Here is a 239241-nt window from a genome sequence, read left to right as displayed (position 1 = left end):
AAGGCAGAAGCTGTTTTGTCCTACGCACCGTGCTTTGCTTTGGAGATATCCCAGACCCAGATGGGCTTGCACAGCTGTCCACAGTATCCACACCCACCAAACAGACCATCAGGCACAGCCTCCTGTCCCCATCGCCCCACTCACATTATAGGTGCTTTCCTTTCACATGCAGGAGTCAAGTGTCAAAGACACAGACACTGGTCTCTTAAAAGGAAGAACTGTTTCTGCACTCCTTCAATGTTCTTTCTAGTTTTGGACTAAAATTTATTTTAGAAGAAGTGTCTCCAGCCAGTGGCCAGTACAGTTCTGTGCGGAAATAGACACCAGATGGACAGAAAGGGGCATTTATCCAGGGCACCAAAGCACAGCAGTCAGGCACGTGTCAGGAGTTATTCACTGGTCTTACAGCACCTGAGTGTTGTACACAGCATGGTCCGCCCGCTGCCCCAAGCTCATTTGGGCAAAGGTTGTTCAGACATGTCTCCTCACAACCCTCTCCATGCAGCTTGCTTTTCTCACTCCCAGGAGCTGCTAGACACTGGTCATTTCTCCCTCTGACCTACAGACTAAGAAACCAAGGAAGCACAACAGCTGTGTCACTCTTCCCTAGAGCAAGAAGGAACAGAAAGTGCACTAACTGACGCTAACACTGCAGGAGCCAGTGTATATACTCACTGCCACCTCATAGCATCAGCCCAAGGCTCCGAAGATTTGCCATCTATTTGGAGACATCTCCAACACTTTTACACAACAGCAATATATGTGATTATTTCCTATTACTGAGGTGCCTTGCATCACTAACATCACCTGGGTCCTTCACACAGAACTGCTAGTCCAGACCCTCATGCCATAATGGCAAACCCAAGAAGAGAAAGCTTGGCAAAGACGTCCTCTTTCTGGCAGGCAAACTTGGCCATTCACATCACTAAGCCCACTCCGCCTTCATATCCATCTTCTCTCTGTTAGTACTGAGGTATTAAAGAGCCACAGTATGTATAACACTCCTGTCTGAACAAACTGCACAAGTGTAACCCTCCCAGTGATGGTAAACTTGCTTCCATGCTGATATATTCTCCTTTTTCACATAGCTTCTCTCTTACGTTATTTCACACCATTATTACAAGAACACTTGTTCCACTTCAGCAGGTTTTCAACCAAGTCTTGGGCTTTAAACACAACACATTCAAACAGTCTACTTCCAAGTACTATCTTACTGTCCATGCAGTAGCTGCAGCTTTAAGTCTATACCCTTCTTATGCCAGGGAGGTTGACTTTTATAGGGATACAAGGAAGTGCTCAAATGCGTAATGAAGAAAAGATGCTTCCTCAGTAACCTATTTCTCATTTATTTTATAATGAAAAATGCAATACTTTCTTATTTACCCAGGCACTTACATATACTTCAAAATGAAAGCTGAAATGTTGCTGAAAAAATAAAATTTCACTCTCACATCTACCTTCTAGATGAATTGGCACAGTACATATCAGACCACAGTTTATTAGAGCATTAAACTGAACTTTCCATTACCAAAATCTATGGTTTGAGAGGACAGTATAGATTAGTTCATAAACATTTCAGTTCACCACCAATGTAGCAATGATGGGTAGCAACACTCCTAAATCAAGCTGTTGTGAAAGAAAGGCTATTGCCAATCCTCTGGAAAGGCCTTGCACTAAGAAATGAATGAGTGAGATTGATAAAAGCAATAAAAATGCATGTATCTATTTCCTCAGCAGCATGAAATTTTAAGAGGGATTGTTCATACTAGTGAAAAGAAACAGCGATAATAATTTTTATTTCTCATTAACTTTTAAACAGACAAATTCATTTTTACTGTATCTCCATAGGTTACATACATTGTTTATTCCCTTCAGGGCATACAGTCTTGAGCATTTAGGCATGGAGAAATGTCATAGGGTGAATTTCAGCCAGCGGCATGGCTCTGAGGGAATTCAGCTCCTGCCCAACCTCACAAACATCTGCGGAGGCTCACTTGGCCTCTTCATGATCTCATGAGTGAAACTGGGCAATGAGGAGCATAGCAGACCAGGACAGGTAGACAGCACAAAGTCTTAAGAAAGCCAACGACCAAAACAGCACCTCACAGTGCCTCCTCAGTTACATTCTCTACAGCCATCTGGAGCATTTCTCCTTGGTGCACCTTTTTCTTTCTCACCTCCCTGTTGCATGCCAGGCAGAAAAAGGGACAGACTGCTGTGCCTCTGGTTTACATCAGAGCACATACACTTCAACAATGTCCAATCTCTTTTGAGCATATCTAGCAGATAAGTCAACCCCCGGCACCACATGAAATAAGAAGAGTAAGTCTTTCTCTCTCATGACTGCCATGGAACTTGTGAAACAGGCTTAGAAGTAAGAAGGTGAAGAAACAAAGCACCCATAATTCATTACACTTGGGGAAAAACAAGTCTCATGTGTCTTTAAGCCAATCACATTTGGGGGTTTTTGGACCTGAAGCTCAATTTGCACTTCATGTAGACTTGCAGTTGGGAGCCACAAAATGCTTGTACTGCAGGGAAGGAGCCTTATGATAATTTTAAAAAAAGTTCCTTTTCAGAATAAACGTATTATTTAATTCAAAGCCCTTTCTGGAACCGGCACAGCTGCATGAGTTTCTGTTTAAGAATCTCTACAGCATAGCCACATTTAACTTTTCACAGCAAGATGTAAAGAAAGAAAAACTACCAAACAAACCCTGCAGTCAGATACAGCTTGTAGGAAGGTCAGTATAGCGCAGCGTTCACAACCTCAAAAGTCAAATTTTACTATCACAAAAAAACCTCTATCGGCTGTCTCCATTTCACATCCTCTACACATACTTCAAAGCAGCATGGCAGTGATCGTCTCTGCCCACAGCTACAGTGAAGATGGAGGTACAACCTAGCTAATTAGCTATTCATAACAGCATAACCCTCACCCACCCTGCAGTAAGTTTAGTGTGTCTGGGGACACCACATGCTTGGAGAGAGGCTACAGAGTGCCTGTGGGTCAGTTTTAAAGCCTTACAAGAAATTATGACAGAGTAAGGACTTAAAATATCTACTAAAAAAGAAACTGCCATCCACCTCATCATTAAAATGCAGAATAAGGTAGAGATCTACTTTCCAAAGTAAGCAAAGTTTCTAGACTGTTTTCTAGAGTTCCTGGTACTCAGAACTCATAAAAGGTCTCTTTTCTCTGAGGGAAAGCTCCTCTTTCCAGGCTTTCAGCCCCCATTAACTAAACTCTTCTCCCAGCAAAAATAAGAGAAAGCTACACCTCCTTCCAGGTAAAAGGGATTGTTTCCTACACTCTTGTTACGGAAGATGCACATATCCTAAACTGGGTATCATTCAAGGAACAACACAAACATTGTATATGTTAACATGCCATGTACACCTGGTACCCCAGGGGAATTGGGGAGGGGTATTTTATGCTCACTCCTTCAGCTATTATACTCCTCAGCTCTATCAATTCAGAGACACAGAAACAAAATAAGCTTTGTCTTTTATCTTTCCAAATATCAGCTCTCCAGACTATTTGCTCAGGAAGGCATTTTCTTTGGCTCTTTGCAAGACAAAAACAGATCCATTCTCTACTCTATGCTGTACTGAACACTACCATTTTAAAAGTTGTTCTTCTTCATGCAAATGACAGTGCTTATTAACTGCCTCATTAGTTTAAAAAGTGGTTTTGATTCAGAGTTTCTCATCTGTAACACTCCTTTATATCTGAAAAGCTAAGTTTGTTTTTAGAAGACAACAAATAAAACACCTCTGCCTTTGTTTAACTTACAAGGTTTCCTTTGGTCTGTTTCTTAGTCATTCAGAAACATATTTGATCTTCTGAGCACGGGTTGATGTTGCTACTATATCTCTTGCACATCCCTGGTGGAATAAAAATCCAACAATTAGTTGAACCCATACAGGCCACACCACACATAGCAAGAACATGTTTTTAGAGGAGCAGGACTTATATACCTTCTTGGCAAGCTTGCTAAGGTTATGAAACAAGCCATGCAAGGCAGGCAGACAGCCCAGTATATACTCAAGCTCAGAGTACAGCCCTACAATCACAAGGCAGCCTTGCTAATCACCACAGTAGTAACACAACCATCCCAGCATACCTTTCTACATCCTCTGAGCTCAACACCTACACCTGTGCAAGGGTGGTGCTCAGCTATTTCAAGTTCTTTAAAGCAGCAAAGTGTCTGTTAAAGAAATCCCTCTTTCCTCAGTGCAGATTAAACTCATTACATTAATTTGCCCGGTCAAGTAGTAGCTTTCATCACACCATTTCTGCCAAATTTGGTGCTATTCTCTTACATGCAGACCAACTACCTCCCAGCCTCTTGCTAAAATGGGGATAAGAAAACTTACTTTTCTATTTGCCTGGACTAATAGGTACAGTCATGGCTGATCAACAGCTCCTGGTCTGTGTCTAACACAATTAGCACAAAGCATGGGAATGAGTTCATAACACAAGCTAAAACTGAGACCTCTCAAGCTCCTTTCACAACACCAACAACAAATTGGTGAGAATGTTTGTGGTTAATGACTGAGTTAGGCTGGATTTCAGCTGAAGACCTGTGGAGGAAATGGTGAGCAGCTCATTAGAGCTACTACATCCAAACCCCAGTGACTGTTAACTGAAAAAAAGTGTTGAAATGATACATATGTATTCTGCACATAAAAACTATCTTAAAAGAGCAGAAAAGCTACAGAATTTAGGATTAGGAAACCCTAGCATCAAAGTAACTTGGCACTTATGAAAAAAGAGTGTTTCATGAGGATGGATCTCCGTGTTATCTTTATCATTTGAGCTCTATTAAACCAGACAAATAGAGCAGCTTTCTCCCAAATACAGAACAAATAATGAACACGAATTCTGATCCTGTAAGCATTGATATTGTTTGAACAGGGACACTTTAAAATACTATTGGAAGTGCATATTGGCACCACACAGGATGCCACTCATTTTGTTTCTGATAAATAAGAAGTACAGAAGTATATTTTCATCCTTATACAAATACAATACTGATTACACATACAGGGAGTAGCCCTGTTCTGGGAGATGATGCCATATTTGCACAGCCCTGTTTCACACACTACTTTCAACCTTCAGCAATATCTCAAGTATATTAAAGTCTGCTGTGTTCAGTGAATGCCTTTACGTGCCTTTTATATTCACAACCTGCTCATCTATGTTACTTGAAAATTCAGTGTGCCTTTAATGGTCTGCAGCTGATTTATGTAGGACAACAGCTCTGATCAAGAGACAAACTTCGCTGAAATTTTGAATTCTTCTTAGCTGTCTTTGAGAACTTTTATCCTGTGCCACATGCTGAAGTGAATGCAGACTGATGAACACCTGAGTAGCTGCAGTTTCCTCCTTTGGTACCAGATTTAACAAATTCTCGCTACAGAGGAAACCAGGACTTCAGTCTGTAACTTCCATCTTCACTGGAAACAGCTGCTCTTCTTGAGCTTTGGTAGAAGTGATTTTGAAATAATTTATTGAGCAACTTGTACAGTCCTGCTCCAGATCAGTACTGCCACATGCTGAAATCTGCTGACAGCTATCCAACTAACAGACAAAGACGTGCTGGCACAACCTTCAGGCCAGCATCCTAGATTGGCAACCCTTTTTAAACGTGATACTTTGAAGTTTCATGATAAAAGACCTGGGGAAAACAAAATCTTGTCCCATGGTGAGAGATCACCTGCCACCATCATCTTCAAGCCTGCCAAGTCACATTCTGAGCTCATGAGACTCACACACTTGACTCCCATGTCCCTCTCCCTGCCGATACCCAGCTATCTATCCAGGTCTTGGAGGGCTGTGGCATCTCTCTGGTGCTCCAAGGCACACGCTGAATGAGCTGGCTCTCCTGGTGGTGGTGTGCCTATATGATACTTGGTCAGACAGCAAAAACACAATTGTAGTGCTCCACCAGGATGGAGGAACGAGAAGTGGTTACTGGAGGCCCATGCCCTGAGAAGGCCCACTTGAAGGCACACACATAAGCTGCAGCCCATATCTGTCACATTGTCTTGCACCCACATGACTAACACTGTGTGACCCCATGCAAAGGCACACTAAGGAGAGTCATGTATCAAGGGAGAAGTAAGCTGAGAGCTCTGCATCTTATTCCAGCCTGCCCTGCACTATAATGCCAACATAAAAAAGTTGGATGAGGAACATGCAGGTCCCCTGATGGGCAGACGTGCTAAATTGGCACCTGGGTTCTTCTTGAAAGAAGACAGCACATAAGCTTTAAATAACCTACTCAGAAACCAAACCTCTATGCTATTCATATCAGGCATGAATAGTTGGGCACACTCTTTGCCACACAGACTGAAAGTCTAAAAAGGGGATAAAGTGCTTTGCGAGAGGGGTCAGTGCTGTCCCTTGCTGTGTTTTCAAAACTTCTGGTCAGATCCTGCAGCTTGGCTTTACAGACAGTATCACCATCCCAAGTAGCAAGACAGAGGAATACATACAGCCATAGCTCTTTCAGCAGGAGTCTCTATTATCCAAACACATAGCCATCTGGCAGAAATCACCTTCTGTACATGGTGTTTACTAGCTGTCAGATGATCTCTTTTGAATGACGGATCAGGCAAGAAGAACATGCCTATAAGCAGTTCTTCCACTTCAGATTTGTACCTTGGATATAAAAAAATATTTAAAAGCCAAGTACATGCCAAAGCCAAGTACATGCCAATGGCACAGGAAAAGCTCTGAGAAAAATTAGGACATTTGCATTCAAGGGCTGCATTAACTGGTGGTTTTTCACATTAAGTTGTCTGTTATCAAAAACAAATCCAACACACCTAGCCCTGGAGGAGAACACTCTTCCACAGCAACAGATGCTGCTGCAGATGCAGCAGGCCTAATGATGTCCCAGCTCAGGAATACACATGGAAAGTTGTAGGTGACTTATTTGACAGAAAAAATGCATGCAATGAAATTTGCGTGCTCAATTCCTTTAAATTTTTTTTTTACTTGAAATGAAAGACAGCAAAGAATATCTCTTCTAAAAACAAGACAAGAATTCATTTTATATGGCTGTTCTGACCTGAATATACTCGTACAGTCTTCATGTCTGGAGAACAGGTACTCCTCAGATGAACAACAGGAACATTAAGTTTGATTGAAACCAAAACAAATTTCATTTCAGCCTGTCTTACCCACAGAGCTTCACTTGAACACTTTTTCTCCAGATAACCTACAACTCCTTTATTTACTAACTTTGTATCTTACCAGGTCACATGCATTTTTTTTCAGCAAGATAATGCTTTAAATTACATTCACTGTCGTAAATGTGTTAGACATTGCTCCCAACAAAGCAGGCACTGAAAAGAATACAGCTCCTTTCAGGCTGTAGCAATGACCTATTAACACTGGAAATCATTAAAAAAGAACATAAATGGGTGACTCAGACTGTTCAGCCCAAACCAATTGGTAACAAAGCCCAAATGTCACAGAGTCCTCAGGTCAGGGCAGTAACACACTGTACGGGAGCCCACTGACTTGGTGTCTTTACACGATGCTGACAATGCTTCTAATATGAGAGGGGTGGATATTGCTAGTGCTGGGTATGACTGGGGGATACAACGTTTAGCAGTGTAACACGGATATCTCTAGCAGTTTGGAGTCTCAAAGGAAAAAGTCAATCACTAACCACAGACTATGAGAGCAGGAGAGCTACTAAATTGGAAGAATTTACACCCAAGTACATACGGCAAACCATATCCCTCTGTTGAGCCATCCCTGCCAGAGGTGGGGAAGGACAGGCCATTTACTGGTGTGGGAGATGACCACTCCGAAGAGAAAGCATCACCATGAAGAGGGGGAAAATCAGAATCAGAGACTCTCCCTGTGACTATGCCCATGCAAGGAACGAAGGCACAAGGACCAGACTGCACTAGGAAGGGTACACCACTGTCACTTAACCCTGGCTATGCTGTGTCTCTGTAAAGTCCCATTAGGCTGCTGCAATAAAAGCACAATCCCAAACTGGAAACAGCATCTAGAAGGAGGCCAGCAACACATTTGCACTCTTTGCCCTGCTGCAGTATCTATTTCTGCTGTTTTCTGCAAGCACATGCAAAAAAAAAAAACCCAAACCCCAACATTGTTCTTAATGTCCAGTGTTTTACAACCACCTTTCTTCCCCCCCAAAAAAACCATTATGAAAAATATCAATCTGTTTGCCACTGTCTGTTTGAGACATTTCCAGATCCCAGAGAAATGATATTTGAAGCCTGGACAAAGTTAGCTTTTCTGTGCCTTAGGGCAGGATCTACCATTTCTCAGCTCCCTTATCACTTTTCCCTGTGCATGGGTGATGGATATATCCTGCCAGATCTTTTTGCTACAACAAAGCCGCCAAGACTGTAAACTGGGTGACAAGGGCATCCCTGGGATTGCGAATCTCCCTGTCAGCCTCCTGCCTGCTAACAGACCCAAGACCAAGATGCTGGGCTCACCCTGGAGCCTACACCAGCCCAAGGAGGGCACTCCCTAGGAGGCTCTACCTTGTAGGCATGCCTAAATCTTACCTCTGGGCACCCAGATTCAGTAATTCCCACTAAAGTCTGTTTTACTTCTTTCCTGTATATACCCTCCTGTATGGTTCCCTCCTGCCTACTCTGATATAATATGGGATCAGACTCCTAAATGAAAAAATAGTACAAGTTTTCAGGCTGCAACTGGTTTTGTAACAGAGGTGCGTCTGGTTGTAAGTACACACAGACAGCTCTCTGCATTGCCAGTATGGCACACTGAAAATGGATATATCTTGGAGGGGCAAGACTCCTTTTAGGCAGGCCCATCTATAGGAATAGCTATTCCTGTAGTGCCATCTTCTGGCTTAGGGTGTAGGAACACTACAGCTGAAAGTGGGTCTGATGAAAAGATAGTTTTCATCTGTTAAAAAAACCCATTACAACAGGTTTAGACTATGGCTCAATATACAGACACACCCAAACCACAGGAATTCTCTCAATAGATTATGTACAATTCACCTCCCAGTAAATTATTAGTTTTAAAATTACAAGATTTTGAAAAACATCTTCTGGGCCGATCTGCTTTACATTTTGAGCCATTACAATCTTGCTTTTCAGCTTTTGTTTTATTTCTCAACAAACATCAAGGCTCAAAACTCACTTTTTGCTCACAATTTTTGTGCCATCTCATGACCCCAGCGGGTAACACCTGAAGGTTCCCTAACACCATACGGGGAGTGAAGAAAGCATACAGAATCCCATTGATGGGGATTGTATATCATATTAACCCAACCGTCATCACAATGATGATTGTTTTCTCATCAGTTTATATCTCAGGGTTGGTAAGAAGCAGATAGGAGCTCTTTTCTCAGTGAAAAATGCTCTAAACTTTCCCAAATGGTTGACTCAGGGCAATATTATCCATCAGGGCTGTGCCCTGTGCTGAAGGGAGGAAGAACTACAAACAGACTGTTAAATCTTTACCTTTTCCCCCCCACCTCCAGTGGTTTGCTTTTCCTGAAAGTAATGTTCTCGCCACTCTTTGGAAAGCCTCTGTACGTAGTCATCATGAAACACCTTCCTTTGGGAAGCAGCCCTAATAAATAAATAAATAAATAAATAAATAAATAAAAGGCGCTAAAAGATGTTGGTATGCAGGTTCAGAAAACTAAAACCCACCGACATCAGGAGGCCGTGGGGCAGTTTTCTCCCGGTGAGCGAGTGCCCGTCCTGCCGCCACAACGGAGCCTGCGGGCGCTGCCACCTCCGGCGGTGCCTTCCCCTTCCGTGCCGCCCGGAGCAGCCCTGAGGGGGGAAACTCGGGTTTCGCCCCCCTCGGTCCCTCGCCAGGGCTGGGGGAGCGTCAGACCCCCTCAAAAGCCGGCCTGCCGAGCCGGGGAGGGGTGACAGCCCCGTCCCTGAGGGGACAGCCCTACTGCTGCCGCCCCCGAGGAGGGAGGACAGAGCCATGGCAAAGCTGGGAGCGGCCCAAGCCCGGTGCAATCACACAAACAACCCCGAATACATAATACCCTTCGTCCTGGCAGCCACCTCACCCTCCCTGGGCGCGCCTTAGGCGCCTTTGTTCCTGCTCCCCTCTGTATCGTGATTGCAAAACTACACTAGCAAAATAGTAAAAACACAGATGCTTCATCATAATCCTGTCGTAAGCCCAGATGTATCAGAAGGGATTTGTAACTGTAGGAAGCCGGGATGACTAGAGAAGTGCGTGTTGCGAGAGGCTTTGGGCAGAAATCCTTCCACTCGCCGCAAAGGGTGAGGAGAGGCGCAACGCTGACCGAACCAAGCAGCTACTGCTAAACGACCCGGAAAGAAAACATTAATAACAAATAAACATGACCAACCCACTGGCCTTACGACGTGACAGCGTAAGGGTCACACCGCCCTCCGCCGGTCGCCTCGCCGCGGGTTTTAACGGCGGCGCTGCCCCGCCCTCCCCCGTCCCGCTGCGGCACAAGATGGCGGCACGGCTGCTCCGTCTGCGTCGTCTGTTGCGAGTTGCCGGTTCCCGGTCCTTCTCTGCCCAGGCTAGGTTAGTGGGGTACGGGGCCCGCGTTGGTGGGGAGGTGGGTGTGCGCCGGGTAGAGTGGGGGTACCCGGCCGCCTGTGTCTGGGGGCCCGGTGGGGGCGCACCGTGAGAGTGGGCGTGAGCCTTTCTGCTTGGGCGCGTAAGGGGGATGTATGTATTTGCCTATCTGCGGGAGGGTGGGTGTTTACGTGATGATGGGGTAGTACGTGCTATATATACACACGTATATACATATCTATATGAGTATATGTGTGGGGGCCGCGCGCACCTGTGTATATGTTTGGAGGAGTATGGGTGTGTGCTCTGTATATGTGTGGTGGGAAGGTTATAGGCACAGGCCTATATGTATATATAGGGGTGTGCGTATATGTATATGGCTGCTCCCCCATTGCAGGAGGCAGCGGGGGTCGGGTGAGCGCCCTGGTGCCCGGTGGGGTCTGGGGGAGCCGTCCCTGGCCACGAGCGCCTGGGCCCGGTGGGTCTGGTAGCCCCTGCGCGTCCCTGTGACGGGCCCGACCTTTGCTCCACGTCCCGTCTGCGCGCGGGGACGGCGGTCCCGTGGTGACAGCAGGTGATGGGCCAGGCACGTCCTTGCCCGGGCACCCCGGGCACCCGCCAGCCTGCGGCAGTGGGGCGCTTGGGCTCAGGGAAGGGGGTTTTGGGGAGCAGACACGCAGGAGCGTGCTCACGGCTCTTGGTCCTACGAGTTGTGTCTTCTAGGGCTGTGGTGGGCGTGAAGGAGAAGCCCGGCTCTTCCTAGAGTGCTGTGTAGGCTGTGAGCCGCAATTAAACAGGAGGGTGGTCTTAAATAAACCTCAATATCGTCTTAAAAAGCTTTAAAAACAGGGTGGAGCTCTTGGAAGAGTCACTGTGTGCCTAGCACGGGAAGCCCGTGTTTGAGGGTACAAAATACTGAACAAGCAAGTTGCAGTAACCCGTTTTTTCCAAATATCACTAGAAGCAAACAGTCTGTGTTTCAGGGGTGTTTGATCCACCAGGAAGAGTGTGAGTAACTTCACGTGGCAGTAAATAAAGACCTTCTTCTATGTAATGGAATAAATAAGTGTAGACTCAGCTCAGCTTTGTGGGAGACACACAATTGTTGTGCTGGGAAACTGGTGCTGAGGAACTGAGGAGAGATGAACAAAATAGTTTGAGAAAGGAGCGGCGAATGCCTCTTCCATTTAATATAGCTCAGCTCTGTATTTATAATTTCTGATGCTTTGTAGCAATAAGATAAAAGCAAGTCAACCCAACGCACAAATACAAGAAGTGACTTTTCATTTCAGCCCTAAAGTAGAATGTCATCCTGGGCATTCTAAATCCATACAAAAGCTTTAAACTCTTCCTTGTTATTTTGTATTTATACTTTTTTTGTGGTTTCAACTACTGACATTTAGCATTGTTTCAGTTTTTGTTAAGATTTTATTTTTATATATGCTTTTGTCAGAGTTGTGGGAGGCTTAGCCTTCCAGTACAACAAAAATACTGAAAGAAAAAATTAGAAAGTATTATTTTCAAGATTAGAATTATACAGATATGTGTGATAATGCAGAGTATAATACAGCCCTCAGAGCGTGCAAATCCATGTTGTACTTGCTTTAATTTTGAGGGTGTGAATTTTCAGTGTCGTGGATCTGCAATATTGGGGCTTTTGGGGGCATGTACAGAATGAGCAAAACCCAGAAAAAAGCTTACCCTTTCAAAAAGTTACCTCTTAAGTTTAAATTGAGATGAATTGCATTTTGGAGGTTGTGTGGTAGGAGGAGAAGCCAGTGATGGTTTTTAGCATCTCTGAACAGAAACTATGCTCTTACCTATGTGTATGTTGTTTTTAATTTTTTTGAAGCATTAAAGACAAACCAGTCTTGCTTTACTTCCTTTCACAGCCCAGTGAAGTACAGTGTATATGTTAGGTCTTTATATTTATCATGGGTATCCTTTGGACCTAACAGTGTGCTAGACCTGGGATGTGAACTATGTTTAATGACACAGGTGTTTCCTTTCTTTTAAAAGGGTTATGTAAATGGGGGTGCCTCTGTCCTAACAGATGCTTTCACTTGTCTTTTTTAGTCCTCTGCAAACTGAACAGCATGGCACAAAACGCCCAGAACCATCTTCTGCTAAAAGTTTGATTGATATAGGCACTCGGAGGATCTTCTCATCAGATCATGATATCTTCAGAGAGAGTGCCAGGAAGTTCTTTCAGGAAGAAGTGCTGCCTTTTCATGCAGAGTAAGATACCTCTTAAACATTCTGTTTTGCCAAATAGTATGCGTTTTCCCCCAAAATGCTTTTTGGGGTGTTACAGGATAAACAGGGTATTTTTTTTCATTTACAAGCTTTCTATTTCAAATTTTCTCAATTAATACAAACCTGACTATGAAAATCATATGTGGGGAAAAAAAAAAATCACACATAATCAAAATTCACTGCATTGTTTGAGCTCCAGCATAGGCAATCTGGCATCTTCATTTTAGGCCTATGAGCAGACAAACACAGTTTACAGAGTTGCAGCGAAAGTAATCCTGCTTGTAAGTATTAACTCTGACACTGATATCTTGGGGGTAGAGTTCAGGAGACAATTCAGTTCCTGTGCTATTGTACTGCTGTCATCCAAAAAAGCATTGATATTGTGTCTAGGTTACATTGCAGTAGATCTTGTAAATACAGTACACGTAGGATGGTAAGCTGGATTGTGTATTACCGAGAAAATTGCATAAAATCTCTTTTGTTTGAATTTCTATCTTCTTTTGCTTCTGTGGAAATACATGTGGTCTTCTGCGCAGAGTAAAAGTGTTGTACTTCCATTGAACTAGAGCTGGAGGGTGGTTTTCACCCTTATTTTAGCTACATCCAATCACATTATAGTTGGGGAAAGAAAATAAATGAACTCAGAACATCTTTTTGAACAGAAAGCATTAAGCTGCAGTAGTGTCTTAAGCAATTTTTACCTCACTTGGAATACATTGCTGCAAAAATACTGGGGGGTAGCGAGGGGCTTATTCTTAAATCACGCTGCTAGATGAGTTTCCTGATGCAGCTCACAGTTTGTCTCCACAAACAGTTGAGACGGCACAATTGAGTGGGTGGGGTGTTGCGGCTCTGGGGCAAAAATGAACAGTGGGAGGCAATGGAAACAGCTTACATCAGGGGTGTTGCCAGCTAATTTTGTTTCATCCTGAAACCATGACCTCAAAGTAGTGTGCTTTTCCACTGTACAGTCATATTCTGTCCACAAAAACAGGTGTTTTCCCTCATCTTTTGCTAGAATGACTTCTAGTGCAGGTTTGTGAACAGGCACTGGCTCTGCTTGAGGTTACTGAAGATCCTGATTGCTAGCTTGCTGACACAACAATTTCCTAGAGAGACTGGAACAAGTTGGACTTGTGTTCTTGCATCACTTTAGCGACCTATGAACCATTCTGTCCTCACACCTTTCAAGTAAACAAGGAGGCTTCAGGCATAGTATGTTAATTGGCTGGGCTGATGGGAGGAGACAAATGTGGCATCTGTGATGGCAGTTGTGGATTATTGTAAGGAGGAGAAGCTTTGGTGGTGGGTGAAGCAGAGACAGGAACAGCCCTGAAAGTGCAAAGATGGTCACGAGAGATATTTGTTTAAGATTTCCAGTGTAGGAGCAAAAGCTCTGGGAATGAGCTTATGTATCTAGGAAAAGATACTTGGTTAACTGTGGATAAAGTGTGATAGTATAGCAGTGCTGCACACAGGTGTGTCAAGAGGAGTGTCTCAGATATAATCTGTCTACCATATAATTTTAAAATTGTGGGTTTTTTAAAAAAAAGACAAAAGCTGGGCCATTAATGGTCATCCAGCTTTTTACTGAGTTGGCAAACTCTGTAAAGAGGCACTATTTTTCTAAGAATGAGTGATTCCTGTGGTGTTAAAGTTTGCAAACTGTCAGCAGATAAGCCTCAACTATCTATTTACAAACTCGAAACCACCTTAAAACAGTAATTTACTAAGATACAGTACTGACTCGTAATAAGTGCGCAGGGACTGATCTTTATGTAGAAGTGACTAATGTGTTAACGCTTGGTTCTTATAAAGCGGCTCTCATTGGTAGGGTTGAAATCTTTCACAAAAGGTACTGATGTTATACTCACTTTGTACGTGGGGAAAATGGAGTGTCAGGAAGATAAAGAACTGCTTGTAATTATCCAGATGGTTGTGGCTAAATCTACTAAATACCAGTCTGGTACTCAGACCGATAAGCAGCACTGCCTTTCATAACAAGGCTTAAAGAGATGTCAGGTTATATGTTGGAAGCAGGAGTTCAAACTTGTTATACAGTTGGTGTCCCTGTAATGCCAGTGGCATCTGTGGACTTGAAGAATAGAAAGCCTATTATTAAGCCACTACTTCTTAGCTGCAAAATAAAGTTGTCTGTATACCCTAAGCATTGTGTGTTGGCAAGACAAAGTCTTCCTATGTGATGAAACCTGACTGTGGGTGTTCTAGCGTGAAGCAGCAGCAGCTATGAGGGATTTATTGTGTCGCTCTGTTCTTGTGTTCATTTTGCAGATGGGAGAAGGATGGCCAGGTGAGCAGGGAGCTCTGGGAAAAGGCTGGACAGCAGGGTTTGCTGGGTGTTGCCATTGCTGAAAAACATGGAGGCATCGGAGCTGATATTCTCTCTTCGGCTGTGGTCTGGGAGGAGCAGTAAGTACTAGGTGCTTTGGGAAGAATTTCAGTGATATTATCAAGAGATTGTATGTTTTTCCATAAGAGCTCCTTGTTGTGGAAGGTGTTTGCTTACAGAAAATGGTGTTATCTTTTAAATCCCTCCTGTTTAAGTGTTCCAGATGACCAAGTAAGAAATGTCATTGTGCTCCACTGTTAGGACCTTATGGCTGGGGGGAACCATTTTAGTTAGTCCAGTAGGTTATACTCTTATTTGGCTGTGGAAGTACATTCTGTAAATAACAGTACAAGTGCCACAAGCTTGGATTATGTCTGAGACTTCTGTGTGGTGGGGCTTTCTTCATTGTTGGATCTGTTCTAACTGTGTAAAGTTCAATGTTTAAATCTTTGTAGTACTTCTGTTTGAACTTTCTTTTTTTTTTTTTTTCTTTTTCTCCTCGCCTCTCCCCAAGGATGTATGTTAACTGTACTGGCCCAGGATTCAGCCTTCATTCAGATATAGTCATGCCCTACATTGCAAACTATGGCTCTGAAGAACAGATTAAACGCTTTATCCCTGAAATGATTACAGGCAAGTGTATTGGAGCTATTGCCATGACAGAACCCGGGGCTGGCAGGTAAGCTAAATATTAAAATAATGGTCTTAAATCGGTAGACAGCACATAATGTTCTCAGTGAAAAAATTCCTGACCCTCCTGGTTATATGGTTATCTTAGTGAGTAGTATTCTAGATTAAGTAGTAACTCAAAACCAGCTGTTACTTAATTACTTTATTACAACTTTGTCATTTCAAGATATTTGCTCAGAATCCATTTCACTATTGTCCCACTGTGGGCAAATATGCTTTTGTATTTGTTTTTATACTCTGAGTTTATAGTTACTTAACTTGCTTGTCATGTGAACATACTTTTAATATGAAATGTAGTCATGAGAAAATGACATACCTTAGTAAAGAGGGCTTGACTTCACTATTAGCTTTATTTTCTTTCCTCTGAATCCTTTCAAGCAGAGAAATGTCCCTCCTTGCCAATTATTATTGAAGGGCAGACAGCATGTGTTTGAAGTAGACACAGCTGATGTGACCAGTTGCCAAAACAGAGAGGGGCAGGTGAAGAACAAAACCTGTTGGTGTCATGCTTCTGCAAATGGTAGATGTTGCCAGTGGCTTTTTACAGAGCCTCCTCATCAGGGTTGAGCCGGCTTAAAGGATGTGGTTTTGTCTGGCATTTGTCATGTAAGGCATCTTTGCGTAAGGGGATGCAGACCCGTTGGTGTCAGTGCTTGTATTACACCACCTTCCACAAGCAGATACGTTAAAATGGGACCTCATGCTCTTGTAAAATTGCATAGATTTATCATCCCTTTCCACAGCATGCTTGTGGTTTCTGTGTTATGCTGTAAGCTGTTTGTGTTTCGCTATTCTTGCATGTGTTTTAATACTGTCCACGCACAGGGTCAGTGAAATCTACCTTATTTTATACTGGGTAGAACTCAAGATACAAATCGCAGCTTCCACAATGGTTTCTTGAAGGACCTTTTGAATTTTGTTTTAGTGACTTGCAGGGAATACGAACATATGCAAAAAAGGATGGAAGTGACTGGATTCTTAATGGGAGTAAGGTAAGTGAACAGACATATATACTGCTCATAGACTTTGGGAACTGAATGCATTTAGACAGTGAAGGATGTACACCACTGTTAGTATCCCCTCCCAGTCCTTTCAGTCCTGGGTGTTTTTCTGGGTTATGTTGTGGGGTTTTTTCCCCAGTTACTTTTTTTTATAGGACTTAAGGTATTTCTGTTGCTGGCATTCTTACAGACCAATTTATGGAAGGGCTTGAGTATTTTCTTTTTGTAGCTCTTAAATAATTCTATCAAAAGGCCTATTTTGCCTTAAACTGGGAAGAAAAGGAGGGGAAGGTCCTGCATAGTATAAGCAGGATCAGGGATGGTCGTTAGTACTGAGTTTGAACAACAAAATATATCTTTACTGCCATTGTGAAATCTTCTGTGGCCTGAGTAAAAATTTGTGTTGCCACAATGCAAGCTGTGGAATTTTATTCAGGAGCCTGCTGGTCGTGTTAGGAGGAAAAAAAACTCCAACTGCATCAGATGCTCTGTGTGTGTTTTCAAGCTGTTGCAAAGCTGGCAGCATTAACCTCTTCTTTCGTTGTCATAATAAAAAAGCAAGAAGGCAGAAATAGTGTTCAAATGAAAGTGTAGGTTCAATGGAGGGAGGGTTTAAAGCTATTAAATGTCTTAATTTTCTTTCTCCCTTTGTACTCCTTCTGATAACATGATACTGATAGGGACTTCTGCCCTTAGCAGAATTTCAAGAGGTGAGAATGTGTGCAAGCAAATATGTACATACAGGTATTCAAAAGGATAGTTGCTCATGCTGCGCAGTTGAAGCCAAGCAGGACAGCTCATTTCTTTTGCTGGAGTTAAGGTGGATCATTTTGGCAGGTTCATGAGTCATTCTATAGGGTTATAGGAGGCAGTTGTGACAAGAAGCTGTTGGTAGTTTTGCATGTTTCACCTTGCTAAATTAATTTCTAGAAAAGAGAACTTCTGTGTTATTTCATATCTACATTTGATAGCATATTCCTTCTTTATCATGGGAGAGACAAAAGAAACAGGTCTGTGCATTCTTTAACTTTACACTCTGACCCACACAATACTTCGCAAACTAATTCCTACTTTAATAGACCTTGTTCCAAAACACTTAATTCAGAAAGCTTAAAGCTTAGAATTCTTCTGGACATTTAAACCTTGCCTTTCAGTTCACCTGTGAAAATATCAAAGCAATTTTTTCTTTCTGCTGTTTGATGATCTCTTCTAACTTCTATCCACCTAGCTCGTTGCTTTATTCCAAGTTGCATTTTTTTACAGGTATTCATCACTAATGGCTGGATGAGTGACGTAGTGATCGTGGTTGCAGTTACAAACCGGGAGGCCCGATCTCCTGCTCATGGGATCAGCCTTTTTCTGGTGGAAAATGGAATGAAAGGTTTCGTCAAGGGACGCAAGCTGAACAAAATTGGCCTGAAAGCTCAAGTAAGTTCATACAGCCCCTCACACATAATAAACTTGGAGGAAGTATAAAACCACTTCATGGCTGGCATTAGCTAAATAAATATAAAATGGAACTGTCATGCTATTCTAGTTCTTAGGCTTTAAAGAACAAACGATATACATGTAGAGTACGTATGCTGATTTTGCCTATGGAAGTCTGAAGCATGTGGTGTCCACGGAGAGGCTGAGGAAGCTGGATTTCTCAGCTCTGAAGAAGCCTGGAAGGACAGGATCTTAGTGGTGTCTTTTAGCTGCCTAGCAGTTGGCTGTAGAGATGATGGAGCCAGACTCTTCTTAAAGGAGCACAGTGAAAGGGAGAGTGGTAAGGGACACAAGTTAGATTAAGGGAAATTCTCCATAAAAGTGATCAGGTACTGGCATGGGGGCCCAGAGAAGTTGTGGAGCCTTCATCTTTGGAACTATGGAAAGCATAACTGGAGAAGGCCCTCAGCTGCTTGCTTTGCTGGAGCTGCTTTGAGTAGAGATAAATTAGATGACCTCTGGAGGACCCTTCCAACCTAAATGGTTCTATGATTTCAATTTAAAGTGTACAATAACAATAAAAAAATGAGGCAAAAGAAGTGGAATGAAGAGATGAGAATGTCAGGCTATAAACTGTTGCATTTAAAATCCTCTTAGGACACAGCAGAGCTGTTTTTTGAAGATGTGCGGTTGCCAGCCAGTGCCTTGCTTGGAAAAGAGAACAAAGGCTTTTATTATTTGATGGCAGAGCTCCCTCAGGTAAGAGGAATGTGTTTGCTGTCTATAGGAAGAATGCAGAGACAATTTTTGTCATTTGAAGAATCTGCCTTAGAGTTGAAGATGATGTATTGTCAGAAGCCACCTTGGGCTTGGAATCGGGATGTCTGTAGGCAACATTGTGTCGATGCTGCTGCTTTTTAACTGAAGTACACAGTTCATGGTGCTAAAAGTGCAATTTTTTGGGCACTGGTAAAAATGTTGATATCCCACCAGCTCAAAGCCACATCTCTTAACAACCCAGCTGTTGATGAACCTGAGGGTAGTGTATGTAAAAGAGCATAGCACAGTTTTCTTGTATACTTCTAGGGTGGAACCACTTTGCTTAGTAAATAAACTTGGAGGTCTCTGATGCATTTGCATTTTTCTTAGAGAAACAAGCAAGCCCTGCTGTTCTAGCTCTTCTACCAGTAGAAGCATATTAAAGACACAAGTTGCTGTTTCTGTGTCCATATAGCAAAGTAAAGAAATTGTTCAGTTGCCAAAATACCTTGCTAGTGGAAATAACAGTTTACAACTTAGTTTTCAAAGTTTTTTGGAATTATTTGGGAGATCAAAGAGACAATGTGGTTAGTCAAAACATGACTGTGCTTTGTCAAAACTATGACTTTGTATTTGTCTTGTCCGTAGGGATCATACTTAATTTTATACTGTGAGTAAATACGAAACCTGATCAGGGGAAATATCTTACTGCTTTAAAGAAAAGATGCACTCATGAATAGGTTCAATGTGATGCATCATTGATTTCAATGGTGCTAGAAGTAATTGTTCTGTACTTAGTTTTTGTTTTTCAACATGTTATGAGGAAGCAAAGAACAGCCAGGTTTTCTTGTAGATTTTATTTTTTCTAGAGATGTCCTGCTGAAATTGTTAAATACAGTTGTTTTTTAAACTGATTGGTGAAAACCAATAATTGAAACAGAATTTGATGTGAATTTTTTAGTCAGTAAGAGTCCTGTGGTTGGCTTGTAGCTACTTTTGAGTTATTGTTGTGGTAAAACATTACCCCAGAAGAGACTTAAAAGTGAGCTTCAGGCAGCAAAGCATTTGTACCACTGATTAATTTCCGTAATGCAGTGTGTCTGGTTTGATTACTTAAAGTGACTTCTGCCCCCCTCCCTTAATGAACAACACTGAACATCTGTGTCCCAATTGTGCATCTGATGTGGAGAAATGTTGGACTAATTCGACTGGATTCCGTAATTTGTTTTTCAAAAGGAAAGGCTTCTAATTGCTGATATGGCTCTTGCCGGTTGTGAATTCATGTTTGAAGAAACAAGGAATTATGTGAAGCAAAGAAAAGCTTTTGGGAAGACAATTGCACACTTGCAGGTGAGTTTGAACTGAGACACTTGTATGCAGATTCCAGTGTGCATTTGCTTTACATCTGTGTACATGAGCAAATGAAAATCACTGGGCTGTTTTCAAAGGACTATTGGCACAGGTTTCACTGTTGGACTGTGGCTGTTGTTTGCCTCCATGCCCATTATTCATTTTTGAAAAACAAAAAACGTAACACCACAAAAGCCTTAATGTATGTATTTTACAACTCAGATACCTCCCAGCAGGGCTGCTTTTGAAAGTGAAATATGCAGGCAGGAACTCTACTGCCTTTTTGCTGCTGCTGAGGAAAAATTACCTTGTTGCTCTTAGGCTTACTCTTACTGTCAGAAGTCCTAATCACAGAGTCTGTTACACCTGCATATATTTCTATATCTGCCTGGAATCCTACAGACTGCAGAAGAGCTTGGCGCATGTGCAGGTACTGCGTTCCTCTGCACATAATGCATTGCAGAAAAATGAACTTTGAAGCTGACGCTGGTGGGAGCTCCCAGGCAGTGTGACCTTGCTGCCCGAACGCCTGCAGAGGTGTTCGTATTCAGCTTTATGGGTATTGTAATGAGATTCCTCAGCTAGCAGCTAGCTGGGTATTTAAGTGACTGCATATAAAACTGTTAGGTCATTCTCTGTGAGCATACCTCACTCCTGACAGTGGTAGTTAATTGTGTTTTGAGGCATTTATGCCTACGCTCTTTCGTTGCAGTCATAAAACAGATGTTGCTTTCCACAACATTGCGATGTTACAATTTTCCTGAAAACCACATTAGCTGTTGGTGTTGAAGCAGACCAAGCTCCTGCATGTTTATAGAAGTGACTCATATGGGTTAGAGGATGTTGCTCGCCTCTCTCATAATATACTTTTGAAATAATTTTAAAAAACATTTTTAAATCTTGAGACTTCCTTTGTAAAAATCAAATCTTTAGTTGTGAATAGCAGCAGAATTGGGTCCTTTAGAGGCTGGAATGCTAGATATCTTTTAGGAAATTATGATCTTCATCTGTTTTTAAAGTTAACATTTAGACATCTGTAATTTCAGATGGAATTTAGTATGTGCAGTGTGCAGCTTTAATACCAAAAAAAAAATTTTACTTTTTTTTAAAGGTTAAGGTAAGGGATGCTTCCTAATTGTAGTAGTTCACTGTGCAGGCACCTCCAAAATAATCTTCTCTAGGCTAGTCCACTGCCAGCCACCAGGTGGCCAATAAACTTCATAAAGTATATTATTTTCCCCAAAATAATTTTTTGCATACCTTTTCAGTTTCCTTTTTGTCGCTGGTGGCTAGAATGTGCATATAGTCAAAAATCCTTTCTAATTAGAGCCTGCCTTGCCTAATTCATTTAGTCGTGCCACAGTACAGTGTTTGAAATCAAATGTTTTCTTTGTAATAGTAGACTGGTCTGTTATGTTTATTGTGAAGGGAAGCAAGAAGATTTTTTTAACATACAACTTTAGAACTGTGATATTAGAAAAAGCTTTTGTTACTGGGTGGTGTTTTTATCCCCTCCCTACCAGAATTACAAGAAGATGGTCAAATCCTTGCCTGGTCTGGTTTTACGTAACCTTAGTGATAGATTTTTACCTCTTCTATCTAGAAGCTCTTTACCCATGTGACAGAACTCAACATTGAAAAACTTTCTGATAATTAGTCTAAAATTTCCTTTGTTTTTGCTTGTGTCTCTCTGTGTATGACTTAAACTTGGAAGAACTGAATGCATAGGAAAAAAGCATTCAATACATGATGAAATGTTATTAATTGGGGAAATTAGTGGGTCTACAGAATGAAAGGACATTCCCCCACAAGAGGGAGCAGAGAGTGACAGAGCACCCAGCGCCTCCTACTCTGCACTCTAGGAATTTGTTTTCAGGCTCTTGGGGGTTTTTCTCTTAATGTCATGTTTTGAGTTGGTCTTGAGAAGAACAGGGCAGTAATTCTCTAGTAAGATTGATAAAGACATAATTGTATGGAAAGTAAGCTGTGTTCTGGTGTACAGAGCCAAAGTTGTTTGAAACGGTGATTTCTAACAGAAATCCTTTTAGAAAATAATTCATTTTCTACTGGAAATATAACTTTAAAACTACTTCTGCTTTCTTTCCTGTCTCCTCTATCCACTTCCAAAAAAAGACTGTACAGCACAAGTTGGCAGAAATGAAAACGCAGATTTGCGTGGGCCGAGCTTTTATGGACAACTGTTTGCAGCTGCATGCAGATAAACGTCTGGACTCCTCCACAGCTTCTATGGCAAAGTATTGGTATGTGGTTAAAGTAATTTGGAGGTGTTACTTGCATGATCTTGACAGCAGTCTAATGATAAAAACACTGAACTGTTCAGATCCAATGAAAAGATAAAATTACTGTCTGATTAATAAGAACATTGTCAGCTTCTAATACAGACCACTAGCTTTGACTTTAATCATGTAGTCAACAAATCTTAGTTACATTGAAAACCAGTGTTGGTTAAACAGATTGATTTCAAAACAACAGCATGCTTTTAAAATAGGCTTCAATTAATAACAAGATCAGGACTCAGCTTTAGCTTCAAGTGAAAGTGAGTATTTCATTGGTATTTAGACAAATATTTACATTTTACTGTAGCAAGTTGTTGTTGGGTGTTTTCTTAGATTTGTTTGGGTTTTTTAATGGTGTATGTTTGGGTTTTTTTAAAGTATAGGTTTACTTGAAGCTCATATGATACTTTTTAGTTAATGTTACTTAGCAATAGCTGTTTGGCCCAGCCAGTTTTTGAAGCTATCTGGTTTTGGGAAGAAATAGTTGGCTACAGCTATTGCTGTAACTGAGACTAAACAGTGCTTTCCTTTATTGGCCAGAACTCCTCCTCCCTCTCCCCGTACTTGGTGGTGTTATCTGCTAACTTAAGTTTAACCAGAGAAAGCTGGATCAGTAGAAGCATCTAAGATAGCGGCACATTAATTTGCATAGTTTTATCTTGCTTGCAAAGATGGGAGAAAAAAGCACATCAGACATGAACAGATAACTTTATGGAAAGAGGAAATGAGCAGACAATACTAAGGGAATCCAGAGAGAATATTGACAATGAAAGGAAGAATTATGATTGAGTGCTATTTCTGGCACCGATTACCTAGAAGTACCAGGTACATAAGCAGAGGCATTCAGTTTTGAGGAGGAGGAAACAACTAGTGCCAGCTCAGATATGTAGACTTACTTCCTCAACAAATTTCCCAAAGCGAGGTATTTGAAACTACCTCCCCTCCCCCCCAACTGTTTAGCACCACAATTTGTTGTGGATTTCCCTTTTCCCTAATGGAGTCCCTGTGACTCCTGTCCATTAAACTGTCTTAAATGGTCTAGAAAATGCTTCAATGTAAAATTGCTTTATTCCCTAATGTTTCAGGAGACTATCTCAAGTTAATTCTCTTCAAACCTTTTCTATAGTCAATGACTTGAGTTAGAGCTTTGAAGGATTTTAAAATACAGTTTGTGCATCTCTTTTCTAATATCTGATGGAAGGGCTGTAAGTATTTTGTGGTGACAGGTTGTATTATATATCTAAATTAATTTGAAAATATATTCAGGAAAGACAGTTGCAGTAACTCACAGCTTCAGACTTAAAGTTGGTATAATAAACTGTAAGGATTTAACTGGATGAGAGGATGGTTTGGAGAAAAGGACTCTTCTGTTATTCCATGAGAAGCAACTGACTTGAATTGTCATTTTCTTTACTTCTGTTGCCACTCTGAAAGTTGTATGCTTAGACAGTGTTTTTTTTTTCTTTTAACTTTAGCTTGAACTTCCAGTGCAGTTAAAATCTTATTTTGCAGTTAAATTTTGCAGTGAGCAATCCTACTTAAGAGTATTTTTTTTAGAATTGAAAACTAGAAAGCCTATTGAGGAAAATAAATTATCCCCAGGTGATGCTTATACTCAGAGCATCCTGGTGTGTTGCTAGTAGGATTGGTGGTGGGGAAAATCTGTGATGGTGTTAATTTGACAAATCTGAGGAATTTGGTAAGAAAAGAGACTATATCAACCTGCTTTACAAAAGAAATCTCTTGGCCTGTGAGAAAGGTAAACAAGCTTGTCTGCTTTGAAAGCTTTCCTTCTCCGAAAGCTCTTCAATAAGGCAAACAATTCTTTAGTACATTAAATTGAACAGTATTTATTTCTTACCAATCATGAAGGAAGGAAAAAAATCCCTCAGAATATAAAGTATTTTAATGATCAGCATTTAAGATCAGTTATATAGAGTAAAAAGTTTGGTTATATTTTTGTCTTGTTAACTTATCTGTATCTCTAGTAATGTTTCACAGCATAACACCCTTCTAAAAACAACTTTCTTTTTGGCCATTTAAGGTCTTCTGATCTCCAAAACAGCATAGCTACTCAGTGTGTGCAACTGCACGGAGGATGGGGGTATATGTGGGAGTATCCAATTGCAAAGTAAGTGTAACATTTCAGACCTGAATGATGAAAGATTACCCACAAAGTAAAATGAGGCACTGCCTTTATGTCTACTTGTCAGTTGTTTTGTGTTAGTACTGATTTACCGTTCCTCTTCTCATCATGTTTATTGAAGGGCGATCTACTGTGCAGATGTCTGCAGGAAGGCTTTGTTTTGGTTCTCCAAATAATTCATAAGCCGTTGAGCTATTACCTATTTTTTTTTTTTACAATATAGAAGTTGCTTTTCTAGAAGAAAATGTTAATTGGAAAACCAGAGAAGCAATGTAAAAATAAAACAAATTATGTCCCCCTTCATTTTTATCTGAAATGAAATGCATACGTATGAAGGAAAGAAAACATATTGGCCAGCCTAAATCTTGTATAATACAACAAAATAACGAGTTGCTTAAGAGGATGACTGGCTACATTCAGCTTTTTTACACCTTTGTAAATGAAAAAGCTAAGATTTGTATGTAGAAAAAGGAACTTGACATTCCCATTTTTTCAGCTTGCTTTATGGATTTAGGGACATCTGTGGAGTTGTTTTATATATTTCCTTGTGTATTATCTGTGAAGATGTGTTTCCTTTTATGTAAATGCAATTTGCCACACTAGGTGGAGAGTTTTGGTGCTGTTTTTAGTTAAAAACAAGAGGGGGTAATCTGATAGTAGGAATAACAAAACCAGGACTGCTGTGCAGTTGTCGTAAGTAGATAAACTAATTTTTTTAACTGAGTAGGTTTAGAATTGTTTTTATTATAAATACATTAAGAGTATGAAATGTTGCTTTAAAATAACTTTTTTCTACATGTTTTTAATAAGTGTAACTTGGGAGTGTTCTGCACCCTATCTTAGTAAACGGGAAGGCCAGCAAGCCCTTTTCAGGGTGTCCTCGAACCCCTCCTTATCTGTACCTGCAGTAGTTGTCCATAGAGGGTTTTATTATCCCTGTGGTTCAGCAAAACACACGTGTTTCCAGAGAATGCCGCATTGCTCCTGGGCCACTCTCTGTATAATGAAGCAGAATTAAGATGGAAAAGCATGTTGTCATCGTCCTGTGTGTTGTTACCAGCTGTGCATGTACTGGGGTCGGTTCCAGCGTGAGGATGGAAATGGTTTGGCTGTGTGCAGCTTCTCGGCTGCTGGCCCAAATGGAGCCAGTGTCAGTAGAAGGCTGTAGCTAGCTGATGTGAAAGCAGTTGGTGCTTTGGTTTCCTCCCAAGGTGTTTGAGTCCCACCTCAGAGAAGGAACTGACAGCATTGTTAGCAGTCCTCTTAACAGGATCAGACAGGCCCAGGGCATCAGGGCAAATTACCACGATAGCTATCAGTTTGGCTCTGTAGGGGTTGGTTGGTTTTTGGGAGTTGGTGTTTTGGTTTTGGTGGGGTTTTTTTGTTTGGGTGGTGGTGTTTTGGTGTTGTGTTATTTTTTATTTTTTTTTTTTTTTTTACAACAGTGAGGCACCTGGGTCTTGCAGTGCGCGCAGGCGTGCTGTTCTGCGGGATGTGTGGTGGGTGAATGGGGGCTTTGGTGTCCAGAGCTGAGTTAATGCTCAGGTGATGTGAGGAAAGGAGGGAACAAGAATTGGAGGGGGAAGGGCAAGTGGTAGGAGTCTGGTTTGATAGAGCTTTATTTAATTTTTGTTAAGAGGGGGGGATAGTGGAGACTTTACAATGTAAACAAAATAACAGGGGAGAGATACTGACGAAATTCTTAGCTTGGCACAGTATCGTGGAAAGGTGAGAGACTTTAGGTAGCTGAAACCCCTTTTAAAATGTGAACCTCTTTAAAATGGGAATAGCGTACTTTGAAAAGAAGGATCTTCAAAGATAACACTTCATATCTTTTTCTTTTGATTGTGTATCCATTCTGAGTTGTTTCTAATTTTTCCTTCTTTTTGGTGGTGTTTTCTCCTCAGAGCTTTTGTGGATGCCCGTGTTCAGCCAATCTATGGTGGTACCAATGAAATAATGAAAGAACTTATTGCTAGAGACATTGTCAGTGACAAGTAGGGCAGATGCTTACTACTTTGGAGAGTCTTCCAGAATCCTTTTATATTAATATATGGCATAAAATCAGACATCAGAATGTAAGTAAAAATAAATGTGGTGTGTTTGTATTCTTTCAAGGAAGTGACACTATTTAAAAAAAAAAAGTGTTAGTAACAACAGTATGTAGGATATCTAATATTTAATGAACTTTAAATATCTTTGGACAACACAGTAGTTCTCTGGGTTCCACAAGTTCTGGCAGTGAAAGGCAATTTTGTCTGGAACATTATGGGTAGTGTAGTCTTTCAGACTTGATCCCATTATTATATTGAATCCAAGCTTTGTTTTTTTAGAATCAAATTTCTTCTCTGGAGAAGCCCAATTTTTTAACAAATACAAGTAAAATAAGCTAATATAGCTTTGAATTTGTATTTCCCCTTGACAAGCATCACTGTGTCAAAATAGAACTTGAAACTTTTGCTGCCGTTGCTGTACACCTGCTTACTGCGCAGGGGGAAGGGAATGTACCACTGACCTCTATGTTTACATGTAACCCACGATGCCTTATTTTAATTACTTTGTTCAAATAAATATAATAAAGCATTTCTATGCGATCTCATGGTTGTCTGTATTACTTCAAAGCCTGAAGGAGAACTGGGACACTTACTCTGTGCCCATGTTTACCTCCGGGTTGTGAGGAGGGAAGTGTAATGCTGGTGAATATTTTCAAATATTTCCGAGTTATCATCTCCAACAAAAATGCTAAAAACGATTTTTGGGGTTTTTTTTAATTATTTATGCCCTGGGGTGTGCCGTCCCCCTCACCGCCCCGGCTGGGGAAGAGAATGCCTCTTCGCGCGCCACCGGCCTCCTCCCGCCGCGCCCCGCGGAGGCGCGCGCGCGACAGGAGGGCCGTCCCCGCCTCAGGCGCCCGGCCAATGGCAAGCAGCCGTCCCCGCGCCGAGCTCCGCCCTCGGGCCCGGCGGATTGGCCGCGCTCCTCCCCTGAGCGGCGCGGGCCCCTCCCCCTGCGCGGGGAGGCCCCGCCCCGCCTGCCGAGCTGCGCTTTAGCTGGGCGCGGACTCTTCAACAGCGGCAGTGGGAGCTGCGCCGGGAGCCGAGCCGCGCGGGCTGGAGGCGGCAGCGCCGCTGTGGAGAAGCCGGCGGGCAAAGGCAAGCGCGGGGCTTCGCGGGGCAGCCGGCGAGGCTGCCGGCCGACCGCAGCTGCGCGGCAGCGGGTAGCGTCGCGCTGAGGCACGGCGAGGGGGGGAGAAACCGGGGCCGGGCGGCGGTTAGTTCCCGCGGCGGGAGCGGCGGTGGCGCCGTCGAGCGCTGGCGCACATGCGCGAGGAGGAGACTGGGGTGGGGGTGGGGCGGGGGGGGCTAACGGTTTGGGCGCGGGGCGGAGCCGGGATGGCTGAGGCGGGGGCGGGACCTGGACGCCGTAGGGGGCGGCTCGGGCGCGTGGGGTGGTGGCGCGGCGGGAGCCGGCGGGCAGGGCCGTGCCGCGCTGTGCCGCGCCACCGACGTTGCTCACTTTTACCGGGTGTCCGTGTAGCTCCCGTGGGGGTTCTCGCGTTCTCCCCCCGTCCTCTCACCCCGCTGTTTGAGCGCCGCTTTCTGCCGGCCTGGCCCGGCCCGGCCCTTGGCTTCTGGCCGCTTGCCCCGCCTTGCCCGGGAGTGCCGAGCGATCTGCGGGCGCGGGGTGCTTGTGCAGCGCCGGCGGGGTGCGCGGTATCGCTAGCTTCCCAGCAGCGCGGGAGTGAGCCTAGTGAGTTGTGAACGTAGTGCTGTGCTGCCTTGTTGTTTTTATTTTATTTTTAATGTTTGGGTCAGTAGATGGGCGGAAAGCTTTAGCCTGCATTTTCATGTGTGATTTTTTGTTTTCAGTATTTTTTTTTTTAATTCCTGGGTTAAAACTTCCCTCTGATAATCGAGCTGAACAGATGCCTTTCCTTTCGAGTGACCCTGACCGAGTTGGCTTCCCAAACTACAGACCACTTACTCATAAAACTGAGTACTTCAGATAAAGTAGATAGCAAAGTTCTGAACAGCACCCTGGGTCCAGGTGCATCCCGCAGCCTTCGTTTAGATATTTTGTGTGGTCTCGAGCAAGTCTTTTAATCCACTTTGTGCATCAGGTCCCTGGTTGCAAAATGCTGAAGCATTTCCCAAAATAAAATGTAGCGGTGGCTGAGGTGCTTGATACTCCTCAGCAATAGGGGCCAAAGTAACTAATTAAAACAAAAAAAAAACCCCAAGAAAATCCAAATGACTAATGTCTGCTTTTTCTTTAAGGGTAGATATTTCCTCTTTGTGCTTAATTTAATAAAAAGGAAATATTAAAAATTGAACTGGATAAAGCATGGTTATAATGCTAGTAGGTGTACCAACTCAGAAAGCTGGTCTGTGTGCCTTAGGACTCTCCTTCCTTACTGGTCCGCGTTGTGAAATCCTGTAAATGTTTTGGAGAGTTTAAATTCCAGTCATCTTAATTAGTGTCTACGAGCTGAATGGGTCTTGTTTAAGACCAGGTTTTATGGCACTCTCTTCAAAGACTGAATTTCAAAAGGATAACTGAAATGCTGATATGGACCTTACAGTGTAAAAGTATTACAAATATTTATATTAGAGACATATGTACAATGTACTTACAGAGGCACCTGTCATGTACTACAAAAAATGTTTAATTTTAGCATATGTTAAAAACAACTTCAGATGTTACGCTACAAATACATGATATAGACTGAAGAGGAATTAGTTGATGGCATGGTAATAAACTTGAAATAATATATGATTCTCTATTCAGAAGCAGTTATGAACAAGGAGGAAAAACAACCCTGTTCAGAGATTTTAATGAGTCATGGATTTTATCATAAATGAATACTAATGAATTCCACTTGAAGTATGTCCTTTTTGATGTTTTTTATGATTAAAACTGTTTGGGTGGTCTGTCTTAAATTGAGTTCTCTTACTGTTCAAAGAGAGATACTTTTTAGGTGTGCGTGTGTTTTGGGGTTTTTTTGGTGGTTTTTTTTTTTTTTCCCCAAAGAGGAAGAATTTATGCTTATATCTTCTAGGGAGTGCAAAACGCTGGAGTTTGCAGTTTTATCTATATAGCGCTGCCTGCACAGTGAGTGCTGCTGAAAGCTGAGACTCCCCACATAATCCTGTTTGGTTGGGTTTTTTTCCAATCTATTAATAGAACAAAATACTAAAATGCTTAAATACTTGTCGTGAGTAACTGGGCTGCTTTTGAACTGAAAACAAAAGCTGCCTACTGAGGTGATTTTTTTTTTTTTCCCCCTTAAAGGCTAATCCCAGGTGTGTTAAATATGGACTTCTCTCCTTTTTCTTTCATACTGCTAACCAGGACATACCCAGTGGGGCCATAATCTTTTTTGTGGTCATTGCTGCAAACTGTTCTGTGAGAAAATGCAGATTATGCTGTTCTCTCTATTCTTAGAAATGATTATGATCCTGTACATTTTGTGAAAATTGGGAGAGGTAGATAAAGTATACCCAAATGGATGCCTCCCACCAGGCAAGGCTCGGAGAAGCCAGCCAGTCAGCTCCTGCGTGCTCAGCTCGGCAGTGGTTCTCGGTCCTGGCTGTGCCGTGGTAGTGCCTGTCTGCCAGAGCACTGCTTCATTTTTGTCCAGTGATTATCAGGAAGGCTCTCCAAGAGGAGCTAGGGATTACAGGGCAAACATCACAAAGCTGTAGGAAACCAGGTTTTGTCAGTTGTGTTGTAGGCAGATCAATCTCACTTGTGTAGCTGCCATCTCTCCTGCAGGTTTTCTTAAAGCAGCTCTTGTCAGTTTGAAATACAGTATTTTTGAACATTATTGCTGAGCTTAATTTTGGGTGTTTCACCAGATGCTGTCTGCTGCCAGTGACTTTGCTTTTGAAATGCCTTCTAGACAAGGAATAAACATTAGAAGTTGGCTTATCTGAAACACTGTTAATCTATGAATAAATTTGAAACAACTTAGCTGTACTAGTTTGAAATGTTATTTATAGGCAAAGTAGGCCCCTGAGTTTGAAAGCCAAACAAAAAGTAAATGTAAAAATCTTCTCCTGGTCTCCAGGAATTTTGTTATTAACAAGGAAGTTTCAGGTGTTTGGGATGAGAAAGGCGACTCAATTTACAAGGAGGGAAGGCTGGTACAGAGGAGCCTTACAAACCCTGGTGCAAATGGAGTTTTATTGTCATAGAACAGCTAAAAGATCAGAAAGAAGAAACCACTAAACACCAAAGCAATCCCCCCCCCCCCAGCAAAAATCCCCCAAAACATTGTCTGCAGTGTTGTGTAACAAAAGTGATAGTGTTATGCAAGGGAGGGGAAGAGTCAAAAAGTGAAAGGACTATAAACAAAAGCTGGGAAGGGAATGCCACCCTGTACACAGGCTGGTTTGTGGTTGGGTTTTTTTGGGGGGTGGGTGTTTTTTGGTTTTGGGGGTTGTTGTGTGTTTGGTTTTTTTTAAATAGGGTGCTGCTAATTACCAACACGAAGACACTAATTTCAGGATTTAGACAAATTCCATTGAGGTAAGCCTACTAGAGAAGGGTATAACATGGAAATGTCGAGTAAGGACTAAGAAATAAGCAGAGGTATCATGGGGGGAGAGGAGTGGTAGGAGAGCAGGGGTCATTGGGGGATTAGGGACCCATAGCTGTGGCGAGAGAAGGGAGCAGGGTGCGGGTCGGGGGAGCGCTGGGGCTGTGGTGAACTGCAATTCCCAGCTATATCCTGCTGGCTAATTAAGGCATTAAGGGAGGATAAGCATAAAGTCACTTTAAACATCAGTTGCTGTACTGTGTGTGTCTGGTACTTTTTTCTTCCCTTCCCTGGTACTTATTTTATGTCAGCTTTTCTTTTTATAATACTTTTTATTCTTTCAAGTTAGTGTGTATTCAGCAGATGAAAAGCAAACTGTTTGCCAGTTTAGTAGCGTTTCAGCTGTTCTGGTTTTGAAATCTCAAGTAGTACACAATGGAAAAAATCCTTGAAATGATTTACCTATGACAGAAAAGCTTTTCCCAGAATAAAAATACGGACTCTTCCTGAAAACCATGTTGCAGTACTTGTCTTCCCTCCCTCTGCACTCCCCCCCCCCCCCCCCCCCCCCCCCCGCCAAAGATAATACGTTTGGCTCTGGAAAGTCACTTTCAATGAGGGTGGAGTGAAATTATTTTTGCTGCTTGCTGCCAAAATGAAATAAAAATGTGTCAAAATGAAAATTGCACAGTTCTCATTGAGCCAAGTACTTGTACTAAAATTTGTCTTTAACTTTTTTGCAGCTGATAATTTGTTTTGCTCATATACCAATGACTTTGTGTGCGCGTGAACTTCTTGGAGAAATGCCAAGAACTGGAGACTGGGATGGTACCAGCTTTTATAAAGTCTTTTTGATGTCATTGAAATGAGAGGAACACACCTGAAGTGTCTCATACGACTGTCTTCAGGGTAGAGACATTGTGTGAAGTTTGCAAGTTGCTGGGTAAGGGGTTAATTGAGCGATTTCTCTATTAAAAATTTTTTCTTTATTTTTTTTGCTATATTGCAATTAAAGTGTCTTCTGTCAGGAACTCCTAATTAGTCATTTGTCGGTGCTCTTTAGTTTAATGTTTGTGGTTCAATTTGAGGGGACTTTGATTTCTTCCCCTCTTTTCCCTAAAAGAGGAGGGGGGAAGTCCCCCCAAACTAAAAAAAAAACCCCACCAAACCCTTAAAATAATTTGCTAATGGTATTCATTGCAATTTCAGAAATTTGAAACTGTACCAGAAGGGTATGTAGTATTTGAGGGAATATGATCAAGTTAAAATACAGCACTCTGAAAATTTTGTGCTGCCAGTTTTTTGAATAGCCTTCATCTTCATATAGGTATGAGATGCACATCTCCAAACTTCTTGTTTGCTTGAGCAGTAGCTCCACTGTGTGTGGACATTTCCTGGCTTTCAGGAGTAGCAGTCTATGACTGTTAAACCACTCGGGCTTAGGAAGGTAGATGGTAAAGTTGGAACAGTTACAAACTCATTGCTCAGTTTACATAGATATCAGGCTGACAGTGTTCTTCTGAGAGAGCTTCTTGGAGTTCCCAGGGACGGATCTAACATGGGGATTCCTTGAGTTCGTAGTAACCCCACAGAGAAAGTGTGGGCTTCAGTTCTCTCCCCCTTATGTTTTAGCCATGCTAAATCACTTTGCCATATGCTGAGGGGTGGCAGGGATAGGTATCTGAATCCATACTCCTTTGGATTTACAAATTCTTGTGCCTGCTAACTCTTACAAGAGTGGAAAGACACAAAGCCACGAGATGCTGAGAGCATTGCTGAGTCACCAGAGCACTTTGGGGCTCCAGCTCTGATCAGTGCCTTTCCCTGTCCGATCCCAGTAATGGGGCTCTTACTGAACAGCTGTCCACCAGAGAGGACTTTGTGCTGAATTCCTCTATAGTCTGAAGTTACTGACTTATTGATAAAGGTTAAAATCCTGGGAATTTTAATAGTATAATTTATAATGATTTTTAATAGTATCATCAGCATTAGGACCACCAAACCTGGTCCTTGTGATGCTGAGTAGATGATGTACAGAGGTGGTTTAAGCATGCGCGGTCCGATGAAGAGTGAATAGAGCATACAGAGTGTGTTAAGGCAGTTCTGGAGTATGTGGCTCTTTATGTTCTTCTTCGTGTTTTGACGGTTAAGGAGAAAGTATTGACTGGTACTTCTCAACTACTTAGGTTTCCACATCTACCTTTAAAGTTTGCCCCTTCGGTGTAAAACCTGTAGTTACAAACAAGCTAAGGCTTCAGACAAGGAGTTTACTTTTCTTAAGATCCATACGTGGCAGTCTCAGAATCATTGACCCCTTATGGGATCTGTGCATTGAAAATTGCTGAGCTAGGCAGTTGCTGTGGAGATCAAAGAAACAGAAGACATTAAAAGGAGGGCAATGGAAATGCTGCTCAACTAGTATACCGGCTAAACAGAGAATTTACTGTGGAATTACTGTGTTGCACTCACTTTTGTCACTACTCTCATATTCTTTCTGGTTTTGTCTCTAGCTTCTTAATGAAGAACTGACAGTAGCTTACCTTTTAGGCTTCTTCAGGCCACATTCAATTAAATCTTTCTTTGGGTTTATTTAACCGTCTCCTAAACAAAGCTGAAAGTACAGCATAAGGCAGTGATTCCTGCTCTGTAGGCTGTGGGGTAGTTACAATATGACATGGCAGGATAGCTGCTGAGAAGCAGCAGTGAAGGTTGACCCTGGTCTTTTGATCCCAAAGTTTGGGAACCCTTCGTCGAAGCTATGGCAAGCCGCAGGCAAAAGGGTTGGTAAAGGAAAGCTGTTTCTTCACATTGTTATCAAAGAATATTGTGTTCATATTATGCAGGCAGTGTCTGATGAATAAAGCACAACTGGATACAAAGGCACGGGAAGGACTTTTTAGGAAACATTTAGAACTTAACAGTTCCTTGTTTTTAAAGCATTAGCCTTGGTGATTGGTTTCTAAAGTGTATTTGTGAGAAAATAATTAATCAAATGTTTGCTTTATATAGATTTACATAAAATATATTTCTCCCAGTAGTGCCTCTGAGTTTATTTCAGAGTGTTTCATCATATGGTAGATGTTCTGCTTTGCTGAACTTGTAATGGGTAGCTGTATAACTCCCACTTCTGTGATACTGTTGGTGTTGACTCATTTAAGTATAAAAAAAAAAAAAAACCAAAAACTTGAATGAAAACTAAATGCGACTCAAAAAGTAACTTAACTCCAGAGCAGATTAAAATAAAATCCAGCCAGAGTTCTGGGTTGGGAATGCATAGATCTGCATCTCTGTGTGTGTTCATATTGCATACACTCACACACGTATTTTAAAATGCATCCTTCCAGTCATATGGCTTATGGTCATGTTTTTCAGTTTGGACAAGGTTAGATGACAGTCTTGAACTTTGTGAGTCTTATTTCTCAGACTGATAGGATCAGAAATGCAATGAGGTATGAACACTTACTCCCCTGAGAGGTAAAGGCTTTCATTGCACATGAACAACCTCTGAATGAAATAAAGAAAAAACAGAATGTTCTTGTTTGATTTGGGAGGGAGTGTAGTCTATCCATGTTCTTTAGATTATGTCCTTTTTTTATGGAATCTTTGCATAATGTTGAAAGAATGAAATATCTGACAGAGTTGTTGTATTTGTACTGTGTCATGAAAATGAGAAAATTTACATGGCCCATGTTATTTTCAGGTTTGCTGTAAACTACCTACCGTAGCTATAATGACACCAGCCCTCAGAGAGGCAGCAACAAAAGGTCATGGTATCCACTTGTCACCTTCTTTGTCCTCTAGAGCTATGGAGTCTGATACAGCTTTGTGCATGGAAAATTCCAGAGCAGTGGAAGAGAAGATAAAAGAGGACTCCATCGCACAGATTACTTGCTCAGTCCTGGGGTTCCCCACTGCTGACCCCAACCTCAGGAATGATATCTTCAGTGTGCAGCATTTTGGTTCTCCACCATCCTCCAAGCGCTATCAGTCTGTCTTGTTAATGAGTACAAATTCTGCATTTAGCAACAAAACCGGTAAGCAAACAAAAGCGGGACAGCCCGACTGCTCCAAGATGAGAAATTCATTACATAATGGTGCTGACACATCATTTGGTCAGATTAGTCATTCAGAACCTGAGGAACAGGTCAAAGGGGAAATGTTTTCAGAGACCTCGTCTCCAAATTTGGCAGAAACACAGAGACTTTTGGATTCAAATGTAACCGAATCCAGTAATGCAGAAGACATGCAGCTTTTAAATGGTAAATGGTACAAGAAGAATGGTTTTTTGGGTAGGGCTTTGGAAGTCTGCACTGAAACAATAAAAGGGGATTTATTACACCAAATTCTTCACGGGCCTTCAGAAGGGATTTTGAGCTGCACCCCAGAGGAGGTGTATGCTCGCTTACTCCAGTGTATCACTAAGCAACAAATGGAAATCAGTCGCGCCAAAAGAACTCAGAAACGTTTACAAATGCTCCTGGCAAAGCACGTTATCAAACACTGTGATCAGCAGCTGAAATGCTTTGTGAAACATCAGCTACAAAGAATGAAGGTTTTCCATGAGCCAACTAGATTTTCGAGCAGTAGCTCCCTCAGGTGCGCTGAAGGTTGGCCAGAAAGCAGTGCAACTACTCTGGAGAGTAGTTCGAGTACGGATGCACAGAACGGAGTTAGCGTTGCACCAGGTGAAATCCGAGGATTTGCACTTTCTACTGGAGGGCTGCTGTCTCGCGTGGAGAAGGATCTGGACTCGGATGCAACGTGTAGCAGCTCAGATGAAGATGGTGAGGAACAGACTGTAAGAACAACTGTGGAAGCGTAAGTGTTAAATTCCTGCTAGACTCATATACTTCATGCTTATAAATCAAGATGGAAGGGTCTAGGCCTGCAGATTCCTTCTTGTGTGAGTAACCTCACTCAAGAGATAGTCCTCCTGAAATCAGCAGGACTGTCTGTGTGAGCTAGGTTTGGCAGGGGTCAGACAGAAAGTAAGAACCTCTCCTAATTACAGCGTTTGAGGAACAGTTACTTTACTAGACTGTAGAGAGCCAGATTTTGTACTGTGCTCTATCAGTTTGCATTACATTAGTACTGCTAATTATTCAATACTCAGATGGTGCTGTAAATCAAGTAGCGATAGTAGTGCTGTAAATTATATTTTTGGCCAGTATGAAAATAATTTTATTCTGGAGTTATTAAGAATTAGTCAATGTTAGATCTTGAAATCCACTATGATGTGATAAAGAGTAAAAATGATCATCTGATGCAGGTGTCAAGCCATCCAGTACTTGGGAGTTGTATATTGAAAAAGTTTGGTTCTTTGAATTATAATTTTAAATATGTTAATTTACTTACTGAAGTTGTTGTGCTACTGTAAATGAAGCTAGCAGTGGTGTTTTTATTGTTGCTGGTATCTTTTTCAAGAAGAACCAGAGGAAAATTATGATTAACTAATACTGTCTTGACCTGACGGGGATTCTGTCAGTACAAATTACTGTAGCTTTGGAAATCAGTGGCGGGTAGGAGAAGTAAATAGTAAAATTTTTCCCTGATGGTGGTACAGCTTATTTTTTTCTTTTTTTTTACCTACCTTTCTACAGTATTAACACAATCTCTTTAGTCAAGAAGTTTTAGAAATAGAGCTTCACACAATACAGCAGCTTGGTAGGAGCTTTATGGCACCTATGTTTCTAGCACTTTAAGTCAGGACTGTTTGTTTGTTGGTTTTTTTTTTTCTTATACTCTGCTGTTAGAGAGCATCTAGAAAGCATTAAGAGTGACACTAGTGCTTGAGGAAAAATAAATATTTAAAAACATATATTTCTTGAAAAGCATAATGTTCAGAAGAAATGAAGGTAGCTTCATTTTAATTTGGAAAAGAGCTGTGCCCTGTTATGTGTTTATAGCTTCAGTTAGGGAAGCTTCAGTATAGCATGGTGGTATCAAATCGCTGCTGCATTTCGTTAAACTCTGTAGGCCTGGAAAACGGAGGAGAGAAAGTGCAAAGTAAAAACTAGTTTTCATTTTCCTTTACATATTGTCAGAATGGTAAATACTGTACTAAAGTCCAACCAAAGCATAATGACTTGCCAGTTAAGTTAGGATCACCTGAAGTATTTGAGTTTGCAAAACAATGACTCTCCTTCTGAAATATTTTAATGAAAAAACAGCGATTTTGGCTCTTCGCAGCATAGGAGAATCCACATTCTTCTCCTAGCTGATACGCTTGGACTTTTTAGTAATAGCTCTGCCTCTAGGATACTTATCTTGTGAGTACATGAACCAAAAAAAAAAAAACCAAACAAAAACCCCTGATGAGAAGCTCTTGATTCTCGAATAATAAATGTAATGTAAAATTTGGACTGAAGTTCTGTGTGAGAGCTTTCTTTTTTCTTCTTGCCAGGGACAGCCAAGTTTCTAATTCTGCAAAGGACTGGCAAATCCTTTACCTGTATTTCTTCTTGGGACTTTTGAATTCCTTAACTTATCTTTCCACTTAAGGCTTACTCAGTTTGTTTTGTTGCACTGACAAAAAAATCCACAGAGGATTATTAAGTACAAAGACACCACCTTTGGCTCAGGAAATCCCCAAGCTGCTGTTGCTTGCAGCCAAGGGAGTATTCTGAAGAAGCACTGCTCCCTCTGTGCCTGCTCTGTTGTAAGACTGTTATCTTGGCCGCTGCTGAGAGGCAGGAGACTGGGTAGATCATCTATAGTCTGACTCAGTGCAACCCTTTATTTGTGGGTTGGTTTTTTTCCCTCCCTTTTTTATGTTCTTACTGCTGAACAGCAGTCAAGCAGCAGCGGTGACGAGGTTGGCAGTGTGCATTAGCTAAGGCCTTGCTGCAATGGCAGCACGAGAATGACGCGTGTTTGAACTGTGCTGCAGGGCCAGCAAGCTCAGAGTTAAAGTACTACCTAATTTAAGCTGAAGACTCATCTGTATGCATAGGCTGAGGCAATGCTTGAATTAACGTTGCAGTGAGGACAGGCTGTCTCTTATTTGAATTTATCATTATCTTCAGCTTGGAATGGTTTTCTTGATTTCTTCAACTTTCCCCAGATTTGTCTTTGTGGCTAAAAGGCTGCACTTTTTCTTCTAGGTGACAAAGGTAAATTGGTTATTCACCAGTGCAGCTGCTGAGATTTGCTGTTTCCTGAGCTTTACCACTTTAAGGCCCTTTGGATTGCCTTTGACCTGGACGAAAGAAACAAATAGAGTTAACATCCACTTTTATTTCTGCTAAGTGGATTTATATTCTTTGAAATGCCTTTCTCTCCTAGGGAATTGACTTCTAGTGCTTTCCAGAAATAATGTGATCACGTGGGTGAGACAATACTTGTTTCCTTGCCTGTGACTTATTTTCCATAATGAAGACTTCTACTGACCTGGAAAGACTCTTCCTCTGTGATATTCTTTGTAATACTTAACTGTAGATGTTATAAGGTTCTATTAGTGTGGTGATGAATAGGCAAAACCAAAACATTTTTCCCATATTACAGTATACTGATTGCATTTAACTTGAGGGTATAATCACACTGGTGGCTGGTCATTGTCATGACTGCAGTGCTTTTTATCCTTTTTGGGGGGGAGGAGGTGTCAATCCAATGTTCAAGGCGGGAGGAACCTGCAGTTACTGTGTTTACCTGAGAACAGTCTGTTTCCCATCAGGAGGGAGAAGTTGATTCCAGCTCCAATTCTTCATGGTAGGAAAAAACCTGGAGTTATTTTTAGCATTTTGAACCTGTTCATTCTCATTATCTTGAAAAGAGTTTTGCCCAATGAGTGCTGACATAAGCTCTTCTGAGCTATACCTCAATGCTTTGTGTCTCAGGTAAGATTGTCTTTATCCATCTATTTCAATACCTTTGTTATTTAGTTGCAGGTAGTTGTTATAAGATATTTAGACCATCGTTCATTCCTTGTGCATTACATAGATGCTGTCCTCAAGACAAGAAAGATCCTTGGTCTGCTGGTGAAGGCAATTTTTCTAGTTGACAATTCACAGTACTTGTTGAACTTCCCTAGTTTTAGAGTAATTGGAAAGCCTCATCCCATTTCAAGAGCTTCATCAAAGCACATTTAGTCCTTTGAGTATTTGCTAAAAAGAAATATGAAAAAGCAGCTGGCTCTTTTCAGGGATTTTGTCATTTTGCTGCTAGCATCAGCTCATGAATGTCTTTAACCTGCCAGTTTTCATGGAAGATTTCTTAGACAAAGCACCAAATTTCTATCAGTAGTTTGTAGTGTATTCTAGTACTGTTCCAGCCTTTGGGTGTAGGAAATTCCCAAGACACGACACAGGGGATATAGTAGTACTTCTCTCTGTTTTCTCAAAGGCAAGTGTTAGGTGCTATTTGCTAGCTCCCTGTTAGGCATTTGCAACCTAAGTGGATGGAGGGCATCACAAAGCTGACTCTAATTCCTTCAGGAATTCACAACTAACATCAACATAGACAACACTTCACCAGCAGAGTTTACTTGGAACTTGTTGATCATCTTTGTGGTTCATGAAGATGGAAGATTATCCATAGAAATGGTCAGAGATTTCAGACAAGGTGAATTGAGGGCGGATGTGAGCTCGAAGTTTTTTCAACAACACAGCTTTGCTCTGGGAGCTATGCATTGTATCCTTCCAGGCCAACTCCACATCCTTATTAATGTATTTTGTGTGTATTCCTGATGTGGTTAGAAGTTCCGGTTGTTTACAGTGTACCACAAAGTAGTCTGATGCTGAGGTGGTTATTTGGGAAACCTGTAAAGTTGCAGGGTACAGAGTTTTTCTTCTACATGCACTACGTGTATGATCTTCCACAAGCAAAAAATACATCAATGGGGTTCTTCAGAGGCACAGCTGCTCACTCCATCAAATAGTAATACATGTACCTAATTGATTAGAGAGAAAAGCTGCTTACAGTAGATTTTTCTGCAAAATAAGTAGCTCTGTCTACTCATGAAAAGTCCTGTGTCCTGTTTCCCCAGTCCTCCTTCCCCCATCTGAATACAGTCCTTTTGCATCATTTGGTGGGATTTTTTTCTTCTGAAATGTTTTCATGCTTTTCCTCTGATTTTTGAAAGACATGTTTTACTGATTATCCTCTAGCAACCTCAAGCCTGATGAAGAAGCACTGTTACATTTTTCCATGCCCACAGGGTTTATTGTGCCTGGAAACTTTTATAATGAATGTGCAGAGATAGTAAATCTTTCTCTCCCCCCCCCCCCCCCCTTAGATTGCTAGTTGGAAAGAGAAAAGATGGGAAATCTGCTTTTAGTACATATACTTGGTGAGGAGCGGAGCAGCAAGGCGGAGGGAATACAGGAAGGAAGAAAATATTATGACTAGTATCTCCAGATATAATCTGTTTGTTCTAGGTTATTTTCCATTTTTCCTAGCATTTTTTTCTCATGGCTATTTGAGCAACATCAATGCAGTTCTGCAGGCCTCACTATAGAAGACACTGCTTAAAGGCTGGGGTTTATTGCATGTCTTTGAGCCACGTTAAAAGTGGAAGCTGTTTGGTTTTGCAAGGTCAGGTCCTAATTTTCCACTCTGAGCTGTAATTTTTCTTCATACCTGATGTGAGAACTGAATTCTGGTTTTGGGAAGGGGAGGAGGAGAGTCTGCCAGGACTAAATACTGCTCTCCATTTTACTTAAGCACAAAACCCCAATTGTTTCCAGTTTTTAAGATCTTTTTAGTTTACAAGTCCAGGAAATGTCTTATTTGCATAGAAGATTAATATAAGGACTTTTGAATAAGTATAAATTCATAGGTGCTAATAATATGCTGATTTTGAAATGTTTTATACATTACTTTTTCATGAATTCCATTCTCTCAATTCTTGGCTCCTGTCACTAGCACGTGGGAGGAGAATTGTTACCAGGGCATGAAAGAAGAGATGGCTTTATATTACCTTCTGTTTTCACTCTAGGGATACATGTATTATTTCAGAATACATTCAGCCTCACTTGGTTGGATTTCCAGAAGATGGATTTACAACTTTTTTAGGGTCCCACATGCATTTACTGTTTTTCTTTAGAGATCTCATGTGCAGCAATAATAACTTGCTTTTGAACAAGCCTTCCTTCTCACAACACCTGAGTAATGTGCTTGTGAGTGAGGATCCTGATTCCTAACCTGTAATTACATTAATATTTTTGCAGCTGCTGAAGGCAGACTGAAAGCTTTTAATGAAAGGCAGAAGGTTTGACAAGTTGTAACCTGCAAGGGAATCTCAGAGCTGGGAATGTCAAAGCTTTTGAGTTAGGTGTTGAATGCATAATAAATAAAAACTTGGCATAACTCCTCTCTGTGACAGTTTAATACACAGTCAACATAGTATAGTAGAATAGAAAATCTAATAATCAGACACATGTGTATACATGATAACCTCACATGCTTAATTAAATGGTAGACAAGAAGAGTTTGGTGCTTGATGTCGACTGCTGATTAATCAGTGGTTTATAGCTAGCTTTTTTCTTTTGCTAAGCCATGAAATGTGTTTGTTTTAATAAAAAGATCGGTTTACAAACAACAATGAAGAGTCTTTCTAACATCTTGTAAAGTGAGGGCAGCATTATTTCATTTTATAGATAACATTGATTTCATGAGAATCTACTTCAAAGGGATACATCCAGTGCCTTTGAAAAATCAGTGTACGTGGGCCCCTGATACAGGAAATCATTTAAATGCTTTCCTTTTCACATGAAATAAAAAGTGTGCATAAAGACTTCCCAAAATAGGAATGCTCTCCTGTAACAGGGTTTCATTCATACTGCTAAATATGGGTTAGGAATGTAACTTTAGATGTTGGATTTAAATATATTGACCTGTGCTCTTTTTTTATTGAAACTGAAATAGCTGTAAATGATTTTATTTTCATCCAGACATTTTACATAGCTCTTGTGCGTGAGAAAAAAATTTTCTGTTGGGGAATTTAAATCAATTTAATTTTCAATTTGCAAACTTTTAATTACTGATTCTGTTATTGGGAAAAAAAAAATAAACCTGCATGTCCATGTTTGAATATATGTGCATTATGAACTCCCCTTCCACCCAGCCCATGGGGGTAGACTGGGAAGCAATAAAACTCAGTGAAACTCCACCCCAAGCTCCTGCACAACACCCAAACCAAGAAGGTTGCAACTGTTTGAACCTACGTTCATACACTCTCCACCCCTTGCCCCTGCAGACCGGACAGTAGGATTTAACATCATGACAAACTCCATCCCTGCCCTGCAAAGCAGACAGCCAAGTACTGTTTGGTTACTCCTCTCTTACTTAATCACAGCGTGCTTACAGCAACTGTGGAGTGCCCAAAGGACTTGGTTTCTGGTGTACCGGGGTGTCCCATGACCCCAGGGCAGGTGCTGTGGTCCCTGTCGGGGCAGCCCTCCCACCTGGAGGAGCACTCTGGGGTCCTTCCAGCTTTCCTGTTACCCCACTCCCTGCAGCAACTCCCCCACATGCAGTGGGTGTACTGCTCACACCACCTTAGAGCAAGGCACGTTCCCTTAGGTGAGGCGAGGGGCGGCAGGAGGTGGAGGTCAATGTGTGGTGATACCTTTGCTCTGCTGTGGTCTTCCCCAGCAGCCACAGCCCCTCCTGAGTCTCCTCTCAGTGGCTGCCTGTGCAGTTTTTCCCTGTTCTGCAGGACTGCAGTCCCACTGCTACCAAAAACCTACGGATGGTTTCCACTGCATCTGGCATGCAAGTTCTGGATCAACTGTTAGTTGTCTATCCAAAAAGTCTCAAAAAAAAAAAAAAAAAGATTTGTATCTGTTTTTGCATTGAAATCTGATACTATATACAGCTGGAATGAAATTAGCTATAAGCTGGAGTTAGATGTTATGTGAATACCATACCCACCTATTCCTTGTAAGAATACTTGCAGATTTTGGGACCAACTTCAGTGGCTGAACAGCATTGATATGCTGCTTGTATGCTGTAATAATGTTCCATTTGTACGTATCTTTAAAGGAATATGTTGTAAGCGGTGTCTTATGTTGAGCATAGGATCCAGACATACTTTCTTGACTTCTTTTTCAAGGGCAGTTGTGTAATACCTACAGAGAATTTTTAGGCCTGTGTTTGTGGTGATTTGTTGTTAGTCTATTGATGTTGTGCCATTTCAAAGGCAAGAAAAGAAGCTTGTTTCCAGGCAGCCCTGGTGTTCCTGAAGTTTTTTTTCTTTGTGTGTTAGTACTACCTGCTTCTCTGCTCCACATTGGTCTGATCTACAGCATGCTGAGGTTTAGTGGAAGAAGCTGGTGTGCTGAGGGAGCCAATGGAATCTTGAAAATTCATTTTAAGATATATTTAACAAAAGGCATTAGCAGATATGCATTTTGCAGTATATTTATTTTATTAAAAGAGGATATGGTGCTGGTTGTTTACCTTTTGAAGGTTATTACTTCTTGGGCAGTTAATACTCCAACTGACCACCACCTCCACCAACCAATTTGGTCTTTTATCATTAATAACTGTAAAGAATTATATAAACAGAATTGAAGATGAAAAGCACCTACCAGGTTGTGAAGTCAGCCATTGGAAAAGTTCAGCACTGTGAGAGACAACACTGCTTTAAGAAGCTGAATTTTTAATTTCTTTTGTTGAGCCATAAATTGAGTTAACAATTCAGTGCAAGTGCAAAAATTCAGTTTCTAATGTAAAACGTGTAGTAATAGCGTGATTCTTTGCAGGAACCCTGTAGCTGGGAAGCCCTGGCTGTGGCATCTCATCGGTTTGGAAGATGTGATTTTTCACATGAGGGAGCATATAGAGCTCCAGTGTGAAATTCTTAGGAAATTTCTCCTTTGCTAGGGTATCCAAGCGCAGAGACTTTCCCTTTTTATATTTTGTCTTCTACAGCCTTTTTTTCCTGAATGTTGATTTTTCCCCTTCTGCCTTTCCCACTGTCCCTTCTAAACTTATTTGTGGAAAATGTAAAAATCTTACTCTGTTGCTACTTAATTATTTTCCTTACTCTAGTTCTGTGCCATCAATTTTCTTTTCAAGGGAAAATCACAGCTATGGTTGATAATTTCAGGTGTTACTGCATAAATTCCTCAGGCCTCATGCCTTAGCAGAAATGTTGAACTGGATAAATTTTTTTTGGTTTGGGAAGACAAGATGTGTATTATGTGTTAGTATCAATGTATGTTATTTGATGCAATTCTGGAAGTATTAAATGGCACCAGTACGTCAGAGATGGTGGGACCAGGCGTAGGTGCCAGAAATTGTTGTGATAAGCAGTTGCTGATGTCTGTAGATGATAGGGAGAACTGTAACCCATCTGTTCTGAAGCCGTGTAGCTTTTCAGCGGAAAATCTCTGCCAGGTAAAAATTTCTTTTAAACACCAAAGAAGATACCAACCCCAGAGGGTCCAGAAGAATGACCTGATTGCAGATCTTTGCAGAGATTGCAGTATAATTTTGAGTAGCAGAGAGCTTTCCTTCGTTGACTGATTTTATTTTATTTTTTTTCTGGGGCATAGCTTGGTTTGGTGCTGGTTGTCACAAAACAGCGGCATATTGCTCTCTGCAGTCAGTCTGTGGCGAGTGCTCCTGGATGATCTGAGCAAAGGCTGATAGTGAACTGTCAGAGTAAATAGTGCTTTGGTGTTTAGCGTTGATCAGATATGATACCAGAGGACGATATTTGTTGCAGTTTGTTTTAATCTTGTTTGCACTCTGGAATGCATAGAAGAGATTGAGTTCATAAAACAGCACTCGCTGTTTTTTCAATTATGTGGTTATTAACGGTTTAACAGTTAACTGGTCCAGGGGAATTAATACTTCAACAGCAACTGAAGTGAGTTTGTTCCGAAAACAAACATTAAGTAGGTGTGCTGGAAGAATTAGTCCTTGAGAAAGCTTTTACGGGTCATTTCATAGTTGGACATGTTTGTTCAGCTATTACAAGTGTTGGAAGTTTTTATTGGGAGTGGGTGTTTTTATCTCATGAATAAAACCTAGATAAGATTATCTAAAATGCATGCACTACATATCTGAATTCACCTAATGTAAATGTTTTATATGATACTGTCTCCTAGTTTTCATAGGTAATCTCTTATTTACTGTCAGGGCCTGCAGACAGGAGAAAAATGGATATGCTGAATTTCACCAACGTGTGGACAGAAGGTATCAGAAGCCCTGTGCTTACCTCAGTGGCTTGCAGGAAAATGCTTGATGCTTTTTGAGCATTGCCGTGTGTAGTCACAGGAAAACTGACTGTAATGCTGGTGTAAAATTAGGGGCAGCTCAGGAAGTTCACAGGTTTGCAGCTCTGGTCCTGGGGGACCCCAAACATACTAGTGTGCTGTTAAGCATTTGTGATAGAGTGCCATGTGGTGAATATGAACTATTTTGCATTTTTGTACAACTGAGTGAGCTTCCCAAGAGAATTGGAGGATGTATGATTTTTTTCCAGTGTGTTAAGTCTCATGAATTTCATCATGAGTCATATGATGTCTGGATGGGATTTAAAGATCTGGAGAACATTGTGATATTTTGCTTTTTAGTTTCTGGAGTTGAGTCCTTCATCAAAATGATAAACTGCTGCTGCTGCTGTTTTCAGTGACTCCCACCAAGGAAGGTGATTAGCTCTTTATCCTGAGGGTAATCAGTGTGTAGTTTATGAGCTGCTTTGTGCTCCCAAATACTTCACTGTTGTATGATTGGTAATAGGCCTCCCAGTGAGAGGAGGGGGTGAACCAGCAGGGATGGCTGAGGTCAGGATCATGGGGTTGCTTTAGGACTAAATCATCTGAAAACTGGATGCCAGAACAAAGTAGGTTAAACTGAAGGGGGACCTGGCCTGGCATAAAGAGCAAAATTCACCGTATTAGGAAACTGAGTGGAAACATAAGTGCGAGGGGATGTCAGGAACAACTGCCGTTCTTATGTTTAATGCATAATTTTTGAATTGGAGAAGCTTTTCCCACCCACACTATGTGGGTGCCCGTCTCTCTGGCTTATTCGTGTTTAAGAATGTTGTAACTTGAAAACAGCGTTCTTTGAAACAAACCTTTTGGAAGGAGACTGTTTTGGGTTGGCAAACCTGCGTTTTGGAGTTTTGATGTTGCAAGCATCCTCCTTTCCTGTTCAGTAGGAAGCATCCTGTCATTGTCCCTGCAGGCATGTCATGGTAGGGGCAAGTTACTTGTTTTTACTGTGGATTTACGAAGCTGGAAGGTCTCAGTTTCCTTTTAATTTTCAAGATATAAGATACTTGTGGAGAATCTTGCCTTGGGCACAGGGCTGCATGCTCAAAACACTTTCTTGTGCTCATCATACCTACTTGAATCAACCGTACTGTATACTTACTATCATTCCCAGGTTCTGTATTTTTTGTGCATTTTAAACACCACTGTGCTTCTCCTTCATTATTTATGAACTGGTTTTCGGGCTTCTTGTTTTGTTTGCTTATAAAAATAAAATATGCCTAAAAGATTTAAATTCCACCCCTTCCCCTCCCCTGTAAACAACAACAAATAAAGAAAACCCATACACAAAACCCATACAACAGTGTGTGTCTAGCACAGCAATTTTATCTTGGTTAGCAGTTCCCCTTTGCACTCAGGTTGCCTGGTTTTGTTTTTTGGGAGAGACTGATCTGAGCTATTGGGAAAACATAAATCTCATCTGCAACATAATGGCGGCACTGGTGGAAGAAAATGCTTCTCATAGTCCTGTTGCGTTCTCTGATGTTGGTTTGGTTACATAAAAGCATGGTTTGCTCTCAGTTCTCTTTTGGGGAAGGTGAGAGTGCTGAGGGGTTCGTCCATATATTCGGTCCATAGATCATGGCTAAAAACTTCCTTCAGTTCAATCAATAGTACTGACCATAATAGCAGTATATTATTTAGTGCTCTTCGTTTTCCTTTCGGCCTCAGCAAAAGCAAGTAGCTTTGATGAAATGCTTATACTGCCTCTGCTGGTGCTGAATTCAGCTGCTCCCCAGCTGAACTCTCTCCCGCACTTTGGGGTGACACAGCACAGCCTGAGCCTCTGCTACCTACTTATATGTTTGATCATACTTTGTCTGCGTTTGTATCTGTGCTCCTTGTGGCTTGTTTGTTCTTCTGCATTTCTTTCTTTCTTCTCTTGCAAGTTGTGCAGGATTGACCTCCTGCAGTTTAACCAAGACGGGAAGTGCAAGACAGTATCTCGCATGGAAACAAATTTTGCCTCTGATGTAATCCCAGCATGTTTTTCTAGGGAAATTTAAATGAGATGTTTTATTCATACATAATCAGTATTGCTCTGTTCTCTTCGAATTCTAATAGTCCTGGATGAGTGCAGGGAATCATCTGTAGATTTAGAGTCATCACAAGAGCAGTAAGCTTGTATGTAAGTTTAATATTTCACTGGACTACAGTACCGAGCATTAGAAACTTTGGTAAATGTAACATGGTTTATATTGAGTTGCTAGCAGAAGAACAAATGTGAAATTCCTGTGCAGAATGTATGAGTCGGAAGCACGGAAACCAAGTAAAGATGCTTTGCAAAAGGAGCGCGCAGGAAGCAGGACAGACAGAAACTTTTTTTTTTTTCTTGTCTCATTCCCAACAGAGAACCAGAGCGGGAGCTTCTACTTTAGCACCTGCTCTGACTTCCTTCTTCAGTAACAGGCCTGGCTATTTTTGTAACCCTTTGTGGTTTGGGGTTTTTTTTTCTTCTCTGGATTTGCAGAATTAATGAATTCACTGGTGCCACCTTGAAACAGCTGTCTCTTTCCACTTAAATCTACAAAGCAAAAGAAAGAGGGACACCAGCATTCCTGACTGTCGTAGCATTAAAAGTAGTTAGTCATCTACTCATCAAAAAATGCCGTAAAAATTCTTGTTGCCTCATTTCTTGACTTGAGTGACTGTTATGCTGTACCCTTTAACACCCCAGGAACAGATTTACCGATTTGATTTATTTGAGGGGTTTTTTAATTGTAATAATGGGTTGTTATCATTTGTCACTTGAGTTACCATAATACTTTGCATGCAAACAGCTCACTTTAGGAGTGTCAGGATGGCTTATAAGGATTTTTGTTGTCTTCTGAGCAGTTACAGGGTTTACTAAATAATTTGTGGAGAAATAGAGTTAGAGGCAAAGGTAAATAAATAATGCAAGATCAAAGAAATATGAGTGACAGAGATGGGAACAGCATTTAGCAGTGTTCTCGCCTCCTGCCCTGTAAGTGTGAGCTTGCACTCGCTGCCTTGCCCTGTGCTTCCTGCCCCTTCCCTTGTGGCAGTACAAAAGTTTGTGTCTGTCTGCAAGACATCAAAACTGGGAAAGGGATCTAGACTTCAACTTGCTTCATTCACCCTGCCTCCAAAGTTAAAATTAACCATGAGCGACTCTCTAATCCGTGTCACCATGTAGCTGCCAAAGTGCTTGTGCAGGCGCTGGGCACGGGGCAGCCTGGGCTGGCAGGAGAGAGGAGCTAAAATTGCTTCCTTTGGCCTGAGCTTAAAATGTTTGTGCTTAGTTCGGTGGAAACTCCTCCTTACAGAGGAGCCTAAGGACATCATTATTACAGTGTAATTAAATGCTGTTAAGTTTAATTATATAAATACACTTTAAAGCCTTAAGAAATACTTGCATAGTATTTTAGAATGAAGCAAAAATATACATAATATATTTAACAGTGAATGCAAATAATTCAAGATTTAATATTGTGTTTAAGAAAAAAACCTGCAAACACATTTTTTGAAAAACAACTTGTGATGGAACTTTGCAGAGGATATTTTTTATATGTAACACAGTAATATACAGAGGATAGGATTTGTTTGTCTTAAGGTTTACAATATTTACCTGATCTTCTGTTATCTGCTGTGGTTTGGTATTGATTATGGATTCCCTTACTGCCCTGCTGGTTTCCTACAGTGTATGTGATATATGACCAGCTCTGGCCCTTTCCATTCTGCTGTTTGTTTCCCAGCTGTGTGGGCACTTTCTGTTTTTCTCATTTCTCTCTCCTCCTCCTTGGTTTGTTTGAGGATAGCTCACCTTTCTCCCCAAACTGTTGCATCTAGTTTGGGAGGTAATTCTGTCAGTGTGATTTGCTTTCTTGTTATAACGTCCTGGTTTGTGGGGGTTTGTTGTTTGTTCATTTGTCTTCTGAGAAAGGAATAGGAATAAGCATCTCAACACTCCTGTTGGGTTTTTCTCAGTTATGCTCTTTATTCCTATTTAACTTTTTTGTTAAAACAATTAACTAAGGGATTTGTTACAGCCTAATTAAGCAGCTCTTACTTAGGACTAGCTTTTTGCCATCCCAGGGTCCTGAGACAAATCCTATTCCAGCTACTACCACGCTTGTGTGAATATGTTATTTAACTGAACTCTGATTTGGGCCAACCTGGAATTCGGTTCCCCGCCTTTCCCTGCAAACTATGTTTTATGACTTCCAGAAGCACAAATGTGCAAAAGCTGTCAGTCCCAGAGAAGTTCTTGGCGACAAGACCTGGTTAAAGCATAAATAGCCAGGGCTATTTACTGTGTGCTGGTGATAAAGGGAAAACACAGAGAAATAAGAAGGGCTTGTCAGAAAAATGGATATTCACAAGATTACTTCATATGCCTTTTTCCCTAGGACAAAATCACTAATAAAATATATAAAGTGTAAATAATTTATTATGCTATATATTTATAGAGTTCTTTGAGTTTCTTTTTGATGGTAATCCACTTTGCTTGCACGTGGAATCTGGATTTAAACAGGACATTTCAATCTCCTGTCTAATTTCATATGTTCATTTTGTCTGTAGGAGAGAGTTTAAGCTGGTTATAAGTTATGTGGGCAGATAATTTACGTTAAAAAGGAGGAAATTATGAATTTTAGAGGTAACTTACTGGACACTGTGTCTATTCTTCCTATTTGTGATGGCTAAAGTAGACTTAAAGTTCTGCGATTTTGAATTACGCTTTATAATCTTTGCTCTGAAAATATTAGAATTCTCAAATTTGGTGATTCTCTGCTCCTGCCAGGAAGTGCCTAGCATCTTCTGCAGAGTGATGTATTACCTTTCTTTCATTGTTAAGGTAGTTGACGCAAAATTCTGCATTAAACAATTGCGTTTGTGTAATGTTCCTATGCCAATTCACTGGCATCTGCTTTTTCTTGTATCTTTTGTGATACTACAGTGTCATGCAGGATTTAGGTCCAATAGTTATCCCAATAACTTGAGTAAAACTACTTCTTTTCTAGCAGATGTTTGATTTTGTTTTTACAGTTCTTTCAAGTTAGCTGTGGCAAACTGCTTGACAACTTTAGTGGGAAAAAACCAGCAGTCATTTTCTTTAAATAAACTCAGTTAATGGTAGGATACTAGTGGAAGTTGCATACTAAAATATTGCATTGTGTTGTCTCTGTTGCTTAAACTTACTGGATATTAAGATTATTTGTTGATTTGGTACCATTACATCATTCATTTATTTAATATGTAAGTTGAGTAAAGTTTGCTGCTACCAGTGATGAATTTAGCATAATCAAGTTAAGCTAATCACAATGTCAGGTACTGAGAGTCATATCTTTTTTGTTATAAAATACACCTATTTTTAAAGAGCAGTACGAGTGACCTAACTATGCTATACTGACACAGCTAGATTTATAAAATTGCTCAAATAAAAGAAATCTAAACTACTTAGTTGGTTTTTTGGGACTTGATATCTAGCTGGTCATTGCTGGATGATGTTTTATTAGATTCCAGTTGTTAGCAAACGATATTTGTGAAAGCTTGTGGGAGGAAATGTGGTGTAAGAATTAGGATTCTTGCTGGTGGAGTTACTGGAATTCTTTGCAAATCTGTAATCTGCATTAACTGATATAGTTTGGTAGTTTCTCCAGCTCCGGGATTTATAATACAGAACAGAAAACTAGCTTAGCCTGGGAATAGCCAGTGAACGTTGATTGTACTGGTTTGGGCAAGTTCTGTAGTTGCAGAAATAAGCTGATGTGAAACTGGATGGGTATAATCAGATATCTTCTGAAAGTAACAAAGATGCTTGCAACATGAGGCAGAGCAGCTGTCAAAAATGTTCTTGTGCAAATGCGGTTATCTTTATTTTTGGACTAACCAGTATTTTGTCTTCACAGCAGCTATACTTCTGAATGGAAGTGGCTTGCAGACAGAGCTAGAATTGGCAGCCGTTGGACGTGGCTTCAAGCCCAGATTTCAGAACTAGAATACAAAATCCAACAACTAACTGACCTTCACAGGCAGATACGTGCCACCAAGGTATTGTCTGTAAGCTCATAAGTGGGCTTTTAAAATAATCTTTTGACAGTGTTTCTTGTAATATTTATTTGGTTCCTTGTTGCTCTTGTTGTTTGTTTTGTCCTAGAATGCTTGTATCCATGCAGGCTATTGCATGCAAAGGTTAATGAGAAAGACATTAGGAGCTAAAAAGCATTGTACCCTAGAGTCACCAGTACAGGACTGGGAGTCGGGAACTGTTACTTTCCTATCTGTGATAGGGACTTTGTTAGGGACTTTCAGGGGCCCAGCACAAGGTACCGTATTTATCACACTAGTTTTTCCCTCTGTAGTAGAGGCAAGATTTGGTTTTCAGGAGGGGTGGTTGGTTATTCATTTTTGTGTTGTGGGGTTTCAGGGTGGGTTTTTTTGTTATTTACAGTGCATGTTTATTCTGAGGATTAGCTAGTTAATGTTTGTACAGCACTTTGAACAGGTCAAGGATTAATTATTACTAAAATTCCAATGTGTGTAACTCATGTGCTAGTTTTTGTAAATCGAACTGGCTAGACAGTGGGAAAGTCACATTCCTAAAACATTAATAATCTATCTATCAATTTAATGGGTTCCCCAGGTCATTCTCATGTGCAAGAAGCCAAAACCTATGGTAATTCTGGTGGTGTGATAGGGAGGGGTTTTAGAGGGCTCTCTAACTCTGCATTGATGAGCCTCATGTAGGTTGTCTGATCTATGCTTGGGTCAGATAAGCACAGACGGAGAGGAGCCAGAAGATGCTTTAAACTTTATGTGGCTGAACATGAGACTTAGAGGGAGTTTAAAAGGAGAGGGAGATCACCCCAGAGAGTGTTTTCCTCTGATCACATAAAGAAAAATTATTCCCTCTTCTCCTTTTGCCCTCAGAGCCCTTCTTTTCATATCCAACTTTGTCTCTCCTGCTCACAACTTTTTCTGAGTCAGTTTTGTGGGATTTTTTTTTTAAATAATTGAAGAGCCTTTGTTTCAGGGTCTGTCCTGCCTCTGTGCCCACAGGAGTGAAAGGAGATTTTGTATTTTGGTGAAGGTATTTTAGTGTTGTCCTGAATAGCAGGTACATGCACACTGTTACACCCAAAAGCTATCAGCCTTTAGGGTGGCACAGGTCTCATGAGCTGCAGAAGACAGGGAAATAACAGAGAAATGAGAGAAAGAACGTTCTTTTAGTCATGCATTTTCTTCGCATTAGGTGGTATGTTGGCTTGGAGCCTAGTCATCTTCCTGGTGGAGATCTTTAGTGACATTCCTTTTTGCAAACTTCATGCCCCTTTTACCAGCTGTGGTATTCAGTATTTGGCATTGTGTTCCATAGTGAAGGTAGACATGTATTTTCTTCGGCTGTGATTTTTTTGGCCTATTTGTTTGTAGTACACCAGTGCAGCAGCTAAGGAAGGATACGTGGGCTGATAGAAGAGCTCTTTGTTTTCATTTGGTGACTGCAAAGTAGTTACACAATATCATTAGAATTTGTATGCTGTGTTTAATCGTTTCAGAGTGTTTTTCATGTGTTTTGAGTGGAAAAATATGTGATTCATAGCCAGTGAACAATGATTTCAAGCAAAACGCCACTCCTCTAACAACATAACGCATTAGGGAGGGAGATGGTTAACTTGTGGGCAGTTTCCTGGCCTACTACATTGTCTCTTCTCCATCTCTATGCACACAGAAGTAGCAGCTCTGAATCTTTGAGAGTCCTTCCTTTTAAAAAAACGTATATCTGCAAAACAAAACAATTCCATTTAAAGAGGGGAGAGGAGGAGTTCATTGCCAAAACCTACTGATCGTAACCCATTTAATTTGTAATTCCTATATAGTCAGCATTAGTCTTGTAATTCTTTGCTCTTTCTCTTTTCTTCTGTGCCTATTCCATCTCTCCCTTTTCATACAGTCTAGCAATTTTCTCCTTCCTTTTCTGATTTCCTATTTCCGTGCCTGGTCAACAGGATTCTGTAGCTTAAAAAAATAAAATTCCAGTGTAAGTGGGCAGGGTGTCCCCCTCTTTACCACTTTTCCTGTGTGTCTTCCTATTCCTCTGCCTTCAGAATTTGTGTTTTAGACTTCTGTGAGTTACTTTTTTTGTTCTCTCAGTAGTCATGACCTATGATTCTTTTACTGAAAAGGTCTAAAGATTCTAAATTCTGAGAGTGTAAAGCTGTTGAGCTAGCTTGTCCTCCTGTTGTGGCACACAAAAATTAGATCTATACTTGAATCTCCTTGAACATACTGCTTGCTTTGTAACTGCTGTTGGTCTACAAATTGTAGTATGATACTGTCTGGATTCATTTCCATCTGCTGTAAATGGAAAAATGCAGATGATGGGCTACTGTGATAAGGAATGTGGAAAATCTAGTGTTGACCTGATGGAAATTCAGAATCTCTGTGCCCCTTTTGGGCACTAAAGCAAGTTTTCAAGCACCTACATTTGTTTCTAGAGAATGTCTTTGTTCTCAGCTTTGGATTTATAACTCAAACAGGGGAATGAGAGACACAATGAGAGCAGGACAATTTCACGTTTTCTCCTAGTCTCCCCTTTGAAGTCTATTTGAGACTTGCTTTCATGTTTTAGGGCAAGTGGCTGCTGAGGCAGGAGTCAAGGTGTGAGTAAAACTACAGGATCATAATTTTCCACAGCACAACCTAGGTGAAGTCTGTCTTGCTTAAAGAAATAATATAGGGGTTTCTTGTGTTCACATGATGACAATCTTCCTTGGTTTTAGTGGAATATTATCACTAGAAAGAAAAAAATGAGGCAGTGTAATTGAATGGTCCCATTCTTTCAGTATCTGCTTGATATTTGAGTAACAGTCAGTACTTAAAAGCAAGTGTTAAGTTCTTTCCCTTTCTCTTTAGAAAAAGCCTGTAGAGGTTTGATAGCCTTTTCTGAGTATTAAATTTATTTACTCAAGATAATGACAAATTAAGGGACTGTTTGAGGAGCTGTTGTTGACTGTTACAAAGTTATTTTTGCTTATTATTTTTTAAACTTTTTAAGTTGTTATAAACAAACCAACTGAGGTATTACCTAGGATTGTATTTGACACTTTTATTTTTCTAATCTGTCATATGGAAAATACAAAGGGGGTATTCTTTTCCTAGTTCCATTTATGAAACTCTATTATTTCTCTACCATATGAAGTTAATTTATCTTATTAGGTGGCATTCTAGACAACAGACCACATCTGATGCCACATTTGTGCAGATTGTCTTGAAAAGCAAAGAGTTTGCTAGAATATTTTGGATAGTTACCTCTGTAATTATAAAACCCTAAAAATGCTCACCTTAAAAAAAGCAATTATCCAAGTGTAAAATGCTTTTGTTTTGAATTGTATACATCTCTGTTACATAAAAAATAACAGCCTTGATGTTTTGCTTAGAACACGGATAGGAATAAGAAAAATAGAGCTCTTTAAAATGCCTCCACAAAATTTATTGGCTGCAAAGAGTATAACCAACTTCAAATCAAAGGGTGGTTGTTTCTTACACTAAAACCTCTTCTTAAATCAGCAGGTAAATGATCATATAGTTGCTCTAATAAGTATGAATTTCTGATTTGAATTTTGGCACAGATGTTTAAGCAGTGATACAACACTAGAGTGATTGCTGTTATAAGGAGTAGCATAAATGGTGCAGCTTTTCATTAATGAAAATACCTACTATTTCCATATTCTAGCCGTTAAGTGTATTTAAAATCTAGCTTAAGTGCTCCAAAGAGTTGCTGGGAGGATTGAAGGGGGATGTGCCAGGTTTGACCGCCCCTTAAAAATTATTTAGGAGGGTTAATCCGTTGTCAACCAACTGTGTTCAATTGCTGTTGTCTAGGGGATGGTGATCTTAGAAGAATTCCCATTTCCAAAAGACATTTTGAAGAAGCAAATACAATTGACAGACCAAGAAGCTTTATTAAACGCCACAGGGAATTCGCAAGCTGCCATTGAGAGACAGGATTCTTTGCCGGAGCATGACTTTGAAATGTCACCCAGCAGTCCTACCCTGCTTTTACGAAACATAGAAAAACAGGTAAAGTAAAATAAGAACTGAAACGTCAATGGAGCCAAATGATTTACTTCATAAATAGGGTAGGTTCCATGGTGATGGCTTCCAAAAAGGAAGATATTTCCCAGTCCCAAGAGTGGGTGCTGATGAATTGAAGGGCTTAAATAACTGCATTGTACACCAGGTTTACAAATTAACCTTTTATTTCTGACGTATCGGTGTTACCGCTTTGTTTCCATCAAAGTGGCCACATCACAGCTTCTAATAGCTATCCACAAACCTGCCTCTCCTTTATAGTTAGGTTCAATGTAGTGTTGCCACAGATTGTTTCAGGAAATACTTATGTGAGATGAAAGAGTACAGCTGAAGATGGAGGTATGTTGTACTTGAAACAAAAAAAAAAAAAAAAACCAGCCCCAACAGAATTTAATTGTTGGTCTGCCTTTTCAAGTGTCATAGGACTCCAGTTCAGAGCTGAGGAATTCCAGGTACTTAACAGGCATAGTGTAGGCGTAGCTGTGAGTGGAGTTTCGGTTCATGGTGTTCAAAACAGTCATTTCCAAGGTTAATTCCAGGAAATACGATATAGACTCCAGCAGGGTTTTCTTTTGCTAGAAAGTACATAAAGAATGTGGTAGGATCACATTGCTGAAGGAGATACAGGAAATTTGTTTTCAGAATGAATATACACAGCGTAAAGCAAACCTGACGAAGCCAGTATGGTGCATTAATATGTTGCTCTGCTGCTGTACATAAATTCTTGGTCATATACACTTTTTTAAAATGGGGTAAAAGTAGCTTTAGGTACTAATGCCTGTTCCTGAATCTCTGTGCCAATTTTTCTTATTTGATAGTCATACTTTCCTGTTCTTAAAATGCTTCCCCTGTTTCATAGATCTTATCCACAACAGACAGGAGTGAGGAAGCAGTGAAACAGGAAATTTATATGCGCAGTGCTGGCAATTGCACAGGGTAGACCAAAGAGCATTTTTAGAATGTGGTGAATGTCCCCTCTTGAAGTGATTACTTGGAGAATTAAACACAGTTTTCAGTAAGACATTTGACAATTAAAGGATTAGTAGCGTGTTTCCTGGTCCTTAAGTATCTACAAACAGAGGTTCAAGAACTTGGGTGATCTGAAAATTACTTGGAAGTAAAGGTGTTCTTCATTTAACATGTATCACAGATTACATCAGATTTCTTCCCTTTATACCACAAAAACCTTTGGGTTTTGATTACGTTTTTTACTATTAGTTCTGTAAATCAACCTTAACTCTGAAAGTCTGAGTTTCTTCTCATTCAGTATCAGGAGTAACAATGCTGTAGGCTGAAGTACATCCACAGATATTCCCACAGAATTCTTCAGCCCTATGTTAAAGTATTTCTTTGTTAAAAATAAATAATTTTACTTGTGAACACAAAAAATTCATAAAGAATACAAAGTGACTGAGCCTGGCAATTTTTGTTAATACTGCTTTCAAGTTCTTTTCATAGCTATGCAATGTTTTAAAACCATGTATGTTTTTCCTTGTGTTTTGGAAGTCTGCCATTGTTTCGGTTCTTTTATATTCAGTAGAGACTTTGCTCCTTACAGATTGAATTCTGCTGAGATTTTTAAATCAATCTGCTAAATATTTTACTGGCATCTTGTTTGCTTTGTCCAGACCTTTTGTAACTGACTTGCTATTTCTGTGCTTTAAAATCCATCCCTGATTATTTTATTCTGATATGAAATTTTTACCCGACTGCATCACTTAAGCATGAACAGAAAAGACGTGAGTTGTAATAAAATGGAAAATAAGTTTTTCTGTCTCTTTCTGCATAAATGGTAGTGCCTCAAAATGTAAAGAAAACTTCCTGGGTAACCTTTAGCAATTCTTGTTTTAAACAATCTAAGTTCTGAATGAAAATCCTACAAAATAATGTAAAGGTGTAAAAACAAAAGTATGGCATTTCAGACACATTTAATTTCTGTTTAGTGTGCAGCGCACAGTTTCCTCTAAGAAAGCTACGTTTATTGTCAGAATAGCCTTTAAGGTTTGACATTTGAAACAAAAAAATCATTGTGAAATGTTATCTGGAGTCAGTCCACAATTCATTGCTATATAAGGAGTAATTCTTAGTCTTAACAACTTAGCTGCATTTGTTTTGGGGCAGTTCTGAAAGTCTGGGGTTTGGTGGGGTGAGGGCTTCTTGTTGCTATTTTTGCAGATTCCAGGAGATTTTAGCCATTCTGTCTGTAGTTACAATAGTCCTCCTGTAGTTACACTTCCTTTTATGACAATACCTTTGTCAAACTACAGTGAGCAATGAAGAGGATTCTTTTAACAAGAAAAATACTTTGAGTGAACAAAATGTACGACGAGTAGATAGCAGACTTTTTTTTTTTCCTATTGAAATGCTTGTTGAATGGCCAGTTAGCTGCAGCTGTTGTAACATCAGCGGTGAAGTGTTCTGGTTTCTTTTGCCTTTTTAAAAGCTTTGGTTAAAATACTAAGATCACTAATGTGTTTTGTGTACTACTTACTCAAATGTATAAACAATGTCCTTGGCTGGTTGTTCAGGGTTGTGTTGGGTTTTTGTTGTTTTATGGGTTGGGGTTTTTTTTGTATAGTTGAACATAATAATTGTGAAAGAAAAAACATGCCACACTTGATTATTCACAAGAAGAAACTAAATATGATTATTCCATGATGTATGCAACTGGAATCTTAAGTAGGAAAACAACAAAAATCTAGGACCTTTGAGCTGTTGAGTCTGCATAAAAGTCTGACTACCTTTTATTTTTTTTTTTAATTTTTTTCCAGAGCGCTCAACTGAGTGAAATCATCAGCAGCCTAATTGCTCCACTCAATCTGTCTCCAGCTTCTTCATCTCTTTCATCCAGGACCTGTAGGCACAGACAGCTGGTCAATGGCATCTCCTTCAGGTAGGTGACAGTATGGTAGCAATTTTTTTGGGAATAACTTTTGGTAAGGTTATGTAGATGGAATTGTTAATATTACAGTAGTAAATCAGGAAGAGAGAGCTGCTTTCTGCAAGCTTCAAGAGAAGTCAAGTCTTGCTTATAAGGTTGAAAGTAGTAGGGGTTTGTTTTGTCCTTAAAGACATCATAAAAGTATGCAGTCACTGTGAGTACATTTAAGTAATGGGAAGATGAATATATCTGTGAAGTAGTGAGGGGAGACAGTAAGTAACACACTACTTCTGATTATTTCAGACTTAATGCATTTGGTCATCATGAGTACAACTTTATTTCTGGAAAAATGATGAACTAGACTTTACTAGATTAGTTGAATACATAAGCAATGTCACCTGTGTGTCAGCATTGGTCAGTGTTAGGGTTTTTTTGTGGCAGCTTCATGAAATTTAAGCATATCAGTCTTCAATACAAGGCCAAATTTATCTTTGCCAGATACTTTTTCAGGAATTTGGAGATAATATTTTTCCATTTGTGGTCTTTTGTTCTGGATGGATATACCTTCCAGGGTGATTGTAGCAGCTCAAAATTAATCTTGTAGAAAAGTACTTCTCAGTACTACTCCACACTTCTCAGTAATTCCATCTTTTATTCAAAGACTTTGATTACAGCCTGTACTGTATTTTAGTCTCAAAACAGCATTAAGGTAGTTGACTACAGTCCTGTCTTACAAAAGACCTAGGTATGTAGGATATTTCTCCTGAGATACTGGTAGTTTGATTTTTGAGGATGGAGTGGTTGCTGTTATTCAAAGATCAGGTGGATGAAGAAAGCGTTTCCTACTAGAGCTGGGGTTTTATGGCAGTGTCTGCAGCAAAACGTAATTCCCTGGCTCCCAGCTCCAAGAAGAGCTGGCCACACCGTCTGTTTCAGCAGCTTTGCCGCAGAGGCTGTAGCCTCCCACAAAGAGATTATAATGAGCAGCTTGGATGGGCAGCTTCTTTAACTGCCGTCTGTTCCAAAGCAATTGTGCAACTGTGCTCTAAATTTAAGGTTGAAGGGGTTCTGTTGTGTAGCATTCATGCTCCTGACGTATCAGTTGTTTACAAATAACGTAGGGGAAAATCAGAAGATTCCTCTGAGTTTTGGAAGAAAAATAGCCCTGAAATAGGAGTTACTAGTACAGATGAGTGTGTGGAAGAAGAGAGTAATTTAGGCTGTTGAATCTGTGACTTTTTCACAGAACACATGAGGAGGGGCTCCTGCTTTTAAAAATGTTTTTAGGAGTGTGTGAAGTTGACTTCATGATGAGGGACTCTAATGTTGTAACTTCAAGCCACTTCTCTTCTGATTTATCAGACACTGTCCAAAATCAGTCCTCTTTCCATTTTATGAGCAGCACAATTGTTTGCTCACCAAGCACTCTCTCTAAGGCTGGTTGTTTTCTATTCATGACCTATAAAAGCCCAAAGAAGAATGGGAAGACTTGGAAGATTTTCTCAGTGCTGTAGCTCTAAACTGGAGTTGGTGAGTTAGGTGTTGGAAGGGAATCTGAGAGACTTGAGAGCTTTCTAGATGTCATCTTAAAAATCAGTTAAATAGTTAATTTTATTTTCTTGCTTCTTGTGAAGTGTTTTGAAATCTGCAAATAAATACTGTTCATTAAAATGGTAATTAAGCATGATATAAAGTGGTTATCATGAAAATCCTGCAGGGAAATTCACTGCCTCCTACTCCTTGTTTTTTTGAGTGTGTTTCAGTTTTTTGTGGTATTTTGTTGTTGTAGTATTGTGTGCAATTAATTGAGACAGTTACATACTACAGTTAACTTCATTTCTTGGCTGCTTCTCCCCTCGCTCTTTCTAGAGCTCACTCTGTATTAAATACTTGAGAAAGTAGAAATCAAAATCAAATGGAAAGTAAAGTGATGTTTTTGAAAAGGAAAAAAAGGGATGATAGTGATTTTTACTTAAGTAAATTACTGAAGTTATTTGTAGGCTCTTGATATGAAAGATCCAATAGTCCATGTTTAAAGGAGGTCTAAGTTGAGATGCCTTGAGGTTGGTAATCATGGGGTTGCAGTACGGTTGGTTACTTGGGCTGTTCCCAATGGAAGCGGTGGTGCGTGTATCGTTCCTGGTTGATTAAATGTGGGTAACCTTGAATTGCCATTTGTCAAGGTCTGATTTCATTAGTGGCTTCCTTTTTCTATGTAGCTTTTCTATGTAGCTTTTCTTTGCTCAATTGAATCTAGATGGCAAGATTAGCAGGATGCATTGTATGAAGTTAAGCGCTCATAGAAGCAGTTCCCTAAGCTAGTGATAACCACTGTCTTAGCAGGAGAGGGGAATGAAGAAGTTCATTGCTTCAGTACAGATAGTGCCTGTCTGATGGCTTGCTGTGCATCTGTGTATCTGTGAGTAAGGTCTTTAGCTAAGCTACAGAGCAAGAAAGGCCAACCTATGAGCTTTGAAAGGAGTGTTTCAGCAAATTCATGAATTTTGCATCTGGTGATAGTTCGTCTCCACTCCTGTAGAATCACATTTTGAAAAACACTCAAACTAACATCAAAATAAATGAATAAACTTGAACCTTGACTGGGAAACCTATTTACACAAGTGGCAGGGAAACCATACTGCTGTGTACTAGAGCTCCAAGCCACAGAGCTGAGATCTTTGCTTCCTCTGAAAATTACTGCAAGGTACAGGAGGGTGAATAGAGCAGCTGGCAGAGACAGAAGAGAGATTATCAGAGACCTGGGCAGACCACCAGAACAAAGGCGGGAATCACAGAAGTTGAGGAGCCAGACTGAGGAGCTTTTTGTTCTAATTTACCTGCCCAAGTTGTCTGTCATATAAGAGGGGAGGTATGTGGAAGTCTAGAAGTCAGACTTGGCACCGTCTGACTTCAAGACAGATAATTACAGAGAAAAAGTTTCTGAGAATTCAGAGAAAGTATTTTAAGAAATCTTTTGCATGAACTTTAAACATTGTATTTCTTTCTCAAGCCTTAAAAATGAGGTGTTAGCATTAAGAATGTCATGCTTCAGTATTTGAGGCTCTTTCTTGGCATTTACTAATATGTTCCTTTAAATACTTCGTACCATCCCTCTTTTAATTAGCACATTTTTTCATTGAGTCAGTATTGCTTATTGGGCTTGTTCTGATGTGTCAGAAGGACAGCTCAAATTTGAGCCCGTAAAAGCCTTATTACCACATGAGCACAGCATGGGATGGTGTTTAATCACACTTTTGTGACAAGCACTTCTATTTAATAAAAATGTACTGTTAGAAGAATACTGCTTGTCAAAAAAGATTGATAAACGGCCTTGTATTAAATAAATCTTAATGTTTTTTTGTGTGTATAGCTTTACTAATAAGACTGTGACTTGCCAGATAAAGTTCATAAGAGAAAATAATCATTTGTGCAGATAGATGACCTGTTATGAACCGAAGCCAAAATATCTCGTATACTTGCAGTATACAGCCAGTTTAGAGTTGCAGTCAAGGTCTTCAGTATTGTAAAAATAAATGTACACTTAAGAGCGTTTTGCAGCAATCCTTCAGCTTTGCAGGCACATGTTGTTACAGAAACAAAATGAAATCAGGATACCTATAAAAGTGAAATGCATTCTTCCCATTGAGTCCTTCCCACCCAAATGGGAGGGTGTTTTGAATTCTTACCTTGTAGTGTTCCCTGTTATGGTGAGCAGACAGGCTGTAGATTGGTGACAGTGATCCAAGGTTGTTATACATATACGTATAGGGTTTTCTACTGCTCTTGGCCCTGTGTTCTCACATCACTTTTGTAATTGCTTACTGTATGACTAAGGATGTGAGTACAGCAAGTGTGCACGTAGGTAAGGTTGTGGAGGGATGATGCTATAACACTGAGGGGGATTTGAGAGGGATAGACTTGGGGAAATGCACGTCAGAGTGCGATTTAATGTTAAAATGAAGCTTTACATGTGTTCGTGTAGACCCTGTCACGTTGTGACTGAAGCTGAGCTTGTGTTCTTTCAAATTATCTGGGTCTAATCAGCTTCTAGGTGTTAAAGACAGACAAGCAGGCTAGGCTTTCCCTCCTCACCAAGAGCTTCCCCTAGGCTGGGCTTGGGCTTTTATTGGAGAGCTCTATTGGCGCATCCCTGGAAGTGAAGTTTAATGGCCTTGTGTTAGTTAAACTAAGTGTGCAGAGTTCCTAATTTTGATACCCATGCGCTGAATGGACGCTGGTTTGTAAGGCTTTACTTAAGTTTCAGTTCTTGAGCAAAACTAGAAAATTTCGAAAGTATTAGGGCAGGACTCTAGGTCTCCATTATGTTAGCATGACTGCTATCTTGAGTGGAATGTAAGTTTGTAGGGAAATATGAATTGTAACTTAAAAGTCATAGGTGTCACAAGTGTTAGAAAGAGTTCTTGAATTTGGAAAAAACAAAAAATCATTATATGGTCGAGGGCTTAACTTCATTTCGACATTTGTTTCCGTAAGCAGAAGGGTGAACAAGAATGATAAACTTCTTTTGTGGCCCAACATAGAATTAATCAATGAGCAAACAAAGCACATACATGGTTTTCTGAAACAGTGTGCTAAAACATTTCAGTGTTTATAAAATTCTCTCAGATTTAGATAGCTAATGCTAATCAGTATATGAAACCTTGGCCTGTGCATGTGAAGTGTATTTAACTTTTCATATTTCCTCCCCCCATTAATTGTGAAATGGCAGAGCTTCAGACAACAGAGAGGTATCCTCTTCAAGCAGCTGGTTGCTTGATCATCAGCACATCAAGAAAAGAAGAAGAGACAGGACAAGACTAAGATCTCTCTCCATGGCTAATGTGAGCACATCTGCCCGAACAAGGCCGCTTCATAGTTTCCAGAGGAGGAAACTCTACAGAATGCACGGTGCTTGGAATCAGCAGGTAGGCCCTCGCCTCTCTCTTCAGGAGACAAAACCAAAGAGTCCAGCTGCTAGAGTCTGCATGTGTCTTGTCTGGTATGTCAGAACAATAGTGCATGCTGTGCTAGTTATTTGTTACGTTCAGGGAGCATATACTATATGTGGCGGGAATACCAGCTGTGTCAGCAGGAGCTCAGAGTTAATGAGTTGAACATAAAAATTAAAGATTGCTCAGAATCTTGGTTATCAAATCAGTTTGTTATATGGCTATCTTTAAAGCCTTTGTACAGTCTGAGAGACAACTTGAGAGCTTCCTTGGGAGGCTTTACTGCTGAGGAAACATGCTACAGTGTAAATCAGCTGCCTGCTTGTTTTCAGAGTATTTGTTTGAGCTACAAGAAAGTTTACACAGCTGGTGACACATTATTTTCTAGGAAATTAAATTGCAATATCTTAATCTTGCTTCTGTTTTTGCTGTTCCTGATTAGTTACATTGCCTTTTTCATGACACTTTATGAATGCTTTAAAGCTCTTAAAATTTTCCGCATTACAAAGGAATTAATATTTTTAAATGGGAAAAAAAACCATTGTTGTGCAGGGAAAGGCATATCTGTTCACATCTGATATTAATAGCGTATTGCTGGTAAGAATATATAATGACTTTAGCTGTGGTGCTTAAAGCAACAGTCTAATTAGGGAGCAGAGACAGTATGAACTCATTCTTTAGAGCAGTGTTAATCCCAAGAGGTTTTAATTTCTTGATTTTACACTTTGCCTTTTGAAAGTGTGTTATATTGAGAGAAATCTCCATGTCTCCTCAGCTAACTGTCTAGGATTTACTAAGTGTACCAGTGATCTGGGGAGAAATTTCCCCTGCAAGGATGTTCTGTGTGAGTGTGCTGATTCAGCATCCTCTGCAAAATTGCAGAAGTGGCCTAGTTTTAGCAAGATATTTTACTGAAAACCTGTCCAGTTTCTTATTAGCTTGACTTCCGAGCTTTCTGGCAGTGGGACTTAAAAGATTTGGCAGCCTGCCTGGAGGGTTTTGATGGTGGAGGTTGGAGGTGGAGGGTTAGAGTTTGGGAGCTCTACCTCCTGGACACTTAGGCTTTTCATCTTCCTTGCATTAACCAAGGAGACTCTGGCTGCCTTGGACTTTGTTTCCCATTGAATCCAATCCGTGGCCTGTTAAAGAGGTTGGAGACCTCTTTACCTAACTGATGCCTCCAATACCACAAGTGCTTCTTGCAGATGTGGAGATTGTTCCCCAGCAGGAGACTCCAGGACTTTCCCTTTGTTCTACTTAACCATGAGGGGTTTCCACTCCAGATGCAACTTCTAAATAACAAGGGTCTTCTAGAAGCCTGCATCTTTGAAAACTGGCCCAGAGTTGGTGCAGTTCAGAGAATAACAGTGGAAGCTTGTGAACAGAAACTTCATTTCTGCAGCCTGGCAGCAAGAGTTCAAAGCATTTGAAGTTTACATTTTTATCTTCAACCAGCCATAGAGCTGAGCTGCTTTGCATGCCCAGTAGTTTACCTTGACTTGTAGACTAAGGAGATAAATTTGTAGTTTACTTTTGATTTTAGACTGCAATCAAAAAGTGCGTTTTTAAGTTACTAGTTAAGGCTTCAACTATTGGAGCTGATGCAACTGTGTGTCTGCTCCGTGCTCTTAACATTTCTAGTGTTGGGTTACCATATGCTAACCCAGCTCCAGTGTCTCTGTACCGAAAGTGCACAGATGTCCCAAAGGCAGTGTGGTAAAAACCCCTGTAGGGAATGCTCTTTATGCTTACTGCAGCTTGGCTCAAAAACCTGTGTTTAGATGCTGCTTTCTAATGTCTTCTCCATGGGGAAGTTAACCGAGAAGTCACGTGGAGAGCTGTGTCATGTGCTACAGATAGATTCTGCTTGCGTTCCTGGAGAAAATAAGAGGTGGTGGCAGCAGTCAAGCTGTCAACTTCAGACTTCATGCAAGTGCCAAACTCAATTGAGTTTTCAGAATTAAGGTAAAGCAAAGAACAAAGCCTCTTACATAGTGTTGGTTCAAAACAGAGTATCAAGGATCCTGCTGGGGAAGTAAGTGATAAAATTGGACTGGACATTCCCAGCACATTCTGACAATCAAACCTAAATGGGTATTAAGTCTTTGAATCAAGAGTCATCATCAGTGTATCGTTTCATTCAAGAAATCTTATTCTAACGGGCCTTGTCACTTTCTTAGTCCTGCACTTGCTACGCTTGGTTACCCAGCTGTTGATGAGATTGCTGAGCTTGAAATGGAAGAACACTGGCTATCAGCCCAGGCTGACTGCTAGATTAGGCAGATGTCTAAGGGTAAGGATGCAAAATGGGGAATGGCCTCTCAGGTTGATACCTAGTTTTCTTGGAAAATGCATTTATATTCCCCATAGTAATCCAGTAAATTTCTTGTAGTATTTCATTAAAAAAAAGGAGTTACTTCTTAGCAGCATGGAAAATAGTTGTATTTTTAATGCAATGTTTCTGTGCCATCTCTAGTAAACGCTTCTCCCGTATTTCTTCATGTTTTACATTTTTATATAGCCTTTGGTACCATGGTCTGTGAGGACCACCATTTCTTTAAGGTCACTGGCCTGAGAGCAAGCTGGAGCTAGGGAATACTTGCTGCATCCTCCCTGCAGCAGATGTGGAGTTAACAGAGACCAGCTTGCCAAAATCTGAGCAGAAGATTGAATCTTCTGAACGTTGCAGCTCCTGCGCCAGCTTCCTCGCAGTGCCTGGTTCAAACAGCCGTTGGGCGAGTGCCTGGCAGCGCTGATGGGTGATGCCACTCTGCAGAGTAATCTGCGTAGACGATGACTAAAGAATTCTGACGAGAGAATCACAGGAAAACGCAGACTTCCCATGTGTAGGAGATTAAGAAATACTGGGATAACTTTGAGGAATTTGAGGGTGGTTTTTGGGATGTCTGGTTGTATCCCTAGTGTGTCAAATGGTGTTCAGAGTGTTGTTCTTTACATCTCTTCAGATTCTTTTGGGAAGCTCATCCCCTACACCCCCCAACATCCATGTTAGGAAAAGCAAAGTATGAAACTGTGAACTGCTGTTCCGTCTGTCAGTTCATAAGGTCACTGGGAAGACAGCCACGTTTTTCCTCTTATCTAGTGCATGCCACATACATTTACAATGCTGTCAAAAGTTTGAGTATTAGTGACCTAGTAGCATCCCAGTGCCTGTTGAGAAGATGCCCTGTATTATTCTCTGTTTTGCTGTTTTTCGTTTCTGAAGAGGACTACACCTTCCCCTGCGCTGGTATTTAAATAATGCTTACACAGAGTAGTATCTAAAAGAAAACATAGAACTCTGTGAAACTCTAGAGCTACCACATCTACAAGATAGTTAGACTGCAATGGGGATAAATAAAACAGGATGCAGGGTGTTTGGTTTATCTGTCACCATCCAGTATCCTCAGGAACTAGAAACATCCTTTGGGCCCAAATCTACTTGTCCTCTAATTCAGAATGACTAAGTGATGATCTGTGAGTCATCTTTTGGCTGTGGAATCTGTTTTGTATCTTTCGTCTTTCATTATCTAAATAGCTTGCTAAGAGCTTAGGCCATTTCTTGATTGCGAGTCAGTGCACAAGCCACTCAGAATAATCCACACGCCCAATAAACCCTGGTATTGCAGTCTGTGCTTCAGTCTAGAGGATGTGATTGTAGTGGTGCTTTTCTTCAGTGTGATTTTTGTATAAATATTAAAACTTGTATGCAGGATAGCACAAAGGAGTAAACGGCAGGCATGGTCTAGTAGGAGGACATGTGCTTGCAGGCAGGGGTTGGAAGTCTGAGAGTGCTTCATTCAAAATGCTGGATCTGCCGCTTGTTTGTGTTGTTACAGCTGGCAAGTCAATCTCTGGGTCGTTGTCTCCTCCTATAAAATGCACATAATGTAGTTCTAACACTAAGAAAGAAGACGAAGAGTATCAAAACATTAAAAGCAAGAAAGTCTGTAAGTAGCAGATGGGCGTCAGGACTTCAAGACATGAGCTCCAATTGAATAGTTTCGCAGTGGTTGTTGCATTTATAACTGCTTCGCCCCCACCTGGATTCTCCAAAGTCTAATGCCTGGGTGCTCCTGCAAATGCTTTTCCTATAGCGAGTACCTAGATATCTCCGTTTCCGGCTATTTTTTGTCTAAACTTTAAGGAATTGAATTATGGGTGAGTTTTCAAAAGTTCTGTTAAGTTTGTTTAAAAGCAGACAAGTGTTGTTACTAGTCAGATACTTTGCTTAGCTGATTTGCCCTGATGTTGTCTTTTCTAGTACTTTAGCTGTGTGGCTTGTTGCAGGATGTTTTAGTAACAAGGAATTTGTTTTGCCAGTAAATTTTGTTAGTTTCTCATTTAACATCCTAACTAATGACATTAACTTCACTTTTTTCTTCTTTTTTTTTTTGGTCAAGTCATGCTTTGTCAAGAGATGTCACTGAGGTTAGGTAGTGTTTTAATCTATTAAAACTTCATACAATTATAAATAAAGGGTAAGGGGTAATAAAGGAGGAAGATCTGAGTACTATAAATTTTGATCCTATCCATTTCATGCAGGATTGTGCAGCACAGTGGGGTTTTTCTAATCTGAAAATTCTCATTGTATATGTATCTCCACCTGCTGGAGGAAAAGATGGTTCTGTGCACTGAGGCACATGGAGAAAACTGGAATTCAAATTTGCAAAGGTGCCAAAACACCGAAAGTTGGGAATTGAGGTGCAAAAGCTTACATTTTAGATACCACAAGCAAACGATTGGTATAATGTTGCCAGCTCTTGCAGTTGAGTATTGCCACATTTTTTCTCTTTAGTCTCAAAAGGGAGTTAAGTGAGAGCATAAGAATATCTGCTTTTGTTTAGTGGTTTAAAGAAAAAAAAAAAAAGTGACTGCTTCTCCAGAGGGCTCCAAAACAGACAGGAAAAAAGTATTTAAATTCTAGGCTTTGGGTTTCTTATTTTAATCTCGTTCTCATACCAGTTCAATGATTTTTTTGTCCTGCTGCTTTCTCAGTGCATGCTTAGGGCCAGTGATACATTTTGTAGATGCCACTTGGTAAATACATATGGCTCTTTCGCCAAGTCTTGATAATTTTCAGTTTTTAGAGAAGAGTGTATACATATATACACTTTTATAATTTGTATTATATCCAGCATGAAGAGCCTTTACCTTCCTAAATGTCTGCTATCTGCAAGCGGTCTGTAGCAGAGAATAAGGGACAGGGAGAAGCATGGGTGTGCAAACAAGGTGCTTAACCAGAATGTTGCATATAGTGTGGAAGTTGTACCCTGTTTTCTGCCAGGTGATATGTTTGTCTGGGGACAAATATTTTAGCACCTGCTTCCTAGAATACAATCCCATTTCCTCCACCATATTATCCCGTGTTGTAGTTTATTTGTGTTTACGGAGATACAAGTGCATTCTTTGTGGCTGTTATCAACTACTGCTTTCTCTAGCTCCCTTGGTTTGTACGTTTAAAGAAACAGCACTGTCTAGAGCAGTAACTATCAAGCATATTATTCAGTAGCCAGCTAGAAGTCTTGTCTTTCATATAGTGAAGTAGTTCACATTTCTCCTTAGTTGCACCGAAAGGAGTCTACTGGTTGTCATCCCCCTCCTTGATATCCCTAGATATTGGCTCCACCACCTGCTTCTGTATAGCTTCCTGGCATTGCTGGCTTCTAAAAAGCCATGAATACAGGGAATTTTGTTGTGTTGCCAAGTCTCCTGCAAACTGGTTTCAAGAAGAGGATGCATCCTGCTTCAATGAACACGGTATAGTACCTCAGTCTTCTAGTCTGGGGAGGAGAACCCCTTGGTTATGGTTTACAAAGTTTATAAGTGAAAATAATAGTTGATAAAATTACTATTTTAACACTGGAAGTTAAAAAAGAAGGTCTTCTATTAGTTAAAAATCAGCAAAACCTGAATGGGAAAAAAGAATTATTTCTATGCATTCAGCTATTCTGAGTGTGAGACAAGACTGTTGTCTACTGGGGAGGAAGGAAGGGAGAACGCCTTTAGCTTTGCACTATGCTGATACTGCCAGTGGAACTAAATCCATCCTTTGTGAGGTTTGTGGCAAGCCAGTCAGCCTGGGAATTCTTTTCCAGAATGAAAAACCTGAAGTGTGCTTTTCACAGTCTTGCATCTTTAGCTCATTATGACATTTCTGTAGTGTTTTACTGATCACATTTACTCTTAATTTCTACACGGCATTTTTGAAAAGATATCCCTGTGGGTTAATGTGTCTTTCGTTCTTTTGGTTTAACTGGTCATTGGTTTAACTGGTCAAAGATTAAGCACTAACCTTGATTTTTCAATTGATTTACAAAGGGTCTTTGTTTCTTGATGTTGAGGATGGCATATGTTTCCCACAGAGCAGTTGAAAGTCCATCTCCCATTGGCTTATAACAGGATGAAAGAAACTAAACTCTATATATACATGTGAGAGGTGGGTGGTCTCTGAGAACAGTAGAAGCTACTGCTTCTTTTATGACACTGATGAAAAATCTGAATTCGAGACAAGTCAGATGCTGAGTAAGTTGTTGTTAGTGTTCTGTGAAAGTCTCAGTTCTGTTCCTGGAAAAACTAGCCTCTGCCACAGGATCTTCTGCTTTATCCTTATCGACAGCTTTAGAGGGGCCAGAGGCAGACAAATTCGTTTACATCCCAGGGCAGCTTGCTTCACTGTACCTGACCTATGTATAGATTGCAGGCTAGTGCGTGGGAAAGGTCTGTCCATTTGACATCTAGAGAAGCTTCATCTGTAAGGGAAGGTCTGTCATGTAGTATGTATCATCAGCACCATCTGTTATGCACCTTCCCATATAGGGATGTCTTAGATGCTTTGCCCACCTTCTCCTCCACTACCTGTTGATGAGAGAGAGAAGGTCTTTGGGGCTTTCAGATTAACCTTTCACTATCCACGTGTTTTATGTTTCCTAAAAGCACTCTGCAGTGAAGTCTCGCTTAGGGAACTCCTGCTATTCATGTTATGAAATAAGACATTTCATTGAACTATATGTTTTGCCAGAGGGACACAGCTCTGCTCAGAGCAGATTGTTGTGTGCTGAAGAGGGAGGGCATGGAGAAGTGGGCTGGCCTTTAACGCAAATGCTAAAGCACAGAAGCAAGCAGGTAACACGGTGCTCTGTTGGTGTGAGCTGTACATAGCACTTCTGGAGGATTAAAAGTTAGTAGTGTGTTTGATGTTCGAAGAGGAGGCATCAGCTACCCACACAGTGGTTTTCTTGGATCCCACAATTAAGTCTTTGCAATGTAGTTGGCTAGTCATTTACTGAAGAACAGCTTTTAGCATTAAGGGGGATAGTTCTTTGATATTGCTGAAAAGTTCTGAGTGCGTGTGTGTGTAGGGAGAATAAATGCTTTTTCCTTGCCTTTTTCGAGCTTATAAGAGTAATCAGAAGCAGGCGTGACAGGTATTCAGCAGAGTGTATTTCAGCTAACTTAATTAACTTCCTGGATTCATACACATTGGTGTAATTGAACTGTGGTGCTCTGCACTGTTACATTTAGGCATGTTTCCAAAAATGGTAGGAGTTTTAGTGATCAGTAGCTGAAACCATGAAGCAAGTATTCACTTAAGAATTTTTAACTGGGAGCACAAAACATTTTTCTTTTCAATTGTGGCACACTTCATAGACTCAAATTTTTTTCTCTGCAGAAGGATGGTTGGCCAGTACTGTTCAGCCTTCTGACCCTTCGAGAAAAGAGGCATGAGCCAGTCGTGCTTTGTCTAATGCATCGATTTATGACAAGCAAGTGCAAGAATTGTTTTGAATATCAACATAAATTGCTTACTAGATTTTCTGTGACCCAGTAAAACAGTACTAAAGAAAAAAAGATTCCAAGAAGATTAAAATTCATAATACTCTAGAAAATTAGATTCTGTTGGTGACACGATTTCTTATGAAGTTTAAAACAGAGCTGCTGTTTTAGTTGAAGATTAAAAGCTTGCACACTTCTGATTTCCTCTTAAATACAGTGTATTTTCTTTTCCTTAATAGAATCAATTTAATTTAATGTTATTCTCTATATCTACTGAAGCTCGGGAAGCATGATGTTTCATATTTCAGTAATGAAGAAAAATGTTGCAGGAGATGTACAAGGTATAGTATATCAGGGGAAAAATTGATAAGAGTTTAGTAATCTGTGGTGGGTTGACCCTGGCTGGAGGCCAGGTGCCCACCAGAGCTGCTCTCTCACTCCCCCTCCTTAACTAGACAGGGGAGAAAAGGTATAATGAAAGGCTTGTGGGTCGAGATAAGGACAGGGAGAGATCACTCCCCAATTATCGTCACGAGCAAAACAGACTGAACTTAGAGAAAAATTCATCTAATTTATTACAAAGCAAAACAGAGTAGTGCAATGAGAAATAAAATCAAATCTTAAAACACCCCTCCCATCTTCCTGGGCTTAACTTCACTCCCAGTTTCAACCTACTCCCCCCCGCCAGCAGCGCAGGGGGACAGGGAATGGGGGTTACAGTCAGTTGATCACACATTGTTTCTGCTGCTCCTTCATCCTCAGGGGGAGGACTTCCCTGCTCCAGCGTTGGGGTCCCTCTCACGGGAGACAGTCTTTAATGAACTTCTCCAACGTGAGTCCTTCCCACGGGCTACAGTCCTTCATGAACTGCTCCAGCATGGGTGTCTCCCACAGGGTGCAGACCTTCAGGAGCAGACTGCTCCAGCGTGGGTCCCCCACGGGCTACAGGTGGGATCTCTACACCCCCTCATCCTTCCTCCATGGGCTGCAGGGGGACAGCCTGCTTCACCATGGTCTTCACCACAGGCTGCAGGGGGATCTCTGCTCTGGCGCCTGGAGCACCTCCTCCCCCTCCATCTGCACTGACCTTGGTGTCTGCAGAGTTTCTTACATCTTCTCACTCCTCTCTCTGGCTGCAAAAGCTCCCTCTAACTTGTTTTTTTCCCTTCTTAAATATGTTATCACAGAGGCGCTGATTGGCTCGGCCTTGGCCAGCAGCAGGTCCGTCTTGTAGCCGGCTGGCATTGGCTCTGTCAGACACAGGGGGAGCTTCTAGCAGCTTCTCACAGAAGCCACCCCTGTAGCCCCCCCGCTACCAAAACCTTGCCACACAAACCCAATACATAATCTCTCTTTCTTTCTGAAGGGTTGGCATTGTAGTCAGTCTTTGCTGTAGAGGCCTCTCTTCTAAAAGCTCTATGCCATGGTTTTCATGAAACCACTTGTCATTGCTGTGGCTGAATGGATGTATTTGTGGGGTTGTTTTCAGTTGGGTTTTGGTGGATTTGTTCTTCATGTTGTGTTACAAAATCGATGATAAACTGCTGTAAAAGCCAATTGGGTTTTAGACTGTGTTCCATACTGAATTGGAAGGGGGGAAAGTTTCATTTTCCAATAAACAATTCGTCAGTTCTGTTTCAATAAGGTTGAAGCACTTTCTTTGACTGAGCAACATGCTTTCATTCCAGAGTGAAGGGCTTCAGAAATTTTTTCATCAAGAGTTGATTAAATTGACATTCCTGACAAACATCATGATTTCACTAATTCAGCATTTTCCAGTGGAAAACTACTCCATCAGAAATTTAAACCAGATCCAGTAGCAAGGAACACAGACACTGCCAGAGTTTTAGCTTTTTTCTAGAAACTTCACAGGCATTTAAATAAAATTACTCTTGCTTCTAAGTCCTTATTTTCTTTTGAATTACGAACTGACTTAATGAAAGATTTAATTATTTACGTGTTGATGCCAGAGCATTCAAGGAAATAATACACAAATTCAGGCATAAGGTTTTGTAACTCCTACCACAGGCAAGATGAGGAAAAGAATTTTCCACTTACCAATGTTGGCAAATGGATTTTAATATTGTTTCAAAATAGATTGAGCCTGTGGAGGTTATTTGGCCATGTATGCATGTTTTTTAGCAGGCTTAGCTTTAAGCTATGGTCTAAGTGTGTTTGGGACTAAATTGAATTGAAGCAAAAAAAGAAGTGAGTTAGAACTAAAGGGCTGGATGTCAATATGTGTTGGTCTTATCTGTATATTTTCTAGGTAATTTTACTGATTAGTGCTTGGGGATTTCTTTTTAAAGAATGAGAGTTTTATCATTTACTGTAATGTAGATTCATTTCTGAAAAAAAAAGGCAAGCAGAGAGGGTGCAGTAGCAGCCTTAAATAATGGAGAATCAGGAAACTAGTTAATTTCTAAAAGACAAATATCAAGAGGAAATATACTTTTGTACAATTTTGAAAAGCAAGCCCTTATTGCATCAGATGTAGAGCAACTACCTAAAAGCTCTTTAAAGCTTTAGTTTAATGGTCCATATAATGGGAAACATTACATTTGCTTTAGCATTTATCCCTCTAGTGTTTCCAAACACAGGTCCCAGTTCTGCCAACACTTTGTGGATGTTTAAAGTTTAACAGATGAAGAGTCCCATATGTCTGTCACAGGAAAATAACAGAACGTTGATTCGAAGGACTCCTGGGCTAGGAAAGAATTCTTTCCAAATTAAGTTGAAAGTACTTGTGCATATACCTGTGTATGGAGATCAAGGTGGATTTAGGACTGTTAATGTTTTCCTGTGGGGGGGAAAAAAGTGAAATACAACCACGCGACCACAACAGGGTCTCCTCTGCTCCAGCATCGTAACACGCTTGCTTGACTTTAATAGTTCCTGCAATACAATACTGGCATAGGGAGTTTGTTGATTGAGAAGAAGGGAAGAGATGGAAAGGGGAACTTTTTAATGGGATATTTTCTGCGGTAGTGTAGGTTGTGAATACTGATGCCATGTGACAGAAGCACTGATTTCACTCCGTGGAAGGGGATTTTATGTGGTGGATGTAACTACTGCATCACTAGCAGATGAGTGGCACTGCTAGAATACATCCTGGAATAGTTCAGGCAGGAGGAAGCAGCTGAAAAGATCTCTTGGATTCGGAAAGCAGAAGTACTGAAAAATACAAGTAATGTTTGTTTGATTGTCTTGCCTCTGATACAACTGCTAGATGTTTTCCTTTTGTTCCATAAAATGTCGTAAGAAAATCAAGATGACCACTGTTATATTCATTCTTACAGTTTTTTACATTGAAATCCTTTTCCAGGAGATGAAAAATGTGGCTGTTTGCACAGCATTAGGCTGCAACCCTTGAAGTACCCCAGTGCCTCCCTTCCCTCCCTTCCCATTTGTAGGATCTGCAGCATTTGGCAAAGTATCGAAAACCTATGGAAGCCTTTAAAAATGTCAGTACCTTTGGGGTCACTACTTCTAGTATCCAGTAAGGCTGAAAGTAGCATAAGCAACACTGTTTCCCTGCAGTGCTTTTGTAGGTTATTCTGAAGCACAGACTACTGTTTGCTGCCCTGTAGTAGCACATTCAGTTCTTTCAGAGCTCAGTGTATTGCCTACACTCTGCTGCTTATTCCTGCCCATTTCTACCCTGTGTTTTGCCTCAGTCTTACTTCCTCACGCCTACCAGTTCTGTGCAATCCATCATTTTGCCTTCTGTACTTTAACAAGCCTTGCAAATAAGCAGGTAAATTAATCTTTCTTTGCAGCTCTCTTCTTTCTAGTAATTCCTCTTACTACATATTAATCAATCCTCAGTGCATCCCTCTCTGTATTTATTGCTGTGTATCTGCTTTTGTTTGTGTTGCTTATCTGATATTTAAATTATAACAAGGACTTTGCACTTTTGCTTTGTGTAAGTACATGGTGTGCTCAAAATGTTTAATACTGTGTTTTGCTTTAAAATGTATGACCTCAAACTGTCTAGAGATATTGATACTAAGAATCTTACTAAGACTAAGGGGGTAAACAGAGGAGACCCCTGTATTTAGTCTGGTGTTAGTTTTGTTTGTACATCTATATCGTGCCTATTGTGCTGGAATGGAATTTTAAGGGGTTTGTGTTTGTCATAGGATATATCAGAATAATGATTGGAAACAGTTACATTTTCTCTGGAAACTTTTGACAACTGTTTCTTGGCCCTAATTGAAGGGGTTTTGTATTCTTTGTATTGTGCACTATAGTCCGTGATAAGTGGAGGTAAGTCATGTTTAGACTACTGGAAGTTTGTAGGAATATTTTTCTTATTCCCATGTTAAACAGTGTCATGACTTTTTTATTGACTTTTTTTTTTTCTTCCCTCTCCCTTCTGGTCTAATTTGAAGGAAGTGAGTAAAGGAGAAGTTAACCTTTATTTCTGTGTATCCTTGCAGACTTTGCCATCTAGAGATGCCTCCTTTCCATATAAAACTCAGTTACCATGTATGGTGCCAGCCTCTGCTTTGAGTAGTAGTGAGTACAGCATGGAATCTAAAATACTAGATTATGTGCAAGAGCTGGACTCTTCCTTTCATCCGGTCTTATCATTCCCTTCAGGTAAGTAACTCAAACACCATGCCACTAACAGAGAGTGGTTGTGCTTCTGAGAGCTATAGAGCTTATGGACTAACTTTTCTTTCGAGTGATTTTTAGAACTTAATTCTCTTACAGAAAACCTCACGCTGGCAAAATACTTGAGTTCAGACTAAATGAAAATCTTAACTTCATCCTGGCATTTAAAAATTACACCTTCTAGGTTTCCCATACCAGTAATGTGATTATAGCCAAGAAAGACTAGTCAGGGAAAAGGTATTTTTGCATCTTTCATGATCTAACTGAGTCAGTGTTAGTCCTTTAGATGGTGCTTTTGCCAGCACACTACCATACCTTGGTTGTATTGTTTTCATAAGCAACTTTCAGTTCAGGCCTTTTGGACTAGCTCCAAAAAGCTTTATTTAGGTTTTCTAATTGTTTTTGTGATAGTCAGCCTTTTTGGTGATCTTCAAAGTTTATAGTTTCTGTCATCTGATTCTTTAATCTTTTTGAACAATAATGCAGATGATGTTGTTTGTGACTCTTATTAGCCCTGAAACTAGTGCAGGTGCAACTTGACAGCACTTGGGAATTCAAAATAACATATTACATGCTGTTATCAGCAGAAGGGATTCATACTATTGATTTTTGAGTTGTTTTTTTTTTTTTTATTTTAGGAGGAATGTATTTCCAGGTAGTTGCTGACCAGTACAGGAATTCTGCTGTTCTAAGGGACTTCTTTGCCACAAAATAATACTGAATGTGAGGCAGGGACTTCCATGGAACTGTTTGAGTCTTTAATCAAACCCACTGTCTTCCCAGAATGACAGTATAGACACTGCAGCCTGGTATTAAGAATTAGTCAGAGATTAAAGTAAGTCTTGGGTTTGGAGAACTTGTCACTGGCCAGTAGAGAAGACCCAAGTGTGGACACGGAATCCTGAGAAGGTCTCAAGTCTTTTAGGTTTACGAGAGTTTACATCCCATGTATGGGGTAGAGAGGAGAATATTTTGAAGGAGCAGATAGGAGAAACAGAACACTCACTCCAAGACTGCAACAGCAACATCCTAGTCAGCAAGACTGTGTTGTGGAGAGGGGAAAAAAACAACTCTTAAATCTTTCTTCTTTGCACACGCTCTCTATCACTTACCCTGTGACTCTGACAGCCCAGCTGGACAGGAGTCAGGGGGGTTAGAAGTCTTTTCAAGGACAGTCATATAAGGCTATGCCCCTTGCATTCATTCTTGCCTTACTCTTAAGGGAGACTAGGAAGTTTAATAAGAACATTGACATTTTCTTTTCTCAAAAAAAGATTAATCATCGTGAAAAAAACTAAAAAGGCTTTGGATTGCATTGTGGCTATGGTTGGTCACTTTGCCAGGATGGAGGAAGAAAAATGTTACTTTAGCTTCATACTAATACTAAGAACATCTTTCTTTTGAGGGTCTTTTCAAGGAGCCTTAGCCTTGCTAATAATAGTTAAGACAGGAAAAAAGTGCTAGACCTACTATCTCCTGCTCAGTCGCAGTCCTTGTTTTTGAGGGAGGCTAGATTCGTGCTCTACTCTGTGCTTTGTGTACTTTGCTGTCTCTACCTCCTCATGAAGATCACTAGTCTATTTGTCATTTTCTTTCATATGAAAGAATTATTGTGAATAAACGCATGCTAGAAATTTTCTGACTTGGTCAAGTAGCCTGATTCAGTTTCATGTTTTCTTTGCGGCTTCCATAGTTATCCCTTTCCAGAGGGATAACTTCTCTTAAAATACTGCTTGTTGTGTGCCCACATCTTTTATCACTCTCTTCTGAATAAAAAAAGTTTGTCAGCAGAGTAAAAGAAAAGGGTTTTGTTTTAATTTTCTCTGCGTGTTAAAAAATTATTATTGGTATTTGTTCTATTTTGGAACTCTGGGAGTTTGATTTTTCAGTGTGCGAGGAGGGATTCAAGTTCAAGGTTCAGGTATTGTTCTCTCTTGTACCTTGTTTTTTACTTTCAAAATACTTAGGCTCTTGTTTTTTCTTTCAAAGGAGAATCATAATTTGCAGACAACCTAGTAAATACAATGTAGTGGGACTGGCTCGTTAGTGTACTCACTTCTGGAAGCATAAGTGTCCTTATTGTTCTAAGTCTTGCCTTCAGAGTTTTCAGTTACCAAGGATCTTGACCAAAAATATGTCAGTGGTTGCAGCATCCCTTGAACAAAAAAGCACCTCTTTAAACTTGCACCCTTATAACCAGAAAATTGTAGTTTGTATCTAAGAAGTTTGGGTTTCTAGTATTTCTGCACCTAGCCTGTGGATAAACTGCAGCAAAAACTCCTACCCTTTTGATTAAGATACAGGAGCACATAATAAAAAAATCTCTGAGACATCCAAGTGGTTCCCCAGAAAAAAAAAAAATAGGAGAAAAGTTTTGGTTATTTCTTTACTTAAATGTTGTGACTAATAAACCTTGCAGACCTTCTTTTTGTTTTACTCAGAAGTAGAATAGGAAACACAGCAAAACCCTTGGGGGAAAAAAACCTTTTATAGGTCACCTTTAGCCTTTTGACAAAATATCTAGTTAGATCCATATCAAATTGAAATAAATTGTTCTTTTTAGTTAGCAAAATATGTTGAAAGTTTCTGTCCTGGCAAGTCCTGAAGGCACACAAGGCTAAGGTTGTATGTAAATAAAAGTAGTTTAATGCCCACTCTTCTGCCCTGCCCTTGGTCCTCTTCTCATTCTGAATGTAATAGTTGTCAAGCCTGCTTCTTACATTGACATATTTCTTTCTACTTAATTTCTCTTCTTGTAATTTTGTTTCTGGAAAGGCTTTTCAGAGAGAGACCTATTTTTCTTAAGCCTTCCTGCCTTACAACAGTGGGTAAATTCCTTACCACTTGAGATGTTTTGCAGACTAATTCTGGGTTAGAACTCCCTCAGGAAATGAATTACATTGCCCTGGTGAAGCCTTTGCCAGAGAGAGAAAGAAGGAATGTACCTTGAAATTACCTCTTAAGCTCCCAGCAGTAACAATTTCCAAAAGCATTAATTACTTAGGCTGAACCAAAGCCTTTTCAGAATACAGGATAAGTGCACTGTGTGCAGGAGTTAGGCAAAAGGGGAAGACCCCTTAGTCTTAATCTCACTCGATACCATCCAGAGCTTGTTTTCTTGGAAGAATAATTCTGGAGTAATTGCAGGTATGGACATAGTTTATTCCAGAGTAACACAACTTTGTTCTTTCTTACTTTGACTTTGAACATCAAAAAAAAGTGCTGTTAATGTACTAAGTGTGTGTGCCTGCACTGGGATTTGTTCAGGAGCATTCCTTAGGTTTGAGTCCTACCTCGATCTGAGTTGTCTTGTCAGCCCTTAGAAGCTCTTGGTGCTGGAGAGCTTGGAACCACTTAAGCATACCGCCTTGGTCAGCATGTGTGACAGCATAGCTTCACAGCTAAAAAGGGATTTGTTTTTACCATGGCATAATTCTTATCTCCTGTTAATAGAAAGACGAGTACCTTGATAGGAAAGACTACAGGTCTTTGCCTATAGTGGAGGATAGCACTCGTACAATAAGTATCTTGCCGAGAATTGCCTTGCCTCAAATTTTCTATTTTACTCATGCAAAAGTCACTTCTTTGAAATGTCCAGTTGGGCTTTTTTAGGATATCATCATTGAGTTTTCCTTTGGTCTCACCAGTTTCAGGATATGTTTTTCTATATTGTCTTCAGCTTGACCATGTGAAGACACTGCTGCTCTATAGACAAGTGATCGGTCCTTGCAGGAGTTACAGAGCACTGACGTTCTTCATGAGTTGAAGGACTCAAGGCAGCAATATTGCTCATAGGTTATATTACATAGTGTTACGTAAATCAATTCCTAGACCTTTAGTAATAATGCATAATTTATTGGCTCATAGGTTGGCATCTTTCTGATACAGACTCCATTCCCTTTTGATTTCTTTTTTTTATTAGATATTCCTCTTCACATATACTTTGAAACACTATTAAGGAGGGATGACATCAAAGGAGAACCTGTTGATACCTCATCTTTGGGAGTGGAGTTTAAAGTATCTCCAGACAATGGTATGTGAAGCAAAGTATTTTAATATTTGCAAGATAGTTTTTTGTTCATTTGCCAGTACTTCCTGCCCTGAAGAGGTTCAATTTATAAACTTAGCACAAAGCAGGTTATCAGAGAAGGTAACCAGCTAAGGCTTTAGGTGGAAGAGGAACCTCTTCCCAGATCACAGTGTCAGGTGGTTCTTTGTTGCACGGAAATGATCCCGTCAGAGCGGTAGGAGGGCAGTAATACAACTGGGGGCAGTTTGGAACACGGATTCTCTGCAGACACAGGTGCCTGACTGCAGTACTGTTTACTATTTAGATTCCTGTTGGGAGCCTGGTTTTTTTCTGTTATAAATAGTTCAGCAGTTGAGATTGCCTGTAAATTGCACCAACAGAAAATCAGTTTTCAACTTGATACATGCTTTTTCTCTTGTAGACTATAATCAACATAATGTTTCTGTCAAACAATGGAGCAGTGGCTGTTTATCTAATTCCAAATCTCAGTCAGTGTCAGGAACATCTGACCAGCTGTCAGAAGGAAGAAAGAAAAGACATCTAAGTGAGACAGCAGTAGGTAAGAGAAAAATGGTACTGCTTAAGACAGCACTACTTCTTTAAAAATACGTACTGTATAAATGAATTTATTATCACTGGGCTTTGAGAATTAATTTGTCTCCAAAAAGGATACTGTATTAAACTTCACAAGAGTGAAGAAATGGACTTACAACACCATGAAAATAATGTGCTATTTTAAAGCATAGTAATCTTTCTTCTTGAGTATGTGTTACAAAATGAGACAAGCTTCTGTGTTTTATTTTTGGAATACTCTTAAAGGAAACTGCTCAGCCGTCCAGCTGTGTTTTTCTAATACTGGGTGTCATTATTTTTAATATGAAGGGGTTTTTTTAATAGTAGTCACTGAAACAGACCGAATTGCAAAGTTATCTGTCAAATCATGTGCCTAACCAAACATTTACTATTCCTGGCATCTTTGGTCAGCTATGTTTCGTTTGTTGTGTACTGTCATTTGTGGTTCTGGTTTCCTTCCAGACTGTTAAGAGGACTTGTGGGTAGTCAATGCTTATAATTAGTGTTTTTACTGTTGTTATCTTTATATTTTAAGCCACTGAATCTCTACTTCAGCACTTGGTAAGTTAATAGAAAGTGCCCTGAAAGTTCGGTAGAATAATGTGATAATTTAGGGACAAAAAAAATCAGCGTACCATTGTAAAGATAAATAGCATCTTACCTCTTCAGGCTATTAAAATGTAAAACCTAACAGATTCTGTTACAGATTAATTTATGTGAACTTTTGGAAAAAATTGGCAAAACTTCCACAAGACAGTTGAAGAAAATAAATCACTGAGTAAGAGGTCAAACTATATTAGTTTAAAATTTTCCCTAAGAAGGAATTAAAAGATATAAATGATCAGTTAACATTGTGGAAAAGTAGACTTCTGGTGCATATCCAGGTAAAACTGCTAGTATAATCTTGTAGTAGAGGTGGAGATAACGGGAATTACTGCAGAGATGGTTTAACCAAAAATGATGATCTATTTAAAAAAAAATAAAACCACAAACCACAACCCAAATCCAAAAAACCCTATTGATTAGAAAGTTACAGGAGAGAATAAAAGGTGGTTTTGGACACACTGAAAACTGTCTTAGATTTAGGTGAGGGTTGGTTTTTTTTTTTACATCATTCCCTTTGCGCATTACAGCCCTCCCCTTTGCTGTACAGCCTTCTCTTACGCTCTGTGCCTGTCTCTGCTGGGGGTGCTGTGCCGTGTCCCCTCTCGCCATCAGTGATCCTTTTCCATGCCACCTGCTCCCCTAACCAGTCGCTGGTCCCCAAACCACGCTGCAACCACTTGGTTTCCCTAAGTGTACTGTTATGGACACTAAGATCAACAATTGGAGTTACTTGGGAGCACTAGTCAGAGAGAAAACTTCTTGCTATAAATCTTTTGAAGTTACAATTAGTCTTCTGCCAATAGTATTTAGTTCTTTGAGTTAATGGAACAAAAAAAACCTTCCATCTTTTATCATGAGGATCATAGTTTCCCAATGCCAGAAAACTGCTATGTGGTGTATTTGTGAGTAGCAGCAGCAGTTCTAGCTTATTAGTGCTACGGGTGTAGTACTACATATTTATTCCTAATTTGGGCTCTGTCTAGGAGAAATTATCCATGGGGAAGGTCAGCCTGATGAACAAGGCCAAAAATAAAAGCTGTGTGCCAGAGAGTTGCAGAGCTGCCTGGGAGATGAGAGTTCATGTCTTTGACCCAGCCTGTGCAGTACAGTCTTTAGATCAGCCTTACCTCTTTTTCTGTGTTGGAATATACTGATTCTTTTTATTAGTTAGTATATTAAATCTGAGGTGTCTCTTCTTACTGGCAATTAAGGTAGAAGGAAAGCAGAATGCAGGTGGTTAAAATCTGAATCCCCCTAAATGCTGCTTACACTGGGACTGAGTAAGAGTAAACAAAAATTACTGTTTGTCTGGAGCAGTGGGCCACTACTAGAAGAAACCACACATGGAGATCTGGAAACTAATTTTGTTTGTTACCCTTGCTGCCAGTTTTGTTTTATCATTTATAAAGGAGGAAACCATCAGTGAGGGCTCGGCGAACTGGTACGTTAGTGAGATGCAGTCCGGCTAGGGAAGCGCTGTCAGGAAACACTGAGGAGCATTCCTCTAAGTTTGATTGCATTTGCTGTGCGTGTAGTCTGTGGCAGCTTCCGAAAAAAGCAGCAGGATTTGCCCATGCAAAGCTGGTTCCACAAGAAGAAATCCTTCATAGAAGGAGAGGGATGAGTTTTGTGGAACAATGACAGGATGAGTAACAAGTGTTTATTTAGATGGCTTTTTATAGTATTCATTAAATTGTGAGTGGTTAGCTGTGGGCTTCTAGAAATGACTTTATTATTACTGTATGGAAAAATATCTTTAGTCTAATAGACAACAGCTGGTATGCATTTTTTATTATTTTTTTTTGTGACAGGCGAACGTAATGCTAGGTTTGAGACGTTCTCCTTTCAACACGCAGAACCAGAATCCCATAGCAGTTTTACTGCCGTGACCAATGTCAATGCGATGTCTAGGCCCACTCACAGCACTTCATCACAGGTAAACAAAAAATGTATCACTATCTTAACTAAAATATTAGCAGAGACTTGTGCAAATTAATAATCCAAAAATGCATGCCTTTTACATCTAATTTAGTGTTGAATTACAGTACAGAGCATTTTTACAGTGAATTAGGTGCATTATATTAAGTAATTTATTCAGTTTGAATATGTGGTGTTCCTAAAACAGATACTTGCATTTAACAGAATTTTGCAGGTCATATAACTGGAGTGTAAATTAAGTTTATTGTCATTGGGCCTTTTTTTTTTTCTTCCCCCCTAGATTTCATTAAATACACTGTGATTTATGTTCTTATGACCCTTTTTTCTTGTTGCAGCTACCTAAAATGGCCTCACAATGTAAATATAATCACAGAATTTGTTAACTCTCAGCTTCATTATTTAAAACCACCTGTGCAGAACTACAGGCAAAGTCTCTGGTAAATAAATTTGCTGGGGAGCAGCACAGCTCTGGTTCAGTGAAGTCACTGCAGAAACACACTTTGTTTTATTGGAATTCATAAAGAATTTCATAATAATATCCAGATTTCAGTCCCACAGTTCTGCTAAGCCTACTGGTATACTGGTGCTCTGTAAGTCATCATGTTTCAATCTGGTAATGACTCCTGGAGAGCTGAGTTTAAACGTGCGTCCCCAATGCAGTTTTGGCAATGCACACTGCTCCTTTCTTCCCTTGCTTGATCAGACCATCGTCAAAGAACACCTAAATGAGCATTTTAGAATAGATTGCTTCCATTAGCGTTCAGTTAAAAGCTGAGGTCTTGTAATACGGAATGTGTTGTGATTTAAAACTAAACTTTCTCCTGGAATTCAGGAACTTCAGTTTTTGACCCGTGTAGGTTCCATGCACCAGTTGGCAGAGAACACCACCAGGAATTCTACTATGATCACGGCTAAGAAATTCAGTTTCTGTCTTTTGCACGTCTTTCAGAAAACACTTTCCATGTAGGCTGTTCTTCACTGCTAAATGTAGCTTCATTCTTTTTGAATTCTTAATTGTATCACACTGAAGAACCACTTAGGTTACGAGTTAATAGATTAAAGGTCATCTTTGTAGACTGAACATTATGAAGAAGGCAGCATTAACTTCAAAGTTCTCATAAGTATTCAGAATTAACTGTAACTGAAATCAAGGAAGGGAAACTCCCACTGATTGCAGTAAGAGTTATGCCAGCAAGAAGTAAATCTCAGAGATGAGACAGTTTTAAGATTTGTTGATTCCATCTGGGAGGGGGGGAATTTGAACGTCATTAAGCCACTAGAAAATGTGTTCAAGTTACAGACTTTCTCCTCGTGCAGTTCTAATGTTTCTCAGCTAATACGTAGTGCCTGTGATTTGAACTGATGACTCTCCTCTTGTATTGATTATATTATACAGCATAACTCCAGGAGGAGGCTGAGAAGTGAGAGTTCCTATGATATCGACAACATTGTTATTCCGATGTCGCTGGTGGCGCCATCGAAGTTGGAGAAACTACAGTACAAAGAAATCCTTACCCCCAGGTTTGTTTATGACCTCCTCAGTTGCAAAGAAGATGCCAAAATGAACATGAGAACGTTAACTAAGAATATCGTTAACACGTAGTTAGATAATAATATTAAGATGATCTTTTCATGCACTTGGTTTTTTCCTGCGCACTTCAATTTGTGTGACTGGAATGGTGGGAAGACCGGGCAGCTGATAGCACAAGGGAAATAGTCTGATACTGGGAGGTGGCAGATGCACAGGCTGGCTAAAAATAGAAGTGCATTTATATCATCTTAATTGTAGTGATATTTGTGGCCTGAAACGTGCCATAAGGCTGACATGCTCTGAACATTAATTTGGAGGTTGCTGTCTTTTTTGTGTGTTATGGTTCATAAGACAATAGTTAACTATTTTCAGTGAATTAAACAGAACTGATTTTAGCATATATTTTTAAAATTTATCCATTCTGATACAGTAAGCTTAATTTTTCCATGATTCTAGAGACATATCTTACTCTTTTTTCGGTTTGTTTGGGTTTGGGTTTTTTTTTTTTAGGAAAAGAACCTCTTTAGATTGCTAAAGCAGAGTAAAAATGACTAAATGCAGTTGTTCCATATTTTAAATCTCTAATTTGTATTTGCTTTTATATGGTCTTTAAAGCTAAAAATATTATTAAGACTCTATTGGATAGCTTAAAGACTGTGTTGGGAAAAGGAAAAGTTAGATATGGGGTAGGGAAAGGGAAATCCAAATTTTGGGCATTGTTACCGGCACCTTAAATTTGAAATTATTTTATTTGAAAGAAATTTTGAAGCACAAGCAGTGTTGAAGAAGGAGTAATTAACAATATAGTGTAGGAACAGAAGAGTCATCTCTACTGCTGAAATAATGAAACAGCTTCTAGGTAAACTAATTTTACTTTCCTCGTCTCATTTCTAGCTGGAGAATTGTTGAATTTCAACCTTTAGAAAGATCTCATACAGATGAAGAAGAGGTAGGCTGTATTTTTATTAAACCACAAGTTTTTAATTAAACTAGATATAATATATAATTGGGATAATCGGTATATATTTTCCAAAGTCACTGACTTCATGCAAATCCTGGTTAAGTTTCAAATTTCAAAAATAAAGTATTGAGTATCAGATTGTGAAAATGTGTCTTGTCCCAACCTACTCGATCCTGTGGTGGATGACAGAAACGTGAGTATATCCATTAATGATCATTGTTTGGCTCCTCTGTGCCTTGCTGCTGACACGGTCAGTGCTCCCAAAGGGTCCCTTTGGTCAGGCCTCCGCCTCCCCTGCTCCTGAGCCTCCCCGTGCGACTGTCCCTTTGGGCTACCTGCGTTGCGATGTCTGTCCTTCTCTCTCATCCTCTTCTTTCATGGCCAGTTCCCATGGCATGTTGCTTCTCAGGAGGTAATTAGGCATTTTGCTTGTGGGCCCAGCAGGTTTCCTCAGTTTTCTTCTCAGTGTTCATTTTCCTGCAACCCTCCTGTTGGGAGCAAACTTTTCTTCTTTCTGCTTTGTCAGGAACAACATAACCTTCAGCATTTCCTGCTTGCCTCCTGAGCTAAGTTTGCACATTGTGTGCTGTTGTTGCTTCCTCCAGACATAAGAAATCTACCCTTTTCTTCCAGGGAATGTCCGTGGTCTTTGCAGCTGGGGGTCCCTTTCTCCTCTAATCGGGAGTTTGAGGTATTTGCTAACCCCAGTGTGAGCATACCGGCAGGTCTGGGCTCTAGGCTGGTTTTCTGTCCTTCCAATCTTTCTGTGGCTCTGTTTCCAGAACCCTGCCAGTTTTCCTGTCCTTTGGACATCTCTAATCTCCCTCCGGTCTCTGCTATAGGCCATTATCAACTGTTGTAACTGTAGGACTTGTATTTGTACCTTCATCCACAATATCTGTTCTTGAGCTCCTTTTTCAGAGAATCTCTACAACCAGGGTTTAGGTGCCTTAGCAGCAGAAAAAGATTGCATTTGGGTAGCAGTACAGAAGGTTATGCTAAACGCAGTCACCAAATCATTATGTCACTCTCATGAAAGGCGCTAGCTTCCTTGCAGTTTTACTAGGTCTGTAGCTGCCTGCTCCATGGAAATGAACCTTTCCTTTCAGAGAGTATCGTGGTCTCAGGTCCCTACCTGGTGTAGTTGCACTCATTTGACACCATATTCTTGGGTTGGAAGGAAGAGAAAAACTTACTCTGTCCCTGCCTTTTCTCACGCTCTTGAGAAATTCTCGTGAAATCTGGTGGTCAGATTTATGTCACCTCCACCACCACCTTTTGGTTTAGTACCACCTCTGCTAGCAGGAAACATGCCTGATCTTCTTTTGTAGTGGGAAGGTCAAATTGCATACACAGGAGAACTCTCCTGCAAGGATATTTAATTAAACCATTTGGAGAATAGCTAATAAGGCAGTAGGGGCACACTGTCCCTTGAGAATCTACTGTTTGTTGCTCTCTCTTCATCCTGGTATCTGTGGGGGGAAAAAAATAGAATTTCATCAGTGATGTGCCTTTAGGGCTTCAAGGAACTTGGTTGGAAGACTCAGTGGATTTCCTGTTTAGATTTCAGATCCCACACAAATTACTTGTCTTACGTACTTTGAGCATATTTTGCTGTAGGGACTTCAAGGTGCCTCTCTGAAGCTCATGGACTAATCAGTCCTTTAGTAGCCCTCCCAGTACATTTGTATTTGGCATGACTAGTTGATCCTGTATGATTCATCCTTTGGCCAGGAAATAACTTGAGTTAACAATAAAGCAGCTTTGCCTCCTGCTGTGGTCCACTGCTTCTGTATTGTCTGTCAGCTGCTGGGTAGAATGAGAGAGGAGAGATGTCAGACAAGAGAAAAATGCTAAAGATCTTGTTTGTCTAAATCATCCTTTGCCGATTCTCCCTCTTTCTTTTGGGATCATGTTAATTGGTTTGGATGTTTTTGAGAGTACTGAGAAAAGGTGGTTGTCTGATCGTAATTCTTCCACTTCCTTGCTTTAGGTTTAAGGCTGAGTTAGATTTGTTACTGAGTAAGCTTGAAAAAAGACATGAAGAAACCAGCAGCATTACCTTTTTGCATTTTCTGCACTCCCACTCTGACACTCTTGAAATTGTTCCTCGTACTGAAGTCAAGGCAGGCTTCAGTAGATCATTCTTGAAGGACAAGAGAGGGCAAAATGTACTTCCTGCTTTTATATAAAGTAAGCTTTTTCTTTCCCTTCCACTGCATAGCAGCCTGCGGTGGTACTGTATAATAGTTTCTTTTCTGCCTACCTTCTGCATGGCTAAATTTAAAACTTTGGGAGTAGTCCTTGTGTCAACCAGCAGTTAGGGATTTCTTCTAATCGATACCTTTTTCTTTTTTCCCTTCTCTCTCTTCTTCATTTAAAGGCTTTCAATGCAACAACCTGTACCCATGCAATAGACTTGCACCCAAAGTTTCCAGAAGTTACAAAAAAAATGTGGGGTCCCAAATTTGTCATGTTCTACAGGAGCCACGCTTCCAAGGACAGGAACTCAGCACTCTGAAAGTCAGGCCTATTTGCCATGCCTTTATTTGAGTACAAACAGCTTACCTTTTTTGGGTGCTTAGTTTTTATTTCTGGATATTTTGCCTTACAAGGACGAACATAACAGCTGGGCAATGCAAAAGTTAATCTACTATCTATGTCTGCTCCATTACTTGCTCTAAAAATACTTATTTTTTGGAAATAGAGCGTTTCAGTTTCCTAGTTTGCATGTATGAATTTGCAGTCTGTTACTGCTTTAAGGCATGGGAGGGTGTGGCATGGGTTTTCCTGTTTTATTTTGTTTTTAATTTGTTTTGTCCAGGTTAAAGTTTCTGGCCAGCCATGGTTGTAAAGTAATGTTCAAGTTTATTTTGTAGTTGTTTTAGTAATGACAAATACTTTGGAATAATTCTGTGTGTAATTAGTTTTGCATAAGTGTTTTCATGGCTTATGAGTCAGTGTTTCCTGTGAAGCCAAAGACTGAAACACAGACTTTGTTGTTTTGAGAACCTTTCAGAAATATTCCTGGTGCTATTCAACATTGATGCACAGAGTCTTGTAGCTTAACTAGATGCGATGGCGGATCCAAATCTTAGTTTGCTTTAAGTCTCTTTCTTTGAGTGAAATCATTAGACATGCCTCACAAACAGACCTTCCTAATAGTCTTTTCTCTCAACATCACTGCCAGATCCATCCATTGAGGAATGACAGTTCTTTTGTCCTTTTTCAAGCTAACCTTAGTGGGGAGGGGGAAAAAAATCAAATTTCTCCAGTTATAGCAACTTTAAATTAACATAAAGTAGGTGGAGGAAATACATAAAGTGTTACAAAGCTGGAGAAGGGCAGAGGTTGTACTGAACCAAGTAGAGACCTTTTACTCTGATGTAATGTGATTTTATCCATAGAACAAAGAATAATTTTTAAATAAGAAAATGTATTACTCATTAGTCTTCAATGGAATAGGATAAAACTAATTTTAAATAAACAAGTACTTAAATCTGCTATCATCAGCTATGGAAAAGGAACAGTAAAGCTTATTTCTGTATTCAAAACTCTTCGCTTGGAGAGGAATGTGGACTTTGATTTTTGAAAGGAAGCTTGTTAAAAATGAAGTTTCTTCCCAGCATGAAAAGTTTTGGCAATTTGCTAAGAAAAGTATTTTCAAAGTCTAAGTTTTTCTTTCAAAATTGTCTTTTGTTTCCACTTCAAAGGAAATCTGAGCACACAGAAAAATCCTGAATTTTCCCTGAGGGAATAGCACTTTTGTAGTTCATAAAATTCTCGCTTTCACGCTATACATCATTGACCTTGGAAAGCCAGAATCTGAACTGAGATGCAGCCCCGTACCAATGCCATCCAAGTGACAGAGCTGGTGAATTCCAGAGAGAGGAGACAACCCATTAAGTTGGCTTGCATGAAAGGAAACGAGCAGCTAAGAGTGGTTTGTGTTTAACATAAATAAATAAAAGCAATGAGGAGTCTTCAGAAGGTAGTCATGAGATGGGCAAACAAAGCAGGCCTGTTTGTCTGAAGGTTCCTGTTGGGTGATGGGCTGAGGAGGAACCGGGCAGCTACAGTTTGAGCAAGCAGGTTGTGTGGCTGTTTCAGATCACACTGAAGTCTTCGGGATCCCTCGCGTTGGCCCAGTTAAATTGTATTGTATGACCAGCTGCCTAGGTTGGAAATGTGCTCTCTGGCAAGCTGAGCACCACTACCAGGTATGCTTACAGCAGCATAAATGCATTGTAATACTTTGCATTTGTACCCACAACGGTCAGGAACTGCCTCAGCGCTGCGGGACTTAAGACAAGGAATGGCTTCTGCAGAAAACCTCAGGGCCGTTGGTTGTCTGGAGTGGAGTACTTCCAGCTGACAATGTAACCTACGTCACGTGGCTCTGTCTGGCACTGCAGGCAGGATGCTGCATTTAGTTCTGTATTTTATCACATTCAATTGGAAGATAAATGGTGTTATTTGTATGACACCACTGAGGATTTTGCTTTATAGAAAAAAATCAATTTATTTTCCATGACCCCCCGATTATTAGTATAATAAGGACTGATCTGGCAGTGCAGCTTCACAGCTTCCATGACCAGGAATTGTTCTTTGCTAAAATTTCTCTGCTTTTGAGTTGGGAGTGGCTGGCAAAAAATCCATGACTGCAGCACTTGTATGCTCTTGCCAACTGTAGGTTTTTAGGTGAACTTTGAAGAGGTTGAATAGTTTGGAGCACTTTGAAATAACTCTGAGCTGTGCTGGAGGGGTCCAGCCAAGAGCTCGTGTCGTCCCCCGTCTGGGGAGCGAGGGGGAAGGGAGGCAAAAGTGCTTCTCACCCAGCCGTGCCTCAGGGCAAAATTCCTGGATGGAAAAATGAAGATGGCTGTTTGAAAGTGGTCAGATGTGATAGCTACAGCTGAGGAGTTTTACCTAAAAAGCTGCCTCTTGTTTGACTGCACGCAGTTCAAATACTCGGATCAGGGCTGTTTTAAAGCTGTACCAGAGTCATGCAAATCATTTCCTAAGAAATAGTCTCTCCAAAGCAGAAACCATTTTCTGCTTGGTTTCGTAGCAGGAATGCAGCACCTCAGGTTTGCTGAGTTCCTCTCAATGCAAAGCTATTGCAGTCCTTGGTGATCTCAGACCTATTTCTCCCTGCTGAAAGAGCACCTGGCAAATCCTGCTGCCTCCCAGCCTCCTAAAGCAGTCTCTGGAAACTCCTGGAATTTTTGTTTGTCTTTATTATGTGCTTTTAATACTGGCTTGATTTACAAATGAATACTTGTCCTCTTAATTTTCTGCCTCTCACCATAGAGAAAAATGTGTTAGTTTCATGGGGGTATAATTTCTATATCCATTCACATCAACCACAGACGTGAAGAAATAAAGTGAAAGTGACAGCATCCCACGTAGCAGAGCTTAGTGAGAGTGTAAGCTGAACGCGTGTATTTTGATGTGCCTTGAATACTGCAAGCATGCATTGTGTTGTCTCCTCTTGTTTGGTGAACAGACCTTCGCAGAATTATATATAATATTGGCTGCCTTTGTTTCTAGTGATGGTCATAATTATGGCAGCTGTTATGTCTATATTTCATTACAGATAGAAGATCTGTCAGATGAAGTTTTTTCCTTACGTCACACAAAGTATGAAAAAAGAGAGCGAGCAAGGTGGTCGTTGTGGGAGCAGAGCCGCTGGCCCAGAAGGAATAGCAGGCAGGTGTATTGACTTTGATAAGAGCGTTCCTATCGAACCACTGGTGTCGGCTGTTGGTGCAGCAGTTTCAGAAATGCTGTCACAGAGAACTTTGAAAATGAGGGCACTCCTCGTTAATTAACTCGTCAGGGACAGTACCAGGTATGTTTGGTTTTGTGGCTGGAAAGGGAAGGCCGTGCAGTTCTGAAGCACGCATACTTAGAGAAATTTGGCATGTTAGTGATCCGGTATTAGTGAATAAAAATCTTATTCCCATACTGAACACAGTGTGCCACTCCCAGTTACTGTGACTTTAGCCATCAAGTGTAATGTGGACCTTTTCTTCACTCACCTGCCTTAGCTGAAAGTCCACTGCATTCAGAGATGTGTTACTGAAGAGTCCTGGGCTGTGCCAAGGATCTTACGCTTAAACAAGTGTGTGAAAAAGTTTAATTATCACAGGCTTGCTATCTGGCGCAAAACTCATCAGAACTAAATCTAACCCCTAAAAGTCTTGCAAAAAGTAGTGCATATAAGAGCAAACATCATAAAGCTCTATCTGCAATTTGGTTCTGGGAAAACAATAAATCATAAAATCAGTTCAGAATCTGCCAGGACAAAAAGCATCCTATAAATGCAGGGATAACTTTTTCTGCAGTTTATCATATGCTTGTGTCCTTGGCTGAAAGTGAACCGTGCCACTAGAATATATATACAAAGATAGCTTTTTTTAACACAGGGTAAAATTAGAGCTAACTCATATTAAGGAATTACATTTTAAGCCATTTTGAACATAAAAAAACTTTAGAAAGTGTATACAAAAATACAAATTCTATATGTACCTTTAATTTTGAAACTCTGTGAACTCCGTTGTGACATCTTAGTGCTATCTGAATTTAGAAGTAAAGCTGCCATTGACACAAGCAAGGTGAGACTTCCACCTAGCATTTAAGATGCATGCCAGTATTTTATATCTAGTTCAAATTTGCATTAAAGGCGAGGTCAAAAGTTTTAATCTTACTAAATTATTTTGATTGCTTTGGAGATGACTCCAGCACAGAGGTGGGAAGGGGGAGCCCAAGGACGTGCTGTTTCTTCTCTCGTTACATTGGCACAGCCTGCTGACAGTGCAGTGTGGACTCCACAGGCTCCTGCGAATGATGCTGTGTTCCCCTGAGTGGGAACAGCCCACGGCTCACTGACTTCTGGCCAAAATTATCGTTCTGGTGAGCGCCTGGAGCAAGGAGTGGGACCGGCCACCAGCTGTTCTGCAGCCAGAGTGTTCCTGTTCCAGCCCTGTTTTGTCCAGTCAGCTCCTCCACAAAGCACTCTTTGCTTTGGCTTGTGACAACGAGGTTGTCAAGAACCATGTGTGTTTTCATCTGCTCTTTTGATTTAATAAGTACAACGTAGGTAGCACATATGGAGAAACTGAATGCTTTGAAAATTTAAACTTTTCCTGGTGATGTGAAAGGGCAGAGGGTAGCTCTTAAGACTCTCGTCTCTTATCTTGCACTAGATCTTACAGCAAAAATGCTGACGGACGACACGGCCAAGATTCGGTGCAGAAAGACCATCACAGCAGCTCCTGCACCTCGCTGCATTGTGCTGCTGAACCTGTTCCCGATGTGACTTCGGAAGCCCACAGCTCGCTCTGTTCAGGGATTGCACAGCTCTGCAGGGAGAGCCAGGAAGCCAAGGTGGGTGCTTCCAATACCTTCTGGGTCTGGTCAGGTCTTTGGTGACTGCTCTAACCTAAAACAAAGAACCTGGACATATCCTCCCGTCTCACTGATCAGAATCTCAGGCTGTCACCCTAGTTTATGTAGACTGAATGTAGGGCTCCTGTTTAGAACCAGATTGCCGTACTTTATGAATTAAGCCCAAGATTTGTCAACAGGTAAAAATGTCATTGCTCAGCACGCAAGGCACGTGTGGTAGAGGCGAGTACGGCAGGCCTGGGTGCAGGGGTGATGGATCTTTTCTCAGGGATGTGGGGCTGACCGTGATGGGGTCAGGTATCCTGACGGTCTGGCACCATGGAAAAGAGCTTCCCTCTTCCTGTACTGTGCCTGTTCAATTGTAGCTCTGTTAATTGTTCAAAACCATATGAAGCCGGCTTACATTGACAGCTGGTGCCTAGCAGTGTCCTATTCTTTATCTGAAGAGCCCTGCAAACATTGTAAAGAAAGACACTCATTTGTTACTTGATAGCAGATCATTCTGCACATAGCTAATCAGTTCAGACTAAACTGAAATCCCTTTTTCCCCTCTTTTCTCTTTTTCCACCCTCACTCCTACCCTTCTGATTCCTTTTAGTCTGGGCTGTGGGAACTTCGAGTTTTTCCACTAAAAGATGAAGAGGTAGAAGCTTTACTGTGCCAAGATCAAATAACAAATCAGACTGAAATGTCAAGTGCAGCTTTTCCCAGCGACTCTCACTGTACTTCATGTGCACCCGTTGGTCTGCCAGACAATGGCCAGCCACCAAGAAAACAATCTACCAAAGAGTCAGAAGACTGTGAAAATGTTTGCCTGGGAATCAACAATACAAGAAAACAAAGGTGACAGGGAAATGTGGTTCATTAAGAAAGCCAATTAAGGTGGAGAAAAGTGTAAGGTAAAATCTCTCTTGTTCACACAGCATATGACAGCACAATTCAAAACCTGTGCAGTAGCTGCATATAATGTATTTTCTTTCTTGCTTTGTAACAGGCAGGATAAATCCCAAAGACAACACTTTCTTCTTCCTGAACCCCAAGAGAAAGTAATTATTTCAAGCTGGAAGTCTAATATTCCCAGTGTCGGGAGTGGGCGCACATAAATTGCTGGCACCATTCACTTTCTGTTGTCATATTGCCACATTTGTTAATAATCATCCTTTTCTGTTTTGTCTTCAAATGCATTTCTGGTTCTAGTGGATTGTGGTGCAGCAGAATATGCTGTCTAACTTAACCAACAACTTCAACTGAACACCGAAAAACTACTTGAAAAATAGTGGGGAGAAGTGATAGTCTCAGATTATCTTCCTGTGTGGCATGACCATGGGGCAGAAATCTGCCTCTCTTAAATGCACGTGTGTAACCCATGCGTAAGATAAGGGGCAGTGAGAACCAGCAGTTTCCAAAGCAGACGTTCTGGAAGCCTTGCATCTAGCTTAAAATCTGTATTCAGCTCTCAGTAGTGCCAGGGCATGTTTCATATAGATGTCCTCAAGCAGTAAGATAGAAATAGACCACTGCATTTCAATAGTCGATGTATCTGCTACTCAGAAAGTAGGGTTTCTGCTTCAGTCGTGTGGGTATAGAGGAACGGAAGGAAAGAGGAGTCGAGTCAAATCAGTGACGCAGCTCTTTGAATACTGTTTTGGGTCATCTTACTTCCTCAGTCCTTCAGTAGCTAATGAGGCTCATAATATTTTGCTTTAATATGTTAAAGACAAAGTCTTGTTCAGATTTCTGTACAGTGCCTTGTAAGAGTCTCGTAAGTATGCCAACATTTGGTGACTAGCTGAAAAGGAAAAGATGATTGATGTCTAGAAGACCAATAAAGAAAAAAGCCCCAAAGCTTTCCATTGTGATTCCAGATAGATTTTTAATTTCCCAGAGTTCACAGTGAGGAAACAAAAGCAAGTTGTTTAAACTTGCAGCTAAATAGCATAGTTTGGAATGTATTTGCAATCTCAAGAGGTATTAACAAAGCTGAAACATTGAATGTAGGTATAATCCATCAACAGGAAGTTTTTCTGTGTAGGACAGTTGAAGGCAGTTTTATAGGAGTCTCTGTTTTTGTGCAAAATTTTCTTCCACATGTAATATCTGGAATGGCACTGGACAGATGACCCAGTTTTAGTGTCAATTTTTTTTTTTTTTTTTTGTCAAAATGACAGGAAATATACACTGGGCATCTGAAAACAATTCAGTAAAGTTTCAACACTACAACCTATTGCTACATTGTAGTTTATTGCACATTCTGATTATTTTTTTAAACACTTTTTTAACACTGGTTTGTCTTAAACTTGAATCTTGCCTCAATGTCTGATACAATAATCTTTGATGCAAGGTTGGTTTTTTAATTAAAAGTTATTTCTATATATGTTGTATATAGTCTGAATTTGATGGCCTTTTAGAAGCGAAGAAGTAGCAGCAATGCTTCCTCCTGGCACAGAGACCTGCTTGGCCAAAGAATGGCTTTGCGAACACCGCAGTGACGCTCGCCCTACGCTTTGCTGTTGTACTGGAGTTGCGCTGGTGCTGTGAGGCAAAGGTCTCCCCGGCATCTCAATACAGAGGTGGATTTTTCCATCTCTCTTGTCCTGCATGCGCATCTGCTGCTGGGAAGAGGTTTCTGAAAGTTACATGTCTCAAATGCTTTGCAGGTCTTTTCCCTACCCGTATCTGTTCATTAAGACGTCTGATCTGACCAGCTGTCACCCAGCTTTGTTCTAAGGTCAGGGCTTCCTGCTCGCTCTGATCCCTGAGGCGGTGTGAGGAGTTTCTGCAATTTCAGAGATGGGACAGACCAAGTAAACCAGCCGGCTAGCCGCCTTGCATGTCCTGAAGGTACCATCAGGAAATGGAAATGCAATCCAGCGTTTACGGGAAGGAGCGGAGAGTTTTTCCGGATTGCAGGGTTGGGGGTAAGGGTCTTAAAATGAGGCCAAAAAAACCCTCTGTGAAAGGAGCTGGATTAACCAAGTTGGGTCAGCCTGGTCGACTGTAAAGCTGTTCCGTCCCCGGCTGTGGTGTGCTGTTGAACCATTGTGTTACTTTTGGGTCAGTCCCTGGTGGGCTGGCCTAAAGCAGTTGCTTGTTACCTTGCCAGCTGCAGGGGCTGCACAAGCGGTTACTGATAGGAGCAAGGGTAAGCACATTTTCTTTGTCCCCTCTTTAGATGTTCTTGTCAGCCATTGTGGGAACCAGCTAGTGCCTCACAAGGCAATAAAAAGGCTCGGCAAAGAAAGGCCAGGCAGCCAGAAGACTTAAAAAAAAAAAAAAAAAATCCCTGGAGAAACTATAAAAATGTCTATTTGGTCATTACCCCACCCGTGTCAGAAGTCTTTTCTCTAACAGCTGCCTCTCAGCTGGCTCGACCTTGTGGCAGCAAACTGCAGCTGCCTCCACAAAGAGCTGCTTGACTGACTGCATGGCCAGAGAACTGTGCCACAGCGTTTCTTCCTCCCCACTCACCTGCCACTAGTGTTAGTGGTGTGCAGGTTTCTGCCATCAGCTGAGCGGCGCCCTGCGGCAAGCAAAGGCCAGTGGGTGACCAAGACCAGGCTGCATTTGCTTTTCTCACGTCGCCTGCCTACCTCCAGCAGCCCTTCATCCTGGTAGGGGCAGCTCTGAGCAGAGGGGGAACGCTGCGTGCGCATGTCAAGCAAGATGCCCTTCAGGAAGCCCCAGGCTGCTCCTCACCCACAGCACTGCTAACCATTTGCCACCTTTCTGCAGCAGAGCAGGCACTGTGCCCTGCCTTCTCTGTCTCTACTCTCTGCGTCTGCTCCAGCCAGTGAGGCACCCGATTTTTCAGCAGCCCCATTTCACTAGTGGGACAAGGTTAGAAAACTTAATTAACTGAACTAGGTCACAGGACCAGACCCCTCCTTTCATCTTCTCTCCCTGTGCTGCATGCAGCTGCAGTTAGCACCAGTACTCTAGTTCATTGCCTGCAGCCCTTTTCCCTGCAGAGCTGGACTCTCGCCTCCAGACAGTTCAGTTTTGCATGAGTGCTGGTGGTGGGAGGAAGCCGCTGGTGGTAGGGGCAGGCTGAAAGCACAGAGCCAGGCTCATGCTTGAAGCCATAAAATGTGCACAAAAACCCTGCTTGTTTTCCTTCCTCTTCAAAGTTTTAAACAACAGGGGAGAAAAAAACTGTTTGTCTTTTGGCTGTTAAGCTATAAAAGCAGCTGTCAGCACTGCTTCTAATATTGTGGCTGAAGGTATGACAAAGGCTGACTGTGAAATACCAACTTAAACATAATGCAACAAGCCCCCCCTGCCCCCATGGAACTGGAGTGTTGCAGTTTCACAAAGAAAGCCATTTCCCTTGCGCTTTGTTTATCATTTTCAATTGAGACATTTTTTTTAAGGCCACTTATGTTCTGCTCCCTGCTGCTATGAGGGTATAAACAGTTCATCTCTGCATCCAGGACCTTAATGGAATGTAAGTACAAATACAAACTTCTAAGCCCTATTAAAATTAAGCTTTGTGTGTGTCTACTGCAGTTTTTTTTTTTTTTATCTTGCTCAGGGACATGCGCTGTACCACCCTGTGGAGCACATGTCTGAGCCCAGCCTTACTCAGCTGTATCCGTTCCTTTTATCCTGTTTTCCAGTGCAGACAGAGCCTTTGCTCTGTCAGATCACCCTGGATCGCTCTAGACCATGTGACGACATATCACCAGACCGTCCTCTCCCGTGTTGCTGAAACTTTGCTTTATCAGAGTATTGCAACACCTAACGGTCCTGGGGGTTACTTGGCCTCACGGATACCATGCAGGCAGCAATTTTGGTTTTCGTGTCAGTGGTTGATTCAAGTCCTGTGGCTGTGGTGCATCCACTGTGGGGTTATGTTACCTAGTACAGGCCTAAACAGAGCCTAACAGATACTGTTAATGTACAGACACAAAAAAACCCGCACAAGTCTTAAGCATTAAAAGACCAAGTATCATTACTGTTACTTCCATGGATGTTACTTCCTCTTTAACCTTAGATGTTTTAAAAAGCTGCTGCATAAACCCACCTGGGTGGGATTTAGACAGAGTGAAGTAATTGAGTAATTTTACTGTGTGTGTAATTTCTCTCTCCCACAACACTGCTGACCCGACAGTCAATGGAAGTGCAAACTACCAGATTTAAAATGACAAAGTGACTACAACCTGTGAAAGAAAAGAGACTCTGTGGTTCCATGCTCACAACCAAGTGTGGTACCTTCAATTAACTGGCATGACTTTGGGACTTTTTTTTTTTTTTTCCTAAAATTAATTACTAAAAAACCACAAATGGTTGGAATCCCCTTTCAGACCAGCTTGAGGTCAACTGCAGGAAGCAAGGACACTAGAGCTGTTCTCCTCCTGCTTTCAATAGCATGAAAAGCCACATTTCCAAATCCTGTATGTCACTATCTTCATCATTTACTCAGGCATATGCACAAACTAAGGATTAGGCTGTGGGTCGAGTAAAGGTGGTTGGGTTTTTTTAAACTATCTGTAGGGTTTCAAAGCAGCATTCTTCCATGGAATCCCATCACTTCCAGGAATTTCAGACACAACTGTCTTAACTGGCTTTTTGAAAGGTAAATGAGAAGATATTTCACAGTTTGTGACCTGGTAAAGATGTTGCACGGATGACTTTGATACTTGACTTACATATGTCAAGTATTTCTATGCAGTAAAAGCAAAAGATACAAACGTTTCTATCATCCGTGGGATTTTTTAGCTCTCTTAAATTGCATTTTCCCCAAACTTACTACCAAAACCACTTATTTTTTACAGTCATCTTAAAGGAGACTTACCACATCAAGGGAAGGGTGTTTAATGCAGACACTGGAAAAGTTTTGTAGGAATGCACAGATCAAATGATAAAATACAGACAGCAGAAGGCAGTTTGATTAGAGTCTTCCACGAGAGAGATTGCATGGGGTGATGCTACACTCTTCTAGCAAGCAAAAACTGACTGAAGTTTGGTTCAATCCAGTCAGTGTTAAGAGGTTGTGCTATAAAATTAGCCTCCACAGAATCAAGAGACAGGTTCAAACCACTGCGTTTCCAACCCTGAAAGACAGCCAGAATGTTTTTCACTGGTGCTTGCTTCATTGCAGCGAAGGAATGATTCCTCTGTTCAGCAGCAACAAGTTCCCGTAATTAAACGTTCATCCAGCCCTCCCTTACGCATGAGAAACAAGGGTTCTCCTGCATGCACAGAGCCTTCTTGAACACTGCTTGGGTAGGTCTCATCGATCCAGACAGCGCTTTTGAGCTGCTTCTGAACACACATTCCTTAGCAGATTGATCACAGATCTCGGATCTGCGCTCTTCATAATAGCACTGCCAGATACAATCATATTTGCACCTGCCTGAAAGACATTAAACATCCGCTCAATAACATGGCACAGATCCACTGCTTCAAGAGTTTTCTCGCTGTAAAACACGTAAGGAGGTGGTGAATTCTAGGCTGGTGGGCAAACAAGCACTATTTGTGGGACACAGGTAACATTCCTCTAACTGCAACCACAAATCAATTCAGAAAAGACAGCTCTTCCCCAAATACGTAATTTCTCCATCATTGCTCCTGTCTACCCGAACATACAAGAAACAAACAACTTCTCTAGCTTAGGAGAGGCTTCAGTAACCGCAATTAAAAAAGGCACAAGATTAGACTTCAAGTAGATTTTGTTATTAAGGGTGCTTTGCGCTTCCTGCTGAAAACTAATGGTCAAAATGCAAGTCCTCCTAAGCTTTCTTTTCCAAGGGACAACGAAGTCTCTTAGCACAGTGACAGACTGCTGCTCCAGCCTCTTACCTCTGCACACTTATGGATGGTGTCAGGCCCAACTCCTCCATCCACTTCAATGTCCAACGAGGGAAACTGTGTCCGCAGCCACTGAACCTGAGAAACAGTATAAGAAGGTTGGCAGCAAGATCCACGCTCAGTTGCTGCAGTTACGTACAGCTTCCTACACACCCAGACAAGGTTTAGCCACTTTACCACACTCCGTACTGTTCATTAGCTTTAAGCTCAATAAATAAGGAAAGAGAAACTTGTTTTACCTTTGGCATCATGTCTTCCATAAATTTCTGCCCTCCAAACCCAGGTTCTACTGTCATCACCAAAGCCATGTCTATCTGATTAGCCCAAGGTGCCAAATGTTCAACTGTAGTGCCAGGCTTGATGGCCAGGCCAACCTGCAGGAGAGGCAAGACAAACCCAGCGCACCTTAGGATGGCACAAACACAGCGAGACTGGCTTAAGCTGGGTACAGCCTCTTAGGAAACTATGTGCCTGTATACATGCAGTAAGAACAGACAGCTTTAAAGAAAGATTCCTGATCTTCTTCAGCTAAAATTAAAAACTGACTTTGTGCACAGTGTTAGGGCTGCACGTGCCACTTTCTGAGCACCCGAAACTGCAACGATGGGTTTTCATTGCCAGAAATATGGCTGTTAAGCTGAGTGCAATGCGCTGCTGCAGTCCTATGCTCCCCTCACCTTCATCCCGTTCTCCCGAATGTCTTTTATCAACGCCCCTGGATTGTCTGTAGCTTCTAGATGAAAGGTGTATTGGTTTGCACCAGCAACAGCCATTGGTTTCACCCACTGCTCTGGCCTGGCAACCATCATGTGCATATCTGGAAGAGGGGAGCAGAGCAAACAGCCGTAAGCAAGCGAGGCAGTGCCCGGGGCTGCAGCACCGGCCGGCCCCTGCCATGCGCCCGCTGCCAGACGGGCAGGGCTCGGCCGGAGCCGCTCCCGCCGTGCCCCCAAACCGCGACCCGTGTCCCGCCCGGCCGGGCCAGGCCAGGCCGGGCCGGGCCGTGCCCGGGCTGCTCCCCCCCCCAGCCCCTTACCGAAGAAGGGCTCCTGGCCCAGCTGCTTGCGCAGACTCTCCACGACGGGGTGGCCGAAGGTGATGTTCGGGACGAAGTGTCTTGGGGCCCAAGAGAGAGACCCGCCCGCAGGTTACACCCGGCCGGGCGGGGCAGGCCGCCCGCCCGCACCCTCGGGGCGGCCGCCCCCCCCCCGCGCCCCCGGCCCGGCCCCGCCCGCCCCCGGCCGTTACCCGTCCATTACATCCAGGTGGAGGTAGTCGGCGCCGCAGTCCAGCATGCGGCTGCACTCGGCGCCCAGCGCCGCCAGGTCGCTGTTGAGGATGGACGGCCCGATCCGGCACCCCGACGCCATCTCTGCCGACCGACGCCCCGCGCATGCGCCGCCGCGCGGCTTGCCGGGACGGACGGACGGACGGGCGCGCGCCACCGCCCCGCCCCGCGGCCCCCTCCGCCATTTTCGGCGGCAGGCGGGGACGAGGGGGCTGCTGGGGACCGGGGGGCTGCTGCAGGGCTGCCGCCCTTCCTGGCCGCGCCGCAGGAACCGCGCGGTGCCGACGCGGAAGAGATAAGGCGGCTGGAGGCTTGTCCGGCCTTCCCGCCACCGCGGGGCCGGGGGCGCTGGGGCTCCCTAACAGCCTCAGGGGTCGCACAGAGGCCCTGCCCGGCCGCCTTCCCCCCCCCCCCCCCCCGCCACGGCTCGTTCCCCACGCAGGGGGGGCCCACGGCCCCACAGCACACACACCTCCCAGCCGGGGGGGCGGGGGCAGCGGGCTGAACGCGTACGGGTAAGCGGCAACGAACGCTGCGTGCCCCCCGGAACAAACCCGCCTGAGACAGCAGCATATCGAAGCCTTTTAGAAAGGGAGCGCGACGCAGCGTTGCGCAAGAGGGTTAAACACAGAACTCTATCCTTTTGCCGTCACTCCTCTGTATTAGTCCTCGGGACAAGGTTTGTGTAAAAAGCTGAGGCAAAGGGACCGACTGACACACCGACAAGACACACAGCCCGGACGTTTGCTGAACACGACATGCGCTTAAGGCCTCTAACACTATTGAAGCAGCATCGTTTGTCTTCACAGCAGAAACACACCAGTTCTGTTACAGAAATACTGGAGGAAAGCACAAAACCAGCTAAAGCACGTGGTATGCACCTCATCAGTACAGTATTAAGTGCATCTGATAGGAAAGTAAAACACGTGAGAAAACAGACTGACTGACTGTTCTCTCAACAATCATCCAACAAAATCAAAGCCATCTGCCTGGCCACCTGAATAAAATGAAATTACAGATTACATCACTTAGAAGCTGCATTGATTTCTAGCAGGGTAGACATTAAAAAGAGGCATTGTAGTCTTTGCTATGGCTTACTACTGTGGGTTCACCAGTGGCAGTGGGAAACCTGGATGGGAACATTTATGACATATACTGAGTTAAATGAAGTAAATCACAGTTATTTTGTCATCGTTAGAGTGGAGTACCATGGTGAGGCATCTACTTTTCATTAAGGAAGGTGCTACCTTCTCATTTTCAGCAGAAAAGGTCACTATAAAATGCACCATGAATTCTCTATGTGTTGTGTCCTGCCCCTCAGCTCACATCTAAAACTCTCCTCCCCCACCCAGCTGCCAGTAACCCAGCCTACCTTGGGATCTGAAAGTGAAGCTGTGGTTTTTTGGTTTGGGTTTGGTGGGGTTTTTTTGTGGGTGGGTTTTTTTTTTTTTTTTCTCATTTGTGCGTCACTGTTAATAATAAAACTTAGCATCTGGAATTTAGCAATTCTTTGAGCATCCTCCAAGCTAGGAGCTAATCCAAAGCAGTCTCCTATAGGTAGCTGGTGCTGGCTCCAGTGCGCTGAGGAGATAAGAAAGCGGTACAGCATGTTTTGGTCAGCAGCAAAGCAGTTTGTCATTCAGGATGCACACTGAGCAGCATATCGAGACACTGCCGTCTTCACCTAACCATCTCTCTTGCAAAAAAATGTACACTTTAAAGTTGTGTTAGCGCACCACCCATATGTATATATATATATGTATAAAAATATATATATATGGGTGGTACACTATAAAATAGTTGCCTTTTCAGCCCTGCTTTCCCAAGAGGTGCTGAGAGTCTCCATCTCTCACCAATGCTCAACACCCATGAGCCTGGGAGAAGGGTAGCTTTTGCTGTCTTCAGAAGTTTAATGTGCATGAATTCCCTCCTCAGACCAGTGTGCACAGCTCCCGTCAAATTTGAGCATTTGGCAAATACCAGGCAGCAGAGCCCGAAGGCTCCATGGATTTCTGCAGGCTGAAACCTGCTGTCAGGTATATGGTTCATTTTCCATGCAACAGTAAAAACTGCATGCTGCATTACAGCAGTGAGGCAGTCATTTGTATGGCAGCATTTTAAACAGTTATTTCAGAGCTGCTGGGGAGAGAGACACAAAGCCTTTCTTCGGAGGTGGATAGGAGGCCATCGTGCTCTGTCCTCAGTAAGGCTGTTTTATGATGCATGCGTCCAAATTACAAGCCCTCAGGAGCCAAACTGGTAATTAGCACATTCTACAGACTCTCAGGATGATCTAAAACATTTTCCTCTGCACAATAATGCTGTGATTATAAACTCTGGTTCTTCTAATGCAAGCTGGAAAAGGCGGTATATGATTCCCAAAGCACAGGGTAACTCTGGGCGTTGCTTATGATTTCATGGTTTGTTTCACAGCTGTTTTGCAGCTTGCCCGTAAGCAGCTAATGGCTAAATTCACATTTCAGTGTAATTCCGTGATGATGCAGCATAGCCTGTAACTCAGCTGTGACTTCAGCTGATCCCCCACGGGGATCTCCACCTACGTATAAATGTTACATATATATGTATATGTCTAATACTTGCAGCCATGAACATTATGTACATAAAACGGAACCTTTTTAAATACAATCTCAACATGCCAAAAATAGATTCTTTCATCAAGTTTTCAGCCCTGCAATATCCATCTTTTGTTTACAAAGTACATATATATTTATATTTAGATATATAGCAACATGAAAATACCATATATAAATATTTACTTTAAATCCCTATATTTAAATACATACGACAGCATCAGCGGAGCAGTTGCTAGGTCCACGCATTCCAGATGTGGTCTCTTGGGGTTTTTTTTTAAGCTGTGGAGATGAATTACTCAGTACATTTAAGCAGGATGGCATGAGCTATTTATACATCTGCAGGCCACTCACTCTCTGCCCGTCTGTATCTGTGCACAGCATGTGCATTCCTACTTACGGCATGTACTGTAGTAGTTTTACAGAGCAAATATTTTTGTAGCACAAGTGTAGTGTCTTACAGGGTGGAATGAAACCAACAGACAAAAGTAAACTCAACTGAAGTCTGCAGTGCCAAAAAAAAAAAAAAAAAAAGAATTCTAATTGCTCCATGGTGCTTATCATTGATCTGCAAGTTAGAAACAATGGTCCCAGGCTTGTGAAAATCAAGCTTTAGACTGGTACTGTCTGTCAGTGTTTTCACTGTCAGTACCGAGGTGTGAGAGCCTTGCATTCAGGTACTATATCTAGCCCTCCTCTCAAAAATGCTACAAAAATAAATCTCGGGCACAATCTCAAAGGAGGTTTCTCTTCTCTGTCTCACACAGTACAACAGCCCGCTTACCCAGTGAGGCTGCCACATCAAGGTTTTATGGACCACGTATTTACCCACACACGCCTACCCTGAACATTCTCTGTTCCTGCGGTCTTGCCCTGAACTGAAAGAGATTTCACAAACAGAAATTTGCCAGTCTAGCAACTGCCTGTTAGCTATTTTCTGCTTTCGGATAATAAAGTGCTCTTGTTTTAATTAGTTACTAGTTACCACGGAACTCAAAGGAGAAGGTACGCTTTCTCTTCCTCCTCCCACTCCTGCACTTCCCCAAGAGTTAAACATGAGATTCATCTAGATCGACGTCGGTCTCCCCAAGCTCCACGTGCGTGAAGCTGAAGTGAGTGGCCAGTAAGGGGTTTTCCATCCCATTGTCCTCACTGATGTGAAGGACGGTGTCCCCGTGCTGCAACAAGCTGGTAGTCTCGAGGCCAGCGTAGTCCTCGGTGTCAGAGAGCTGTGTGGGTGGGGTGCTTTGTGCTGTTGTGGGCCGGGACTCCAAGCCCTCCTCTTTTTCCTTCTCCTTCTCAGCAGAAAGTGCCTCACTCTGCAATTGAGGAGAGCCAGTGGTCAGGCTCAGAGAAAGTGGGAAGGAGAGGGGGAAAAAAGCAAGGGGACATCTATAAAATATTTTCTCATTCAGAATTACTTTTTACCATGAAGGGCCAGGCACTTGCAGATTATAAAGCCCTGAAGTTTTGCCCTAACAATGATCAGAAAGGCTGTCATTAACACTTCCTCACTTCATTTTTTTTTAGTGTATTCTCAAGACAGGTGCCTTTCACTTGTTCATGACAAAGGACATAATCCCCAACAGACACTAGCTATCTGGGCATATAAAAGTGATCTCAATGTCACTGATGTGTTGAAGGGATGAATGCCCCGCACTGTCCTCCGTAGTGTCCACGCAGAAAAATGTTGGACAAGCAATTTCTTTTGAAATGTGATGCTTTTGCTAAAACAGTCCTCAGGTTTTGAGGGAGTCCTTCCTTAAGGATGCATTTCTCAGAGAGCAAGCTGTAAAATCTTGTTGATGAAAACTTGCAGGTCCAGAAGAACTACTGTGTGTGACGGGAAGATGAGAAGGGAACACACAGGAAATATATTTGCAAATTAAGAATCATTGCATAGATCTAGAAGCGAACGGTTTACAAAAGTAGGGGTCAGACAGCAAACTCAGCTTAAAGAACAGACACACGGAAGAGTTTGCTGTCTTCACTCACCCACCAGCTTTCATTATAGTGCTGTAATGCATCAGGCATTTCCCTGTAAATTTGCTTTGATGAAGCAGTGGGTAAGACACACATAGTAAAACTGTCAGTCACGTTACCTGGCCAGTGGTCTGGCTGTGGAGATCAGCCACTACGATGGCAGGTGAGGAAGTCAGCACAGGTTTACTTAGTGGTTCCTGCTTGCTGGTCGCCTGGGGGCTGCTGCGGCTGCAGCCCTGCTGCGGGGCTGCTGGAGCTGATGGGTCCCCTGGGGAGGCTGTCGTTGTGTCAGGCTGGGCTTCAGTGAAAGTCACTGACCGCTTCTGCTCCACTGAAGGGTACAAAGCCCAGAAAATTGCATTAAAATGCTACGATTTGGGAAGGAAAACACAAGAAGAAAATAAGAAAGAGAATCCCTGCAGTTTTTACAACTAAGACAGGATTCATGATTCATTCTGTCTTTATAAGCTGTCTAACTGGAGTCTAATCTAAAAGCCTTTTACCCTAGACTTCCTGTAAAGCCACAGCAAGAGTCGGGAATCTCCTGAAGACTGGTTACCCTACCTATCTTTATCATGGCTTGGTGAGATAAATGCCACCCATAACGTCTCTCTGTCCCAGAAGAATATACTGAATTGAATTCCTCTGTGAGTTAGGCATTTCTGCCCTCAACTAAAAAAGGAAAATTGAGATGCAAATATATAAGGGAATTTCCCAAGGTTTTGCAGGAGATCTGAGAAAAGAAAAAGGGCAGCTGTTTGCCCCCCATGCCTGCAGACTGAGTCCACTATCTGGGAATAAAGACTAAAACTTAACAGTAAAACTGATATCCCTGCTCCTGCTCTTAATTATTTTGGGTCAGCTTTAATGATAAACATCTCCAGCAGCACTGTTGCCCAAGCATGGTCCTGGCTGAGTTGTTAGCAACCCAGAAAGTGTGCAAGCAACCATTGCTCTCCCAGGTGTTTCCTCCAAAGTTAACTGCTCCCTTCAGATGGTAAAGAATACAGCCACCTCCTCTGCTTGACCGTGCTGACTCCTGGAAACATACGGCATGGACTAGAACTGTCCTATATTAATTTCCATATACAACCCTTAAAGCTCTGCACTGCTAAGCTTAGAAATTATGGGAAATTTCCTTCTTTCTACTACTGTCAATAGAAGCTTCAGAATTTGCACATCTGGAGGTTTTGGACAAGGCATCCTGACTAGACACCTAGTCTCCTAAATTCTCCACACCTCTAGTAGACATGATAATTCACTGTCCATGTCCTCTTTCACCTTGAAAGCCTTTGGAAGAAACCATCAAAGTGTTCTGAGGGGGTGATTTTCTGATAGGATATCCACTTACTAGGAAAAAGGACAAAACTGCTGGGACTTCACTTTAATATAGGCTACTAACAACATACTAACATTTCCTTTAAGCTAAAACACCACCACAGTATTTTCCTCCTTTCAAATATGAAGTACTGGTTCTGGAAATGCAGCACTGCCCTACCGCTAGGTTTTGGTTTTGGCTGGATGCTCCGGCGTGTGGTTGAAAGTCGAGCTCCGTGACGGCTACGAGGTTCGGTTTGAGTTTTCTGACGTGACAGCAGTGGTCGTCGAAGCTAAACATTGGAAGAAAGAGTTAGGCTGATGTACGTTCACATATTACACAACTTCTCCTCTGTAAGGAGAATAGATCATCATTGTCTATTCCTCTAGATGTCCATTCACTCTACTTTTAGCGGATAAGTGTTTTAAAGTTTCCATTGCTTAGACATCTCATTCACATGAACTTCTGGGTTTTGAGCTTTTTCAGTTTTAATACAAATGCAATGCAGATTGTGTGACCATCATTTAATTGATGTAATTGATTTTAAAAAAAAAGCGTGCAGAGGAAAAGATTGGGGAATTGAAAACAAAGTGCACCTCCTCTCTTAGAGATTTGTCAGGCCTCACAGCTACGATGTGCTATGGTTCCTGCTAACTCAACAGACTGCACTAGTATGTCACAAATTAGGCAAAAGGGACACGTCGCATGCACAAATCATTTAAAAACAGACACAGATGAGAAAACAAAACCAACTCAAAGAGAGGGAGAGAAAGTTTCTTCACTCCCTGTGTTCTCACCTGCCGTAGGCCTCTCTTCCGCCCCAGGGGCTGCTGCAGAAGAAGGTTCTGCTGTCCCGGCTCACTCTGCACACTTGCCACCCTGTTAGATGTTGACAGCATTAGGCCAAGCACAGAAGCACCCTGTATAACTAGTAGGTGTCCTGGCAGTTGTGACTAAAATAAATAAATAAACCAACCAACCAACCACTAATGGCACAGTCACTTCAAAGAGCAATACTGTCTTTGAAGGATGGGGGGGACGTGTCTGTTGGGTTGTGGCTTCCGGGGCTTAGGAAGGGGTGGGAGGTGGAGTCATGGCATTCAGGACTTGGCCACGCACAGGTAGCATCCAAATATAAATAACTGCAGATTTCAGTTTTCAGTCATTGATTGATGCATCCCACTGAGCAACACTCACTTCTCTGCATCCTTTGCCACATCAATAAAGGCAAGAATATCAGCTCCCTAGCTCAAAAGCCTTCTTGTTTGCTTTTCCTTTTTCAAGGACAATGTTGTAAAAGCTATATTTTTCCTCCCAAATAGACTCCACAGCCTCATCACAATTTTGTCATCTGGTTTTAATTTCAATTTAAGTCAACAAATGAAAAACAAACACAAAGTGACAAAGGATCCATTCACATAATGGATGCATGAGCTATGTGAACAAGGCCCCACACTCAACACTTGCAGCCTTAAGTCTTTTTGTGGCTAACAAACAAAAAAAAAGACAAGTAAATGTAGATTTTTTCATACATATATATAAAAACCACAGGTTTTTAGTTTTTAATACCTTGGCACAAGAAATCTGAAATATCTGCAGTAAAAGAACCTTTAGTAATAAAACATACTCAGCTACACACCATCTCATTCTACCATTCAACTGACCATGTAATCTACTTGATATAAAAATTCCACCCTCCCCTCATTTTCATCAAAGCACTGTATTCTTCCAAACAGTTAAAAATTGGTCATTTAGCACACAGCGGTCACAAAACATTTTAACTGAATGAACTATGTCTGAGAGACATATGGTTACAATAGCAACTAACATTTAAGATGGACTTATTTTAAATCAGGCAGCTGCTTATTTGGGACAGACTGGAATCCACTGAGCCACACGTCCTATTTAAGCAACTTTCAGCTATATCTGGTACGCGTTGTTGAAGATTCGGTATTACAACCCATTTTGCCTTTGGCCTGCGTTAATCTAAAGGAAAACAACATTCTTTTCTCTAGATGTTTTCCTTGGATCTCCCTGGAGGAGCTCAGTACCACCAACAGAGTGAAGGTTTACTGCCTGACCTTACAGGAGCAGAGAAAGTAGGACATGGTCAGACAAGGCATGGAGGATGTCTGCGGACAGGCTTAAAAAGTTCTGTCTCCTGAACAGCTCATTCTTGGCTTTGGCAGAAGTTACTGCCCTTAGGTTTGGTGGAACAGAACATGAGAGCTTCCTGGTCTGCTTCAGGTCAAAGTCTGGTTACCTGACCTGAAAGTCCTATTCCTTCCCCCCTTATCAGTTTAAACTAAATCCAGACTTTGCACTAAACTACGCGTGTGTTCCTACCAGCTCTGCTGGGGAGACAGTGGGCAACTTCAAGGAGAGAGACATGTTAAGACCCTGAAGCCATTTCTCTTCTGATTGTCTGACCACAGCCTAATAATGCTAGGCATGCCCTCGGCAATCTCACACAGCTGCAGTGGTTTAGAAAAAAAGGAAAAGCTTCTGTAAGCTCAAAGCCAGAACAAACAAGATATATTTGAGTCCTTTTCTCCCTCAGACAGCTCTTCCAAATGAGATCACCAGCCTCTGGAACATATTTTCCAGCTTTTACGTAGGGTATTGACATGATTTACATACAAAGCATCCTAAACATCATGCAAACACCCGTCTATGAATAAGCAGAGTCCTCAAAGTTACTTCCTGTTAGTAGGACTGTGTTCTTGACCCAGACAATGACTGCAGCACATATGACTGGTAGGTCCAGAAGCAACACATCATTCCTTATGAAAGCAAAGAGACTGTGCTTAAATTAATCTTTAGATTTATGATCCAGACTACCTGCAGTTACAGCTTGTAGAATTTTCTTAACCTCCTGTTTCTAGGATTACACAAAACCTTATTCCTCTGAATTTTAAGAAGTTTTTAGCGTAGTTACCAATACGTGAATTAAGTAGGAATTAACTGGAGAAGGTCTTGAGAAAATAATTTTCTATTGCACTAGCTTTTGAGAATACTGCAACAATTTCTGATGAAGGAACAGTAACTCTTAGTTCTATGAGTGAGAAGACATAAATGTCTGTAGCAGAAAGACTACAGTTATATTCATGACAAAACACTGTTTATAGTGGTGAAACAAACTCATTTCACATGCATCATGAAAACACTTTGAAAAAGTCATTAGATAAAGGGAGTACATGGACCGCATGAGGGCACAGAGGCTATACATGAGGAAAAAAAACAATTCCCATGGAATAATCTGTGCACTGAAGACAAACAATAGGTGAGCAAAAGAAAGGCTGGACTTTGTGTCTTCCTGCTGGAGTCTGGGATTTTCCACCTGGCTTATATCATAAGTGAAATGAATTTAGTGAGCTGGTGGCTGTTTATTTCCAGTACTGAATCATTACACAAATTGGTATAATTTGGGATGATCTTAATGAGCTGAAATTGCAGATCTATTGCAGGCAAATGGTGGACCCAAGAGCAGCTGAGTTTTGCAGAGCTGCCTGCGCACAGCACAGGCCTGCTGTGGCTTTTTGCCTTCTCTCCCCAAATTCTGAAGAAGGGAACGAAAGAGAGCGAGCCTCTTAAAGACCACGAATTTCAGATGAGTGACTGAATTTTCAGATATAACCTTTCACTTCATGAGGGTTTCTGAGGGTTTCTTTTCCCGTCAAAGAACAGCCCTACTGATCTTGTTTCCGTGAAAATTAGTGTGGCAGGCAGACTGTTGGCTCTGTGTAGCCCTCCCTCCCTCCTTTTCTGTCTCTCCTTGTTTACCGACTGGACCAGGAGTATACTGTTTTTCTGGCAGCCCGTGGGACGCAATCAAGGAACACTGAATCAAATGCCATTTCAGCTGACAGTACTGTTTCCCTCCTCTGGCAACGTGATCGATAAGAAGGGTTTTTCTGCAGTACATAAGCCAGATTTATTTCAGAATAACAAACTAGAAGTTTTTTCCTGCCCAACACAAAGATGCTCTGTCACTCTCTGAGTATCTCTGTCAGGGGTTTTATCTTCACAGTAATGTTACTCCCATTACATAGTTAGGGCAGAGACAGGTGAGCAAAAGATCAAACCAACCCAACTTCGTGGAAGCATGTTGCCAGCACTACAAGAAATGACAGCCACTGCAGTCACACAGTGGGGGCTAAAAGAAGCTTTGTCAGGTTGGCAATTATAGTAAGTGATGCTCATGAATTACTAGAAACCATGCAGCCAAAAAAAGAAAAAAAAGAACAAGGAAGAAACCAAAACAGAGACGAAGGAAGCAAGGAGTTTAAATGTCTGTTAAAAAGATGTACATGCTTGCCACGTCATTATGGTAGAACGTACAGACTTTGTGTCCCAAGACATCTGAATGAGAGGGTTAGTGGACAAAGGCCAGTGGAGAATGGGTTAAAATGTAGATGAACTCCAGCTCTTTATTCCCAGACACATCCTAGCCCACTTAGTGTTAGATCTGCTACCCTTGCCCTGATAATGTGAATTCACTCTGATTTTCCCTATTAGGCACCACTAAGCTATGACAGGCAACATGACAAACATTAAAGGGGAATGTGTTTATGCAACAGATTTCCATGACAGTGACTTCTCATTCTTGCTTTCTGATTTGGGCAAGTATCCTCTCCTCTCAGGTTATAACCACAACAAATCGCGAAACTGGACATATATGCTCTTCAGCCCTGTACCCCATGCTTTCTGTTTACTTCTGAGCACTTAAATGCTATCACCTTCTTGTCTTCCCTGCTTTTCTACATGGCTGGCTCTAATTGCTATAGAACGAAGGCAAAATGACTTTATTCTTTTTTGTGTTTGTCACTATTTATTTTATTTATTTAAAACTCCTACCTTCCATAAGGATCTAGTTTCCATATGATTTATGTCAGTTATTACTAAACATCAGCTTTTGAATTCAGAGGGCAATCCTAAACAGTTGTTATCATTGTGCTCCAGCCGAAATCAAAGTTATGTAAGAAAAACTCAAGCCTGTTTTATTCAAAACTAATGTTCCTGAATATAAAACCACATTAATTCTGTCCTATGATCCCCAGAGCACAAAAAGCTCCTACAATGTCTGCTTTATTACTTCTATCCTTTAGAGGAGGAATCCAATTTGCACATTTAACAATGCAGTTGAAACATCTTTTCTTCTTCACAGAACTCTAACCGAGCCTTGTTATAAAAATGTGCAGTATTTCCCTGTCTTCATGCTTTGCAGCCCTGATGCCCCTCCTTCAGATGTTAGTGCCCACTCCTTGAAAAGAATAATAAACCTCAGCAGAACTGACTCCCAAGTACATCTGTTAACCGTTCTGCCTAAGGAAATCTCTGTACCATAGAGCAGGGTGGAGGATAGTGTCCTGGTCTCTAGTGAAAATTGGTGTGACAGAAATTAGTAGGAACCCACTGTACAGCTGATTAAATTTCAGGGTTCAGAATAAATTATTGCATTTGAACTCATCTGTTGACTTAGCTGTCTCATATTCCTCAGCCTCACCACAGTTACTAGGCGTGACTCCCCCTGCTTAACAAGATCAAAACATTTCAAATTCAACACTGATGTAACCTGTTATCAGCTTATTATGGCTTTAACTCAGATACGGACCTTCTCCTTTGTCATCCTCCTCAACTGTATTGAGATTTTAGCTCTACTTAAGGGACAGCACTTAACTTCTTTGGTTGAACGACTTTCCTTGGGCCCCAAAACATGCTCGGATGACCATGCAATTCATTTTGCTTTATCACAAAACCAGATAACAATATTCCTGCCTCTGCCAACAAGCTGATGTCTTTTCCTAACACCACTCCTACAGTAGCACCAATTAGAGATCGATCTGCCAAAGCAGGATTCACACACATAAAGAACACCATGAATCATGGGATGGTCTCAGTGACACCGCCAATGATAAACTCTCCATTTGTCAACTGAGAAGAGTAAACAAACAAACAAAGCAGCCTGTCCCTGCCCCGGAAAGCCAGTACTGACTTCTAAAACCAAGCTAACAAAATAAAACCATTCACACAAATGTCTCTCAACATATCCACATCTTCAGCTGGTGTGGTAAAGTAATGAAATAGTGTGTTACCCTCCGTGTTGCCAACGTAAGTGGCCATGTTCTTCTGGAAGGAAACAGAGATGCTCTTGGGACTAACAACAGCTCTCCGACCTCTTGAGGGTTGCACAGCAGCAGGACAGTAAGGATGATTAACACGACTGAGCTGGCCGTTAAAGGTACAGACCTCCCTTCTAAGCTCACTCCTGACCCATTTGACAGGCATGGCTCTGATAGTGTTTGCCCACAAACTCCCCTGTCCGTGGGTCATGAGGAACAGCTAGACCTGGGCTCCAGCACTGACAGGGCAATTTTAAATATGTATTAATGGTGTTCACCTGCAAGCTTTCAAAGGTGTCATTTGAGAATTGGAAATGCTTTGTAAAAATGAGAATTATTGTAAAGCATCTACAGAGAACTATATTCCATAGGAATTATCATAATTAGTTTTATTAGTGAATGTTAAAGAACACAGCTTGATATCATTATTAAGTCTTTTGTGGTGACAGCATTGTGAGATGAATGGAAAAACAGATGTCTCTCTTTTATATAAGCCTCCAGACTAATGCTTATAACAGGCTACAGCTAATGCCTCATGGATAATCTTTCTCATGCCTTTCGAGCAATTGCTAAACAAGGGGAAAACCCTGAGGCTAGCCAGCCAGACCGCTATTTCACTTGCTACATCTTTTTCTTTCCCCTTCCCCTTAGCCTCCTCAAAGTTATTGGCAATCAAAGCTGAAAACTGAAGGTGGGTTGCTACACCTTTGACTTGCAGGCCTGAATATCGATGAGCCACAAGAGACAGAGATGGAAAGAGTGACAAAAGGTGAGGGGAAGAGACAGAGGCGATTGGAAACGGCTCGTTTCCCAGCACACACACTGACAGACAGGTAGTGTTAACACTGTACCTAGAGAGGCTGCCCTCAGTGGCCAGGCTCGGGGAGTCATCGAGGACATTAGGTTCACTGCAGGAGGGGCAGGGAGATTAAGAATTTAGGGAAAGAAAATGCAAAAAGCATGCGATTGTCTCTGTTTTCAAGGGAAAAAAATATCAATGGAATAAAAAAAGTAAAAAAAGGACGGTAACATTAATTGGTCTCGCACGCTCAACAGCACATATATGACTCGGAGGAGCTGAAAGAACATCTGATAACAAGAGCAGTCTTTAGAGGGAGTTTACACTATATGGAGACTTCTACATCTCTGCTGAGAAATTCAGTAGAATGTGCTTCCACATGAAATAAGGGCAGAGAACTGTTTCCTGCAGCGTTTTCATTTATTTCAGTTCTATTTACTTCCAGCTTCATAGAAAGCTTTTTTTCTCCCCCCTTCCCCATGAGCCAGTTCTTCCTGAGGGAGGGCTAATCTATCTCCCATGAGCTATAGGCCACTCTCCTTCTGGTACAACTCTAGAGACAAACATCTGGAAAACAAGGTCTTGTAGTGTAGTGAAACTGTAAGTAAACAGCTGGTGTGGATCCTGGCAAACCAGTTCACAATCACGTCGCTTCTCTACACTTCAGCCATTTGGGCAGGAGCAGCTTTCTCAGCCCATAGGAAAAACATGAAAGAAAGCAAGCAGTCTGCTGGGTTACCAGCAGGAAAGCAATAGCGATATTACTTAGCATTAATTAGTTTACATTTGTGAGGCAGTCTAAAAGCCCAGAGACCAACCATAGCTAAAAAGGGCACGACATTGTGGACTATGATTATGTTTGCTGAGCTTGTACTTTCCCTACACAGATGAAAAGTGATTCTCCTGGTATACCATGTACTTAAAAAAGTAGAGAGCAAAGCTCTGTTGTAATTAAAGTCTTTTTTTCTCAGCATCACCATGACTTGGGATTGCACAAAGCAAACATTGCTATCAGTCAACTGTGACTCTTATGAAGTTTATGCATTGAAGATGGTAGTGAAAGATTGGGGAAAATGCCACCTTGCATATTAAATTTTCAAGAAACAAAGGGACTGAATCAATTGAGTTCAAAAGTCAAATGAGTTCCTGTAAGCCCTTTTGTGAAAACTGCCAGATAAAATCTGTGTAACTTCTCTCTTGTAAATCATTTCTCCTATCTCTGCTGGTATGTACCACAGCTGTTACTTTTCCTTCATGTATCAAGGTTATTTCTTTAATTCCAAGCAAGACTGGGGAGGGAACAATGTTGTTTGATTTTCCAAGGCTGGTCAAGAGATAATGTAGAATTTATTCTTTAAAGGTTCAAAGGAAATAACATAAATTAATCTATCCATTGTCAGATATCCTTGGATAACTATGTTGCAGACAAATAAAATAATAAACATTGCTTGCTTAGAAAAAAAAAATCACATTCAAATGCAAAACTTCTCTCTGCATCTTCTAAAGATGTACATTTCCCAAATTCCAATCTCTTTCTCACTACTCCATGTTAACCAGGAATAAGGCATTCGAAGTTATTTCTATCAACAAGTATATTTCTGGTTTTAAACAGTATTAAATCCCATCTTTGAACTTGACATTCAGTTTCTGTGATGAGCTAGTTACTGTTCTAGGAAGGACAAAGACTGTATGGAAGAAAACAAAGTAAATCAAACAGGATGCCTCTGCCCCCCTTCCCAGCTTCTCAGGATTCCTCCGCACTCCCTACACGGATTGTGTACCGTCCCCTGGTTCAATGCATAACTCCCAAATCATGTGTTTCCTTTTGCTATCCACGGTAGTAGCAGAGGAAAATAATAGTGCTGAGGGTTTCTGAAACTGTTTGAGAGGAAGGTTTCTATGGATGACAGCTTGTTCTGATGGACCTTACACAACACAGATCGTCCTGGAAAATCATTATTTCCAACCCTGCACCCTTGGTCCAACATTATTTCAGGATGAATAAATTTATCATCACTATGCTGGCACTGATTCTACTGTCCCACATCTCTGATGTACACAAAATATACCTGTGCCATTTCTGCTCTCATGAATATAATGGGAAAGGTAAAAAGCCCATGTTGTTACCTTTGGCTGGGTAACATGCCCACCTCAGCCTGAGGTGCAGACACGCTGGAGAGATGGCTGGAGAACCGCCTCCTCCCAATGGCACCCATAAGGTATGCTTCTTGTTCACTTACCACACTGGGCATGCTCAGGGAGTCATCTAGAAAGAAAGAAAAAAACAGGAAAGGAGAGGAAACAACCATCCCAAACCCCACCTACTTATTTACAGTTGTCAAGAGTTAACAGGATGCCAAAGGTGTACCCAGCATTTACTTACCAACGCCCCAAGCCTGCAAATTTGAATACTTCCATTAGATTTTACAGTCACAGTTCAGAAAGACATATGCGTAAAACCCAGAGGATAACAAACCCAGCAAGCATGGGGCAGGGATTTATGTATGCTTTCAGCTTATATGGCTCTCAGGAAAATGTGTTTGGGGAATTCAGCTTCCACTAGGGCTTAATTCCTGTGATTGATAAATTGTTTGTTAATACACAGTTTTCTGGCATAAAAGTTGTAACTGGACATTTTGCTGGTGTGAACTAAACTGCTGCTATGATATAGCAAAGCACTGTTACAAAAGATAAAATACATAACAGCAAAATGCAGAACTGACACCCTTTAACACACTTCGGGACATGCATTTTAAAATGCCACCAAAAAAATTTGATAAATTGACTCAAATACATCAAACTGCAACTGAATTATGCAGACAGTTGGATTGTGATCAGGACTGCTTGAAATTTTCAATGCTGTTTAAAATTATATAAAGTACCTGGCAAGAAATGACTCTGTTGTGGTTTTTACCACAACAACAACAACTAATTACAAATAAACAAATAAAACAAATGGGAAGTTTTGTGTAATTTTCTCTTTTAGACCTTTTCCAGCTTTGATATACTGAAATATTTTATGGCAGCATTAAGCCAAGGCAGGGCTGAAGTAATACGGCCACAAGCAAATAGGAAGATAGCACTCATCATTTCATAATTAATCTGAGGCTGAAACCCAAGTTCACCACAGTGAGCATCTGAGCAATGTATCAGCATACAGAACTGGGTGGATCATGCAATGTTTAGTCATGAACCCAGCTAAAATAAAGTTGGGCTGATCCTGGAAACTTTCAGCTAAGTGTTCTTTCCCAAAAGGCAGTTCTGCCATAACTGCACAGGCCCTTCTTTTAAACCTGTTTTTCATCCTTTTTGTTTAATGCCTTTAGGGAATAGTCAGTTGTCCTCAAATACAGACATGAAGCACCTGAATTTCAGGCACTGAGGCAACCAACCATTGCAGCACCAGAAGACAATATCCCTGCTAACGTAGGGGGAAGCCCAAGCCTGATGATATATGAGCAGAGTTTTCTATCCTGGCTTTCACTGATGGACAACTCAGAAGCAGATGGACAGCTCAGAAGCAGAGAGAAGGCAAAATTCCAAGAATAATATCAAACAGCTGAAATGACAAAGCAACATTCAGGTCATTGCAAATTAGTCCCCAAAAGATTCACCATCTCACTCCTAAACTGGTACCAGAAAGCCTGGCAACCCCAGAAACCTGCCAGCTGCCCAAAAAGGGAAATCAAACTTTTGTTGTCAGTAGGTTTGAGGTATAATTTCCTCTTTGTTAATTGAGTGACACAAGCACACAAACATTCCACCCTGCAGAGAGCCACAGCTGGATCCCATGCAGCACAGAGACAACATATTCCACGTTGAAGCATCTGGACAGAAGCGATGAGCAGGAAGTACTAAGGTCCTGCAGGAGCAGGATCCTAACTACAGAGCCAGCCACAGCCCCTGCCTACTGTCATGATGAAGGTCAAAGAGAGGACTGATTGCCAAATGCCTCGTCAGCACTGAGAGGATTGCATGTCAGCCCAGGTCTGATACACTAAAATTCTGCCAGTGCCCTTCCCTCTTCCCTACCCAGAGCTCAGGAGGGAATGCGGAGGTATGTAATGACCCAAGCTTTAACACCGTGAACTGTGCAGCAACCACACCAGTTTCTTAGCCTCGTGCCCCTGTGGGCCTTTTATTCACAGGGACAATCCCCTCCTAGCCATCCTCTGGGGCATCAAGAAAACATCTTCAAAGTTGGGGGCTTAGCTTGAATCAGTTGCCACGTACTTTCTTCATCCTCCTCATCTGTGCGGCTCAGCGTGTCCTGCGAGGCCTGCTGGGAAGGCTCACTGTCCTGCTCCCAGACCGTGCCAGTGCCAGTGTTGGAGCGGGACATGGTGGCCAGGCTCAGGCGGTAAGCGGAGGTGGAGGTGCCCACGGTGCTGACAGATGTCTTCCCTTGGTAAGCTGTGCAAGAGTGGGAAAACCAAACCCCAGTCAGTGATGGCACTGGAAATCAAGAACCAGCCAAGCATTCCTATCATGTCAGGCACCTGATTCTGCCCGGACTAGTGGGGCAGGGGTTGGCAGAGGTGATAAAACAAACACATCTGCCCTGGCTCACCTCATCTCTCCCAAATCTTTGTCTGTTTTTCTTATGCAGTATCCCTCAACCTTAGTGCCATATTTTCCAGATCAGGTTTGACATTTAGAAACAAGGCGAAGTATTACCAAGGGAAAAAAGGCTGAGGAATTTTCTTTTGAATTTGTTTTCATTTTTAAGAACAAAGCACATAAAATCTCTTGCCGTGTGTAAGCAGTGGCTGCCATCTCGTGGCAACAAGGGTGACTGTTACAGGAGAAAAGTGTTCCCTCATGCAAAAGAGAATTGAGTGCACCAAGCTCGGTGACACCGATCTGGACCTCGCTGGTAACAGCAGAGAAAAACAAAAAGAGACCAAGAGGGGAAAGGAGGAGACAGACCTGCTGCTGACAAGCAGACAGACGTTTCTACACAAGCAGTTTCAGATTTACAGAGATGTAGGTAGCAGCTTGCTGCACTGTGAGTTGGGGCTGCACAAGCCAGCTGTGACAGCGGGAGGTGGCTCCTGGGAAATGGGACACAGACTTAGTGGGGAAAAGTGGGCAAAGCAAGGTGCATTTCACAACTAACCTGGACTTCTGTTGGCTGTCCAGTGGCAAGGCTGGGCTGGGCAGAGGGCCTGATCCAGGAGCAGGCTGTCAGGGTGTGAGTGGTTTACCCCACGCCCCTCCTAGGCAGTGGGCTGCCTCACAAGTTAATTTATGGGTGAGCCAGCTGGCCAGATTGGGCTGATGGCCCTTAGCTCTCCCCTCTCCTCCTTACCGGACCCACTGTGCACTGCTTCCTTCAGGATCTTCAGCTCGTTATTGAACTCAGCAATGAGGGAGCTCTTGCAGAGCGGGCGCGGTATGAACCGTCTCTCCAGCTGGTCGGCAATGTGCTGTCGGGCAGTCAGCTCCTCGTGGTTCTCAGCCGGTTGGGCCAGCAGCTGCAAAATTGGGAAACGTTAGCATTGGGAAAATGATGCCCAGGGAACTGGGACTGGTCTCCAGACCAGCAGGAATCTCCTGAGCCAGCAGACTGTCCTCTTTGTAGGTATGAAGTTTCGACTCCAGTTATGAGATTTTCACCTGTCTTCAAGGGACAACCTTATATTTCACTGAACAGATATCAAAACCTCACCGATATTGGTACATAGGGATGAGGGCTTCCTTATGCTAAGCTCTACCCTCAGACATGAGACAGCTCCTTCCTCCAAGATAATTTAGTCTGTCCAAGTGGTGACACACAGTAGGCTAAATAAGGTGGAGTACCATGTACTAGTCTACCTGGTAAGCAGGGAAGAGCCGTGATTAGCTTAAGCGCTGGCCACCTCAGCCTAGCAGCTGTCTGTCTGTCTGCAAGAGCCTTGTCAGAACCTTCACCCAAAAAATGTAAAGTGGAGTGGTCCTTCATGACTGTTAGTTGTATTGCCCCGCTCTGTGCAGAAGAGAGACTTCTGGAAGATTTCTGCCAACTATGCCAACCCCCTCCTAGGTTCAGAGCATCCACACTACTTCCAAGTGCTTTGAGTATCTTTGATGCAAAACTAAGTCTACATGCAAGCCCTCTTGGTCAAGCCCAATAGTACTTTCCCATCCAGGGGAACTAAGACTAGCTATACTCTGTGGCTTTGTGGATGAGAGCTCCTGCATGATACTCTTTAGAGTTGTTTAGTAAAAGCCTAGTGATTTAGGTTCAAATGCTTCACAGGCCTACTAACTTCTGAAAACTCACTTCCCTACATAAACACCCAGTTCTTCCAGGAGTGCCGTTTCTCTGTTCTCAGCAGGGGAATAAAGGATATCTTGCCCTCAGAGAGTGATCTAGCAGGAGCCAAAGCAACTGTTACCTTGCACTGGATGAAGGGCCGAAGAAGCACAAAGATAGGGATCCGTGTTCGTACGATAAAGTCGAGGAAATCCCACAGGGCCAGCCCTCCCACCTTCCGCAGTGCCATCTCCTTGACTTGCAGGCTCAGCCAGTACCACTGGCTGTCCAGTTGGCGTTCAAAGCAGACAAGGATCACCTTCAGGGCTACAGGGGAACACACACCAGCAAACAGCAGTCAGAGACATTATCAGTGTCCTTTGCATGCACTGAGGGCGGAATGGGGGGGCCACAGTGGGCATGAACCTACACAGGCATGCATGCATGCATGTGCACATGCACACCCACAAACCACAGAGTCACAACTCTTTTCTATCAGTGTCCAAATGCTGCAGGGAAGGAGGGCAATCTTCTTATAATAAAAGTCTCAGGATCAGGACTGAGAATCCCATTTCCAGAGAAATTTTCCTACTTCACACCTAAGTTCCTCTGTATTTTCTTGCTCTAGCTTCCCCTCTCCCTCTCTGCAGAGTTCTTTTGCCTTCCTGGAATTCAGATATTTTGAAATACAGGGGAATACAGCCCTGGCTGATCAGACAACCTCAAAAATCTTGATCAAGCATGTCCACACAGAGTCACTCTGTGAGCATAATAACCTCCAGGTTATTTATGGGGTAATGAAAAGAACCTTTCTAGCAGTGCAAGCTGCATGAGTCATGGCTAAACTGTAATTAAATAAAAATATGGTCCAGTAAGCCAAGGGCTGTAATTCACAGGAGCACTGCATAACAAATGGGCATGAAGGGTGATGAAGTTCAAAACAATGCTCTATATTAAAGTGGGCAGTGACCAACAGTTAGCTCACAGGAGAGACAAGGAATCTCCCCCTTTCCATGCTCCCCTGGTCTGGAACAAACAGGGAGGCCTGGGAACTGTTGGGACAAGGTTGACTATCTTTCTTGATGGGATGATCAAGACATCTCAGCCATCACACATCTGTATCCAGGTTTGTTGGGGTGGGGGGCTAAATCAGTGGTGAATTGCCATTTTTTCATCAGTGTTACCCCATTCCTCAGATAAGGGTTAAGAAAGACCTGAATATAAGTCTTCGGGTAAATGCCCTTACAAAATCAGAAACAGTGAAGCTGTTTGAAGGAGAGCTTTGAGACAAAACTCTTCCCATATAGCCCTGATAATCTGCACTGCTGCTGCACTTCCAATTTGATTATTTTTTCTTTCCTTTCACCTGGGGTCATACGTATGAAAATATAGTACTACCTTGCAGCAGCATACAGTAAGCAGAGGGAATATCAGTCAGTAAGGACTGTGTGCACATGGCCAGCAGGCAGACAGACTGCATCATGTTTCACTCCTGCTAGTCAAGGGCCAGTGCAGCTGTGATATTAGGGGCTGGTAGGCAGTCTGACTTGCCTTTTGTGGCTTCACTGCCATATCCTGGCAGCATGAAAACAACGATGTCTAGCTGTGCTGCAATCTCCTCCAGCTACAGTGCAGAAACTGCTCACGTTGCAATACATTCCAGAGATACTCCTGGCTTTACCCTTGGGCTTGGCCCCTTGTTCATGACAAGACCTAAAGCAGCTCTACAGAGCTCAAACCTGCCTGAGATGGTTTTCTTTGGTGATATCTATAGTCTTGAACGCTCCATTTTATCTCTGTCTCTTCCCAGTGGTGAGCAGGAGCCATCACTCACCCAGGTAGGCAGCCTGGCTGGTGGACTCGGCGAGCCCTTCCCGCCGCAGGTCCTTCCCTGCATCCCCTGGGGTAGAGCAATGGGCAGGGGAGCTCTCCAGCATGAAATTCTTGCTGCGGGAAGTGCTGATGATGCGAGGTGGCAGGAGGATATTGATAACAGTCTGGAGCAGCAGCAGGACCTCAGGCTGCTCCAGCCAGGGGCTGTCTGAGATGCATGGGGAGGGGAGAGAGAGAGAAAGATCAGGCTACATCCCATCAAAGACACCCAAAAGATCCAGACCCTGTTCAGTTCCACAATGGGGTGCAATCTCAAATGTCCCCTAAGCCAAAACTCCGTCCCCCACACCTTGTTATGCTGCTTCTCCTCCTGCAAGCAAAGGCAAAGTTTATTTTAGCACCAACACAAACACATACGAACACAGAGCTACACAGCACAAAGAAATGTCCCGTTCAGTGGTCTCATAATCTCATCTCCTTTTGACATTCCCCTCTCCCTTTACTCTTTGCTTTCATTTAGGGATTTACCAGTGATCACCCTCTATAGAAGAAATCAAGGAGCAGGACTTGTGCCAGACAAGTGGTATGGATTGGGCAGACTGTGATCCACAGGGGCACAACATTTCTGTGACCTCTGCTCCCCTCTGTGGCTTCTGCTACAACAGATTTGTCTTGCCCTGCACTCCAGTTTCAAAAGAAGGAGCACATCTATGTCAGACCTGACTCAAGAACCATGGCACAGCTGAAACAAAGAGAAGAAACAACAACAACAACTTCTCCCAGTGGGGCTTTTTTCAGTCTCGGACCTAAAGGGCACTTAGCTGACACACTAAAAAGTGACAGAAAACCAAATTAAAAAATAAAAAAATCAACAGCGAGCAGAGAAAGTGCAAACATCGGTTGTCAGAAAAGGGGAAGAAAAATTCTTTTTGTTAAATTAGTCAGACCTTTGCTTCCAGATCCTACTGTGAGCACAAATGGAATCAGTAGGTTTAAAAGCATTCCTTCCCTTCTTTCCTGATTGGTGAATGGGGAGACGACATGGCTTAGGGGAAAATCTTCTTTCAAAGCCTGTGCAGTAATAATAAGAAAGGATTAAACGATTTCATCAGCAGATCACGCACACAAGTTACTGCAGAGAATGACGATCCCCTGGGCATCCTGTTTACACAGTACACCACCAGCATTGATGTCCTGATTGAATTAGAAGGCCTGAGACCACTTAGTCAGGAGTAAAAGGAATTCACAGGGTAACATAGGTGTCACCTGCTCTTGTCACAGCCAAGAGGTAAGAAGCCCAGATTCCTAACTCATAGATATCATTAACGAAATCAGATGTATCCCACAGGAATCAGCTGAGTGTTAGTCCTAAACTCTGCACTACTGTGAATGGCATCAGGATCTGACCCAGACTACAGGGAATAAAAAAAAAAATGAATAGAGGAAATTGCACAAATGACATGATCTAAATATTCTGCTGTCCAAACATGGAGGTTATTCCCGAACACGTTTTTTTTATTCTGCCTTTGTGCTGCCCTATCATCCTCCCTAATGCAAAGAATGAACTCCTGAAAAATAAACAAAATGCACATCTACTTCTTAACGCATAGTCAAGCCTAAATTGAAAGGCCTTTCATCTTTAGAGGAGGTAATACAAATGACTGTCAGTAGAACTCTGCTTATTTGCAACTTCCCAGTTGCTACAGACTTAGCTGTGAAATGCAACTGAACTTTGCTACCCCTCAAGGTTTGCAGATCTAGGCTGAGAAATTCCAGAAGATGTTTTCTGAGGGGGTGTGAAGTACTTCTGTTTCATATCCTGCTGGAAGTATTAGGAATATGACTACTCTTGTGTTTTTCTGACATGTTTGGTTTTCATTACATTTAAAGCCCATGAAAAGAATGAGTGAACAGGGAGTAGAGGATAATAAAAGTAAAAACTCCCAATACTTTTAAAAAATGATTAATTTGGTATCTGGTTTTAAAAAAGAGAAAAGATTTCAGAGAAGGTGAATGAGGCTCTTTTTTTGCTTTTCATTAAAGAATGATTACCTCAGAGCTGGAAGAAATTTGTCCTCTTTCTATGTCAGCTGGTACCAAAATGTCCTTTTGTGCCTTATGCTCTGAGGGACAGCTCAGTGTTTTGGTCCCTATAAGCCCTCCTTCCCAAGCTGCCCCACGGCTCTGAAATACCTGCTGAAGTATTCAATTGGATGTGCCAATGCATATTTAAAAATGCAAGTTGGAGCTGGATTAGGAAATTTGTGCCTTCCTTGGTCGCCATTCTGTCTGATTTCATGCCAATGGGGAGGGAAAGGGATACAGAGGCAGGAAGACTCTGTAATAGTTATGGCACTGCTATGAGAAAGGAATAGTGATGGATTCTCCAAAAAGTCCAGGATGGGTTTTTTTATTCTGGACAACAAGGATGCTATTGAGTGAGCAGCTGAAGAGCCAAGTTGCCCTGCTTTTTTTGAGCTGGCACACTGCGTGACCAGCTCAGGTAAGAGCAGAAGAGCACAAACTCCACTCACAGTTACGCACATGGTCCCACAGAAAAGAGGTAGGGTTGCATGGATGTGACCCAGGCCAGGGCCCATTTCCCCATGGCAGGAGACTTATGATAACCCCTCAGATCCTGCAGAGAATCCTAATGTGCTTGTCAGAGCCTTAAACAGCATCAATCAGCCGAACTCCCTGGACTTCAATGGCAGTGTTAAGCTGATGGATGCTTGCTGTGGACTTGGCCTCAACAGGTGAATTCTGAGCTCAGTTCAAGCCTTCAAAAAGAAGGGAGAATTTACATGTTGCTGCTCTTTCATTTTTGGTGTATGTTCCACAGTTTTTGCCCAGCTTTTGCAGAAAGAAAACAGAGCACCCATGAGTTGGTGTCTCAACCAGAAGCTGTAACAGGCCTGGCTACAGGCCAGGGCAGACACACCTGTATCTGCAATGCTACAAGCCGGACAACAGCTGTGCTGAAGGGCAGAGGTGGCGAGAGATAAGGGCTGAGATGAAGAAGGGGTAATCCGTCAGCCACACTGGAGGGTCCTACCACTCCCATCACCTGCAATACAAACAGAGCACATCACCACAACTGACTACTTACAGTGTCATCCATGCCATATCCTCCAACGTCAGTGAAATGGAGAGGCTTTCCATCGAGCACTGAGTTGGGGTGGCTCTAGGAGAACCAGCCCCCCCAGTGGTCCTTGCAGGAGCTGGGGCCAGTGAGGAGGAGTTCTAGCAGGGAAAGGGAGGGGAGAAGAGGGAACCAGCAAGGATGGGAGGAGTGCACAGGTAACCTGGTACATTTATAAATGTACCCAGTACCGGCCCTGAATGACCAGCACTGGACCGGTGGAACAGTTAGAGTTGGAGGATATGTCATGTAACGACTGTAACAAATAAAAATATGTCATCAAAGCAAAAAGTCTGCATTGACACTGGACATCTTTTCCCTTCTCTTGCTGATCTACTTGAAAAATAATGTCCCAAGTCTGACCCAAGCTGGGTTTTGTACAATGTTCAGATTCCTCTCAAACACAGTCTGTTCTTAGGAACTCTAAGTATGATTCATCTCACCTGACCCCAGATGTCTGAAGCAGAGTCACCTGTATGTGACCTGGTCATCTGGAACTCCTTGAAATATCAGCACAAGAAAATAGCACTTCTAGGGCAGAGTTATTTGAACCATTTTGGATGTGTCCCTCAGGAAGAATTAAATCACAGGCCTGCATATGCCTGTTTCTCTCCATGACTAGACACATCTACATGATGGGAACAGGGAGAGGCTACCTGGCCGATGCCCGTGCTTAGGGGAGATGAATGCACTCTGTTTTTCTAAATTTAGCCTGGGTAGAAAGGCAGTAACCAGTTTTCTGCCAGAAAACCAAAGGACAATTTAGAGGGGGAAGAGGCAGAGCCCTTTTTTACATCACCATGGATTATTATTATTATTATTATTAGACATTTCCCCGCCTTCCTGGCTGATATCTTTTTGGGCTTTGTGATGCAACTGGTCTACACATGATACAGCATGCAGTCAGGGATGCTCCCACAGCTCACAGCAGCCAGAGTTCTGACAGCTAGAGGTAAAGAGTGATGACTGCACTTCAGCACTGCGGAGCTTTCCGCTATTTTTAGAGCACTGGCTAATTCTTAATGCAGGCCCTTTGGAGAGCTTGCTGGTGTGATTCACTCTGCCATGCCTGCTTGCCAAACTGCAAATCCATTCTAAACTTGTATTTGAGCTAACTCTGCAGCAACCCTAAGTAGTTTGAGGGCCCAGATTTGCAGTGCCTCCAAGTAGCTACCTCTGCTTGAACAAGGGAGAAGTCTTACAGACTGATGGGCTGGAACTTCCCTGCCCTTGCAGGGATGAGTGCTGTATGGACTTGAAGGACAGGAGCCAGGCAAAAATTGACATTACATTTTAACTGATGATCATTGTTTTTAAAGCTCCTCAGAGCACCAGTGAACCCTGGGAAGTTTTCTGTTACTGCAAGGAAAAATTACAACATTTTCATTCTAAGAAGAAAATGTTACAAAACCCAATAACAACAAAAATGTTGGTGCAGCCTTTCCCCTTTTATTTGTATTTTTTCCACATGGAATGTGAGCATGCAAGTTTGTTCAAATGGCTGGAGTTACACTGATACCAAATGGAGGGTTTGCCCCACTTTAACAGCTGCAGAAACACTACAATCTATCACTGAATGACCAGACAGGCTCCATCTGTATCAGCTGTCTGTTATAACACACTTAGGAGCATAAATTCTACTAAGAGTGGAACCTGAACATTGTACAGCGCAAACCTGTACTAGATCAAGCCAGGGACATTGCGAACAGTGGAGTGAATCCACCCATGTAAACCCTTCTAACTAGCCAACACCTGATGGCCTCTGACAGACCCATCAGGGTCCTTCCCCACTGGAGACGGTAGGTATCCCCAGTGCTACCCTCTCCCCGTCTCTACCAGGTGTGTGCAGTCTCCACCACCCCACTCTCCAACTTGCAGCCCTCAACTCTCAGCTCAATCTGGTGAAGGTGAATCTTCAAAGTGGTGCGTGGGAAGCGACGGAAATAAATCGCTTGACCACCGCTACTGGTCACTGTATCTCCCCATGCACCACTTCAAAAATGAACCTTGCTATCTCTAGTGTCACTTGCGAAGTCCCCTTGCAAGGGGTAAGGGGGACAGGTAAAATGACAGGAATGGGAATGAACTGTCATCTTCAGTCCAGAGAAGTCAACAGCGGGGAAAGGTTTAGCAAAGGTTCACGGGGTTGCCGCTCGGCTACTCACCAGATTGACACACACATTGATCAGAGACCTAAGGTGAGGCAGGAAGGATATGATTGGCTGCCTCTGAAGTGTCAAACAAACCCCTTCAATCAAATTGCTGGCAGGCTCCCACTCAACCTGGCGCCTGCAATACAACAGTAGGTGCCGTTAGCTGTGGCCTCCTGCCCCCCACCAGACGCTTGCAAACACGGCGACCAACACACACTGACGCCCACAGAGGAAACGTTTCAGACAGCAATGACGTCCAAGATGAGCACAAAGTGCGCAACAGAGAAAAGGTTTTACCCACGCAGCTCAGGAAAGCACAGAGCCACAGAGCACACTGGGCGTTTGAGAGAGATGAGAAACGTAGCAGAGAGGTCTGTGCCAGTGACACAAACCCCCTTGCAGCAGCAGTGGGGGATGAGCTGTGTTTCACTCCCTGATGCTTCCCTCCGACAGACAATGAATGAAAGGGAGCCACCAACAGCTGTCTCAGGTGTGCCTGTGTGGGGAGACAAGGTTTGCTGTGCCATGCTCCCAACTGAGGGCTACTCCTCCATCTCTTGTGGCTTGTTCTCACTGAAGGGAACAAAACCCCATCAGCTGTGAGTGTCCTCTGTAAGCTGCTTTTTCAGTCTAGTCTGCTCTGCCAGAATGACTCCCAGACAGTCTGCCTTAAACTTAAACTTGCCCAGCACTACAATCTTTACTTTACTCACCCTGTGCAGGAGGGCTGATTCATTCCCTACCAGCGCCAAAGCCCTTTGTTCCAGGATCCCTTCTTCCCTGACACTGCTTTTTTTGCCAAAACAGCTTTTAGGGCTCATGACAGATGCTGAATGGAGCCCTTCCTAATCATAAGCGGACATAGCATAGGTAACATCAAAGTGGCTGACATGCTTCATCACCAGGCCTGACTCTTTGGAGTAAGTATAGTTCTGAAGCCAACATCTGACTGGACACTTAGTGGGACAGAAAGACAAGGCTTGCATAACTTGTTAGCTCAAGACTAATCAACACCCTATTCAAGCTCCTCAGTGGACTTAGAGACACATCAAGTGTTCACTATGTAAGTTCTTATGCAGACCAGCATACATCTCATCTTTTAGCATCCGCTGTTCTTAAATCTCCAGAATAGTAGTTTGTTCTTGTTCTTACACGTACACTACCACCATCAGACACTGGTTTTGGAGCAGGGTGCTCAGAGGAGGCAGCATGTAAGATTCTGATGTGAGTAGCCCAATAGATAGCTCCTGGGGTTTGGCACTCAGCCTCACCTCTAAGAGGCTTCTTGGCCCAATGACATTTAAATGTAGTTGCTGCATTTGGTCCAATGGCTTTTCTGTCTCGATCCCTTTGTGTACAGAAGAGCAGTTTCAGCCAAGCATAGGTACAGGCACAGACAGAATATGAAGGGAATTTTAATTTATGAGCATTCATTCAGCTTACACAAAGAGGAAAGAGCATCAGGAACAGGAAGACTCCTAAGCTGCCTTTGAGGCAGAAGAAAGTATGAGCGAAAAAAGAAAGAATGAGCGAGAAGCAGGCAAGATATGGCAAAGAATCAAACCAACAGGAAGGAGAAGCATCAAAATTTCTGCCTCTAAATTCCCTGCAAGGGCAGGAATTTCTTAAAGTAGATTATCAGCCAAAGGAAAGTGATAGGTAATGATGCCAGAAAGAAGAGATCACCTCCCTATTATTTGCTCCATCTCAGTTGTTTACATATGATTCCCACTGGGACCTAAAGTTTTGTGTCTGAGTCCTAAATTCTGATGTTCTCTAACATCATCTGGCTTCTCAGCTGAGACTGCCAACAAAGTGATTGATTCAAGGAATTGGACATATGCCCATGTGGGTGACTGAGACCAATAACTGTTTTTACTCAGATCACTGGAAAATCTGCAGGGTTGGGAGATTTTACACTACCCAGAGTGGATTTGTGTCACTGCCTCTGAGGTGGGAATGCTCCATATTGAATACTTCTTGAAGTCGCCAAAGCCTGTACCATAAAGCTACTATGTGATGACCCAGGCTTTCACCAGCCACTGACTAGATGTAATCAATGCAGTTCTGCTCCCTTTACTAAGGAGCATTCAGAAGCTACTGCACAGCTGCAGACTATTTTTATTTTTACAGAGAACATAACAGTATTTTTGTAAGAAGGCATGCTAGAAATACTCTTACTAAGCTTTAACTTTCCATTAAAAAATAATATTCACCTCCTCAACTCACAACTAAAATAAATAAAGAGGGTAGTGAGATGGTACAAATCTGAAGACTTGTTTTGGAGAAAGAAAAATGAGATTTCTGGAAGTTCTCTTTGTAGTTCTTAATAACCATGCATTTCTTCTTTTGCTACCAGAAGACACAACAAAAATGTCAACATAAATGCACACTTACAGAGATAAAAACATTTTTTCATTTTCTGATATGTTGTAAAGGTTCACTGTAACGTGACAGTTTTAGTTTGATGACATACCCACACTTCAAGGCTTGCAACATCAGAAACGGACCCCAGAGGGTTTCCATAATACCTGCTCACCTCAAAGTAGGCATCTTGTGAATTTTATTGAACATACGATCCAATCTCTTTAAGATGAGGATAAGGGCAGGTCTCACCGCCTCAGCTGTCCAGTCAGTGATGGGCAGCATCTCCATGATGTAGCGCCGGAGACCTCGGCTTTCCATTGTCTGCGTGTCATAAGGTGCCAGCTTCAGCAGGGAATGTGCGATTTCTGCCAATCTAAAACCAAGGTTTGTGAAGAGGAAAATCAAATATAACTTGCATTTCTCCACACATGCCAATGAACTAACAGATAAATCTTCAGTAGCCTAGTAAAAAGAAAAAGATGCAAAAGTCAAATGTGCTGCTATTTAAACTCTTAGACCCGATACCACAGTTCCTGGTCTCTGAAGATTCTTTTGCGGGAATCACTGTTTATATTAATGTACTTCTGAATGGTCTAAATAATATTTTTACATTGATATTAAAGGAACATCAGGAATCACAGATTTGTGTAGCTAAAAACAAAGTACCTGAGCTCTTAGTAAGACTGCATTGCAAATGTCTGTGAAACACAGACTTGACATCACCTCTCTGTCAATGAATGATTTGGTTTCCTGTTGTGCTTGTTTTTCAGTATCACCACTTTAAAAGTCTCACTGTGCCATTATCAGGTGTTACATTTTAAACATAATGTGCTGTCACATAGGTTTACACAACATGTACTTTGTATGTTTACTCCCTGCAGCTTTGATTTGTTTCTCCTAACACCTCTACAGATTGTGTTGCTGTTGTTTCTTCTAACCCTCCCAGATGGCCTTGCCGATGGCATTTTCTGTATTGACTGTGAAATACCATGGCAACATTTAACTTACACTTGCAGTTTGACAAAGACCTACTGAAATACTTGAATATTTGCGGTAGACAAAGACAAGTAATAGAGCTACACCTACTAATAAAAGGGATAGAAACCTGTGTACTCCCTGAAACATTAATAGTCTTTGTAGTGGACTATTACAGTACAATCCTATTCATATTGTGGGGGCTTCTTCTGAAATGCCTTCAACTAATGGAGCATATTTCCATTCTCTTTAAAATCTGCCTAGCAATATCAAGGGCAACAAGTTCCTCACATTAACCTAAAGTGCTATAAAAGTATTTCTTTATCCAGTATTTCTTTATTATTACTTTTCACAACTACTTCGTCCCACTGTGGAGTAGGTCTGTTTTCTTAAACACTGTGAAATTTAAATTATCATATAATTATTCTTCTTTCTGGCAATACAATATCAGTGGCACATAATGGTATATGAAAACTTTCCTATGCATTATAAAATGCAAGATCCATCTCATCCAACTTGAGATGTCAATCTTGATTAACCTTCTAGCTCCATTCATGCAGAAATAAGCAACCTGGGAAATTCTTATCTTCCTGAAATACTGGCATAAACAGCTCATTGGATGTGCTTCTCCCTTTTCATTGGGTCCAAAGAGATCTTTATGACTTTTGCAGACTAAACATTTAACTTTTAAATGGCTAAAATTGGGTGAGATGAATGCTGCCTGAAGGGACTAGCATATTATCTTGTTTTCTGAAGTCTTTGAAATGGTATCTGTCAGCCTCGCAAGACCATGCCTGTCACATCACATTCTGGTAAATCTCTACTTAGAAAAGTTTTGTTCCTGCAGTGGTTAAATCCTGTCAGTCATTTCACTGGTACTTATGAAATGAATTTATGTAAGAATCAAGACAATGTTTGCTTTTATTTAGGACTAACTGTGATAAAGCAACTCAGGTTCCAATCCCAATAAAGCAGTTATTTCCAGCGCTTTCCAGGAGACATCAGAGCACAGCTCATTATCTTCTGCAGATCAGTCCCTTAGTTTGACTGCTGTAACCTTTGACCATGAAAGACACTCTCTCTCGAAAAGAACGCACTATTTGCTGGCTACTACTGTGTACTGTGACTCTACTTCATGGAAATGTTCTCAGAAGAAAGTATCTTTCCAGAAAATATACCAATAACACCTTCTGTACATATGGATTAAGTTTGTTAAACTCATCTTTTAAGAGAGGGATATAAAATAGTTTAAGAACAATTAAACTCAATTACTCTGGAATATAAAAAGATGTAGAAATGAAGTTCCCACATTACCGTTAAACTGCAAATACTCAGAGCTTTCTAACGTTACATACAAATGTAAGACTAGGATAGTAAAAGGAAGCAAGCCCCTTACTTTACTGCACTAAATAAAGTTTGTTCATCAGACACATGTTCCTCACTCCCACCGAAATCAGAAAAAAAAATCACCCCAACATAATCTCTCCTAAGAATCTCACCTTTGATTCTAACATAAGATTAAAGTTCTTATCTCAGGCTTGTATTGCTAAAATTCATGGAGGTTGTAATACAACTAAACAGATGTATTGATTTCTGAGGCTTGGGTAGAATTTAAAGGAAAAAATGTAAAGGTGGCACTGCAAAAGCAGCCATGTCCATCAGGTTTTCAGTTTTTTGCAGCCAAGCGCTATATAAGAGTGACATGCAGCTGTGGAAACAGACATCTCTTGTTTAAAATTACCCTCTAAATTATTAAACATTTGCCAGAGGGGGGTAACACTACATTCAATTCATATGCAAACACACAAACCAAACAAAAAACACCTCCCAATTCCCAAAGGAATTTGCAGCATTTGTTAAACAAGACCTAAATTAATGTCAAACTCAATTTTATGTTGTACAGAGACAGCCTGAATCCAACAATCTCTAATTGTGACAGAATCTGCCAGCTAAGTGGCTTTGCCATTTATTTCAGAGCATGCATGTAAAAAGTAGAAGAGTTTTTTGAGGGTTTTCCATGGTGTAGGGAGCAGGAACAGATCTGGCTCAGTGCATTGCTAGGATCTGTCACCCTTCAGCTTCCCTTACAGGGCACTCCTGAGGAGAAAGGTATAGTGCTCAAACAGAGAAATAATTTGCAGCCAGAATGGCCTCTTGGGGTTCAGGGCGCAACATAAATTACTGTTAAAGTGGTTCTAATTCACTTTTAAGGCCAGTCCCAGACATATCTATCTTTGCTATCTTCCCTATTTACTTTATACTCTACTGAGCACCGCTTGGCTTAGGCCATAAAAAAACCCCGACCTCTTGGTATTTAGCTGTTCTGTATTCAAAGAATGATCCTGAAGTATTTCTGTCTCATAAAAGAATTCAGATAGCTGTCTCCCTGTGACCCCCCCGCCAAGGGATACACTATGACTGCCTCATATTAATCCCAGTTTTCCTTCTGACAAGTGCTAGTCAGAACAGTGCTAAGTGTGGCTAACTCAGAGAGTATCTGTGCTGTTTTCACTTGAGTTTATGTTTCCTCAGATAATACTAGGTGAGAAAGGAGTTCCTCCTGAAAATTAGTGAAAAACTGACAACAGAATCAGATCCATTCCCTCTCAGCCCGCTGCTTTTGTTGTCTTTTACATCTGGACAAACTTGTTAGTAGCACCTTGTGTTATTTTGTGTTTACCATGAATTGCAAACACAGAGAAGAGAATTAAGTCCAAAGTGCTCAGAAGACCCTACCCCCAACTCCTTCTAGTCAGCACCACATGAAACAGTTTGCAGGGAGCATCCAACCAGCAAGCTGGGCTCAGTGCTGCAGCTTAATAAAAAAAGTCTTGTGCACCTGCTGTATCTCGCGCTGAGGTGGTGGTCCTGTAAATGCCTCCATCCTCCCCTGTATTTCAGGCATTTATGCAATACAGTGCAGTGGTTGCTCTGCCCTTCTTACTTGTTAGCAGCTGGTTCTGATGCAAGTGTCACAGGAGAGGATAAAGGTCGTATTCAGTCAGCTAGGCAGCTTCCCCACCCTTTGCCCTGCAGAGGCAGCCTTATCTGCTCTGCTCCTCGCTGCAACTTATTCTGATGTATCAGATGGGCTTCCACAGAGCTATTTCATCCACTGGGGATTGGGGTCTGAATGAGACCGGAGGAGAGCGTATGAAATCTTTCTTACACACAAGCAGCATCAGGTACAATCTAAGGAAAATCCAAAACAAGCTCTACATGTTTCAGACAGTACAATACAACTACACTACCAAAAAGTGACAGTCTGCTATTATGAAACATTGAGAACTAAAAGAAAGGAATCCCCCTGAAATGAAGAAGTAAAAGCAGAATGCCTGTGGAATACCTCATGTGGGACTTCACATCCAGCAGCTCCAGAGAAGTCACTCGGGGCTCACCAGCCAGATTCTGCAAAATCTTCAGCCTTGGACCACAGTGCTTATAAAACTCTGTGCAGATATTCAGCAATGACTCCCGCGGTCTCCTGAACTCCTCTCTGGCAATTCGTTCATCCAGCTCCTCTCGGGGAAGACCCTGGCCCTCCTCCAGTAAGTGAAGGTTCTCCCTGGAGGATATAAAAAGAGGAAAAGAAGGAAGTATTATATGCAGTGGAAGAGCAGAGATAGATTATAACAACGTCTCTAGGATGTTTTTGCAATAGATGCTTTCCCTTGCAATTGAAAAGAAAGATAGTTGTATCTGCAATAAAACATAAAGTTGGGGGAAATTATCACCTGCGAAGTCCTGTTAAGAATATGAATAATTTCTATATGGACTATCCTTTGCTACCCTCCCCTGAAAAAAGGCTGCCTGTCACAGCAACAGTGAGTGGGACCCAGTGAACCTGGAAACTCCTGGGGAACAGTTCATCACACGGCCGGGAAGATTGGGTGAAAATTTTACTGTACCTGATAAAGTGTAGTTTGGCTCCCTGTTCTGGGTACCTAGGAAAACAGAAACAGTGTAGTTGTAAACAGCAGCTTAGTGATGCCTGAACCGTGCCTTTCTGAAAGAAAGCGACACTGTTCTAGCCTAGGGGTATACTCGCCATGGGCAGGATGGTATCTTATATCACTAGAACAATGGCTACATGTAGTTAGTGACCACATTGAATGGCCTTTACCTCCCAACTGGCAGCAAACAACAGATTGCTATAGTTATTGCCCTTGCTATGAAAGGAAAAAATTCAGGCTTAAAAAACACAGCCATCTTCCAAGCAATTTCTCTTACTGATTTTCACCCCAGTGCTCAGTCTGTTTCATGAAACCAGAGCTCACCTAGTGGAAAGAATACCTCAGAGTGTTTTTTTGTTTTGCTGTCATTTTCTCTTGCCACTTCTTGTTGAGAAAGCATTAACAAACCCTGTACCACTTGGCTAACACATCCAAGGCTGGAACAGCGATCATTCTACCATCATGAGACTCCTGCTGTTGCTAGCAGATGTCTGTTGCAATGGTAACACAACATAAGAAACAAGAGCAGGAAACCTGGAGCAGTGCAAAAATATTTTGGATCAGAGATTGAATGTTTGATAATCAGAAATATCTGGAAATGTAAACCAAAATGTTTGAGTCACACAGCACCAAGAGTCCCTGCATTGCCTGTCAGCAGATACATAGTAACTGCTCTCCAAAATCAGCAGACAAATAATAAACCATTGCTTTCCATTACACCTTATTTTCCTTAGACTATGCAATCTTGCAATGGGAGTAAACGGCATAGAACCACTTCAGACTTGAACCTGAAGGGGTTTATCTGCTTCTCAGATCTGGGACTGAAAGTCAAAGCTGTGTTTAATCCATGTCTGAATCGGTCTTAAAGAATAACACACTGATTCCAGGAGTTACCAACCAAGACGTGTGCACTACACATCTATAAATTGACATAATAGCCCTTCAGTGATCCATGTAGAGAGTGATTTCTATCTCCTTTTGATACAAAAGACAACAGGGAATAACTTGGAAAGCATATCTTGCCAGAAGGGTGTTCCTGATTTACAGTCTTATACAGCCCATGGTATGGTACTAGACTATTGGCTGTGCATAGACTTACTACCAGCTGTTAACAAACAAAAGAGAAATCCAGAGGAATTCTGCTCGGGAAGAACAGCTGCTGCAGCTTTTGCTAGGGTAAAATTCCCTTTCCAGGTCAGCACAAATATTCAGATTTTAAGCACAGTAAGGCATAGCCTGGCCAGGAGAAGGCAGGGCTATCCAGAAGAGTAATCAGTACTGCAAAGAAAACCTTCATAATCCCAAATGCTTGTGGGTAGATTTTATAACAAGATTTCTTAAGCCCTTGCTCTATGCCTGAGTAAATTGTCCTGTGGCTTTGCCTAATTTGCAGCAGCCTAATTGGAATGGCCAATATGGCCAAGGAACAGTATTACAGTCTGCTGTTGTCACCTCCTTTCTTATTTCCTTCTTCCATGTGAAGTTTTTTTGTGTGTGTTTTTTGTGGTTTTTTTTTTAAGAAGGACAAAAATATTCCCAGTCATTCTTTCTTTTCTCTCAAATTCTCTGCTACTCGCTCCTTTGCTATCTGTAACTGCAAAAAAATCCCAGACCCCTGTGGAGATAAAGATGATAGGAAGAGACCATAGGAAAAATAAAAGGAAATGGGAAGGGAAGGGAAGGGAAGAAAACTAGAGGAGGTGCAAGTCTCTGCGAGTCTCAGCTGATGTGCAGTTTGAGCTCGTACTGCTGTTCAGTCTCTCAGAACAAGGCCAGAAGGATCTGACCCTTCTGCTATCCAAGTGTGGTCTGCCCAGTGGTTGCTTTGACAGTGGACTTGGAAGCAAAGCAGAGAACTAAGGGACATAGTTGCTTTGTCAGTATACTACAGTGTGAAAAGGGAATAAAGAAAAAGACATTTAGCTGTTCAGAAAAATGTGAAAGAAAGAAAGGAGGGAAGGAGGGAAGGAGGGAAGGAGGGAAGGAGGGAAGGAGGGAAGGAGGGAAGGAGGGAAGGAGGGCAAGCGTACTGACTTACCTGGTGTTCACACCTGCTGACATGGTGTGGTTTGCTGTTGTGGTCCCTTTATGGCCTTGGTCACATCGACTCATCTGTGGGGCTGTCATAGGCCTGGCAAAGGGAAGGTGAATAGCACACTAAACACTAAATCTAACAAGGGCACTGAAATTCTGCTTGTGATCTGGTGAAATTTAGCACTAATTTTACCATGTCTAAAACTCAACCAATATTGAAGCTAAGTTGCATATAGTGACCTCCTGTGCCTTCCCTCTCTCCAGACTGATAACCAATGTCTAAAACTCAACCAATATTGAAGCTAAGTTGCATATAGTGACCTCCTGTGCCTTCCCTCTCTCCAGACTGATAACCAAACACAGGCTCAGACCTTTGAACCATGCGGGTTACCTGGTGAGAACTTCTACACTGTACAAGAGGGCCTGCAAAGAGGTGGCAAGGGCAGCCATAGCAGCAATCTCCTCACGAGCCGCTGTTGCAGTCTCCACTTGAGAGGTTTGTCGCTTCAGTTTCTGCAAGTAACAGGGAACCAACGCTTCCAAGACCATCAGCATCTGGAGGCTGGAAAAATAACCAATACTCAGTCTGTTTTATTTTGTCAATCCTGAAACTCAAATCAGGTGGAGGCTTAAGTTTCTATCTAAAGACCCATGGATCTCTCACTGGCCTTGTGATTTCATTGCTTCTCACTAGATAAGCAGTCCTGGGCCAAAGAAACTCTTGGATCAGGGACGTCAGGGGGAAAATTATCTGATGCATGAAACAATAATAAGAAAAACAACCCAGATTTCTGGGTATCTTGCGAATGTCATCCATTTGCAGACATTCGTTTTCCCTTCCAAAGAGTCCTTTCTTCTTTGGTTCCCCCTTGGAAACTAACTTTCTTGCTTTACCAGTTTACCTCCCCTGTCTCTGTATCTTCCTGTTCTTTCCAGCTGCCTGCTTCTCCCCCTCCAGTTCCCTCTCCATTGTCTCTAACAGAAACCTGCAGGACACAGTGTAATCCCCACCTGGAAATACAGCATAGGTTTTGCTGCTCAGACTGCCATCCAGCTTAGTGCTGCAGCCAGCGGCTGGCAGGATTTGGAGCTGGTGCCCTCGGAAAGGTATCAACAGGCAGAGGCTTGCCTTCACAGAGAAGCCCCGTGCTTGGAATGCATTTCTATATTCTTTGCCTCCATTTGTCTGCCTTGCTTTCACATGCTATATGCAGCTTTTATGCCTTTTCTGAGTCTGCACAAACCAAGAAAACAGATTAGCACCTTCTGAATGATTCAGGAGCATAGGCCACCACTGTCACACACAGCTTGATGGCTTCACTGATCGAAAAGGTCAGGTCTTCATTCCCATAGCAGAAGTCTGAGGGAGTAAAGCAATATGAGAAGACTATCACACAAACACACTGACTATGAAAGGAACTAGCACACTTCTTCCTTTTTCCCCTTTTCAATTGTTTGTTTCTCATGTTAACAATCTCCAATAGGCTCTTGATTTTTGACAAAAATTTGTCTATAAAAAGAAAACATATGCTGCACTCCCACTTGCACCCTGCCATCCAAGAACTCAGTAGGTGAGAAACAGTTCTCAGTAGGTCAAATCACTGCTGAGCATAAGGCCTACAGCTGCTACTGGAGTCCCCTTTCAAACATCACCCATGACAAGTAAAATCTTAAGCTTATACATGACAAGGACACATGTCAACTTAATGACAATTTTTATGCTCCCTCTGCTTTTTCCTAGATCTTTCCACTGCACTAAAAATGATGCTGATACACCGGTGATGGCAGAAAACAGTTTTACTTCTAAAAAAATCAAGCCCCTTCTATACTGAAAGCCACGTGGGCGCCAGCACCAAAGTGAGTCTGGTTTGCTAGTGATTTGAGAAAAAGTTTTCAAAAGTATTTAAGTCTCATACTACGAATATTACCTTGGGGATAATTAGTGCCAGGCACCAAGAAACCGAAGTATCAAAAGACTAATATTTGTAATACAACTATAGTCCCATTTTCAGAAGTGACTCTGGTATATAGGAGCCCAAGTCAAAGTTAAGGTCCCACAGCATGTAAATCACTTTGAATAATGGAACTTGGAAGTCAGATATTTTAGATAATTCTGGTCTTCATATGGAAAATACCAGGCACACAACATACTCATCTACAGTCTCATCGTCAACACACACTTGGGAATTTTCAGAGATGCCTTTGCATAACCCTCCACAGAAAACCCAAAGCTTTCATATAAATGTTTGCTACAATCCACAAAGAGGAAGAAATATCTTCCGTTTCTGTACCATTTTATATTATAACTTGTGGTATAATTGTTCAGCATCATAAAATCCCAGTATGCTGCATTTTAAGTCTAAGGCTAGACAGGCTTTATAGTTCATCAAAATCAGTATTATTTAAGGGAAATGCAAATTTGGAAAATAAGTTGAAGATCCTTATAAAAATCAACAAAATACACTTCTCTGCAAATCACAAAGCTGCCAAATTCTTAAATGCTGCATTGCATGGATAACTATCAAGAGACACAGTGTCCTGGATACATCATACAGCTATATATACTCTGCTTTGTGATAAATCAACACGCTCCCTAGAACTCAGCACTGTTGGATGTCTGAATGGCATCCATCATTTACTAGTCATAATCTGCCCACGGGAGAGGATGCTTTTGTTTCCTGCCCACATGGAGCAGAGGAGAGGATAACACTGATCTTGTCAGCGTGATACAGTTTATCAGGCATCTTTATTCTTCACCCACACATGATAGAATTCAAAATGCCAGGGGCTAGTCTCAGACTAGTAGGCTCCATGCAGAAAAAGTAACTTTGGAATAAAATAAATTAATAATTCCCCTCCTGCAGAAAATATCAAAAGGATGGTGGTGATAAAGCCAACCTTAAAAGCCTCATGAGCCATCAGTAACAGATGTGACTGCATTCTGGAAGGAAAAGGGCCCTGAACAAATCATGCTGCATCAAATGCATGTTCAATCAATAAATAACAAACCAGAATTACTGAATAAAGGGTGCTTTTCTATTACCTAATGACTTGAGAGGCTTTTCTGCTTTCACCAGCTCTAAGATGTCCAAAATGTCTGGAGTATCTCCCTCTAAAGACTGCAGCAGGTCAAACAGGCATTGAGCTGACACTCCTTTGCTGGTTCCATTGTTTGTAGCATCCTGTTTCAAAAACAGACATTTGTGGTTGATTTGCTGAGGGCTTGTGTGCATTCCAGGAGTCTTTATCTGGAGGTATGAGCAACCTTTTGGGGTTTTTTTTGACAAAGGGCCCACATGGAGTTCAAACAGTAAGTCTTGCCTGACTCAACAGATTGATGCTACAGTGGAAGCACGATCTAAAAGCTGCACACAGCTTTACTTCCCAGAAACAGCAGATCTTTGCTGCCCTGTGAAGGAGAAAGATGTGTGTGTTTATAGTGTATATGCAGTTAGATTTGGCAATCCCACTTCAAATTAAAATTCCATTAACTTGTTTTAACTCATTAAAATGTTAAAAAGTAATTAGTAAATATTTGAAACCATGGCTAATCCAGTCTTACAGTTCACATGCACGAAAACTTGGCATTAAGCTTTTAGTTCCTGTTGCTGGATTCTAAGAGAGGTTTTGTATTTAAAGAGTTACAAATCATTATTGTCCTTTTACAATCTCATACACAGAAATTTAAAGTGAGATCACATTTACTAGCCTAGATACCAGCGGCCCATTATCTCAGCATTCTGCTCAGTCAACTGATGAACAGAAGCATGCAGAAATAAGTTCAGGAAATGGTTCTGTGCAGCATCAAGTGCAGTAAACACATGTTCAATGAGAACTGTGCTGCTGCTCCAGCTGTTTTCTCTTTGTGATCTCTGATGGGGGACTGGCTGCATACACAGGCTTCCCCATGCTGAGACTAGGGAATGGCTTTTACTCACAGGGAACTCCAGGAGAGGGGCCACACTTGCAAACAGCTGCAGAATAAAGGGCTTGCGATGCAGAACGTAGAACTGGCGGCATGCAAACTCAATCGCTTGGCGTAACTGTGGGTTGCTTTCATAGTCAGCGTATACCTGAGCAAATGAAAAAGGACATGGACTCCACTGGAAGTGCTCTTCATTTCCTGACCCCAGATTGAATCAAGTACAGTCTTGTCATTCCTGATATGCTTGCCTAACATTTTTGAAGGTGGAGACTTGTCCGCTCTCCCTGGCACTGCATTTCAAGGACAAACTATCCTTAGAAAAAAGGTCTGCTTGTCACTCCTGAACCTTCTTTGTCACAGCTTTAGTCCATTATTTTTTTGTCCTATGTATCAGAGGTAGATTCCTCCCCTTTCCTTCCTCGAAGCATTTTACTTGTTTGAAGCCAGTTAGTGCTTTCTTCTTCAATCTTCATCTTTCTCAGTTAATCAAATCCCAGCTCTTTCAGTCCTTTCTTGTATGGCATGCTTTCTAGATCTACATCCCTATTCCAGTCTGCAGTCTCTTCAATTAACTGATGTGCCCACAGCTGGGCAGAGCCAGCACTTCAAGTCAGGAATGCTGCTGATTGGAGCAGCAGAATTATTCCAAGTTTCTTTCACAAGATGCAAATCTGTACAGTCATCCCAGAATGGCATATGAGATCTTTTCTTTTTTATCCTTCAACAGAAGGACACTGTTGATTCATGTTTAGCTTCAGATCTATAACAACTCCAATATTCTGTCCTGCAGAAGTGCTACTGAATCAGGTACTTTCCCTTCCACATTTATGTGGCTGATTATTCATAAGGAGGGACCTATGCTTGTCCAACCTGAGCGACATAATTTGGTTTTTTTTCTCCTTTTTTCAGACTGCATCCCCAGTTTGTCAAGATAATTCGAACTCCTAGCCTGTCCTCCAACACACTGACAGTTCCACCCACTTTTAGATATTTTAAGGTTTTTAGAGTGGCATTTCCTTCAGGACTGGCCACTGAACCATGCAGTCAATGTGTTGCCAAAGATGTGGGATTTATTTCTCAGTTATGTAAACAGTATAAATTGCTAGGAACAACTTCACCGTGCTTCCTTCTTCTGTCTGTTTCAATTGCCTGTCTGCAGTTCTCTCCTGGTACAAGTCTGTGGGAGGCTTGGGGCTGGGGTGGGCAGGATTTTCTTGCTGTTTGCTGGCAACAAATAACGCTGAGATTTTATAGTAGTGCAAAATTCCCATTACAGCACAGGGGTCTTGAAGGTTTCTAAAAAATTATTAATGTGCAAGACCTCTGCAGAGGTGTATTCACTTCTCAGTAGCCTAGTAGGCTGAAGAGATTAGTATGTCTTTAATACAATCAGAAGCCTCTAGCATGTTTATGAAGACAGTCAATCACCATGGCCTGTTACACTTGCAATATCTCATTTACTTGAGAAAAGGGAAATAATTAATTGTATATGCATTTCACCAAGGAAAGCGGAGAAGCCTGCAACAGAAAGAGCCCTGTGGGGGTATGTGCATATATGCATCAGGAATTAAGCTATTAACGGCAGGTTCAAGCCCCAAAGTGGGGCTTCTCCATTAACAGTCAGTTCTAGAACAAAGTGCTCAGTCCCTCATATTGTTCATGGAAGTGGCTCACCTGCAACATGCTGGGGAGGACCCACTGGTACCCGCTGAGAGAGAAGAGGTGGTTAAAGTGCACAGCTGTATTGATGACTGTGGCAGCATACTGCCTCAACAAGGCACTGTCCTCAGGGTGCAGGATCAGGGCACCGTTGAAGACGTTCAAGAACAGCATGATCTCATCCCCCCAGGGGAACTCGCTGGGCATGCCAAGGAACATCTCCTCTAGCAGCTTAATCCACAAGCTTTTCTGAAGAGTGTCCAGGCCAAAGAGCTCTTTCCCAGCTGTGGGGGAGAAAAGGCAACAGCAATCAAATCTGTCCACCACAGCCAGCCTCACAACACTTCCAGAGCTCCAGAGAACCCTCTCACAACACTGACCATCATTCTGCGTTTTTGAAATTAGTTCACTCATCCTTTGCTTCTGGAATTTCCCAGAGAGCTTGAGCCTACCTTGATTGAAAGCAACTCACATGAAGACCAAGAGTAATGAATATCATACAGCTCATTAAATATACTCTCCACTGGTTGGAAATTCTCCTCTTAAAAAGTGAAAGCTGATCTGAGCTTGTACATACAACCAGGAATTCATCATCTGCCTCACATAACCTCAACAGTTGTGTGGATTTATGCTGAATTTTTATCCTTCAGGTGTCCCACACATTGCAGGACATTGATGCAGAGTTGCAATAATGCTTTGGAAATCAAGTGCCTTTAGGGCCTGTTACAGAACCTGCTAATGCTTACCATTCCAGCCCAAGTCAGGCTGGAAACCCTACTTGACTTTCACAGCAAAGTTTCTAAAAAGTGTGCTGTTTCTATATCTCTGCTGCAGAATTTGCCCAATCTTCATTGAAGGCCCATTGCTTCCTCAAAGTGGATGGAAAAGGTCTCTGAGCTCTCCTTTTTAGGCAGTCTTAGACACTTTTTCTGAACTGGCCTTCAGATGCTTGGGTCTGAAAACACTGACTCAGTGACAGGATGCTAGTGTGGAGTGTGCTGACAACTGGAGCTCTTAAGCCAAGGTTCAGAGAAATCAGTGCAAAGACTCCCATAAGACTGACAGAAAAATCTAGGTTACAGAAGACCACCTAAGGTCCCTGGTTCAGGCAAGGCTAACTTCAAAGCTCATGAGGTGGCTTGATTGATTGATTTTTGAAAATCTCCATGGATGGAGATACCAATGCCTCTCTGGGCTTCTTTTCCAGTATTTTCCTGATTGCAGTGTGAAAATTTTTTTCTTTATGGCCAATTGTAATTTCCTTTGCTGCAATATGTGTTTGCTGCCTCTTGTCCTTTTGCTGTGCATTTCTGAGAAAAATCTGTCTCTGTCTTTGCTACAGTGCTGCTTCAGTGGAAGTCCACCACTAGATGCTCTACCCCCCATCCAAGCCTTCTCTTCTCCGAACTGATGAAGCCCAGATCCTTACACCTCTCCTCCTATGGCAAGTCCTCTGGCTCACTAACCACCTTACTGGCCTTTCCCTGGACTCTCTCCAGTTTGTTAAAAACTCTCATGTTTTGGTGAACTCAAAACTGGACACAGTATTCCAGCTGTAGCCTTATGCATAATTCTAATGCATAATTATAACTTATTCTTATCTGGGTCCACAGAAAGCAGCTTTGTCTGGAGACCTCTAACATTGCAAAGCCCTTTCTACTGTTGTGCTTACAGACCAACAGCTATGTAATCATCTTCCCTAGGAAGAGATTTAGCAGGTTTAAGTAATGCTACAAGTCTCTATGTTTCTAAGGGAAATGAAGCCTGCATGTCTCTAGAATGTCTCACAGAAACCTTCTGGGCCCTGTAGGACCACCAGAGAAAGCTATCAAAAGGCCATACCTTGGGGATCGCTGAAGAGTGAGAACTCAGCATCAATGGCACTTCGGGGAAATGAAGGCAAGCGGAGGAGATCTTCCTGGAGCATGGATACATGGGACTGCTTGTGGGCAGTAGGGATTTTTTGTGTCAACGATATGAGGAACAACACCCGCCCCACCTCTTCTAGCTTGCGGGTGAACACCTGAGAGGAAAAGAGACAAGGATCAGAATCAGTCTGATCACAAAGTTCTTTACAACATATATGCACTTTTCTAAGTTAGCTTCCATGGCTTTCTCTGATGGGAGGGCTGCTGCACTCATGGCTCAGAGGAACCTTTTGAAATTTACAGGGTTAGTACTGCACCCTTTTGCTAGAACTTGTGTGACCACTGTTCTTCAGCCCAGCTCAGGAAAGATGATCCTGCTTGTAAAAGAGGTTTTAACAACACTTTCTCTTTCAGTCAGTTGTGGAGGACCCTGAATGGTTGTAAAACACTTTGCAACTGTGCCATGCAGTCTTTTGTAGATTAATGTAAGCTTTGCTAGTGTGAGCCCCAAGGTGGTCAGAGACAAACCAACTCCAAACTGAAAGCCATACAGTTGCAGTTGCTCTGTGCGAGGTGTTAGACTATAGTCAACATGAACTTGTTATCTACCTCTGGGTTGAGGCTGGCTCATGTCTGGCCATAGAAAGTGTATGTATAGCTGCAAAAGAAAAGTAGTCATAAAACGAAGCAGACCAGATTCTGAGTTACTGCAAACGAGCCAAGTCCTGCTGACTTCAGATTATTGCTTCTGGTTTACACCAACTCGGAAACCGAGTTCCATTCTACCAGCCTCCTTTGAACTTCTGACTGGTAGGATGAGTCAGGCTAGCTACTTTATTTTGATGCTAAAAGTATCCATAAGGCAGAGTGATGCTCAGTAATAGAAGCAACTGTCTTTTGAAGCAGTTTTGAGACAGCTCTTAGCTACTGGGATGAAGCCAAAACTTGAAGCATGTGGCTTAACATGTGACAAAGCTCAGCTTCCTATGTCCTGCAGTTGCTATGACCTTGCTCTGAAGTGCACTCAGCTTAGAATTGGGTGCTCAATCAACTGATAGCAAAGAAAGTACTTTTCCATGGGTTGCTGCTCTGTGGGTAGACTCTACAGTACTGTTTGCTTTGCTGAAGTTGGATGTTGTCCAGCAACTTCTTGCATGACTACAGAGAGGCTGGTAGATGCTTGATCTAAGTTTTAGTTTAGAAATATTTTGGCTTCTAACTACTCTAAATAGAAAAATGTGAAATGTAAAATAATGCCCTGACAAAACTGGACAGGCCATTTTAATCTTTTTGGCTCACGTAGGGTATATCAAACTCATTTATTTGATATGTGGGACACATCTCCTAGAACAAGGAGAATAATTTCTGTCAGAGAAGCAAACAAAATGATCTCAAGTAATTTCAGATTTTTATAGGCTTTCTACTGACAGATGCAGCACATAAAATATTTCCCTATTCTGTACTGTACACATATGAGATGGCATTAATTATACAATTATAATTATTAATATAATTATATTCTCCATTATTTTAGCTGCTAGTCTCTCTTAAGGAGCTTTATAGCTACTTTTTATAACCATTCCTGATGATATTTTCCTGTCCCTGCATTTACATTGCCAGGGACACAACTACAGTAGCTGCTTTTTGGCTAGAATAATACAACTGTTAATACCAAACTCATACAGTTTAACCACATTCCTCCTCCTTTTTATTTCCTGCTTATTATCATCCTTTGCAGATAAAGCTAGAGCAACTTTTCGCTAAACACTCAGCCCTGTGCTACTGAGACAACTTTGCTTTTGTGGAAAACAGAGCATGTGGCATCTACAGGTAGAGTGAGCTCAATACCATTGCCTTACTGTTGAAAGAAATTATATTGTAGGGGTTTGCAGCACATTAAAGGCACTGCCCTGCCACTTTTAGTTACGGTTTAGTTACTAAGGGAGAGCTCCTGGGAGCTAGAGAACATTAGCAGGATTGGACAGATTATCTGGTCATGAGGCTGGAAGATAGGGAGGACAGTGGAATATCTGAGGGCAGATATTCCCCTGATGACACAATCACTCCTGCTGTGCCCCTCGGAGTGGCTATCACAAGACTAGCATCTGAGGGCAGGACAAGAAAGAGAGGCAGGTAACATTCTCTACAGTGAGAGGACAGATAATTCCTGCTCCACAGCCAGAGGGGCTTGCACAGAAAAGGTCTTATATGGGTTCCTAAAGAGCCAGAGGTTATGTTAAAGAAAGGAATAAGCAACTTTTCAAACTGAGGCAACTGAAGCTCTTCTGGCAAAGTGTAGGAGAATGCAAAATGATCCGCCTAAAAGAAGCTGGCTGGAGAGAGCGGGAGGGAATTCACATTGCATTCTTTGACTCTTAAAATACTGTACACTTGTCCAATGGCACCAAGGCAGATTTCATGTCAATTGCTACTTCTCCAGCAAAGCACTCTGTCTGCATGCAGCATGACTGAAAGTCTTTAAAGGAACAGAAAGGTTTATTTACAGGGTTTGTTTCTGGGCAGAGGTGTAGAGGTGTTTGGTGACAGTAAGATACCTGCTTCTGAATGAGCTCTTGACCCTTTTCTGGATGCATCTGCACCAGGTTGAGCTGTGGCGAAACTGACCTCCGGAAAGGATAAATGTCACGGACGTAGGTCTGCCAGGAAAGGAAACAAGTGTATTTCAAACAAATGCATTTGTAACAGCATCATTTCACAGAACTGAATAAAAGGTCCTTTAGCCCTTTCTGAAGCTTTTGGGTAGGAGCTTTCAGACGGTGTCAGGCATTGTGGAAGAGCATAAACAGAAGAGAAATTCACTCTTTTTAATGACTCCACTTCTGCCTCTTCCCTCTTCTGTTAAATTCCAATCTTTCACCACACACAACTAAACACTCAAGATGTGGTACCCACAGAACAGAATTCTGTCTGTTTATGGGCTGCTTGTTCTCCTCTAGATAACCCTGACTTTTAAAAAGGGACCAGATGGAAAGAACAAAGTCATCTGGACCTGACCTTTGCCTTACCTTGTTGTAATGAATAAGATTCCATCGCTTATCCATTAAAAAGTAATGAGAAGACTGCGTTTCAGGTATGTTAAAAAACTCCAAACACTCCTGAAGAGGAAGAAAGAAAAACATCCTGTTACTTATCAGCTGTCTTGTACAAAGATCACAACATCCAAAAGAAGAATATCCAGCTAATAATGTATAAAGGCACAAACTTGCATGACTTAGGTTGGTACACTTTGCTGGTATTAATTCTTGATTTCTCTTTTTAATCATAAAGTACATGAATATGTTTGTGATAATGAAGGCATGCTGATATCACAGTCCTGAAGACTGATGTTACTTATTTCGATGTCTTCATATCACACATATTTGCCTAAGAATATGAGCCACATAGGTATTGCAGCTTCTATTTCCATACTACGTATCTATCAAGCTTTAGTGAAAGGTGGTGTACAGAGACACTAAAGTTCAGATCCTTCAAAGCACTGAGATGCATGATTCCTATTAAAATTTAACACAGTTGGACAAACTGAAGGCTTTTATAACTCTGTTTCCTATGTGGCTCTGTTAAAGCCATCTAGGAAATCTTTGGCAGAAGGGGGAACTGACCTCACATCTCCTTGATCCCAAGCTATCATCATGGCTACTGAACCATCACTTCCACTCTGATCTTGATCATTCTGTTTAGTCTTTAGTGTTGATACAAACAAACATTTAAATGATTTATGTATTTATCCAAAGGATAGTATACAGCAAATACCCAACAAGCTGCAGCGTCTTCAAATGTAGTTGCATTGGTGGGGTTTTGCCTGTCTGTGAGGTCAGGGCATTTCTAATATCCTTTAATATGGGATCCTGTTTCTTGCAACCAAGCTCTCCTCATAAGGAGACAGAAATGCCTGTCAGCAAAACTTCCCTCCCCCACACTGAAACAGGACGATCAGGCAGAATGTATTGCTGGCATACAAGTATGGCAGGTAAATGTCCTATTAAGCAGTTTGTCTGGTTCAAAAACTCACTCCTACCTTCAGAAGAGCCTCGAACTGTGTGTCCTCATGGACTGGTAACTGAGTTGGGATGTCACACTCATTCTGTCCATGCACGACAAGGGTTTTTGTGCCTAAAGGAAGAAAAGCAGTTGCATTCTCCCTGGCCTCTTTAACTCAATTTCAAAAGACTGCCCATGGAGGAAAAGTGATAGTTAAAATTCACTCCTGGGCAGACAGACAATGCCAGTCCTGCCTGGAATCCATTATGTAGTGTTAGCATAGTCTCACACTTCCACAGTTAATGAGAAATTGATCTGTTCCTAAAGGACTGAGCTGGCTTTATCAGCAACCGTCACTCTGAGGAAGAAACAAACCTAAAAGGTCAAATCTGTTTTTCAGCAAGATATCTTTTGCTTGACTCGTGACATCCTAGGCTCACAGCATGCTCTTCTTGGAGTCTCTCAAGACCGAAATGAGAGGTTACATCATATCAAACTGAGTCTGAATGGTACAATCTTACAATGATCATCCTGCCAGCCCTTCACAGCCTAACCGGCACAAAGCTCTGAGTTGAAAAGATTGTTCTAATTCACTTTCTGTTTGCTTCTTTTAGAGCTCTTAAAGTAGCTTTCTGAATCTCAGGGTATTAGAGGTGGAATTTACTGACTGAATCCTCAAATCAAGGAAAACTCACTTAGAATATGCAGCCATTTGTAGCTGTCTTTTTCTGATCCAGTTCTGACAGATCTCCTTTTTGCTACAGAAGTTCATGAACTTGGAAGTGAAGGAGATTTAAAGAGTCATTTCTTATACCTGGCATCGAGGCAGTCACCAGCAGCTTCACTTCACATTGTTCCTTCTTCATAGTCTGTTTGAGATCCTTGAAGAACAGTCCCTCTACGTAACCCACCACTTCCCAAAGGAAGGTAAGCGTGGCAGAAATGGCATCCATGCCCCATTCACAGGGAGTGCGTACAAAATACATGATCAGTCCTACCTGCGGGTAATTAGAAGAGGAATCAGGTTATATCAGGTTATACACACCCTTATTTGTGCAGAGCATTGTGTAAACACAGAACAAGAATATTGTTGTTCTACTTTTCTTCACTCAGAGGGATAAACTCATTAAACTTACATCCTGAAAGTTTATACATGCTACAGCACAATCTGCCTGTACAATTGTTCCTTTTTCTAGAGGGGATGATGGGTGGGGGCAAAAAGTACTGTTGCAGCCCAGTCATTGTAGATGAGGAAAAGGGAGAACCTCTGCAGTAAGAGACTTCCTATGCCTTCTGCTCCGATGTGTTGCCATATAGACAACTCACAAACAACAGAGGACTCCTGGAGTAGCATACATCTTGTCTGTTTTTTCATCCCTTAACTGCAGAAAATGCATTTTCCACAATCTTGAAAGAAGCTACTAGATTTGCTCCAATAGGACTGTCCAAGAGCAAAGCACTTTCTGAATCAAAATTAAGTAAAATAATTAAAGGTTTCTGGCACTGGTATCCTTCTGTTGGTCTACACCTAGTTGTTCATGGTTCAGTTCAGAACTCTATGACAGGTTGCTTAGGGGTTTAATAAAAAGTTAAAGGTTCCTTTTCGTCTCCCTATAAGGACTGAAAGGCTAGTGTAAGCCTGGTGACTTGCACCCACAGCCTGAAGCAGGTACGAGTTATATAGGAGAAGTTACAAGCATTGATTTCCTTGCAGATTATGACATCATTGACTTTTTAGGACATGGGCAGGCAGAAGTGAATTTCTGGGCTGCCCAGTGGACGCACAAGCTACTCACCAAGTAGTTAAAGAGGATATGAGATGTCTGGGCAGGGAAGTCTCCAATGTTCAACAAAAGCTTCCTTAACATATACATCAGCTCATCCTGGAAGAAGAACAAATGGGTTTTCTTTCCATCACAAAGTGAAGAATGGATTTCTCCCTTTTGTCCTCTCTGGCTTTGTTTCTTCCCATTTTTCCATACTCCCTTGTTCAGCTCTCTCTCTTGGTGCATGAAGAACTATATGCTTGTCACTGCTCCCACGTTTCCCAAAATAAGGCCCAGGGCACAGCACCCAGGTCAATGTCTTTTTTATCTCAGAGAGACCAATATCTCTTATTGCAATTTATACCAACTGTAGCATCCTGATTCTGCACTCCTTTCCCTGTGATAATCCCTGTGTTGCTTATCACAATAAATGACAACCTAGATGTTCTGTGAAATCTAGTTCAGCTCAACTCAATAGCTGTGGCTGCTGGGTAGGAGGTGTGGACAGAATCTAACCTTTCTTTAGAGGCTGCCTGCTTTGAATGTAGACTAGCACATTTCTTATAGTGGGAAGGGGGTGTAGAGGGGAAGGAATTTCTCTGTCAGCTAAGGACAGACAGACTGAATCATAAATTACTTCTATGGCCGTCATCCTCTTAACCCACAGCAGATTTGAGCTAGTGTTAGGGGCATGAATATGCACAGGACAACCCAGGCCAATGATACATCTGCTGAAAGAAGCTTCCAAGGAAATACACCTGTTCTCTGTGTTCTGTACTCATGGTTGTAGTAGGCCTATGAAGAGATGGTAAAATGATAGACTATGTTAGCTGAGAGGCCTCTGAGGCTGGACAGCATGTAGCTTCTTTCTCAAAGATATTTAACAAACAGAAGTGACCCTCTGAACTTAAATAGAAGCTTTGGGAACTATGGCTGAGAAGTTTTAGGAATAGTGAGGCCACTGAGACCTGATTACTTAAGGAACTGAAAAGCAGCCTTTCCTGGCCTTTCTCAAGGTTTAATATTAATTTTGTAGTCAGTTCTTAGGTGATGGCTTGGAAGATGAGGACAGTGATAGAAGAAGGGGGCCTACAAGAAAGATGGTGAGGGACTGTTTATGAGGGAGTGTAGTGACAGGATGAGGGGTAATGGGTTCAAGCTGAAGGAGGGTCGATTTAGATTAGATATTAGAAAGAAATTCTTTACTGTTAGAGTGGTGAGGCCCTGGCACAGGTTGCCCAGAGAAGCTGTGGATGCCCCATCCCTGGAAGTGTTCAAGACCAGGTTGGATGAGGCTTTGGGCAACCTGGTCTAGTGGAGGATGTCCCTGCCCGCAGCAGGGGGGTTGGAACTAGATGATCTTTAAGGTCCCTTCCAACCCCTAACCATTCTATGATTCTATGATTATGATACCCTACACCAAGTGTGCAGTTGTGAAAGTGGTATGGAGAGTCTTACTGCCTTTCACCCAGTCAGAACTGGTACGCCTCTCTTCCATAAAGCTTAGCCATGGGACTAGAAAGCGGTCTAATAAGCCAGGGAGAGACAAAGCCACCCCCATCTTTCAGAGAAAGCTGAGCAGAGTGGCATGGGTGCAGGCAATATTGCCTATGTTAGATAGAAAGGGTTGGGCTACACTAAGCAGCTGTTCAAAGCTTGGCTTAGAGCAACTCAGATCCTTAGTGGTGGTAAATCAGCTATGTCCCATTTACACTACTGGACAAAGATTGAAGCCAACTGATGATATGGCCTAAAAGACTTCAGGCTACATTATAATAGCAAATGTTCTTCTCCAGTGATGCCCACAGAGTGATTCTGCTTGCAGCTGTGCTCCCCTGCTCTAAGTGATACATACAGCCACTGGGGAGAGGAAGAGTTTACCTGTCGGTTGCTGATTGTGAGCTTCTCAAGGAAATGGCGCAGAACTGTAGATGGATCTTCAATTAAGCAGTTCCATAGGACCTGCTGAGCAACAGCACTTACTGTAAAAGAGAAAGAAAACAAGGTCGGAACTCTCTTCCTTGGAAAAGCCTTGAACTGGTACACTTAGACACAAACATTCCTAACCTTCCTCCGCAAATGTCATATTTTGTCCTGCAACACACAGGACTCTCTTTGAGGCACTAGGATTCCTGGTCATCAGTGCAGTCGTCTCAAGCAATAATGACAGGTCTAATATTTGAACCTTCCCTAACTACTGGTGATATGACAGGAAGCACTTCACCACTGTAGTCAGAGGAATAATAAAGAAATAACTATTTGGATTCACAACTCCAGATGAACAAATCTGGCAATTAAAACCCATAAATTTATGTACTTTTTTGTTCATGATAGAAGTTCAATTTCATAGTGATTCATTGAGTGATTTTATCTGGTATTGGTGAACAGTATTAGATAGTCAGCAGAGAATTGTATTGATGATCAACTCCCCAAAGGGTAATTAACTGCAATCCTGTGAAGATTAACAACAACAGAGAATTATTCATTATTTTGTTTTCAGTACTCAGTTCCTGATCACAAAATGACACCTTCATTATTTCGGTGGCTGACTACATCCACCCATAACTGAATACAAAATGTAATAGAAAGTTAAATGTGCAATCAGCTGACATGATGAGTGGTGAGAAAGGGAGGGAGGGCAACAGTCCATCATCTATAAATATTTTAGAGAAACAAATTCAGAAAAATGCATTATTACTTTACAAATACATCGCAGACCATAACCAAATGTTCAAGGTGTGTATAAGTGGCTTTCCATTTGTTACAGGATCAAAGAAATGATGGGATTGGACCTCTGGAGGTCTCTAGTCCAAGCCCTGCTTGGAGCAGGACTGTCACCAACACTAGATTATGTCAACCATGGCTTTGACTAGCCACGGCTTGATAACTGCTGTGGATGGAGAATCCACGGAAATTGCACTATGCTCCTGGTTATGAAGTTCCTTCCAAATTTCTAACCTGAACTTCCCATGTTTTAACCCTTTAGTTAGAGTTCCTCTAACTCTTTGTTTCCTTTCCACCACACCAAACAAGCCCAGTTTCTGCAATCACTCCTCACAGAATACCTGTTTTAGGCTGCTACCATCCTGATATCCCCCCACTAGACCTTTTTCAGCTTCTCAATATCTTTCTTGAATTGGGGGCTTTTTTCAGGGCCCCAAAAGAGAAAAAAACCCTCAAACCCAAACACAAGTAATGGAGGAAAAAAAAGGAAAAACCCTACAAAATCACATTTGTGTTGTGAATCTACTTTCAAATAGTTTGTGAGGATTTAATAGATTATTCATTAACTTTTTAACAAATATATACACTCAGAACAATATATAGCACATAACACTTCTAGGAAACATGTACTGTGAGCAAATACAAGGTTGTGTTACATCTCATTTCCACTTTAGTTATGGCACCTAACAAATGTAAGCCATTGTTCAAAGCGGCAGGTTCTGCCACCCTTGAGCAAGAATCCCTTGAAGTTTAATGTAGGTCAGTACCAGCTACTCCATCCTCCCTGACTTCCCCGTCTTCCATCAAATGGACAATGGGGAGCACTGCCGCACAGATGCATGCTGGAAACACAGCTTGAGGTGGTTGTGGCACATGATGGTTTGGAGTATGCTCTGTAGTGTGTTCTTCATCTGGAGCAGTAAGAAGAGTAAAAGGTGAGTGTTAGTGAATAAGCTGTGGTATTATCCAGGTGGATAAACATTTATGTTAGGTGCAGTACAAACAGAGCAAGGTGATAGGCTGGCTGATCACTGTGCAAGCACAGCAGGTTTACTACTATCTCCAAGAAGAAACTGAGCCTTCAGCCAACTTCTTGATCAGGAATTTTCATTGTAAATATCTATTTTTTCAATTTGTATTTCTCTTCTTGTAGGGAACGCATTTTCTTTGTGATGAAATCCCATTTCATTACCATTTTTCAGCCAGAGTGCTCTCCATGGCACTACTCTATAAATGAAACATGAGAAGTAAGGGAAGACATTGTGACAGCAGGAGTGAATAAAATAATGCAGGGCAGTAATTTATTATAAAGTGGCTCAAGCTTGGGAATACATTCAGCAAAAGAAAATGCCACCAGCTTTATGAGTCCACAGGAAAGGCTTCCAGTGAATGATACTGTGAAGGGTACTCCAAAGTGAAGTCAACCCACCTTCTGCACTGACTGCTGACCGCACTGACCAGACAGAGCCACGGCGGAAAGAATAGTTCCTATGAGATGTACTGGAGGTGCAGGAAGGACTCACAGAGAGACGGCGGGAGGCCAGGTTCGCAACTTCTTCTACTGACAAAGAGAACGGGAAATGTCAATCCAGATCCAACTGACAGACTTTAGGGAACTTTCTGAAGAACAGCACTTAGAACCAAATTGGAACACTGAAAATTGAAGTCAGGTAACATTCAAAAGGCACAATCTGAAATCTATAAATATCAGTCAGATAGGTAATTTGCTCATGCTTTGAGAACCAGCAGAGCATTTTTCCATAAGAGCGTTCAGTGCTTTGGTGAGTCACACTGTAACTGCGTTGGCTCTATACTTCTTTTCATCTACATCCTGTTAACCATCATGGTTGCTGGTGCTTAGTTTTTTGTAAGAACTGGGATTTCTGCTCACAGATTTCCCAATGTATGTTTAGATCTGAACATCACTGTACTTACCTAATGACACATACCTTGGAATGCCTTTAATGAAATCTTTGTGCTCTGTTAGCCTGGACCAATGAAAATCCTCACCCAAAGACTAAGCTTTTCATGACTCACGTCATGTAACTTTGGCTATCTAAAAGTTTGGTACTGAGGTTGAGCTGGTCATCTGGGCTGTACCACTAGTCACCATAAAGGTGGAAAACTCCAGGGGCAATTCAGCCTATCCTAAGCTATGTGTCTTAAGACAGATGCTACCAAAGGATGATTCCTCCCACCCTTAGTTATTACAGGGTTAAAGTTAAGAAAGACAAATTTCACTCCTAGTGTTGCATGTTCTCATTGTGTTAACTCCTGCAATATGTTGGGAGCTTTGAGATACTAAATGCTGGCAAGTTCCACTGAAGTTGCAGGGAGAGGGGTAAGGGGCTTCAGGGCACACAGTGAGCGCTCAATATATCCAAGATTTTGTGGTTTTCTCGCACTGATTTTTAATTACGTTTTTTTCTCAACAACTTGGACTCTTCAGCAAATGGATGTGGTTGTGACATTCCTAACACTAACAATCAATGTTCCTGGACATCACACCCCTAAGCATGCTCTATGTTGGTGGCAGGTGCTCTCAGGTTCCTGAAATGCAGTTCCTGGCCCTGGAGCACACCTTCTTCTTCCTGCTCTGAGCTTGGTGTGCAGGTTGGCTCATAGCAGGCCTCCTGAGTGATGGGGATGGCAGTGATGAGACTGGCTTCCCGGCCCAGGCGTTTCTTCTCTTCCTCCTGCTGCAGGTTCTTCAGGATGTGCTCTGCTCGCTGATGGGAACGCGACACAGCTCTGGCTGAAAATGACTTCTGTCAGGAAGAAAAGAGAAGAAACACAGCCTGAAGCTGTTAGTTAAGATGCACATGTCCTGCATTTTCTGCCAGAAACCTCCAGGACATTCAGCAACTCAGTTTCTAAATACAAATCAGACTAGTGCTAGATGGACAGAGATTCACCAGGAGACTCCTTTTGGAGCTATGTCTACAATAAGCCTTGATGCAGACTTCTCCCAAGAGACACCACGCGAACCAGTGCAGAGAAAATGGTCTGTCAGGCAGTTCAAGTGAACTAATCTCTTGGAGAGAAAGCAGCTGTGTGTTCCTACGTTCTGAGTTACTGTCTCTTACAGGGATACAATATGCAGTTCAGTACCTCAGTGAACAAACAGAAAAGCCTTATGCCCATGTAGAAAATTCTGTGCCCCCTACATGGGCTGCGTACTAGATTTTTCCCAGCTGAGGAAGACAAGTCCACATCTTTTGGCTTAACTTCCTCCATGCTGCTACAGAGAAAAAACAGTGCTTACTCTCACGATGTCTGCTTACCGACTGATCTTCATTTATAGGATCTTGCACGCTCCCGGTGCACTGAGGGACCCAAGGGGGGTCAAACATTGGCACAGATGGCATCCCCAGGACAGGAGAAGGCAGAGTGAAGTTTATACTTGGAGGAGGGATCTAAACAAAAACATGAAAGCCATTTTGTTACAGCAAGACTATTGTTAATGTCAGTACTGCTAATTAAACATGAGCACAAGTACCCAATACATTAATTAGCTCTGCAAATTTTTCCCAACTCCGTATCTCACTACACTTTAACTTCATGTATGACACCTTTCTTTCTTTCTCCGATGTTTTTCCTGACCTGTGTCCCCATTATACTCTCACCATTTTATACAGGAGTTCTACACATCACCTCCCCTTCTCATGTGACTGACTTACTTACACAACCATTTTTTTCTCTAAACAGATTTTCAGGCAATTTCATGGCAGAGTGTCATTACACATCTATCCCACAAGGCAAGCTGTAAATGGCAATATTGTGTTTCACGTGTCCTATCTACCTTAAAGATCTGCTGTGCTCCCTCTTCCATCCTCGGCCAGACTTGATACCTAAACCTCCAGAGCGTGTGAAATTTGAGAATGGCATTCAGTCTTTGCACTGTCTCTGGGTGATGAAATTCGGACATCAGCATGTCAGAAACAGCCTCTGGCACTTTCACAGCACACAGCAGGAACATGGCAGCTGCAGGGAGAGAACATCTGATCATCTGTTTTCCTTAATAATGTGTCTATTTGGCAGAGAAAAACTGCAGCTGTACAAACCCCCACCAAAAGAAACCTAATCTTGACTCCAGAAAGGAGATCAGCAGTCTACCAGACCTAGCGAAAATTGTACTGCTTCACAAAACCAAGCACGTGTGATTCCACCTTTTGAAGCCACACAGCATTATGTGTGAAGGTTGTAAAAGCTTCTGGAAAACTTGCTTTTAAAATAAAATACAGCTTTGCTCTTCTCACTAAAAATCTCAGTCACGACTGGTTTAAAATAAGAAGCATCTCTTGAAGCAACCAGACTGAATTTGGCTTTCAAAGATTCCACTTCCAAGTGACTTCTGTGATGATTAATGAAGACTGGTTTAACAGAAGCTCTGGCTTCCTCTCAGAGCAGGAGGCAGTGTCCCAGCAGTCGTCTCACCTGTCTATTTTCATGGATAAAACCAAAAAGAAAGTTTCTTAGTTAAATGGGCACCATGCAATGATCACAATCTGCCTCCCTGAGAAAACAGATGCTGTGAATTGTGAGACAAAGGACCAGATCAGAATGGAAAACAGCACAATAGAAGCTGAGCTGGCCCATAGGTGTTTCAATGGAGCATATTTGAATATTAATATAGTCAAACTCTAGACTGATGGAGGCCAATTGATTTAGATGGGTGTCTGAGGGGCACCGAGCAGGAAACAAAAGCAGAGGGAAGTGTGTTCCTGTGGGAGTTCAGTGGGTGTCAGAGAGGCCATGGCTTCTTTGACCAGTAGCTGACCACAAATCATCAGAGACAATTTCCCTAGATTTGGTGGCTGTTCCTCCACAATAGGAAGAAGACATTTGCCATCATGCTTGCCTCAGCACTTATTCAAAAGGTGCCAGTATGAGAGCTGCCCTGATAGGAGGCAGTCTGAACAGTGCAGAAAACCAAGGCTGCTCTTTGACTGCCTAGGTCCTACCTTGCACTACAATGGCTCCTGTTTCTGCTCCAAATTTGTAGGGACCTTCTTGTTTCATCAGCTCAGAGAACTTTCTACTCTTTGGTCTTTTCACTGTAACTATGTCAAGTCTTAGTAGGACTGATTTAAATGTGTAAGCTCACACTGAAGGAATAAAAAAAGAAATATAGCCTTGGAAGAGGTCAGTAGATGGTGCTGTTGTACACTAACACAGGAGTTCTTTTTAGCCAGCTTGTGGATAGCAACATTACAAGTTTTCAGGTTTTGACCTTGATTAATGTAATTTATGCTTGGGCTGAAATCACTTGCTACTAAAAGAGCTAGTACAGACCCTCAAATGGATTTTAATCTTCCCTTCGCGAAGGGGAGAAGGAGGAAGATGTATCTCAGAGGCTGCTTTGGAGGAGCAGCCAGCTAGCTATCCTCAAGAAGGGCAGTAAAGCTTTGTTGCCTTCCCTGTGAGTCATGGTAAGTTTTTAGTAGCAGAGAAAGAGTATCCAAAATTTTCCTCCTAGAAAGGGACTTGCAGGGGAGAAAGAACTGCAGATTCAGGCAGCTTATTTCTCTTCTTTATTTTGCTCCTTTCTCTTCCTGTCTGCACATTTGGCCTGGGAAAGGCAAAGGTGAAGGGGAGAGCACAGAGAAGACCTGTGCGCTGAAGAAGTGCACTGTGGACTAGTGGAGCAGATGAAAAGTGAGAGAAGCATGAAGAACATGAGATGTGGAGTCAAACAATGGACTTTAGGGCAGAATTCATTGCCAGCACAACAGAGGAGCTATGACAGTTCCACTCTCATCTCCTTTCTCAGTTTTTTCCATGATGCAACATACAAAATACTTCAGTAAACTCTGGACAGATTGAATCACTGTGTTTCCTCTGCCTAGAAACCTAGCTAAACACAAATACTAATTTTGATGCTCCTTATCATCCACCACAATCAGGGTCTGAGAGAGTGCCTTCCTGATCCTTCTGACCACCTCTTTTGTACAGAGCACAAAAACACATGAAGGTCTATGAAAACCAAACCACCCCCAAGAAACCCTTGGTGGTGTTCTGACTCCTCCACTACAAAGTTGTCTTGCAAGGCCCTGTGATCTACTGTGAGTTGTGCAGCCAGGGTAGCCGTGCTAAGTGGTTTTGTTCTCCTACCTGCTGCTCCAGCCATGTGCTCATCCACACTGAGCAGGAGCTCCCACGCTGCTGGCTGGATGTCCCCATACATCTCTTCTGTGAGAATAGGAGCTGCCTTGATCAGCAGTGACAAAGGTGCAGGGGAGAGGCTCATTACCTGAAAAAAACGCAAGCCATGCCTTACAGCTGAGCTGTGCAAACTATCCACAGTGAACAACACAGTCTTTTGACAGGGAACAACAGATTTTAGTCTTTTTCTAGTCGCTCATGTCACCAAAACACTGATAAAGAGGATAAAAGGAAAGCAAAACTCTCCCAAGGTGGTGCACGAACAGTCATACAGATCCATGAAAATCTCACAGACTGCCAAGAACAAGCCTGTGAAGAGCCCGTTGCTTCTTCAGGAACACTGAACAAGAAAGAACAAAGAAAACTATTGCTGTAAACTGACAGGTTGTATTTAAACACATTTGTGGATTTTTAATTTTTTTCTTCTTTTCTTTTTTTTTTTCTTTTTTTGTATCCCCAGTTTTGATGCATGTATTGCTATGGAAAGCCAGAGATGCAGACTGTGATTTAATAGGCCCACATGTTTAAAGTATTCTTTGATGGGGTTACCTTAAGAGGCTTAAATTTAGCATTACTCAGCTGAGGAAAACATGCACAGCTGAACTGATTGATATTCAGGAACAGTTCTTCACATGGGCTTGGAGATCCATATACATTTTCCTTCTTGTTACAGTCTAACATGACAACTATGTATCAGCCTCCCGAACTAGCATATGCCTATGCACTCAGTACCTGGTGCCTGATGTATTTTAACATTCCAGAGTCCTTCTTCCCTTCCAAGTTGATATCAATCACTCTCTTTTTTAGAGAGGGAGTTCTCAAGCATGACTTATCTGAGCACTGGAAGGAAAAAAAAAAAAAAAAAAGAAAGAAAGTAGAGTTCACATTTAGATTTCCGAAAATCTGGAAAGGAAGGAGATCATGTACAAGAGGAATTTCCATACACTAGAAGCCATCTAGTACCAGAGCTGTAGCACAAAGCCTCCTCCTGTGCTGGCAATAGGCCTAGTGTCAGTGAGATGACATACCTCATCCAATTTTCTTCTCTTTTTAACAATGCTTTTCCCAATAAAAGCTTAAGGCAGAAGCCAGTAAACCAAATGAGGAATGTGAAGGTGCTCTGTGTAATATTCACAGGTGGCCCATGCATGTATTTCAGGAGAACAGTACTTCACACAGGTTAGAGGTAAAAAGTCTACAGCTTCCCTCTAAAAAATTACCAATGGAGGTGTTTAGTGTGTACAACAGCGATTCGTCTCAGCTACATTTATCTTCTCTTCTTCCTCAGAAAGCATGAGTGACAACACATTTCAGGACTTAAGCTCATGCCTGCCTGACAGTTGTCCCTAGCAGATTGCCAATGGCAGTGGTAATGACAAGTCTTTTTTTATGTTCATTATTTACAACACCAGGGCCTTTTCATAGAATGCTGGGTTGCCACAGACTCTTCTCAAGCTGGTGGCCTGCTGATTAACACAGGGGTCCTCATTTATCAGAGGGCTCACAAGCCCCATGGAGCACATAGTCAGGTCGGAATATTGCAGCTACCTCCAGCCTTTCATTCTGCAAGCTGTAAAAGACAGGTTCCTCTGGAACCCAGACAAATGTGGAAATGGTGCCCATGCAGTCAGCAAATGACAACACTTGAAGAATACCAGAGCACGAGGAACTGGGATGAAAAGTCTACCGTTACATACAATTTAAAAGTTATCAATTGTTCTCCTGCAGCAAGGTCTGTACAAACACGGTGCATGTGTTTGTAGGAAAGCTTATTGTCCCCCAGCCTCTTTTTTCCTTGCTGTTGCTGGAAGGCTTTGATGGTTTGATGGATGATGAAATGTGTATCACTTTGCCTTACAATTCAGAGTTGGAGATGAAACAAGACACAGTAATGCATGGCGTTCTTTTGCTACCTTTCATGAACACTGCCAGCTGCTCATCTCAAGCCTGCCTTCTGCAGAGGAAATGACTGCCTCTCTTCCTAAATAACTGATACGCTACTTTTCTGTGCCAGAGGAAATATACAGGGGTTACAGTTTCCAGGAAAGCAGAATCATTAGCTGTTGTTTTATCTGCTCTATGCTTTGTTCCATACAAATACCCTTTGATTTTCTAACTTAACAGGAAACAAACTGCTTGATGAAGAAACATTATGAATTTGTTTCCTACTCCTTCATTTTCCACTTATGGGGAGGATAGCCTCTTTACCCAACTGAAATCTTCATGAGAGTTTCAGGAACACTTTTGTTTACAATGTTACTGAGTTGGGTTTGCGTGGCAAGGTTTTGGTAGCGGGGGGGCTACAGGGGTGGCTTCTGTGAGAAGCTGCTAGAAGCTCCCCCTGTGTCTGATAGAGCCAATGCCAGCCGGCTCTAAGACGGGCCCGCCGCTGGCCAAGGCCAAGCCAATCAGCGCCTCTGTGATAACATATTTTAGAAGGAAGAAAAACACTTAGAGAGGGAGAGAGCTTTTGCAGCCGGAGAGAGGAGTGAGAAGATGTAAGAAACTCTGCAGACACCAAGGTCAGTGCAGAAGGAGGGGGAGGAGGTGCTCCAGGCGCCGGAGCAGAGATCCCCCTGCAGCCCGTGGTGAAGACCATGGTGAAGCAGGCTGTCCCCCTGCAGCCCATGGAGGAAGGATGAGGGGGTGTAGAGATTCCACCTGCAGCCCGTGGAGGACCCCACGCCGGAGCAGGTGGAGGCACCTGAAGGAGGCTGCGGCCCGTGGGAAGTCCACGCTGGAGCAAGTTCCTGGCTGGACCGGTGGACCCGTGAAGAGGGGAGCCCACGCCAGGGCACGTTTGCTGGCAGGACTTGTGACCTCATGGGGGATCCCATGCTGGAGCAGTTTGCTCCTGAAGGTCTGCACCCCGTGAGAGGGACTCCATGCTGGAGCAGGGGAACAATGAGAGGAGTCCTCCCCCTGAGGATGAAGAAGCGTCAGAAACACCGTGTGATGAACTGACCGTAACCCCCACTCCCCGTCCCCCTGTGCCGCTGAGGGGGGGGGAGGTTGAAGCCGGGAGTGAAGTTGAGCCCGGGAAGATGGGAGGGGTGGGGGGAAGTGTTTTAAGAGTTGATTTTATTTTCTCATTCCTCTACTCTGTTTTGCCTAGTAATAAATCAGATGAATTCCCTCTCTAAGTTCGGTCTGTTTTGCTCGTGACAACAATTAGTGAGTGATCTCTCCCTGTCCTTATCTCGACCTACAAGCATTTCGTTATGCCTTTTCTCCCGTTTAGTGAATGAGGGGAGTGAGAGAGCGGCTCTGGTGGGCACCTGGCCTCCAGCCAGGGTCAACCCACCACAGTAGTTGAATGACTGTGCCATTACAAGTATTCAGAGTAACTGTAGTCTGTCCATTGTGGTCAGGAATATGAAAGTATTAACCAACTGTTGACATGATTCATTGGTACCTGGGTGGGCACTTTAATGAAAGGAGAAATGTATTTCCACTGAAGTTAAAGGCACCACTTACATGGCCAGAAAGGCACAATCTTGTTTGAATATCCTGCTGAACTGGTCATTAAAAGTGTGTCACTAAAGAGACTGTAACATTACAGTCTAATTTATATAATTCTTGGAACAGCTCTGAGAGCTCAGACCTAAAAGAAAGAAATTATGCAAGATTTTACAAGAATTTCAAGAGTGATTCTTATTAACAGATGAGAAGAAACATGAAAAAAGAGACTGGACTCCAGGGGCTGATAAGTAGAGGCCATAAAAGAACTTTAACATTAAAGTCAGGTTATAAGCTTTTAAACGACCTCATCAGCAACTAAGATTATTCCCAATAAATACAGATTATGTTTCTTCCATAATGCTAAATGACTTAATAGCTTTTTTTACAGCAAAGCTGTGCTTAGGAAGGGCTGTGTTCATTTTGTCATTTAAGAACTGTTTGAGTACACTATGTGGTCCTTGAAGGTAATTATGACCTGTCCGGACAAACCATAAAACATTATGCTTTTTTCATCTACTCACTTCCTTTTGTTTTTTGCCTCTTGCCACACTGTTCAACACGCTGTTTTCTCGCAGAGAGTCCACTGTGTCTCCATACAGGAGCTTGACGGCCCGGACAAGGCGAGCGCAGGACCGGCTGTGATGGAGGTAGCAGTGTGGGTGACAGTAGTCAATATGGGTACAAATGAAACTTTGCTGGTTGCATAATAGGATCATAACCTTGAAAAGAAAAAATGAGAATAGTTACCTATAGGAAAGGGAGTTACACAGAGAACTGCATAGGGCAGCCTGTGCTAACTTTTCCACAGCCTAGCTGGGGAGGCATGAAGCTCAACACAGCTTTTTGAAAAGGTATGCATCTCTGTGCAGAGTTCTGTACTTGCAAGTGGTTTACAAACTAGCTAGCCATGGCTAAAGAAACATTAGTGTTAACAAAGCAGACAAAGAGACAGAGCTGCTGTAGACATGTACGTTTGGCTGGTGGCAAGATTCACGCTGAGGAAAACAGTATTTTCTCAGTTTGCAAAAAAGCTGTTGTATCGCCACTCTGAGATGAGAGCTTGGGCTGGAAGTTGTTAGCTGCTCAATCATCATTAAAGCTGCAAACTCACTAGGTCGAGGGTTAGTTTCCTTCAAGGAATGTGAAAGGAAATGTCTCAGTATGCCCTCAAGTAGGAATAGGCTGTGCCGGTTGTTCTGCATATGCTTCACTCACTGTGCTTGCATAGGCCCATCCAGCCTAGCTTTATGTTAGTTATTGGCTCAGTTACTATTTCTAGTGGCACTGCCATATGGCAGCAAGGAACTCTAAAGCCTGTCTAAGAAACAGAGTAAATATTTGGGCATTTAGCTATTCTGAGCCTTGCTTTGCTGCAGCAACACTGCTTTTAGTCCCTAAACTAATTTATTAAAGACAGCCTTGGGTAAGTCTACACTTCAGTGACTGCTCTCTAGTGTAACTCAGAGGGTTTCTTCCCAGAGAGGCAAAGCTCAGTCCAGCAGCTCTTTGTACACTGGTCTACATGTTACACACAAACCCCGCCACTCAGTAGCACTCTGAGGAATACACAGAGGCATCCCCAAGCCGTTCATGCTGTAGGTCATAACTGGTCTTTATGAATCCTTCTCTTCATCCCACAACCTAGTACAGAAATACCCAGAACGACGAGCAAGAAGCTATCCCCACCTTTCCATCCATTTATTGCCTGTGCAGCTGCAGTCTGCTGGCTCTCTCAAGTAAGGCAGCCACATCACTCTCAAATCTTTAGGCTTCTAAAAACTCAGGAGCTTAATTTAAAACAAATCTGTGCTGCCTACGTGGGATTCTTGTCTTTGCCTGCCTCTTCTAGCCTCATGTTATTTTGGGGTCAATCAGGAATAACTCAAGCCACTAGTGTTGTATCAATGTGCAAATGGCATAAATCTGATCAGCATTGTATAGCCTCTACCCAGCCTCTGGTCCACTGTTATAACTTGTAGTTATGGTACACTGACACAGAGTGAGGACATCATGCTCTGGGCTGCTGTAACACACAGGTAAAGAAAATGCTGGTGCATGCACAGAAGCAACTGGAACCAGCAATCCTTTTGAGTGGTTTGCTCATGGCCATTAGGTAAAGCAGGTTTTTGTTTTGCCTTTTTGTTTTGTAGTTTTAGTGACCATCCACCCACACCTTCTTTCCAACAAACAAAAAGAGAAAGTTCTCATGCAATATTGGTACTTGCGTGGCATTAACTGGAACAGATGATTTTTCAAATCTTCCTTTCTCCTATGCAGGCTAATCACATGTAAAGTGAGACAAACATCTCAAGTTCCCTTCAGTTCATGCCTCATATTTATGAGTCCATGCATCCTCCCACATTGAGCAAAGGCACCATGATTTATCCTAAGCTGCTAGCTAGGGAGATGCCTTCATCCTCTAGCAATTCCTTGCCTAGTACACACTCTCATGTCTAACATACTCAGTTTAGTACACTTGAATTTCCAAATGATGTGTAATCATTACCAAGAACATTAGAGTACTGACAGAGAAGCAGGGTACTCCAGGGATTGAGGTACAAGCTTAGAAGCCACGACATTCAAGTTCCGTGCCCTGCCACCCTCTTCCAATAAAGACAGCTATCAAGAACTGCTTCTGACATCACAGTATTGCATTAAGCCTGTTCTTGCCCACACCCCATAGGCATGGGGCAGTTGAGATTTCACTGTGTGAAATATGTGTGGGAAAGAGGGGAATATCAACTCATTACTGGCAGCTGTCTTTCCCAAGGGCAACTCAGAAGCCAAAAGGCATCTGTCCTCATACACATGTGCAGGATACAATCAATCTGTGCACAGGGAGTCAATCCAACTTTTCTGCAAAGCACAAGGACACACTGACTGCACTGCACCATCACAGTGTGTCATGAGGCAACAGAGGTAGAGGTGTACAGTCCTTGGATACCAGTGTAGACTTGCCCAACCGACTTTTGGCATGTCTAAATCATAGGTACCGAGATCACCAAAATGGATGTCTTGGGCCCTGCATGACCAAACTACATTTGCACTGTCGTACTCCCTGTCTGTTGGATAGAGTCAAAACTACACAAGGCCCTGTTGGGTTAGACATTGCGATGGAATGCATCTAATCGAATCAAATAAAATGTTCCAAAAGTATTTTTTCCCAATTAAGCTTATTGCCATAGAATTAATAGAGACAAAAATATATAAATTGGCTCAAAAAGGGGTTGGGAAAACTCACTAGGAAAAATCTTCTGGTCATTAGTAAACATACCAGTCACAACAGAACTTCCAGCTCAAGTAGCTTCTAAAATATCATTTCCCAGAAGCTGGGAGCCCAGCTCACACTTTAGGTCATTCTGTTACTCTTCATGAACTACTAACTACTAGCCATGCTGAAGCAAAGATTCTGAGCTAATGGATTTTTCAGCTGAGGTTGCATGGCTGTCCCTGCACACCAAGAAGGAAAGAGTCCCTTTTCCCTTACAAACTAAATATATGAAATAGACAGAGGGAGCAAGACAAAAACTTTCTGGTTTTAGTCCATTTTAGAAATGGCAAACAGATGATTTCCAAAGGTCGCAGCTTGCTTACACTTGAGATCCTTGATGCTACATGGAGAAAGCAGAGATTGTGATCTGATTATTGCTAGCACAAAGGTTTTCCTACTGAAAATGCCATCCTTGAGACCGCTGCCAGCGACTCATACTTACATGCAGCCATGACATGTTCCGATGATAGTTCTCCTCCGTGCCTGTGTTGCTCAGCACCTCGGGCTCAATGCTAGGTTCGCTCGCGCTCCAAGGGCTCCCTTCTTCAAAAGAAAAATACCCAAAAGGTGGTTGTTTTTATTGCTCCCTATGTGCTTTAAGACTAGGGACAGCACTTGTAAGCCAGGCCAGCCTTGTGGGAACAGACCAGAGTACACAGAATATGTCACACTGGAAAGACTGCGTTTGGACACCCCTCCCCAATCCTTGTGTCATGCTGGCTTGACAATTACAAGAACCATTTAGACTCGGCTCACAGGCTATCTTGTCAGTAGCAAACACTGCTCCCTCCCCACTTTTTTCTTTAATGGAAGGGGAGAAGGTAAACAAAAAACATCAGAAACAAATTCTTTGCACCATTCAGATGCTGCAAATGGTTGGTTTAGTGATCTGCATTGACTGGGCTCTGTGGTTAAAAATGTCAACAAAAATCCAACCAGAAGTGGCATCCAACTGGAAATGCCAATGGGCAAAGTCACTTCTAATTGCCCATGGAAAGTGCTAACGTCATGGGGATGAAAGGGGAAAAAAATCCTGATTCTAGCACACTAGTTCTAAAGAACTCAGGCAAGGGAGAGATTTCTCTGGGAACTTCACTGATTCCTGTTTTTCCTCTAGCTATTTCATAACCTATGGGCCTCCTATAATACTAACATCAACACTGTTAAGAGGTGGCTGGGCATGAACTCTGGTTAAACCTTTCTTTCTCCTCTTTAAGTGAACTGTGACTTGCCAAAGTCTACACAACAGGCAATCCCACTCTCCATCTTCACCTGCTGAAGCATCTTTTGGGCAACATAAAAATGACCATTAAGCTTGGGAGGTTATTTTAGCTCCAAATGTATCCAAACTGTAGGTTTTGGTTAACATCCCTAGCAGATGGAGATTTCCTGTGGCAGGAGGCACATTTGATTTCCATAAGATAAATATACGGGGATCCATCTTTTGAAGACTAAGGCAGGCATCTGTAAACTGTAAAAATATATGTATATGCCAATATGTAGAAATACAGTATGTAGCATGTATATCTTATGTTCCACATATAGGAATATATATACTAGATGTCATACGACATGCCTATGACATCATATGCTGCACAGAATATGAAGCGCATGTCTGTACATATATATATGCTATCTGTTAATATGGACAATAAAATATTATATATGCATATGACCTCACGTATTCATTATATCAGATGATTTAGGGGTGTGTGTATGTGCATATACACACGTGCATGTGCTCCCCTAAAGACAGCATGCGTTTGGCTGGCAGGCACCAGCATTCCAAGAGTTCATGCTCTAACACGGAGGTCTGAATTGACAACCTGAATTGCCGACGCTGCACCCAGGATTTGAACCGTGTTCCTCCCAGGCCCTAGCTCAGGCAGTCCCTGAAGAAGACTCTAGGTTTTTCCTAGCCTGCTGGGGTGGGGGTGCTTGTCATTTCTAGCTCTGCTGCAATCACATCAAGAGTTTAGGTCCTCTCTATTGTCCCCTCCCTTTCCACCCACTCGTCTAAGTTACCTATATCAGTGACAGTGTCCCTGCTGTGGGACAGCTGCAGCTCCTCATTCTCAGACTCTGAGTCCTGCCGTGATAACTTGGTGCTCTTTAGGCTGCCGGCCCGGCGAATGCTGGAAAGGGAACCCCCCTTCTTCACCCGGAAACTGCGGGTTCCTTTAATCTGGAGCAAGCGGGAGCCTCCTATCCTGATCTTCCTGCTGGGAACTGTATTAAAAGAATAAAAGAGGACTTTTTTCCCCTTAATTTTTCCCCATTTAAAAAAGAAAGATATCCTGACCCTCCCCTCCCTCCCGACCCTTTGCTGCCAGCCTGTATTGCAGCGTCTTTTCTTCTACCAAGGAATGTGGGGCCAGAGGCTCCCTCCAAAGCCACCGCCAATGCAGCTCTGTCAATCAAGCAGTAAAGATGCTTTACAGAAATGCGTTCAGCACCTCATTTCCTGGAGACCTGGTACATCACCTCACACCTTGTCTGTATTTGGAATTAGCCCTTGTTCAACCACCAGCAAGTAGTCAGCTGCTCTAACAGAAACCCAAAATGTGGACAAGGAAAACCTACGATTCACACCAATTTGAATCAATGCCTGTTAGGAAACAGGATCTGCCCAATGGATGTAAATTGCAGTTTTCTTTGCCAGCCCTTGGGGTTTACATTAGTGCAGAATCACCTCTTGCTAGGGATAGATGGCTGAATCCCAAGCATGAACAAGGCACCATGGACAAACCTATTTTCCTGTGGGCCTGGGTTCTGTAAACCTCACTGAGCTCTGCAGTAGGATCAATTATTTATTCATACAGCACGTGTGACTGCAGAAGGGTAGTCTGCTTCATGAGGTTAGCACGCAAGACTTCTTTGAAGTAAGATTTGCATAAATCCGTGTCTCTGCATGTTACTCTTCATCATTAGAATGCTTTAGAGGAAACAGAAGCACGTAGATCCTCTCCTTCAGACAAATCAGCAGCTTTCAGGCATTAACAACATCCATTGACACTCTGCATTTTTGATGAGCACAGACATGAAATGGTTCAATGTTCAAAGCACCAACCGTTTGCACTTTCATTCCCGTCTTAGTTCAAAGGCAGTACATAGCAGTATGTCAGTCCAAATGTTGCAACACTCAGTCATTTTACTGCAGATCTAATCAGGCAAGGCCATGTGTGATTGATTACCTTTTGGTGTGTTGTTGAGAATGAACAGGATACAGCTTTTTGGATACCATGGGTAAGCAAAATAATTTAATAGAATTGTATTTTGGCTTCGGGAAAAATCAAACACACCTTTACTCCTGAGAATGCCCCTAATTCCTCCAGAACCCAATTCCCACTCCCATTTCCAGTGGCTACCATCCTGGATGAAGACAGCTGGATAGGTTTTGAGAGCTACTCCTCAGTCCTCACGAATCAGTTGGGCAAATCACTGTTGAGTGACCAGAGAATCTCCCTCCAAGTGACCATGCTGAGTTCGTTAGCAATCGCTACTGCTTGAATTCTGTTCAGATCAGCCTCAATACGGTGGCTCAGTTCCCCCAAACACCAAACCATTTAAGCATTTGTAACTGCATTTTGTGAAGTCTGCAGAATCCCATTTTAATACCCAAATAGTACATATGATCCTCAGACAGCCTGCATCTACCTAGCTTTAGTGTCTGTATTTCAGACCTACCTGGAGCAGGTTCTATAGAGTAAACTCGTAGCTTTTGGATAGCTGTTAAGCCACACCTGGGGTGAGCAATGAGAGCAAAGTTTTTAACACTCAGGAAGAAATGAAAGGAAACAGATTAGTACTCATCAAAGAGGTTGAGATAAAGAAACCTGTCACTGCAGGCAAGAAAAATTTAGTTACATTCACACAACAACATTTTCTTATCTAGAAAAGTATAGATTATGAAAGATGCCTCTGCATCTGTTATGTTTGGCCCAGGTAGATCCCCAGAAGAATACCCTGTGGCCAGAGAAAAGAACATAATTATTGTAATTTTAAAATATAACATTATTTTGCATTTATTTAGCTTCCAAAATACTGCAAATACATTTTTGCTAGAGTATGTTAGGATTCAGCCTTCCTACCATAATCACTTTTCCCATCTCTAAAATGTAGTAAGTACGCAGCTTAAGTAACAGAATACTACATGACTGCTTAGGGAAAAGGGAGAATGGGAAAAAACAACAACTTAAACTGTAGGGAAAATGTAGTTTAACAGATTCAAGGATGCAGAAAGTTAATACTATCTTTGCAAAAATAACTCAGTTCTGCATTATGCCTGTAGCACAGTAACACATGAAGGAAAACCTAACTCAGCATTGCCTCTAAGAAAAATAGTATAGCTAGAGACTGTCCACCAGCATTTTCCAGTAGGACTGCATGCTTGTAGGCATTCCACTCAGGTAACATCCCAGTGGGTGGGACTGCTGCCTAAGAGGCTGACAAGTGGTTTCAAGTGATTGTCATAACTATCTCTAAAAAAACCCACCCCAAAACCAAGCTTTTCCTCATCTGAATACTTAGAGACATCTTATCCCTCTGATCTTAGACTATCAGACAGACCATAAGGCTGTGTGCTTCTCTGGGCTGCCAATATGCCAATGGTACAAAAAATGAGGTTGACGAATTTATCCAGCTCACCTTTCTTAGGTGGATACCTAGCTGTCTTCACAGGAGTAACTGTCCCACCTGACGCACAATTTTGGACGCAGTTTTACACCATGTAAGTCTTGGAAACAGTTCTAATATTTTCTCTAGTAATTGTGGAAGGTCAAAGATGAAAGCAACGCAAACTTTATCCAAAGCCCCCTGAAGTCAATAAAACCTCCTCTGAATCATTAATACACATCAGAGTTCCTAGAGGATAACCAGCCACAGGCTCCATCCTTTTCAAACAATCATCAAACATTTATCCTTTTCAAACAATCATCAAAATTATCATTCAAACATCCACACTTTATATGGCTATTATGAGACAGAATTTAAACAGTTCTAGAAAACTTTTAAGAGGGAGAATCATTTACAGGTAACTTTCTGGCAGTTTAGCCTCTAATTGCAAATACGCACGATGACTGTATATTGTATTGCAACACTTGTACCATCAGATAGTATGTGAGTTTTGCATGAGATGGCTCAAAAATGGAAACAATCTGCTGTTCTCAGCAAACACAGCAAGCTTGAGGTTTGCTTGTACAGTATACAGTATGTTGGTAACATTAATCTGCTAGCCATCAAAAGCCACATAGGTGTGTGTTTTTCATGTGGTAGCAAAGAATTCATGAGATCAAGTCATCAACCACTAATTCTGTGAGATGACATGACTTCCCAACCAATACAGATTTTCACAGAATCATCCTGATCTTCCTTCCTTTCCATGGTTTTCCCAAAATGAAAATTGTAATCAGAATAAAAAACAAACATGAACACTTTTAATCTTTATTTTTTAAAGTCAATCAAATAGTGATCCTTCTCTCAGCATCCCACTGAGAGAGAGTTTCAAACAAGGCATCCTCCTTCTTAGAAATCTCGCAATGCTCTCAATCGGTTTCAGTCATAGCACTGTTTTATAAAATTTAACATCTTTGCTTCTCACATTTGTTATATTGAACCCTGAAGGCCAGAAGCGTCTCAGAAATGATTCAAAGCCACGTGACTCCATGGCTGCCTGCTTTTTAACACAGTCTATGCAAATGAAAACATAAAATCAAGCGCCACTTCACAAGCCCTGAGAATACAAAAGCCTTATTGTGTTGACAAACCTTTTTTTTCCTCGAAGCCAGCCTCAGATTTGAGGGTGTGGCTGCTGCTGTGCAGGGAATCCTTTGAATCTTCATTTTCATCCAAAATCCCAGCAAAGCTGATCTTTCTTTCATACCTGTGCCGGTCCATCTCAGGGTCCAGACGCAGCCTGCAGCTCTCCAGATCCTGTAGCAGAATGTAGACCACACAAACATGCACGCAGTATGAGACCCCATGATTTTAATTGCAACCATAGAAGTTTCAGGAAGAACTGCTTCAGATGAGAATTTATTTCTGTCACACAGTTCTCCATCTACCCCAACACTTTCTAATCCAACTACTCTTTGGGCTTGCAGCACGCTGAGCCAGGCTGTCGGGATGGAAGAGTTAACAAGTGTTAACACACGTTTCTGGTTAACACTGCTGAGTAAATTGGCACCCTGTCTGCAGGCTCGTGAGGGGGAAAACATGTAAATGGTCTCTAATGGATAGGTGGCAATAAAAGGTGGCTGTTGCCCAAGGTGTTGGATGGATGGTTGGGTCTCTACTCCAAAAGGCTCCCTGTGGCTGATTAGGGAACACATTGCCACTGTACTCATCAGAGGCAGAAAAGCTGAGAGAAAGCTAGCTGTCAGTGCGACAGCCATGGCAGCATGGCCCAGAGCAAACTTTCTATGTGCAGATTAGGCTGAAAGGACACAGTAGAAAATAGAGAGTAATAAAAATGTTGGCTGCACTTAAATTCTGGAAAATAAACAGCATTGCACCAGACAGAAGCTAGTTTGCACCATCATTTTCTCCTATGAACAGAAATGGCACCATTTGTGCCACCTACTGGCTACCAAGTTGGGCCAAAAAACCCAAAAGTCCTAAAATCCCACAAGCTATGGATTATCATCTGCTTTCTCTAAGCACAGATAGAAAAAGTGAAAGAAAGACTGTGAACTCCCACACTGGCAAGCACAGTTAAAATGCTGCGCTCTTTAAGAACATCATTTGTGCCTTTTGACTTGAGACATCATCAGCTTTGAGATCTCCTCACCCAAATAGTAACTAGCTGAGATCTAAGATGACACAAAGCTCCTTGCTGTTAGCAAACAGCTGATGAATGTGAATGATAACATCACTGAAATTATCCAAAATAGTTATTCTGGATAAAATTCTGTAGGCTCAAGAGATCTCACACTGGAATTTGCATACAAAACCCCTATAGAAGTTACTGGGAGCTACTTGGGTAGTGACAAAGTTGATTTGGGGAAAAAAAAAAAAAGCTTTTCTCAAACATATGTTCTAGACTGAGCTGTGCTGAAATGGGTTAACCAGCCTATTGAACACCAGCCAAAGGTCCCAAACCATTTGCAGTCAGCTTTCCATCTCCAGGTAAAATTATCATAAATGATTGTCAGAAAAGCTAACAGTTGATTACCGTAAGGGAAATATTTTGGCTTTGCTCAATAACAGAACCTAGGATATAAAAAGGTGGGTGCCTAAAGTAATGATTTGTAGTATCTCTAGCATTGAAAACATCCACGTAAATAGTTTAAAATGTATGTAACACAGTTTAGGATATGAAACAAAGGCTAAAGCATTTCAGGATAAAGATCTGTGATCAAATCTGTCTGAATTACAGCACCTTCATAAATTACCATGCATAAGCTGAGCCATGATAGCAGTACATGTATATTCCCAGAGCATGGTCAGAGTTCCCCTCCCTGGAGTGTTTAAACACATTAGTCCTCCCAGCTGTTTGTCAACATGCTTACACTGGAAATTGCTACCCCCACAAATTAAGTGACAGAATGAAATACATCCTCTTACACAGTTAGTCTGACTCTATCTTCAGCAATTGCCAAGCTCAAATGAATGACTTCCCAACACAGCAAATGACAAGTTCCAGTACTATGGCTCTACTGTGGGAGCAGTAGGCTTCCTGAGAATATATTCACCACTCCCAGCCATTTGCAAAGTGTATCTACTCCACCAGAGTCAGTAAAAGGTTTTGACTGAAACTTCAGTCAGGACTGCTTGCCTCACTCAAATATAGGTAAGGGTGCTTATGCCCTCAGCCTGGTAAGTCTGGATGGACTGTTGGTAGTTAAACTGGTTCACCACAACTAGTTCAATTGCAAATGCTTCAGTTCCTCAAGGCTGCTGTCTGTGCTTACTTCTATGGAACAGGTATGCCTGCAAACACCAATGGAAGTGAGATTTGCTCTACTGGAATTTCAGCTTTATGGACCATAACATTATGTACTTGATTCTCTTGGAAAGGAAGCATCGCTCCATAAATACAGAAACTTAATATTTCATACTTTAATCTGGAGTGTTGTTGGTTCTTCCCCCTCCCCCCCCCAAATTTAAAAGCAGCACTCTGTGGCCGTTTTCTCTAATAGGCTCTTGCATAACGTGACCTTAAGGTTTCTTCTGCCTACACATCACAGAATAATTCCTCCTCCTTCTCTCCCATATACAAGATTGAAAAGCTATTAATCAGTTGCATTTTTATCTGGCACAAAAGCACAAATTTCTATTGAGCTTCATTACCCAACATATTCTCAATTCCAATCCTAATTACTTTACTGAGATGAATTCTATTATCCTGCTTTTGGATGCAGTCATTTATTACATGGTAAAAATATCAACAAAGTGTTTAGGAAGAGTCCTGCTGAATTTATCCCTGTTTTTTAAAATTGCCCTTCTTGCATACCTGGGGGCTGAGCCACTTCATGATAGGTCAGTAACTGGCCCTTGAAAACAATTTCAGAACCTAATTACAATAATTCCCAGCCAAATCAGTCTGTCAAGCACAACTGTCATCAGTAAAATTTGATCTCAGTCTGTCATTAACAAAAACCAGAATAGTAGGGCTAAATCCTTCATGTTCACTTGGAAACTTCTCATTCTTTATAATTTTTGTCTTGATTTCCTAAAGAAATTAGGCTTAAAAGATGAAAGTGCATGTCTGCCATTTAATTCTCATCTCATTCCATGTTAACCACCTCTGAAGCTGATGGTTGCCTTAAACCAAATTTAACAAAAGATAACTGAGTGCCTGTGTATTTTGTGAAACAACTGGCTCAAGGCAACGTTAAACCACATTAGTAGACGTAAGAGAATCCACACAAGAATGAACCACTGGAAATCAAGTTTCATGGGTTCTGCTATTCATAATATTAGTTGTCACTTAATCAGTCATTTAGCTCACTATGCACCCCAGGATTTGCCAGTGCCTCTCTCAGTCTCATGGAGGTTTATTTCTTTCCTTGCTTCTTTGTCTCTGTTGCCTTTCTTCCCCCAGTCCCTTCAATTCTGTTGCATAACCCAAGCCAAAAATCTGCAACTTTAAAGCTCCAGTAAATTCTCTGTAAACCTTCCTCTTCCTTCTGTCCTAACTGCACTGTTCAGTTCTCTGTCAACGGGACCTCCTAATCAGCTAGGTAGCATGTGAGCTGTCACCTCCTGCGACCCATCTCCCATACCTCTCAGGTCCCCCACACTCAGTTTCTTAATCCATCTGCTGCCCTCTTTGCTATTTTGAAACTTTCTTGAACTTCCAGTACATGTTGTGCTTCCACAGGCTCATCTACTTAATCAACTCATTTGGTGTGCCCTGCCCATAAGCAGACAACGGCTCCTTTCTCGCTGCATCAGAGATCCACCTGAGTTATTACCCCACCCTACCTTCTCCTCAAACAACCACAGAGCCCAGTGACTTCCGTAGGCATGGCTTGCTCTCCAATGTGTATTGTCCACTTACCACAAGAGGCTCCATACGTGGCCTGGGCATGTAGGGAAAGGTCTCTCGAAGGAAAGTGGTTATCTCCAGGAGAAGCTGACAGGCTGCCATTTTCAGTGCAAAAGGACAACAACATTTGGTAGGATTCACAGTGCCTAGGAAAAAAAATTTCTATGGTGAGCAAGGAGATGATACAAAATCTGGAACCAAGAGGTGATGGACATTTTCACATATGGTGCACAATGCAAGCTGCACTAAAAAAGAGGAAACCCCAGACTTCTATCTATGCTTCTTTTCCTACACTAAAATGAATATAGTCAAACATCAATCCATGTGTTTACCAGCACATACAATAGTACTAACACACTGTAGTGTACTATAGTATATATTATAGTATATTATTAGAAGTGCGACCAGCTGGTCAAGGGAGGGGATTCTCTCCCTCTACTCTGCTCTGGTGACACCCCACCTGGAGTACTGCATCCAGCTCTGGGGTCCCCAGTACAAGACAGATATGGACCTGTTGGAGAGACTCCAGAGGAGGCCATAAAGATGATCAGAAGGCTGGAGCAACTCTCCTATGAAGACAGGCTGAGAAAGTTGGGGTTGTTCAGCCTGGAGAAGAGAAGGCTTGGGGGACACCTTAGAGCAGCCTTCCAGTACCTAAAGGAGCCTACAAGAAAGCCGGAGAGGGACTGTTTACAAGGGCATGGAGTGATAGGACAAGGGGTCATGGCCTTAAGCTGAAGGAGGGTCGATTTAGATTAGATATTAGAAAGAAATTCTTTACTGTTAGAGCAGTGAGGCACTGGAACAGGTTACCCAGAGAGGTTGTGGATGCCCCATCCCTGGAAGTGTTTCAGACCAGGTTGGATGGGGCTTTGGGCAATGTGGTCTAGTGGAGGGTGTCGCTGCCCATGGCAGGGGGGTTGGAACTAGGTGATCTTTAAGGTCCTTTCCAGCCCAAACCATTCTATGATTCTACGATTATGGTGAAGTATCGACTAAACTAACATGGTCCTACAGCATCTTGTATACACCTCATTTAAAGTAAGTACAGGTTAAGAAGTAGATACCCTTCTTCCCCTTTACAGTTTCACATTCAGCCAAGTCTTCTGCAGTTCTAGAAAAGAACCACTTTAAAATATAGGAAAAATACACGGAGTTATGACTAGCCAGCAAAGAGGTACTGTGCCTATTATTAATTACTATCCTGATAACTGGAAAAGACAGCTTCCTTTGAAATCAGGCTTCTTGTGCATAGAATCCAAGTGCTATTTAGAGATAATCAGGAACAAAAAAAATAAAACTGCTTAATCAAATTATACATTCAAATGATTAACCTAAAACAAAGGGGGAAAGGGAAGAGAGATTATCAAAATACTTGAAGTTTTGTCTCAACTGAGTCTAAACAATCAGCTCCAAAAGCTCTACACTTTGTAACCCATCTAATGCCATTCAAAGCTTTAAAACTATGAAGGATACTTCAGTGCTTGATCAATTTGAAAAACACTGTTTAGGATAATGAACAGCAAAAAAAGTAAATAAAAAATTAGTTGTGACAACAACTAACCACAGCCATTTTTAATAATTGCTGATATTACCATCTACATACACTTCAGAGAGATTTATGTTTGCACTTGCTTTCCCCTATGTATGATCTAATTACTTTTTGCAGAGAAACAGTCCAAACCAAACAAGTGAGAGGACTCTACAGAGATCAGATAAAACCAGATTAATTTTGTGATGCTTGCTAATTCCTCTGTACACATTACTGGTAACAAATTATGGACTTTGTAGGGACTAAAATAATCTGAACTATCAAATACAGATGAGATGTACAGTGTAATGGACTATCCAACTGCATATTTTATGCTCCTCAGTCTATTCCCTACAGCATACAGGGCAGTTTTTGAAAAATCTCTGCCTTCAGCAAGAATGCAGATTGGTTATTTTCAGACCCTGACTTTCAGGAGACTACGTGAGCTTTTACATGGCTTTCTAGAGCATGACCTGTTCTCTCTACTTGTCTTAGACCACCCTTTTAAAGCAGCTCTGCATCCCCTTATGGGTGCCTTATCAGTAGCTGAACAGGGACAAGAAAGACTATTTTGTCACTTGGTCTTGGGCCTCTTCAACTTTCAAAAGTCATTCATGGTGCAGGAAAGGGAAAATTTTGGGTGCACTCTCTGGCTTTGGATACATCTCTAAAAGGGCCAATAAAATACCCAGAACAGCCACCCACATTCATGTAGCTGCTAGTGCTGGCACACCACAGTGGCACATATGCAGGTCTAGCTTAGGGCCAATACCTTCTCTTGAGATCATTTCCCACAAATGTCATTTCACTGCTCCCACCTACTCCTCTCTACTCCAAAGTTGGCCTTTATGCAGTGATAAGAACAAACCCAGAACCACAGAAAAAGAAACCAGAAGATACATAAACAGTGCTAGCACGCTACATCCAATGGCGAACAACAGTACATGTACACAGGAACCAGTACATCACAGCACACACGTATATACAAATGGTGTCTGGAGAGGACATAATGTTTGTTACCACCTTCACCTACAACGGTATGTGTTTTGACTTAATTTATTTTGATTCACAGGGTGTGTTAGCATTTGCATGCCTATCTAGACTTACAGAATCAGTGAACTGTGACATTCCCCACATACCCCTTATGTACACACACGCAGAAATGTGTCTGTTTTAGTCATCTTGTTGTTATACAGGTTTTTAATGATACTTTTTATACCACTGTGCTATATTTCTGCCTGAGAATCAGGCAAATACACTGAAGTCAAGATTTAAAAGCCTTTGGTAGAGCTGTGCCAATTCACGTCAGGTGAGATGACTCTTCAATGTTAAGAAACAGAAAAGCACCTGATTTTACACAAATATTTTGGCAGAAATAACTCAGAAGAGTGGGAGTCTGAACCACTTTTGGCACTCAGGTGACAGCAAGACTCAAGAAATTAGTACCCTGCTTATAGTTGCAGTTGCCAGTATACAGGAATTGCAACTCACTGCCTGGTTTTCACCCCCTTTTCCTTCAAATCTCTCAGTGCTGCTACCCATCTGTCATGTTGTGCATCCAGGCACAGAAAGAACAGAGGAGCAAGCTGGGGTGAAGGTGAGGGACTGGGAAATACAGCTGGGTGGCAAGAGGATGAAAAGAGAAGAAAAATTAAGTGCTCCTAAAGCAGAGGTTCTTACAAGCGGGGGTTCTTGTAGTAAAGGGAGTCTCCTTACTGTCATCTAAAAAGTCTTCTTCCTCATCCTCCTTTCTCAGGCGCCTCTTGGTCTCCTCATCATAAATGAGGCCCAGCAGGTTGGCAGGGCTCTCACTCTCAGCATGGCACAGCTCGTTGAGGCGGACACCGATTGCCTGCAGACAGGGAGAAAGAGAAAGCACAGGGAGGTGAGAATTTTGGCCCAACTCACTGGTGGTCAAGGGCTCTGCCCCATGCAGGCTGTGGAGATGTTCCAGCCAGAACAGAATGTCCTGGCTTTATTTTCATTGTCTGCAAAGTGCAGTAAGGTAGTGAAAGGGATGATACAAGATTAATTGCTACCAAAACCATAATTTATTTCCCCTTTTTTTTGACCAAAATTTGCAGTGTCAAATTTTAGGATGAAAAACTTTTGCAGATTTAGTTCAATAACCAAAAAAAAAAAAAAAAAAAAAAAAAATCCCCAAATCAGCACATGATAGGCAGGAGGAGATTAGGTCATTATTTTGTATGAATTTCTTCTACTTTTCTTTCTCCCCTTAATATATGTATGACAGATTGTTGCTAAGTCTGAGAATACCGAGAATATTTAAGAAACTGTTTAAGAACTTAAACTCTGTTTAAGAAACTATCCTATGACTTAGGAATCCAGTAACAGTCCCTGTTTCCTCCACAAAACTATTGAATACCCATGGGAAAGCCTGCTTCCACCTTTAAATGACAGACTGTCACTTACAAAAATGAGCTGACAATACACATATAAGAGCTGGGAAGGTGCATGGGTAATGATGTAGAGGGGATCCACGTAGAGAACACAGATTTCCACTGAATACCGCTACATTCTCCAGAAAGCCACTGATCGTTTATTTGTGGCTATCTGCCAGCATCATTATCAGCATGTAAACAGCCCTCATGGTGCTGTCAGCAAAGCTACAGATGAGGGTGTGTTAGCAAGAGGAATGCTTTCCTGCTAAGACAGTTCAGAGCTCTTAAGGATTTTCTTCATTTTCTTTGCTGCAGATACATGAAGAGAACACAGACTAGCATGTAAAACTTTATGCTGTGATATCATCATTTTGCAAGGCAGGAAATGTGTTTAATTACTGAGTTTTCATCAGCACTTGCCATTTGGCCTCCTTGGTTTTGGGATAGTTTCAGAGAAAGATACTAGAGAGGATTTCTGAATCTTCTACAAGTCAGAACTGATGGTCATGCCAGCACTACATAATTTTCCTGTCTTGGCTGAAGCAAAGCAGAAATAGATAAACAGTCATAAACAGGTATTAGTACCTGCTTCCTTGCTGCTAAGCAGTTCCTGTGAAATCCAGCAACACTGAAGAGGGTAGACTGCTACACAAAGAGAATAAGGTAGTATTGTAGTTGTTTGCAAGCTGATGCAAATAGTTGCCAATCTCACCTATTTGTGAACCTGTACATTGCTAAATAAACTCCACATCTTTCACAATTTTTTCCCCTTTCACGTTTCAGGCATTTAAAGGAAGAAATGTTCTGCTTGCCTCTCCACAAAGTAGTAATTTATCACTTATTATTTATGCTGTGTTGTCTACCCTAGTATTAAAGTAATCGTACACAATCCCACAGCATCCTAACTAATGAGCACTGGATTCCTAACATGTATTATCTGCATGAACTATCCTTGGTTTTCCTAGCAAATGGAGAGCATGCCACACTTCAAAAGAAAATGCCTCTTAATAGAAGAAGCCAAAGGAAGTGGCAGACTAACCTGATCAGAATAGATTTAACACTGTATTATTTAACAAGACAGCATAACAAGTGATATTGCATGATTCAATAGGCTCATCACTGTTACAGGCAGTCCAAATCCCACCTCGTGTGGAAAGGGTTTACCACTGTTATCCTCTGATGGCTATTAGGGTGGCTGAATTAAAGGAGTTGGGTGGGGAAAAAATATTTTACATTCATTCTTGGTCTCATTTGATTTTGACAATAGCACTGTATATCACAATTAGTGAGCAATGACAGACAAGCAAGGATCCATAATTAGCACAAATTTCCAGCCTTATTTACTGCAAGAAAAAAGCAGGATAAGGCCTCAGTGGATTCAGAGATGTTTTCTTCTCTTTGTCCAAGGACCCTCCTTCCAGAGCAGCAGCCCTGCTGCCACCAAACAGCAAGGATGGTGTGCTGTAGTGTTGACAAGGATCTGGTAGCATGGAGGCAGAGACGGGCTGGGCAAGGTATCCCACCTTCTTGGTACTGGAACTGCTTAGGAGCTATGTGAGCGCACAGTCATTCTGCCCTTCATGCTGAGAGGGCCCATGGTGAAATGGGCAGGTTAACACACAGAAATGACAGCATGTTCTGCAGCAGGTGCCTGTACTAGAGCAACAGAAAGCTGTTTCTGCTCACAGTTCAGCTTATCTGGTTGGAATCTGGTCGGAGCCAACAAAAGCAGTTGCCTGAGGAGCACAGCTTGCTGGGTCCCAGCCCTACAGGCTTGGCTGGTGGCTGCTGCTTATGCTTGCAGCCACCTTTATCTGAAACAGCATCTGGGAGGCCAAAAGCAGTGCCAGGGGACCAGCTCGCCCAGGATTCAACATAAAGGAACTGCACCTCAGCAGTGCTAGGTGCAAACCAATCCTGAAGCATAAGTTTGTTTGGGGGCTGGTGATGCTGTGGGTAACTATACTGGCCTAGCCTCCAGTGAGAAGAAACAGAAACATTAACATGTGGCAGGACACCTTGCAGTAAAAAGAGAATAAATTTGCACTGTAAAGACTACTTTCCAAATCTTCTCCTGTCTTATAGGAAAGTAAAAGTAATACTTTTCCTTTCTGGGATGTTCCTAAGCAGCTAGCAAACACATGCTATTCCTAGGATGGAGAATGCATCCAGATACGCCTTATGATGCCATTAAGGTTAAGGGGAAGAGAATGATGCTAAGCTGCTTGCCGTCAGATTTCCCTGGCTCCTTTCTTGTGACCTTGCATCATGCAGCGGTACTTTAACATTTTGAAAAGAAAAACTTCCTGGACTTTTTCCAGCTCAGGTTATTTCAGTTTCTAAAAATGGCAGCTGATGGGTTCTTATGGTTACCGACTTGCTTGCTCCCATTGTTGTCAGAATCTGAAGAAAAGGAATGCCTAGAGGAAAGAGTCCACAAACAGACAGATAGCCCTGACTATCAGCAATGCATGCAAAAATGCACGGACTATGTAATCATATGTTCTCCACTTGGAAGGAGTCCTCAAAGGGGTTAGGCAAAGGTGGTGACCTCATTGAATATAGAAGCAAATAGATTCACATTATGTAATTTTTCAAGGAGCTTTGGTATCTGTGCTGTTATTAAGATAGTCACCTGTGTTTGAGACATAACAGAGATAGCGTGCCCAGGTAGCATTCCCTGAATTAGTTTCAGAAATGGAAGAAGGAGAGCTGCCAAGAGACATTGAGTGCTCACACCCAAGCTAGGTTCTCCCCATGGGCTGTGTTTTGCAGTGGGAATGTATTGATGTGGTCAGCTTTAGCTCGAGGTTCCCTACAATGTGCTCCACTGAGAAGCGTGCGTTGGTTTAACCTAGGAGAATACAGGTCAGCAAGGTTTTTTTGGCATGGGTTATGCAAGTACCCCAACACTGCAGAATACATGCTTTTCAAATTCCCCTGAGCCTTGGATTTTATTTCTTTTTTTTTTTTTTTTGATCATGATGCTCACTGTAAAAATCTCTGTTTTTGTAAATAGCGGTGAGAAGCACAAAGCTCACTTCCAGATAGACATATGTAATAGGCACCACAGAGGTCAAAGGAATTTCTCCCACTATTTTGAGTTGCGTGAAATGACTTGCAATAAGCGTCAGACCTTCAGCAGGTATACCCTGACAGGGTTCCAAAGAAATTGCAAGCGGCACTGACAGGGCCAGACAGGGCAATTATCTAGTTCATGTATGGTAAGAGATCACGATCAAATAAAACTTGAAGGAGCCAAGCTCAAAACAAACAGATACAGTTCTTTAGCTGAGATGTAGTAGCCCCCTAAAATTCCTTGCCAAAGTATGACAAGTGCTAACAGTTTGTATGGGTGCAAAGACAGACCGAACGAATACCTAAAAGAGAAATCCATTACTAAACATACAGCACCACATCTAGCTCAAGCAGCCCTGGGCTATAATTATTTGGAAGCTAGAAAATAGCAAGTAGTATCATACACTCTGCTCTTATTCTTCCTTGGCATTCACATAAGACAAGTGCTGGAAACAGGAAAGTGGACCAAATCGATCCTCAGAGGGAACACAGCAGGGGCAGGGGAAGGAAGGGGACACCGTTACGAGCTAACAAAGTCCATTTCCATCAGGAGAAGAGCTGATCCTGGCAGGCTGTGAAGTGCAAGTTGAAAGGGAGGCTTATGAGTCCCCATTTTACTGGAACTGAAATTCTGCATAGAATCCAAATACCTTTACATTTTGGTATATTTTTTAATGTAAGTACAAGAGAAGCAAACACTTACATCTCCCCACTGGTAGAAGAGCTTAGCTGCATTCCACTGCAGCTTCTGGTTCCTTTTGTTGCCCACGATAGGAGAACGCCCACGGGACAGGCCTTTCTTAGTAATGTTCACATGGTGGCCCTTCATCCACTCAGGCCAGTTGCCACGATTACAGCGGTGAACAAAGCGTGCACACTCGAGGAACAGGGCTGCTCTCGCCACTACAGGAGCTTCCTGAAGTGTTTGCAAAAAATCACCTTAATTACAAATACATTGGAAAAACTCTCTAAACATTAGAGCATTTTGTGGTTTAATCAACTGCTTTGCATGTTTGCCATGGAGTCAAACAGACTGAGGACTCTCTCCATCAGTCTGAAACCAGGATCTCTGCATCGAGTCACATCTCTTAGGCTAAACAAACCAAGGCTTATAAACACCAAACAGTTATGCTTAGGGCAACCACTAGAGGGGCAGAAAGAGCCACATTATAAACTTATTTAAAAACCTTGTCTCAGTACCTTTCTGTGATCCTTTGTTTCAGGAACCACATAACTGCCAAAAAGCAGAAGCATGCATCTGACACTTTTACTGGAGGAATGAGTCAAGTTTTCTTTTCACCTTCACTAGTAAGGCTGCAAATATTGCAAGTGCAAATGGCAACATGGCCACACGAATCTTAGCATTTGTCATGTTAAGTTCTGCTTGCACATCTTAGGGGTGGAAGCATGAATGGAGGCTTGCTGAAACTAGGCAGAGTGCTATTTTGCACTTAGAACAAGCAGATATGGAGAGTGAAATCTGTTACTGGCGTACGTCAACAAAATTGCGCTGGCCTAACTTCAATGGCCTTAGCAAGCATCAGACAATTGAGCACTGAAACTTAACATCAGGCAGCTGAGTTCTGAAGTGATTGACTATTTTCCAGAGGAAAATCCTCCTGCCCTCAGCTTGGAAGAGCCCTTTTCTTTAATGGGAGAAATGATATTGAGTGTATCTTAGTTTGTATTAAATCACCCAGCAGGATCCACATTAGACCAATAAATAATGCTTCTGAAACTCTCAAATATGTTCAAAAATGGACACTGTAATTTGTTTCCTAAAGGGTAACTTAGACTCAGGAAGGAGGTTTCTTCCTAGCAGTCTACAACTCTGCAAAAATAACATCTTTACAGACATGGAAAGTAACTAAAAGCAAATGGTTCTCCTCACTTCCATTTAATTTCTCCCCCCTTTTCCTGCAATTTTCACAAGCAAAAACCCCTGTGGCCAGCAAGTTGTAAAACTAAGAATACAACAATGTCCACAATTTACAAGCTGGCTTTGAAAGGTTCCCTACAAGGGATTTCACAGAGCACAAACTTGTGTATTCCACACATTTAGATGCTGACAGCTTTAATGAGATAATTTAAATAGATCAGCATCTACTTATAAGGCGAGGTTCCTCATCTGTGGTCCATAAATAACAGATGGGCCCTGAGAACATGGAAGATGGTCTCTGGAACTTTATTAAATAGTGCCGCCAATACTGCTTTAATCAAAAATTGAAAGCAAGAAATTTTCGACCAATGTTCCAATAGCTTGGGAATTAGTTTAAGAAATTCTGTACTGCAGCTAAACTTACAGCCAGAAATTACTGCCAACAGGACTGAAAAAAAGTCATGCCTCTTAGGGGATTGGCAAAAAAAAAAAAAAAAAAAAAAAAGGATTTGTCTACATTAACAAGAAAACATGTTAATTGCTTCCTGACACAACATCCTGTTGCAGTTTTTTGCTCATATTTTATTCAAATGTTGGAAGAAAATAGCAATCTTTTAGCAATTCTCTTGAATAAGAATGTTAAAGCTGGCCCAATGTTTTGATGAGGAAGGCAGAAAGCTGAGGCCAGACAGTCATTGACAACCAGAAACAAAACTAATATCTAGCACCTGGAAAAACCATTACAAATTATTTGTGCCTCACATGTAATATGGAACACAGAATAGATGAGGATTTTATTCTTTTATTCTCACAGAGTAAAACCTTAACCGTGAAGACATACATAAAAAGATGATGCCCCAACCTTAGTCTCCTCCTGTTTTAGTTCACCACTGGAAAAATCACAATTTCTTAGCATATAAGAATCTTGTAAAGATACGTGTCATAAACATTATGGAAGCACTCTACTACTATAACTAAAGAAGGGTATGTAAGATGGGAGGTAAGGGGAGGAAGGGTGTGTCCTGGAGCAGGAGTTGCCAATTAAAAATCACTGAAAAGACTTCCTGCATGAAGGAGGACTTTGTGAACATCACAGGGTATGAGGTCCCTGTGATTGCTTACCTGAGGCTGAGGGAAACCTGAAGCAGCAGCAAGAGAAAGATGAAGATGTGACAGAATGGACAGGGATGGATTCACACCACAGAGAAACACATCACAAATGGAGAGAAATGAATCAGGCAGGCGATGCATAGCTGAAAAGAACACAAGTTACCATGGTCACTGTCAAAACTTAACACAGCAGCAATACTCTCACAAGCCTGCCCATGCCTGTGAAACTGTTCACAAGATCATTTTTAACATTAGACCTACTATATCGCTTTGCCTTTTGAAAATTGTTCTAGTACTGTATAAATTGACATGAATAAGAATCTACCATTTTCTTAACAAAATTTCAAGTACTCCCATTGGAGCTTTTCAACCGATACCCTGATTTGTACTAATAATAGCAAAAGCAATGACCTGGGTGGGAGGGAGCAAATACAGAGTGGATTTGGAATTTTACAGCATCACATTACTGTTCAAGTACAGCTGATTCTGCAGACTTTTATAACTGCAGAGCATTTAGGTCTAGTTTTGTTTTCAAGGACAATTAATTTTATAAGACTAATCAATGAGTGGTAATTTTCTTGTTCCTTTTCTTATACTCTGCAAGGCACTTTGAGCAAAAGTTCATTTCCACTGGTCTCTTCCAGGAAAAAAAAAAGCAAAATAGCAACAATCTATTTTTAGAATAAATCAGTACTGTAAAAAGATGCTGACTGGATAGCTCTGCTTTGTCTAGCCACAAGATAAGCCTGGCATGAGAAGTAGCTTAGCAGGTATATGAAGACAGGTTAGTAAATTATTAACCAATGTCTAGGAGAATTGCCTCAAAAATGTTAGTTCAAATCTCTCTGATTATATCTAAAAATGGTCAAGTACAACCATGACATAGCTCTTTGTTTCTGTTCCCAGTCATCTGTTCTGGGGATCTGTTTGGAACAATCTCTGATTTCCTTCCTGGTCATATACCCTCCCATGGACAAATATTTCTCCTATGGAAACAAGGACATTGGAACAATAGAGCCTGCCTAAAACCTTTGGTGACATGGAGTCAGGATACTGAAAAGTATTCTTGCAGTTTAGACTTTGCTTCTGCCCTCCCAATACTTCTAGGTCCTCTCAAACACAACCCTGACATAAAGCAGTGCCATTATGGCATTTCAACAAGGATAAGAGATTTACATATTAGAACAGATCAGCTCACTCATCTTATTGGACAAGTGTAATGGTGATAGGTGTCACACATTGCTACACTGGTCAAAGGAAAGCTTGTATTTCCCTGAGTCATTGACACTTGTCTAATAAAGATACTTTAGGTAACACCTTTATACAATGCTAGACTGTGGTTAATTGGAACCCTCTGCAGAAACTTGACCACAGACTGAAATATCATATTACTTGCCTTTTAACTTCCAAAGTTTCTTAAAAATGGAAAGAAAATCAATTTCATTATTGCCAAGTCTGGATTTAAGCTGGTAACATAAGGATGAAATTGCCTGCAACATATCATCGTCACTGAATGTTCGCAAAGCCACATATTGATTGTAGTTTTATAAAATTCAGTCAAGGGTGGATGCCGCTTCTAGGAAAATATGTTAACTATGTAGTTTCTATATCTAAGGCAACACTCAATTTAATATATAAATAAATCATTACCTCCATAAGGATGCAGCCTTTGTTTCATTGTTCTAATTTCTTTAAATCATTGTGGCAAACCTGTATAAACACCCAGGCTGATCAAAGATCTTGAAGTTGGTATAAGAATGGAATTTTGAAAATCTGCATGAAAAAGCATGCTGAAAAAGTTTATGAAAGAACTGAAACTGGAGCTGTTTGCCTTTCATTTCTTAAAGGTCGCCATAGCAACTAGGCTGCATAAAGTTACTTAAGAAGCTTTTAATTTGCATCAAACCTGATTCAAACTATTACTTCAAAAGCCTGAAAACAGAAGTTAAAAAAACAGAATGCTTTCTGTTGGGTGTGCTCTACTGACATAAAATGTGGGAATTTTCCATAACAGCGTACATTGCCATTAAGCAATACGGTGAGATGACGAGCTGTCATCTTTTGAAACCTGCAGAGCATGTGACTTCTTAACTTCCATGTATCTCCAATACTTTGTAGACAAAATTCCAGCTGAGCAGGTACTTGTAAGGAGTCTCCCAAGCCTGTAATTAGAACAAGGCTTCTTTCATCTTTAGCTGCAGACCTTCTAGAAATTCTGATACCAAAGCCTTCTGCATCATTCAGCGGAAAGGAAACAAGAGTCAAAATCTATTTTGTAAAAGCCAGCTCCGGAAGTCAGAACAGACATCTTCAAACAGTTCAGTCTGACTGGTAGTTTTCAATCGACTTCATACATGGGGACAGAGTAAGTTGGTCTGTGGCTTAGGTATTTGGCAAATTTAAAAAACAAGACAGACATTTATAGGCAATAGGGACATAATTGCCAATCCCTGTTTTATCATCTGATTTATTAGCACACAGAGCAGCACATCCCCAGAAGGATCTTAGTGACATACTTGACAGCAATGAGCTCCTCCCTGCCCACACACCTTACATTCCCTGTCTTAGTTTTGAATTTGCAATGGGGTGGCAGCTTAGCAGCCTGAAAGAATGACGTTGTCTTTGTACAGCACACACAGCAGTAGTGACTATCTCCCTAAGCCACCTTCTGAGCTCACTGCAACCCTGACTGGTAGGAACCACTTCTGACCGTGAGAGTATGAGACAGGCTTCCCTATCAGCCACTGCTTCCATAGCTTCCAGCCAGAGAGTCAACAACCTCCAAGAGGAAGAGTGGGAACCAGTGAAGAAAACACCTGCCTACTGGAAGATTGACGTGGACCAGCCCAAACAGTAGAGCTAGATGTGAACTGATAGCAACAGCAACTTTGTGCCAATATTAATGCAGACTTGCTTGAATCTGCAACCTAAGGGTGCAAGGTTAAGAAGACCATATGAAGGCATGGTCCACAGAGTGTATCATCTCTAGAACTATGGAGCAGACAAGGCAGCACAGCTCAGGGCACAGCACCAGCAGCATGGGAGAGACCACCATGAGCCTGGCATCTCCAGCAGCAAGCAAAAAAACTGAATATGAGCACAAATGGCATGACAGTCAAAGAGGCAAGTGGTGAGGAGTGGGAAGACAAAGGGATAGAGAGGATGTGAATGCTCCGAGAGCAGTGGCTTTCAATCTTTTTAAGTTTGCAGACATCCAAACACTTATGGAAGGAAGTAGAAGAGCACTGTGCAGAGAAGTTACTAATAATTGGCTGGCTTTTCATAGCTGTCTTTGTTGCACTCTTGTGCTTGTCACATAAGCACCTCACAGAGCCCCGCTGCTCCATGAACTACAGGCTGAAGGCCACTGCTTTAGAAATGGAAGGCACGGTTAAAAAACCAGCAGCTGCAAGGAAAGGAAGGAGGGAGATAGAGAAGACACACTCAGTGTCAGGAAGGGAGATACAGAAGAGACACTCAGTGTCAGGAAGGAGGGACTGAATTGGGTCACTTCTGTGATCTGGATCTGCAAATTAGCAATATCTGCATTTAAAAGCATGCACACTCTGACATTTGAAGTTTTTTCCACTGATTGTCTCTGGCAACTAATAGTTCAGTGTTGCCTAGGGTATTTATAACTCTGTCAGAACTCCTGAGTCGAATTACTATGCCTCTCCAGCTAGTTATCCAGTCTTCAATCCTTATTCTGTACATTATTATTGACACTAGGAGCAGAAGCAGAATGGCTGTGAGCAAAATTTGAAGTCCGACAACAAAAGCTTTGCGCTGGCAATAATCTAGTTATGGGGAGCCATGTAATAAAAAAAAGATCCATTTTGTCTGCATACTCATGCACTCACAGATGCTAAAACTCCACCTAATAACAGAAACACTACTTGACATTGCTGTGATGCTTTACCTGCTTTCTGTGTGGGCATGAACAGCATTAGTGAATGACAACAGACCACCACGTATGCACATGCTCTCACTCAGCAGGTAAAAATACACCAACGAATGACTTACAAGATCTAGGGCTGCTGCCAAAATGGAGGCATCGGGGATAGTGCCTGGTTCACAGCAGTTCAGGAGAAACTGAAAGCGCTTCATGCCTTGGCGGATTGCTCCCAGGTTCACAACGTTCTTGGATTTTCCTCCTTCTTGGTTGGAGGTCAAGTGATCATCAAAGCTATGGCAACCTAAAGAGGTAGAGAGTACAGAGGGGATGCAGGGAGGGGTAGGAAGAAGGGAACACAGTCTCTCACCAATAAAAAAAGTACAAAACCCCTGATGAGTACAGTCTTGGTCTAAATCTCTTCCTCACCTTGATGCGCTACCTTGAAGATAACAGGGGCGTTTGTACAATATTCATGACTTCCGTGAAACAGGTGTAGAGCAAGCCAGATTCTGGTCTTGGTTGTACTGCTGTCTGCCAAAAACAATTCCACCATACTCAGTGTGGAAGCCCAGGATCTGCTCCAACACAGGTAAACCAGAATATGGCGCTTCCTCCCCACCTCTTTAACACAGACCATCATGCTTACTGTCTTTTTCCTGAATAATCTTATCTTACTTCTCTATTGCCTCTTAAGTTGACCTTAAAGTGGAGTATGCATAAATCTTATTCCTCATGTATTAATTTAGTAATATATCATCTACCAGGACAGAAAAATCAGCAGCAAATATTGGAAATGTTCTATGTGGAAATCAAGTGTTGTCCTTTTTTTTAGGCAAACATCTTCTGCAATTACCAGAACAACCAAAGTGAGACTGGACTCAGCTCCTAGGTATTATCATCATTCCGGCCTCTCTCCCTTGAAGTGTCTTGCAGTCTTTGGGAGTGCCTAGGAAAAGCTCCCTGGTAAGAGTTCCTTTTGAAAATGAAACTAGCACCCCCTCCAGTGCTTCTTTCAAGCACAATTTGAAACTCCATGTATAAATTTCACATGATAAATCAACTAATCCCATTGCTGATAGGAATGAACACTACGAGTGCAGAAGACCATTACGCAGTCAGTACCCAGACTTGAGAGAGTGGTACAAAGATACAGACGAGAAATCAGGAAAGTAGTTTCAAGACTAAGGTGGCTGGTGAAAACAAGAATAGTCAGCTCTTGGGCTTTTTGTCTTTATCCGTAATACTCTCCCTGCTTACATGCGAAAGTACAAAAGGTTACAGAATACTGAAGGGTAAAGCACTGAAGAAGAGAACACTGAGTGGAGAATTCAAGATTGACTTTAAACACAGATTTGAAAGACAAGAGGCAAAACGTCAGCTCTACAGGACTTTGTGACTTCTCCTTCCTCAGGAAAGAAGAATGGCTGAAAACTCAAAGTCCATTTGAGATTGCACTCCCCAGAATTACTTGGAAAGCACTTATGTACCACAAACAATAGTCACAACAGAAAATGACAATGTAGATCTTCACTTTTCCCCTGAAGACAGAAGTATATCAAATTTCAAGAGACTTCTTTACAACATTTCTGGCTTTTGTCTCTCTAGTGAAACTGTAGGTAGTTTTCCAGTAAACAAAATGTTCCTATGTTAGGAAATATTTCATCAAAATGGAACAAACAAACAAACAAAGTAGAAAGAACAGGTAGAAAACTTACATAAATGAGCAGGCACAAATACCCTTTTCTTCCAACTCCTCCTTATAGCCTGTAGCATGCTATCTGAGCCTTCCTGCTATGGCTGCTGTAACACTAACTCATTTGATGTACAAACAAATGTTTCCTATTCAGGGCCCTGTTAGGGCTGTGCCTGTACGAGATAAAGAACAGAAACTTGACTTTTTGATCCAGAAAGGCATGCCTAAGGCATCTCCCTAACCCCCACTATAAAGATCTAGGAGAGGCTTTGTCTGTCTGGGGCCAGTGGTACTACCTACAGTCAATCACTACAGCCCTTTACAGTCCCAGCCTTGCACTTTGTTGAAGCTTTGCAACAGAATCCTTCAGAGGTAGCTGATGACTGTCCTCTACTATGCCCATCCTGGAGTAGCTATGTTGTATGCAGGGGAGCAGGCTTAATGTTAACGTGACTCAGCCCTGCACATAATCACGCTCAGTAAGTGGAGACCATTTCCTAACGTAGGTGGACACTGGATATCCAAGCTCCAGCCCCACAATTGCTTCCTGTGCGAATGTGAGATCACCCCTCGGAGCAAGCACGTGCTGTGGTTTGCCTGTGCTGTATGCCTTGAACATCCTGGCAACTTCTATGGTCACTCACAGTATCTTCAGTAAGTGCCCGAAGGAACGTTAAGGGTCTCATGTAAACATACCATAACACACTTCTGTATATATGCTGTGCTCTTAGTATAGGTAAAAAGATCATCAAAATAAACATTTTGTTATGCATGAATGTGCATATATTTATGTGTATACATATGCACACATACAGATACACACACACATACGTATGCTTACATACATATCCAACACAGAATTTGCAGCGATCTAGATGATATATCACAATGAAGATTACAATTCATAAATGATGTGAGAAATTATTCTACATTTTATTATTATTGTTTTACTGTAATGTATTTCTCCTCTCTCCATTTTCTTTTCAATTTGGTCTACTATGTTAAAAAACCCAAAAACACAAGAGGAAACACCACATGGAAAAAGCATGAGCAAAGTAATGGCATAGCATCATTAACGACAAGAATGGGAAGGCAGAAATAGGTTCCAAAGCAATGCTTTAGTGTCAGACCTTGAGAGATTTAAAGTATGCCCATCCACCTTCAACAGGCTTTTATTCTCTTCTCCATAAGCACATAAAACCTGCTGATCTTTATGGAAGATACAGAAGCACTGGAAATTTGAAGGCCCTCTGTCATGTTGCTGTTTTACTATGTTATAAACTGTCCCACCCTGAAAAGGCCTCACATTGATTTCACTATGCACACAGAAGTACATACACACGTAGGCATGTACAACTACTCTAATATTTTTGCTAAGGGTATGCGACTTTCATTGCACACCACAGATCCTTGTCGACATGGTGATACAAATTCTTAACTGTCACACTTTGCCTTATAAACTTTAAACACCCACCCTTTGCTTCAGTTAGTGATCAAGCAACAGCTCAACCCTCCCCATCAACATCACTGGGCAATTTAACTGTTCCTCATAATAACATGCAAGGGTGTCTGTCTTTAACCCATTGCATCACTTTTATTATGGTATTTCTAATGCAGACATGTGTCAAGACCAAGTGTGTGTCATGTACATCTCACAGGCATGTAAAAGACGTTTCAAGTTCTCTTCATTAATTACAGAAATTCTGATGTTACTCATAGTAGGCAACACTTCCAAAGTTCAAAAAGGCAATACTAATGTGTCATCTGAGTTTTGTATAGACATAAGATGTGCTCACAGGGCCAAGACTAAATCTATGCCATTAAATCAAGAATATGCGCACTCTAGGCAGAAGCAAACTCACAGTGGCATAAAATCAGCATTAGCAAGATGAAAAAAAAAATTCCTGCAAGAAAGTATGACGGACATCTCATGTGAGCACTGTAGAAACAGCTGTGGCAGTCTATAAAGATCTCACTGTCCCTCAGTTGTTTGTTCCCAGTAAGAGCTGGGAAAAAAATATGGTGGAAGTATTTCACACCTACTTCAGCACAAAGTAGTGGATGAAGAAAACCATGCAGTTCCTTCCATTGTGGGGGTACTCACCTTCAGCTACTAGGCTACAACAAGCTGCTAGGCTGATGCACTATCCTAAAGGAATGATACTTTTCACCAAGGAGCTAGTTGAAAACCACCACCAATGTTTCTGCAGTGGTAGAAGGATGACCAGTTTACACCAGCGAGATATGCGCAGACTTTGCTAGTATCACTTGCCTGAACAATGCCTTACATGCGTTACACTGCAGGTCTAGGACAGATGATGATGAAACACACACAATGCAGTGTCAAAGTGTAATGTCAGAAAATAAAAACCGTAATGTTAGAGAATGTAACATACTGTAGAGCTACAGAAATCATGGTGAAAAAGAAAATCTACTCCTTTTTGTGTGTTTTTGGGAGTTGGGTTGGGTTTTCTTGAAAAAACAGTAACAGAACTTCAAAATACAAGGTTGTCTCCCTGACAAGGATAAGCTCTGAGCTGAGGACATGAGCATGTGAATGACTGCATGACATTTTAAAACAGAATATATCATGACCTTGTATTATTCATAAAGGCACTTTTCAAACATTGGTGATTTTGAAAATGCATTGCAATTAATTATACTTTTGTGGAAAGGAAAAGTAGTGGTGGTGGTATGTTGTGTGCTAAGAAAAAGGGACAGCATCCCTAACAAATGGTATGCAGACACTAGACATGCAAACACAGAAGAAAAGAGATAATTATAACAAGGTTTGTGCAGGGTTTTCCATTTCATCAGTGCTGATCTTTGCTAAAACTGTCAAATGGTCACAAATAGGAAAAAAAATAACAACAAAAAAACTGATGGAGCACCCATTGTTATATTAGGCAATGAAAGATTTACACACCTAATTTTGAACTGAATAAGTGCTTTGAAGCAAGCATTAATTTTTTAAGTGTGTTGATCAAATTCAATTTGATTTAAAAAGCCCAAATGTTGTATTTGTGTAATTTATTTGGATAGCCTTGATTTTTTTAAAATTGATTTGTCTAGAGGTTTTTTTTAATTAAAACAAAAGAAAGAAGGAAGGGAAAGAAAACAGTCACAAAGACTAAAAAGTTGGAGAAGGCTAGAATGGATACAAAAACTATGGAGAAAGCAGGAAAAACAGGAAAGGGGTAAAATACAGAAAGAAAGAGATTAAAAGAAAAAAAAGATAAAAAGAAAGAAAAAAAGAGACGAGAACCCTGATTTCTAACCATCTTTTTCTTCTGTGTGATGAAGCTTGGATGGGTGTCTTCGGCAGGTGCGCCATTTACCAAGACGCTTGAAGAAATTCTCCTCTTCATCTCGCCCGTTGTCCAGGCCACCTCCTGGCGCCCCTCCTTCTGACAGCTTCACTGCGCTGGTAAACTTCACCTGTGTAAAGACAGAGGGCTGGGTCAGGCTGTGCCATACCACTGTCTCCTGGTCTCCCTTGCTTAGATATAAAGCACCTACAGAAGGGCTATAACACAGTGGATCACCATAGCAACACAAGTACACCTGCACAGATTTACATATGCTGAAGCACCTCATCTTTTAAGCTTTCTGCTTAAAGGATTCGTCTTTTGCAAGAGGCTGTAGAGGCACAAAGAAGGAAGAAGTGTGATCAACAATTAAACTTTAAGTGTGTTGACAGAGCCTGCATTTCTCTCTCAGTGAACCAAGGCAGACTGACAAGTACAGTGTAGGTTTAATCTAGTCTTCACTGTGAGCCGCAAAAGTCCAGTATCGAATTCCCACAGTACTCTGAAGACTTCTGTGACCAAGTCTTATTGGCTGCAGTGTCTATATTGAGTAGAATGTTACACTGGACAGCTAAAACCAGCCAGATCCTTTCCTTCCAAGCTCTCTGCAGTCCCGCCTGACACATTTACCTTGGAGCTCTGCCTGATGAAAGACAAACGGTCAACAGAGCTGATATCTAGGAGATCTTCCACCCCGTCAGCCAGGCCAGAGAGGGAGGAGCGCTTCAGCCAGTTCCCTGTTGCAGAATAAGCCACTCAGGACAATTCTGAAAATACTTCCAAGCAGAATCTATTTATTAGCAATTGCAGCATATTACTCCAAAATGGCCATGCCAGCATATGGGAAAATGGGAGGAAAGGGGAAGGCAATCTTTTCATGTTACATGCATTAACTACCATGCAAGGCCATGTCTTGGGACTTGCAAAGGATATATTCTTTGTCTATCAAACACTATTTGGAATATTTCTCCTCTACAGAGAGGAACAACGCCTGTGAGATTAAGGTACTAGCCTATTACTTTGGAGACAGAGATTCAATATTCTATTTTGCTGCAGACATCCTCTGTTACCGTTGGCAAATTGCTTACGTTTCCCTTTGCCTCAGTTCCCCATCTGTAAAATGGAGACAGCAGCATTTCCCAGCTTCCCTTGGGAGAATATACAATATACTCAGACGATAAGGAACTGTGTTGCAATATTTAAGACAGATATATCTATCTGTGTTTCTCTGCACATGCAATATGTATATAGAATAGGAGGAGACATACATTTACCTATGGGAAGTTTGAGTTTCTTTCGAAGGGAGATTCGTCGGGAACGGGAGCGGGAGCGCCTGTCTGTGGTGGTCCCAGAGTGAGCAGTGGTGCACTCCGATGTGTCCTGCTCAGACTGACTACTGGTATCACTCGCTGCACTCTGTGACTTGAACATCTTTCGCCAGAAGTCCTTGCGTCCCAGAACAGCCCCTTGGATTTGCTCATCACTGGAAGAAAAGGGATGCAGAGCGTGAACTGTATTTCAGTGAAGCTGGACGGATGCTCAGGGGAATGAGATCTCTCTCCCACAACCCTCTCCTGACCTCTCTGTTCTCTGAGGTTGTTTCATTTTGAATTCCAAACATACTCTTCTCAGTGGGACATAATCAAGGTTGACAAGATGCTCAATATTGTTCAAGACACAAAATAACTGTCTTTTTTTACCCTGAGGAGCTTGTCCACTGAACAGGTCATTCCAATTTTTAGTTTCTACATGTGGAAAAATACATCATCCTCTTTAGGTCAAAATGACCCATATTGATAAGACTACACTGGTGCTTTCTACAAGCATGTGTACTGGAGAGCTTCTGGACATCATGGTAGCCTTTTGTGAACCTGGTGGAGTCACACTTCTCATTAACGTATTGGAATGGGGACAGCATATTTTGCTGTACTCTTGAGATCTCCCATGGCTGTGGCAGGGCTCAGAGCAGAACAGCTTGCTGCAGTTCTGCAGAGCAGTAAAGGGCTTTGTGTTATCCTTGCAGTCTCAGCAATGGTGACTTTGCAGGCTCAGTTAATGCAGGAGAATACATAATATGGAGCTCTGGGCCCTTGTGCAAGCAATGTCTTCATACAGTGCATCTCAAAGCACTTTAACAAGACGGGTATTCTGATGCACAGAGAAGTTAAATGACTTGTCCAAAGTTACGTAGGGACCAGTGGCCATTTATAAAATTTTCTAAAATTCTTAAGAGCATACATTAAATTTATTTCAAAATTAAATGGCAGAATTCTTTGGACAAGAGAGACTTCATATGTGCAATGCCTAACAGCAGGTTGATTCGCTCATTAAGAAAACTGGTAGCGCACCTGTGCTGATAAGGGAAATGCAACAATCTTCGGAGACTACATGCCCAAGATAGGTCAGGAATGGGCTGGCTCTTGGGAGGCAGAAAAGGATTAATGACCTTTAGCAACAACTTAGAAGTTGAAAATTAATAGAATCATTCCCCAGAAGTACAAACAAAGCATGGAAAACAGCTGTGATGACATCTCTGAGGAGTTACCTCTCTCTTCATGGCTATGATAGTATGCGATATTGACAAATCTACTGTACTGTAATTTGAAAATCTCTGGTGGTTCCCCATCAAAAAAAGGGTGGGTCCAGCTGGCAGCACTGAAAATAAGCATTACCTGGATGTTATCAGCAGCTCCCGAACAGACACTCAACGCATTTGTTGTACCATCCAAAGCGTAAGTCCTTGCTGTCCTGCCCATTTGTACTAATCCCAGAAGGAAGCTGCTGGCAATAATGCATGAAACAATTCAATATTTACTTACTGTTCTGGAGTTTGCATTGGGCGGCTTGAGATGTAACTACGACATTCATCAGGGGCAGCTGATGCCTGGCCTTTGTCAATGATGACACTTCCCACCTCGGATCTATACAGACAATACAAATCATCAGCTAAACCAAATAGATGGCCCATGTCATGGTCATCACATAGCTACATGACAGGGAAACCAGCACTGCTGAGCAACAAAACAGCTTTAGAGATGTACCCTCTCTTTACCAACTTACTGCTTCAATATATATCCTTGATGAATAAGGCATCAGCTCATAGAAACAAAGCCAAGGTTTTCAGGCATTTTTAAACTTTCTTAATCCTTCTTCCCAACATTTTAATATGACAAGCCTCAAAGCACCAGAAGCATCAAAGCACCAGAGAAAATTTCTTTTTTAAGCATTTCAGGATTAGATTTCCTCTGGGCCTTGTTTTGCATACCAGGGTTTACCTGTCAGATAAACAACACCAAGGATGTGATGCACATTAAAAGCTATGTCCACATGGTCTTTTGGGAATAACACTGTGCTTCTTCCTTCTCTTAACCTTTCTTCCTCCCAGTGTTTCCACTGCACTGTTCTCTTAGGCCTCTTGTATGAGAAGGTTAGCACTTTTTGCTGCAAATATATTACTGTCTCAGTTCATTAAATTTTAAAGGAGACTGCTGCCACAGTACAATTCTGTACATCAGGAACTGACATATACTATTAAGATAAAACACACAAGCCCTTGGTCTTTCTACATTTGTGTTCAGTGCATATAGTCATACAGGCATAGGCAAGTCAGTCGTTTGCCTTCTCCCTCCCAGACACCCACCTTTTGCTCCCAGAAGGTTTCGGCTCTTGCTCTGTTTCCTCTGGTTTTTTTCCTGGTATTAACTTTTCAGCGCTGTCTAAGAGGGCACTGAGTGCCACTCTCCGAAAGACATTTCCATGAGCCTCCTTGATAAACTGGACCAGCTGTCGGATATCGCAGTACAAGCCCTGAGTAGCAAGACATCATGAAACTGAAAGAGCTGGAAACTCCATTTAGTGCACTCAGAAGAAGCAGACAATGAGGAGCATTATTGTTATGGAACATGCTCTGCAATGGGCTAAAGCAGATGTAGATATATCAGAGGCTAAAACAGTTGCATGATGAAGGAGCTGTAAAGACTTAAAGCCTGTTTTATCTCATTCACCTAGCCCATAATCTTAAAAGGCATGAAAATGTTAAAGGGGGTGTGTGTGCGTGCGCGCGTGTGTGTAAAATGCAAAGAATCACGTTTTGTTTCAAAACCAGTGGGTGCCTTGGGATTTTTCTTAATTATTTTACAGCTTTACATCATGGGAAGAGAGAAGAATGACTCACTCATTCCCCAACCTCCTCCTACACTTGAGGCTCTTTTTAGTTCTGAACATTCATACACATCTGTGATGTGACAAATCACCTCTATATCTGAGGGCAAGAGTATGGAGGGACCAGTTTTCCAGGACCTGATTTTTGATCTGTGAACTTTCCTGAAAATTCCCAGCTAGGAACTGCACAGCCAGCTTTCAACTAAAAAACCCCAAACAAACAAATACTTGGATCTATATACTGATTAAGGCTCTTTTTCATAAGATGTTGAACACAAGATTGACTTTAAAGAGTGGCACAGCAACAGGAAATCCTCATCTATACTCTGTGTATTATGTTTTCCATATACACACTTAATGGTGCTATGCTTAAAGATAAATTTCACCTTACACACTAGCTGAAATGGGGTCCAGAAAGACATACAATTTATAAGGAAAATTTACACTTGGTGATCCTAATCTAGGTCCAACAATGGCACATGTTTTTCTGCATCCCACCACTTACTCTCTGCTGAGAAACATTCCAAAGGAGGAATATCCTTAAGAACCAGAGGACCTGGACACAGGCAGACTACTCTGCTGGTTTAAGATGTTACTGTGTTTTCCTTCTCTCTCTCCCCTCCCCTCACGGAGGATTACTGTCCCTTTAGCTGGACTTCAGTGCCTCTACAGCTCTGCCGTAAGGATGGAGTACAAGAGTGCTTCTTGTTACTTCCATGAAAAATCCTAATTCCTGATAATAAAGGAGGTGGTTTGAGATTAGCTGCTAGATTCTGCACCAGTTTGGAAGAAGACAGCTCATGTCATCCATTCTGCTGACTGCTGTGGGGAGATAACACATAGGCAGCAACCAGCAGCACCTTACTTTCCTCCAGGTGTTTGTTAAATTGAATGTTTATCTAAACCTTGGGAAGACCTACCAAATTGCTGTTCAGTAACTCACATACTCTGCCATGGGTGGGCCACGTTCTTAACCAAGTAAACTGGCTTTAACTTTGCTGAAAGTTGATTTATGCTGGCTGTAGTCTTGTTCATTAATCTCTTGCTCCCTGAACTATGCTACTAATCCATTTGGGGAAAAAAACCCAACCAATCAACCAAACAAAAAACCCCCCACAAAAGCTCCTTGAACAGAGAGGAAAATGCAATTCAGAGTGCACAACTTTTATCCTGGCTAAGTCTCCAGGTTCCAAGGCAGGCACGAAAGGAGGGGATCACATTTATGTAATGTTTCAACTGTGACTGCATAGCTTGCTATGCTCATGGGATTTGGCTAAACTGAATTAATTCTTCACTGTAAAGCCTCACTGGTGACACCCAAGTGAAAAAGTAACTTTGCTACATAAAATCAAGTGCTTACCAGGTTTTCTGGGCTGTGCAGCTCATGTGTAGTGGAAGCACAGCGAGTGATCAACGACTTGAACATGGCACTCACAATAATACCTTCTACACTCTGGGCTGTAGACTTGTTGTCCACTGTGGTGAAGTTATTCCCAAATCCAGCCTTGTCTGTCAAATTCAAGTACAAGCAAGCCCCCTTGTTAGGAACAGTTTAAAAAATATGGCTTAAAGACACATGTAAAAGGATTCAGATCCCTTACAAGGGTAAGTTCCCACCTAATATCCTATGCTTGGTTCTTGCAATCCCACCCCATAAAAAAGAGAAGGGTAAAATAAATGAGAAGGAAGAAATCTTCCCAGAAATAGTTGTAGTATGAAAAAGCATTGAAAAGATCAGGACCAGTCTGGCTTCCTTTTATCCACGTCTCTCATTTAGAGACGTACAGAATAAGGCATAAAATTTGAATACCTCCAGCTTTTCTATTTACTGTTCTAAAGGACAAGAGATATTTGATTAAGCTCAAAAGTGACAACACTCATGAAAAGAAAATCTTCTGAACTACAGGAGTGCTGTTCTTGCAAGGTCCACAAGGAGACTAAGCTTTCAGAAAGTGTCAAAAAAGAATTACACATTTATATGAATAACAAGAAACATCCCAGTTTCATTAGGTGAGAGAAAAGCCTTTCAAAAGCTGCATGAGCTGCCATGCTTCAAAGCATGAGCTACTCAATAATTGGTGAATATTTGGGGAAACTTCCTATGGGCATCTTCTTTACAGAAGTCTGCTATATAATATTTTTTTTATGCTTTCTCTGAAATGCCTGAGATCAGAGGTAGGCTAATAGACTAGTCAAACTCCCAGAGTGCTTCAGAGCAGCTATTCCTACTCTGTGAACAATCATTGTTAACTGTTGTTGCATGCAGGGACTAAGCATAAATGTTTGGTCATTCTAATAGCACCTGGAATAATTCTCCTAACTCAAAAAAAAAGAAAAAAAGAAAACATATATACCTATACATAGACACACATGCAAACACATGATTCTAACTGCAGGCGTGTGCATCTGTGTGTTCATGTTCTTGTTTATTCAATCTGTTCTTGCTATTTACTGGCTCATCTGAGGCACCACAGAGGGTTTTAATGCTCAGTTATACCTCCATTCAGAATAAACCCTGGCTTAAACAGGCCATTCCAGCGCCTGGTCATGTCATGAAGCAGAAAACTTCCTGCCTGAGGCACAGTTGAATGAAAATATTTTCTTTGAAGAGCCACAAACTACTGGTAGGATGAATCAAAAGAGAGGCCTTCAATTTCAGGTTCACTGGGTGATGCAAGATCACTAGGTGAGATCACTGGGTGGTCAAATCAGAAGAGACTCAACTCCCCTGACCCACACCAATTGAGGATATGGTCTGTGTATTTTGAGGATAGTAATTCACTATTTTTTAATCTTTTAAAGGAAAAGAAAAAGGCATCACTTCTTTCTGATGGTACAGTTTAGGAATATTCAAGTGAGAGTTTCTGATGCCAGCTATACTTACTGTCAGTGACTGGCTCCATGCAGAATCCCAGTAAAGCATGCAGGAAATCCACCACATTATTGAGAGAATCCCTGTTCACATAATCCCTCATGGTCTGCCGGAACTGCATCTTATCCAGTTTGTACAGCTTTGTGAGGCAGTTCTGAGCCTGCAACAATATCCATCAAATCACATCACATCAAAGCACGTGTCTGAGTTTTGCTAATAGGAGCAGGGTATTTTTTGCTCTTGTTTAGCCAGTGGTGTGCTGTCTAAAGTAACCTCCCCTAGGAGCCAGAAGGTTCATGTCCTGTAACAGAGGACAGGTTCGCCTCTGAAGCAAACAATAAGTTCAGCACAAGGAGACAGTGCTGAAGGCACCAACAAGGCACCAGTAGGGGTGCCACTGTTTGGGGTGGTAGCGAAGTCACTGCCAGCCATATCTCAAGGCTTCTTCTCCTCTCCCCAAATCCAAGGTAAAATCTCACTGAATATGAACGAAGTAGGAATGTACCACCTCAGTCAAGGCTTATTGCCTTGGTGAAACAGGTTCTTTCCTCAGGCATCTGAGTTTCAGCCTCTGACTCAGACCCAACTCATTTGATGCACCTGTACCCAGTGACCAATTTATATCATGCAAAACATTAGATTTTTACTGAACATCTATTAATTGTCAACTTCTTATCACAAAAGTATCCATCCTACTAGGACCCCATGCAGGCTGGAGTTAGAGAATCTGAAATATCAGCTGTATGGGAAACATGAAGTCTCCTGCTACCTACAATAGGGTGCTTAACTTTCCAGTAAACTCAGACATGTGATTGTCCATGCAGTCAACACAAATGGTGCATGCAAAGCAGTTTGGCCAGACAAATGCACAGAAAATGTAGCAGACTTAGACGTGTAGGAAAGTCTCTTCCCATAAAGACCTCAGTTCAATGAGTCTGTTAAGAACCTTGACTCCAAGAGACCTATATTCATTTACGCTTAATGTTATGGATAGGCCTAAATGTTTTGCTGGCTGAGCTCCAACACAACATAAAAGCCTAACTGACATTTTGATGGATGTGGTGTATGTTCAACCAGTGCTCTGTGCAGAACCCTTCTACTGTTACCACTGGGACTCTCTTACCCCATCTTGTCCCATCATGTCCAGAACTAACATTACCGCTGCAGTCTCCTCAGTACCCGGGAGTCTTAGCTTAACAGAAGAACACTGTATGATACAGAGGCAGCCAATCCATCTCTGAGCCATCTAGCTCAGATCCCAGAACCAAATTACAGCTCTGTTGGCATGGCTCAGGCTAACCAAAGCCATGGAGAAGCACCCGGCTCGCACCCACACCGTGCAGTGTAAATTCTCATTACAGTCATCAGAAAGGCTCCCTGCTGCAAGCACAGAAGGCAAGGAGGAGGCATGTGCTGGAGAAAGCCTTTGAAAGGCTCCCATTTGACAGCGCATTGGACTGATCTCAGGGAGTCAAACTTTTCTGGATGAAGTCACATGTTGGGGCTACATCCTGGGCACTTTCCACTGCTTCAACTTGGGCAGAACCAAAATTGTAAGGCATCAACAGTGACCATCCATCCTGTCTTTCAACAGGGCTGAGTCTTCTACTTCCTTGCAGCATGCTACCATGCCTGCAAGCACAGTGCAGTCCAACTATCAGGAGCTGATGGAGCAGCCCAGCAGCAACCAGACATAATCACCATTAGGAAAGGTGGACATAACTACACCTTAGACTTCTGGATTCATATATACAACCCAAGATAGCTGCACCTCTTGTAAATAGCGTACTCTGTTGGGGTACTGTCAATGTGAAAAATTACTTACACCAGCTCACACAAGGGATTTGGTCCCATGTAGTTGTCCCTTCCCAGACAACCCACCCACTGGGCTGCTCAGAAGCACCTGGGAGTCAGGTGCGCTCTTAGCAAGCCCCAGGGGCTGGAAGGTAACACAATAGCTGAAAATCTGCTACGGCTGGGCTGCAACACAGTCTGTGAGCTGGGGCAAAGAGCAACACATTTAGTGCCAATACAGAGAAAGCTACAGAGGGGGCAGACACCAATCTCAGCAGCTGATGTCAAAACTACAAAGTGGACGCTTTAATGAGCTTTAGTTCTCTTACATTCTCCCGGAATACCTGGTGTCTCAGGCGATCTCCAGAGAGCCCTCGATGTCCTTCTCCACAACCATAGGCACAACCCAGGGACTTCACAATTTTGATCAGCATTGTGAGTGCCAGCCTATGGGTACTAATAGATGGGCCTTCATCCTGAGAGTCACAGAGGGAAAGATGGTGGGAAACCTTGGCACAACTACTGGCATTTTGTTAGCATTTTCCTTTTAACAAATTGCTGTCCATTTCTCCTCTCAGACACTCCATTACTGAGTTGTTACTCTTGAAATTTTTACTCCAATTATTTTTCAAGTTTAGGGACCAGACCTCTCCCTTTCGGCTCCCCTCAAAAAGTCATGCTATAAATGCGAAGTCCCCTACATGCTGCTATGAATACCATTCAGTACTTACTTCAAAATATTCTGCCTGAAAAACAGAGAGGTGGCTTGCTTGAGCAGAGAAACAACCATCTTTTTAAAATGTTTTAGCTATTACGCGTACTATGAATTGTAACTTTTGAGGTCAGCAACACTATCTCTTGGCCAATTCTGACAGCAATACTGAAAAATGTATGATTTCTGGCCATCAAAGAGAAACTGTGCTTACACACTGGATTCTGTTTTTCCTTATAAGCTAGGAATAATAAACCTGAAAAAAAAAATCATTGTGACTGAGGGTTTCAGGCACTTTAACAAGATATTAAAAATGTCCATGCAAGGCTCACAAACTCTGCTTTTGGCAGCTGCTTCGCTGCAGTAGTTACAGTGCTTGAATTCCCAGTTGTGTTTCTTTGGTGGAACCCCAAATAAGCACCAAAGCAAAACAAATTTATTTGTGATTGTGATGAAACAAAAAGGAGGGAAAACAGAAGGGCAGTTGCATACACATGCATACTCAATCTTAACAGATCTTACACTACGTTCAGAAAGCGTATAAAGGGAAGCACAACAAACCTTTTCTTGTTTTTTGTCATTCTTCTCATATGGCCCTCCTCCTCCACCACCTCCATCACTTCCACCTCCACCTCCTCCACCACTTCCACCACCTCCTTCTTCTCCTCCATCTCCAGCTCCACTAACTGGGGGAGGCCCAAATCCACAAGCTGAACCACCAGAAGCAGCCCCTTTGAGCTGGAAGGATCCTTCACTGGGTCTCTTTTCAGGGGCCTCATTTTCTTTGTTCTCACTCTTCCTCCGAACCTTCTCTACACAGGGCACCACGCCAAGCTGAAGTAAGCACTCCACAATGTTCAGTGCCACATCGCAAATCCGGGAACTGATGTCATGATTCAGGACCAAGTAAACAGCCTTCAGGACCACCTGGGAGATTCAAACATCGTTTTTTAAGTCAGACTTATGTTCTCTCCTGGTACTATTTAGTGCCTGGAAATTCTAGGCACAGACCAGAGACTCATTATAGCAGGCACAGTACAAACTCAGAATGAAGTACACACAACCCTCAATCCCAAGAGCTTACAATCTAGGTGTAAGACAAGAAACCACAGGCTGGGCACAGTCAGGCAGAAAAGGAAACCATGAGATGACATCTGTGAGTCTGAGAACACTGCTTCAGTGCACCAGGAGCTGTCAAGTCATTAAGGGGAATGCAGAAAAGGTGAGTTTTAAGGTGCCATTAGAAGAAAGGTGCTATTCAGTTTTATACTATTTTATAGGGAACTTGGTGCATGCCCCAGGAACATAGCCATTAAATAATATCACTGAAGATTTGATGTGTGCATTCCACATGCACATGCGCTCCTTGCAAGGAGTAATAGGAGTTGCAGTATCTCAGAGGAGACTTTTATGATATGCACAAATGTATCTGACTGACCTTTATGTACTGCTGAGAGAAGTCATATAAAGAGGTGGAGGAAAAGCCCATCAAAACCCTGATCTCAATGGTACAGCTATATTGACAGAAGAGGGACCTGGCTTTCCTCATTCCTTGCCAATTACCGAGAGATCCAGCATGCCGTTCTTGTGGACAAAGTTGTTGGTTCCATCAATGTGATCCGTATCCTCCAAGCAACTGTAATTGATGCAGGAGTCTGTCAGGCTCCGTGGGAGGTTGGCACATGCGAGCGGCTCATGGGGCATCTCAGGGATAGGCACCTGGTTGCAAAGCTTCCTCATGTGCTCACTGAAGAAATCAGCGTAGCCCACATTGAATGAGGCCAGGGTAGTGTTGAAGGTGGCCACAGTGATGGTGGAAATCTGGGACCGCACTGCAGGGAGGAAAATGGTTACCTGTAAATTTCCATCTCTAGAGTTATGAAATGGCAAACCTAGGCTGTCCTTGTCTACAAGGACGGAGCAGCTCTTAATGCTGCTTGTAATGCTGAAAGACAAGACAGGTTCCTAATTCCTATCATGGGTACAGGGATGAAAGCATAGACTCATTTCTTCCTTTAAGCCAGTGTAAATTAGAACAACCCCAAGCTTACTCTAGCAGTAGAGTTCCATGGCAGTTTAAGTTGATCTCAGTCAACTGGGCAGTTAAGTAGATCAGGGAGTTCAGCCAGCCTAAATCTAATCCAAAAGAGGGATTAGATTTTGGCTAGCTTTGCTCCCTGTATTGGTCCAGTGCCTGGTCTTAAAAACAACACTGCCCCTCTAAGGGAAAGAGACAGGACTCTGCAGCTGGATGCAGGAGTGAAGGTAGGGTAACAGCAGCACCAATTTGGAACAGGTTTCTAAGTCACACCAGTTTGAAATATTTCATCACACCAGTTGAAAAAAAACAGAGCAGTGTGTTCCTAACAGTACCTGTGACAGTCTAAACCATCTCCAAAATGTAAGTTGACTGATGAGAAAGGCAACGTGCTCCAGAGAAGGGACCTCATGACATAGGCAAGCCTAACTTTAAATGGGTTAGCTCAGGTAGTGACAGCATTTGGGCTACCCAGACCTACTTTTATCAAGGATTCACCACAGTTTTACAACTCATGCTGAACTCCACGCCACAACGTTAGTAATTTCCCACACTTAGTGCTTTGTAAGTAAGTTTATAAACTCTGTAGTGTAAAAGACCCTATGTGTCCCACAGTGTTGATTGCATCACCTTCTGCCAGACAGTACAATAACAGGGCTATGGAATAACAAAGAACCTCTACCTAAGGCTATTTAATGTGTTCTAATGAATGAAGTAACATACGTCTAATAAGAATCTTCAAGCACTGACTCAGTGATGGACTGGTTATATTATGCAAAAAACAACTTGCCAGAGAGGTGACTACATTTCCTCATAGCCTGTGCAACCCTGCCAGCACTGATCTAGCACTATTTATTAGGAGAAATGTTCCAAGGCTGATAGCAGTACCTTAAACTAGACTACAATTTGATCAGTGATCAGGGCAGGAACTAGCTACCTGTAATCACAGGACTGTTTGCTGGCAAGTGTGACTTTTTAATGGCATTCACTGAAATTTGCATGGTGAAGATAACAATAAAGATGGAATTAGGGAATTTTGTTCCTGAGCTACCAAGTTTGATGATTATCCAAGGGTAGCTGGTTTTTGTTTCACTAAATTTTGCTTAGTTTGTTTTGAAATGGGTAACAAAAATCCATATCCAAATCCTACATAAAGTAACTTTTCCTGTGTTGTATCTTTATTTCATTATCACTGGTAGGGCTGACTGCTGGATGGGACTCACAGAGGCAGGGAAGGAGAACTAAAGGCTCTTCATTTACATCCATGCATGCCTGCAGCATGTGCCCATGTGCCTGTGACTCCTCATGAGCAGCTACCTAGGACATAACTAATTTTTCATCTCTGCTTTTCAGTGTGTCAGCCAGAAGAAATAAGTTTATTAGCAAATGTCTCCATCCAGGGAATGCAGACAACAGATGGGAAATCATGAATGACCAGTATGCTTGGATATAGTTGGTCACACAAAATACAAGACATATGTAATATTTGTACTTATTCTCTCACTACAGAATGATTCATTCAGAATCATAGACTACTGCTAGAAATAGTATGATTTCTCCTATTATTCATAAAGTTGCTGCACAATTGTACCCAGGGTACAACTAGAAAAATAAGCATTGCATATGGCTGCCTTCTAGAAAATATTTGACTAGGAAGCTGGTGTAGTCAGTGGGATTACTATCCTATAGAATAAATGCAGGCTGGGAAGACAGACTGCACAAAATTGATCCAGGAGAAGAGCTTTGCTCAGGAGACACAGAGCAGCGATGAAGGAGATGTGCCCACGCTGGATTAGAGCTGATGCAAATCCATCCGCTCTCAGACTATTCAGATTTGCTGTGCTAAAAGAGCATGGATCTTTGAGAGCTCCAAGGCTACAGCACATATCACGTGAGTGCATCTGTAGCCTCCTACATATGCTGCCTGACAGCTTGTGCAGAAACAGACTGTGCCCTTCTGCACGAGGCGTGTGATATCCTGTTCCCTCATCGAGGTTTAAGGTTGCACTTGCCACAAGTGAGGCCCAATCTCTATGACCAGGTTTTGCCAGTAGCACTAAGCATGAGAGAGAAAAATTCACTGTGTTTAGTCAGTAGGAGCAGTGCCAGCAAAGTACTCTGGTGCAGACAGCCCTGCTGACAGAAGAGAGCTTTCCTCTGGTAGGCTAACATTGTTTGGCTAAAGGTGCTGTTACCCTGCCAACAGAAAGACTCTCCCTTCTGGAGCAGACTTCATCCCACGAGAGGCTCTCCCATCGTGGTCACACTGGCATAGCTATTTCTGCAGAGGGCTCCAAGACAGATGGGCTCCAGGGAGATTTCGAGTGAATTTAAAAGCCAGGCTTTATTTGGAACCAGGGGAATTAAGACAAGAGTCTGATTCTGAGCACAATCCAACAGGTGGGGACTGCAAAGGGGCATTAAATATGACAAGATTCCCCATGAAACCACTGAAGGTAGCAATACCAAGTTTCTGCCCAAAGTTCTGTGCTGCGTTGTGGTAAAGTGAAAAAACACGAAACCCTGCCTTCTCCTTGCTGATGGCTGCCAATTTTTTTGACAAACTGCATCAGATAAACATGAAAGGTTTGAAATATTTTTCTACACAGAACAAAAATAACTTGAAGAGATGCGGGAAGAAAAAAAAAAGGGGGGGGGAAACTAATTAGTCATATACTCATGCATGGAAACAGTAACACTTCCTCAGCTTCTTGGAGTTGATATTCAATGCAACATTTCTTTTCTGATGTGTTAAATTTACCTTCTTTGACTGTGTTCTCTCCATGGCTGTTTGAGTGGTCCGGCAGATCAGAGACCAGCGTGTGATGAGAGTGTGAATGCCTAGCGCTCAGGCTCTCCATCTCCGTTGCTGTGTCAGAGCTCCCCCGTCTGGTAAACTTTCCTAGGGTGAAGACAAGAAATGGATATTTAGTTTACTCACTGAGAGGTACTTGGAGGCAAGAGACAGTAATTGAGGTTAGAAATTGAAGGACTGGCATCAGCAAAAGTCAAGGCCTTCCAGGACCCTGTGAAACAGAACCAAACGTTACAGTGGGATATCTTGTGGGGGTTCATTGACATAAACACCAAATGTGCAAGTTCTCTGCAAGGCTCTCCCATAGCACATGCTGATTTGATTTAGCTGACACCCACACTGTCACCCTCCAGCAGCTTCACAAAAATAAGATTGGTCAGCACTGAAAGACTCCACCCTTTCGGGCAAGTTACAGTAATTTAGTTTCTTCTCCCCTTGTCCAAAGAAATAGGTATATTAGGATGGGGAGTGCTAAAGCAAAGGATCTGTTGTCCATTGGATCTGAAAAAAACATGATTTCACCGAGATATCAGAATGAAAGAACTGTAGATTAAGCCAGGACAAGAATCTGGAGCCCCTCAGATCAAAATTTAACAAACTTCTTGAGCTACTGAAGATATGGGAAAGAGGATTTCGACACTAAGTTTGCTATTCTTGTACAAATCTGCAGGTGTTTGTGTATTAACTATTGAAAAAACACATATGAATCTTGAAGAATTCACTTAGTAAGTTCACTGTCCTGTGTCCCAAAGAGGGACATGTTTACAATGGAGAGTTTACCAAGTGATGCCATCTAAGAGAAAATGAGAAGGCTCTGGCATGGCCTCAGGCAATTATTTTGCTGCCTATCATCTCCAAGAAAGGGTGCCAGGATGAAAATCTATGACATCAGGAGTAAGTTTGTGAAACAGAAATAATGCCTAGACACTGTTCAGTGAACTTGGAAGCTTGAAGGAGCCAATATTTAGATTTAAACATTGTATCTTTGTAATATCAAGGCAGCATAAGCCTCACTATCTCAGACAATACCCTATTTATTTTGTATCTACTTGAGGAAGACTGTGAATATTTTTTGCCATACTCCTAATAACCATAATGCTGCACCTCCAGAGACTTCTCTTTAAAAGAAGAGGACGCAACCATTCCTTGAATCTATTTTAAGCTGCAGTTGTGCAATGCTTGCTGCCACTCAGGGAAAGTGTATTGAAGTGGTACAGACATGACTACAGGTTGCTAAAGTAGCTATTATTCCACTAAAGAGAGTAGTTTTCAGAGAAAAAGTGAACTAAAGCGTAAGTCATTCAAAGTCTGCTGTCAGCACAGTTGCCACTTCTGCAAACATGTGCGTAATGTTGCAAACAGAGCCAAGGACATACGGTGGCAATAGGATGATGAAGAAATAAAGAACCTCTGTTGTTCTCTGAATGTTTATGACAGGAATGACACAGAACCTGGGGCAGAGATAACAATATCTCACCTAGTATGGTGGTTTGCCATCCTCCTCTCTCAATACCACGCCTGTCCTCTCCGATTCCAGAGAAACTGCCGAAGGAGAAAGTGCTGCGAGTGGGTGAGACATCCAAATGATCCTCATGGAGAAGGAAGGGCACCCCCATCCTTCGTTGCCGCTTCTTCCCGGTATGGTGGAAAGGAATTGACCCCTTGCGCTCACGCTCCCTGTCCTCTTTGCGGCTCTTAAACTGCAGGAGGAAGACGAGCAGATATGAGAGCAGGTAGAGGCTTTGAAGCATGGCAAACTACCAGTTGAGGGAAAAAGATAACAAAGATGTGTGGCCCAAGTGTAACCTTCTGCTCTGAGCTTTTTATCTTGGCCATTTACCCCGATGGCAACTATCTGCACTCTAGGTCCATGTGAGTATTTAAAGAAACTCAGTCTTGCCCTAGGCTCGGATGGATGCCCTTGTATAATTTTATGACATTCTCAGACCATAAGCTAGATTCCTAGAATCCACAAAACTCTGCTAAGTATCTTGGATGGTTGCAAACCCAGAGCTTCATGAGGTAAAAACATCAGAAAAACTCACTTAATTAGCTGGAAGTACAGTGAGCACCAGCACTTAAAAATCAGCACTGCCTGAGTACCCTCCCCTCATGCAGTTTCAGCAGGACAGTTATTTGTATAAAGATTTCAGTATTCTGGTCGGAATGTGCATATAAAAACCTTTGTAATAACACACAGAATCACTTCCAATGAAAAGAGATGTCAATCTTAGAGATGGCATGCATATATAGTCCAAGCAGAACTTCAGCTGCTACTTAGCAGGACACTGAGGTGCTGAATCATAGGCAAATTAAAGTACAGTTTTCTTCCACTCACCTTTTTGAAGATGTTCATCCCCAGGTCTGTGGAGAGATCTGGAACTGCTGGTCTACGCAAGTTGGTCAGTGAAACCTTGGAAAATGCTTCTGTGCTTAGTGATTTTTCTTCCTCGTTACATTTCATTGTAAGATCCTGCAGTTCTCAAAAGACGGCAATAAGCACAAGGAGAAATAGAGGATAATCAGCTTTAAAAAAAAGAGCTACTTCCAAGAGCTGTCAGAGGAGCACTGTAGAGGAAAAGGACCTTCAATTCATTACACAAAACACTATTCACACATTTATAGAAAAACAAATTAACAAACAAAGAAATTTTAGACAGTCCCAGAATTACTGACCTTGTCTAACATTTCTATCACCACAGAAAAAAAGTACAGCACATTGTGCTTCCACAGAAAACCTCAGGCATTGCTGTCAGTGTGGTCTAGTGGCATGGAAGACTCATATTCTGTTCCACTCTGATTCTGATCCCAGGTATGACTCTGGGTAGCTGGTGATCTTCTTGAGGCCTTGGTTTACATATATGAGCAACTGCAATGGCTACCCTTTTTGAAATGTTTTATTTAAGATCTAAGATAATATGCCCTTAATAACATATGCCCTTAAACATGTATTTTGGAACTTAATTGCAATAAGCAGCACTGTCCCTTCAAGAGACTTGATTTGTAAAAATTTTATTTATACACTAAAGAAACCTAGGACTTCTACATCAGTAAGCATCCTTCACTTGTCATAACAGTGAAGCCCCTATAGCTATAGCGCAGAATGTCCCACGACAGTGAAAACATTGAGACTAATTTACTGACAGTTCAGTAGAGGGCACTCTATTCCCCTTCTGCACTGAGCCACATACATTACAGCTGCCTACTGTAAAGGAAGGCTTTGCTGCAAAAGGTGGCATAAGCTCAGCTCCTGGCCATCTGTTCTCATTGAAGATTTGATGCCACTTTTCATGAGATGATTGTGCAGCTGAACTGACTAAATTCCGCCAGGATAATTTTCTTCTGCCTAAATATCAGCTTATTTCCAATGGAGATGCTATTTATGCTCACTGCCCCCCCCCCCATCAGAAAGTTTGTGCTAAACAACTGGGTCATGTTAAAATACATTTTTGCTTTCAATCCAGAGATAGCCATACGCCAATGATAGATGAAACAACTCCTATAGTATAGGAGGTTTAGATTCTGACTAGCCAGATTATGTATTGCAGAGCTAGCAAGCTTTGCAGTACACAAGTATGCAGTTTTATGCCTATGAAGGTCTGGCAGAAGCCAGTGACAGTGCTTGTAGCTGAAGTCTTAAGCACCAGGTACTGTGTCTGCAGTACTGGGCTACTGGGGACCACACATTCTTCAGAGACTTTTCAGACTAATCGAAGATTACCCTTGAATCCTTCCTATTAATTTTATCAACACAAGAATGAAGGAGACACACAACAGAAAGATTCCTCTTCACAGCTGTTTTCAGTCACATTCAATCAAGGTATGCTTTTAAACCATTTTCATATATGACTAAAGATTCAGGGGACGAGTCATATGTAAAACCCAACAGACAGCAAATCAGGATTCAACCCTAGGCACACTCAACATCGAGGCCAGCAAGTATTTCATATAGCTTGGTTCTTAGCCTTTACAGCTCTCTGGCCTCTTCTGGCTGTAAAACATTGTATGAATTTATTTCAGATTGATTATCTTTGCCCATTAGTTACTAAATCAGTGTTTTATTAGGTGGCTTATGGTCACCAAAAGGACCGAGTGAGGATCAGGGCCTGCTGTGATACAAGCCATACAAACACATAGAAAGACACAGTCCCAGTTCTGAAATCTGCTTAAGGTAGGTATCAAGCAAAGAACACTATAAAACCAAATTACAGAATCACCTTAAATGTACACTATGGTATGTGATATATTTTAATGAATCAAGCTAGCACTCCTGTTGAAGACTGATTAAAAATGTGGCTATTCTGTGCAGTAGGCTGTGTGGTAATTATGATATGCACAAGATGGATAAGAAAGCAAAATAGTTTTGGGGCTGCTACTCTAGATTTTGTTGTTTCTGTTTTCTGTTGCCTTCCTTCTGCATGACTGTATGGCTACCAGCTCATTAGTACTTCTCTCAACTCTAAAGATATTACACTTGAGACTCGTGGCTTTATATTAGCATTGCACTAAGCACTACAGCTGCATATGCGTAATTTAAGCTTTGGCTCTTTGCCCCTGCAACGTTAGTGCAAGACTGTAGAGGTTTGTGAGCCTCTGAAGGTTTCATTTCCTAAACCTGTCCCTACACTGAATTCACTGCATACAGGTGCAATGCAGGTGTCCTTTATCACATGTTGCCAGGTCTGAAATATGTTTAGACTACAGTAACTTTCTAGAGGAATCTAGTATTTATTTTATTCACACTCCATCCAGGACCCCTTTTCCTATGCAATAAGTGCTGGCATGCTGCACTGAATCTTTTTTTACTTTGCTGTTCAGTTTACCAGGCAATACATGAAGGATGTTTTTCATGTTCTCTCAACCCCAACTACTTTAGCCCGAGCTTGTATTTGAAATCTGACTTCAGGCACACAGAAACCAACAAGAAGTGTGAGAGTTTTGCTGAGGCTTAGTGAGATGCAGGAAGTTACCCTGATAAACTGCAGAACAATAGAAAGAATGTGGCTTTACCAGAAAAATCTACTGGTCCCTGATGTGATTTGCAGGCAGCTGTTTTTGTCTTTAATCAGTTTCTGCCTGCCACTTTAAATCTATCCTCCTGAAATACAGTTGATAGTTTTAAGAACTTATTCATCAACCTGAAGTGATGACTTTGCATCAGGAGTTTAAGATCTAGACCAAAAAAGCAGGCTTTAACCATATCCCTGTGTTGGATGAGCTGATGAAATCTCAGCATACGATCCCCTGTGCTGATAGAAAGAAATGACAAATTTTAGCCCTCCGGAGGTGGCATTCTCTCCTCTGAATAGCAGAGAGCCTTGAGTGATGAGACTCTGAATTTCAGTCCCTACACTTGGCTGGGATGAAACAGAGCCTACGTGTGTCTGTGTGTTGCAAAGATTTCAGTCCTATGAGTTGTAAAAGAAGGGGAGCATGAGCTGAAATTTTTGCTGCATGGAAGACCGTTTCACCTCCTCCATTGCAGCTGTTCTGCGTAACAAATTGGAAACCTTTTTAAACAGGATTCCAATTTGATGAAGTACAGTAAAAATACACAGGACTGACACAGAGGTTACCAAAAGCAATCAAACCTAGCCCTAGAGGGAAGAATGCCCTGGACAGAGTCCTCACATTAACAGCTAGAAAGTACCCAGTGGAATTGCCAAATGGATTTAACAGAAAAATGTTAGTGAAGAGCAACTGAGTAAAGGAATCTTCTGCAAGAGAAACAGCCTGGAAAAGCAAGAAATAGCCAAGTGTGTGAAAGGAGAGAAGTGTTTCACTGTGTAGAGAAGAACCAGCACAATGCCAGTGCAAACAGTATCTATGGAGGACAACCCCATTCATGCTGCCACTGTGCTGAGAACCTCTGACTGCACTCCCTGTTGCACTGGTAGGTAAATCTGTGAATGTGCAAAGTGACAGGGCTGTTATGAGCAAAGGCAAAGGGACAGTATAATGCATGGAAACAGGGAACCACATCAACAGCAATATCTTCCAATTCTCCCTCCAGGAGATGATACTAAGGAGGATTTTCTGTACATGCACAGCAATCCTATAAAATCCCCATGCAGAGGTAGATTAGAACTGAATAGTAATTCATATCACCTGGCCTTTATGGAGATATGTCAAGCTTTTACAGGGATGAAACAGGCAACATTTTATAGAAATGACACCAAAGTATAATACAGTTTAAACAATACTGCTGCTGCTGAGCCCTTAAAACCACAAGTAACCTACCAGCCTTCATAAAAATTGTAAGAATGGCTATAAAATCCTGAGATTTAAAAATAACAGTACTAATATTTACATTGTTTGTCTTCTTGCTTTTGAGCATCTGGGCTGTACGTGAGAAAAGATATTTTACCCTTCTCATAAAACGACAGGTCAAAAACTGCCAGAGCTCTACAATACTGAAAGCAAGGATGTTAAGAAAAAATTACCTAAAATTCTGAGAGTTCTGACTCAAAAAAGACATTTGACAGAAACATTAACAGAAGATAGAGCCTTTTAGTTGAGGTGTGTCATAAAATTGGATTGCAAAAATAGAATCTGCATTAGATTTTGTTAAGGCAGTTCCATCAACTTAGTAAATCAGAATTTGCTGTTAAAAGCCCGCATGACAGGAAAAAAATGCACAGCCTAAAAGTAGCACAAATCAACAAGGAGATTAACTGAAACTGCAGCAGCATCGCCTTTTTATCCCTGGAACAACAGTGAGATACCCAGAAGAAAAAACATTTAAGCTCTAATACAAAGGTCTTTACTGCACCAAGGTCAGGCGTCTGAGGTTCCTTTTCCAGCAAAACAGGGAGCAAGTCTTAACACATATTAGGACAGTTTGTCACCTGAGGTTTCGGTGGCAAAAATAAAGGTAAAAGTTACGCAATAACAGCAGGGAAGAGGTAACAACACGGCTTTTGCTCACTGCCACTATTTGCAAAGTCTGCTCCAAGGTTTTAACCCAAGTGTTTGCCTGGAGTGTGCAGTGCTGTACCAAGTGCAATTCCTTTTCTCTCTTTTGAGGGGTTACACTAAAGAAGCTCAGTGAGTCCTGAGCATTACACCGTAACGCAAAGGCAGTCTGATTTCTTCTGACAACAACATTAGTATATTGTCACATCAAAAAATAATGTTATCACAGTTTACCCTAGATTAATTATCACAAATCAACCCTCAAGCTTTCAGCAGTCACCAGCTCTGACTCCGCATCAGTTTCTGCCTCCAAAACCCTCATCATTCTCAGGGTCTCTTTCTGTTTGTTGCATATATCTGACCTCCGGGCAGTTTAACCAACACCAAAGCTGTGCTTTTCACTAGTTGTCCAGCCATCACTTCCCAGCATCACCACAACAGTTGCTATTTTCTTACTGATGGCAACTGCTTACCTGAGTTTTGTGGGTATTCACCAGAGAGGGTGCAGCAGCCACCATGGAGCTGCTGCGAGGTCTTGGTAAAGGGGTGATCTCTGGCTCAGGTGGTTTCTCCGGCTTTTCCTGTAGCATATGCCTCAGCCTCTGCAGGTAGTACATTAATGACCACTGTGTGCCCTCCTCGGACCAATGTGGCTGCAGCAGGCAGCGCAGCACTGCCACATCAAAGTATGTGGCGTAGCGAGACTTCTGGCATGGTGGGATCACCAAGGACACCCTGTTCCAAAAAGCAGGAGTAGAAATTTTAGTTGTCAGGCCACTTAGCCCTTCTTAGATACTCAACTCTCTGAATAAAGAACCAGTCAATGATGATCTGTCAAGTTTGTGTGTTCAACTGTTCTTAAGAAGTCACTCTTGATACCATGAAGTTTTCTTTGATAGCTGGAAACCAGTTCTGTCCTAGCATACATGCTGGTCCACCCCAAAAGACCCAAGAGTTCTACTAAGAGGCCTAAAATTTAGCCACTCATCAAGAGTTGTAAGCCTCTGTCATTTTCCTGCCATCTGAAGAAATTGCCAGGATGTGCACGCAGCTGTGCCTGCTTAGGCTTGCAGGGACATTTGACACTGACCCTTTGGGACTAAGGCCCTGACTGAGGAAAGTATTACTGAAGACACGTAAGTGGATATTTAGCTTTCAGCTCCCTAGGCGACTCAAGTACATGCTTTGTTAAGTGTTTTCTTGGATAGGGTTGCTTTCTTAAACTGCGGTCTGAAGATAAGCCTCCAGCACCTGCGCTGAGTAATTTGTTCAGCTGGAAACAGACAACCCTTGAGCATCTGCTGTTCAGATACAAGTAATACATATTTAGGGATGGTTTACATTTGTACACATCAGCCCTTACTTAAGAAGGGGCAGGCAGGGCAGCTAAGTTAGTTAACCCTTTAAGCCAATTAAATTTATTCTTATATGAGTAAAAGTTACTGTTATGGACACACTTTGCCAAGGTGTGCTAAAGAAAAGGACCATTTTTAGCCTTCATTTTGATTTCCCTGCCTTTCAGGTGGTGTCATTTCCCGATAGGTTTTAGTAGGGAATTTCCTAAGTATTGTAGAACTTAGTGCATGCAAAAGCAAGATGTCTGTAGTAAGTCTCAGGAATGAGACTCCAGAAATTTCAGATTTCAAAGGGATCGTATCTGGTTTTAGAGCTAATCTTATTGCAATAAAATGCCCTGATTTTTTTTTATACCACTTTTCTCCCAGTAGAGTACAACTGCCCTGATCTACCTTTGGTACAGTCACTAGCTGTTAGGAGACAATCTGTCAGAAAAGAAGCAGTGAAAGGGAGTCAGAGGAATGAGAATCACGTGGCTAAAGAAGGTGTGAAATGCTGGGGGTGGGAACTCTGGAGATCTATTCTTTTTTGCCTGCGGAAGTACACAATTGGAATGTTTCCACTCAGTGTCTTAGAAACACACCTCTGTGAACTGAGTACTTCTGTGATTTTTGGATTCTATAAAAATCGACAGCACTTCCATGAATTGTATTCTCAGGCACCTGGGAATCATCACAAGAACACCAAATATTTATTTGTTTTAAACCATTTATATTATCAGTTCTGCTAAACAACATACAAACAGCATTGGCAGGACACCCCCATCGCCTGCAGGGTACCACCACATTCTGAACAGAGGCGTTCAAAGCCACAGTCCAGCAAAGCATTAGGGAACAAGCAGTAATACTGCCCGGTGGAACCTCCAAGTGCTTAAAGTGCATACTTAAAGTGCTTTGCTGGATTGCTGCCCGGTGCCATAAAGCTGCCCTGTGCAGCCAAGGCAGATATAGGACTGACAAAGGGGAAAGAAGTGTGCAGTGAACATTGACACCACTTGGAATCACGTGAAACCTGCTCCATATTACACACTTGGAAACAAGGGGCAGGTGGCAAGGCTGGGCTTGGAGCAATGTGTGCATCTATAACTCAAACCTGCAAGAGCTGGTTTGCTGCCAGCCCCACGGGCCAATGTTGAAGGCACTTGGCGACTGCAGACCAACCCGTCTGTGTCAGCATATGTCACTATATGCAATCTATAGATTTAAAGCTTCTCCCCTAGTGCTATATTCAAGGTAAAAATGTTACAAGTTTGACGACTTTAAAATGAGCTGTTATAAAAACCCGAAAAACTGAATTAGGAAGGAGAAAATAATGATAAATGGAAATATGCTATAAAGTTTTCCCCATAAACCTGATATGAAGGCTGCTGATATGAAGTCACAGTCAAGATTGCGTCATATAGATGCAGCCTGTAAAAAAACATAAGGATAGCTGGGATACTCAAAGCATCCCAGGAAATAAAGCCCATCACCTCAGCAGCAAATGTAAAGGATGATGCATTGCTCCCTGGTCACTTTACAGGACTCAGATCAGTGTCTGAGTCTAACCTGTCTTTCATGCTCCCCTGTATGTGGCATAGGCAAACCTGAAGCACAACACAGCTTGAAGCAAGGCATGTTCTCCTTATGAAATATTTGTCATTGAAGTCCTTCCTGCAAAGTCTATTTCCTCGGCAGTCTGTTCAAGACAGCAGCTAGATAAAGGGCTGTGGCTTTATTTGCTTCAGTGTTAAACTGTATCATGTGTAAATGGAGAATTTCACTGAGCAGAGCAGGGATAATTAGCCAGGATCAGAGGAACAAGCCATTTGCTCAAGAAGTATCTGAGGAACCAGAAATTAAACTCTGTGCTTCATTTAGAAGGAAATCTAGTGTTCATATAATCAGCTCTTGGTTGCCTGTGACTGCAGAGAGAGTGGAAAGGCAGCCTTCCTTCAAAGCAGGCCCAAGGACAAAGGAATACTGCGGCTGTTGGTAAGTAGAGTAAACAACATTTGTTCCCCAGTTGTCTGTTGCTTGGCAACCAAAGCTCCCTGTACAGTTTTAACTGATCAATGAGTCCTGCAAATGAGGAGACATAATGATGCTCTCTTCAAAGCCTGTCTGAAGCTTCATCCCCATAGCAACCACCAGACCCAGCGTGACAAATTGATCACCTGATGCTGTCTTCTTAAAAGGCTCCTTATTTTTATGGCTGTGCACTCTCTGAGCAGTAGTGTTCACACGTAGAAAGGCAGTTCTGTCCCCAAATTCAGTTTTACTGGCTTACATTAATACAAATTAAATAAAGACCCCAAACTGACAGCAGGCTTGACACAAAATCCTGAGGGAAGCCTCCTGGTGGGATCAGAACTCTACAGAATAGCTTTGCCCTTTCCACCAGTGAAAGGGTGCATCAAACCCCTTTTTGAGAAATTAGAGCCGTTCCTAGATTATATCCAGAAACCCACTCCATCCCACATTTCTTCTGTCTCTGTAATGAAGCAATTTCTTAAAACACTGCAGTGTTTTGGATGTGACATTTCCCAAAAGACATAAGCAACAGGACCAAAATTTTCAGGAGGAGTTTAAGTGACACTCCTAAATCCATAGAGATCTAAAAATATAGCTAGGCTTCCCTCCCTCTCCCCTCTCCAAAACACTCATCAGCTTCATTTACTTTATGGCACTACTGAGCATCCAGCACTACTAAAAATCTGGTTCTATATTTATCTGCCCAAATCGAGATTAAAAGAAGTTAATTTATCAGTGCCATGCTGGAAAACCATGGCCTGAGCTCCGCAGGGCAAGCTGGGAGGATGTTTGTGTGGCTGCACTTCTTTGGTAGTCTGTTCCTTTGGGCCAGTAGTCTAAAGCAAGCTAAGCAGCAGAAAGCAGAGAAGGCATAATGAAGGCAGCGAAGGGAGGCTTGCAAAAATCCTTTGCTAAAGGCAAAGAAAATGTGATCAGAAGGAAGCCAGAAAAGATACCAGCTGCCTGCGGCTGAATCTAGCTAAGGAAGGTTGAACCTGCAGGTTATTTGTTAGTGTCTTTAATTATAAGAAACCAACATATTAGAAAAGACCAAAGAAACTTCCCTAACAGGCCAGCTAGAGATTTCTCCAATGAAAATGGCATTGAAAATCAAGTTTCACCACTTTGTTCATCACCCAGGACTGAGATTTGTTGAATTAAGAGTTTGAGATAAACATCCAGCACCCTTGGCATGTATGGACAAAAGCAGATTCAAGATAAAGGACTTCCGTGACCTGCACCATTGCGTCACACCAGCCTAACTTTCTGCTGAAGGGGTTTGTACCTGGGATGTGCAGTACCTCTCTCCTGAGAGGTTTGGGAGGATACGCTTCCATCCAAGGAATTTCCACGATGACATGCTGAAACAGTGGCCTTTGGAGGTACAGAATCTGGCTGGGTTGTCTCACAGACCACCTGTAGTCCCTTTGGATAGTTTTAATAAAAGGAAATAGGTATATAAACATATTTCTCTCTCTCATAATAGTTTTCTTACTGCAATTTGTGCTTAGACATGACTGTTACTTACACCATAATACCATGGCAATACCATGGAGAAACTGATCAAGCCTGTGGCTTCTCAGTACTAGGTATTGTACAGGCAAAGGGTAAGACAGGGCTCTTGCCCAAGAAAATATCTAAGATCAGGCTTCCATCCTATAAGCTAGGATAAGGCCAAGGAGATCCTGACCACTATACTCAATACCCTTTGGTTCCACTGCAAACAAGGTTGCGAGCCTTAGGAAGAACTGTGAAGAACTGTAATTTCTGGAGATGTAATACTTTGGGGTGGTAACTGCAAGTGCTGTTTCAATACTAATTTCTCCCCTCCCTCAGCTCCTTATTCAAGCTTGTCTAACCTTAGCATAGGACTTACCTCGGTATGTCCACTGTCCAGATTAGGGGATTCACAAGTCACGCTCTGATTGTTGGTGGGAGAACTTCTCTTAGCTGAGAAAAGAAGTCAAAGGAGGACATTTCAGGAATCACTTCTAATATTAAAATGTACCACTGAAAGGATAAACCAGAAAACAAAACCAAACCCAAAGCAGCATCTCTCTGCTGCAGACTTCTGAGGCGTTAGCCACAGCCATAAAAAGAAAAAAGGACAGGTTTAATTTTGGGGATTTTCTGATCACACTCCAGACCTATGGAAAAAATTCCAACAGTCAAAGAAAACTTAGGACTAATTCCATTTTTTCATTCCAGGGCTGAAATCCTTTTTTTAATTCCAGAAGTTGAAGCAGAGGGAGGAAGAGCTAGATGTCAAAAATAGTTTTAAATAATTTGAAAGACTTGAATATTTCGAATTCAGAGACCTACAGAGCCTTCAGAACAGAATATAACATTCAAAATGACTTGTCACCAGAAAAACCTGATTTCGTGAACTACATTTTCACTACTGTGAAAATTACAGTTCTGTGGTTTTGAGAATGAGCAAACAATGCTACAGTGATATACCCAGCACACTTCCAATTCACTACCTTGTAGGATTTATGCAAAAACATTGTCTAAAAACATAAAAGTAAAAAAGTTCTTTTAGAACTAGGCCAGACACCAAGGCTTGGAAGCATCATTATGGATGAAGTACAAAGGAGGAGCAACCCCTTCCAGTATGCAAAAGTGAATTCACAACCCAAGCCTTCTTTGGAGCCTCTTGAAACTACTTTGTTTAATTTCATAACATGGTAAAAATCAAATTTTAGATAGAAGGAGAACCTATGCTGCCAACTGTGTGCTCTTCACTGTTAATTTTTGTTCAGTGCCAGTCTGGGAAAGTCTTCTCCACCTCTGTCAGGCTGCTGCTAGATACTGCCTTTGCCCTTCTTAGCAACTAAGGAAGATATGGTGAAACAGAGATATGAGGCTGACAGGAAATGATAACTCTGCTGAAGAGTTTCTCATTTCCTGTTTGTGATTTCTCTCTCATCTCCTATTTAATTATTATGCAAATGTTGGTTGACTCTGAGGGGAAATAACCTTAAACTACTCTCAAAGGTTAATTCCTGCAGGATTAACATATTCCTTCAGAATTAACATATTCCTTCAGATATGATGGCTACATAAGGAAGCATCAGGCAAAGGAAGGAAAGGTTTCCCAGCTCTTAGGAGCTACATTACCACAGCAAAGTCACAGACCTGTAACGATGTTCCTAATTGGTTTTACAAGGGCGTTGAAGGCAGAAACTTCAGGCTGCCTATGTTCCCACATAGGCTGCCAAATAACAAGGCCACTAGCCAACCGAAATGTCAGGTCAGACTCCTAGAAAGACAAACAGAGGTTTTATCACACAAGCCCACACAAAAAAATGTTGTTTCCAGCCTAGAAGGATTATAATTTCTCTGATACACAGATCTTACAAGAAATGAGTGATACCATGTGCAGTTCTGTGGTCAATATACGCCTACTCAAGGGCCACTGACACTACTCAGCAGACATCAACACATTTCAAATACAGCTATAAAAAATAATAGGGAAATCTCAATACAAAAATATACAAGATGCTTTTTTCCAAATAAAATTTCTATAGTAGTTAATGAACCCTGTTTTTCCCAGGACATTAAGCTGTAAAGGAAAAGGTCGTTCCTGTCAGAAAGCATCCCCTTCTGACCATATATAACCACTTCATATTTAGTATTCAAACTCAACCTTAGGATTTATACTCCAAAACTTGAACTTCTTGCCCCAAAAGAATAAGAATACTGAATATTAAAATATTATTTAGAAATTGAGGAAACGTGAAATGTAACAAATTACTATGAAATAGCAGTATACAATAATGTTGTTACTAGCATCATTAGTACCTGAGCTACGTCAATACAGAGACATTAGTGCTACTTACACTTGTGCCATCGTTGTTTTACATATGCAAGTAACTGAAATCATGTAAATTAGTACACAAGTAAATCTTAGCAGGATCAAGGTGCAGGTATGCACTTACTTGACCTGAGGTCGTATTTACATTAGGAGACACTGATGTTGGTATAGTCCAACTATCCCCATAAGGCAAACAAACATGGTAATAGCAGTTCTAGCAGCATAATTATAGCTGCTCCACCATCTCCTGTTGACATAGCTCCACATGCCTCAGCAGTTGAAATCGATGATGCAGACAGAGCTAAAGGAATGGCAGGAGCTGCTGCTTGTAGCTGACCAGCCCTTCTATTCCCTACCCTTCATTAGTGCTATCTCATCATAATGAGCTCCTAAGCCTTGTTATAAACTAAGCTTGCTTTTAATTAGTATTTTTACTAAGGAGCACCTTGAAAGACTTTTGGAAGTGGTAGCAGTAACACGTGTTGCATTTTCACTTTGCACTGCTAGCTTTTGGTGACATGGCAACACTTTTATCTACAGTTGTTAAGTTACAGGATCACATGCATGCCTCTCAGCCCCCAAAAGTCTCATTTAAAAACACATTGCTAAATACACAAATCCTCTCAAAAGTTAGGAATTCCATCATTTAGGTCTACCTGTGCAAACATGCATCACCTTCCTTGAGCACATGCATTACCTTGGTTATCTGGTCAGATAGTATTCCTCCCCTGAGACCTCTACCTCTGTGAAACACAGAGGGGACAATGCTGACTTAGTGAGCCAGTCACATACCTCATTTACCTCAGGTTTTTTGAGCTTTGCTTTGATGACAGAAACATGCATGCTTTCATGGGCTTTTCAATGTTCATCACTACAGTATCTCAGAGACGTCAGAGATTTTCAAGGTAAACCTGAGATATTGTTATTAACCCCATGTTGTAAATGGGAAACTACATCCCAGAAAGATTAATATAAACAAATTGGAAACCTAATCTCTAATAGCCAGGGTCTACCTCTGGTTTCATTTCATTTATTCAAAGGGCAAGCCATATTTGTGTGTGTAGCACTGGGAAAAATTCAGCATTTCTTCCTGTCATGTTCCAGAAGCTTACAGACAAAATGTGGAACTAGTAAACAAGTGTGAAAAATTTGGGCTAAATAAATTGAGCAATACTGTACAGGAACTCAGCAGCAGAAGCAGGGAAAGATTCTAGCTCTCCAGACCTGCTTTCACCTGCCTTAACAAAAAGATTATCCTTTATTTCCTGTACTTTCTTATCTTCAACTGTTGCAGCATACAAGGCTGGATTAGCACAGGTAACAGCCTGCATCACTTCATGACTTTATAGACCTTTTCCAAGCACCTACTCTCAGAGCCAGCTTCTCTTCCAAGGCCTAGCTGGAAAGGTAAAGGCTAAACAGCAGCCCTCCAGAAAGACTAAAGACAAGAGGCAGCAGTCAGAGCATACAGAAAATGTCTCCTCATCACACCACTCTGCAAAGCTCATGCACTCAACATAAAACCAACAGAGGGACCCCGGCAGACAGGAAGCCTGCAGCCTGCTTCCAACTTCAGAACAAAGGAATGCTCAATTGCCTTTGCTACTGCCATGCTTATACCACTATCACCCATTCCTGGTAATTAGCATCAAGATGATTAGTAGCGACAACAACAAATCCCAGTAGCAGCCCCATGGTGGAATCTCTGAAAAGCTAGCAAGGCCCTTCTGAGCAATGGTTGAGAATCACTGCAGCAAGCCAAAGCTCACAATCCTTTCCGCAGGTTCCAGTGTCCCAAAGACTTCACAAGAGCCACAGATCTTTGACATTCCCGAGAGCTGAAAATGGCTCACTTCAGATTTATTTCCCTTTGTGTCTGCCTGATACTGTGGTGATTGTTCATGTCACTGGAAATATTTCTTCCTGATGGCAGTGGAATTCTGCCAGCTTGTTAAAACATTTCCAGTGGTCACCCAGTGTGCACTGTAGGCTGAATTAATTAACAATCACAAAGGCAGAATCATTCTTTTCCTGCTCAGAGGTGTCTCCACACAAGTACCCCACCAGTGTTCCACTTACTTTAATCCTGTGGACAAGAGGAGCAAAAAGGAACACAAAGAGCTCCACTGTGGCCATGGAGTTCTGGAAGAACTTCCTTCTGTTATTCTCCTCATCATCATTTGTGGCGCTGGGCCAGGAATGTCCTGGTGATCCCTGGTTTTCAGCCTGGTGGATAAAGGCGCTACTGCTCCCTCCCCAGCTAGAGCCTCTGTCTCCTCCAAATCGGTCATTGCTGCAGTCCTGGGGGGCCTCCAGCAGCATCCAGTGAAGAGTGTGAAGAAGCTTTGTTTCAGCTACTCCAAGCTTATCCTGATGTCCTGGATAGAAAAAATGCATGACAGTATCTCACAGGGTTTCCATTAATGGTACTGTTGAGACTTTCAGAGCCGCACAGGAAACTGGGCATCCAATGTCCTGATAAGCATTTGAAAATTAAAATTCTACCATTAAAAAGTATCAGCATTCTGTTTCATTATGTTTGAAATCTCCTAATTCACAAGTCCCCATTTACTTCACAGCATTTCCAGTTCAGTCCTTGAAATGTCGGTTGCAAGGCAACTGAAAACAGGGACATAGAGTGCTCCTAAAAGGTGCCAGCTTGACAGTCTTGTCTGTTCGACTCTATTGAATGGCATGTCTCATGAAGCAAATTCCTGCTGAAATCACTACTGAAATCACTAAAAGACTAGTAAAGTAAGTTAGATTTGGACCTGGTTCTATCCTTATTATCTGACTCCTCTGCTGAGAATCAAACACATTAGTCTGAATAAAAAGAAGAGGGAAGAAAAACCACCAGAACTGAAGATATTAACAATACCTGCTGCAATTGGGCACTGCACCGTGCCTTGGAAGAAATATGTATTCCTTTGCGGAACTCATGCCTGATGGGTGGTAAGACTTTTACTAAAGCTAGTTCTATTAAATTCTCTGGAAAATAACTAGCAAAATATTGAACTCCTTTAACTCTTCAGCTCACCAGACCATTAACTTCACTGGAAAAGCTCTCACAGGTTACCCTTATATAAATGAGAACAGATCAAAAAAGGCGATCCACAGAATGAACTAACTGGGATTCTAGGATTTAGAGTATCTTGGCACCCTGAGCACCAATCTGCCGTATTTTGACTGATAATGTCAGTAATGGAAAAACAAATTCATATGAGCACTAACCTAGCTTGTTGCGGTTGGAGAGCAATGTTGCAGTGCAGTGCAGCACATGTGGGAGCGCAGCTTGGACAAGTTCCCAGCGAGAAATGCTCTGGATGGCTTCAGAGAGAGCTGGAGAAAGGCCATGCAGCTTGTTCTCTACTAAAACTCTTTCAAAAGACTAAAAGTAAGAACAAAGAAAAAAAGACACTATATATCTATTTCTGCACGTACCTCCTAGTACATACAACATTCAGTTTTAAAAGCCTGTAATCTGTAAATTTTCATTATATAACTAAAACGGACCTTAGAATATTTTTCCTGAAAGACACCAGACACATGGACATACTTGGCTAAGAAATGAATGGGCCACTCTATATTTTCTGCTATAAAAAAGAATTAAAGCAAGCATCATGTGCATATTAATAAGTGCCAACATCAAGCCAGACTCACAGTTGTGCTGAGTATTAATCTGGGATGCCAGTAATCCTGTTGGAAGTCACAGGAGCTAACGAAGCCTGTATTTGTGGATGTGAGAGCTGGATATGCTTCTCACATGCATACATGCTCTTTCAGTTTAGTGTAACATAAAGGGCAACCCATTAAAGGTATATGGGCCTTAGGAAATGTTTTCACACCCTGCCACAAAAAATAATCAGTGTACAAAATGTTTTGTCGAGCCATGATGTAATGGTTTTGTGAACACTTAAAAGAGCTGATGGCTGCAGCAAGTTAATTATTCCCACCTCAAGCAACACAAAATAAGACTATCTGCCTTTGAAATCCCTGAGGAAGTTCCTTATTGCTAGTTGCTCCAACCATTTCAATAAGTTCTTCCGCTGATCAGATACAATGATCTCACTATAGGTCACAAAGGCAGTTATATTCCTTCACTGAAGTTCCTAAAGTGAAGAAATGCATTACTGATAGCACATGTCCTTGCCACATACCAGCTTAGCCTCCTGGCTACCTATTTGTTCACAAGCTGTTTCACCAATTTTATCAGGCTCTGGGCAAACAAGTAACTGTTGGCATTCATGACCTAACGGATGCTTAAAATGCCCTCACTCCAGATTCATAAAGCTTATCCTTTAACGCTAGTCATAACAATTTTTCCTGTAAAATTGGGGGGGGGGGGGGATAATAAGAATGGACTTAATTACAAAGAAGAAAGGCAAAAAGGGCAGCAGTTGTAACCTAGCTCTCCTAAATGACCAGGCATTTGTAGGTGTGGCACGCTAACCAGTGGTAACATGCACTCTTCTGCATTCCCCAGTAGCTGTGCACATTTGTTCTCTCAGGTCACGGCCACATCTGCCAGCATGGGCAGTCATGAGCTCCTCCATCAAGAGACAGGATGCCCTAGTGCAAGGATAGTAGTGCACCATTGTGGTTTTACAGCATCCCCATAACAGCTCTGCTCTGCCCACCACGGAGGCAGAGAACATGTCTATCTGTACTTACAACCTAAGACAGAAACTCTGCAATAGCACCAGGCATAGACAGACTAAGAGAGGGGGACAGGGACTGTATGATTTACACAGATGTATTTGGGAAGTATTCAGAACTGAGTGTGCTTATAGAGGACTGAGCTTGTAGCAAAACAAATTGAACCTGAGGAAATACCGACAATAAACATAAGAGCTGCTGACAAATATGTCGGTACAAAGTCACACTGCCCACCTACTAGAAACCCCAGGCTCTAGTCAGAAAAGTCAATAGCTTTTCTTTATGGAGCAGTGGCTGAAATTGGAGGGCATAGATAACATGTCTACAAAGGGAAACTGTCTCCTGCCATGCATTCCTGTCAGTTCATGAACAGTGAGGGGAACACAAACAGTAACACCAGCTCTGTTGGGCAGTTTGGCAGGACATCCAAGAGCAAGTTGCAAAGTCCATTGAGATTCAGGGATGTCTAGTGCTTGGAAAGCCTGGGCAGGTTGGGGAGCCAGGTACTCATTCTAAGGTCTGATTATTCTATTCAGTTCAGGAACTATGAAGGCATTGAACTACACTAACAGTTGAGAGCACATTAGAATAAAGACAACAGAGGTCTAGAACTATCCCAGACAAGGTTACCTAACAAAATGGGAGAACAAAACAGCAAAGTATTCCCAGAAGCAAGACAAGAGGTGCAGGATTAATGCATGGTTAGAAACAACACGAAGTCTGAGCCAGTGAACACCATGAGATGTTATTTATTTTTGTTAAAAAGGGACAGGGTGCCACTCCTTATCTGCGCTCCAGCGACACACTCCCACCTCTACTCATGCATGAGCTCTGTGGCTCACTGAAGCCTTCATTCAGCCAAGTCAAGCCTCTACACAAGCCAAAATGAAGCTCAGCATAGAGGTAAGTAGTTTCTACCAGGTTAGCGAGCTTAATTAGCTCACTGAAAGGCCTGCCAAGCACCAGAGCTGACCTAGGCTTATCAAAAGAAATTAGTTTCTCACCCTAGTAGAAAAGCCAAACCATAAGCTCATGCTTCAGTACAGTGACAAAGCTATTCAATTTACAGAGCAAGGGGAGGAAAAAAAAATCACAGTGAGCAGCAACACTATTCTGAAGTCTGATGGAGGACACATTGTCGCTTTCTGGCTTTCCATTCAAGGTCTCATTTGCAGGTACTTCAATGGCATCAGGGACAAAGTCTTCCAACAACTGCCTTCTGGAAGCTCTGGCCCACATTCTGCACACTTCAGAAACTTAAGAGGAAGCCAAGGAGTCTGCAACTATGTCTTTAAATTAGGCTTGTATTCACCTCAACATTTGTGTTTCTGAGCCATGTGAATCTTTCCTTACATGGTTAGCCACCAGATTCCTCTGTTCTTTGCTGGCCTGAGCAAAAAGCTAAATATATTTCTGTACCACAATGAAAAATTAGCTTCCTGAACAGCATATGTGATCATGAGCATCTGAGATAGAAGTACTGTTATGTTGCCAGAAAAATGCTAACACAAAGACTACTATATGGAAACCATTGAGTGTCCCTGTATGTTACGGGCACTGGCTGGCACACAATTACCACTGGGCATGTACCGTCAGCACGGGACCTAGCTGGCATCACTCTCCGCACTGATAACAGCCACAAGCAGCCAACAAGAACATGCAGTTCTTGGGACAAGTGTTCCCATGGGATTTGCTTGGAGTTCTCCATACAGGTCTATCTCACAGCAGCTTCTGCCTACACCAGACATTCAAGATGCAAGGCCCTGGGTTATCGTTTGCTCCTGTAGAGCCTCCCTTTTGGTCTGCTATGGCTCTACTCTAACGTTCAGGACCGGCTACAGAGACTATACAGACATTAAGATGAAAGACCTAATGTTCACCGCACATGAACTAAGCAACTGCTGCTACAGCTGACAGAAGTTACATGCTTCAATGAGAAGGCTGAATGAGAATGTCTGAAGTAAGCTCCCTGTAAGTCAGTCAGAAGAGAGATATTGTCATGCCATGGATATGTCTGGAGCTGCAGTCTCAGGGCCACTGCTTGCCTAAGAAAACAGTTACCTACTTATAGCAGGTGTCCTGGTTCTGGCAAGGATAGAGTTAATTTCACAAAGAGCCAGGACAGGTGAGCCAAGCTGGCCGGGGGCTATTCCATACCATGGGACATCATGCTCACCATTAAAGGGGGCTAGTTGGGCAGGGGCAGGTTCGGCATGGCTCTGGGACAGATTGAGTGTCCGGTCGGTTGTCGGATCGGTAAATTGTTCTTTGTTATCACCCATTGTGAATATCTGTATCTATCCTTGCCAGAACCAGGACAGCAGGCTTGTCCATGCCTGCAAAACCCACATGCCAAAGAAGGATAAAGAACATCTGCCAAGGTGGTAGTGAGGAAAGTCAGTGTTATATGCCTTGGCTGGAAAAAGGGCAGCCCCTTTCAGTGGTGCTCTGTGTGAATGTATTCTGCTCCCTCAGGGCCACTTACACAAGCATTTTTCCTTTTAGTCTGGTGATGCCATCTGTTTTCACAGGGAGTGGCGGTCAGACTTGTCTGGCTGCCTTCCCACTGCTGCTGTTCTCCTTTTACCTTTTTCTCCACCAAGAACCAAAGAGGCTGTTAAATACCTTGTGACCACGGTCAGCCTGTGTATCACTTTGCTACTGGAACGGGAACAGGTAGCTGCCTGAAGAAGCCTAGACAAGCAGCACAGGACAGAGCAGATTCTGGCTGGGCTTTGCCATGGTTTCCTGTACAGCTTTGGTCAAGTCACATGAACTTCCCCTGCTCTAAGCCCAGGGGAGCTGTACCTGCAGTAAGCTGCATAAGGCAGCAAGGGGTCAGCCAGACCGCCAGTAGACAGCCAGGACCTTGTGAAGCTCAGTATGCCTCTGTTCCATCCTCTCAGGAGTGCCAGATGAGCTGCAGGTCTCCTCAAGGGAAGTGGCCATAGAGGATCTCATATTTTCAAAAAAAAAAAAAAAAAAGGCAAACAAAGCAGTAAGCTAGGAGAGCAGGGCCCAGTGCTTAGCCTAGTGTATGTACAGAAGGACCCTGGAGACACACAGCGAAAGCATTAGTGCATCATGGTGGAAAGCAGAGACCATTGCTAAAGTCACTTCAGACTGACTGGAAAGAACTTGAAATGTAGGCGGACAGTACTGTCAGTCTGGGGAAGGTCCTCTGAGTAGGGAAGAGTTTCTAGAAAGATCTAAAACATTAACCTAGGAGTTCATAGTACGAGGGACGGTAAGGCTCCATTGTTTACTAAACATAGTAATTGTACAAACATTGACAAGCAATGAAACACAGATGCCAAGCACTTGATTTACAGAAAATTCTCATGCTCAAAACCTCAGTTTTCTGCAACCATGCCCATTGGCTAGATAAAATAAAGGTTGCCTTTTTTAAAACTTTGTTCTGTATCTATTCTTTAATCATTCATAGCAACAAAACATATTACTACATTTGCAAAAACAAGTTAAAAAAACAGAAAAGAGATAAACTTTGAATTTGCAGGACCCTCCAGAAAATGTTTGGGTTCTTCCATGCCCAATGCAATCCAGGGTAAAAGAACTTAAAACATATCCTTGAGTCCCTTACCCTCACCCAAAAAAATATGTTAGCTTTGTACAGCACTCACATTCCTGTGAGATCATTTACAGCTTTGACTCATGTGTATTAGGAATGACATTCTGTCAAGGCAGAAGAACTACAGAATGGGGAGATGGAAGAACATCAAATCCACACCGAGGCACAAGAGCATTTAGACAGTGTAAGGCAATGTGTGTGTGTGGGTGGGGTATTTATCTTCTGATTAAAGGCTAATATTCATAGACTAATTGAAGTCAGGTAAGGAAAACACAGCTATGAAAGGGCTAGGTTTTTCCTCAAGTATTTAAAGTATAAAGCAAAGCTCAAAGAAGCAATGCAATCTGCTCTTGCAGACCAGATGCTGTACTCACTGAATCTAGGCCTCCAGCATCTGCTTCCTCAATGCACAATATGCAGCAAATTCTACTGCAGCAAGTTTAGAGCCAAGGATAATAATAGAATACTACACAATGTTGTGTCATATGCATTGTCAGACAGTTAACAGCCTATAGACATGCCTAGAACAATTCTGGCTAGAGAATTTTAAAAGGACAGATCATATAACAGGTGCACAGTATTTTTAGGCACACTAGTCAATACAGGGGTGTTAGATAGTTAGCTTGATGTTTCAGAAGACAAGCCAACTACCTGTCAAGTTCCAGAAACCCTGTCTCACCCATCCACGTAGCACTCTGCTACCCCACTGGATAATATGGAAGGTGTTGGTGTGGGCAGACATTCCTGTGCATTGGCAGGAATAGGAAACTGATGAGCAAAAGAAGGTGGCAGATGCAGCAGCTCAGGCTGTATCCAATCAATTGCTCAAACCTAAGCCCCACCTTTGAAAGCTTTCTACCATAATTTAATGATTATGTTACGAATTGGAGGTGAATCAAGTTCTCCCTCATCCAAGGGGTGGAAATGGATTGGATCTTCATAAATGCATTTTTCCAGAGCTCCTTTTCCCTTGGTTGAAGTGTGTGATTTATGTTGTCTTGCAGTTGGATTTTTTTGTGTTTTGGAGTTTGGTTGGTTTTTTTGTTTTGTTTTTTTGTTTTGGTTGGTTGTTTTTTTCACAGCTGTGGGTGTGTGTTTGGATTTTTTGGTTGGGGATTAGGTGTGGGTTTTTTGTTTGTTTTGGGTTTGTTTGTTTTGTTTTGTTTTTTACACTTAGTAAATTCAGATATGTGCTCACGAGAAGAAAGGTGCTTTAGAATCAGCCTAGGAGACATAGAGGAAGACCTGATGCCAACAGCACAGCACAAAGTACAAGGAAGTCATGGACGGGTAGGTACATCATGGAGAATGCACAGAGAAGGAAGCTCTGTCCCTCCACCCAAAAGTAACAGATAGTAGCTTGCTGGTGGGGCCACAGCCTCAGATTATAGGTACTTCAAGGCATTGCTCCTGTGCACTCCTGAAACTCCTGATAAAGACCATAAGGCAACAAGCTCCATTTTCTAGTTTCTGAACAACCAAGAACTGTCAGTGGTATAAACCAGTGACGATGCTTTTTGCTCCATGTGCCAGAATTGCAATAAATTTTACTCACCAATACACTAAGCCAGCATTCCTCTATCAGTATTCAGTATCTAGCAAAAACCCTGAAAAATTTATGGATTTCTTAGAAGAAAATTAGTCAGCAGCAGCTAGGGCTTCTCCAGCTTAATATCTTGTGAGAAGGAAGTCAGAAAATTGCTGCAGAGAGATCCAAGTACTTTAAACTATTAAGATACATGTCCAGACCAAGTTTTTCCAGTCTGTCAAGTTTGGCTGCAACTGCTTAATGTACTTTAAGTCATCCAAAGATCAGCAACAGCTCAAGGAATTCTGGAATTCCCTAGATACCCATCTTACTTGAACTTGCTGCATGCCTTCCCCTTCTCCTCCCTTTAGACAGTGGATTGGGGTTTCATTCAAAATGCGGTTAGAAATAAGAGTTATTAGTATCTGGCATAATAACATATCCTTAATTATGCTTCTAAGACATGCTCCCTCTATTTTCCAGTAGGGGAGTTATTTTCATCTTGTGCAATGGTAAAGGTATTGTTTAAAACCTATTAGTAATGTTTAGATTTTCAATATTTTAAGTCTGAAAAATCTCTGACAATCACAAACTGAAATTACATCAATCTCATCTGAAAGCACATACACACATGATGAACTGCAAGTTTAGACCCAGATCGTCATAGCTTAGTCTGCCCATATCATTATTTACTTTATTTAATTACTAATTAGTTCAATTACTAATATCCAAATCAATATATTTTGTTGTGTCTAGAGATGCACATGATATCCAAATTCTCTAGATGGGAAAAGGTTTCAAATCCTGATAAAAGTACAAAATTAAGCCGAATGGACAAAAATCCACTTCTGGTGTAAGCTGATCAGCCACCATGGTCAGATCGAGTTGCATGAAAAGTTAGTTACTAACAAGAGTTGAAAAAGAGAAACATGTACATACCACACAGGAAGCTTCATATTGTTTCCCCAGTTTAGGTCTTAAAAATGCACTGAAGGAAGGGAGAAAAAGTATTAGAGACCGAGAACTTCATGTGTGGATTTTGCTTAGTTATTTTTAGGATTTTTCTCATGTCAGAAGCTTGGGAAAAGGCTAAGAAACTTAATGTAAAGGAAGATATAAGGCCAAAACAATGTTCAGATACCTGTTGATGACATCTGACAAAATGCTATTACCTTTTCTAGAAGACAAAACTACCCACACTGATATGCTAAGAGGTAGTTAATCCACTCTCAAGGAAAGTCCTGTTCCCCATGGATAAAATCTTCCATCAGATAGTTTTCAGCCATTTTACCTCAGTGAAAGATTTTCAATATATTCTGTTTAAAATGTGTTAAATATTACCGAACTTTGCCTTGCCTCTATTTTAAGCCTGAGATCCATTTGCCAGTTTTGTATTAAGCATTTTCCTCCACAACTGCTGATGCAGAAGGCTTATGATGAAATGCAGGCCTGTACCCTGTAGATAGAGAACACCCACCCTCTACTGTCATTCCCCTCCAGAATGGGATCAGAGTTGAATATTAAAAAAAATTAATCAGGTCACCTTATTACAGCTTTGCTTTTTTTTTTTTTTCTTTTCCCCCCTGGAGGACACTGAAACTGTAGAATAAAGGGATTTTGTTACTGAGGCCTTAAATTAGAGCCACAACCTTCAAACCTTCCAACCTCCCCCCACACAGTCCCCACAATGTTTTCAGTTTAGAATTCTGTTAAGACAGGGTTCACAAGGAACATAAAGCCCCAGCCATACATTCAGCCTGCCCCTCACACATCATTACTCTCCAATCCAATGAAATAAGGTGAGACTTTGACGTATCTGTTTGCATGCTGACCTCTCAAAGCATAGATTACACTTCCAGAACGGCTGCAAATACAGATACAAGCAAAACCGCAAGTCCGGTGCAGCACTGAGGGATGCTGCTTCTGGTACCAGAGCTCCAGGAGTCCTCTTAAAAGTGGGGGTGGGGGAAGACAGACAACAGGGAGGAGGGGAGAGGTGCATAGACACACACACACGGATGTTTTAAAGTCAAATCAAGAAGCTGTCTGGGATTGTCACCAGGTTAAGCTGCTTCCAGTCCTTCCCCCATCCCCGATACACACAGATTGCTCTATACTGAGTGTAAAGAGAGCAGCTTGTTTCATGCCTTCATCTTGCAGCTGCAGTAACCGCTTCCTCCCCACCACTGGGCAGCAGCTGGCCTGCCCCCCCTCCCCACTTCCTCTGCCCTGTTGCAGCTGTATCCCAAGTACCCAGGGCTCGCTGCTCTCACCTGGTTTGCCTCCATAGGAAGGTCTGGATGGGCAGAGGGATGCCACGGCCACTGTCCTGCTCCTGGCCCTCCGAGCTTTTCCTTTTCACCATGATGCTGATGACAGCTGCTGCTGTGAGCCAGTCTTAGAAGACATACCAGCTGGGATCTCCCATGGCTGCCTCTTTGCTCTCCGTAACTCTTTACCCTCTCCCCTTCATCCTCTGCAGCCCACCCCCTCCCTCCCTCTTACACCTCCCTTCAGCTTTGCTGGTGCAAAATGGCTGCAGAAGGCAGGGAGGAAATTAGGGGAGCGAAGATGTCCGCGTCCCTCTGCTTCCTCCCTGCCTTCAGCACCTCCCTCTGTGGACAGCTCCCAGCACCGAGAGCCGCGCCGGCAGGCGGTGACAGGGAAGGGCGGGCGGGTGGCGCGGGGGCGGGGGAGGCACCACCCCGGCCCGCCCCGCCGCCCCCGGCCTCCCGCAAAACTTCCAGCGCCCGGGAAGGGGCGCGGGGCTGCTCCTCCCGCCGGCCCCGGCGCAACAGTGCTTCTGCTGACTCTTCCTCCCTCGGGTGCGGCGCGCACCGCGGGAAAGTTTCGAAGCCACGCAAACCCGCCGCGAGAGGAAGATTCAGAGCAGCCGAGGACCGGTGGGGTCAGGAGGCGTCTCCTTCCTTCCCTCCCTCGCCACCCGCCTGCAGCAGGGACAAGTTCAAATAGGCTGCTCCTGCAAATCGGGTGGAGTCTGACCAAGCTTCCTCACAACCGCAGAGGAGCAGAATTGAAAGAGGGCTTTTCGAGTTGCTGGGGAGCTCATGAATAGTTTATAAAGCCAAGTTCCCCGTCTTGGATCTACAAAGGCAGGAGTCCTCGAAGGGTCTGCTGCAGCATGAAGCAAGGCTGTTAAATGGGGAGATACTCATTTATCTCAAGAGTGGGGAGAGAAGGGAAGCAAGTAATAAACTCTCTCCGAAAGTGAAGGTTGGTGGTAGGAGCAGGGGAAGTTTGGAGTACTTATTCCATGGGTTTTTCTTACACAGAAGGAAGTGAGACGGAGGTGGAGAGGATGGCGAGTTCCAAAGCAAATTTACTTGTGTTTCCAAATAGACACTAGACTGATTTGACTAATACAAAGATATATTTGAGTCAGGTTTGCTGGAAATATTTCTCAGTCACTGTTAGATTAGCTCTCCTTACATACCTAAGGATATCAGAAGATAGTATACTACTACAAATAATTAATAGAATAAAATGAAAGACAAATCCACCCTTATCAGTTATTTTTTCACCAAAAAAAAAAGTGATATTGCATTGCTTATATAAAAAGATTGCAAGTTTAAAGAAAGATGCTCCAACCAGCCAAGGCCATATTTCTTCCTATCTTTCAGTCTTTCTACTTTATATTAGGCACTTAAGACTCACTGTCATTCCTTCCTGGAACAGAAGCTGAACTGATCAACACCACCTATTTCCTTCCTTACAGGTACTTTGAGAAGCAGTTTTGCTGAAAACCCAGTGCCACTACTTTGATAATCTGCATTTACTCCCACTTAGAATAGAGTTTTTTCTGGCAGCCAACCCAATACTTCCTTGCACTGACTTAGGCTGGTCTTAATCTCTATTCATGGACATCAGTGTGGTCTACATTTTGCTAAAATGCCCCTCTTGCACAAAAGGAATATTAAGACAGTTAATTAGAAGGTAATCAGTTAAATAAAACCTAAACAATATGTTTACAACCAAAAAGTTTCAAATAATTAAAATCACCAATCTACCTGAGTTCTGAAATGCTGTTTGGGTGGGTTTTTGCTATCAGTAACTTTTTCTGCTGGTGCACAGAAGTAAGGCCTTTTTATTCACAGTATTTAATTACTGTTTTCTTTCCTTCAATCAAGTGAGGTCAGACAGGAAAAAAATAATCTTGATATCTAAAATTTTATGCGAACTAACTACAGAGAGAAGATGGTTAAAGCAAATTACTTCTAAATGCAAGGTATGTATTAAAGAAGTTTCCCTACTCTGCATCTCCTCAATGGACCCAGGAGTTTTTATACAAAGTCATCTTGTTTGGAAAGCAAATTTGAGTTTTAATTCTTGCCAGCATGCCTCTTAAGTTAGAAGTGAAACACAATGCAGGAGTGATAAACTTATTTTTAAATAATTGCTTTTTCCAGTCCTGTAATGGGTTATGAAATTATTGAATAAAGCATAACCTCATTTAGCAACAAATCTGAAGTCTGATTTTATTTGGAGTTTTAGTAATTTTCAAGCAGGAGAATCACTGTTCTTCCAAGAAAAGTATGAGGACTGAAGAAAGTTTTAATGCTATTTGCAATTAAAGAAAAAAAATTAACTGAACTGATCTGTTAAGGCCTCAGAAAGTGCACAGTCAGTGTCTTCCTCATGGACATTCACAATATGAATAACTAGAACTTATAGCTTCACCACAATTAAAAGGATTGCTAACCCTCAGTCAGGGATGAGGGTTGCAGGCTAGGGATGGTTTATGTGGATGTTTTTTGAAGCGTCATATAGTCTCACCCTCAAAATTAGCACCATCAGGCATTTTAGTCAGTTATAATATTGAACTAGTTTCAGTTTAAGACACTTGCATTCCCTCAGTAACTGGTAAGCCCAGTTCAGATCTGGTTTTTTGTGGGTTTTTTTTTTTGTTTTTTAAATGGGGGTATTTCCTTATTCCTGCATTCAAGAAGCAGTCATTTACAATAGCTTCCAGTTTGCTGCTCTAAACCTAAGCTTATTATTCCCATGATCTGCTACACAACAGGAAACACAAGAGCAAAAAAGCACTACAGCTTGCTTGCAGACTACAGCTGAAACCTCCTGTGAATTCTCCTGGCTGACAGGGACACCACAGGCACTTGGTGTGGTCAGTCCAGGGCAGATGCTTAGGGGTAAACAGGGATGAAAACAAGAGCCCAAAGTTCCACAAAACCCCCACAGGTTTAGTAGGAAAACAACGGCATTCATTGGTTTCAAACCTACTCAGGTAAACATCACTGCTGCCCCTGACCAGAGGCAGTCCTACAGAGCAGAGTTTGGAAGCTCACTAGGAGCCCTTCACTGAGTTTCCGAAGAGGAATCCAAATGTCCTCTCTTCAGTCAGAAGAGGAGCAGAGCACGTGACGCAACTGCATGCTAGCTCCACATCTGTTTGTTAACTATCATTCAGAAAGCAGAAGGACAATGTATTAGTACCTCTACCTGGCTTTCTGTTACATCCTTGAAGGACTCTTTAGAAGAAACAAATAGCTCTGAAGTACAGTATTATTTTCCTTACTCTTTGTGCGTAGCCCTGTCACACAGCCATTAGCAAGTGGAACTCACCTAGCCCAACAGACACTGAGAGGAAACTGCGTAGCTACTACTTTGGAGTAATTGAAAATGTAACTGCAAATTGCAGTTATAGTCAAACTTGCCGTTTTGAGTCCAGAATATTGCTCTCCAACAACATGTAGCCATAAGACACCTAAATGCCTCTGTTTGTACAGATATTTGAAGGTACAGAACTTGCGATGCAAAACAAATCAGAGAGCAAAGAAAAGATTATCAACAGGTAGCACCGTCATAAGAACTGCAGTCACAAAGGAGCAGATTCTCCAATCCAGCCAGGTTGTGACCAGCACTAAACCCAGGATGTGGCCAAGGTGGTTTATATTAGTTTGGCAGTGGCTAGAGACCAATTTTGTTCTTGCCTTGTTTTGGAGACAACACACACACGCACCACAAACGGCATCACACAAAGCTGAAATGATCTGTACCTATGTAAGTGAAACAACTTGCAACTTGGGAATTGCACATGTAAGAAAAGAAAAGGAACTTTACAGCCTGGAGGATTTTACTTATCTCTATACTAAACTTCTGCTTGCAGCAGAGGCTTTCAGATTTGCAGCCAGCATGTGACTTTACCTAAAGACTAACACTGCAGTGGGCGCTGCAAAGAGAAAATCCTCCAACATTCAAGCAACAAATCACATTCATAGAGCCATTTAATTGCAATTAAATACATGATAGGCACAGGTTATGCTCCAACTAGATAAGGCAGGGAGAGATGGAACAAAATCCTACAGATGACATGGGTGGGGGGGTCTCTGCACAAGACTGGGAAAAAAAGAAAAAAAAAAAAATCCAGCTTTCCCTGTCAGGGTATCACACCACCCCTTGGATCAGGACTCTCCAAGCTCTGGGATGTGACTGCTTTGGTACTAGCTGCAAAACTTTTACTTTCTTTTGGAAAAAAAGACAACAAATCTCCTCCACCCCAAACCCCACCCCACCCAAACACCTTTTTCACCTTCTTCCTGGAGAAGAAAGTGGGGATCTCTTGTTCCATTGAGTTACCAAACATGTCTTCCTCTCCATTGCTCAGAAGAGAGCCAAGAACTGCCCCCACCACATGCTTCTCCTTCCAGAACAAGGGTGCTCACACAAGCTATTTTTTGGAGCCTCATCAGGACCACACTTTTATCTTCAAAGCAGCAACTGGGACTTCTGCGAGGCCACAGACCTCTAGGTGAAAGGTCTTCTGCCTGCCACTCTGATCAGATCCATTTCTGACTCACTCACCATTTCTGTACAACCAAGGAACACCCTGTGATAGGCACAGGATGGACAGATCCTCTGTACATCTGGCAAACATTGCAGCAGGATTCCTGGGCTTCCCTCACTTTCAGTAACATTGTAGTTAATAAAGATTTTATTCACAGCTTATACTCACCTCAGTGCTCCGACACCACAGTCTGCTAGCAAATTATAAAATTCATCACCTACCACATGTTGCTAATAAGAAACAACAATCATAGAAACATCACCTCTTCTTCATTCACTTTGAAAGGAGGAAACAGGTTCTTAGCAGCTGTCCTCAACCATTGCTCTAGCTGTGAATGCTTAAATCAGGATTTACCCTTTTGTTCTGAACCTCTTAATCCTTTTC

The 239241-nt window shown here is 42.0% G+C and overlaps 4 protein-coding genes across 33 annotated transcripts; 2 read left to right on the top strand and 2 right to left on the bottom strand.

The window, feature by feature from the left end:
• The first annotated feature begins 10401 nt into the window (after positions 1-10401).
• On the top strand, positions 10402-27432 carry ACADL (acyl-CoA dehydrogenase long chain). Its single transcript, XM_054829912.1, has 11 exons — positions 10402-10567; positions 12638-12799; positions 15110-15247; positions 15682-15846; positions 16783-16849; positions 18122-18286; positions 18944-19045; positions 20282-20395; positions 22529-22656; positions 24737-24823; positions 26746-27432. Exons 1-11 carry the CDS (start codon positions 10494-10496, stop codon positions 26837-26839), a joined length of 1296 nt encoding a protein of 431 aa, XP_054685887.1. The 5' UTR covers positions 10402-10493; the 3' UTR covers positions 26840-27432.
• Positions 27433-27864: 432 nt separating this feature from the next.
• Positions 27865-95310, top strand: KANSL1L (KAT8 regulatory NSL complex subunit 1 like). 15 transcript variants are annotated; one of them, XR_008577798.1, is made up of 17 exons: positions 31310-31369; positions 32123-32322; positions 35080-36197; positions 51478-51619; positions 55451-55648; positions 58432-58553; positions 63271-63466; positions 75709-75871; positions 79809-79919; positions 80338-80475; positions 82907-83031; positions 84430-84554; positions 85459-85513; positions 91125-91237; positions 92737-92917; positions 93537-93837; positions 93933-95310. XR_008577798.1 is itself a non-coding variant. In XM_054830953.1 (16 exons), the coding sequence occupies exons 3-16, from the start codon at positions 35110-35112 to the stop codon at positions 93783-93785; spliced, it is 3006 nt and encodes a 1001-aa protein (XP_054686928.1). In that variant the 5' UTR covers positions 28291-29722; positions 32123-32322; positions 35080-35109; the 3' UTR covers positions 93786-95310. The 15 variants fall into 15 exon arrangements, 8 of the variants coding, with proteins under 8 accessions (XP_054686929.1, XP_054686934.1, XP_054686933.1 ...); XM_054830953.1 differs by lacking the exon at positions 31310-31369 and adding an exon at positions 28291-29722 and having other exon boundaries at positions 93537-95310; XM_054830960.1 differs by lacking the exon at positions 32123-32322 and adding an exon at positions 28291-29722 and having other exon boundaries at positions 35181-36197; positions 93537-95310.
• On the bottom strand, positions 85524-101156 carry RPE (ribulose-5-phosphate-3-epimerase). 5 transcript variants are annotated; one of them, XR_008577805.1, is made up of 6 exons: positions 101008-101153; positions 100426-100565; positions 99988-100122; positions 99740-99826; positions 87125-87334; positions 85524-86997 (listed from the first exon to the last, which is right to left on the bottom strand). XR_008577805.1 is itself a non-coding variant. In XM_054830963.1 (6 exons), the coding sequence occupies exons 1-6, from the start codon at positions 101116-101118 to the stop codon at positions 99171-99173; spliced, it is 687 nt and encodes a 228-aa protein (XP_054686938.1). In that variant the 5' UTR covers positions 101119-101156; the 3' UTR covers positions 94792-99170. The 5 variants fall into 5 exon arrangements, 4 of the variants coding, with proteins under 4 accessions (XP_054686939.1, XP_054686938.1, XP_054686940.1 ...); XM_054830963.1 differs by lacking the exons at positions 85524-86997; positions 87125-87334 and adding exons at positions 94792-99293; positions 100785-100864 and having other exon boundaries at positions 100997-101156; XM_054830965.1 differs by lacking the exons at positions 85524-86997; positions 87125-87334 and adding exons at positions 98737-99293; positions 100785-100864 and having other exon boundaries at positions 101008-101156.
• Positions 101157-101540: 384 nt separating this feature from the next.
• Positions 101541-234504, bottom strand: UNC80 (unc-80 homolog, NALCN channel complex subunit). 12 transcript variants are annotated; one of them, XM_054829417.1, is made up of 65 exons: positions 234308-234504; positions 232974-233022; positions 225493-225649; positions 224341-224639; positions 221583-221706; positions 220321-220394; positions 219730-219869; positions 215550-215811; positions 210500-210634; positions 209639-209861; positions 208108-208248; positions 204872-205140; positions 203870-204235; positions 202926-203072; positions 200815-200962; positions 199291-199439; positions 197410-197576; positions 196589-196690; positions 195038-195252; positions 194400-194506; positions 193740-193899; positions 188897-189069; positions 182588-182800; positions 178121-178256; positions 174886-175019; positions 171149-171314; positions 167409-167612; positions 165826-165926; positions 162634-162831; positions 159383-159490; positions 158600-158738; positions 156288-156469; positions 155770-155901; positions 155067-155253; positions 153915-154046; positions 153253-153396; positions 151643-151743; positions 149792-149878; positions 148810-148993; positions 148033-148127; positions 147023-147112; positions 146552-146653; positions 143971-144151; positions 142144-142412; positions 140483-140617; positions 139588-139726; positions 137808-137904; positions 136936-137106; positions 136549-136641; positions 134466-134501; positions 133904-134122; positions 129755-129955; positions 127228-127351; positions 124862-124987; positions 122868-122991; positions 121922-122128; positions 120230-120414; positions 119161-119326; positions 118083-118262; positions 115977-116115; positions 113902-113958; positions 107726-107807; positions 107109-107220; positions 105730-105941; positions 101541-104946 (listed from the first exon to the last, which is right to left on the bottom strand). In XM_054829417.1, the coding sequence occupies exons 1-65, from the start codon at positions 234397-234399 to the stop codon at positions 104677-104679; spliced, it is 10059 nt and encodes a 3352-aa protein (XP_054685392.1). In that variant the 5' UTR covers positions 234400-234504; the 3' UTR covers positions 101541-104676. The 12 variants fall into 12 exon arrangements, with proteins under 12 accessions (XP_054685392.1, XP_054685393.1, XP_054685394.1 ...); XM_054829418.1 differs by having other exon boundaries at positions 153915-154043; XM_054829419.1 differs by having other exon boundaries at positions 165826-165923.
• Between the last annotated feature and the right edge of the window lie 4737 nt (positions 234505-239241).

The sequence above is a fragment of the Grus americana genome, chromosome 6, assembly GCF_028858705.1.
Source record: "Grus americana isolate bGruAme1 chromosome 6, bGruAme1.mat, whole genome shotgun sequence".
Lineage (NCBI taxonomy): Eukaryota > Metazoa > Chordata > Aves > Gruiformes > Gruidae > Grus > Grus americana.
The sequence above is the reverse complement of the archived record's forward strand: the minus strand, read 5'-3'. Positions and strand labels throughout refer to the sequence as shown.

Excerpts from the sequence above, each read along its gene's own strand:
- ACADL (XM_054829912.1), top strand. The coding sequence starts at position 10,494 with ATGGCGGCACGGCTGCTCCGTCTGCGTCGTCTGTTGCGAGTTGCCGGT. Across the intron at positions 19,046-20,281 it reads TGATGGCAGAGCTCCCTCAG|GAAAGGCTTCTAATTGCTGA; the intron begins GTAAGAGGAATG and ends GTTTTTCAAAAG. Across the intron at positions 24,824-26,745 it reads TGGGAGTATCCAATTGCAAA|AGCTTTTGTGGATGCCCGTG; the intron begins GTAAGTGTAACA and ends TTTTCTCCTCAG.
- KANSL1L (XM_054830960.1), top strand. The coding sequence starts at position 29,697 with ATGAATACTAATGAATTCCACTTGAA. Across the intron at positions 55,649-58,431 it reads TACGAAACATAGAAAAACAG|AGCGCTCAACTGAGTGAAAT; the intron begins GTAAAGTAAAAT and ends ATTTTTTTCCAG. Across the intron at positions 92,918-93,536 it reads GGGAGAGCCAGGAAGCCAAG|TCTGGGCTGTGGGAACTTCG; the intron begins GTGGGTGCTTCC and ends GATTCCTTTTAG.
- RPE (XM_054830963.1), bottom strand. The coding sequence starts at position 101,118 with ATGGCGTCGGGGTGCCGGATCGGGCCGTCCATCCTCAACAGCGACCTG. Across the intron at positions 100,865-100,996 it reads CACCTGGATGTAATGGACGG|ACACTTCGTCCCGAACATCA; the intron begins GTAACGGCCGGG and ends TTGGGCCCCAAG. Across the intron at positions 100,566-100,784 it reads GGGCCAGGAGCCCTTCTTCG|ATATGCACATGATGGTTGCC; the intron begins GTAAGGGGCTGG and ends CCCCTCTTCCAG.
- UNC80 (XM_054829417.1), bottom strand. The coding sequence starts at position 234,399 with ATGGTGAAAAGGAAAAGCTCGGAGGGCCAGGAGCAGGACAGTGGCCGT. Across the intron at positions 233,023-234,307 it reads TTCCTATGGAGGCAAACCAG|TGCATTTTTAAGACCTAAAC; the intron begins GTGAGAGCAGCG and ends CCCTTCCTTCAG. Across the intron at positions 193,900-194,399 it reads TCATCAGGCAGAGCTCCAAG|GTGAAGTTTACCAGCGCAGT; the intron begins GTAAATGTGTCA and ends GTCTTTACACAG.